Source organism: Homalodisca vitripennis, chromosome 8 (genome assembly GCF_021130785.1).
Source record: "Homalodisca vitripennis isolate AUS2020 chromosome 8, UT_GWSS_2.1, whole genome shotgun sequence".
NCBI classification, from domain to species: Eukaryota; Metazoa; Arthropoda; class Insecta; order Hemiptera; family Cicadellidae; genus Homalodisca; species Homalodisca vitripennis.
The window spans coordinates 59,448,882-59,727,500 of record NC_060214.1 but is presented as its reverse complement, the minus strand read 5'-3'; the positions used below and the strand labels follow the sequence as shown (position 1 = coordinate 59,727,500).

At 30.4% G+C, this 278,619-nt stretch overlaps 1 protein-coding gene across 2 annotated transcripts; it reads left to right on the top strand.

The window, feature by feature from the left end:
* Positions 1–47,130: 47,130 nt before the first annotated feature.
* Positions 47,131–233,727, top strand: LOC124367625 (somatostatin receptor type 2-like). Of its 2 annotated transcripts, XM_046824597.1 has the most exons (7): positions 47,146–47,193; positions 67,581–67,618; positions 88,408–88,444; positions 115,567–115,607; positions 148,892–148,925; positions 192,151–192,177; positions 231,328–233,727. In XM_046824597.1, exon 7 carries the CDS (start codon positions 231,674–231,676, stop codon positions 232,952–232,954), a length of 1,281 nt encoding a protein of 426 aa, XP_046680553.1. In that variant the 5' UTR covers positions 47,146–47,193; positions 67,581–67,618; positions 88,408–88,444; positions 115,567–115,607; positions 148,892–148,925; positions 192,151–192,177; positions 231,328–231,673; the 3' UTR covers positions 232,955–233,727. The 2 variants fall into 2 exon arrangements, with proteins under 2 accessions (XP_046680554.1, XP_046680553.1); XM_046824598.1 differs by lacking the exon at positions 88,408–88,444 and having other exon boundaries at positions 47,131–47,193.
* The last annotated feature ends 44,892 nt before the right edge of the window (positions 233,728–278,619 follow it).

Sequence of the window (278,619 nt, the reverse complement as noted above, 5' to 3'; positions counted from 1 at the left end):
AAAGTATAACTTTAGGTTTACTTTAAGTGTACTTCTCACAACTTAAGTAGGAAAACTTAAGGATATTCATAAAATCACACATATCTAGGAGTTGCAACTCTCAAAGAACCATTTTTGTATTACAACAACACGGTACTCTAAAAATAATTAAACTAGACACAGAAGCCGTATGCTCTCAACAGACAAGTGGATGATTTTAAAATTTCTAGTTTCTAAATATTCTTCAAGATCAAAACAGATAAGATGAAGATTTTTCTAAAAATTAATACAGCCATCTACTAGTGTCCATTAATAACAGTTGATAGTAAGAATCTCAAAAACAAAACTAAAAAAAAATATAAAAAAATCTCTTCTTTAAGAATAAAAATTAATTAAAACTATGACTAAATTGTATAAAAAATTAAAGCTCTCATTCAATCTCTGAAATATACATAATTCTCCATCCATCCCATATCCTTAAAAGTTTATATTTGGCACTCGAGGCCTCATGACTTTTTACATAAGTTTTAAACATCTGTAAAAAAAGAATTATAATACTCGTAGAACAACTATATGTAATTTTTGGGCATCCCGATATTCTATAAAGATTATTGACACACACACAGGTCTCATGCTCTCAACCGACAACATTAAACTTTAGTATAAAATATAACAAACCTGAAGGATTTAATTAGGGTTGCAACTCCAACAAAATGTTATCTAGCATTTCATCTCTCCTACATGGATTTAATTTGACACACATGTAAACAATGTAAATGAAGGAGTATAACTTTATTTACATCTCACTAAGGCTATATTTGTGTAAATAATGTGTTATAAATTATTTAATATGCTATAAGTTATAATACTACCGCATTATAATAACTTAAATTGTACATGTATTAGGAATTTAAATTTTCAGCTTCACTTTTGTGTTTGTAAATAATAGTTTTTGTATGAATTTACACACATTTTCCTATATTTTCTCTGAAATAGCTTCAGCTAAATGGGTTAAATTAACTGCATTGTAATCAAATGGATATACTGAATAAAATATTGGAAATGAATTCAATTCAAAATAAGGAACTGTAAGAACGGTTCAAAAGTTATATTTTTAATAAGTGCTTTTTAATACGCGTAGAAATGTTTCTACCCATTGTATCTGCTTTTGCGTTTTTTTCAAGTTTAAGACATTAATTTCAAAAGTACGTAACATTAGTTTTAGATATCTCCCGCAAAACTAGATCATAGAACGTTTTGTATAGTAAATTATTAAAATATTGTGCTATAAACAAACATTGAAGAAATCTGTGCTTGTACTTATCGCGGAATTCTTAATACATCCAAAAAGAGTATAACTAAGACGTAACTTGAAACAATTGATACATATACATCTTATTATACATGAAACATTCCAGATTACTAAGATTCTTCTTCGTGTGTGATATTAATTTCATTAATATATACGATTGATAGTGTACATTAATAAAATAAAGTTACGCTTTAGATTTTACAATTATCACTTATTATAACACTCTTGCATTTTATACAAACAATTGGAAACAAAGAATCGTTGGCTTACTTTGAAACAACATAGCCTTAAAAAGTATAGTCTTAAGCCCTAAACACTTTCCTTATGACGATGCAAAGTTCTGAAACACAAATGGTTCTTTTTAACTGGATGAGCAAAAATATTGGTTCCAAAAAGTAAGGAAAGTTACCATTGATGTAGAATGATCTGCCACAAAGAGGGTGCTGCCACGAAAATTGTCCTTAACACCCTTAGTTACGAATCTGCTTTAAAAACCAAAAATATAATTACAGGTTAAAGACCTGCAACATTGGTCCTAACAAAAAAGTAAGAACTCAATCACTGTTATCATTAACTGTATAATGCATTTAAAACTTTTTCGAGTTAATAACTTTATACAATTTAAAATTAATAATTTAAGGACCCAGCTCCCGAAATTTAACATTGCAGCTAAGACCTACTAATTTAATCTAACGGAAATTACCTCGCTTATACCGGAAGGGGGTGTTATAATGTACCACGTAGTTTACGAGATTAGTTTTATCGTATTATATTGTATTGTATTAATATTGTAATGTACGGTATAATTATTTTATTGAAATACCGTACAATCCGTAAATTAACAAAACGTCACTTACCCTCTATTGTTTGAAATCATTGAACATTCAATTCATCAATTCCAATTATTAGCAGGGGTCTTAAACTTCACATACTAGACCAAACCACTGCATTAGACGCATACGGTTACGATGAACTACAGATGTGTTTGCGGGTATCCTAATCTGGCAGGTATTTACTGTCTAAGGAAACACACAAATCTCCATAATACACTTCATACTCACGTACTGGTATACAAACTCCAATACTGGCGTAAACAGATACTCTATTCTAGATGTAAATATGTACACATGCACTTATTTGTGGTTGTAGACGTTAATCTCTGCATCTTTATCGAACTAAATGCGCAAAGCGATTCTAATTTACGTATACTAGAGGGTTATATGTACTATGATTTATAGTGCTCTAGGTGAGAAATCTCGTTTTACGTATACATGTGCTGACTGGTTAGGATCATTGCAATCTCAATAAACATATATTTCAGAACAACTGGTTCATACCAATAGAGTAAGAATACAGTAAATAGAGTGCTCTCTTTTCGAACATTAAATAAGGTCAGGTTAAGCCCGGACTTGACTCGGTGTTATCTCTACCCATGGTAAAAAATATCTGAAACCACTCTAGAATAGCATCTCTAGGTACTGTAGTCGACCACTTTAAATAATCTAGAACTCTAAGAGAACATCTAACCATTAAGGAAGAAAATATCTATTGGTGGATGGTGCCTTTAACCACTATAGAATGTCAACTCTAACCACCGTAGGCTAAAATTTCTAAACACTATACACAGCATATCTAAACAACTTAGAATGGTTATCAATAACTTTTTTAAAACTAACTATTCAACCACTTTGGTCAAACTACACTAACCGCTGTAGTATGGTATCTCTAATCACTGGATAAAGGCATCTATAACCAACGTATGATTGGTATCTCAAACCACAGTGTTTGAGCCACCACTGTAGAAAATAGTATCTGGAGCAGCTTTAAACGGAGTAACAACTGTAGAACTGTATCTCTAACTGCCAATCTGCAGCGCTACTTCAACCTGTTACCCGACCAAGCTTAATATATTCGTGTACTATGGAGTTAGCATACTATTTATCAATTCAAGTTTTAATACCCCACTTTGTGACCTACCAAAGGTAAACATCGCATGTCTTCAGGCTATTAACACTTGGGTTGGGCAAAACTTGAGTCAATAGCCTGCACTTACCTGGACCATGTGTTATTTACCGCATACTATGATACCAAATTTTTTTATATGTTACAACCTGTGGTTAATAATTACTATTTTAATAGGCCAATGCGAAGAAATCCGATGTTATTGTAACAAATTTTGATATAGATATTTTAAAGGGGTCAACAGATTCGTTTAATTTACGATTTATAATATTTTAAAATATTAGATTAATGTTTGTGTTTCATTGACTAATAATAAATGAAATAAATTCATTATATTATCCTATCGGAATCCTAAAATCCCCTACAAGAACCTCATCAAATATATTACTACTACATTAGTTACCAATATACTCTTCTCCAGATTATATACAAATATAATTTATAGACGAGTTAAATTGTTTACACTAGTCGGCTAAAACATCCTTTTCTTACAACAGAAAAATTACATTTTTAATGATTCGTTTGGGTATATGATTTTTCTTTATACAAATAATCAGGAAAAGCTCACAAAAACTTTAGCTTTTACAAAACCTCAGAATTAGCCATAAACTAAATTATTGCTTTATAACAAATACAACCGCTTTACTAACCTAACGTGTTTTTTTAGATCCAACTCAGTATTATTATTCATATAATGTTATATAGTAATAATAGGAGAGGCCGCCAACTTACCTCTACTACTATAAAGTCATTGCAATGCTTTAAAAATCTCGTTTTAAATAACTTTCAATAAGAATAGAAATGAAGTAAGCACAACTTTGACAAGGTGAATTTTGGAATATTATAAAAATATAGAAAGCCAAAAACTATAATAAAATTTGTTGCCACGGAGAGTAATAATAATAATTTGTAAGACAATTGATTGTTTTAGATCATTGCCCCACCTAAAGAAAAAAATAGTATAATCGAAATTATTGAAATTACAATGTTGAATATGCTTAATGGAATTTTACATCAATTACTTACTAGGAAGATGTTTGTCAATTGTATTGTGGTGCCCTTATTCTTATCTTCTTCATATTCTTAAAATTTTTGATAGATTAAGTAATTTTTACCGCAGGTAAGATTAGTCAAAGTGATATAAGACGTGGGATATTTCGTTAGGTTGGCTCTGTCCCTAATTACCACTTATATTTATTTAAATATGGCTCTGACACTTCTAGCTGCTACTATTAATTTAGATATGACTCTTTCACTACTAGTAATTTATTTTTAGCACTATCACTAATGGCAACTACTAGTGATTTATATATCCCTTTGTCACTATTAGCTACTACTGGTAATTTAGATATGACTATTTCACTACTAGTAATTTATTTTTAGCACTATCACTAATGGCAACTACTAGTGATTTATATTATATCCCTTTGTCACTATTAGCTACTACTGGTAATTTAGATATGACTCTTTTACTACTAGTAATTTATTTTTAGCCCTATCACTAATGGCAACTACTAGTGATTTATATATATATCCCTTTGTCACTATTAGCTACTACTGGTAATTTAGATATGACTCTTTCACTACAAGTAATTTATTTTTAGCACTATCACCATTGTCAACTACTAGTGATTTATATATCCCTTTGTCACTATTAGCTACTACTGGTAATTTATATAACGGTCTCCCATTAATAGCCAATAAAAATAATTTAGAGGCCTAATCTATCTCCATTTTAATTTTCGAAATTATTACGTTCTTGGAAGGTTACTAGAACGTAATTTATTTATTTTGACATTATATATTTCCCAATGAGACTGGCAATAACATTTACAATAATTTATATGATAACACATACGGTAAAGAAATACGTATATGCATAATTGCCTGTTCGGTAAACAGAGCGATATGTACTCGCTTATCGAGGTATGAATGATTACAGCTTTACACACGCGGGCAGTGCGGGCGTGGAAACACTCGGAGTGTGACCTACTGTAGAACCATTTCAGTGATGTGCACATTGTGAAGCTATTACTTGTACGGTTTTGCTTTAAACGTTTTATCCTGGCGACTGGTTATACGAGTACGTATGCTATTTCATAAAATTCTACTTTCAGATGTATTTTGCTAATACATTATGAACTCTATCAAATAATTAAATAACGTACACCTTTTTTGTCTAGCTCTTAAGAAAACTGAAATGTTACTTACATAAAATAAACGTTTTAATTCACAGATAAGCTATTTGTTTTAAAGTGAATTAGACGTTATAGTAAATACACATCATTGACAAAAAATTACATTATTCAATAACAATAACAAAATGTTGCAAAATAGAGCCCTGTTGGTACGAGTAAATTCTATTTAAAAAATGCGAATACACTAAAGTTGTTCGGATCAGCGCGTATCATAGATTAAATGATAGTTAGATAGTTAGATTTTTTAACACGTTTATCTAACTGTTTTTTTCTTTCAAAACGTACAACTTGTATCCATACGAGATTTTACCTGACTTGATACAACATATTAGGTTTTGGAACAAAAAACAGTAAGATAAATGTGAAAAAATATGATATTCTATAATTTTGTATAGCTGGTAAAACGTCATTATGAGCGTACATTTAGAACTTTAATGATAGAGATATTGATGACTAAAGTTATTTCAGTGTGTAAATATTTTTGAATGTTAAATTAAGTATTAAAATTGTCCAGATTTAATGAATAAACAATATAAGGTACGGTGTTTATGAAACCGTATTGAAGCAAGTACATTTCCAACTATGATTTATATGTCAATCTTCAGCAGGCAATATTTAGTAAATTTGTCACTATTTCTTTGAAATAATAATGTAATTTTGAAATGCTTAGATTAAGAGAACATTTGATATGTGTTAAGTAGATGTTAATTAATCAGTCTTTAAACTCAAAACTTTTCAAAGATAGTAAAAAATGAATTATATTTAATAAAACTGAAAAGAATTATATAAATTATATAGCTATATAATTTATCTTATTTATTTATATCCTATAGCTATAAATCTTCTAAATTGTTATTGATGTCAAGGTAATCTTATTATTTGAAATGGCTGAATTGATTTTACCTGTCTATTTTTATTTGCCACTATCAAACATCAGAAATAGTAAAATTCTATATTTAGAGACAAAGTTAAAGAATATATAGTTAGAAATATAAATATCAAGATGACAATCTATATTCTTAATAAATGGTTTACTTCAACAAAACACATAAACGATTTGTCTGTTCTTTAGTTGAAGTTGTGCGTGTGTATATATGTGTATATATATATATATATATATATATATATATATATATATATATATATATATATATTATATATATATAATTTTACTATGAAAATTATTTACACAATCAAATAGCTTCATCAATCTCAATATCATCTAATATCTCTATTATTAATCCCTATGTGTACACTGATAATGACGTTTTACCACGAAATTATAATTTTGAAAATTAGTGAACAACCGACCGTGGTAGCCTGTTGGATGCTACATATTAGTATTTGCTAAACAAAGAACAATTGAGCCAGAATAAGGAGCTTATAAAATTAGTGGCGTGTAAGTGCAAATTGTTTAAAGTGTTTGAAATGAAAAATCAAGGTCATTTCTTTACAGCCGAGCAGGTTCTTAAGTTAGTTCTATGTAATAATTGACTTTTATGAGAGCACTTAACAGCTTCACTGGCCCTACATAAAACTTAATACAAGTCGTTTAGAAAGTGTTGTGATTATTACACTTTTTTAAGCAATTGATAATTTAATCAATCATTTTGATAACAAATTTACGATGCGAGTTTATGCCCTATTCCTGCCTTCTTCTAAAAGTCTTATTCGAAGACGTATGATAGTATTGAAAGTTTTAAAATCGTGTTTATTTCCAAATTGCAATATCGTAACCTGTATGTCATCCGTTAAAATATAAACATAAAGTTTATAAAAATATTGTACATATTAATATATAAAGCCTCCCTTTTAATAAAAAAAGATGCACTCAGCTATTTTATAGATGTGTAAATTGCTGAAAGGTTTACGAGAAAACAATATATAAGCTCTGGGTATATACACGTGCCCAACACGTTACCGATACTTGTATATTGTAATTTTATGCATTAAATTCTCAAAATCAACCGTTCCCGCTGCTAAGAGTGCAGTACTTAAAAATAACGACCGTCGTTTGCCTAGTTACGTAAATTAACTACGGAAGTGATAATATACTAACGGAACTTAAAACGTTAGTATGTTTGTAGAATATAAAAACCTATTGTTTTAGTTGCCATAATGGTTACCAGTAAGTAATTACCATTAGGTTCGTAAGATATTAATTAATAAATTACTGACAGCAGTTGTTCAGAGATAAACCCTATTGCGTATTGATTAGAAATATCAAAATTTAATGGGACTTTTCACTTTCTACTCATAATATTCGAAGTAAAATTTTGTTGCACGGTTTGATATAGTACGAGATACCCATTTGTTGTAATTGTTTTCAAACCCGTAATATTTATTTTAACATTTAATCTAATGCATTTACAGTTCCGTACATGTAAATACTTAAAACAGTTTTTTCAATTTATATAGAACTCGAGGATGAGTTAAGATTCATTCCTGTATGATCACTTATTCTCAACCAATTTTGAGCAATGTTTTTCATAACAATGCGCATATTATTAATTAATTCTAAGAATATAATATTCCTATAAAATTTTTATAATCCTAACTAATAAAAATGCGTGAATAAAAGTCTTAAAATAGCAACGGATAAGTAAAACAAGTTTTCCACTCCTTAGCTACTGAAAAAGGTGTTCGATACGTCTTTACTTACAAAAAGTAGAGTCTATATTTAAAAATATTTTTATATTAAAAATTATTTTCATAACTGTTCCAAATCAAAACCAATGACTTCATTTCCACTGATTTATATGACTCTCACGAGAAAAAGGTGATATTTTGCACTAGAAAATTGGGTTTTCTGGACTTGTAATAAAATTTAATATTTGCGTCACATGCACGAATCCTAGAATTAACTTATATACTATATTACTTATTTGTTACATCCTGTGTTTTGAATTTTATCATCTTCAAGGTCTGCGGGGTAAAGGTAAGTCAGATCCTCATAAAAATATACACTGTAATCTTGCAAACTCTATATGTTTATACATCGTACTAACCCAAAAATACATTGCTTAAATTGAACCAATTATCATTCCTTTCCTCCTAGAGATAAAATTATGCATAAATAATTAAACCCAGTGACATATTAGTTATAAAATAAAACGACTACTCATTTAATTCATTCAATATTTAAACTAATATCCATAATGATAACGAGAAAATCGTTAAATGAAGGAATTTGTAACAAAATGTTAACAATCAAACAAATATGAAATTTTAACTTATTACATAATAATGCGTGCAGCTTGACTACCCCAACATAACATAATGTTCATTTTGTTCACAAACTGCTGGTAAAAATGTAACTTAATAATTAAAAAATATATATGCATCACGTAGGTAGATACTTCGAGAAACATATCATTAGTCGTTTGAAACTTCATGGAATTTGGCTGAGCGACAATGAACCCGATCTCTTAGTAATTTTACAACATTATTTTTGTCTGTGAAGAAGATGTACAAATACAATCATTTTCTATTTTATCACTTAAATGTTGTTGTATTAACCACACACCAAAATTAACTATAAGTTTTAAGAAATAAAAAAATATTACCTTTAATGTAATAGTTTAACACAAAATAAAAACTTTATTAATGAAAAAAATGTTATACTGTTATCATACTGTAACAATAACAACTGTTTTGATTCGTAACCTTGTCAGTAGAAATCTTTTGAATGAATGTAATAAAACATTCAAATAAGACGTAAAAGTTTGATTTTTGTCTAACCCATAATAAAAAGCATTGTTAATCAATTTTGAGGATGTTGTTTTTGGAGCTTGATACTTTTTTATATCTCGGTTACATCCATGTTGTAAAAAACAATTGCGTACTCAAAATAACCTCTTTAGTCTCTAGTGAAAATATTTCTTTAGGTTTTAATAAAATGAACATGCTACATTATAAATAACACATTGTATAACAAATTATACAAAGGTTTAGTGACACTACTAACATGTTTTACAACTAAGATTGTTGTAAGATTGTTTGTGGTCCATGTTGAGATGTAAAATGTTTGTTGAGTTACAAAGCTACAGTGGTTTAACCGCAGTTGTGTTTAACGTTGTTTTTACACAACACAGCTGGAGGATTATCACGTTTATCTATACAAGAAACAGTAACTAAGGATTCTCTACTAAACTTGTATCTAAGGGGATCGGCCTCTCGTTAAAAAAAATATTTAATTACTGGCGGGATTGTACCGCAATTTTTTTAGATATATTAAAAAAATATATGTTTGGTAAATAATATCTAATAAAGCATAATAGAGGACAATTTATCAAATGTGTTACGAGACTGATAAGGCCTGACAGTTAGAAAGCTATGTCGTAAATAAAGTTGGAGTGTGTGGGCCTAATACGTATGGAAAAAGTAATAACTGATTCTTGAAATAATATATTTCTAACTCTTCTATGTAACATATAGCCACCTACTTGTTAAAAAAATTTAAAATTTTTATTTAATTAATAATTAAGTTTAAATTAAATGTATAGAGCAGCTGCCATATGAATACATTAAGATACTAAATAGAAAATAATGGTATTTGATATAAAAATACGGTTAAACTTGTAAAGTAAATGTATAAAAATAATAAATAATCTATAGTTGGAAAGGATTAAACCATTTAGAAAGTTTTTAATTATATATTATGTTAAGCTATATTGAAACTTTGTGTTAGGTTTTGGAAACGCGTGACGTCAGAATATTGGAACGAAATTGCTGCTGTTGTCGGAATAACTTTGTATTGCATATCACTTGAGCTATGAATTCCAAAGAATTTTATTGCATTAGTCATACCTCCAATATATCATTTAAGTTCATTATTACTATAATTTTGCAGCAACAAAAAATATTATTTTATTTTTACATCTCTAGAACTGGTGCTAGTAGGTTTTAATTGCCAAAATTAAACTATAAAGTAAAATTTGAAAATAGAATATTTGTTACTACTACCTTAGTTATATCCAATCCTATGTGATTCGTCCATTCGGTGTACCTTTATATACAATCTTATATTACATTTTATTTCGTATTAGATAAGACTGGAACAATAATAAGTATGTTTCCTTAACAGACCTTTCCATCGCCAGGTAAGAAATACTGAAGGTTATTTTTGAGGATTGAAGGATTGTGAAGGAAACAGGATTTTTTCGGACCTGTTTCCTTCACAATAAATACTGTGTTTTAAAATATTCATAATTGAACACATTTATTAACAGATTACTTAGATGTGGCAGTGTTATATTATTTGCAAATTACAGTAACTCTTAATAAATTGCACAAGTTATTACATTGAGTATATTAAAAGTGAGCTAATATTTAATTCCGCCTTTGTTTATGCACACAATACCTAAAATTCCATAGTTAAATTTCTTAAAATATTGTGTAACTGGATTTTTTAAAGTATACTAAAAATATTTCTACTAAGCATACACGTAATGTTACTAAATACAATTTTTAAAGAGCTTGTAAATTTATATATATATATATTTATTTATTTATTTTCTATGTAGCAAAAGTCATAAAACAAACTAAATGTAAAAGAACGGGTATGTTCGTATGAGTTAAGATAACCCTTAGGATTTATATTTTAATGTTTTATATAAAAATGTGTGATTGTTCTCCTTCACTATTTGAGCCTTAACGATATCTGAAGTGGGTATGTACACTGGTGTTGTACTCATGTTCAGGTCACAGAGCCACACGTGACTGGGGTAGCAACGTTCAATCTTTCGTCTCCACTCGTCCTCTTTAGGGATCTTTTCACTGTCGTAATGTGTAACAGGTGACATCTTAAAGATTATAATATAGTTACCTCTTTTTTATGACATATGCAGTGTAAAACAATTAAGTTCATGCGTTTTAAACAATAGGTGTTTTACTTAGTGGCATGATTAGTCTTATGCTAGCAATAACATTGATTACGGCTATCAATATTTTATTTTTTTAAATTAGACATAATGTTTGTAAAATATTTTCACCTAAACCTCATTATCACTTCGTTTTTAAAAGTTGTCGTCATAATATGGTTAGCCAATTCTGCTAGTTTATTTATTTGTTTTACTTCAAGTTTTAAAACAATACAGTATGCCTTAGGAAACATTTACATTGAGCCTAACGTACGGTAAATATTTATTTCCATATGAAGCTACCGTGGATAATTTATTGCGCCTCTGTATTGTTTGTTTATAATACAAAATGCGAAATGTTCGCGATGTAGATTGTATAGTTTTCCTAAGAGCGTAATTCTAGTTGGTATATACCTACCAGTAGAACCTATACCGTATAAAGTAAAATCCATTATGTCCAATATGTGCAGATCACTAATCAGAAATTTAAATATATTTGGGAAATAAGGACTCGTTGATCGGTAAAGTTTACAGCGGGAGATGATTGAGTGGTAATAAATATAATAATACTTTATTGCTTTTTAACATGTAAATGTTATAACACTTGTCACAACACAAAATAAGCTAAGGTTCACGGATGCATACATGACGTGTTCGTTCCTTTCATAGATACCATGTACTCCATCATCCTACTTCTCATTCATTTCACACTCTAGTAACAGCTTCAGTAAGGCAATCATGTGGTCACCCAATAGTTATCCATGAATTCTTTTGTACTGTAAAAATCTTCCGAGATAAATGCGGTTTTCAGACGAGTTTTACATGCCTTGGAATTTATGGCACTTTCAATTAATTATGGCAGGTGTTTTACAAATTGAACTCCTGCTTGAAAAGGCAAACACGGATAAACTACCGTCCTGTGTTTCCCAGTTTAGTAGTCGTCTCTTCGTCTGGTGTCATACGAGTGTATGTTACTACCTGTAATGTGTCACATTTAGATCTGAAAAAGAGAGGCGTCTCTAGAAAGTAGAAGCACGTTAATTTCAAAAGTTTCAGATTTTCGAATGCTGGACTGCACGAATCCATCCATTGTTTTTTTAGTGTAAACACTCCAGACTAATGTGTGTTTAATGTGTGTGTGTGAGAGTAATATTGATGGAAGCGCTACAACTTCTCCATAAGCATCTTCAAGACGTCTCCCTTTTTTATAATCCTATGATATCCGTACTTTATCTTATTGGAGATGATACAGTGTTTACTGATCTATATGTTTTCTCAAAATGAAAAATGTTATATATTATAATAAATTAGAAATAAAAATTTGTCAGTTATTGGATTGATCTCTAATTAACACTCTACGACGCTGAGACTCAGCCACAACCGCTGTTAATACGACTTCAATGAGAGCTATTCACTAAGTGCGGCGCGCTCGGAAGTTCAATAAAACAATGTGGTTGTATTGTTGTTCGCTGGGCTAACCTACTTAAAGTACACATTAGATTTATAGTCACCAATCGCTTTCTAAATTAGTTAATATTTACTTATTTAACCGGTGACTTTTAGTAAAATTAACCCTAAATTAAATTTATACTGCGGGGCGTTGCCATTAATACGTCCACTAACCCCAAACCCACTTTATTTTGGTGTTTAATAATAAGACATTCTTATTTATAAAAACTTGACTAGAAAAACCTTGAACATATCTTGCCTGCCTATAGCACACAAATGCGCATGCGCACCCGCAATCACATAGATATCATTATATTTTATATATAACGTTATCGTTTTCATTACTATATCATGTACATACTGTCATCACCAAAAAATCTTTTTTGGCTAATTAGTATTCACAACATTGAACATAAAATTGAGTTACCCTTAAGATAAGTATAAATCCGTACATTTCTGGTAAAGCAACAACGTAACGAGCGTAAGCTTTACGTATAATTCTCGTTAAACCTCTGTAACCTCTGATAATATATTTCTAGCGATATATTCATATATTCATATAGAACTATTTTAATTTAAAGGGCGTTTATGAGTATTTTTGATTAATTATTTATATTTACATTTATAGGATTTAATGTTTAAAAATTATTGCTGAAGTAGAATTATTGTAATTAAAAAACAATTGGAACTAGTGTAGCCTATCAATGATAATGTCCTAAGTTAATTATTAATGTCCTAAAATGGTCCCTTTTAAAATAAAAGCTTCTAAGTAAAAAAAATACATCAACAGATAAGCGAAAAACTAATTTTTTCGATCAAATCCACCATTGATCTATTTTTAAATGCATATTTTGCTAGTACCTAAACTAGAAAATAACCAGCCCTATGATTTTAAATGATGGTATTGACATTTTTACATTTCCAAGATTTATTACATGCATGTGAATGTTAGTTAAGTGTTGAAAATATTTCATCAAACAACTGTTTATAACTGACATTAGAAATGAAAATAAAAACTAAAGCAATAATTAACTTAATTAACCCTAACTAACCAAATTAAAAAAAGAGTCTTTGGACCACAGTAGAATTTAAATACAGTAAATATTACTATTTACGTATGTCTACACAGGCTGTTGTGGTTTAGCAATTGATATGCGATGTAGTTTATCTCTTACAATTTTAAAAAGTATTTATTGAAGCCTTTAAATTTCGGGTAGTGACAAATTAATTGGGCAAAAGTGCTAGACTTTGGTTAAAGATTTCAAAAACAAAATCATAAAAATTCAGTGTTAATTGGTATTGTAATAGTTTTTTCAGTAAAGCCTTCGTTGAATATACTAAATACTGACGTTTAATCACCAAATTATAATTTTGAAAATAAGTGAACACCCGTGGTAGCCTACTAGATGCTAAGTATTAGTATTTACAAGCCAGGGAACAATTGAGCCAGAATAAGGAGCTTATGCACAGAGAACCCTAATAGGCTTAGATGTTGGGTGTTGAAATAATTAAGAAATGATCATATAACATTTTGATATGTTGGTCTGCTTTAAAACATAAAATTAATATTTATTTGATAATTCACATGAATTAACAGGATTTCATACTTATGTTATATCATTCATGTAGAACTGAGGTAATATATGAGAATATTTTGTGTCAGAAACATTAAATTCTTATTACTCACTCCAATTACATAATCTTTCGAACACGCAGTAATTATTTCAAAGCCATCTGTAAAGCTTTCATCTTTATTTTACTCTCATGAGAACGTGTTTAATCTCAGGTACTTTTACTCTCATTTTTCAGTAGTGCAATTATAAAAGATGTTTCTTTTTATATTAAACTTAAAATGCTTTTTTTACCTTTTCGTAAATAACTTGTTTTGTAAATCAGAAAAATTTCATTGAACAAGACTTCTGTTGTAACATAACATTCAAAGAATACAAATTTTACTAAAATCCAAGCAGTCTTGTGTGGATGCACATTAAATATTTTAAATAAGACACCACAATGAAGAAATAAAAATATTGCCGTAAAAGTGCACGATGTTTAAAATTTTCCAAATTAAAAAATCAAGGTCATTTTTTCTACTAGTTCTTAAGTGAATAAATGAATAAATGAATTTATTTCTCATATTGCAATTCACAAATTCACAAACTATACAATAAAAAGGTCGAGAAATCTGAACTGATCACTTTGTCCAGTAGTGTGATCAGTTGTACAAAGGGAAATATACATTCTTTTTACATAATAGTTATTTCAGTCTAGCATTCAATAAACACTTAGTAATTCGCCAAACTGTGACATCTGAAAGCTATACACAAGAATACATAATTAATCAATTAACTTTGTTTGTCCATAAAGCGTGTATGACATGGGTCAACAATATAATTATACATTAGCAACAACTAAAACACCAATAGGCCCACATATCTCCATCTCTATCCAAAATAATTTTGCTTATACCAGCACGTTGTTCAGGTATTCCACATTATGTTGAACAAAAAGCCAAGCAATTGTTTCTTTACAAACATGTTTTATATTGTTAATATTCCTTATTTGAAGTGGAAGTTGATTGAAGTATTTGGGGCCCCGATATTGAAAAGAGTTACGAAAGATAACTCTATTAACTTTGGGTAGTTTAAAGAATTTATTTCCAAAACTTCTTGTGTTATGCAGATAATTAGGCATTGTGTTCTCTCTATTTCCACTTCTAATAAAAAACAATCTGAGAACTTTAAAAACAAAAACATGTTGTATTGGTAAGATGTTCAACTGCTGGTATAAAGGAAATGAACTTGTTCTTTTTGGTTGTTTTAAAAATTATTCTCAAGAAATAATTTTGAAGTAATTCTTAATTTATCCATTAACGACTTAAACGTTCCTCCCCAGCAAGGCAAAGCGTACTGCAGTCTTGAATTGATCAGTGCAAAATAAAGTGTTCTCAAAAGTGATTTATTACAAAAATTTCTTAAAAAATAGAATTTTCTAATTTGTGATCTTAATTTTCTATGTAATACATTCATATACATGTGGTTCGAAAGAGAATTTTTTCATCCAGTATTATTCCTAAGTATTTAATAGTTTTTTACTTTTTCTAACGGCTGACAGGTACATAATTGAGTATTATGTACTCAATAAATAGTTCTACTCAAAGTTAGTTCTATGTAATACTTGACTTTTATAAGAGCACTTAACAGCTTCATTGGCCCTACATAGGAGTTAATACCAATCATTTAGAAAGTGTAGTGATTATTATATTTTTTAAGCAATTAATAATATTTATTCAAGCATTTTGATAACAAATTTACGATGTAAGTTTATGCCTTATTCTAAAAAGTCTTAGTCGAAGACGTATAATTTTTTTTAAACTTTGAAAATCATGTTTGTTTCCAAAATGCCTTATAGCAACTGTTAAAATATAAACATAAAGTTTAGAAAAATATTTTACATCATTCATATATAAAGCCACCCATTTACTCAATAAAAGGAACTCCCAGCTATTTTATAGGTGTTTCTATTGCTGAAAAGTTTAAGAGAAAACAATATATAAGCACTGGGTATATACACGTGCCCAACACTTTACCGATACTTGTATATTGTTATTTTATGCATTGAATTCCCAAACCCAACTGCTTTCGCTCCTACGAGTACAGTACTTAAAAATAACGACCGTCGTTTTCATAATTAAGTACATTTAGTAAATTTAATTATTTTCTTGATTGTAATCTTTTATTATTTCATTCTAATTATTAATTAAATTGTTCTTTACAATAAAGGGCTTTTTATTACGATTAAATATAGAAGGTTCCAATTCGTAGTGAAACTTACAATGAAGGGTACAATAAAGTCTCGCAAAGATTATCCCAGAAAATTTACAAGAAGGTACTACAGATTGAAAATGATAAAACGTCTTTAGGATCTGCACTTTATGTCAAATTTATTTTTTGACACAAAGTCTTCATAGTAAATTTCCACGTGCTACTCAAAAAACATGATTTATTGCAAAATAATAATATTTACATTATACACGCAGTGTACTGCGGAAATACGCGATTAATACCAATGATAGTTGACAGTATGTTAAGACACCATAAATGACAACAAATTTGATTTTAGCTTTTTTTGTTTTCTATATTTTTAAGAATCTCACATTTTCAGCAATTTGCGAATTGTATTTCTATTTTTATTGAAAGTTATTAAAATGAGATTTTTAAAGCATTATAAATATGCGGATCATCTCAGAAACATTTTTATTTATCAGTAATATTTTGGCCTTAGTATACCAAATCTAATATAATTAAAATTAACGACCTGTATATTCAGAATTCAGAAAAAAAGTTGCGGAACGTAACGTAACTGCATATTGACCTTGGTTATCGCGTTGTAACAACAGGCGGACGACTTCAGGCGAATCAAGTAACCCCGCTAAATGCGCTGCAGCAAACGTGTAACATCTTGCACGATCGTGCTGTATGGTTTTGCAAGTGATATCTTTTATTATTTATTTATTAACAAGTGTTTTGTGCTGTGTAATTTAATTTTATGACAAAGCTATCCACCACGACGGATACTAAGGTCCGATGATGCATGTTAATCTTGAAATATGTTACCATAAGACCACGTGCATTTGGATTGGATTAGCGGTAGGATATAACATCTATCATTTTTTTTATCAGAACGGTTACTAGTAATTAGATACTATTAGGTTCGTAAATCACAATAAAATATTCATGAAAACATCTGTTCAGAGATAAACCCTATAGCGAATTGATTGGAAATATCCAACACTGAAGAATAGAAATGATTACTTACTGTTCATTACATTGGGAGTAAACTAATATTGCACCGTTTGATAAAGATGAGATGCCATTAGATCTACTTGCTTTTTTCAAACACGTAATAGTTCTATTAATACTCCATAAAATACATTTATACCTCTTTATATCTAAATACTTATAACAGTTTGTAAAAATTTATATAGAACTCGAGGATGAGTTAAAATTCATTTATGTATGACTAATTTCTCTCCGCCTATTATTACCAATATTTTCAATTACACTAGATGTAACATTATTTGTAATTATAAGATGAGTCTATAAAAGCCTTATTACCCTGTCTAATCTTATGCGTATGGAAAATTCTTTAAAAAAGTAAAACTACTGCCGGATAGGTATAAAAAGTTTTCCGCTCCTTTATTATTGCAGTAGGTGTTTAATTACTTGTGTTCACAACAATTAGTGTCTTGATTGAAAATCATTATAGTAAATGTATGTTTCATAACTCTTTAAATAACTAATCACTTTATTTCCTTTGCTTTTTATGCCTCTCACGAGGAAGACGAGAAATTTTGTACTGGAAACAGGGTTTTCTGGACTTGTAATAAAATTTAATATTTACATGAGACGTGCATGAATCCAAGAATTAGTTTATGTGCTGTAGTCTCAATTTGTTATATGCTGCATTGGAAATGTTATGTCGAATCCTCAGAAAAAATTACATTTATTAAGTCCAACTGTTAGCTCGTAAATTGTCTCCGTATGTATATTGTCGTGACCAAAAAATAGCCAATTATCATTCCTTCCCTCCTCGTGCTGAAATCGTGCATAAAACTCAAATCCCTTGACAAATTATTGAATAATTAGAACGACTGCTCATAAATACATTGAATAATTAAACTAAAATTTTTCATAGTCCTATGGATAAACATAATGGTAGCGGGAAAAATGGCAAATGAAGAAATTTGTAACAAAATGCGAGAATTCCTTAGGTATACAGTTTTAATTATATACAGCTTGACTATCCTAACATAACATAATGTTCACTTTGTATGTAACTGTTACAATAAATATAACATAATAAATAAAACATGTATCATATAGGATGATATTTCGAGGAAGAAATTATCATTAGTCCTTACATGTTGCTTAAAACTTCATTAATAATTAGATACAAATGATTTTTTAAGGTCCAGTCGAATCCTGGAATTTGACTGAGCGACATTGAACCGCATCACTTGATCTTTCGATTGATCTCTATTTATCTCGGTTTCACCAATGTTTTAAAACACAATTGCAAATAGAACAACCACTTTTGATCCCAGAGATAAAAAAGGTGCTTTAGGTTTTTATAGAACTAATTCATAATAACATATTACATTTTAAATAACATACTGTATAACAAATCATAAAAACTGCCTAGTGACCCCAAAACAACGTTTTATACCTTATAAGCTTGATTGTAGTCCATGTTCAGATGTAACATGTTTTTCGAGTTACAAAGCAGCTACAGCGGATTAACCGTAGTTGTGTTTAGCGTTGTGAAGACACAACACAGCTGGAGGACTATCACGCCAATCCATACGAGAAACAGTAAATCAGGATCCTCTATTAGCCTTGTATATCTTTTAATACTCGGGGGAATGTGCAACTATGTCTTTGAGAGGTGTATTGCAAAACAGTATGTGTTTAGTAAAAAGAACTAATACACCATATTAGAGGACAATTTATACGATTTGTTGAGTGACTGATAACGCCTGATGGTTAAGAAGCCATAGCGTGAATAAAGTTGGAAGGTGTGGTCCTAATATGTCTGGAAAAAGTAATAACTGATTGTTGAAATAACTATATTTATCACCTATCCACATTTAAAAAACAATTAAACCTTTTAAGTAGTTTTTAATTCAGTTTCAATTGAATGTTTATAGCAGCTAGAATATATACACGAATGTGCTACGTTACAAATAACGGTATTTGATACATAAGTACAATGAAATTAGTAAAGTAAATGTTTAAAACTTAAAAGAATATATAAATAACCTATAGTTCGAATTTATTAACACAAATTAAAAAAAATTAAAAATACATGTGCCAGCCTACATTAAAAGATGTGTTAGATTTAATTCATAAATATATTATTATACTTTTGCTAATAAGCACTAGGAAACTGTATGAAAATATACAAGACGTTTACTGTTATTTCTGGGATGCAAAATAATACGTTAAAAAGAATACTTTATAAGTAAGAATATATAACCTAAACATCTAAATAGGTTTCATCTCGAATATTACAAATGAGACGATGTTAACTGTATTATTGGGAAATTTGAAACACTCCAGCACGTTGCTTGTATATTAACAATAACCCCATTCATCTACGTTTACCTCCGTTACGTTTGACATTCTATCCAATACTGAATGAAAAAATATTTATTGGATTTTTAACATTATGCATATCTTTCCAGAAAAAGTAATTTATTTGTTCAATTTTTGTAGATATATGTTTAAAACATTATAACAAATCCTATGTTATAGATATACAGGAAAGGGATCTTACATTGTTATGTGAAACCTAAATTTAAGTTTTCCTACAGAGTCCACAATCTTACCTAGAGATAGAGTACTCGTGATGAAAAGTTCATATTTGATTCGTTATGAACTCAAAGCTAAGATAAGCAGTGGAGTTGTATCATGATAGACACGCTTAAAGGCAGTTTCAACTTCTCGTTTGTTAATGCTATCGTTCTCGTTCACTGGAGCGTGTTAGCTTGTTTCTCCGCTCGTTTGTTCTGTATTGCCCAAAAAGCAGTTCCACATCTGGCTCATATTGGCAAACAAGCCGTTCAGTTTCAGAGAGTAACATCTACAATATATTAATCCTAAACACAATCTTGTATTATTGCTCTTATATATTAAATTTAATATAATATTTTATCAATCTTATTATTATTTAAAATACTATTTTGTAATAAGTAAAACAAAATAAAAAATTTTATTTTGTACGAAAATAAATTCAATGTATTTAACTTCTAACAGTAGTATCTACAATGGGATATTAATATTTGTTATGTTATCAACTCCACATTTCAGGGTTATGTTTATATTAGATTAATAAATGGTCAACTAAAACACTTCTTAAAATTATTTTATTTCCGGACACATGTTTTGGTATTAAACCATAATCAGTGTGTACATTACCCTCTAAATAAATAAGAAACAATAAAAAACAAAATAAACACATTTTAATAAATTTAAACATATGTTATATTCATATGACATAAACAGTTGTAATTTTGATTAGTATCCTTTTATTTAATAATTTTAATTTTATAAAAAGGATTGGGGTTTTCTTATTTTTTATACTGCTTTTTAAGATGCGAGGACGTTTATTATAATTTAGACATATATTTAATTCTTTTTTCTTGTTAAATCTTTCTCTTTTCTTTTGATATCCAAAAATTCAAAGTTATTATCAATATTTTTGTAGTTACGATCAGTTTCTAATAAATGTCCAGTGAAATTTTATTTTATCGTAGACATGTTATTCGTTTTCAAAGCTAGTATATGTTTTTTAAACCTTTTATTAAAATTTCTGCAAGTGTGTCCGATATAATAGCTTTCACAGGCACTTTTGTAAAGTTTTTATATCACACATTGTTTGCATAATAATTTTTTGTCATCTTTTATATATATATATATATATATATATTCGTTAAATTTATATAAGTGGCAATAGCCTAATTGAATTTAATTTCAATAAACTTTGAATCGCAAAAAGTACTTGCTCCTCCAGGACTCGAACCCGGATCTCTCACTTGCCGGGTGAATGTGATACTATTACACCACAGAGCCCTTACTTTTTACGATTCAATTATTTTGTATTTGGCTTTTTCTTTGACATATGTCTTTAACCAAACACATATTTATCATAATATATATATATATATATATATATATATATATATATATATATATATATATATATAAATTTCATTATTATTAGGATTAGGACGTTTCATGTTGGTTTTATACATTTGTCTTGTTTTATTCTTAATCATTTCGTTTATAATATATGTTTGATATCCATTTTTGACATCTAGATATTTTTATTGTAATTTCTTTCGATTTATTCTCAACACTTATTGGTATAGGTAACATTCTGTTTATAGTTGTGTGAAGTGCTGCAAATTTGTGTTTTCATGGATGGGTTAGAGGATGATAATATCAGAAAAATCTGTTTGGTTTATTTTTCTATAAATTTTAAATGTGTTGTTTTTATTACGAATAGATATGCTTATATAAACCAAGTTATTCTGATCTTTTCGAATTCTTTTGAAAACCTAATTGTTGGCGATATAGAAAGGACGAATGTTAAAAAATGTTCCGATTGGATCTTATCTCCGCTGAAAAGACGTAAGATATCACTAATGTTTTAGTAAGCTAGTACGTTTTAATAGCCACAATACAACTATAAAGTAAATTTGCAAACAGACTATTTATTACAAAGAACTCGTTACTAACCTATTACTACGATAGCTAACCCCATGAAAGAATAATTGGGTGCCCTACATTTACCATATTTAAATGCTTAAGTAATAGAACACTACGTTTCCATGATTTTTATCTATTCTCATTCTGAAGCCTTGAGAAATTATTGGTAATCATACGCAAACATTAAATACGTACAGCGAATTACTCTCCAAAGTGAATGTTCTAAAATGGTGGTTCCAGATTGAATAAGATAACCTCAAACCACGTCTTTGGACATATCCGTCACACTTTACAACTCCGTTAGCGCAACCAGAGAAGTTGATAGACTGTGCTCTAATTTCGTAAAATGGGACGATGGCAAATGTAAAAAAAGTCATGCTTTCGAAATCACCCAACGTTATCAATAAGCTTTATATAAAGAAGTGTAACTAATGTTTTAACTTGGTGTGGAGCAAGTAAATTAGGTAATGGGCCTAATATAGACACAGGATGATTAACCGTATTAATCAAGATAACAATTACGATTATTCTTTTAATGTTATAAAACAAAAATGTGTGTCTGTTCTCCTGCACTATTTATACCTTAACGAGATCTGAAGAGGGTGAATGTAAGACGGTGTTGTACTCATGTTCAGGCCACAGAGCCACACGTGACTGGGGTAGCAACATTCAATCTGTCGTCTCCACTCGCACTTCCGTCCTCTGTAGGGATCATTTCACTAACTTTAGTTACCTATTTTTTATGATATATGCAGTTCACAATTAAATCCACGTGTTTTATACAATAAGTGTAAGAGTGTATGTCACTACCTCTGATGTGATCTTACTTTGAACTGATGAACAGAGACGTCTCTAGAATGTAGAGGCAGAGAAATGTCAACAGTTTCAGAATTTTGCATGGATTTTGATGCACAAATGTTAAGCTGTATGAAAACTTGTTTTTCGTTTTATTACTTTCGTTTTGAAGGCATTCAATTTGTATTGGTAGCTAGTAATAGGGTCTCCGTAAAGTATTTTATTTAACTAATACTACGTGATGTTTTTGCTGTCCTGTTCTCTTATCAGCGTCAGCGCAAGTAGCGAAATACAACATCCATGGCTTTTTGGTATATCATAAAGATCGGGATTCGGCCCCCTTCAGTTCTCGACAAAGTAGTGGACAGTGGGTTAGGTGTAGCGACAAGCGGGGGATGGTGGCGTGGAGGTCAGATGCTATGGAGGCCAGGTGCGCAGCTATGAGGCCCGTCAGTAGTCGCTTCATAGAAGAACGTGCTACAAAAACCTGGTCCGTGTGCTCAAGGAGCATCTGATCCGACTCTACAGGGCAGTAAAAAATGACTTCATGTATTCCTGGAGGTCATAAATCTTCTGACTGAGAGCTTGATTTTCTACACGGAGTTCTAGTTGGTGTAGGCGGGACAGGTGCATCAGCAGCAGCGCAAGGTAGCGAGCCAGCTGATGTTACAACAGTAGGTGTGGTCATGGCTCTAGGTGACGATGGTGTGGAGTGAAGAGAAGAGTCAGGGCTTGGCGTGGAGTAGACAGCTGGGGGTGCTGATGGCGGCGTGTGGGTTCCGAGGATCCGGGTAACGCGACAGATCGAGGCAGCGGTGACAGGAGCGACCCCTTAGCGACGGGGTGTTCACTAGTTTGGTTATCTGCAGTCACTGAAGTCAGATTCACATCAGTTTTGATTGAAGCACTACAACTTCTCCCCAAGCATCTTCAAGACGTCTCCCGTTTTTAATAATCCTATGATATCTGTACTTTATCTTAATGAAGATGATACAGGGTTTACTGATCTGTATGTTTTCTCAAAATGAAAATTTTATATATAATAAATTAACAATAAATAAATAAATAATTATCAATACATAAGACCAATAAATACTAATACTTAAATAAAGATATAAGTTACTATAAAGTTTTAAAAATAACAATGCAATAGAATGTCTAAAAATCCCAAAAGGATAAAATATGAACATTAAAATAAGTTTAATGGTCACAAGTAATAAAAACTTGTCAGTTCTGGGATTCCATCCATTGATCTCTAATTAACACTCTACGATGCCTCTAAGATTCAGCCACTTCCTCTGTTGATACGAGTTCGATGAGAGCTATTGATTAAGTGCGGCGCTCGGAAGTTCAATAAAACAACGTGGTTGTATTGTTGTTGGCAGGGCTAACCTAGTTAAAGTAGCTATTAGATTTATAGTCACCAACCGCTTACTGAGTTAGTTAATATTTACTTCTTTAAAACCGGTGACTTTTAGTAAAAATCACCCTAATTAAATTATACTGCTGGGCGTTGCCACTAGTACGTCTACCATCCCTTAACCCACTTTATTTTGGTGTTTAATAATAAATATTTCCTAGACTTGACTAGAAAAACTTTGAACATATCTTGTCTGCCTATAGCACACAACTGCGCGTGCGCACCCACAATCACATAGATATCATTATATTTTTCAAATAATATTATCGTTATCATTTTTTATATGATGTAAATACTGTGATAACCAACAAATCTTTTTTAGCTGATTAGTATTCACAACTTTGAACATAAAGTAGAGTTACCTTTAGGATAAGTATAAATCCGTATATTTCTGAGAAAGCCACAACGTAACGAGCTTAAGCGTTAACTATGACTTTCGTTAAAACTCCGTGATCTGTGACATGATATTTTATAGTGATATCTTCATATATTCATATATGAGCTATTTTTATTTGTTATTTATTTTGATTTGAGTATTTTTGAGTTATTATTTATATTTACAATTATGGGATTTAATGTTTAAAAATTATTTTTAAGCAAAATTATTGTAATTTAAAAACATTGGAACTGGTGTTGCCTATCAATGCGTAAGTTAATTATTATTGTCCTAAAATGGTCCATTTTATCATAAAGCCTCTATGTACAAAAAATATCAACCGATAAACTAAAAACTAATTTGTTCCATAAAATTCATCGTTAACCTTTTTTTAAATGCATAGTTCGCTAGTAACTCAACTAGAAAATAACCAGCCCTATGATTTTACATGATAGATATTGATATTTTTACGTTTTCAAGATTTATTTACTGTATGTGAAAGTTAGTTAAAGTAAGTGTTTAAAATATTACTGTAAACAACTTTTTGTAACTGACACTATAAATTAAAAAAAAAAAAACTAAAAACTAAACCCTAAACAATTTCAGTTTAAGAGAAAACATTGGACTATAGTAGCATTTGAATACAATAAATATTAATATTTACCTATATCTACACAGGCTGTTATGGTTTAGCAATTGATATGCGATCTAGTTTAGCCCTTAAAAATTTAAGAACTATTTATTAAAGCCTTTAAATAGCGGGTAGATACAAATTAATTGGGCAAAAATGTTAGACTTTGGTTAAATATTTCAAAAACAAAATCATAAGAATGGAGCGTTAATTTGCATTATATATATATATTTTTTTTTCAGTAAAGCCTTCGATGAATATACTAAATAACGCATATTTAATATAATTACTACCATGAAAATATTTTATTTTGTAAATATTTATATAACTTTTAGCAAAAAGTTTTTTCATTTCATTTGTTACTTTCTAACTTTAACTAAGATACGTCAATATTATTTTCATAAATAAGACTTTCATGCTAATATCCAAAAAAAAGTTTAAAAAATATATTGAACACTTTTTTTCATACATTTACTCAAACTACTACAAAATTCCTTTTCAATTAATGAAACTCACTGCGAAAATGTACTAATAACCTTCATCTGGACGTTTATTTCTTCTTCATCGATGAAATCGTGAAACTGCAAACTGTTTTTGATCACGGAAATAATTACTTCTTCCACACTTCAATTACTATCACTGATATAAAAACTTCACACGTAACTGTTTGATACGAAAGCCTACAATTGTTTACAATCAATTTCACAACAACAACAAAATTCAACACATGTAACGTCACATTTATCAACTTTCAATCGAAAACCTTTATATCGAAACGTTCCAACACCTTATGCTGCGTGTTTTTTAATAGTTAAGTTACACGTGTTCATATTTTAAATGTTTGAATCTTTTATGAGTGTATTGTGTTTTTAGAAAATTTATTGCTTCTGCTATCTTTTACCCATAAGAGCAGCTAAAACGCTTAGCTAAATCTTACCGAGTGACATGTACTATTATCGAACTCTGTGTTCTTAAAATAAAACTTAAGTTACTTGCACAATATTAAGTCTAGTAGGTCAATTCGTTTTGGAGTTATAGTGCAGACAGACAAAATATATAAATAAACATCAATAACTACAAACGTACAGAAATTAAAAATTTTCAACCTCAAGAGTGATATGCTACCCTAAAGCTCAAAAATTAACTTGGAAATAAAGTTATGCCGTGCAAGAATCTTAAACGCTTAACCTATTCAAACCACCTTGTCTTCAGAGACTCCTTCATTACCACATATTTACCTAATTTAATTTAGTAATTTTCATTCTTACCAAATGAAAAATATTTTTTGCTATCTCTACTTTTCTTAATAACCTAATTGATTCGTTACCAAACTCTTAAAATTTATTATTTAAATCCGTTTCATTATAGTTTCAAAATGTATATCGAGCAATGAACTGTAAATATGTATGATGTTTACCCAAAACCACTAAAGGTAAAACTTCATCTATTGTACTCAAACTCTCAATAAAACATAACTGAAACTTATCACTTTAATGTATATTTCTGAATAAATATTTCTGCATAAAAATCAGATACTTGAGGAAAAGGGTTCAAATGTAACCATTAGAGTTATAAATTTTAATCACATACCTAGTAACTTAAAATAATAATACTTGGAACTGCTAAGCATATTGGCAAATACGTTGAATTCACCGCTGATGTAATATTTTGCAAAATTAAGAGACACTTGTGTTACAATTAGTGCTTATTCTGCTAGTCTTTGCTGCATTCCCAACTTCCTGGTTTTAAACATTAAACAATCATATTTTTAATTAATGTTTGAAGTAGTAATTCTACTTTGATTACTTACGTGTTACTCTGTTATTCCGTTGAGTAATACTCGTATTATTACTCGTAATTAAAGTACATAAACGTAAAGTTTTATCTATCCAAAAGAAATTAATAATCTAGAATTAGGTCTTACAAAATGCAATAATTTTCATGACAGTAAAATGTTTGTAAATGTAATTAGAGATACGTGCTTTTTGTAAAACAATATTTGTAAAAATTATAATAATGCACGTAATAGAAATGTAATGGAAATCAGAGTTCGGAAGCAGGAAATTAATTTGCATTGTATACATCACTGAGAAAATCATTGTTTTTCTTGATATCAATAGAGAAATTTCTTTTCAGAACTAGAAAAATTTATAAAAATTATAAAAAATTAAGGAATAATCTTTTGTATGAAAGAAATCCATCGTATTGGTAGAACTGAAAATGCGGGTAAAAATGTGTGAAATGGATTAAAAATATAAAATTATAATTTTGTATGCAATTATAACTCTCATAAGTTATTAAATTTTAAAAAGCGTTAAATACGTAAATAAATATAAAACCATGTATACAAGCTAAAATTAAGGATTTTAGTCTTCTTTTATAGTTGTTTAAATGTTATAGAACTATTATTTATGAGTGCTATGTTAGGATTTAATTATCTCAAAATATAGAAATACAAGTTTAGGCTAAATATAATTTTATATTTTTATCTCTTTGAAACTTAATAAAAGCCGATTACATGGAAAATTAAGTTTTGCGCTTATTCTATGCAAATTACACCTTTATTCTTGCCTATTAATTTTAAACGTAGATTTCTTTAATTCATAGTATACAAAATAACAAAATATATGCCTACATCCCAATTACAATTAAATAGTTAACGAGTTATTACAGACCAGTCTTGCACTAACACTTGGGTTCACTTGTTATTCTAATAATATAATAAAATCATAAAATATATATATATATATATATATATATATATATATATATATATATATATATAATTTCAGTCAACATTGAATCACAAAAAGTACTTGCTCCACCGGGAGTCGAACCCGGATCTCTCACTTTCCGGGTGAATGTGCTACCATTACACCACAGAGCGCTTACTTTTTCCTATTCAATTATTTTGTATTTGGCCGTATCTGTCACATATGCGTTTAAATAAGCAAACTAACATATACGGCCAAACATAACATAAACATACAATGTTTATTGAAATTAAATAAGGTTATTGGCAATTATACAATTTAATATATATATATATATATATATATATATATATATATATGGAAATTCCCACACTCGTGTATTAGAGAGGAGAGAGAAAGCATTAACTTTTTATTAAAATAAAATATAAGTTTTTCATAACTGAAATGAAATGTATTAAGAAAGGCTAAACCCGAGTATAGAAGTTTTTATGCAAACTACCACAATCGCGTATGAGAGAGGAGAGAGATAAAAGGACACAGGTGTGACCTCGTCCGTTCGTCTATCTGTCTGTCTATCTGTCCGCTGTTTACGTTATGGCTCTATACTGGCTTCGATATTATGGTTCAATATTCAATTGCAGAATCTTAAATTTTTCACAAAGTCCAGGTTTGTATATTATATGGCAACTGCAGTATTTCGTTCTTAAGACTCATTTTAGGATTTTTAGTAAAGTATCCTATCATTCCTTCCCCTCACTAAAGGATTCAACGGAAATGAAATATGAAGTTACAACTTCATATTTCATAAATCGGTATTTAAATGAAGTCATGCGGCACTTTATAAAGCTCAGAATGATTGCCTAATCTTTTAATGTTGCAAATTTTGTAGAGGAACAACTAATATTAGACATGTATTTAAAATTAAAAAAAGATGACTAAGAGCCCTCTATATCATTTGCCCTCAGAGAAAAGTTAATACTCGTATATTCGAAAGTAATTTGTTTTAAGTCATTAAATAGTAATAATTCATTAATGTTGTAACTGATCAGATGATATTAACTTCATTAGTTAATTGAGGAAAACTGCATTAGAAACATATCTGTGTCAATTTGTAATAATATATACAATTGGGTTTACCTGTTAGGGAATTCAGGCATAATTGTTAATTGTTTAGATATTTTCATTGCTTTTATTAACTCGTAATCATGACTTAGTCGTACTTCAATTATTCGATACTTTAGACTACTACTTATATAAAATTATAATTATTTTAATACTTATTCACAATGCAGTTTTCCTTGGAATATTGGTGAGGTTCGCTTTTGAATGAGTAGGCACCGGCCACGCTAAATTTAAATTAAACATTGGTTGATTAGTCGCTTTGAACGACTAAATCGGTACTAAAATTATATAAAAATTTTTAATAGTGCTTTACCAAATTATGCAGCAAAGAAAACAACTTTTTTAGATCTATAACGAGATCAATTAAGTATTTTTTAACCACCCCCCCAACAATAATAAAAGTAATTTCATAGGAAATTATTTCATTAAATTTTTATTATAACATACTCTACTAAAGGTGACTAAACTTGTTCTTATCTCCAGTAGAAATGTGGTCTTTATCGGAGGATAAGTCTCTTTGATACAAATGTTTATGAGATCGGAACCCTTTTATAGTTACCTACATAAACACTGTAGTATTATTGGTAAATTGAATAAATTAATGAAGAAAGAAACTGACTATATTATAACGTAACCCTCATTGATGTACATTTATTAGTTTAGTTTGTTCTTCATTTAAAAATTCGGGTACCTAAACTTTTTCGTGTGAGAGTAGGCTATGAAGTAGTAGGGTAAGTGCCTATACTAAGCCTAATCATAAGAAGCCAAACATGATTTCCTAAAGCCTTAACCTCGGTTAGGTTAAGTCAAGACAAAAACTTTAGATAACCTGTAAATTGACTACACAATGTACTTAATGTTATAATATAGCTTTTTTACCTGTCTTCATGCAAATTTATATTTATCTATATGTACAGTACCTATATATAGTATAAATATCACGTGGGCACTGTTGAAGCGATTTTTATTGAGATGTTAAATGGATTATCCAGGGTACCACCACTGGGTGTACTGATAACCATATACACACTAACCAATACATAGGCACTAGTTATAATGTGTTACTAAAGTACTTTGCAAGGTGAATGGCACATTAGCAGAGTGGGACACGCAGCCCTAGCATGACCTACGGCGGTTAGCACCGAGTTGGCTGTTATCGGCGCTGGTAACATCACAATAGCAGTCGTTGGGGCTGTAGCTCTGAGGTTTCCAGTAAAGCTCGTATCAAACCGGATCTTTTCTATCGGCAGTTTTATTATACTGAGATAGTTCAAGTTTGTTTGTTCTCGTCTCTGCAATTACGGGGTGTGATTTATTTACGAGAAAGCAAGAGTAATATTGATTGTTATACAATAGTAAAATTTTACTTTGATAATTAGACTATTTAAAGATAAATTCAAGGACAATTCCATATTGTTTAAGATCATAAATAGGTTCATCACATTGCTATTATGAAGTCAGTGAAAAGTAATAAAAAATAGCTGCCTATTATGGCCATTGTGTTTTAAACCTTACAGGAATCGGCCACACATTTCAGTGGACTTATTATTATTTACTCACCAGAAAAGAGACAAGAGTAAAACTGTTTAATCATGATGGACGCCAACGTGTGTGGCGATGTGAAGGAGAAAGGGTTCAGAAACCTTTATATCACGAAAAGAGCATTTTGGAGGTATACTGATTGTATATTTGGTGGGTTTTCCTTTCAGGACCACACAGAGTTGGTTATTTTACACAGGACAGCTTTCAATTGCTCATACGGTTGTGACACATATTCTGGAACAACATGTTATCCCAAACCTCTCCTTTGGCAACACGAGTTTTTCTTTATACATAATATATCACAATGCGTGTTAACTCAGACTTACTCCATGAGGTCGGAATATCAAAAATAAAAGATCAGCCATAAGTCTCAACCATGACTCCCTAGAGCATGTTTGGACGAGCTGAAAAGGCATGTTGGCACCAAAGACATTGCAGAGCAGCATAGCTCACCTGGAAGCCACCGTAACATAATAATGGGGCAACATCGCCTCCAATCTTTCGTTGTAGGAACGGAAAAAACGTTGTTATAATTTAGCAGTAAAGTAAAGTAAAGACCTTATTTTACCAGGCTAGGTTAGAGCTAAATAACCCTCTCTAACATGGGGACCAACAGTTTAAAGATGACTTTCCGAACTTCCACCAACGGACGGGCAGACGCGCTGCTTGCTAGGACAATATCGCTCAGCCGTCACCCATCCAAGCAGCAGCCACGTTCGACGTTACTTGATCTGATTATCTTGTGATAACCGTTGATCTCGCTACACTACTCTATTGAAAAAGAGACAATTCAATATACTTATAAAACTGAAATTATATTACCATTGAGCTGAGTTGTGCTTTAAAGATTATTTTTCTTTTAATATATTTAATCCCAAATATGAACATAGTTTTTTAATAATAAGTCATGTTATAAGACAATTGTCAGGAGTATGTAATAATTTTATTCTCGAATTCATAATGTTATAAACCTACAACAAAATTTTTGGATACTATACATTTCCCAAAAAACCTGAAAAAGATAAATGGTAAATAAAAGTTATTCTAAATGTCACGGTTAAGTTTGTTGGCTAGCTTCATTTCTAATTTTGTTTCAACAATACTGTTTGAACATTTTAAATTACAAAACACCGTTATTTATGAAACTATAGTAAAATCAAAAAGTTTCGGAATAAGTTTATAAAATGTTTAAATTTATATATGATTTATAGTGTACCAAATGGGTTTAGAGATATTGATCATAAATAAACTTCATAACACTTCTATCATCAGTAACTAGTCATGTAAGTACTGCGAAAATTTCAAAAATTTGTTCAATGATGTATCTTTTAAATATTTGTTTTGGAAATATTATGTAAATTTCCTATACTTTTTTGTAAAAAAAATTATTTTTATGTCTGTAACAGATTTTGAATAAACCATGTAGAATTTACATAAGAATAAATTACGAGTATATTTCGCTTCTCTAAATATCTACCTACTTTTTCCGACTTAGCTGGAAGGACCACCTCAACTGGTATTCTAATAAGGGGTATAACAAAGGGGTATAGGACGTCAAATAACCATGGGATCTAATAGACAATATTTAGTTTTTCATGTTTACCACTCCAATTTAAGTTAATAATGACCAGTTTTTATTTGTAATCGTCAGATGATCCTCAGTTCTGTTTAGTCACGTGTTGGAATGTGGAATGTTCAGTTGACCAATAGTATCCGTTTAGAGTCAACAACTGGCAATGGGCTAGCTCGGTTTAGTGAACAAACATCGCTATGTTTGAGGACATTGGCCTGTCGGCCTACATTCACTCGAGCAAAATTTTCTGACTACTGCACGGGAAGATGCAGCCGCAATGTAGTAGTGGAAAGATATTTTCTAATGTTATAGTAATTATTAATTGCTCATCTATTTTATTTAATAGTAAAATATTATTGTTGCATGACATTATAGTTGTTGTAATAATTATAATTATTTCACATTTTTAAACTATAACTATCATTTTAATTCGGCTTTGCACGTATTAAAAAAAGTATAAAAAGGGTAACACTATGACCTTTATTTTTCAATGGCACCCTTAAAAATCCTGGAACAAATGGTACTCAATGAAATGTGTTGTAATCTCTAGACGCATTTTAAATTGACCTTGAAAAATGGGGTCCTGAGGAAGTAGAGTGAAACTGTTTATATTGTTCTTTATAAGTACCTCTCTAATTTCTCTCCAATGATTAAGGATATTGTATCAAGTAAGTCCAATGAATTCAGTAACAGTTAATTTATTCTATACCAATAAATGGGAAATATTAATTTTAAAGGAAGCCTAAATTCGAAGTCCCTAGCGTTTATTTTAACACACTTATGATGTATTAATTGATGGCGTTTTACTGCAGTAGAATAAAATCACAATAAAACCATCGTAGACCAATAAAACCTTCTCCAACTCACAAAAAAATTACAAAGTATACATATCTTTGACATATAAATAAAAAATAACATTATTATCAGTTTTAAAGTGTATATATTATTATACTTATTATAAATAACTTAGAAAATTTAATAGCATTGATTCCTTACTTATAACTTTTACGTTATACACAATTTACTACAAATGAAAACATGTTGTTTAACTACAGCTATTGAAGGAGTCATTAGTGATTTATCCATCAAGTTTCCACTAGAAATATTGTAAGTAAACTTATGAGTTAAAAATATTATATACCACTTTAATGAACTAAATCACAATTTGATAACTGATACAAAGCTCTTTTATTAGTGCTATTTAAACTTATAATCCAGCATTTACTATAATAATAGATATGCATGTTCTAAAAACAAAATATATCTAATATACGTATTATACTTTTCATTGTTTTTGGATTTTAAAAGTCACTGAATCAAACAAATTTCAATAAAGCTATGCATATTCTAAAGGGAAACCAAGAATATATTTGAAATAAAATGTAAATTTGACATTAATAGTAAATAAATTATTAATAAAATTTACCAACAATTCTACTGGTAGATCGGAATACTGTATACTTGGTAGAAGTTTTAAATGTATTCTTTTGTTTTGGACCTGAAAACTAGTACCGTAAAAGTATTTAGATCTAAAATATAAAAATATACTATTTGTAACATTAATTTACAAATCGGAACAAAATTTCAATTATTAATGCACTTACAACCGCAGTTTTGTTGTATGCATGAATATGTGACAGTGTACGCGTTTTTACATAAACAGAAAAAGGTTTATGTTAAATTTTAACCTATTTTTAAGAATATTTTGGCTTAAAATGCTAAATTAAGCTATGTTTTTGCAAAAGTAATCAACATTACATGTCCTAAACAATGAGTACACTTCACCACTTTTCGTAGCAGGCTTCGCCGAGGAAATATAGACAGAAATACCATCGTACATAAAAAAAGTTGACACTATGATCATGTATCATAGAGCTTGTTCTCGTAAAAATGAATTTACATTAAAAATTCAAAATCTACATGTGAAACTGTATCAATATATTTTCCATGTGTTTAATATTTTGTTGTGTTTAAATTCGTAAGTAAGGGTAGAAAATGGTTTAAATATTGAAAACTAAAATTTCTTCTTAGGTTATAGATTTTCACATTAACAAATTTCATATCAATCGAGAAACAAGTATATCAGTTTAAAATGTATAGGTCATAAGATCATCTGGTGAGTAGGAAAATTGATACTGTCTATTTAGTTGTCTCAGAGATCTATAAGTATAAATTACGTGTCAAAAGTTAAAATTTAATGGCGTTTAACTAAAAGAATATTAATTGTAATAGAAGAATAAAATAAACTTTTATATTAGTAACTCTTTCTAACTCCAAACACCACCGTGGTTGGTCAAGTTATTTCTATAAAAGTTCCTCCATGAATGAAAATAAAAACATGGTTTTGTACTAATTTAATGCAACTGAGTATGAACTCCTACATAATAAGTTACGAAACACAGATCAATTTTTATTAAATAGTTTAATTTACAAAATATATGCCTTACGGCAACTAAAATTTAATACATTTCTTCACATTTTACCCGAATATATCAATAAAAGAAAAACCCGACTGTAGGTATATGTATAGAATTGTTACAATCGCATATGAGAGAGCAGAAATAGAAATAGGAACACAGGTGTGACAGTGTGTTTGCTCATCACCGATACCTTGCCTCGTCTGTACCTCTGTCAGTCTGTCTGTCCGACCGCTGTTTATATTATGGCTCTATACTGGCTTCGATATTGGGGTTCAATATTGGATCGCAGAATCTTTTATATTTTAGAAAGTTTCCTGGCTTTTCTATCGGTAGCAGCTTCTATTGTCTTATTATTAATTTACAGGCCTGATTAAAGCTAAAGTCAAAGAATATAACATACAAATTGTACCAAATACAAAGATGAACTAGTGTCAATACCATTTAAGAACAACGTGGATTGTTTATTTATATATATTTTAGGCCCGTAAGTGAGAACTAGAAACTGAAATGTATATTTATGTAATTGTAGACACCGCTTGCAAATTTTTATTGCTCATCCCTTTGAAGGAGTGTTAGAGTGCTGACATATGTAACAAAATAGACCACATAGTTTTTAACAACTTCTTTGTACCTAAGATAATAGTGTCAGACGATGCTGCCTATTTTACCTCACTGTTTATTTTAGAAATTCTTATTTAAGAATGTTATAGAACAATGAAGAAGTAGCCTAGCTCCTTGTAGAGTAAATGTAAATAAATCGGAAAGACACATTAGGAATAAATCTACATTATTGCGTAGTTTTTGTCACAATTGTTATAGTAGTTGCAATAATTACTTAGGATATACACATCAAGTTTAAATACCGCCCATAATGAAAGCACAGATTCTGCTACATTTCTGTAATGTTAAATAATACATGTAAATATAAATGTTGATTATTTAAAGGGTAGTTAATTAAAACCTTTGTAAATATAAATAGTACAATTTGTAAATTTATATATTTTGATGATATATCATTTGTTATTCTTGTAATATGTATACAGCTTCTTAGGGATAACTCCTAACTTGCAAACTCCTATCCGATTTCATATGGCTGCTTCGTCGGCGAGTCTTACAGGACTTAAATGTGATTTTTTAACTTAAAACTTTACAAAAACACTTCGAATTTATGTATTTTCTGTATGGATGTGGGGGCCCCATTACAAGAATACACAGACCTACAGTTTTCTCAATTAAAATGCTCTTATTCTCGCGAACAACAAATAAATTCAAATTTAACTATAGCGAACGGAGGCCACCCTGACCAAAATTGGTTGCTATTCCTGGACAATTCCTTGGGCAGGTGGGTAGAGACAAAGATATTGGAAGTACTACCAAATTGCATTGGCATGCCACCTAGCTATACCTTGTTGAAGCTCTATGATCCCTGTGATAAATTTTGTATAATATATAATATATTTTCGCAACCCTGTTACTAAAAGCCGGTAACTATAAGTTTACTCCGATGTCCTTATAACTAATTTCTTAGCGAAATAATAATCAATTGGCACGCGTAGTTATTTTTCTCTCTTGAACTTTGTAGCTAAAGATTTGCTGGCGAGTGACCCCTCGCGCGCTTAGTCAGTAAGTAAATTTACATTTTTGTATAAAAATTTAGCCCTTTCATGTGAGACATCTTTTCTGAAAGTAAATTTGTAAATATTAAAGTAACTTACCGTTGACGATGTTTTATTTGGCACATTAAGACAGATTGAGTTATAGTGATGTCCTTCTGATGAGACCACGTTGTCGTGATTATAGTTTCCTCGAGAAATGGCTAATACCATCCTGATTTTCTTTTTGCAGAGTGTTTGACTTCGGGTTTAGAATTTCAGATGCACTTTGAGTTTGAATATTCGAGTACTTTCAGTTTTCATTTTCTAGACTTCAAGCCTTATATCTTCCTTTTACCAACTACATCTGCCATGTCGATCCAAGATGCTGATACTACGCGTAAGTCAAAAACGAAGTAAAGGAAAGACAATTTAAAACTTGTAGTTAATAATTAAGTTTGTAAGGAAAAGTTTAAAGAACATTGGGAGCATTGGGCCCACTCCCATATTTTAATTTGAGTTCATTATTACTATATTTTGGAAGGAATGTGGCAAGTCATTTTTTTATTCTATCATCTAAAATTGGTGCTTTTGAGTTATATATACTACAGTTAAACATATAAGTACATTTTACAATTTGAACATTTATTACTAAGACCTCAGAAATTTCCAACCTTTAGTGTTTCGTCCATTCGGTACACTATACATAAAGGTGTGCCAACCTCTCCCTGCTTTGACTAGAGAGGCTGGTCAGAACTGGCTCACTCTGATTCCAACGGAACATGACTTGAGATTAGTGCTCAAAATTCTTCCTCATTGATCTTGACATGAAGCGGCCCCTACCTTAACAGTCCAGAATATCATGTCACTCCAGGAGCAGTGCAAATATCCTTATAGGACTAGCTGCAATTTCTAGGCTTATTATCCTAAAAGAAAAAAAATGAAGGACGTATCTACTGTGTATTGTTTAGGGAAATGGTTGCTGAAACAAGAAAACTTAAATTACATCTTTACAGCTGGTGCAATTAAAATGGGCTAATTTAATACAAGATTATTAATGTTTTCTTTTTTCATGGAATTTTAACTTTTGCGCCTCCGGCCCAGATAAATAAGTACATATGTGAAATATTTCATTATATCTGGTGAGTCAGAAAAAAGTTAGACGTCTGAGGTAGACCATAAACTATTAATTGTGAATGAAATGTACTAGCTGTAAAATATTTTGACACGTCACATACGTTCCTATATTGTTTAAGAGGCATTATATTTCAAGAACATTGGACCAGTACTATGCAGAATCTGGTTGAAGCCCTGAATTCCCTAAAAATATTAAGTCTGGGATATGAATAAACCCTTCTGAGATCTTATTTGGCTATGCATTGAGTAACAAGGATCGTATTTTTCATAAAATAAAAATCGTAGTCATTTTGCAGGAACTTCTATTACTTAAGCGCTGACGTAAACTGAAAATGGTATACTTTCTCATAAAACGAGCCGTGAAAGTTTTACCGAAACTTTTGAATTGGAAAACTTTATGGTACTCTTTTTATTCATTCTTCTCATACATCTCTGCGACCACATAAAAGTGATGTTGAATAACTCAATCGTGTCTGATACGTGACCACTTAGGTTTACGAGGCCAACCATCATTAGCCAATAAACTGAAATTGAGTGTTCAAACATCGTACCGGCTTACTAGTATTATGCTTTGATTTCAGAAATGACTGTGTAACGTATATTTTTTAAGATCTGAATTAAATATATTTAAAACAGAAAATGATAACATGTTATCCTTGTTATCCAACTAGTACTTTTGTGTTTATCTCAGCATAGTATCTTTAGTCACCATGGCAGGAATACTCTGCAGGTCGGTCTGATTTGAATATTTTTTTAACTATGTTTGAATTGGAACCTTGCACATCCATTTAATTTTTATCAAGGATAGTGGATATTGAGTTCTGTCCTTTATTGGAAAGAAATAAAGACATCAGTTGTATCTGCTGTAATGCAATTACAAATAAAAATTATTTTCTTTTTGTAAATTCTCTTTAATTCTGCTTCATTAACACAGAAGATACATTTCTTGATAACAATGAGATATACATTAATACATTTAAAAATATAATTTTGTAGCGTTAAATGAAATACATCGTATTTGGACGTAAACATAATAATAATAATAATATTAATAATCCCTTTATAACATTTAACAATTTATGACATTGTATTGCAATCGTAAATTTGTATAGTAAAAAACATGTATAAGCTTTCCAGCCGTCAGACATACTTTTTATAAGTTCATACAGACAAATCGATTCTGACGATAGCCCAGCGTTTGTTTATTGGTTCCTAGAGTTTAACTTCATTTTTGAAAAGAAGATGATGAATGGATTATTTCTGTTCTGTAAATGATATGATTTACAAATCCTTATGGAATTTATTTTTGAAGTAGAGTGTCGTGTCGTCAGCATACTGAATCAGTTTCCCATGCTGGATTACTAAATTCAATCTGCCAACATATGTCGGAAATAACAGAGGTAAAGGATTAAACCCTAAGTGAAAACAAGATCCAGTTTATTTATTTATTTGTTTAGAAGAAACCTTTGAAATGTCTAAAGTAAGAGGTGAACCATAAGTGGAGAGACCCATTATTGTCTCAAAGATAATGGCTCAATTACAACAGTGTATCATGGTGCATTCAGTTAGTTATTCAGTTAGACGCTTTGTTAAGGTCGAGAAATACGCTAAGCACGTAATCCCGTCCCTCCAAACTAATGAAAACAACATTTCCTATAATACTTTTTAATTTATTAGCTATTGATTAGTTTTTTTTCTAAATTCGAATTGTTCAGAAATTAGAATTCTATTATCATCAAAAAAGCTTTCATAGAAAACCTTTTTCTAAATTTTTTCAACACTGGAAAGATCGAAGTAGGATTTCGAAATAGGATCGAAATACTTACTTTTCAAGCAAGAATCGTAGTTTTTTAAGGTTTAGTGGCTTTAGCGGTGTTCAAAAGAGGTGGAGAATATCCAGTGTCAAATGAAAGGTTGATCAGGTTTTTTAGTGGTCTCCGAATTTGCCTAAGCTACACTGATACGCCATAGGCATCACAAGATTTCTTTGGGTTTAGCTTATACACAACACGCGCCACCTCCTCCAACTAGGGTTCTAAAATTTTCACAAGTTTGTTGTTATCTCAGCAACGGATTGACTGAACCGACAAGAGAAAAATAATCGTGACAATGATACAGTGTAATCGATTTTCATAAATTTTGTCTCATATATTTATAGAAATCAGTATGTTTGTTCAAACTCGTATTTCAAGAAGAATCGTCCCACGCTGTTTTAAGAAGTTTTCATAACTATTCAAGGTTGTATTATTATAATAGAAATCAACAGCCCGTAAACTTTTCTGTAGATCCTCCTGTATATTCTAAACAAAGTTTTTAAATTTTCTTTTAGAATTTGAGTGAGTATTTTATGAAATAATTTAAGCTTTTCTCAAGAAACAAATATTCCTTTATCAACTAAGGGCTTCGTTTAGGATTATGATTTTATAAATGTTTTTGATTGGATAACCAATGTCCAAATAATAGTTAGAGCCATAGCTTAACGCCTGATACTACTCATCAACACATTGGATCTCATTAAAAAATTATTTAAAAAAGATTTGTCACTCTCGGATTTATTTAGCAAGACTATGTTCTGAAGTTTAATTACCCTCATTATTTTAAGTTTCGGAATATCCGGTTTGCAGCAATGAACCAAGCCCTCCAGGCAGGAATCCTCAGAAACAGCCGTGTCCACAACAGAAACTGTTATGTCCGGAATGCTAGTAATCACATTGTTGACGGTAGGGCACGTTGTAACGGTCAATCATGCAGGAGAATTCATGATCCATTTTATATATTGAAGGAAATAAGAACACCTCGCAGCCGCTAGGTAAGCGGGTCAGATTGGCCAATTGATTTTAATATCACCAATAATTAAATATTGTGAGGAACTTCAAAAAGAGAGTTTTGAAGGTTTTTAGGAAATTTCGAAAGAACATTTCTATTGCCATTGGGTAATCTATAGAGTCGAATCACAATTATTTTAAACGTGAGTTTATACTGATTTTTTACCAGCAGACTGAAAATCTAGGTATGTATTATTGTTAGTTTAAAACATCTCAAATGTTGAGAATTGTTTGACAAAATTGCCACTCCTTAAGACAAATAACCATACACTGATATTTTTCTACTTAAAATGTTTAATGGTTGGTTTAGTATAGTTATTATCTATACTATAACTTTGACATGACTGGCCTCCATTATGTGAGTAATGTTCAGCAATGAATTATCTATTACACAACCACACTCGCCAATAGGTATGAATAGTTAATAATTTAAAGGATATTTGCCGATACCATTCTGTAAATTGAGTAAACTATTAACTGTTTTAATTATTGACAGACCGCTTATTATAACTAAATAACTATTTTATATGGAAATGTGAATTTCCAACCGTTAAAACAAAACACACACACACACACACACACACACACACACACACACACACATATATATATAAATATATAATATCTCTTCAAGCAGTTTCAAAGGAAAAGTAATTGTTTAATGTACAATGTTTCTTTGTATTACTACTTGGTCAAGTACACTTGTAAAACAAACACAGAACCATACATAAAACATATAATAAATACATATATTTAAACAAAGCAATCTCATATTTAGAACAAGTAAGACTAATTAATTATTGCTAATTATTAATGGTTTTGCGAGTGACATAATTTGAATAATAAAGTAAAATAGAATGTTTTATCTTTTCTTTATTTTATCTAAAAGAAGAAAACTATGTTTAATGTATTATTTTTAATTCGGAAGCCACTGTGATTCATCATTATTTAATTCAAAAACTTAATTTACTTATTAAAGTAACAGTATACTCATAACTTTTATGAGGGTTACATCCCACTCAAATAAAAAAGAAAACTATGGGGTTATAAAAGAAAGTTATTAGGTACAACTTACTGCCTCCTCCTACGAAATTATTTTTATTTTGGATCACTTCTATCGCTTATTATTTAAATGGTTAGATTGGGCACAGTACCCCCCGATGTAAGCTTACTATAGTTTCCTATACAGTAGATCTATTTTACTCCGAATGGAATAAGATTTTTCTGTGTATATTTCCTTGTCTATGAGACCTATATTAATATATAGGCATAAAAAACTGTACTGAAATACATTTTGAGAAAATAAGTATATTTTTATAACATATTTAGTACGTGTTAAACATACAAACTAAGTAAGACTTTGTTTAAGCAAAATGGGGACGATTAGTGAAAGACAAATTATTCGAAAGAAGGCCATACGACTTTTGCAAATATAGGACATTTGGTGTTTGAGGCTACGAACTTAGTGGTTTTTTTAAGGACTGAAAAAGGTTCAGCAAATTTCTATACATACTAAGTTATGATGGAAACATGCTAAGAAGAAAAATGTCGAATGATAATAATGACGGCACTAATCAGGTGGCCGATGCAAGTGCCTTTGCAAGGGTTTCTTAAATTTGTATTAGCAGGCAAACGCGAAATTACTATTTTTTTAAAGTTTAGTGTTTTTTTCCAATATTGAAATTTACTTTAGGATTATTCTTTCGGAACATTTAAAGTCTATATATTATGTCACCAATAAAAACGTATGTACCCAAATTGAATGTAAAAAAATCTTCATTTCAAAAATTTATTTATTTTATATAACTTTCATGTTATGTAATAAATAAGCGAGCGGATATTAACAAATGTCGCGTTTTGTAATTTATAATTTGCGTTTGAAAAGACTCTTTCAAATATGGAGTGTTATATATAACTATAAACTAAAAATATATTTATGTAGTTTGTAAGTAATGGTCAGATATGTTCAATTTATTGCTTATAATCATGTTCTGCTGAAATAAACAGCAAAATTATTTCAAATAATAAATTTTTTATAAAAATTATTTTATTCAATTAACTCACGATGGGGTTTTGATTTGGATTATATTGTTAATTCCAATAATTTCCAAGAATGAACACTAAAAAAGGTTTTTGGATGGTAAAATTATTGAAATTTTCCTATTTAAATGAAAAATATACATTATCGCATACTAGTACATGTAAAAAAATCAAATTCATTATATTCACATTTTCAGCTAACGCAATGTTCTAAGAAGTATATATTAGTACGTAAACGAGTAAATATTATGAATTAGGTATATTAAACCAGGCTCAACAACATTTAAAACTAAGTCTTATACATAGAATACATACACCTTTTTTAACTGGACAAAGTATGTCCTGAATTAGTGATGACAACTTGTGAAACTAGGCTAAGGTAACTAATTTTAGAACGAGGCTGCATTAAACAAGAAAAATAAAAATGTACAGAATAATGTATATTCTTAAATACATACATTTTAATTTGGCTGTACATTTTAATTTGATGAACTAACATCTAAGGCATTTGATGAGATTCCTTATTTATATAACTGACCTGTTATTGTGGTCCGTTTTAACGTTTAAAATACGTGGTATGCGAGTTGCTTTAAACTATTAAAACAGGAAAAAAATTTCATTACTTGTATTAACATATCGACTTGTCTAAAAATGTCTTGGCTTGACTCCTAAGACAGTCTGTTGACTTATATGTTAACTCCTATATTTCCACGACTTGACAACAGAAAACAGGAATATTGCCACTGGCATTTTTAACTTTTTTTAACGATTACTGTCTAGTACTTGAAATATGTTATACTTTATAAGAGCACTTATGTTAAAACCATACTAGTTTGATACTTATTCATGATATATTCTGCAGTTTTTTTTTTCCCGGAGACCTGGCGATAAAATTGTTTGTGAACGCGTCAGTCGCAGTCAATGCTGCAATGTGCGAAGTAAACTTGCATTAAGCACCTAAATCTGTATACAAAAATCAAAATATTTCTATTATATTTTATATATGTTATGAAATATGTATATACCTAATTATAAAACCATATTATAGGTATTATTATAGATATTAGATCCATAATGAGTCCAATTTAGACTTTTAACCTGCAGGTTGGTAATACAGTTTTTCATAACAACTTTTCCATTTAATTTTAAAAATCTGTAATGTTCTCCAAGCTTGTTATCCAGACCTAGGCCTGGTTTCCGCTAAAACAACATAAAAACTTCATATTATCTTTAAAGTGTAGAATATCTAAAGTCATCCTCGTTTTTTCTGTATTCATGAAAATTGTATCGACAAATTTTGGTTTTTTAAGTATAAAGTATATTAAAATCCATAAACAGAGAGCATAATTTTGAAGGAGGGTGTATTGCCTCTTTTTAAATTATTTACTTTGGAATCATAAAATGAAATAAACATAAAACATTAAGAATGATATTTTAAATCAGCTAAAGGACACAAATACGATCGGGGCATAATTGAAGCGAATTTTTTTTTACATGAAAGGGATGTCCTCGATACCACGATAAGTGTAATGATAACAACATATACACTAAGAAACATATAGGCACACGTTAAAATGTGTAACTGAAGTACTTTGCAAGGTGAATGGCACATTAGCAGAGTGGGGCACGCAGCCCTAGCATGACCTACGGCGGTTAGCACCGAGTTGGCTGTTATCGGCGCTGGTAACATCACAATAGCAGTCGTTTGGGCTGTAGCACTGAGGTTTTCAGTCAAGTTCGTATCAAACCGGATCTTTTAAAATGGCAGTTTTATTACACTGAGAGTATTCACCATTGTTCGCTCTGCAACCTCTGACTGCGATGAGTATGGACGACTATCGAGAATGGAAGAGTAGAATTGTTTGATAAAGCCTACTAGGTACAACGTAAAAATAATTTTTTATACTTTTTCATGATAAAAGTGAACAATATTCCTTGATGTGTATGATTACTACTTACGTTTGTTAATGCTTTATATAAAATCCTATATTCAATCGAAAGCAATATGAAATTGCACTATATAGCTGACCGTTGTGGTGGTGAAATTCACATCAAAGTACTAAGTATAACTTTAATTATAGTAAGTAGTTCAGAGTTTAAAGTAAAGCTATAATTTATTGGTCATTTAACGCATACTCTTTGCAGAGCTGAGAAGATTGCACCTTGAAAATCAGTCGTAATTGGGACAAAGCATCGGTTCATTTGACGTTGTTTTCATCTAATTAATTTGAAACGAAGTCTATTATGTAATGTATCTTGAACATATTTGGTTTATTTTCATGGGAAATGGCTATTATCGAACAATGTGTGAAAAAATTAACTGTTAGCATGCGTTTACGTGAGAATATAACTGTTCGAATGGTTTTAAAAACGAAGTATTCAACAAATATTATCGAAAGTGTTTATGCTTCGCCAATTAAATACAAATCAATAAAAATATTACATATATATATATATATATATATATATATATATATATATAATTAATTATATTGTTATACGCTTAAATTAAACTGTGTAATGTTTAATGTAAGTGTTTGTGGTTTAAAACTATTGAGTGATCTAATAATATGGTGGCTGTAAATAATAGCATTTATATTTATTCGTTCTTTAATTGATATAATAATAATATCCAACACCAACCTCTATGATGGTACATGGCACTCAATGGGGTTTAGCTAAACAATAGTGAACATTTTTTACATTGGTGTTATAGGTAACAATAATGGTAACCAGAAAATCGTAAGATAAATATTTTTTAAACAAAATGAATACAGTGTTTTTACACGTTATATACTAATACATTTAATTTTAGAGTTGCAATTATCGGTTCTAAGCGAAGTCTGTTATACAACACATGTATGCCGTACTTCTTTATTATTGCTCAATATGGTGGTAATAATAGATTTGGAATGCGTACTTGGAACATATGATCCATGTTGTGAGAGCAGAGAGTAACGTGGATCTTGCAACGTTAATTGCCTTGTTTCACAACAAGACTGATTCTTGGATGATGCTTTACAGACCCGTGGACCGAAGCCATCTTGAGTATACCATCCTTGTCAGTAATAAAGGGGCTTTTCTCCTAATTTTAGAGTGATGGAACCAGAAAATAAAATATATTAAGGTTAAGGTTAAGGGATTGGTTAAGGTTGTGGCATAGGAACCCTCTCAGGAAGAGAATGCCCCATAAAGAGTGATAGAGTCACTGTTTTAGTAACCTCGAAAGAAGGGATAGCCATTTGTTTTACAGCCTCTCTAGTAAAAGTGGGTAGTGGAAAACTCTGTTATGTTTACGATCTCTATTGTTTATTATATTTAGCAATACCCTTTAAAACTAATGAAATTATACCTATTACATAAGTTATCCTAAGTAGAAAAAAGACCTATCATTTAATCCGTTCATACCAAAAATTTGACGTTTGCGGTTATTAAAGTTGCTCCTGACTTGCTGCTGTACTCAATGAGATTCGATTGACATATTATAAACCCACCAGACATAAATTCCCTTGAGATTAAATAAGTAACACAACGGTTGTAGTGGGTTTAAATTTGTTAGTTGCTTGAGTTCTTGTTTTTGAGAGGTTCACTAGTCAGTGAAGGACTGGCGAGGTATTCAATTAATTGATAGGTTCACTAAAGTATTCATCTTCCAAGGATAATAGGTTGAGATTCTCCCTCGATCTAAAATCTTTTATTTTGATCAAATTTGATGCTAAATTTAGCTAGGATCTATTCATTATGCGATTAAACTGGTTATTCATTCAGGTCCACATAAACAATCGTTGAGCGCAGACTAAGAGTGTCTGGTGCCAACTGTTTGCCCAGTGACGTCATTCCCAGCTGATCCGACAACCAATCAACAGATGATTTATTTGACTTACTGTCAGCTGTGTGTTGTTTGTTTTGTGAGTCATAATCTGCTAGGCATTGTTCTACAATGCTTAATACTGCAAAAATTATACATAGTTCTTTATAAGCTTACCTTAAAAGCTTTTTATTCTTATAATATCGTAAATTAGCTGAACTTATATAGTTCTGACTGACTATTCAGGAATGTAATGTTATTGCTTATTCGTTTATACTTCTCAAACGTTTCCTAATTAGACACATTAATCGAAGTATTATAGACTCATTTTAGACGCAGCGTCTCAATATTAACATTCCAAATTACTTTTCACATTAAAAAATATTATACTATCTTCTGAAGGTCATTATAAAACATTTAATAGCGCTTTTATTCCACAAAAAAGCTTAAACGTGTCAACAGATTTTTACTTTGTTTTTTTTTTTATTTCTTAAGCAGACCTTCCCCAAGATTATACGTTATTTTTTATGTTGAACTCAATAACTAATTTTTAATATGATTATGTCACGAAAGCAATTAGTGGAGATTGAATGAAATTTCGGACAATAAATATATTCTTATACCTGTAAATAAATGCATTCTATGATTTGTAATTCTTTGTAAGACTTATAAACAATGTTTAAATGAAATTCTTCTATTATTTGTTCCACGGTATACTATCCAAATAATAATAAATTTAGGTTCCGCTGTGTTACATACTGATTTTTTACGATAAAATAAATAGTTTTAACTTTTTTACCTGCATTTTTCCGGATCACATGTACACTAATTTAACGTATTAGCATAATTAAACCACAAAAAATTATGTTCATGAATATTTTCATGTGATTGTGTGAAACATCTATGTGATACATATTTTATGATTATGCCCTGTAAGGTTAATGTGATATATAAATAATAAAACATGATGACACTGCAATAGAGCAGGCAATGGTAAAGCTTTGTACCGCTGCCGGGCGGCAGTCGAGGTGTGAGTGGCAGGTGTCAAGGCGTCACGACGCCTGCGCCGCCTCTCCGCCCCCTCCACGCGGGGGCAGCGTCTCAGTCTCAGTGGCTCCGCGCCTGTAGAACAGTGCTGACGTCCGCCCTCACGCCTCCGGACACCGTAAGTAGACATCGACTCTTGTCACAAACTTAAACACTAGAGAGTGCTTCATGAATTATCACTGTATTTGTTGACAATTCAATGACTCATTTCCTTTACCGTTCCAAGATTTATAACATTTACGATATATTCTGAGTAAGGTTAATGCCACTAAAACGATAAGACGCATAATGCCTGTGTTTATCATCAATAAACTAGACGCTTCATTATTAACAATGCAAATAAAACGTTGATAACATTGTGTTTATTACAATGTACTTGACATGGTTTGAAAAGCTATAACCCAGTATTTATATTTCTAAATAAACCTAAAATACATGTTTAACTTCATACTTTAAGTAAGTCAAAACGTAAACTAGAATAGTTTGTCAACATGATATTGAAATAGTATTTAACGTTCAAGATTTTCCATCCTAGTTTATGAAATTATAATTATAGGCTCAATGGAAAATATAGTATTTTTTGGTAGTCAGAACCTACAAACCAATGATTATATATAATGTTTTAATATTCAACCGTATATCGGATTGTCATACTCAAATATTTTTTCAAAATAGCAGTTTTGTACGTTATTATATTATAGTAAAATCCTAGTAGATTTAGTCGTTGTTTATCAATATATTCCATGTCTTGGCACTATAGTAATCGATATAACGATAAATCAAGACGTAATAAGCTCTCCAGATTAGACTAGCCTTAGGCGTGCGTTGAAAATGTCAAACTGCTCGGATAACGAAGTCGAGTTTAAAATTATAATAGTATGCATATTTTATGATTAATTTAAATTGAACCGTGTTATGTCGAAACTTTCTTCAGGCATTATAAATATGATGTACCTGAGAAATTTATTTTTATTTTAAAATGTAGTATAGGCTGAGAGTTGGATAATAATATGTTTCCTTTGCCATATAAAATGCAATAATATTTTAGATCGTAGCTGACTAAAAATAAAATTAATAAAAAATATAGTTAAAGTAATTTTCTTCAAAAAATTGAAAATAAGATTTATTTAGAAATACATCACAGAGCGCGGATACAATTTAGAATAACATTTAAGAGCAAGAAAAACTTAAAACCTATTTACTGATTAAACTATTAATAATGTTTTACGTTTTATTACATAAGGAATGTCTTATCGAAACGACTGCAATTAGTATTCGTACAGTTATATCTAACCTTAAACATAACAATAATATTGTACGATTATTTAACATCCTCAGTTATTCAATCTTTCAAATAGAAATGTATAAAGCTATAATTCTAAAGTTTATACTTGTTATTATTAGTACCATGAAAATAATATTGATAACTGAGGATTTAATTGGATCCGTGTATTTCATGTACCGGTCAAGAAACATCACAAGTCACAAACGAAAAACTGAGTCTAATATAAATGCATTGTCATAAATATACTGAAATTCTAAGAGATAACACATTCAAGATACGTGATACGTGTAGATATACGTAAATAAATTTAAATATTGACCGCAGTCGTAAGATTTGACCAGCTCTTACTCTTTTGGAGTTAGTAGTTAATATTGAATTATTTTTAGAACAATTTTGTAAATTCCAACAACAACAATACGTACAACAACAACTCCAACAATTCCAACAATTTTCTATACGTACAATTCTGCTATAAAATAATACAAATAATACAATAGTATTGCAGGCGCAAATGATACTATCATTTATTTTTATTACGTTTGAAGCCAATTAAATTAATAATGACTATTACTTGCTATAGCAATAGCGTAGCTATTTTTCCATTTAAAATTATTCTCTTAATTAATAATATGGATATTTTAAATGTTGAAATGTTAAAAAATGATTTCTAATGCTAATTATAAGTAATTACCATTTTTTTAAAGAACTACACACTTTAAAATAATTCATAAAACGTATAAATAAACTGATCATTAATTGATTTCTAATGTGGTTTTGCAATTTATATCCTCCTAAAAAGGATAATAGTACTTTTATGGTAACATGCTTAGAAACGGGTATCTGATGCTTACGCTAGGAATTACATAAAAATTAAATACTAAAGTTTAATTTTCCTTTGAAAGCATAAACTACTTTGATATTATATAAACCTTAAATTATAATATAATGTAATGAAATATAGCAGCAAAAGTATATTGTGAATGCTCTTTTTAAAAATGGTTTACAAGTGCCAAGTAATTAGATTCTCTTTGACTTTAGCGTTGACAGTAAAACACGGGTATTATTGTCTTCTTTGAAACATCGGAAAGGTTTTTTTACTTCGGAAAATTAAATGAACAGGGTTCAAAGTGAATAGTGTCGGGAAATTCCAATATCCTCTTCCTTTTGATGTCTGTTTTATTTCAGTCGTTTCTCAAATTGTATTGTAAAAATACGTGTACACGATGTTGTACATTTTTCATAAACCATGTATCATTTTAACGTAGCATATATATATATATATATATATATATATATATATATATATATATATATGCTATATATATATATATATATATATATATATATATATATATAATACGGTCTCTATGTATACGTCCTATATCACTCTACACTAAGTATAAGTTATTAAACAAATGTTTAGGCTTTTAAACTTAATCGGGAATTATTTTGGAAAAAGTGTTTTTTGTTTTGTATTAGTATCTATCTATGTAATATCACTTTAGTATTAAATATATCTATTCATTCCTTTCTTTATGCATGTATATCGATTAAATCTTATAGCATTTGAGATTTGTTAAAAGTCACAGAAAGGATGAATTTAAATATTTCTAACTATGCATTTCAATAGTTAAAAAATCGTCAGTTATCTATTTTATTCCAATGATTTATAGCCTAAATGGAGATTAATTTGATCCAAAGTGTTACATAGTGTTAAAAATATATAGCTGGAATTGTTGTATTTCTTAATAAATGATTTCTTTCCTCTTTAAAAAGTTCACCAAGCACAACAAAACGTTATTATGCAGTAAATTTTATTTCAATATGTTATTTACTGCTCGATAAATCTCCATATCTAATAACGCAGAAGTCAAAATGAAAAATCATCAATGTTCAGGTTTTACAGCCCATTCAACGGCACCTGATTTATTTATGACACCATGTCATAAGAATAGTGTATGTATTTAAACTTTACACAGTGAACGTAAATATTGGTGAAAATAGCTTTGAAAACCCATAAGATAATGTTTAGTACGAGTTGGTTTACTTTATATTACGTTAAATTTTTAAAATGTAAAATGGAAATACACGCTATACACATCATATAATTTACTCGTACTATGAAATGTATTTTTTAAGTTCTAAATGTTAGTCCAAATTTGTAATAGGAATCGCTATAACTGCCTGATTTGTTTTATTTACGCCTAATTGTACAATACTAATTATAATTTGAAAGCACATATATATATATATATATTACTATACAAATAATACAGAAACTTGAAAACATTTCCCTGTAACTAGGTCCCGGTCATTTTAACATAGATTTCTTATTAATTATTGACATTCTGAGGCAAAATGTATTATTTCCACTATACTTTACACTCTCAGTACCCTATCAATAATAAATGCAGTACGTAGTTTAAAACTGCTATACTTAAATACAGAAGGCCCTAAAGAAATTGTATTGGACTGTAGAGAAGAATTCTTGGTCAATTTTTTCCACCCATAAGTGGGAAGTACCGGTAACAAGTCATATAATGTTAGGGCGCAGATGAGCACCTTTATGTTTTAAAAGTATAAAGAACTTCTTGCCTGTAATGTTACATAATTATGACTTTTATCAATAAGGATACTGTATTTACATACTGTATTTGATTATATATATTATATATTGGACTGTAGAGAAGAATTCTTGGTCAATTTTTTCCACCCATAAGTAGGAAGTACCGGTAACAAGTCATATAATGTTAGGGCGCAGATGAGCACCTTTATGTTTTAATAGTATAAAGAACTTCTTGCCTGTAATGTTACATAATTATGACTTTTATCAATAAGGATACTGTATTTACATACTGTATTTGATTATATATATTATATATTGGACTGTAGAGAAGAATTCTTGGTCAATTTTTTCCACCCATAAGTAGGAAGTACCGGTAACAAGTCATATAATGTTAGGGCGCAGATGAGCACCTTTATGTTTTAATAGTATAAAGAACTTCTTGCCTGTAATGTTACATAATTATGACTTTTATCAATAAGGATACTGTATTTATATACTGTATTTTATTATATATATATATATATATTATATATATATATATATATATATATATATATTCAGGAAAAGGCAGTGGGCACAAACACTGAGTACGGGTATGTGTTCATATTTACCATAACTTTTCGTTTAGGGTCAGTCTATCCATATGTATTTTTTATTCGAAAAACTACGTTCAAAATGATTAATGCAAATAACTTGAAGCTTAGCGTTTGTTTTAAGCAGATTAAAGGTACAATAATTGTAATTTTATTAATCAATCATTTTCCTATTTGAAATTACCGATTAAGGGATTTTCTAAATTTATACAATTAAAACTTATATTTACATAAAATTTGCAGTCTCTTTTAACTGTAAAAATCTATAAATAAATTTTAATGAAATTGGGAATTGTTTTACTTTAGTTATAAACTGCTGGTACTGATACAAAATAAATATCTAAGAAACAGAATTTATAGTAAATAGTGCGTAAACCTTTACAACACCCATAAGTACTTCTGTATTATTTTACGCAAATTTGATACTGTTGGACTTTTCATAGGATACCCAATAAGTTCACTATAACTTATTTATATAACTATCGGTTTTAGTGATACTATTTTTAAAATTTTAATTACTACGACTTGTAAGCAGAAAATTATAGTATTGATGATAATTTTCTTGATAATAACATGCAAAGTTATTCGTATTAAACATGATTGAAATGTATTTTTTAAATTAAAACATGTATGAACAGAGAGTCTAAATATTTCCTGAAGCTATGTCAAAATACGTGAAGAACTATGTACTTTAATTTTTTATCCGAGGAATAAAATCTTGTATCAGTCAGTCAATTTTGTATTTTGTACACACGTGTTTGATAGATACATTAATACATTCATTTCCAACCTAGCAATACCTTGTATGTTCCTGGAATGTAAAAGGCACCTGCTTGCTTCATTTGGTATTAGTGGGAAAATATTTCTAATTTTAAACATGCCCATCAATATTTAAAAGTTTAGTGTAATAAATTTTGTGAGTTTAAACAGTTTCCTTTCGTTATATAAATAGAGAAATAAGAACATACGTACTACACTCCTTAAATCTTACATTCTTCTCTGAATTCAAAAAGGAATAGATTATAAGCTCTATACCATAAAATAAAAAATAAGGAGATGACGCAAGAGAATTTATAATACTAATTTTGAATGGTATCACAATTGAACTGTGTACATTGCAAAATTCAGCAGTTATATCGATTTTCAATATTTAATACAGGCATTCACAATAAATACTGTCAAAATTATATATAAAAATGCAGATTTTCCTGAACCTAACTTGTGCTCATTTTAGAGAAAACATTTGATATGTTTAAAGTATGGAGCTAAAATAATGTACCACGATAAAGAATTTACTTTTTGTATTTATTCAATGAAATTTATTTCCTTCTGGTACGATTAGATTATAATACTGTCTGCATTGTGCTAAAACATCAAAGAAAATTCAAAAGCAATTATAAATTCATGACATTGTATTGTTACTGAAGTAAGTTACGTTGTCTGTACCAACAAAATACAGGGACTAATAGTTATTTTCATTGCATAGAATAATGTTTTGGGTAGGACCATTACAAGTATTTTTTAGCTGTAGCAATATTATTTTATTTTGTTCTCAAATAGGCTCTTATAACTTTAACTTTAAACTTAACTTGATAAATAAAATTATGTTAACTCTGAGTTAGGCTAATAAATTGGTCACATTCTGTATACTTTAAAGGACACATTTCCTAATACACGCACCAGTTGTTATTTATTAAATGATATGAGTGCACCACTCCACATGTCACATAACAGGCTTATGCATTACGAGTGCATGCAAAATTTCAAATGTTTTGCTATTTTTTTATACCATATATGTTACCATGAAACATGCTAAAAATTTGTGCTTGTTAACAAATGTATTGACTCTGCGGTATTCTTGTTACCATAATGGTTACCTATAGTACCAATGCAAAAATGCCTGCTAACGCTCAGCCAAGTCCCATTGTGAGCACCATCATGAAACTAGATGTTGGTTACATAGAAATGAAGCTTTATTTAAAATTCACAAGTCTACATGCATTTCATTCCCCAGATATTCCGCAGGAGTGGGACATATCGAATTTTAGGCTTCGAAAACGCCCTGGTAGGTTTTTAAACTAGATTTTGAGAACGAGCTGCTGAAGAACATATAGCAAATTGTTCATATACATCTGGTTAAATTATATAAATTTAAACTCAGGTTTATGCTAGAAGTTCAGTAGAAGCCAGTGTGTGTTGTTTACTGAATTATTATTCTTCGATCATCTGCTACTATCGTTATCGTATTTCAATAGTCAATTTAATTTTACTACTACGCACTGCAGTGACCTTCAATACTGAGATGTGTGCGCGTGACAGTCACTGTAAAGTAGTGAATAAATAGTGAAAGTTATCTCTTATTCTACAGCCAGCGCCGATCTTCATTGTGCCACATTACATTTGCAGTTTTATTATGTGCAGCTTCATTCAGTAAATTCACAACAACTGCATTCCATCAGATTAATACATTTATGTTAATTTAGGTGATAGCAAAAATAAGTATGGTTTCTCAATTATTCATATTAAATAAATTATACATAGTAAATATATATACACTAAATGTATCGTACAGATAATTTTTATTTGAGCTAAACCTAATTTAAAACTGGAATGGTTGAAGTTTGAAAATGGTAATATTGTAAAGGAATTAAATTTTAAAAAACTATATTATCTTTATGGTTTCTTCCTACTTTTAGTGATGGATACTCATCCTTATTCCTAAAATTTAATTTATATAACATAAAATTGAAAAGAAAGAAATCGTTTAAGGTGAGCAGAAAGGTTTAGAATAGAAAATAATTTTAATTTTATAAAGAGCAAAGACACGGGAACATTTTTATAATTATTTCACGTGGTTTAGTATAATTTAAAGCTGAATAATAAACGTACTTTTTATAAGAACTAAATAAAACCGGCTCAAAAGTAGGAAATTTAAGCTTTACAATATAAATATAAAGTATAAATGATAATAGTGGCATGGGTTTTGTTTGCAAAAGAATTTAATTTTCTTCAGATTATTTCAATGATTTAAAAACAAAATTGTGCTACATTGCTTTTAATAAATCAACATAATATTCTCCGGATATAACAGATTAAAAGCATGTCACTTCCTGAAACTATACTTCATATACATGCTGTATTAGTTTTGAAGTCTTATTTTCATATATCTTCATTTAAATCAGATAGGAAAATTGCACGATTTTCCTGCAAGTAATTTGTCGTAGAGTATTTAAAAAACATTTTATACTTAGTTTTCCTTGAGGGAGATTATTTTAAAGAGTTGGGAATTCAAAACTATAAAATCTATTCTCATAATAAAAGATCAGTATATAATTTTTTAATAATTTATGTAACATAACAAAATATATTGTTTCAACTAATTTATGTGGTATACTCTGAATATTCCGGTACTGACAGATTATTTTATTAATATGTTATTTCAAATGTTAAAATAATTTTAGTAAAACTAATACGCTTTAAGAAATCTTTATTGTTCACGCTATTTTAGCTTCTAAGATCACTTACACGTAACGAATGATACGAGTATTTTTGGCTTAGCGTTAGCAAAGTGACTGCTCAAAAAGTTGCGAAAGTTAAATTTCTGTCTCATCTTTACCTCTATGTCATTTTCTATGTCCGCAAAATATGTCGAGAACGTACTGATATATAGCAATATTATCCTTTCTCTATTAACAGATGCAAGTTCGATGATGGTACAAATCACTCCTTGAGATTTAGCTGAGTGGTAGTGTATATCTTACCTTGCTTTTATGGGCATCCCACATATATTTCAACGAGGAAATATCAAAATAAATAAACTTATAAACATACTTATTAACTATAAACAGTGCAATCATACGGCGTTGTAACGTGTAACACAGTAACAAATGCAAGTATATACTTAAAATTTTGCATTTGACCTCGACTAAGCTTTCTTTGTAACTCGTAATCCTGCTTACACCTAACTTGTACCTTTAATAACGCAAGTTAGTATAAACTATACTTGTTCACGGATAAGCAGTAGTTACAGTACAAGCATGTTCTAGAGCTTTACATGGAGCAAGTAACTGTACTTGCATGAATGTTGTCGAGTTTTAAAAGGAACTGTTAATTGTTTTGTTCATACAATCTGCATCCTGTGCTGTTTCTTATTTTTAGCTCCGTTTTAGTGTAGAAAGGTTCTACACTATTACACTAGTTTAATATTCTTAAAATGTATATAACTTCTTTTGCACTATGGTAAAAACTGTTATATGAGACTCTGATACATTTTAGTACAAAAATAATATACTGCTACGTAACCTGTTACGGGGATAATATCAAACTTTGCTTCGTAAGAGTTAACATATGATATTTTGCAGTTTATTATTCGTCAAGAAAGGAGCACTGAATAAGTACTAAACATTGTGAAATTACTGATATACGCAGTACTATTGGCATAGAGCAAAAAATTCAAAAAAATGAATGGTAATTTTTGAAGAAACTTATACAGTTCATCTCGTACGGTTAAAAAGTACTTCATGCAGCAACATTTTATACATACACTTATAATAATGCAATACTAATATATTATGAATAATACAAATATAAATTATGTAAATGGCAATAGGCTAAATTTATTTCAATAAATATAAAAGCATTAAAGGTATTTGAAAATACTTTTAAATTTAATCCTATATATACATAAATTGAAGGAATTTGCTAAATACTTCAAGCATATCTGTATCACATAAACTAGATATGATGGCAAAAACACTCCCGCCTAGGTCAATATTGATTCTGAACTTTATGCAGTTACTTTTTTCGGTATATAATTTTTTATAAAGACTAAAAGTCTTTCGGCATTGCAAATATTTGTTGTAATTTCTAAGTCTCTAGCAGTCTTAGTAAAAACACTTTCAGTATAACAGGATGGACTCTAATACTGTTTTTACAACGAAAGAAGGCATACATGAGGTCTGCATCATTTCAGTGTTTTGGTTAAGAAGCTCAAAGGTTTAGCGAAATTGCGTCTGGTTTCCATTTAAAATTTTGCGCTTCTATGAACATTTCTGGTTTGAATAAATTATATTTGCGATTCCACTGTTGAGTTTTCCCTGTTGTCCAGGCAAATAAAATATATATATATATATATATATATATATATATATATATATATATATATATTGGTGTCATAAACGTACTACAATCAAAATTGTTTATACTTCTTTCGTTTATAATTGTATTCTATTCTAAAATATCACGTGTCATAGCCGGATTTATTATTCTGTCCCGACCAAGAGGAAAATATAAATATAAAGGTCTCGAAAAAAAATTCTAACAAAATAATCTAATCTGCCCTTTTTACTTACATAAGCTCATATAAGAACTTTATTGGAATAAGAACATCTGTACTTGGTATTTTGAAAAGATACGGTCCTTGTGTGTTAGTTTTAACCTTTCTAGACTCTGGGAATTTGGAGTTCAGATAACGGACAGAGTTTTAGTTCATTTAGGACTTTCTACACCATTTTAACTCATATGAGTAGTTGTCTTTATGAAAAATACTTACTTATCCGTTAAAAATAAGCATGTGTGAAAAGGATTTATCTTTCAAGAACATTGGAGGGATGAAATGTGTAGTTTTAAGTCATCGAGGAGCTGTGACCCCTTTTCAAAACCCTATGGAAGTTTGATCTTCGTGAAAGGACTTAAGTTTTTTATGAAAAATTAGGTACACGTGTACCAAATTAAAATGTTTTGATATATTGGCAAGATAGAGAATTGTTGAAGATTTATTAAATGAGTGAGTAAGAGGTTTGTTTTTATATACAGAGATTAACTAAATACATTGGAAATAAACATTGAAAACGTCCCACCCCTACAATCACAAGTGTCTTGTTATGTGTTGCTTAATGAAAATACAAAAATCTAAATAAGGCCATTGATATCGTTTGAATCAACTCTAAATTACCGAACCTAAATTAATACAATTTAAATTTTCAATTGTTTGTGGTATCCGACGGATATTTTATATCCAGTATATACTATCTGGATTTTTAAGTGATGGTGCAATGTAAAGGTGTTTATGTAAATATAAAATTATTTTAAGTGATTTAAATAGTATTACGAGAACAAATGTTTTGTAATAACGTTTATCTTAGAATAATAGTAGCAATAAGCTAAATTTAATGAAACCTGCATAGTTTGCGTAGCTAAGTGTGAGAACATGCATATACTCACAGAAATCCTATCTTATATAGTAGGTTGCAAAGTCAACATCTTCGAAAGCAGCTTATTAAATGCCAAACTATTTGTTTCCTCAACACAAGTAACAGTTTGTACCTATCATGTGAAAGCGTGGCTGAAAGCTCCTCCGAAAACACGAAAGAAATAGCCTGGACCACTACAAATGGCACTCTGCAGCCGAAATAGCCGACAAACAAACCTTCGGTTTACCCAGTGTGAAGGCTTTGATCAGTGTTTACTCGAGTCCAGTCCGACCGGGTGACTGTAGATACATTTCCGGCAGAACATCTTCCATCTGGTGCCAGCCATCTTGCAGTGAGCGCTGTGCATATACCTGGGATGCACCTGCTTTAACTTTCCATGGCACAATGATTGTCTCGAGCTACAAAAAATATTCTGCTCTCTCAGTGTAATATCTCTGTATTAGGTCTGTTTATAAAATATCGGAGAGTACGATTTCGTTCCTTCATCTCTACAAGCGCAAAAGTTACACGGATAGAAAAAGAATTTAAAGAAAGACAATTACATCAACCAATTGAATTACCCTGACTGTACCTGTACATTTCGCAGTAATGCACTTGTAAAAGCCCAGTTGAGATTCCTTAGAGAGTTAATTCCGTGGCCTGTGATTGCCATTTGAAGTGATAAAATGATCGTGCATGATGTTATACTGTCACATTTCCAGTATTCTATTTCTAGGAGAATTCGGTATAGAAGATTATAAACCGTTAGCTTCCAATAATTTTGCCTTTTTAAGAAACTAATTATTATACAAACTGTGAAAGGCTCGGGAAACTTAAATAGACACTTGTAGCTTAACTTTATGGTTACAAAAGGTATAACAATACACACACACACACACACACACACACATGTTCTTTTTGTTATGGCTTATCTTGACTTTGTTAATATTTATGATTATTTGTTATTGTTGTTATTTTGTTTATAATTTTATTATAGTTACGTTGTTTTATATATATATATATATATATATATATATATATATATATATATATATCTGTGTGTATATATATTATGTATCTGTTATTTATCTTTAGGCTTAATTATCTATTTAATGGGAAACTACTTTGGTGGAACACTGGACTGGACTGGATTATATTTGAATGTGTGGATATTGTTGCATGTCATCTTGATTGAAACATGCACAATGTAATTGGGTGTGTAACCTGTATTGTTGCATGTAAGTAAAATAAATAAATAAATAAAAAACCTTTGGAGGATTGGAATCGGTTCCTTTCGCCAGATGGGGGAGGTAGCGTTCTCTGCAGTAACAACACCTGGACTAGACTCCAAGCAGCTTTTGAATATGTATGAACCCTTGTCTTAATTCTTTTCTACTTTCTGTTTTATATATATATATATATATATATATATATATATATATATATAATACCTACCTGACGAAGAGGACAGATTCCAATCCTCAAAACTTTGTGTTTATACGTTTTTAACCGTAACGATCGCAAACGTCCGAAATCATATTATCCTGTCAAAATACTAAATCGTCAGTAAAAAACATTAAACAAAGAATTGTAGGTTATGTCAAAATATACTTATAGACAATGCTACACTGAAATTATACGCGAAATTTAATCCAAAGTGCTAGAAAACCAAAAATAATTAACTAGTTTTTTGTACAAATTAAATGTCGTTTTTTTAACAACATTAGTTTAGATATTGTTACATGTGTATCACATCAGCAATGACAGGTAAAAATAGCAAACTCCAGCCGCTTGTATACGAGTGCTAGAATTACGGTTACGGAAAACTTTTCTTTCATATTAATTGTATTAAAATTCATTGTATTTAACTAAAACTATGTCAGAACAGTTCCAAGTTTGCAGTATACCACTACATGTTTCTCTGTCTACTAAACACCCAGTCGTCGTCACCATTTATGGTAGATGTACCATATGTATTCTTTTTGTGCGCCATGTTTGTCCCTATTATTTTACTTTTTTGTGTTATTTTTAACCTTTATTATGTGGAATTCAATCAAATGTTTGTAATTTAAATAATGCATCTTTTGTTTCCAAACATGTACTGGTCAACATCAATACGTCCATGATATTTAAAATAGTCAAGTATTGAATTTTAGCAAAGCAACTTGCAGGAACATTATTTGGTTATAGCTATTGCGCTTCAATCCCACCTCCAAACACTGTCTTCAACACTGTTGCGACTTTTACTCGTATTGAAAATTACTGACGTGTTTTAATATTATGTTGAGCCAAAAATTATCAGATGGTACGTAAACAAATACAGCTGTCAGCTTGCATATAAAGGAGGCAATATATGACAGCAGCAAAGTCTCAGCGAGAGTTGCCTCAAATGTCATACTATTTTCATGAGGATTACAATATTAATGTGTATAATAAAATAAAGCATGGATATGTTGTATTATATATACATAAATAGATTTTAATTTCCCATTTTGTACTGGGTTGAGATATAAAGCTCTAGTTTCCACTCTTCTTCTTCTTTTATCAAGTTCTTTCAATTGAGGCATCACTAATGGGTCTTAAAAATTTTAGCTAACCATACTCTTTGTGGGGAAATGGGTAAAGTTGTACATTGACTACAAAGTTCACTTCTATGTCCTAAAATGTGTCCAAAGTTCCATCCCTCCATATTTATCCATTAAAAACTAAAAAGAGTGTATCCATACTTCTTAACTTACATTGTATATTCCAAGTAAATCTACTTATTAACCAATTGTAATTTAGGGAAATAATAAAATAAGAAAATAATAAGAGTACGTTAGAGTTAACATAAAAATAGTGCAACTCATAGAGTTGTCTAATATTATCTTTCAATCAAAAATTTGTACGAAATCATGTCGTACGAATATTTTATAAAGACGTTTCCTGTTTCATTTATTTACTTGTCTTTCCATAGTCGTGGTTTGGAAAATAAGATAACCAAAACAGTCTATTCTGTCTTGAAATTGTCCATTTAAGGCTCAAAACCGTTCTCTATGTCCCATCAATAAGTTACTTAGCAAAATATACTATTTTCAAGATAATCTCTAACATACGTGAAGATTGTATTAATGGTTCGAGAAGAGTAATCAAGACGATTGTTTTCATAATGTGATCGATGATGTGGGAAAGTTCAAATCTCACATCAACTAGACGACTAATTGTGCGCTGCGCCACATTAAATTAGAAGGTGTTAACCATAGGGCCAACTTTTCTCAAAGTTTCGTCTCCTTAACCACTAATCAATAGTTGCAGAAAGTTTGTAGCTGACAGACTGGAGGATGCGGTGTACCATCTTGCCCTCAAAGTGTCAAAACCAGAATGAAGTTCATTAAACATATTTCCAAGACCACCCTTTTCTTAATTCTACTAATTATATTGCATCCAAAAACTTATTTTCATGAAATATTTCGGATATAATTGTAAATTCGATATATATGAGACTTAGTAGTAGTAACTCAAAAATAGTAGTAATTCACCTGCCTGCATAATAGTGATAGTTGTACAGTAGTATTGACGCTTTTAGTGTAGAGTTTGAAATAAACAAAATAAGTATTCATTCTTGTTTATCCATTACTTTACATTCCAACTGTTGACGAAAACACGATGATACTTATAAATGAACGTAATTATAGGGAGGTTCTAGTAACAACTATTCTGAACTTCCCAAGTATCAATTACAGGATAGGAGGGTAGATCTCTTACCTATGCGCAGCTCCTGGAGCTCTAGAGATTAATTATTTAATTTCAAATGGCCTACTCAGAGACTCTAAAGATCATACCTTTCAACAGCAGAGATAATAGGATACAAATCTTACATCATACTAATTAAGATAACGTTGTACTGCGCCAAGTAATGTAACAAATAATTCCAAAACATCTTTCAATGTTTTAAAAATAATAATCTATATATAAAATACTGGCTTTTACCTGCGGTATATGAAGTTTTTCTATCATAAGTAGGCATACATGAGGTGCAAATAATTTTGATGTAAATTTTTGAGTATTGGAGTTTAACATGACTAATTTCTCACTTTTTGCACGTGTAGGGGTCCTTCCAAAATAATTATATTTCTTACGTTAACGCTCATTCTGCATTGCTGCCCCGAAAAATATACACATTCATTGGTCATGAAACATATTTCGATCAAATAGTGTTTAATTTTAGCCCTTGACACGTAAGAGTAGAGCTTTACTTTGGGATAGTAGAGTTTTCCTTATTGTTGCGAAAAAGGAAAAGTATGTACATAGGAATTTCTTAGCAGTCTACTTCGGTTAAAAGGTCTCTCTACTTCTGAAAGTATGAAATCACTTACGGTGTCACAGCCAATACGACTCTTAATCCACTTTCGAACTAGGTTATTTCTAGTCCATAGTTGAGTTTGGATTGTGGTCCCGTTGCAACATATACCTACAAAACTATAACTGATGTTCTGTCTTGTTCTTTTTCTGAATGTATTCTGGGAAATAATAGACGGTAGAGGCATTTTAGTGCTCATACTTAGGCCATTGTTAAATTTTCAAGCTAGACTACCAGTTTTGAGTTGCTAATATGAAATTATTCACAGTTTTGTTCACTAAGGTTTCCTTTTTAATACTTACAATATTAATTAGGTGACTTTAATTAGGTAATGATGAAATATTGAATGAAAGTTAAATAAAATTTGTATTTTCCTTCTATTATACTACAGAATAATTAGTATTGTTCAGTTAATACGTAACAAATTAAATCTTAATAGATGTTGTAGCGTATTTGTGAACCTTCAGCTCCGATCTTAAACAGCTGTTTAGTGTCAGTACAAGTTTGGTTATAAAACATGAATACAAATATTTCTTGAAATTTAAAAATATTTCATGTATGCTTTATCTATCTACTTATAAACCTTCTTCGAATTTCAAACAATATTTCAAAAATATAATTAGTCGAATTTGTCCACCTGTTCTGGATATGTATTCTTAGCAGCACATTTGGCATTTAGTTTATATTTATAAGATTGGTATGTAGAAAAGAATAATATTCAGTTGATTTGATCCACAAACATCATCCTTAATTAATTGAATATCCTGTGGGTAATACTCTTATGTTGGTTACTCAAACTGCTTAATACAGTCATTCTAATAAGATCTCCTGTTACATCTCTAAGCCAACGTGCAATGAATGAAAATAACTCTCTTACATAATTATTTATTACGTGAAATCTTACATTAATTAATAAGATATTTATAAAAACCCATAAAATTTAATCATTATACAGTTGTGAAACGGACTGTTTTCACAAAAGTGCCAACTCATTACGTGTTTAAATTATTCTTACAAATTAAAATTTGAAGAAACAATACAGTTGTATCAAATGTATGATTGAACGAAACTGATAGCAAGTTCTACGAACAACGAGGTGGTTACCAATTTTACTTGTAATTGGAAACCGTTACTTGGAGAATTTTGTGAAGATTGTACTGGAATGATATTAAGACAATATAAAGAATTGAATTCGCCATTTAGAAACTGTAAGTGTACTGCATCCATATTGTAGAATCAGTTTAAACGGAATTTAATGTCATATATCCAAAAATGAAGTTTAAAACAGAAATAGAAAGATGAAACTCTATGCTAGCTGGTACCTACTACTTTTAGGCGTTTCTCTAGGGATAGGAAACCCTGCGTTATCACAGTGTCTGGGTATTAGATGGAAACTATGTATGAACCACCTATAGTACACTTATATGTTACATAACGTTTTTACCTTTTTAAGTTAATTTCTGTGCCGCGACTGTGCAATGCATATTGTGATTACTTATTTACCAGATTTAAAATAGTAAATAAAATCCTAATGTCCGGTGAGCGAAGAGCTATTGTCTGAATGCTGACATAATGTCATTGTTGTATTCACTGTCCCTTTACTACCAGGTTACTATTGTTCTGGAAATTGGACTTGTGTTGCTGTAGTCAGAAATAAACTAACAAAGAAACTATATAAGTGACATAATTTTAATAACTTCTTTGCAAAATTAATAGAAGTAAGCCAGTGCTAGGTAATTGTATCTAGTCTGTTAGGTTTCAACCAGTATTTACTATTTATTTTACTGTTTAATACTTAATACATTATACAGCAATGTAGAATAGTATTAACCCTCCATCGGGCGCTAAACGGAGTTTTCCTCCGTGTATTTTTTATTATTAAAAATAGTACTACTTTTCTGATGTTGGCAGTCGTTTCCCGCAGTGTACTTCACGAGCATCTTTCGGGGAATCGAAACAATAGCCTCCCGCTTATCTTTGTCAAAATCTGTCAGTGTGAGGTCTACTTCCGTGCGAGACTGGACGATTCCTCCGTGAGCGCCCGATGGTGTGTTTTGTAGTGCTTGGACGAAATCCCCGTGAGCGCCTTATTGTGTTTAGTTTTTATGGAGGAATAATCCGTGTGCGCCCAAATGTGTGACCTGTGATGGTTTCTTTTTAAGTTTTACAATATATTTTATTTGAATTTTGTGAAATGGAGAATGAAGACGAGAGACTTGTCAGTACAGTACCAGGGTGCTAGGAAAAATTTCAGTACTCTTTATGGAGTGAACATTGTCGTTATAAGAAACAGAGGGAAAATGTTTTGAAACTTTATGTAGTGTGTAAAAAAAATGTTAGTAAAGAATAAATTTTAATTTCAGAGTAATAATTGACATTACAATTGTATATTATCTCAAAATTGAAGTAAGTTGTTTTTGTAAGAAATTAAAAACTAAGTTTAATTTCAATATATTATTAGAGTAGGTTAAACATTTTTACAATTAATCGCATTATTCCTTAAAATTAATCATGTTGTTATTATACAATAACATTTTTTAAGATTTTGAATTTCTTATTTGGAAAATTCATTACATAAGAGAGTAATTTTTATTTAATTCCTAAAAATGAATATATTACATTGTAATTAAATCAGTATGAATATTTAAACAAATAAAAACAGTTTAAACGACTATGATATCCATTATTCGCTAGCCTGGAGGAAACCTCCGTGAGCGCCTGATGGTGTTCCTAATTTTAAGCGCCTGATGGAGGGTTAAGATGTTCTCAGGAGAACCCCTGGTTATATGTACAGTACAAAGAAGTTTCTAGTTGATTACGGTTAAATCACTATGTATTAATACTGGAATATAATCTAGAAGAAGCAATTATATAAGGATCACGCAACCATGGACTTGCCTTGTGTCTTGAATCATTGCACATATTATGTAATACCTATGTTAGTTTTAGCTCAATTGTATTTATTTTATTGTTAAATTGAAACATTATATTATGATATTGAGTGTGAGTCCAATACTGATATATTACTTCTTGTTATATCTATGTAATATTGAGTAGAAAGGCGCTAGTAAACGTTAGACCAACGGGTATTAAAACACCTACAGATTATTTGCGAACATTATGTGGTGGCGTGGGAAAAGAATACTAGGTCAAACCCATTGCATAACACTTCTCTAAATACCCTTCTTAAAAGTAGCCAGTTATGACAACACTATAATATGGGATTGAATCTTTACAATAATTCATTTACTGTACTTCATTTTCTGAGCGATAGCGAAGTTTATTACTCAAAGGCGTTATAAACGCGATCTCCGTACACAACTAACTTGTAGACTCGAACATCAGCAATAGGCTTCACTATTCTCTGAGTGATAGTGAGGCCTTTGACTAGAGAGGCTGGGAAAATAATTTCGATCTGTCTGTATGTCTGTCTAACTGGTCACGTGATGTTTCGTATCGAGGATTAACTGAAATACAGACAATGTAATTTGTTAAACTTCAGTTCTATATAAACCACAACGAGTAAAAATTTGTACATAGTAATCCATGGGATAAGGGTAAACTTTAACAAAAATGTTTACGTTTGTGATATACATAACCATGATCGCAGAAAAAATAAACATAAAAAAAAACATTTTAACATGTGACATTTTTACATGACCAATTAAAACCATCTATATTAGCACTTTGTGTATTTGTTATGTTTACATGTTAACAAATATAAAGATGGCAAATGTACGAAATATTTTCAAACGTTCAATCCTCAATAACGAACTATAAATAAAGAATGAGGTGTAAGCTTCTATTTTTACATGCGACCTTAGCGAAGATTGTTACGCGACACCTAGTGACGTACACTTGTTACTACCTTGTTACGTATACCAATTTCCTTATCTGAAAATTTGGCTCTCCTCTGATTCACCCATGTAACAATTAGGAAGTTTAATCAGATATTTAATACTAAAATACAATTTGTAAGAGTGAGTTATGCCAACAAATAACTTCAAACTATATATATATATATATATATATATATATATATATATATATATATATATATATATATATATTATCAAACATAATTAATACTAGTTCGTTCATTTTTACACTGAGCTTAAATGCAACAAGGATCTGAAACTAGTAACTTCTAAAAATGTTACTAATGACGCATGATGTCATCTTTCTTTTAAGGTAATACTAAATAGTTTTCTAGGACGAGATTTTGATCTAACACTGGTTTGCTAAATATCACTATTACATTTAAACTTCAACTTTCTGGTGTTTTTAATTTTGCAAAAAATAACAGTGTTCACGGATTTGAATAAAAATGGATAACATTGATGTAGATTAGAAGTTACATATGAGTTAGTCCCTTACGTGCGATTTAGGAAATATTTGCAGTAATTGTTCACAAACCTCAATAAATGGTCGTTAATACACATTGAAACGCATAACTACACATTGTAACAGTTTCGTTGCTTACTCTAAGGTTAGTTTTAGTTGGCAGCGGTAAGATGAAGGGGAAGAGCTGTAACTGCCACGAGAATAGAGAGACATCTTGACAGCTTAGTGCCCTCCATCACTGGGGATGTCACATGTTATTGTGTGCATGTCGCTGTAACGGGAACCCTTCCTTTAATATTTTCTGTCGTTAGGCATATAAATAATAGTAACATTCATTCATGACAATCCTTGTCGTTATCATCACATTTTGTTATTTTATATACGAATAAATTTGCAATTCACTTAGAACTAAATAAAACGACTAAATGATTTAGCTGGTCTTGAAAACTAAAGTACTCCATTAAAACTAAGCGTGAAACATAAATTTATAATTCGTTACAAACTAAAACGTACGTAAGAGACTATAACTTGTTTACAGCAACCTTCAACCTCTTTACACATGACTATATACAGGGTGTACAAAAGTCCAGCACGATTACAGGTAGAGTAACATAACTTGGTACACCATTATAATATCTATAAATCTACTTTTTGAATGAACTGCCATTTTTTTGTAATGTCACGGGGAGGACTCACATGGAGTCAGAAGGGAATCTTAAATTTGAGCATAGGTTATTCCTTGTCATGTGTAACATATACACATTATTATTTATATCATGACATTTTATGACTTCATAATAACGTTATAACAGGTGATTATACTTAGTTTGTTTACAAATTTATTTATTTATTAAATGTGATTTCTCGGTACCAGCATGGATATTGATAAGACCAATAAAAAAATTAGGAGTTTTTTAATTTATTTTGGAAATATATCCCCAATAAAACCACCAATCTACTCACCTACTGTCATAACAATTTAGTTTTGATCCCCGAAGGGGTTTTGGGCCCACGTAACAACTTACAAACTTCTTAGACCTATGCTTGATTCCAGAAGTAAATAAACAAAATAATATATTTAACATACTATTAGAGTGCACTGTTATGAATACGGCGTTTCTTTCATTATAAGAGTTATAAATATAATTAAACTAAGTACTACGCTAATGCTTGATTGTTTTTGACAGGTATTCCTTGGAAAATAACAAGCCAATGGTGTATTAAGGTAAGCATACTATAAAATAGTAATTTTGGATCCTCGGTTACTTTTAATTCTTTAGGGTAGAGTATAGATCTGATTTATTTAAAATCTAAATTGAAGACAAGAGAAAGTTAAGAATATGGTGTTGAAAACGTCTGTCTGCGCTGAGTAGTGAAGTAGATATCTCAGATCTGTATCACAGAAGGCCTGCGGCTCTGAAGATGAGCTTACTCTGCTTTTGCCTTATCGTAAATCTCCTTTGTTTGTTTTAAACATTCAGTTTACTTCCTTCTACATCTTGATACAATTTAATACGATACCATATGAAGTACAATATAAAGAATTTAAAAGTGTATCGCAAGAAAAAAAGCAGAGAAAGAAATTTGTAAAACCTTTATTTCTGCTGAGCTGTGGAATATATTTTAGATCTGTGACATAAAAGGCATAAAGCTTTTAGGAGGAGTTAGACTCAACGTTTGTCTATTTGTGAACTTCCCTTTTTTGCTTTCCAATGCAGTTTAGTACCTTTTACATGTTAATAAATTAATACAATATCGATATAAATAAAAGTCAGGTTTTGGTAAATCTTATAAGTTAAAGAAAAAGAATATTTCTGTTTTGAGCAGAGAAGTATTTATCTAAAGAAGTAGGAAGTAGGTAGAGAAGTATAATTAGCCTGGAAAGCCTCTCTAATTTGTAATACTTCTTGAATTAATCATATTAGTTTCATGAGGCATGTCGTTGCTCACAATTCTACTCAATATCAATCCAAGATAGCTTTGGTAAATAATAGAAAGTGTGACACACAAAGAATAGAGGAAGGCGGCTATATTTTATTTCATATAATTATTTCAGATCCGTATCACAGAGGCCCCAGGCTCTGAGGATTCACCTGCCTTATTTTAAATTTCCATCCTTTCAAAATCTTCTCTGAAAATAATCCCTTTATTATGTAGGTACGTATTGATGCATACATTACTGTATTACTGTATTTATTTGCTTACAAGATAGGTTTGATAAACATTACAAAGTGCTAAAAAAACAAACAAAAAAGTGTAAACGTCTGTATTTGTTGAGAAGTTGAGTACATATTTCAGATCTGTGTCATAGAAGGCCCTCTGGCTCTGAGGATGAATATGCCTTATTGTAAACCCCAATTCTTTTAAAATATTCTTTGAAATGATCCTGTTAACTTCTTGTTACATATCGATGTATACAATGCTGTATTTATTTAACTACAAGGTAAATACGACAAACATTACCAAGTGTGAAACACAAGCAAAAGAAAGGTGGATACGTCTGTCTGTGATAAAAAGTGGAGTACATATTTCAGATCTGTGTCACAGAAGGCCTCAGGCTCAGAGGATGAACGTGTCTTATCGTATGTCTCTCTACTTTTAAACTGTTCTTTGAAATAATCCCATTTAGTTCTTATCACATTTTGTTCCACTCAATATTATACTTATCAATGAATCTATATATTCGTTTAAAGTACGTTTTTGAGGACGGGGGGTTCGTATAGGTAACAGTATCTCTTCGAACATTTGCCATAACATTTTGTAAATTTATTAAATATAAATTATTTAGCTTTAACTATAATAAATTATGACACGTATTGGACTCCCTTAACCCCTGTGGTACAACGTAACTAATATGTGGGAAGTTAGGCTGATGATACTCAAGTTTCACTTCCAAATATGAAGTGAATTGACGGTCAGCTCGAAGCCATGCATAACACCACTATGAGATAAATTTAATTAATCAACACTAAATGTTGAAATTTTTATAAGGGCGGTTACAAGGTTATGGATCTTAGGTGATATGCAACTATAAATATTTGACATGTTACAACTGTTTGATCCAATAAATCGTTTCACTGTCAATGGTTCCTTATTAAGTTTTTAATATAATTTTTAAAAATTCAAAAAAAAAATAGTTAAATGTTCAATTTCATTGTTTCGCTACCAATGTTTGCACTCTGATTCCCGATAATCTATACACTACTAGACAAACTTATAAATTAAACTCATATACTCGTACAACCTATTTGGCTAAGCTTTAGCGAAGAATTCGAAAGGCTCGTTTAGTAACATTAGGTCTATCTCCTCACACATCGGCCTGTTTATTTTTTTTCTATCTGTATTGAAAACGAAGTAACTAATACAATTGCAACTTTCCATAAAGCACCATTTACATTTGAAAAAAAAAACTGTGTTCCATGGTTGTGCATGTGACCTCTTGGGTTTTGGATGAGGGTTGGCGAATATGTGTGTATTGAGATACGCCAGCAGGGATAAAGCTGTTCCTAATTTTAATAAACCCTTATACCGGAACTGTTGCGGGTTATGAATCATTCAAGCAAACCAAATAATGGTGAAGTATTCTAATACTGCAACAAAGTTTTTTTACGATAAGAGTATGGAATGTTAGTGACAAGAATATAAAGTTCTTTCAATATAATCTTATTAATGTTGGGCTTTGTGTCTTGGATCACAAATTGTTTGAATATAAAATATTCTAGAATAATTTATTAAAGAACCTTTATCAAAAATTCATCTTGAATGGTGACAGTGAGTAGAAATTTATAATTTTGGTTGAGCAAGTAGTTTACTATCATTGATGGTCTAGAATGTTTTAGGCTTTTTCTTTTATTAATAAAAATGTATGGGAAATAATGCTATCTTTAGTAGTAAAAAGGGCCAAACTTTACTGCTTAAAGTAAAAAAAACTCAAAACAGACAAAAAGAAATACAATACAGAATTATAACGAAACGTTTAACTAATATGAAGCTTTGCTTTTAAATTCCCACAAATTGCAACGTACTAAATTATTATATATTCAAGGAATCTTCTGAATACGGTGCCGTCACCACTATTAGGACGTGATAGGGCGGTTCACATGAGGTCATCAGCATCAATGTTGTAATCATCTACTTATCCTTTATATCTTTAGTAAAGGATGTAGGCCCTATAACTAGCAACGAACGATCGTTAGTAATAATCCCCTGAAAAACGTAAACGCTTTTCATAATGTCAGGATATTTTTCAATCATTTATGAATCGACTTACTGTATTTACTGAAAAAGCAAGGCGGTAGTGATATGTTCTGAATTAATCAACCTGAGATTCTATTAATTGGCACAGTCCACGTGAACTTCCCGGTGTTCCCTTCACCAGGTCACAACTCCAGAGAATTGGCACTTGTGGGAGGGACATCAGTCTCAAAACTCCGTGAATCCAGGAAACCTGTTCTTGATAAACAAAAAGTCAAGGTCCTTAAGAACTTTTTTTGTTCTGTAATATTGGATCGAATACAGACTATTCATAATGTAAATATTAATAATTTGGGTGCAAATATAACTAAGCATAAAATTATAAAATTATGAAAGTATAATTTCAACGAACATGGAATTTCTGAAGAATTTTAATGAGTTTTTGATATATTTAAAAGAGGTATAATTATGTGATCAATAATTTCAAGTAGACATTCAATTTGGTGTACGTATGTGAGATAACACTTCATATTGTGCCTCTTGAATAATAACTATATGTAATATCTATTGTGTGTTTAAGATATGCAATGTAAGAACTGTACGTTAATGAGAAATTGCAAATCTAAAGAATAGTTTTTTTTTATTTTTAGAGTACTGATCTTTTTATAAAATGTTTTGTTTGTTTAAAATATTAACAGCTCTTTGTAGGCGTAGGTAAAATAGGTAAGAATCATATTTTTGCCTCTGAAGTTTACACAGAATTATTGTAAAGGGCAGAGCTATTATGAATTGACAATAAGTTTGCAGTGAGTTACAAAATAGAATTGAAATCGTGTTTTTTTTAGATTTAAAGTTTGTAAAGTGAGGAATTCAGTGGCCTAGAGGAGTAATTTCCGTATTCCTGTCTTTCTTTCTATCCGCATAATACATCGAGACGGACTCACTTACAGGGTTGAAATTGTGCACGAAACTTTACCTCTTGCAACATCGAGTACCATAACGGTGCATGCATATGGGATGTAGATGAGCGTTATTGATTTTAATTTTCGCCTTATACAACCAAAAGGGTAATGTGAAAATTGCTAAATAAATTTTACCTAAGTATAGTTATCTTGCATTTTATCACGTGGCTTAGAAAGAAATTTAGCCTATTTAAATTTTCTGTGGATTTTAAATTTTGTTTCTACCTCAGAGAAACCTGTGATACGATACGTGATGTGGCGTACTCCTTCATTGTTTTATCAATAATCTATTAATGAGATCTTGCTTGATAGCCACATTAATTACCATATAGTTGGTTCTGCTGCATTGCAATTACGATTCATAACTATTCAATGGCCTTCTGTGTGTTGTTGTAGCTCGTTTCCATGCTATATAACGCACGAACAAGAAGTTTTCATTAATTATATAAACTATTCGCCAATATAATTATATATAAATATTCGCCATAACTTAAACTTTATACAGTTATATAACATTTCATGCACTTTGCTAACCCTAATACCACATTCCTGTATTTTCTTTAACTTTTAGCATTTTATATATTCAAAAATAACAGGTAATATTTTTTAGGATGTACCATGTTTAAATACAAAATTATCGTATGCAGTTTTCATCCATGAAGTGCTAATTTAGTTTGTTTATCATGAGAAATTTGGTTGTAAACATCAGTAAAGAGAGATATATGTAAAAAAGGCATAATAAACCGAAACTTTTACAACTGACGAACCAAACAATGTGCGGCTAAGTTCAGATTTGATATTATTCCACTTTTTCCAAAATTTTCCCTTTATTTAAATTTCAGTTTTCAACCCCCTGAGTTCAAGTGATCTGTTTGTAAGTTTTTTTCCTAAACAGTGTGTTTACGACATCTCAAAAGAGGCTTTAGGAAATTTACTACAGGTCAAGTAAAAAAAAATAATGTAAGCTTGAGTCGTAAATGCAACAGATTTCTGCTCTGATATAAATTATACTTTTATTATTTTTACTTTATAAAACTAATGAAAAATTATAATCAAGTAAAATACTAATAAATATCATGTCACGTATTAACATTATGGATGGTTCATTTTTAAAGGTAAAACAGACTAATATATAAAAGTTTTTTTAAACAATAAATGTTTTTATTCTATACAAAAACGTTTTGACCCTTATTTTACCATAAGTCTTTAAAACTTAAAATAATAATTTTCAGATATGATACGGAATATTAGTCCAGGAACCTAGAACCAATTTGCGTTTTATAAGGGCAATACCTTGTTTTCTTGCTATTAATAGAGTAATTTCTGCGAAAGCGAAATCTGTTTTCAGCCATGATAGGTTAGACAGAGGTCGAAATGGAAAGGTATCTTATGAACTGATTTCATTTATCGCACATTTTATATTTTTTAAACATAAAGAAATGTTACATGTCATCGAAACCCTTAAAATGATAACTTCCAGTATCTTTATCTAGTTGTCTGACGGTGTGTTTGAGGTGTACCATGCCATAAAAAGTATAATCAGCGGAAAAAAAAACCATTTCGTATATTTTACCATTTTTGCTTCCACAAAAACTGCCTGGGCTCGCGATACATTTATTTCTATTGCAAATTCCATATATAAATTTCAAGTAAAACGTTATTAGACACTTATACGGTGGAAATTGGATTACAGTACCTACACTGTATTTATTGTTGCGGTAACCTTCCACTAACACAGAATATTGATTCCTGAATTATTCTGAAGTCAAATGTAATTGACATGAAGAGGTTAGTCCTAATTATCTCATTAGGTGCACAATTCAATGCACTACAGTGTTCTAGACACGACCCCAAAGCACGGCGGAGGAGTGGACACGGAGCGGAGTTTTTACACACGACATAGCTATGGAAAGAAGTTTTGATTCAATTCAAATGAAGTGTTAAACTCTATCGCCTATTCACAACCCTGTGACTGTGTCAAAATGGTGTTATTTGAAAACTAATATACGATACAATTTTACAATAAATAAATTAACCGACTTCAATATAGGACGATGAACATTTCGGCTTAATTTATAACATCAATAGTACGTTAGTCCTTTGGGTGTGGTGAGAAGGGTGTGGGAGATAAGGGAACGGGCGGGAGGGGACGATGATAGGGGCGGTGAGGGAGGGTTAGCGTTATAAGTAGAGCGGTCGTCTAGAGCCACATGCATCGTTAGGTGGCTAATTACCGCACGATGAGGGTTCCTCGAGTATGGTCAATTCAGTTCGAAATTGGGCCGTGTTTCACTAGTACATAAGCAACGTTGGCGAAATTAATAGTCTTTGTGGTCAAACTAACGATATTGACTTACCAAGTGGCCTCAATTTTATAAATGAAGGACTCATTTATACTTTTTTATACGTTTCAGTAACGGGAAAACAACGCCTGGTTTGATTAACTACATCCTACATGATTTACTATTACGTTTAATGTATTTTTAAGTATGGTTTATTACTAATAAAATGACACATTCACTGTCCCGTTTTCTGAGATACGAAACTTTTAAGTATTATTTCAACTCGAAAATGTATGAAAAGTTTGGTTAATTTACTATTGTATATATCATATAGAATAATAAAACAATAAATTAACTATATTGCGTAATTGAAAATTTACAATATAGGAGTAGGCTACAACATACGCTGCGTGCGTAACATAATTCTATGATGTTGTATGCGATATTTCAAGCCTGTAGCACTTATTTTCTGGGGAGAGATTAATATTGAAATAAACTTTTTACATCCCTTATTTAGACAAAATAGAAATTGTGTCAGCGTACTGAGTGATAGACTTTAATAACGCTCAGGTAAGTCTCGTGGTTCGACGTGCAGCTGATAGAACGCTCTTTATAAATATAAAGAGTAGCCTCCAGATTAAACCTTTTTTAATATATTTTGCCACGTTCACATATGTGTTTATTTAATTAGGATTTTATATTAGAGAATTATACTATTCTTCACTCTAAAGAAGAAAGTGATAACATTGTAAGTATTGGAATAATTAGCCAACACGTACAAATATGTCCTATGTTAAAAAATTCATAATTTATTTTCCTTAAAAGTATATTTAATTTTTCACTAAGGATGCGCTAAAACCAAGGGAGTGATTCAAAACCATTAAACTCAATATTGTGTATATATACATTAAGCTTCAGTCAAATTGTAAGTATATATATAGATCACTTTTTGCCCAAGATATCGTGCTAACAGATACACAGATATGAAACAGAAAAAAATTATTTCTTTGTCCCTAGAGTGATAGGTTTCACAAACACTCAACCAAAATGATTTACCGTATTAACTCAAACAGTTATACGAAGTAGTTTTTATTTTTAGTGATCTTAATATCTACGTTTACTGGAGAATAAATAAATCTAACGAACTCTTAATATTTATTAATTTTAAGTGCCACTATATATTCAATGATATCGGCTATGATTTATAACCCAAATGAAAAAATAGTTTTTATGCTATATCATTCCTAATCTTGTTAATCCGATTATATCCATTGTCTTTTGCTACACACCTAATTAAACAAGAATAACTTGAAGTTTAATAGATTAAACAATGCTAAGTGCCATTTACTCCGTTCCTCTAGGCTCAAAGAGTTAATAAATCACCCATAATCCTCCGGAGATGAATAATTTACATTTGTTGCCATACAAAAGACATCAAAGCTTGCTTGTTGGCTCGCCTTCAATCGCCTTGCTGTTTAGCAAGCTCTTCTATTTTGTGGCGCTTTTGTAACTTAAAACGGGTTATTAAGGAGTCAATTGATAATTTTAAGAACCGTATCATACTACAAGTGATGAACTATACTAAACGGGGAGACACTCTACTATAATTTGTCACTCTATAAAAATATTATCGTACGCTGAAATTTAAAAGCCTGCAATGTTAAACATAAAATTAGCCGAAAATATTTTACTCCAATTGTACCTTATGGTAAATTACCTTCGTTAAAATAAGCATGGTTTTTTTTCTCTCAACTTTATATTCAGATTAAATATTATATATTGAACAAAATGGGCACATAAACTCGTTCAATCCTTTGTGGAGCATTGTATATATGAATGCATAATCTATATAAAATTATTTAAATAATAAACATCAAATCGGTTGGAAATATTTTACTCACATTGTAACATATGACAAATTACCTTCCTTCAAATCATCAACACGTTTTGTTCTCTCTCGACTTTACGTTAAGATTAAGTAGTAAATATGTTTTGAACAAGGTGGTTACGTAAGCTCGTTGAATCTTTTGTGGAGCATATTATATAATAATGCATGACCTATATAATATAATTTAAATTATAAATATCAAATTATTTGGAAATATTTTACTTAAATTGTACATTATAAAAAATTAAATTTCTTAAAATCATCAACATATTAATCTCTCTCAAATAATAAGCTCATTGTATCTTTTGTGGAACATATCATATATTAATGCATGATCTATATAATATTATTTCAATTACTTTGATATGGGACTTGACCAAATACTGAATTTATTAATTTAAACATATTTCCTCGTATAAGATGTTTCCATTCTACGGTGTTTAATCGTATGTTAAATTTGCCCATAATTCTCTATAACTAAGTAATTTAGTATAGTATATAAGTAATTTCATAATCTTCTAAAATTCATATCCTAATAGGCCGTCACAGAAAATTTAATTTCCTTTACTAAATCCGAGGCAAGATCAGTCAAAGGTTATCCAAACCTAAACACCGTACATATAGACAGTATTAATGATTGAATTGGATATATTATTTACCTCTTACTCACTAGTAATACCATTATACACGTCTTCACGGTTAGCCGGGGCAGTTCCGGTCTGAGATGCTGTGGGCGTGACACTGGCAGAGGGATGAATGTGAGATTGTGTGTGAAAAAGTTCATTTAGCAATAAATACTTTAATTTATTTGTATATTAAAAATATAAATTTATATTATGTTTTAAGAATAGTAGAGATGGTTAATTTATTAATGTGTTAAATTTTAATTATCACACGTTAAAATATTACATTAATTTCACTACTTTGTGTAAATGTAATTATTTCTTTATTTTATTATCTTTATTATGTTTTGTTTTATTCTTGGGTAATATTTATTTAATGTTTTAAATTTTACATTGCAACAGGTTAAGTGTAAGAAAGGGCCATGCGGCCCTAACTTTGCCTGTAAAAATAAAGAATTTTTCATTTCATTTCAATAAAAATACTTTCCAAATACACTATTTCTATCAAATTCATACTAAGGAGGATCAGAAGGCCAATGTCATTGCAAAACCTCTCATTGCAAACAAGAAACTTAGCGCTTGCTTCCAGAGTGATAAGATTATCACAATGGGTGAGGTTGGTAGTAGAGATGACCTCTTGTCGAAAACTCATGGGGAAGGATATCGAGCTCTGTATCTCAGTCGTATCGCCATTGAAAAGAAAACGGAGGTTAACTCTGGTCCAGCCAGTTCTTTTATAAGTGAGTCGGGGAGGTACAATTTCATATTAGGTTAGCAACAGCTTTTAACACTGTCTCCAACAGTCATCCTCCACAGTAGCCTAGATAAGCTGTTTTAACTTATTACTAAATACCTTCGCATTTACGGTTAGCCACATCTGAAAATATGGGGTGAAAATTAGTGCAACACATCGGATTGTGCTGTATTGAATGAAGGTTCAATATAATGTAAAGCCAGCCAGATATGAACTCTCCTGGGGAGTATTACAATGCTTTACTATAAACACATTTTCTTCTTTTTACATCTTATTAAGCATAATTATAGTTATTTTTTCTATATATATACGTTTTTCATAAATTTTAATTTAAATTGATGCATATAACAGTGTGAATTTAGAGCAACACTCATTTTAATTTGTTTAATCTCAATACATTTTATAATGTTTAGGCATATCGTTCAGTCATTTGGAGAATTCACATTATTTATATGTTTTCTACAGCAAAAACCAAGCACTTTTCTCGTAGTATAACTTCACCATGCAATACATATTTTTGATTTTAGAATTTTGTGTGTGGTTACTTTTGAAATTAGAAGATTGAAAGAGAAACCTCACCTACACACTGTTTGTGTCCAAAAATTTACAAACAATATCGACGTAAATAACGAACCTAAATCCTCAACATTGAGCAAGAATACACAAGAAAGTATCAATCGATTATGTAGAATGTACCCTGAGGGAAGAGCACGTATTATATTGAAAAGGGACATAAAGTGTCCCTTGAACAGTGAATGGGTGTGCTTAAACTCCGATATTCGCAATAACATCTATTCATCTATTCACATTAACAATCTGTGAATAACATAAATGCATGTCTATCACAGTCAGATACACTTATCATGAGTAAAAAAACAAAAAAAAAAAACAAAACAACACTAGTTTGATGCTTTAAAAGGAACAAAAAACCTAAGAATTTTAGTTTTATGTTAACTTTAACCCCAGTAAACACTAGAAACTTTTAGAAATAAAATGTATTGGGGCAAATATACTAAACATAATTATTTTTAAATGTCCTTACAATCCTTACAACGCCCTTAAAATCTGAGAAATGTTCATTTAGGTCTATAACTATTTATAGTTTTCCCTTATAACTTAAACTTAGAAAAGAGGAAACGGCCAAGTTCGTTAGTTTTTATGTATTAAATATATTATAAATATGGCACACACTGAGACTAAATGAATCAAACAGTTAGTGAAAGAAACGGCTGGTTATTTATATATTTAAATGAAAGGCTGTTTTATATAAAACACCGTTAATCGTAATATTAAACTTATTACAAATTGGTTTCTATTATATATTTCAAACTCAAGAAATTACAAATTGTCAAAAATATTCACGTATTTTAAACTCATAAATGCTGGATGTGTAGAAAAGTTGGTCTTACGTTGAGAATATATAGTAAAGAAATAAAGGTGAATAACTCAACCCACAAAACCTAGTGATGTATGACACTATTACTTTAACCAAACAAGATTGGTCTGTTTTTACCATAAAATACAGAGGACAAACACAGTAATCAGGCAACTGACCAAGTACCGATCAACTTGTTTGCTCGCCTCTTCAGCCTCGCCAATGTAAATCAACATTCTTGACACACGGATGTATGACACTATTACTTTAAACAACAAGATGGGTACTTTATCCCTCTCAAATACAGAGGCCAAACACAGTAATCACGCAACCGACAAAGTAGCGATCAAATTGTTTATTCAACTTTTCAGCCTCGCCAATGTAAATCAACCAATTTGTCACAGTAGTGTATGATAATATTAATTAACCAAGATGGATATGTTTTCCTCATACAATACAGGAACAAACACAGTAATCAGGCAACTAACCAAGTAGCGGTCAACTTGTTTGCTCGTCCTTCAGCCTCGCCTATGTAAATCAACTTTCTTGACACAGTGATGTATGACACTATTACTTTAACCAACAAGATGGGTCGGTTTACCTCATAAAATACAGGGGAGAAACACAGTAATCAGGCAACTAACCAAGTAGCGGTCAACTTGTTTGCTCGTACCCTTCAGTCTAGCCTATATAAATCAACTTTCTTGACACAGTAATGTATGACACTATTACTTTAACCAACAAGATAGGGTCGGTTTACCTCATCTAAAATACAGGGGAGAAACACAGTAATCAGGCAACTAACCAAGTAGTGATCAACTTGTTTGCTCGTCCTTCAGCCTCTAATCTATGTAAATCAACTTTCTTGACACAGTGATGTATGACACTATTACTTTAACCAACAAGATGGGTCTGTTTACCTCATAAAATACAGGGGAGAAACACAGTAATCAGGCAACTGACCAAGTAGCGATCAAGTTGTTTACTCGTCCCTTCAGTCTAATCTATGTAAATCAACCTTCTTGACACACGGATGTATGAGCCTATTACTTTACCCAACAAGATGGGTCTGTTTACTCATCTAATACAGAGGACAAACACAGTAATCACGCAACCGGAAAAGTAGCGATCAACTTGTTTGCTCGTCTCTTCAGCCTCCCTTAAAGATTAATGCATCTTAATCTGTGGTAATAAATTGTTAACAAAATAAACATAAACATGATATAACTGCACTTCTAGTTGATAATTAAAATTGTATTCTTTTATGTATAATTTGTAGAAATGATAGTTATACCTGAGTATACATAACTGATATAAAACGAATTAGAAAATCACGTTTCATGTATGTTTTTATTCTATTTTTTCATGTAAACAATCATTAAAAAACTCAAAAAAAAGAATGTTATTTTATTCATAGCATGTTTACTATTTATAGCGCTACAAAGTTTTTAATACTAAACAAACAACACATCAATAAAAAAACATGTTAAATACGCAATAATAAATTGTATTATTCAAGTTTAATTAGAAAATATAAACTAACTCATAAGAAGAGGTTAGTAAAGATACCTTTGTCTGTCTCTGGCTGTATTAATAAAGGAGAGATCCGTATTCCTATACTTAAAAAATAGCCTTTTATTGATAAAGGAGATGAACTATAAATTCTTTGATCGTTAATTTTACTATAGCAATCTGAAGTACGAATTTCTTATCTAAGAGCTCTATGAAACGTGAAAAAATTGAAAAATCTGTACCAAATTTAGGTAATCGTACTACTCGTTCGATCATCACACGCCATGAAACTTTGATTTGCAGTCTTTTATCGTAGTCCTAATCCAAGTAATATGAAATGAAATGTATTGAAACGAATATATATTAATGCGGATATTATAATGTCTAAGAGTAGTTAAACAGTATTTGAACAGAATTTGATAGCACAATTGTTTAATTAAAATTTTAATATTGCATATTTGAAACTAAAAAAAAAAATAGATACAAATGATACAGATTTTCGTGTGATTTAATCTCATTTCCCTACAATAAATCCGAAATTTGGTTGATATATACATATATAATTATAATATATTGTTTTTTATATTTACATTATATCTCACATTTTCATACTTATATTAATTTTTTACGTTTCTGTTCCTTACACACATATAACTTGTTACTTTATTTATATATTAGAGTACTTTAAAAGAACACTACAATACTATTATTGATATTGCTACGTTTTCTGGAATAAATAAGAATGTATAAATAAAAAAAAACCCTAAGGAAAACTTTAAAAAATGTGAGTTAAAGTTTTAAAGTTCAACACATTTTGCAATATATATACAGGGTGAGTTTTTTAAAGTGATCCAATAGCTAACTTTTTAATTACATGACTTAGCACCACACTTTAAATTTGGAACTTGCTTAATTTTAAGTTTCAATCAGGGATACACTTACAAATTTTTTGAAGATGGCCGCCATTTTCCAATATGGCGCTCAACTTTAAAATCTCGTATGAAACACCCTGTATTTTATGTTGTTTTTAGATTCTACTTAACAAAATAATACATTTTTGCTTTAGAGAGTTTTTCAATATCTCTAATTGTTCAGGAGCTACGTGGACTGGAAGTTTTCATAATTTTTGCGAATATGGCGGCCAACTTTAAAATATTTTATGGAACACCCTGTATTTTATGTTGTTTTTATATTCTACACTACAAAATAAGACATTTTTGCATTTTAGAGTTTTTCTATATCTCTAAAGGTTCAGGAGCTACGTGGACTGCAAGTTTTTATCATCAGTCCGAAAAAATCCGAAAACTTGCAGTCCACGTAGCTCCTGAACCATTAGAGATATTGAAAAACTCTCAAAAGCAAAAATGTATTATTTTGTTGAGTAGAATCTAAAAACAACATAAAATACAGGGTGTTCCAAAAGAGATTTTAAAGTTGACCGCCATATTGGAAAATGGCGGCCATCTTCAAAAAATTTGAAAGTTTATCCCTGAGTGAAACTTAAAATTGAGCAAGTTCCAAATTTAAAGTGTGGTGCTAAGTCATGTAATTAAAAAGTTAGCTATTGGATCACTTTAAAAACTCACCCGGTATATATCTGTGTGTGTGTGTGTGTGTGTGTGTGTGTGTGTGTGTGTGTGTGTGTGTGTGTGTGTGTGTGTAAAATGTACTATACAAATATAAACTATACTATATACTATTTAAATATAAAATTAAATAACTTAAATTGCTCATATTCGTATATATCAAATAATCGATATTGAATTAAAATTTTTGTAAATTTAAGTTGATGGTTTCCAATGTCTAGAGAGAAGTATAGTGGATGGTAGTAGAATAAAGGTGAGCTAAATAGGCAGTGCAATGTATGTATGGGGGTGGTTTATATGTAGGCTAAATAAAAGATATATTAAGGATTCAAAATATAGCGATTAGTTGGGGAAGATGAGTAGTAATGGTAATAAAGCAATGAGTAATAGGAGACATGAGTGTAAAATTAAAGAAGTAATTTATGGTGGTAGAATTATGGAGTTGTGGGTGATAACCTAATGAGTGATATTTAGTAAGTTTGGTTGAAAGTGAAGGGAGTAGAGAATATAGAGAGTTTGGGCTTGGCATTGCTGAGGGACAGTGGGAAATAATATACAGAGTGAGCAGTGAGAAAAGGATTAGAGGAGGTGAAAGGGCAGGGGCTAGTTTGGACAGGGTTGTTATAATTAGGGAGCTCCTCCCTAGCGTCATGCCTCGTTAACTGTCTAATTACACTATTTGATGAGATTATGTCCAGTATAATACCTTGTTATGAAGTCTTATGAATATTACATATTTTCTTGTTTTGGATTAAAAACAAAAGATAATGAATTTGATTTATGAAAGGAATCATTAGATGGCCACCAATAACATATTGTTAATAATTTTTTCTACATCAATAAAAATAATAATAAGAATGCATATGTGTATCCTTACTACTTTCGATAGTGTGTATGTTATCCTTTAAAGTTCATGTAGCTCATCGCTGTACCATTGCTGTGGTTATTGCAAAAGTATGCTCTAATCATAGTAATCCAATGTTGCAAGACGATCAGGTTCCATGTATTATAATCGAAGAAGATACAAATTTTATTGGTCTATTTTATTGGAAAATGAAATAAGTTATAACATCAGATAAACCTGAGCCAATTCAATTCTGACATGCATGGTACTTTACAGAATAAACATAAAAATAACTGTAGGGTCAATAACGTGTATACTTTCTATTAAATATTCCATAGTACGATAGAACAATCATTATGAACACTTCCTTTTTACGAGAGTTAAACACCGATTTAACTTTAAGTTACATTTAGCATGTGGTGATTTCTGGCGTATGTAAATTACGATGATATGTTCCACATGTTTAGTCCGCAAGTATTATTTTGTAGTTAGTATTAACTGTTAAGCACAGAAATGCATGTAATTACAAATTAAAAATATTGTTCAGTCAATTATAAAAGTAATTCAGTTGTAATTTTTTTTATTTTTACGATGAAAGCCAATAATACAGTTCCACATGCTTAACCCTTTTGGCGAAGCACTTTTTATTTTATTGGTACCTGGATCCAAATATAATTAATTTTAGTTTGTAATTTTTGTGTTTAGTGGTCGTAGATTTCTTAGTCAACATTATTGGAATAATTAATTTTTTAGTGAATATTTTTAAGTTACCAGATTGCATGGTCATCAAAATACAGTGGATTCAAGTTGAACATAAGTTTTTCTTTACGAAACTTATTTGAGAACGCAGCGTTAAAGCAAAGGATGTGTTATAGGACTATGTTCTATTGACAAGGATTGTTTAATTATTAAGTCAGTCAGTGATTCGTCCCATACATGAGTCAGTTCATAATATGAAGTGTGTAACAATAAGTTATTGTCTACTCTTAAGATTTAAGGTAGGATTTATTTACTTATATAGGTCCACTTGTACTTACCGTTGTCTTTTCTTTAAAGTTTCACTGTCAGCTTTTGTATTGTCTATCCTGGTTTCCTAGTGTTAGGCTAGACCGACGTAACGGTGGAACCTACAGATTACTCTCAGTCTGTACCCCTTATAGCTGTATTATGTACATAATGTATTGCAAAGGAGAAAGCCATACATATGTGGTACTTCTTTGTAATTCTGACTTCAATACTAGGTATCAGGAATATGTTAGGTCTTCCCATATGAATCTCTTGTATAGGAGTTGTTATTTCATCCCGATATTCGTAATTATTTGCAGATTTGTTAGTTTTTGTCTATGCTTGATTCAATTTTGTTTTTGATGCACATTTGGTTGCTGATTCAGATAGCATATACCACTTCTCAATATGCCATATATGCAGCTTATATGTAGATACACCAACCGTGTGAACTCTTTGACGGTAGATAATTAAGAAATCCAATGATTTTGTACATGTTATTTAATTAGATTCGTGATTCCCAAAACATAAACATTGTATACCAAAGCTAATAGGGAAATCGCTGTCGCATAATACAGCTAGAGTGAGATGCTTAGCATCGTATATTATAGCTGTAAATATGGTGGTAGTTAATTAATTATTTTCCTGGATAGGTTATAAACGTATCATTTATTAGCTAACAGCATAATTACTATATATTATCTGTCATAAGTTACAAAAGAATATAAAAATTAAATAACAAAAACATTAAATCTACACAGTTTATTCATATAGTATTTATTCGGTTACGAGATTATCGTGAACACAGAAAACGTCTCTTGACAGTGCGTAATGGTAAAAGAGCCATCAACGTTGGATTGATATTCTTGACAGTTTGACATCACACAACTCCGTTTGATGGACGTATGTAAGTCTGGAAAACTTAAAAACAAAAATATCTTTATCTCTTTTATGAACGAATAATTGTTGTATGACGTCCAAAAAGTTATTTTAAAGATAATGACTATAATTCTTGTGTCATAAAACATGTAATTTCCAAAGTTTGAAGTTAACGATTAACATTTACTAAGTTAAAAGTTGTAATCTAATCAATTTCTACTATTAGTGCTTGATGCACAACCGATACAAATTATGTATTGTAACCTGTGGGTATCGTAAGGCTTTAAATGTAACATTCAACAAAGAAAGATAACCACACAATAACATATGGTTAGTACCTTTGTTTCTGTTACTTACCGAATTCTTTTCATGAAAGCATTCACAACAACCCGTTTCTTTTCAAATTGAGTATGGCCCTCATTGATTTATTCATGGATTTATAAATCTATTAATAAATAGCAACAGCCTGTGATGATTAAGTAAGTACCGATAAAAATTACGAAAGTCAAAAATCTTATTGACTTATTAATAAATCGAAACAGGAAAACAACTAGTCAAATTTGCTATTGCAGTTTAAATCATGCACAAAAAATAAAAAAAAAATTATAAGTCATTACTGGCTTTTCATGGTTAAAACATCCTTGATAAACAATGAATAGAATTTTTAAATGGCTTTGTTTCATTAAATATCTTGGGGAGTAACAGGAAGGCTGATGGGAGAGATTTTTAATTGGCTGGAACTAATGAAATTGTGTTCTCCAAGATAATTGTTACTAAACCAAACATTGGAAACGCTTTTTTAAAATCAAATAAATTGTGCGCATGAGATCCACTGTTTCCAAAGTATTAATCATTTTAGCAATTATAATTATTCACATGTGAGAGATTGTTTGATTACGTAACAAGTTATTTAAACAAATGAATGCAATTCATTCTGATAACAAAGCTCGTGTGGGTTTTTTTCATATGCAGTATGTACAATCTAGATATGAAAACAAATCATTTCTGGAAAACCCCTTAAGGTTTAAAGTTTCAGAGGTGATAGGCGCATTGTGCGAAAACAACAGGAGCAGTGGGAACAGCTGAACAAAAGGTTGGAAATACTCACAAAAGACCGCATAGGAACAAAGGCATTACTTCTTTTTAATATTACAACCGCAGAACCATTGCGCTCTCAGCCATTTAAAATAAAAAGGGACATTGTTAATTTTGATGAGGGTGCTTCGTGCAACATTATAGTTGCTGTAATTACATACCACATACTTTATATGCAATAAAATACAATGAATACTTAAGAAACATTGTACTCTTAAATGTTTCCGTAAATACTGACGTAGAAGCATGTGCACATTAGCTAAAGTTATCGTTCAAATAGATGATGGGTATATTACAAAACTATTAAAACATAAGTAAATACTAAAATGGCAATACGAACATTTTTGTAGGTAATACAGATTTATTTATAAATTATACTACACAGTCTCAATATTTAATTTATTAATATTTGAAAAGTAAACAACACATCATTGAATAAAGACATTACTAAAGCTCTGTATATTTTGACAGATTACTGAAAATATAAACATATAACTAATATTGTAACAATGTTCCAGCATGTCATCGTAATTATACTAAGCTCCCTGAAAAACGATGTAACATTTGACCTAGTAATGGATTTGAAATTTTTAGAAATCATGTGCAAATGCATCTCGGAACAGTACATCTTACGATGGATAACGATATTAACATAACCATAATAACTGTTCATTACTTAATCAGAAAAGTTTCGTTTTAAATTCCCTCAAGAGATAGATGTTATGAAAGTCCCATAATATGTCTTCAAATTAACCCTCCCTTGGAATTTCTATGATCATACATAATTGCTATAGCTTTTGGAGGAGTAGTATAGTTCATGCATATTGCCACATATTTCTATGTTTGTCTTAATTAAGGTATCAATATCTACACCACTTGCGGCGTGATAACATCACTAAGGGTGTATGCAAAATTTAAAGCCTAAAGCTATCCATGTTACCATGCCATATTTGCGTAAAACTTAATTCACGTACTAAGTGTTTTTACAAAGGTATGTATTATTTTATTTTCTCAAATCCCATGAACAGTCTGAACAGACAGACGGACAGAAATGAAAATGTTCAGCCCCTCGATTGATATGCTTCGCTAACGCTCAGCCAAATAGCAGTATTATTTAAGAGAGGCTGATCCCCTATAAGCCTTACACTGCCTGTCCTCAGGGGCCACTTTCCTGTGCTAGGACGTTATCGAACAGAAAAGGGGGTAAAAATACAGATAAAATGTCAAAATACAAATTTGAACTTGCGCTTTCATATATTCAGATTTCAAGCCTGATTTTCAGACCGCTCGTCCATCAGTACACCCAAAAAGGACGAGAAGACTGAGTGAGGAAAAGAATTAAATAAATTACAATCCATGTTTAATTCCTTAAGCCACATGTTTAGCGCCTTAAGATACCACATCACAACTATGAATGGAGTAATAAATTTGCAAATAAGGTAAAAATCGTCAGTAACCGTTATTATTTTGTTTTTTATAATTGAATGAAGGACAAATCAATAATTACCATTCGTGCTGAGATTTACAACCAAGTGTTTGTAACCTAATTAGTTTAAAAATTAACAAGTATATTATAATTATTTAAAACCTACCAAGGCCTTATTGAAATAATGTTGTCTGAAAGTATGCCCATCCATCTGTGTGATAGTTCTTTATACAAAGGTTCTAGACACTGGAAACTCTTAAAGGTATATAGGACCTTTTGGTGTAGTGAAGCGTTCCTTTGATATTAGGGACAAAGATAAAAGGGCTCGAAGTCTGTCTGTGTGGCCACGTATGCGCTATCTCTTTCGCTACGTTCTGGGGGGTCCTCCAATACTCAATATATACGAAATGCGTATTTACAAGAAAAATATCCTCACGCAAGCCCATGAGCTTGGGACATCACAGAGAAACATCATGAAGAATTCTCAACTGGAAGTTAGATGTCTTTATTAATCTCTAAATATTATACAACATTAACCGTTTTCCCCTATTTTAGCACAGCGTTTAGCGTAGGCTTACTTTTCAAAATTTGATAAAAATATTATCTCCAGTAATAAATATTATTAATTGAACCCATTGCGACAGTTACATTTTGTTCAAGTACAATGTCACATGGAATGAATTATCATTGAATATATCTTAATTTAAATATACTTTAATAATCATATTTTACCAAGAAAATTATGGTATTTTAGCTATTTAATGAAATAAATAGAAACACACAATTTTCATAATAATGACATAAAGAACACATGGTGTTATAAATTATTACTATTTGATTATTTTAAATTGTACGTGTTTGTACTGTTCACCCATAGTCAGGATATATACAAAAACTAGAACTTAGCGGGGTTTGTTACAATTCATTCCGTACAATTAAAATATAAGTGAAATAAGCTTAAAGTAAACGTTAAATCCACTTAGCGAAACATTGTGGAAGTAATGTGCCTTGTACCGTGATTATAATGTAAATAGCTTACGTAAAATATTTAAGTACACCTTACTTAGTCGCAACAACAACCAGATGAATTATTAATCGCTTAATCTTACTTTAGCCTTATTATATAGGCAAAACTTGAATATTCTCCAAATTTATTCTTTGTCATATGAAAATAGTACATAACATAAAAATCAGAATTGAATTATTTAGTAAGTCTCTCTCTCTCTCTCTCTCTCTCTCTCTCTCTCTCTCTCTCTCTCTCTCTCTCTCTTCTCTCTCTCTCTCTCCTCTCTCTCTCTCTCTCTCTCTCTCTCTCTCTTTCGTTATAGTATATAATAATTTCATCTTTACGATGTACATTTCCAATGATTTCGTAATATACGTTTTTATCAATAAAAATGTTCAAAGTTGTTCACCTTTTTCAATAAGGTAACATAGCATTAACTAACATTGTGTTTAATTAATTTTGTCTTCTATCAAAGACTTCAGAACTAAATTTGGATAATTTGAAATGTCATATAAGTAGAAGAACAATATATTCACAGTATAACTGTGTAATGCGATGTTTAAATTATTTCTTTTATTTCCAGGATTCTGCTTCTGATTGTGGAAAACGGACAAATAAAGGTGGGATATTTCTTTTGAATACTGTATGCAAAAAAAATAACTTCTGTAAGAGGTGAATTTTACGTGAAATTCGTATAAATTTTAAGAAACTTTGTAAACTAATCAATTGTACATAAAATATATGCTGTAACATTTAAAGTTTCAGATCACTAGTTACCGAGCAGTTTTGAAATAATGTTGCCATTAAATATGGTGCTGAGTTATGTATAGACATAAACATTTTTACGGTAAAAAAAATGTTTTATCACTAACTCAACACAAATAAATATAATAATATATCATAAAAAAATAAAATTTAGCATATTTCATACAAGATTAAAAATAAAAATAAAAATTCATATTTTAAATTTGTACTGAGGTAGTTTGTGGCGTTAGATATGCATTTATTGTTTTTATCCCTTGTAAACATTTATTTAATCGGAATCGATCGAGCAGATTTCGATTTCTATTGTCTTTAAATAAAGTGCTTTTAAATTTTGTCAATGAAAACATCCCATTTTATTAGTATACGCCTAATAAGTACATTTGCCTACAAATAAAATATTAAGCATTATGTTCGTTTATTGATTTAAGGAAGAACCCTTAGCAAAACGTGCCCGGGGATGATCAAATGGACACTTTTGCTTAATATATTTTTGATTCAGAGAATTGCAGATCCCTATTAATGGTAATAGGCTAAGCGTTAACAAAATCTATAATTCAATAGACTAGAAACATTTTCAATATATTGATAACCTACTTACCTATACAATTGGAATTTTGATTGATGCTTAATTTCTGTATAAGAAATTTTAAGATATTGTGCAGATATTCAGGCAAACATAAATGGAATCTTTCCGCAAATACTTTGGAAGCCTGATTAATTTAGGCCTCGATTCGTCCACGCATTTTATTAATTTTATATAAAAAAATTACACCACAAAATGGTTGCGACATATTTTGCATATGTTTTGGAGTAAACAAAGAGGTGATTTTCCTTAAAACGGAAGGAGCCCGTTGTGTAGAGATCTGCATGAAAAGCTCGTCAGACTTCCGTGTTACCGAGTTTGTTCTGTTATTCATCCTTTCTGCGTGCACTGGAGCATTTCCCTTGTGTCTTCAGCCGAAATCTCGTGTATTTATGACATTTCCTTCCGTATACACTGCTTGTGCTACATGCAGTAAGGTTTAACTTAAGCTCTAATAGTAATGGGTATGTAACGAGATTTGCGATTAGAATCTCATGAAAATAATCGTACTTAAATACTAAAATTAGCCATTTAAATAGCTATTTTAATCAAGAATTTTAGAAATAACCTCAATTATTAAGATAAGGTGAAAATACAGAATTATATCATGTAATTTCCATTATTACATATAATTTTCTTTCCGACCATAACTTTTATTTAGTTAACTTATATTTCGGTACTCATTTAGGAGGTAGTAATGAACTACGTTAACTGTATAGGAACTAAGTAATACATAAATATTTATACGTATACTATAACTACTACAGTATTACATAACTTCCAATTTAACGTTTGGTCTTTATTAAGACGTATTAGAGATAGAGCTATATTGGATGTTCTTAATTTACTCCCTACATTGACACCAACCAATACTAATAACTTTTTTTTATTTTTAAGGCCTTTCGATAGCATGGCTATCTTCATCAAACACATCACAAAAGTAAATACTAAATGATATTTGTTTTTAATAATACTTATACATATGTAATTTAATATTAATTTGTCCTGTGTGGTTTACTGTGTGAAATAAAATAAAATCATTACTGGTTGGTGTTCTCAATGCAGTGAATAAATTCAATAAGCCGTGTTTGAATAATTCGTTAATTATAAATTAAAAATTTTTATTTAATAAAAGAAAACATTCCCTTTTAAGATATATTTCTGCAACTGTCCTCTGATAGTAGCTTATCAACTTGAATAAGCAGTACAGTCAATACATTACAGTACAGTAAATTTTCCATAGAACTGATACAAAGTGGTCACGTTAAGGTCATGATTTAACTTGAGTTTCTCTAACAAAGAGACCGTTTGTCGCTTTCAACTGAATGGGACATCGGCTCTCTGTATTGGTCGTGTGTAAAAGGAACAGGGTGCCCCGAGCAGCTGCTATGAAAGACATCACTTATTTTGAAAGGACTTTAAGTCGTAGTGCTTGATCTCAGCTTATTGCACGCTCCTCAAACCTGAGTTAGCGCAACTACACATGTATTACACCGTGTGATCATCGCCTATCCTACTTGATCTAAGAATGGAATGTTTATTTGAACTCCTGAAGATTAAAACAAAAAAAATATAATAACCTACATAAAAAACAACATTCTTAAATTAAAACTAAAACTATTTTCTACTGGATGGATTTTATTCCATAACTATAATTGCCATTGGGTTGTGATTAGTTTACGTCATCATAAATATATTTTCAAGAGTCATGAATAATATTCAGGATGAACACTATAGGCACACATTGCCTTTAGTAAACATTTGAGTATACGAGAGAAATATTTTTAGTCGGTTACAAGCTTACACTGATATTATGAGGAACCAACAGTTATTCACCAACTTTATAAGCACGCAAAGTACTAAAATGGTGATATTTGGTAGGTTAAATTTATTATAATGAAGCTTACACATAAATTTAACCCATATAGTCGGATAATTTCAAAATATGCCTATCATCTTGCAAGTTACGACTGGAATTGTATAATAATATATTAGTAGAATAACACTGTATAATTACTAGAACAAGAGAAATAAAATAAAGAAATTAGAAAATGTTATTTGTAAAATGCTGTTGATTGTAATAATTGTATTACCAAGTTAAGTTGTAATCATTTAACGACCCGTTTTTTCTCTTCGTATCACGTACACGATGTTCTAACTATATAAAGGTGACCTTTAATTCAATTACTAAGTGTTAATATATCCACTAATTTAGAGTTAGAGCTGTTTAAGGTGTCAGAGAAATTTGGTCGGAAATGAGTCCAGTTGTTCCTATACTTCCGGTACAGTTGACATAATATACACTTTGTTCGCTCTCAGTATTTCAAAAATATAGGGAGTTTCCCAAACGCTTAATTCAATTAAATAATTTTGCTCAGTTAAGAATTCTCATTCTTCCCCTGATCCGAAGATCCCCTGAGGACAATTAACTTAATTACAAATTTAACCCCTTGTATCCCGCGAGAACATTTACATAAAGTGTTCCACAGGATTCATTTTACATTTTTGTATGAGACTGGTTATTTAGTTTTATAATTAGCATTATTTTTCAAGCATTTAAATGTACCATATGACTTTTCTAAACAGGGAAATGTTGTTGTAAATGTCTGCTAATCCTGAAAAAATTCATAATTATTCTTATATTCTTACAAATATACCATACATTTATTTTTATGTTTGCATAGTTAGTTATTAAGAATTTATTCTGCTGTTTGGCTGGACATGCCAAAATTACAAAGTAAACATTTATATTTGATGAAAAAATAGGTTCTTGCAAATTATTTCTGATTTACCTCAAAAGATTACCTGGCTTTCTCTAAAATTATGTAACATTTACTTATACAAACTAAATATAATAAGATAAGACGCTATGACTGCTAGATGTATAAAAGAAAAGGCAAAATTGGGATTCGTCCACGATGACGAACTTTTTTAGTGTACCTAGAATGTATGTAGAGTACTGACTGCTAGATTTACCAAGCAAGGGCAAGAATAGAGCAGTAATGAAGAACCATAGACAGATTTTGGAAAATTAATGTAGGAGCTGTGATTATAAGATAGATGAAAGCAAAGAGAGCGGATGACTTGGGTTGTGAAACCCTTGTTAGCTTTACTGGAATGAATACTTTAAAAGGTAATGAATTGTTTGTTTAAAAAGCTGGTTATAATTTGAAACGTTATTACGAGCCCTAGTTTTTCGTGCTAGAATGAATTTAGAGTTGTACCTGATGTACCAACCAAAACAAAGGAAAAAGCGGACTTGGGCTGTGACGACGATTCCTTGTTAGTGTTTCTAGAATGTACGTAGAGTTGAGACTGCTAGCCTGACCAAGGTATAAACAAAAGCGTTAGTCCTTCTGGAATGGGATGGGCAAGAACTATGACTGCTAGATTGTTCAAAGAATAGGCAAGAGCGGGCTTTCGATATCATTGGCGAAACTTCGTTAGTGTTTTGGAATCTATGTAGAGTTGAATATGATAGATTGACCAAAGCAAAGCCAAGAGTGGACTAAAGCCGTAATGACGAACTCTTGTTAATGTTTTGGAATGTTTAATAGATTCTTGTTTGCTATATTGTTAGTAAAGGCATAGTAAAAGGCAAGAGCATACTTGGACATCGATGGCTAACCAATGTTAGTGTTACTGGAATGTATGTAAAGTTGAGACTTATACATTGACCATATTAAAGGCAAGACCGGACCAGGGATGTAACGACGAACCCTCGTTAGTGTTTCTGGAATGTATGTAAGAGCTGTGACTGCTAGATTGATCAAAGCAAAGATAAGAAGAGCTGACTAGGGTTGTGATAACGAACCCTTGTTAGCTTTGCTGGAATGAATACTTCAAAAGGCAATGTGTTGTTAGTTTACAAACCTGGATATAATTTGAAACATTATTACTGCTTCCTATATTACTATGTTATGTCTAATTACACTGTAAATTGGCAACATGTATCTAAGAGTAACGTGGTTCACGTGAGAATTTATCGGTGAGTTTAATTTCACTATCGAATGGTCAACGTTATTAATACTTCTACTATTATACAACAACTATTTATAAACACTGATTTTCCTTCTAGTTTATTTGTAATACACAAGATAACGTCCCCAATTGTGTAGTTAAGAGCAAACTTTCTTTACATATGTCGTTCTTAATACCATTTGAACTATAAAGTATTTCTTTAATTCTTTGGGGTACTAAGAATAAAAAAATATTTTAAAGAATAATGTAACAGAATTTAAAGGATAGAGTTATATACTAATCTAACTACGCAAACATTGTAAATATTGTTGTATATAATGTTGGTAAAAACGATTATACCATAAAAGTGAAAACGTCAATTTATTATTTCTTCCTTATCTATAATTAATCAATTAAAAATTTGTAAAATGTTAAGAAAATTATCTATTCTGAATACACTTAAAAATAATACTAATGAAATGTGTGTTTTGGGAATACAGAGGTAGGTTGATTTCAACGCAAGATGGCGAACAACGAAGACGTTTATTATCTGGCAATCTGAACGGAAAACTTCGTCTCATTTCTCTATCGTCCGCACGGGCCGTGTCCGGTTCGCTGCTCTTGTTTTGTGATTCTACCCTTGTAAATTCACCGGAGCGTCCTGTATGTAATTCGTAGGTATTCAGTGAAAACTCACTGAGGTAATTATTCATTCACACGAGAACTTACGGCATGTTAAACATCCGTAATATTGCATTACTTCCATTTAGTCAACATATTATAGAGTACCGTGTTTTTCAAAAGTGAAAAAGTGAGAAAGATAGGTCGCTTCAAGTAATCTCTAAATTGATATCTAGGGCACGGTTTATGGACAAATACTTATTATAAGGCAAAATGAATGTGCTAGAAACATTAGCTCTACATACCTATAGCACGTAGAACTGCGTAATAATTTTCTCCAACGGTGTCAAGAGCTACTACTTTGTGCTTTTGGATACACTGCGTTAAAATATCTGGTTTTGGCAAACTACTTTGAGCCTAATTGCCCTCTTTTATCTCCAGGACTGGAGATAATTATCAAAAAAATTACGAATCTAGTAAGTAAGAATGACTGATTAATCGACCATTGGTGTACGTTATGAAGATCGGCACTGTTTACAGAAATAGAAGCAACTATGATACCTTTTGAGAAACGATTCGATGTTACTCCAGCAGACTTTTCCCACGTCTGAGACATCCACTCCTCTAGCAATTTCCAACCTCTGGCAGCTATTGTTCTCCGGGTGGTTCTGGAGGTCGTAAACTCTGGGAAACCTTCACCTGTAATAGATTTCAGCCGCAAAACTTTAATTTTTTTTTGTTTGCAGCTATTTTGCTTATAAATTCATTATAGCATTCTTTTCTTTAAAATATATTCTTTTCGTAAAATATTCCGTTTATACTGATTTCTTTTAAAACCATTATGAGTAAAGGAGCTCAAGGCCTCTTTATAAGCAACTGCTTTAATAAATTTATTTTAATGTATATTAAATTTAACGCCTATAGGTATTTTATCGGGAAGTGAGCACCAAAGCTACAAACGTAATTGAACTATGGAACTATAATTACATGCGTACGTGTGGAGCACAATTTTTGTACATAGTATAGCCTACTTCAATATAAATCAAAACGCAAATTAAAATGCACCTTTAAAAATTAATTCTAGATTATTTATTTGTATTTTTACATTGTACTCTATAATAATAATTGTTTATTATATCGTTTGAATCGCGTATTGTATCTACGATGGCTACTATAATAATACCTGGAAGAGAAAGTAGATTGATAGGTTTTGTTGTCAACAAAAGCACGTAGATAGCGTATTGATCCCTATATCGGTCTTCGGGAGTTGGCCTCATTACCCCAATCTGTTAACGTAAAAGCATTGACAAATGGACCGAATTAATTTTAAAACCCGATTTAACCACCATAAATGATTTTTGGATTATTAAATATTCTATTTGTTTTGACTGATATTGTAAGACATTAAATATTCTATTTAAATAATCTGTGGTAAATCGATTATTATAAGGCACTATTTCAATCAATAATCACATATGGAATAACTACCTGGGGAACAACAGCGAATAGCCATTTAAACCAAATACTAAATTTACAAAAAAGATGTTTAAGGGCACTCTACGGATATGAATTGGACATAAATGACAATCAATTGGACCAGCACTATAGTTTAAAGGGACAACTAACACCTAAAGGATTGTATATATTTAAAATTTTACAGATATATTATGAAAACAAACAATTTAAGGAAACCCTGGACAGAAGCTATAATACTAGGCATTTGGCTAAGTACAAAATACACACCCCAAGGACAGACTATGGTCGCAGGCTACCAGAATATATAGTACCGAATCTATTTAATCAACTGCCTAGTGAAATAGAAAATTTACCAAATCTAAAGAAGTTTAAATCGGCAGCCTACATTTGGTTAAATACAGCTAGACCTCTATATCAAGTATAAAGACTAAACTTGCTATTTGTAGATGTCTTAGAAATAGGCCTAGCCTGGCCCAATCCCCACTAGCCTGCACTGACATTCCACTACACTGCACAACACTCAAAACTATTTTCATTACTCAGATTCACTCTCACTGTACTAGACTGTTGTTTATTCACACTACTTTATTCACCGACTACGAAAAAGCCACTAAACCCACTTTACTCAGTGAGCAAACATAACATAAACATAACCCAAAAACAAAACATAACCTAACCACGATTAGCAGAAACTGTTTCGACCAGACGACACTACTGCACACAAACTGGAGACAGACAAAGAGGAACAAATTCAGACAGGTATGCACGTATTACACACCACTGAACTCCTAGAAGAATATATTGTTATATTATTAGAAAAATCGTTTTCAGATATCTAACCATGTTATTGTAATTTATATTGTTTTTCGTTATGTAATCGTTATATTATTTTATTGTTATTGTTATTGTTATATTAAGTTCAAACCATATTCATACAATTGCCAAATATAAATAGAAACATGATGCCTGCCCTAAACCGCAAATAAATCGTCATTAGTAGTTTAATTTATTAAATTGATTTAAGCGATACAACTTATTAAAGACATTATTGCCAGTAGAAGTGGAGCAGTAGAAGTAAGGAAATATCGCTGGACCTCGCCGACAAGTTTTTTTATGTAACTTGGCGAGGCCAAACTGTGTAAACAATGTAATTGAATAAATAAATAAATTATACTTGAAGTTGAAATTATGAAATAAAATCTAACGCAGTAACTTAAACAATATGAGATTAATTGTATTTTCACTAGGTATAAGTTTTTTGTATTGCAACGTAATTTTACAATTGTAATAGTATTCACAGAAGGAATACGTAATATGTTATATGTATTAAAATTTATAAATAAATATTAAATGTAACATTACTTTGACTTATAATTTACTTACTTTCGTTTATTTCATCATAAGAATACCATTGATGTGGTTATGTGGGAGATTTGTTTATATGATATGCTTACACGTTGGTATTTATACAATACACAGAGATCAGAAGATAATTTAAAATTTAAAACTTTTACATATTAATTATCAGAGGTTTATCGTAAAATCTGAAATATAGTTCAATCGTAATATTTTAGCAATTTAACGAGCATAAATCTTTTATGATAAATGAATATATAATTTTTTTTTTTTTAGTTTCATTACAGTTACAAGAAACCAAATTGAAAAGGATTAAGAAACTAATGAAAATGAAGTATACATAAATGATCATATATTACATTTTTAGTTTATCTAAGACGTCACTATTGTTAGTTGAATATTTTTATTACGTTATAAATTTGGGGTTAACAGTTTTCAAATGTTTATTGGAATAACATTGAAAAATGGGATTAAATTTGAAAGCTACTAGCAGTAATTAACACAACCATATTAGTAAAACCTAGGTTTTCTAGTTCACTAAAGGAGAGTGAACGGGAAAACGGATATGTTATTCATGGATAGGATGCTTAATCCTAAGAACGAAAATAGCTTACACTATGCAACATACATTCAAAACTGTCTAAAATACAAAAACAACATGATAAATTATTCTCAGTATAATTTTTAATAATTTAAACAACCAAACAAATACTAAAAAATACATACATTTTAGTGAAAATAGCTTTTTGCTTTGCCTTGAGTAGGAACGAGATCATAGACTCCAGAAAAGACCAGATTCCAGATCTCGAGACTTAGTGTTACTGGTTGTATTGTATCACTGAATGATGACAGATATTTGAAAAACTCGTGTATCCTTTAATAACGAGATATCCTACGAACAACACTAGCATACTTTGTCCAGCAGGGACTATGAAATATTTTTACAAAATATAAAAATGATCATGTACAGGGTGATGAACGACATACGAGTATTTATGACCCCATTATGAGCTTAACTGGATCCTTCAGTTAAATAAAGTAACGTGAGATTTTACAACGAAAGGCGACAAGCACTTAGTTTTTCTCCTCTCAGTCTTCGCGGAGATTTACGTCATTTCGTTCCACTCCAGTTGTTGACAGTGATGCATTGGCCAGAACAGAGAGTGACTGACTGTTCTCTGACGCGGGCAGTCTCTCTAGGAAACTTTTGGTTTTTGTTACATTTGTAAACACAGTCCTTTATAAAGGTCGTCAACCTGCTTACTTTATTTAGCCTATAACTCACAACGAGACGGATATATTTCGGTTTCAAGAATCAAAACAAAGAGTAATAAAGTAAGAATACACCACACCATATCCGCCACTGTGTGCTTTGCTGAAGTTGCATTCCAAAAGTCTATAGCTCATTTCACTCTCGAGATTTGCTTTTCACCCCACCTGACGAAAGTGAATTTTTTTCAGCATACTGAGTGATAGGTTTCAATGACGCTCAACCAAACACTATGGTTGGAGTTGTACCATCATATAACTTATTTTTGTTTACAGACTAAATTTAAACTCTACGGATTAATTATTTATATAAATATCTTGCCACATGATACATTCAAATTTGTATTATTTTAGTTGAGTTTAATAGAAATATTTAAAGATTTAATGTACCTGTGTTCTATTGAGGGTAATACATTCAAAAGTGTACTGAAATAATATTTTGTCCCAGATTTTGTAACGTTGACTTTCCATTCTATTACTTATAATTTTACTCTACGAATAATAGTTTAAGTTTTTAAATCTTATATAACAGTACTAATTAAGTTTAAACATTTATTTGCTCCGCTATTTTTTCTTTGGGGCCGTAGTTACCCGTAAAAATAATGTAAAGTTATTCGCTAACCGCTCAGTAAATGCCATATTGTGATAGGCAGCATCACGAAACTTTCCTTAGGTAAGATAGAATCTTCTTACAACAAATTAATCATATAGATTTGAGATATATAGTTCGTTTTTGATATATATAGAAATACAAACAGACAGATGTAGAAAGACATGGATTAATTCTTTTTTCCAGTCCCTTAATTGATAGGCATCGTCAACTCTAAGCCAATAACTCATACAGTAAGACACTGAGGTAACACTCTTTAAAGAATTTATTAAACTAGTTACATTACTAAACGGTAGTATTCAAATAGATGATTAGTTTTGAAAATAGTGTTTTTGGTCATTTTTATCCTTAAAGTTACATGGATAGAGTGTTATGATTTAGATTGGAATCGATCTGTTCTTTTAGTGTAACTCTGTTTAGTTGAAGAGGACAGCTAAATTATGATAACATTGTAAGAACGGATTGCTTTAGTTTTGTAACTTTAACAATGGAGAATGTTCTGCAATTGTCCATAAACTCTTTAATTTAAATTTCATTTTGTTAAGTATGTTCGTATATAATGTAATACACATATTTCTGCATAATATCTCCAAAACACTAATTAACTTATAGCTCTTACAAAGTTTTAAACAGTTCGTGCTTACATGGTTTCAGAGTGATCTTTTCATTACTATTAAGAAAATGATTATAAAAATATTGTGTGCCCGTTGTTAATAAAGTTCAGGTAGTTTTACATTATACTTATGAGGGAAATTTGGTAATATACCAACTTACGGGAGTATGGGGTTAAAGAGGTATATTTCATATTATTGATTTTTTTAGTATTCTAAACGATGGCATACTACGAAATTTCTCCAAGAAGCAACCCAGTAAAGTTTCATTTGCCGGTTTACTGAATCTCTATTTCGGACTGTCTCTTTGGGATACATCCTGTATTTCTACATGGACAATATTACACAGCTAACTATTAAAAACAGTCATTATTTTTTATTGAGATATTTAAATAAATATCGAAACTTTATGTAACAACGGTGTAAGTTTAAAGCTTTATCTGAAATATTTCCAAAACTAAAATAGGCCCACAACATGATTTATACTAAACTTTGTCATTTCGTTAATTTTCTAAACTTTAGTCATTAAATAGATATGAAATCGAAGTTTAAGAAGTTTTTGTCTGAAACTGTAAAAAACATATATTATAATGTATACTTCTACAATAACACACAAACACAAACTACACCTTGTTTTTCATTGCATTTGGTACTTTATATCTGTATTAGAATTAGCTGTAGTTTTACAGATTTCAGAACTTAAAATCGTTACAAAAATCTATTAAAGGTAATCTATTTGGTGGTTATGGCTTTAGATGTAAATACTTCTAAAACTTTTGCCAGTGGGTTTCCCCCAGAATCAGCTATGCTAAGCTATTGTAGTGGTGAATACTATGTCATGAGGGTGATGATAAAATAGTAGAACGTAAAATCATGAAACTGAAGATTAGAATTTTTATTACAACATTAAAAAGAGTATTAACCGCTATATCATAAAAACTAAAATAATTTTCAGATTTTGCGTACAAGCATATTATTCCTTTAAACCTTTTTTTATCTGCCTTTTCATACTGTAAGACCTTTTTACTTTAAAACTTAAGACAATTTAAGACTTTTGACATACGAGAAAAAATATTCTTCAAATGTAGTATCGCACTTTGGAATATCTATTAAGTGAAATTTCTTACAACTATATTAACGCAGCGTTAAATTAAAGTAGTATAGTACTTTATTATAAATAAAGTTAATTGTGTTCAAGTATAAACCGATTTGATTTTGTTTATATTAAATAAGCATCTATATTTTTGGTGATAGCACAGCTATTCAACAATTCCTCTAGAGTCGCACTAATCGACATCCGCAGTCAAAAGGAAACGTATTCAAATCAATGTAAATCTGAAGTTAACTTGCAGACCTCAAGTAAGACTATGCTAGATGGTGTCCCACGATACCTTCATTCAATCTGATATTCTAAAGTAACAAATCCAGCCGACAACTTTAAATATACTAGTTATAGAAAATAATAAGAATTATATTACATTTTAATATTTATAGTATATTATTAAATTACTTAATTATAACTTTCAGCCAAAGTTGGTTGAACCTAATTGGAACTTGATAATTTATGTATTTTTAAGTTATAAAAAAGGTAAATGTATAGCTTTTACATGATATGTTACATATGCAAGTGGGTATAAAAATCACAAAACGTACGCTTTTTAGGAATGTGAATCAAACGTATTTTCTAGCGCTATTACTGAAGAACCAATAAGAGAGGAGTCATTAAATGAATGAGTTCAATTAATTGGCTCTAAATAGAGCTTTCATTACAGTTTAAATAATTTGCAGTCTTCATATTTGCCTCTTCTTCATTTTAACACCATAAGAATTAATGGTCAACCAGTTACAGTGTTATATGAGATTTCAAATTTAGAATATGTAATGAATACGCATTTGCATTAACAAAAGCTTTTTGGGATTCATTATATGTTATCGGTTTTTGAAAAACATTTTAACATTTTTGTACTTAATGAAATGTTCAAAATTTATTAAAATTGCTAGGAAATTTTGAAAAGTTTATAAGTGCTTATCAATGATATATATAAAAATAAACATAAACCAGGATTCTATGAAGAAAATAAGGGCGTAAAGTAGACCTTGTGGGGAAAACTAAAGATTCGTTCACTAATTCAGTACTAAATTTATACGTGTCTGACATGTTTTTAACAACAACATGTTTGACAACAACATGTAGGTTGTGATTCCTGACTTAGGCGTGCCACAACGCTTTAGTAAGATTTGTTTATTTTAACCTAGTTTGTAATTATGTATTAGGTTAGTTCTTTACCTGAAGAAGAGATCAGATTGCAGATCTCGAAACGTAGTGTTACTGTTTTCTTGTTTCACTGAACGATGGCAAATGTCCGAAAAAATCCTGTTTCCTTCACAATCCTTCCATCGTCAAAAATAACCTTTAAACAAAGAATGTTTTTAACATGTATTTTATACTTATAAACTCATAATTCACCATTTGTACACAACAGGAAGGATATTGCCATGCTACATTAATAATACAGGTACTATAACAGCAGTTAAAAGCTGCTGTTACCGGTGAGAAGCGAGTAATTACATTAACGGATCATTACTCGTCTCGGATACGCCAGTAATTGACTTGAGTTTAGTCGATAATGGAATCATGCAATAGGTTTTCCCCCGTGCTCAATGTATACATTTCTGTAATGAATGAATTTTTCCTTGGAAACTATAAGATTTATGGTTCGTAAGGAAAAACATTTTAACGATTACAAATAATTTATTATTATTATATGATTAACACCAACATAAAAGTAAACTGATCAAAATCCCATTATTGTAAGATAAGTTCAACGTAGCGTAGTAGTAAGGGTGTAACTCTTAAGAGAGTTCAGGGGTTCGATTCCTTAGGACGGCATTGAAACTTTGCTAAAGTTTTTAGTGTATTTTTTCCTATAGAGTACAATATAATAAATTTAAATGTCCCTTGGATTGAAAGAGTGACATGAAAAATATGTGAGACAGTGAACAGACATTTGTGTACAAAAAGGTGTTTAGATAATTTTTGCTTTGTGTACTCGTAATTATGTGTTTAGATGTGTGTAAAGACATTTATTATTATTAAAAATTCTTGTAAAATTCAAATAATATAAAACCTTTCCAAATTTTATTGAAAATAAATTGACTTAATATATTTTTTAAGCTAAGAAAAATTCGAACTTCGTTGAAAATCCTTCTATAAAATTTAGCTTTTATAATTATTGAGTTCGAACCTTGCAATTTTGATGCATTAATTTATTCTGATCCTAAAAAAATTTAAAGTTATTTCGAAAAAAAAAACGGTAAATGATACTTAAATAAATATTTATAATATTCGTAATGTCGTTTATTAAATAATTTTTCTGTCACACATTATTTATATTGGCATAAACCTATTGTTGATGTGTACTATCTCTATTGTTTATATATTAACAGTAGAAACCTTTATTTGAAACATTATTGTTCTTTTCATAATACCCTCAAAATTATGTGTCACTTGATAGGGGATCCAATTTAAAAACCTTTACACCCCTAAAGTACTCCATTTTCATACACATAAAAACTCATCAATTCGTTATTTAAATATACTCAAAAGTAAATCCTTACATCTATTATTATAAGAAAGTTATTTAGGCGGTGAGTTTCCAGCTTGCATTGGTATCAGCAGAGGAATCTGTTTACATGGAAGTATTTTGCTAGGAAGTTCATTTGGGACTATTTGTTTATACATTGATCAAAAAATTGAATCAAAATTGATCAAGAGCTATAGCTACGTTTTATTTATTGTCATTAATTTATTCTGATCTATTGGGGTGCACCCCCCTGTACCTTAGTATAAAGTTGTTCAAGGAATGTATCAGGCATTACTCAATACAAATAAATAAATAAAGTCTTGAGAAGTAATTCTGGTAATTTTCAATAAAAACAATTTTAGCTTGTATCTTTCTCTTAACAGCCCATGTTTTTGTCTCCAATTGTTAACTTACTAACAGAATAACCTAGTAGACTTTAAAAAATACAAAATAATATTCTAATTTTTAAGTTTCTTTGATAAGGAATTAAAACTAAAAGGATCTAATAAGGAAAGTGCTAACGTTTATTACAAGTATCTACACAACATTCTCTTGAGAAAATCACTTTAAATTATTCATTGTGTGTACATGGTTTTTTGTCTTAAATGTAATACTTTTAGCGTGACAACTAAACTCTGTTAATTTAAAAGGGTATTTTAAAAATAATTTAAATATGTACAAAGGAAATGTCATGCTTCTGTTCAAAGCCCTGCTCTGCCAATTCGTTTCAGAAATACGCGCTCTCCTGTATAATGAAGAGGATTTTACTCCCGGGGCTCGTTATAATTTGTCATTCATGGAGACAAGAAGAGTGAGGCAGAGTATTATTCAGTGTTTTTTCTTCTTTTTACAAACCGGAATCAGTAACATTTAAATATTAACGCGATAACTTTACTTAATAAATATTTAATTTCCTTGTCCATAAACTAAGAAATAATAAAAATTTAATTATAGTATTTTATTTATATCTTTTATGTATATATCATTAAATAAAATACGAATCTAAAGTGGCCAAACCAGTACAGACTTCTTAAAATAGCCACGTAGACAATGAGTTTTTCCCGCCTGTGTAATCTTTGTAAAGGTCCTAAGGAATTGAAAGTTTGTATTTAGGTTCCTCTTATTTCGAGAAAGAACTCTATTAATATTTAGGGCAAAAGGTCACAGAGCAGTTCATTCGTATGTTTGTTCATATTTGTGATAACGTTTGTTATAATATGCTCAGTGAAGTAGAAAGAAGAACTGTAACAATTTTTGGCTCAGAATGTAAAAATGCAGATGTCTATCCATCTGTGAGATAACTCTTTCATTAATTTCCTTAAAGACCCTCGATTCTTCTTTGTATCGCTTCATTACACCGATAGATATTAGATTTATCATAAATGTTATCTATATGCATGTATATGCAAAAGTAATAAGATAAATGCCAGCCGAATATTTTGTTCGTATATTTAGTGTATTACTATTTGGTACATAGTGTTTACAAATCAGGCTATAGCAATTGCTTCGTGGTACCACTAAATGAAAAGTTATTCCCCCTTTAGTACCTAAAACCACGCACGGCTTAAAAGTGTTTTTGTTAATCTTGATAAATGCTATATAACGCGATCTGTGGAAAGAATATTTTAAGTACCGCCACTACATTCATATAACAACTAGGTTCATAAATTGTGTTTTAATAAGGTAGATGCTTAACCCTTCAATAAAATTCTAAAATCCGTTATTTATAAAGCTAGAAAAATATAGGTATTCTAGAATGATTATAATATTTAGCAAAACATTATAACTTACATATTTATAACTAATTAATGTAAATCCAATAGTTCAAGTACAAGTTCAAACTTTATACAAGTATTGATCTTTTACATGTCAAGAATTAGTTTGGTGGCCAGCTGGGTAAGCCATTTGAACATTATGGCAACCGTTTAACTAAACTTTCAGGGATACAACTAAAAGTTCCTAAGCTTTTGTTTACATTTTTTAATCCAAAACTGTTTTCGATACATTGATTACATTGAAATTTAATATGAATATACTATTTATACTTCCATTTTTTCACAATTTACCTACTTCTTTCAACTGAGATGGAAGAAAGGATGATAATGTAACAAAGGCCAACTTACCAGCTCTGTTGGAAATTTAGAAATGAATAATTAACAGCTAGCAGCTCATTGTCATAACCGCAGTTTTGCACTATTATAAAATGTATTTACCTGGTAAAATATAGCTAACGTATGTATTCGGATAAACCGCAATAAGAAATATTAACTTTTTGCTCGTTGTCAATGGTTTTTATATAAATTCAACACCTTAATACAAGACAAGCTTCTTACCATAAGCTATTGATCTTATTATTTATCTATTTCATTACTTCTTATCGATAACTGAAATTACTCTACTCAAATTATACAGATTCCTATAACGATTTAAAATTTTCATTCTTAATATATGTTTATTTTTCACAGACACGATCGTTTTAAGTAGTAACAGTTTAATATCAGTGAAAAAAGTACTAGAGTGCATAAAGCTAATTATAACAAATTAACTGGTCAGAAAAGTTTAAAAATGGTTGAAAGTAATAAATACGTACTCTATTTTGTAGAACTAAACATAAATTATAATATACATTATAATCATATATTTATATTTTCTAATTTTAATATTACTTGAAAACTCTGATAAATTTACCGAAATATTCTACTCAGTGAAATAAATTAAACTTATAAAACTCATTTTATTACTATTTTTAATTCCGATAGAAAGAGGTTTATTGAAGTGAAATGACTCATGAAGATAATCCTAAATCCTTATAAATATTTTTCAATGCTTAGAATGGTGTATCCGATGTAAACGTGGGGTCTCTTTAAAGACTTTTAGAATATTTAACGCTAATTATGGAATGAATGTAAACCTAAAAAACTCACTATTATTAGCGTTCAGTTAATTAATAACCGTGGACTTTTAATTGAAGCACCCCTTTGAGTTCGATTCATCCTCAGAATGTAGCATACATTTCTTACAAATGGTCTCTCGTGTGTCAACTATTTCTAAATGTAAAATTTGTAGGCTTCGTGTGCTCTAAATCAACCTGAAATTACTACTACGCTAAACCATTATGATAAATATAAATATAACTACCAGCTATTAAAAGGTTATGCTTAATATAACAAATACTAGGATATCAGCGAGTACATTAAAAGTCCTAACGCTAGCAAGATGGGTACCAGCCACTGGTATCTGGGAATTCAGGTACCAGCTTTATGAATGTTTTGAAATAAACTCTCCGTCACCCATCCTGCATTTTATATTCAGGGAGTTCAAATGAAAATGAAAATAAATGAAAAATATCTTTATCGAATACAAAGAAAACATATTCGATTGGTAACTAGTAAGTTCTCTCTTACAGATATTCATACATTTATAAATGGCACTTTTAGTGTAAAACGGTGTCAAAATGTAGTCTAAATACTGTTTTAAATTTAAAAAATAATAATTTATATTAAAAAATAAATTGAACAGAAGGGTCATCATGATATAAAAAAATAATACAAAGTAGAAGGAAATTAACTGACATTCACCTATCACCATTTATACAAAGTCATCGTCCCCTATGCCACGAAATCGTCAAGCCGACGAGGCCGAAGCAGATGGTTCTTAGCCGATTCACGAAACCGTTCCCGACTTCGAATACCTCTGATATGATGCGGGAGATTATTCCAGAGTCAAAAAGAGTTGTAAATTTAAGAGTTACAGAAGAATTGTTACAATTTAGAGTATTTGTTTATGAAGCGTATACTTGTGTAGAAAATATTTATTGTTTTCAAGGGAAGGCAGTCCCTTTTATAGCCTTGTGACTTAACACAGCTTTTTATTTCAAAAACCTTTGAAAACTGTGTTTAACATATTTGTCTATTTTTGCCAAGTAGAAACTTACAAATGCGCATACCTTTTAAAACCAATTATTGTATTTATTAATGTTTCTAATACACAAAATTATATTTTTCCATCTACAACGCATGATAACGTTAAGTTAAAGTTTTGTGCGAAAGGCTTAAGAATTGCGTCTTCGTGTAAAGTAAGGGAGGAAAATCAGAGGAAGAAACTCGTAAAGAAAGGAGCAAGAAAATGCTTTTATTTGTGCAACGGGTTGATATCAGAGATCTATCTCAGCTGTAAAGCCTCAGGCACAGCCAGTCGGCATCTCGTAGCCGTCATTCTGTCTATCGTCTGCTCCTTGTATAAGCATTGTACTCTGATGAAATATTCTGAGATTGGAAAACAGTTTGTAACAACAGTTCCTCCTGTTTCACTATCATCAATATCACCTATTATTTATAGGGTAGTTATTGTTCCTGGAACTTTTCATTAGACATTTAATAACAGTACATAATCACACGCCACGCGGTAACACACTCTTATGGCGTCTCCATAACCTTTCCAAGGGATGTTTGTAAGGAATGAATATAACTAAACTAAACTCACTAAACCTTACTCAACATTTAAGTTGAATCAAAGGAACGTTACTTCGAACGATTGTTGTTTTGCATAATTATTTTTTAAGTATTGTATATTTTGGCTGTCACAACCTTTTATGTCTATATATTCTCATATATCTATAATAAATCTTATTTAAATTTTTATTATTGGAAACCTGTTTTAATATGCCTAATTAAATACTCTGAACCTCCAACAAGATATAATTAAAAATGTATTCTTTTTTATGCTTAGGTACTGGGAGTGTTAGCCTTATAATACTGCACATAATGCAATGACATATATTATTAACATATTGAGTTTTTAATTTTCTACGTTGTAAATGTAAATATAAAATACAATAAGCGATTCTGCTTTAATTTTGAATAAGTCCGTAATTTATTTGTAATGTACGTAAGGAGGTATGCTTTTTCTGATTCTTCATGGAGACACTTTATTTGATAGTTTTGTATCACAATATAGTAGTAGTTTTCCTTCCATCCAGAATGGAAGTAGTTCCTTTTTCGGTTGTGAGTATATTAAGAAATAGGGATGTTCCTAAGTGTTTTGCGAAAGGAAACGCACACTCAGGAAAATATTGAAATGATCGAACAAACCATAAAAAACTGTCAAAGATGGAGTGGTCTTCTCTTTATTGTATAGAGCAAAGAGCTTATGCTCGGATAAGATGGATAAAAAGAGAGATTAAAAAAATTGAATCGGACCTTAGATGCAATGGGTACCCTCAATTAGTAATTAACAGGCGCAAACTAACCAGAAGAATTGTATCTGAGTCAGAAAAACAGAATAGTGATAAAGTTGCTTTTATGTTGATCCCTTATGAGCCGGGACTATCAGAGAAAAATACAAGAGTAGGTAGAAAGTATAACATTTGGACAATGTTTAAAACATACAATACTCTTAGACAAAGTCTCAATAAACCAATTCAAAAAATTTGCACGCAGAATTCCATAAACTGTGTTTACAGTATTAAATGTAGCTGCGATAGGGAAAGCATAGGCGAGACAAAAAGACATTAAACGTAAGGATAAAAGAGCACAAATAAAATAAAATAAGAGCTATAACAGAGAAATAAATAATTACTACACATCCCTGTTAGTCTGTAGACAATCATATGAATTGGAATGAAGGTGACATAATACATCGAGAACCTAATATTTTTTAAATGTAACTTTTCAAGGCTTCATACAACAAATTAGCAGATCAACTTTTAATCAACTATCAGTCAAAATTATGCTGCTTTGGTTTCCACTTCTGAGAAATTAGCTACAAAGTAAACCAAAAGTATAATAAATATTTGACCATTGTAATAGCACAATGTGGAGTCACAATATGGTTTCAAGAAGTTAAACTAGCATCGACAAATAATAAAAAAGACTACTACTTATCCCTTTTTTTCTTTTATTTCTTATTTAGTTTATAAAGCACAGTTAAACAATAAACCATACAATATACAACGAAAAATAATGGAAATGCCTTCTGAAGTCTAGTGTTTTAATAGCAATATACAGTGAGGAAATTTAATTGGAGCATTATAAAATCCTATCTATTTATTTCATAAATTTTTATGTACACGTAACATATTCAAAATACTGTTATAGCAATCATTCATTGGCGATATCCACAAGAGGTTCCAAAGTCCGCACGGTAGGGAAGGGCCAACAACGCAGGTAATTCCATTATCAACTCTGCTCAAGTCAATTACTGTCATATCCGAGGCGAGTAATGATCCTTTAATGTGATTACTTGCCTCACCGGGAATAGCAGCTTTTTAAATGTACTGAAGGTAGATTTAACTTGAATTATCTCCTAAAACAGCTGATTTTATAGTGGTCCCTTAGAAATTGAGTTACATATTACCCTTTATACTAGTGGTTGGGTCTGCTCAAATTCAAGTAGAGAGCTTTCACATTACGACCTGCTATATTACAAAGTTATAGCCAATATATTAATATTGAAACCATTGAGGTTCTTAAAAGGAAGTAAACATAAATAAGCTTACCTGTATTGGTGTTAAGGGAGAAACTTAATATTAATATTTTGATTTCCCAAAATTTAAAACTATTTTAATATTTTAACAATTCTGCAGTTTTCAAATATTTTTTATATTTTTATAATTACAAACCGGTTTTAAAGTCAGATTAACTTGGTTAGATGTTACTTATCCATGGAAACGAAAAAATATTTTACTATGAGAGGTTTATGACCGTTATATTTATCCTTGTAGCAAGTGTTATACGAACACATATTTACTTTTGGGTGTGAATTTTGCTCATGTAAGTCAGTACTGGTATTTCAAAAACCAATAATATGTCAAATATAACTTAGCAGTTGTTTCTCAGTGTTTAGAAGCTTATAGATCGCATTAAAAGTGTTTGGACACATTTCTTTTGTTTCTTGAAATGTTTAAGATACACGGATATTGGTATAGACATGAAAGTCTCTTCTTCTGAATTAACTTTAATACCTGCTCTAATTTTTCCATCCTGAATTCATAAATTATGACAATAATGAGGGGTTGGATTTATTTTTTTACCCATGCCTGTTTATGTATATTTCGTTTGGGTTTCAATTCATAAAACTATAAACAACGGATATCCAGTTTCGTGACATTGAGATGTTATCTACACTACTTGCAAACTTAAGCCAATTATTTGAATGCCTTTACTGTTATAAATTATTAAGGGCAATAACCGAGACAAGAATTCATTGAAACTAACCCTAATTTGAACGACTAATAGTAAGTGTCATTGAGCATTCGACCAAACTCCACGAATGTGTATGATTTGTGTCCATGATCACTTACTGTGCGTGCACTTTAGTGTCTTATTAGTGACGATTAGTGGCTTCGAGCCTCCTTAGGCAAAGTCTTTGATGCTTAGCAAAATCACAACTGGAAATTCTAGACATCTAAAACTGGGTTCTGATATTCTTCCGAAAATCCAAGGTTAGTTTATATGTATCAGTAATGCACAACACAACATATAATGTGCATAGCAATAGCATTACTTTTTTGCTATATATACTACTTAAGTTTATGTCATTCTAAAAATCAAATATATATATTACCATTAGTTCTATCGTTAATTTACCTTATTTAAATAATAAAGATCTCTTTTATTTAAATCTAGAGAACTATGATATGGCCTATCGCAGTAATCTATCTCATATGATGTTTGCAATGGACACTGGAGTAAAATTAATAGCTCTAATTTCATATTTTATGAAACTGAAAATGTTAGTCGCTGTAGTTAAACCTGAGTAACCCGTCAGAATTCACCCTACATATGATTATTACTCTATGAAAATGATTTCCCTTTTTGATTTTCAATGTGTGTACCACAAATAGTGTTTCGTTTTGAATAAGTACCATAAAATCACCAACAGAGTTATTAAAAGAAAAACAATATTCTTTTAGATCTTTAAATAAAAAATATTACCAGTAAAATAAAAATGTTATGACAATATAATGGCATCATAAACGTTATAACAATGAAATTTAAGGGAACCCTGTAGTCCATATACCGTACATGTTAAAAGTATTAACTTTAGGTACAATTTAAAAGAAAACTATCTCAGTTAACAGCATTGAAACTTTGTATGCATTTTTTTAATGCTTTTTAAAGTATAGTTAACCTATTTTAAACTTAATTAAAAAAAAAATATTAATAATGATTTATTTTTTAAAGTATACAAAAAAACACACAATTTTTTTACAAAAAATATTTTTTTAGTACTTAAAAGGACTTAACAAGCAAATTATCTTAAATAAAATAGGTTAAGTCTTTTGATAATGACTTAAATAAAATACACACAAAAACTCATGCAGATAGCTTTAAAGGTTTAGTAGAAAAGTGTACCTTCGTGTCAGAATGTGTGATTTTTCAGGAGAGCTCAAGAACTGTAACGGTACCCCTTGCAGCCACGATAAAACATTCCAGGATCATACTTTTTACTTTCTTCTTCCTCCTTGTCTTCTCTTTTTTCTTTAGGTTTCTTTTCTGCATTTGCTTAGTAACATCCAAAGCTGCTTTGTTGTCATCTAAAACTCGGTTCTTGTCGATTTGTTTTCAGGCCTACAACGCCTCAGTTGCTTCCGGCAAGCCATCACCACACAGCTTTTGCAACACTTCCACTTTGCCCAAGAGCACCACTGTTGAATGTTATAATTGAATCCAACACTCCAATTTTTAAGGTGTTGAGCCCAACAAAAGTATTTTTTTTGGAATTCTGGTCCAGATTACGTTGTTGAAGGACTCGTTAGGGTTCTGTGTTCGGCCGTGCAGGCATTTTTTCTGAGTAGGTTAGTGTCCGACAGGTCTTGGTAAAAAGTTGCTTTTATTTCTAATAAAATAGCCTCAGGTACTGAATGCTTATGATGGTATACCTCACCTGTCACTAAAGACTTTTGGTACTTGCACCAAGATTGTTCACCTTTTGGGCATAGTTCATGGCGAGGTTTCACGTCGGTTGAAAAGTAAATGGAAGTAGGTTGCCCAAACAGCCTTCCTCATTTTTTCAACGTCATCCACATTTTCTCGTATAGCTTTGCCATAGTAGGTTATGTACACTGTTCTATCAATGCATCTGTCAGCCTACCACGTCCCAGAGAGAGGTTTTCCGTCAGGTAACTTATGGCCACGCAACTTAGGCCTTCAATCTGCGCAGCCGACTTCCCATTCTCTTCTGGACGTGTCCTACACATTCCAACTTCTTAATTTCAACCTCATCACCATAAGGCTTAGCTTGTTGTACTGAAAAAAAAGCTGAGCTGTCACCATCTCCTAAATAACTTGTTTATCCTTACACCAAGGTTTTTGTTGCGAGCGCCTGAATACCTGAATAGCAGCCTCATACCTCCATACCGCCGCCGCTCGGCCCGTCATAATTCTCTTGAGCACTGTTCTCTGTGTGTAGATAGCGCTGTTTTTAGTTATTTTTATTGCCATTGAACAATATTTTGTCAGTGAAACAGCATCCAAAACTTTCCCCTGTATCCATACTCGTGACAGAAAACACGCCATTCAAAGATGTATGGCCACGTTTTCTGCCACGTTCCGTCAAAAACAGCCGCTATGTCGGTATTACCCTCGTTTTCTACAACTGCTTCATGGGCTGCTTGTTTCATTGAAGCAATAGAAACCTCTTCAACAGCACACTAATGAATAAGTTTGTTATAGGCTTGAAACCTACTTGGTGGCTTTGGAAGATCCAACACTGAACAAAATACTTCTGCCGCAGCCTTACCTTTACCGATGGAACGGAAACCATATACACAACGCACATTTATGTCAAAAAAAGTCCTCTCAGTTCTTCTTGCTGGTATAAAATTTATTTTCTAGTCCAAAGTTATTGCAAACAAAGTACAAACTGTACAGCCAGGCGCTTTTACGGTTAGCAGGAAATTCATTAATTTCTAAAGAAGCACTTCCACAGTTAGCGCACTTTGTGAATGCCAGTAAAATTTGGTTCAAAAGTTCTAAATTAATTATGTAGTTTCCCTTAGTGTTATTTACAGGAAGGTACTCAATATCATCAGCACACAAAGAGATGTATTTACACTTTATTTAGAAGCAGAGGTATTGGACTCTGACTCTGGATTAGGCCTAAAACTATCAGGAATGTTCTCCTCTGAAGTAGGGTTAGAAGAGTTTAGTACATCACTATTATTCTTACTAGTAGTAAACTGATTACCTTTGAATCTATTCTTACCAAAGTTCTTGGCCCTATGCATTTTGTAAGAAACTAAAATAATAATACTCACAACAAAATAATTACAAACAATATAATAATATTCAAAAGTCAAAACAAAACTCACAGTGCAAAACGAAAACAAAGCTCATTTTACATAAGTAAAACAAACACAACACTCATGAAAATAAAAACATATGCTTTTAAATTAAAAGCAGATTAGCCAAACTGACAAAAACTAATTGTGTAAAATAACCTCTGTGTCCACTGAGTTATTATGTATAAAAGTGCAAAAGTCAAACTCGTTGCGATTGCAACTGAAATCAGACATTCGTTAATGTGTTGTTTGTTGTTAATTATTTTATTTTAATTATTAATAAGTGCCAAATATATATGTGTTATATATCATTTTGTTCAAGAATTAAATGAAGAATAAAAAAAACAATAAAAACAAAAAAAATTTTTTAGATTTTTTTACTACAAGGTTCCCTTAAAGAAATTTGAAATTTTCAAGTCCAACAAAGGGTTTTAGCGTAATTACATTGTGGTTCAATCTTATTATATACAGGCTTGGTAGGTAAAAATATAACAGATTTTCACAATCAATTGTCAGTTTTTTTATAATAAACTTCAGTAAATTTAGATCAGCTCAAATTACAAAATTAAGTTCGTTGATTTAATTCAAACTATATTCAATATTAGAAAAGTATTTGTTAAGGAACTTAAATAAAATTGAAACATTCAAAAACTTTATTTTTTATTTCTTTAAAAAAAACGTCTAATCCAAAATTTCACATAAAACATTTAAATTAAAACATGTATGGTTTATTATGGTATACATATTTGTTTTATATACTTATTTTTAACCTTTTAAAACAGTCTATATCAGGCTGTATTGTGGCAGCAGACCGTTTTGTTATTATTTTCATGATATTCTTCCAATTATGTCCATTTTTTAAAAATTTATGAATCTAAAACATAAAGTAGTCTTACGTAGTACTTTTTGAATACAGCGTAATCAATATTTATGATTATAGTACAGGTGGTGAATAATTAATCATACAGCGAATGGAATAAAGATTATGAAAGAAGATTATGGACATCTTACAAACTCCTCCTACACCTTCCATTACACCACCGCTAAGTTTTCCAGACTGCTCCGCTATCAGGATCCGGAACAGAAGTTTGATAAGACTTCTTAAAGCTGTCATGTAATCTTACAACTTCTTACAACCTCACAGATTAAGATCATATAATCCTTATAATTTACTTTGAATTTAAGTTACGTACTACAAAAAGCATTTATATTTATTTTAGCACTTCTTTATTCTTATGAATGTAAATGTTTATGTCAGTTTCCTGAAAATAAAATTATGTGAAGATCTCTGGCTGTTGCGTTGAATTTTAGTGCAGTATTGTAGTCCGTGAATTCTTATACTCATTGTAAAATCAGAGATAAATGTGTTAAACTCATAGCTAGATTTATTTATATTACGAAGCTAATACAAAAAAATAGCTTTCCACGGAAACATTTTAATACAAAGAATTCATATATTATTTTTTCTGGTGTCAAGAATTATGTTACGTTTATATATAATTTCATTTTGCTTTCTTTTCCAGGAATATAAATAGTACATACTACGAAACATTAATTTCTTTTAAAATATAGCACTCTCTTGTTGATTTAAAATCTTCCGTAAAACAAGTGATCTTAGAACGCTTTTCGTTAAAATTTGCTACATGTTAGTAAACTGTATTCCATAATAAATATTTATGTTAAGAATAATACACAAGGAGCATTTAAGTTTTACACAAATACTTCGTAACTGAATCGGAGTTCTCAGTAATTATTTCATAACATTCCTTTAGTTAGAATTGATCCAGCAAAATTGTGACGAGAAAATGTATAATGTATGTTTATTGCTTAGTATTTGGATATTCGATGTACGAAACACAAAATATGTCTCATATTTACGAAGGACTTGAGTCATTGTTATTAAATTAATATAGTAATGTTTTAAAATGATTATTAACGTTTGCATAACCGTAAACAATAAACTTGTACGTCTTTGGATAAATACACTAGTTATGACTATTGTCTGGGTTTAATGCCTTTTTAAATCCCTTAATTTAGCAGTGTATTAAAAGTATAAACCTGTTTTAAAATTACTTATTTACCACAACAACAAAAATCAGTACAAACTGAATAAAATTTTTAAATGAAATTATTATTCACTTGCATTTAATTTCTTGTATAGTTTTTAACCACTCTTTTTTATACAAAATAGAGAATAATCAGTGTAGAACCAAGGCAATTGTGTGCAAGTAACTACTCTGGATAAAACTAACTTGGTGAATGGTTTAACCATTGTATATAACAAGTTATAATATTTTAGTTATTATGCAACTGATAAATTTAAAGTTTATTCTGAAATAATATATACGTTAATTTAAGGTTTCATTATTTCACTATCAAGTTGTCTGAACAACTTCTTAGTTGAATTTACAAAATCCAGTACAGCTTTTAGTAAAAAAAATATCAATGAGGCAATCGTTGAGATTGAGTCCAAATAGGTTATAAATATTACTAAAAACGTTTATAAGGAAAGATATTGTTGCCCAGAGGATTGTTTTTTTTTATATGATCGCAAATGAGCTCCTATTCCAAAGGGTTTTATTTTAGGAATGTAGTTAATATAAAATTGTCTCTTCTTTGTTTCAGATGGATTTACGTGAATTGAATTTCTCTAATCCTTATATGAGGTAAGGACTTTAAACCTACTTAAAGCTCAACATTGAGACGAAATAAAATTTTCTTTGATAGTAATGATTATGGTTATTTTTTTAATATACTCATACATAACATATCATTTTAATGTCTAGAACTTCACATATTTCCAATAATGATAGCATCTGAACATTTAGCAAGGTTGCTTAATTACATTTTTTTCACATAATGCCTTATGCTGCAGATTAATTCGTTGATATAAATTTGAATAAAGGTACATACTTACTGGTACTAGGCTGGTGCCCTTACAGATAATACTAAAAGAAGAATACTTTTGTTCTTTTCTATATCAAATTTTTACCTGTTATGGGATTAATTGTGTAGACGTAAAACCGTAATTAATACATTAACAAAAACAGTTTGGCGGGAATAAAAATTTAAAAACTACCTTCAAACGTCTACTCAGTTACTATGACTGACACCCCTGCCTCCTTTTGTGCTGATAGAGAAATCGTTCAAAATTACTAATAAATTTGCCACCGTAAAGCATATCTGGTATATTTAAATATTGGGAGGCTTGGCTAGAATATAGCTCCTTATCTAATTTGATACACTAGATGAAATAAATTCACCTTTAAATCATGTCTATGTAAACAAATCCAAAGATAATAATATTTTATAAAATCTGAAACCTAAATAATAAACGTAAAATAGCTCATTCTCTCTTTGAAATATAAAACTAAAATGTAATATTTGTTTATAATATTCATCACCAAGATAAAATTGGTATTTATGCAAAACCAATTATTGATAATTATACCGCTTTTTAAAATGCTCACCAAATATTCCAAATAGATCGTAAATAACTGTAGTAGCAATTATTAGTAATCACTTTAACATCATTATAATGAAGAATACTCTAATTGAAAATTTCACATATTTAAAAATTACTATATATAAAATTAGGTGGTAATATGAACTAACGTTGCAAATTAATTTATGAAAAACTAATGTATTCTAACAGGGTTCTTACTTACCTAGATACATTTACCTCTAGTTGTAATATTAAAATATCTAATTTAATTTGGACAGGTTACACATATGTTTAATTTTATTTGAGTTATTATTATTAAGTACAAACAATTCACAAATACTAACAAAATTAACATTCCAGATTCAATTATGAATAATTTTAACTAAGTTGTGACGAAATAATATCCTATATCATATCAATCATATGTGCTTAAAATTCAAAAATATTGGTACCAGGGAACTCTTGAATGTTGACGACATCTTGAAGAATCCTCCAGGTTTTTGTTTGTTGACGTTCTTTTTTATGATTAATTTTCTCGAGTAAGGTAAGTGTGAGTAATTCAACCAACATTTTCCTTTAAAATATACAAATTTACTACCCAAAATATAAAAGAATTAAAAAGGATATTTTCAAAATTGTGTATAATATTAACATTAATACAAGGATCGATTAAAAATATAAATTTAGTAAAAGAGCATAAAACATTATAACTCAGTTTACTGTTATCTTTATTTACTGCGAAAATATTGGTAAACGGAGAACCAAATATAAATTTGTTTCACCGCGGAGGGTTGACAAGTTGAGATTATAAGTTTCCTCATGTGTTCGTGCCTCTCAGAGTAACGAAGAGGATTTTACTCTTGGGCGTCATTAGAATTTCTCATTCATGGAGAGAAGAAGCACTGAAAGGACTTGTTACTTAATATATTTAACAGCAATATTTTTACCTGAGAAAGCGATTGGATTACAGTGATTAGTATGTTTAGGCTTCACAGTGATATACATAGTATGTTAAATTTGCTATAAATTTAACACATATGTACAAATTTTGCTTCTATAATGGGTTAAAAAACAATTAAATTACATTTCTTTTATACTTATTTAGGATAGACGGATGTACATTAATCATATTATATATATATTTAAGTTTTTACCTTAATCATCGTTGTAAAACTTTTGAAGACAATTAAAAAAAAGGAAAATAATACATGTTAATGATAACAGTGTGATAGTAAAAAAGATACAAGAAATCCAATTGTAACTAGTATCCAATGTATACAAGTTCAAAATCCTCTTGTCTGGAAAAGCATTAATTATATTTTTGCGTTTGGATCTAAAGGTAAATTATGGCAATCTTTCCACATTTAACAAATATTATTACTAAAAATGTTTTATGTTTTCTTTATTCAATTATAAATATTAAATAGCAATACTGTCTTTAATAATATCCTATTTCAGAAAAGTTCTTCCGTCTGTCCACGCGATCTCTTTATACAAAGGTCCCTGAAATTAGGAACATAACGTTACTCTCGGTTTAAGAAAGACCTATCTCTATAGAAATATGGGTTAAAGGTAAAACCCAAACTGTTTTCTGTGCGCTAAATCTTCTACAAACTTATATTGCCCACTTCTTTTTGTACTTTGTCGCATCTTATTTTCAGTGTAAAACCATTTTGTTTGTTGGTGTATTATTTTATTCAAATATAACACAATATAAATCTCTCATTTAAGTATATTTCGTGGCAAAATCTTTATTTGTGGGAAGTCCAATATAAATTTATGATTTTCAAATATGTTGAATATTTTTTACATATTATGTTTGGAGATTTTCTAGTACACAGTTTATACTGTGTTCAAACAATTATGTTTAAATTAAAATTGAGGTTAAATTTTTATATTTTGAACTCTTTTTAGTATTTTTAACGCCTAAACTACAAAGCGAATTAGTGTTGATGAATTACTAAATTAAATTAGTAACGACAAAAATTTATAAAATATATCCAGAAACCTAACTCAAGTTCTAAAAACTGTTTCTCTTAACACTTTTCCAGTGAAAATACGGTGAGGTTACATTGTTTACTGACGGACGTTGCTGGAACGTTGCCCAAACGTGATTTATTGTTCCCGCTGCAGGCTTACAACGCCCTATGCCAAATTTAATTATCGCGGTAGAATTCTTTGTTTGTTTACCTCACACATGTGTGTTCCGAGAATTTCAAACTCGATATAAGATACGTCAACAAAAGAACTGTCTTGACAAGATCCAAGAAAAAGAAAGAGTATAAATAAATAAAGCTGTAATTTACAATTTTAAAGCCAATTTTCTTTGAGTGAACCCACCAACTAAAATCATGTGAAATCTTAATAGTAAGTTTCACCAAGCAAGACATCGTTCGTCATGTGCAATAATTTTGAGTGAATGTGCTAATGGGAGGGTAGAAAACTATTAAAAATATCCATAGCTACATTACAGACCGATTTCACTCTTCCTAGCTTGATAAAAATAAAGCCAAAAGTCAGGTTTAGACATTAACATTAAGTTAGATGTTGCCAAAACTATAAAAATAATTTTATTATTGAAATTGAGCATCCTTAGTCTCTTTGTGTTGTAATCCGGTGATATAAATATGTGTCACGTCCGTATGTTTTAAGTACATACAAGGTAAGAAAAATTTGATAAAAATAGAAAATTTTTTAACCGTTTGCTCAAATCTGATTTTGATCACGACCTAAATTTGAGTAGCTGACGATCTATGTCTTACCTAAGTGAATTTCCTCTATTTACTTAAATAAAAACTAGATAATAGTGGGCTTATAAAATTTAAAAGCTCTTCCTACTACATTGTAATAAATATTTAAAACTACCTTGCTTATTTTCGTTTCTGCTTTTTTCTTCGAGTTTATAAGTGGTACATTCTGATAACCCTTTAGCTTGAAACAATACTTTGATCAGGTTTATTATATACTGAATTCGTGTACGCTGATAAGTATTAGATAAAAGAAATTTTATTTTAAAGAAATTTTTTTTGTTTTCTAGGCTTTTTCATACAGGTAAAAAATAATATTAGACAAATTAATTACATAAAATTTAAGCATATGTGCATTTACTTTGACTTAGGAATGATGCAATCACCCATCAAGTCCTAACCTCCGTTAGACCAGTTTAGTAGACCGCCCCCATAATACTAAGTATTGCGCCAATATTAGTAAAGTTTAATGATAATCCTAAGTATATTAACAGTTTTCTTACTTAGAAGATTACTTAAAAAATCTGATTTCTTAAAATTATAAAATATCTTACAAGAAGGAACAGCTGTGGAACATTGTAATTTATTACTAGGAGTAAAGTGACATTCTAATAGAGAATAATGACTGAGAAAGTTCTCAATCTAATGAACTTTTCCAAGGCACTTTCCCCATTATCGGAAATTGCTCAGAAGTTCCAGTTTCCAATAAAAGTGAGCTAACCTAATAACCGTTACAGGGTTAAAAGCTTGTTAGAGCCTTCTAGAGCAATGCCCTCCAGTGAACCGGTGTTATCGAGGGAGTTCTCACATTTCTCACCTTTAGTAGTGGAGACAACTTATAAATCTTTTCTAACGTTTCGAATTCAGTTACAAGTTGGAAGGAAAAGTTGAAAGAGTCATTAACTGTATTAATAAAGTAGTATTGGGGGTTGATTACAAAGATAGGAACATATTTTAGATATCTATACATGGAAGTATAGGAATATTAAATAAATACAAAAACTTACATTCTATATTTTTGAAAGGATGCTTTGGGTAGGGGAGGGAAAACTTCAATATTCGTCAAGTGCTTCGTTTGTGAATTAGATCAATAATAAATCAACAGAGGGAATCAAATTTGGCATTAAAGTATAAACAGTACAAATAATTTCCTCAAATATTTGCCCCATACATGTTCCAAATTTTAATATCAATACAATAATTTTAATCCCTTTGATCAATATAGCCGTTGGAATAAATGTATTGTATACCAATAAATAGCTTTTACTGTACGTAAACAGTATTCATTTCTTAGTAAAATGGACTAATAATATGAAAATAAACATGACGTATAAACCATATAAAATTTTTAGTACTATAATCTAATTTACAATCCATATATTTAGTTTTTAAGCGTCATTCAACACTAATTCAGCATTTTAAAGTTGGAATAGGTTATAAATTAACTTATAACTTATTTGTTTGAACAATATTGTAAAAATCGTTAATTTTTATGAACTTTTTGCTAACTGTTGTTTGAACGCCAGTTTGCTAACTTTGTGAAGATACTGATAGAGAAAATTTACCAGAAACCGAACTAGTGAGATTATTCAGGTGATATAAAAGCTATTGCGGTAATTTGTAACTACGACGCGAAGCACTACACGGTTTGACATTACGAATTATGGACCGTTGAATATGCAGGAGATGTATTCGGACATGATTTATGCTTGGCACGTACTGTAGGTATGGGAGAGCGCGCAGGTACCCAAGCGCTTCTGTGATTCTCAAGTAGTGTGTAATGGATCTAAGTTGATATTAAGTAATACCTAGATCTACATACTTATTCTTAATATGTTTATATATAAAGTAATGATATATAAACTGTTCCAGGGTGGTCCGGGAGTGAATAAAATAATTTTAAGAGTTGATTACAGGCCTAAAACAAGCCAAAAGTTTCATGTAGTTATATGACTGGAAATGCTTCGCTAACGAGATAAGGCTAGCAAAATATTTTGCTCGGATTCTCTTACTTACTTTTAACCTTTTTCACTACAACTTTTCTCGTTAACTTTGTCTGGATGAGCTCAAAAGAGTCATATTGAGCTTAACGTAACATAGTACATGTAAAAACAATGAAGACTACACCTTGATTTAAATGTCTAGTTAGTTCATATAGTCTAATAAATAAAGATATATGGACATATACAGGAATAGTATCTCAAACATAGGGAATGATTTGTTCTAAGTATGAATGTAGATGGGCTTTTGGAAGAAGCCACTGGAAGGATATCAATCTATAAAACTGGGCCAACTTATAAAAACAAGTCTGGGAAGACGATCTTTCTCTTAGAAACAGTTTGGTTTTGATAGTTGAACTTTTTTTTATTTTTTATTACAATTTCAGCATAGGAAACAGTTTTCTTAGTATGGCAAGTGCATACCTGTATGGAAATATATGCCTAAATAGTCAAAAAATTATTACACCTTCTCTCCTATTTATAGTCTCATTTTCTGCTCGTAGTTTATGAAAGAAGCGTAACTAGAAACGCACATATCATCATATATCATTATCATCATCATCTTCATTATAATCATCATATCAGATACTTTATTTCACAAAGTGTTGTATTACTTTTCTTTTATACTGGAAAGATTTCTTGTATTTAGTTGTCAATGTTAATATTTCAAACTTTCTTTCTAAAATATGTCAGACTGTTCTGTAAATTAGGGTATATACTTAAATACGAGTAGGCAAGTTGCATTAAAAAGCGAAAGGAATTAAGAGGTTACATAGTATTTTTGAATTGACGTGATTTTAAATCAAATAACTTACAAGAACTGTTTGTAATAATATAACGATCTGTTTATTATATTTCATAAATTTCGTAACCATTGGTATACACTATATATATACAGGGTGTCAATTAAGTCTGGAACCTCTTTTTTAATTTTTGAACCACAATAGAAAGAAATACCAAAGTTCACACGTACTTACTGGTGATAGTAACGCACACATCTGCCCAATCACCGACCGGATAACCCCTTTGGGGGACGGTCCACAAGGAGTCAGACAAAATTCTTAAATAGCAGCATAGGTCAAGTTTGGGTCTTACTTAGCAGAGTACAATGCCGCAAACCGGACTTAAAAAGGTGGATTCATTCAGTAGTTATAGCTATTTGAATTTTAAAACAATTGAACAATGTATTTTATTACGTATTACATGTAAACACCAATTTTTAAGTACCTGTGATCAAAGTAAGTGTTCAAAATGTTCCCCTACCATCATCTGACAATGTAGTAATTGAAGCCAGGAATCAATAATTATTACCAGTAACACAACTACTGTTAGAATGTGAAAGTGGCAGATAGAGTCATAGACAGCATCCACAGAAACTTAACGTTTGGGCAGGTATTACAGGAAATCAAATTATGGGCCCATTATTTATCAATGGTAATTTAAATGGTGACTCGTATCTAGCAAAACTCCTAAGTTAGATAATTCCTGCACTACAAGCTGCTCTTGGTCGACAATTTCAAAGAATTTATTTCCAACAAGATGGCGCGCCACCACACTTTGCTCTCCTTGTTAGAGAATACTTGGATACAATATTCCTTCACAGATGGATTGGAAGACATGGTGCAGTAGAGTGGCCTGCTCGTTCCCCTGATCTATCTCCGCTGGATTTTTTTTCTTTGGGGATACCTCAAAGATAAAGTTTATCGTACTAAGCCTCGAGATTTGGCGCACCTAAGAAATCTCATAGTCCAAGAAGCTCAAGATATTCCTCGTTACTACCTTCAAAATGCAGTGGATGGCTTTTACAACCGCCTAGGACATTGCCAGACGATCGGAGGGGAACATTTTGAACACTTACTTTGATAACAGGTACTTAAAAATTGGCGTTTACTTGTAATACTTAATAATTTACATTGTTCAATTGTTTTAAAATTCAAATAGCTATAACTACTGAATGAATCCACTTTTTTAAGTCTGATTTGCAGCATTGTACTCTGCTAAGTAAGGCCTTTAATTTGATACCAAATTGACCTATGCTGCTATTTAAGAATTTTATCTGACTCCTTGTGGACCGTCCCCCAAAGGGATTATCAAGTCGGTAATTAGGCAGATGTATGCGTTACTATCACCAGTAAGCACGTGTGAACTTTGGTATTTTTTATATTGCGGTTTAAAAATTAAAAAAGAGGTTCCAGACTTAATTGACACCCTGTATATTTTCGTAAAATTATATAATTTATTAATTATAGGAAGAATTAAACTGTAATCTTAGATATTATGGTGTCAAGATCCGTTATTGTATTATATGAAGTAGATCTAAAACTACCTCATTACGGACGTTGTCTTACTTCGTAATCTGTCAATCTGTATTGCCTTGTGGCAGCCTACTAAGTGATAAGCGCCAACGGCTGATATATACAGGTATATCATATATATACAGTATATATATATATATATATATATATATATATATATATATATATATATATATACCATAATGTAACTTCAATTTGTTTTGTAGAATTTTTTTGTATAACAGTTTTTCACTCAAAATTTAAAACATACATGTGCATGTAATTATGAAAAAAGTACCAATATTTCAATAAATAAAATGAAATCTTAAAATAAGTTTTGATGTTATATACTATTTTGATGGTAACGTGATACGAGTTGTGCTCGAAACTGTGTGTAGAGTATTTAATTAAAGTTGGATAACAAAAATAAGCTACGCGTCATTGTGTACACAATGCATTTTTAAACCACGTTACATGTGCACGAGTAAACATCTCAGCGGTAGTGTATTTTGTTGTGTTGTAGAGAGGTAGGCGTGGTTACATGTGTCACTGCCAGTGAAAGCACCTTGGTTTTTGTTCGGTGACTTTGAGTTCTTGCCAAATTGTGTTTTATTTTTATCCCTACGCTTTTCAGAGTTCATTGCCAGGTACAAGAATATTTTTATAATTATCAGCATCCAAACTAAAGAAAAATTTTGGCTCGTTGTTTCTTACTACCAGCCTAGGCTATTCCTCTTTTAATTTTACTTTCCTCTTTTACACGCACTATTAATTAATTGAAATAGTGCAATAAAATAGTTAACATGGAACGTAAAGCAAGACTTTTGGTAAATTCCTTTTTTTTAAATTGTAATAATACTTGTCATGTAGCTATCTTCAGAGTATGTTTATAACAAATATGAAAATAAATAAATACTACGTTTTACATATGTAAAAAGCTTCTTACTAATGTACAAAAGTATGATTTAAATAGTTGTATAATCAGTGAGTGCTTATTTTACTTTACTAGATTAATAACAGTATTGTAAGATGCTCTTTATTTTCTAAATATACGTTCAGGTAAATAGTAACTGGAGACAATTAGTTAATTTTAATATATGATCACGGTGCGCATAGCTGTTACTGGAACATGTAAATAGTTCTATTTATATAATATATATTATATAATATAAAATATTTTATATATAATTAAATTATTTTAACATTTGTATTAAGCCTGTTTTAAAAGGAACATTTAATTTTGACACAATTCGTTTGTGCTGGAGAAAAAAGTTTTCCTCCTAATCCTCAAGCAAAGATATGAGCATAGTTTATTTGAATTATTTCATTAAAAATTTCAGTATAACAAAACATGCGACCTTTTAAAAGAACTTAAAGATGATTTGTTTTACATTTTTATGTTTAGAAATATTTTCATTACACGATTGAAGAATGCCGCTCGTATCATTGGACTTTTAGTAAATTTCTCATTGATGGAATCTAAATTTTATAGGCATGGGAATTATAAAATCAGAATCACTTAAGCATTCCATTTAATGGATATTTCACCAGCACTATTTATGGGTTTGAGTAGATTATTAAAGACTATGAAATACTCTTGGAGCAATCGGGAAAATGTTTTAAATAATACTATATGTTGATAAAAAAAATACTTTCCAATATTTATTTGTGAAGTCGCCTGATGATAAAATAATGGTTTCGAAAGGCCTCGTTTAAAAAATAAACATATTAGAAAGTATTTTCTTAATACCATTTAGTACTGTTTAAAAATAAAAGATTATTAATAGTTTCTTTGACAGTTTTTCATACTTTTTCGTGATAAATAACTGTAGTTTGAAAACTATAATATGAATTTCATTATGGAGAGTTTCACTATTATATTCAGGAGGTAGGAAATGCATATGATTTTCACGTCTTTACCATGGGACTTCGCCATAGTTTTATATGATTGCGATACCAAATTTCAAAGTTCAATACGAGTTATGATAGCTAAATTTATAAAATTTCGTACATCTCATGTTGTAAACAAGAGTTGTGAATAATTAGGACAGAGCCCTTGACAAGTGTAAAGTGAGAAGACAATAAAGTGCCAATAAAAAAGTAGGACACTTAATGAATGATGCTCGATACCGTTTTATTACTGATTCATTCTTTTTGGAGTGGAAAATAGTGTATTGAGCAGTCATAAAATACAATTATTATCAGAGGGCTTCGTATTGGGCTATGGTTATGCTACAAGTGGCTGTTTTATTTCTATTAAAATAAACTAAAACAGGATTGAATACATTCTATATTTTGTGAGATTTTAAACCCACATCTTCAGGAAGCATTTAACAGTTATAATGCACAAGATAAACAATATACATTGAATGTAAATATACAACTATAAAAAAATAGAACAATTCGTTTGGAAAAATTAAATACTTTAATGATTCATTTATGTTTGTAACACTTTATTTTTGTCCGTTTAATGCTAAGCAGCTTATTTGGCAAATGGGTTCTTCTTACCTTTATGAAGTTTACTAAATCAGTACTCGTTCATCCAGGACTCTTCTATATAATGTATTACTTGTTAGAAATTTACAATTAATATGAAAAATTACGTTCTTAGAGTCACAATTAAATAATTTATTATTACAGGATATGTTTAAGTTACGTTGCTTTTGAATTCTCTACAATATTCAATACGTTTCTGGAAACGTAACTTAATTAGTTTTAGGGTTCATTAGCTATTGGTTGTTTTCCTATGGGAAGTTTATATTGGACAAAACTTTTTTTCCAATGTGGAGGTTTGCAAAATATGACTCTCGGTGCTTTAGCCATAAAGCAATGGGCATCTCAACAATGAAGTAAGCCATTACATTTATATAACCAGTTGTTATACAGAGTTGTATAAACCTGTCATTGTTGGACAAACTATATAATAAAATTGCTCACTTCATTGCAAACACATTTCACCATAAGACAAAATGAAACAAAGGGAACATGGGTCTTCTGTGCTTGGTATCCATTCTGTCTGCCTTGTTTGTATGTGTTCCCTACAAAACAATACATTAAATTGTCACAAATGTTTTTGAAATATTCCAGGTATCAAGCTAAATGACTAAAAAATATATTCTGACAAATTATTTCAAATTCAAAACATTGGTGCTACTAAAAATTATAACTTTAAATTTCTTCAATGCATACATTTTAGAAAAGAAGCAAGTTAGTATTACATTTTTTTTCAAATGATTCAAAGTGGCGAAGTTAATTATTCTGCTAATAGGTGCCTCAGCTATTGCTGATTTATTGTTACAAGATACAGCGCATATTGTGCTTGCAACTATGTATAACTGTGAAATTTTTACGCAGGCAGGTTACTTTCTTTATACGAAAAACGTTAATCCTATTGCGCTCAAACCCGAGTTACTCAAACCGATGAAGTATATTAAGGTATAATGCTAGGTAAATTTAGTTTTCTTGTTAAAAATTTCTTTATGAAAAATTAAAACTTTATTTATAAACAGCAAAAACCTAAGCAAACTTCATAGGAGTAAAAATTTCTCTATGTCAAGTAAAACATATTTTAAATTAAGTAAGTACCGTTTATACGTTATGCCTCTGCGGCGATCGGTGTCCCACAAATCCAAAAATCTTCCTTCATCTGACTGTAGGCCACAGATGTAAGTACGAAAATAATATATCGTTTTTACACTAGCTAATGCATATTTCAAATGTCTGTCTCAATTAATAATCCCTTTAACTATGAAGTACTTGATGTTACATATGTTGCACTAAAGTTAAAAAAGCAGTTAAAAACAACTATCCCAATTTTTAAATGTGTGGAAAAACATTATGAGTAATGGAATTACATTAAATTGGGAAACAGATTTTAAAGATCAAATTTCATATTGTTTACTTTCAAAAAGTTTTTTTATGGCATATTTATTTTAAATCATGCTTTGCTGTATGACAATGTTCGCAACAAACGAGGAAGAAAAATCAATATTGCATCACAGCTTTTTACGAGGAACTATTTTTTTATCCTCAACACAGGCTCAATTTAGCGCCTGGTGACTACTATAATATGGGCTTTTTTTCAGTAAAATCGTCATCTTAAAGGCCAGCGCCACAACGACGACAATATTCGCGTTGCGCTTCCGGTTGATTCAGGCGACAATCTTCTATATTAACAGTATACAAATGGTTGTTTTAGATACATTAACTTTAATAGAAATTATATAAACATGTTTATAAAAATGTGGATTTTAATAACAAACAATATTAGAAGTCTAATTGATTTGTTTTTTTTTTTTGTTTTTTTTATAATGCTTACTTAAACATACGATATAATAAGGCATATTATATTCTCAACTGTTGAATATTCCGTTCCTTAACACAGTTACACAATATAAATAAATAAAACCAATGGATCGTTGAACACGCTCATGATCAGAGCTGTATCAGCTATATAATTTAGTTGACCCATTGTGCCCAAAGGAAAAAGTCCAGATGTTAAAGGTCGTGTAATAGAGTGGCCCACCTTATCCGTCCTCCATGCCCAGTTCATTGGTTTCCAAAAGTACGATCAATTTATCGCGTACTATAATTCTATGTAGGGTTGGGCTCCATCAAGTTGAAACCACGTTGCTTCTCGAAAGAGACGTTTTTGTATTGTTGGCTATTTAACGAAAAGCTTAATATAGGCTGTGTCATCACGTAATTCCGTAATTATGTTATGTATTACAAAATATTAATAACGTTTATGTCACTACGTTTTTTATATAATTATAATATACTGATAATTCTTTTTTCTAAATTAATGGTTTTTAAGATATTCAAAGTTGAAAATGTTTCATTTCCACAGTTAACACTTGACCAACGTTTAATATTTCATAGATTTTATATTAATTTTCTAAGACACATACAAGAGACAGATAAGAAACTAAGCACCATATACCATGGTTTTATAGTGAAATATGTTTGTTTTGACATGAGCAAATACTGGTTTTTATCTTCGTCCAGAGAGTTACGGAACAGCTATAAAAACTTTTACAACTTCTAGAAGTGGCTTTTCATAAAATAAATATAATTTAAGCTCGTTTAACTCGCATGATTTCATTTTCACAATGGTCTTTATATATCTTCTTGTAAAATTACAAAATCACTTTTTAAGACTTTAACTATTCTAATGTATAATGTAATGTTATATTCTTACACAAACAAACACACACACAAACACACACACACACACACACACACACACACACACACACGCTTGGATCACAAATAATGTTTTTAATTGCTATAATTTAGAAGCATTTTTACTGTATAACCATACAGAATGGGTTTCATTTAAATGTATAAATAAATTTGCCCTAATAATGAATCGATTCTCAGCCGTTTTAGTGTCGGCTATAATAATAGAAAACAATAGGAGCTACCAAAGTTGAAAAGACATTTTTAATATTAAATACTTGTTAATTATAGATTCGCATAAAATCACAAGTCAGAATGGTGTAAGAATGTTTAATCAGCATCACCTAACTACATAGAGACAATTAAAGTAGTGACTTTCAGCCTCTTTATCTGGTTTTTGACGGTGCCATAACTATTATTTATGTATTTGACGTATATTTTAGGTGTATATAGCTAGTAAATAAATAACAATAAAAAACATTTATGGTTTAATATTTTAACTCTTATAATGCTACTAAAAGTACGGTATCTGAAGAATCTTAGAAAAGATTATTCTATTGATATCAATAAAAATTAAGTTGTGCGTTTAGGCTATACGAGGCTTGCCTCGTATAGTGCAAGATGGGCCGAGGTGCCTTGAATATAATAGAACATGTTAAAACTTAACATGCATATATACTCATTACACCTATGAATGCAAAATTTAAATTAGTAAAATTAGGATAAACGAGAGGAATAATTTGTTATAAATGTATATGAGTTTCCAATGCAAAAGCCATTAAGCTCTGTGGTTTATCGGCACCAATTTTAATTATAATTGAACGCAAACTCATCGGTCATATACTATTTAAAAGCCAACAGAGATCAGAGTATTTTACTCTGTTCAAGTTAATTGCCGTTCATTTAACGCACACTTCTTTTTATTTATTGGGAACTAAAAATAATTACCCTTTAATGTATAATTGAGCTATCATTCCACCTTCAAGTAATGTATAATTCATTTGAAACGAAATAAAACCCAGTGATTGTTTTTTAGTATTAAGAAGGTATTCACTGATCTTTTAACTTGAATCTAAAATGGATCAGGAGAAATGTATTTCAGGATCTACAACTTATTTCCAAAGTGTTCACAATGTCAAACAATTATCCATAGTATCACTATGTTTTTTATGAGTCCAAAGTAACGGGTAACTGCTAGTTTTATTACATAAATTTTTTACACAAATATTTATATATATTATCTCACTGCACAAACTATTTTCATTCAACATTTCAACTCAATCAGTACTGTGCTTTCCTGCAATGGAAAGAATGCATACCTACAAAACTTAAGATCTATAACATTAGTATAGGCTGCTTGTCTCTATAGTTTATGTTTGTTGTTGTTTTTACATCATCATGAATTCTATTGAATACGCTTGTGTACATACAGGCGTGAAACTTAAGCGAGCTTTATTATTCATAGATCTACTAGTTGAGAAACATGACATTTGATACACCGGCAAGTCTTTAATTATCCGATTATCACTTAAGGGGCTGCAGTAAATTCATTGATTTTTGTATATCTCTCCTCAAAATGTATCGAAAAAACTGACTTATAGACTTGAAATTTATCATGAAGCTTTACTTCTGTATTAAGTGAATCGAATTCCATTAAAGCATGTCATTAAATAGGATATGAATGATAGAAACATTTGTATATTGATCTTCAGGTAACTGTAAAATAATGGCTAGAACAATGCAGAATAAATTAACATTTGAAGAGGGTGAGTAAAATTACACTATGTTTTACATGTAACATAGTAATACATCTACCTATATATAAAGGTTTTGCAAGCACCTTAGTGAACCTACGTTCTGTTTAAGTTCAACAATCTTAAAAGTACAATGTTTGTATTCTGTAGTGTTTGGTTGCATCTTTTTGCAGGATATACGCGCGTGCTTGTGTGTGTATGTGTGCGTGTGCGTGTGCGTGTGTGATCACATATGTTCATGTACGTGTACTTGTTTACGGCCACAAATAACACTGTCGGAGTGTCAGACCTATGTTTTGGTCTGGTGGCATTGGGTCTGAGCCAAAGTGCGATTTATATTTGTCTCAACGCATTTGTACCTTTCATTGGCAACTAGATTCATCTTGTCTATGAATGTTGTTTGACTTTAATTGACAGGTAGAACTATTATCTTTGGAGAAATACATAAATACTCAAACCGTCCAAAGTCATATTATAGAAGTTGCAAAATGGGTTAAATGGGATATCATTTGTTACCTTAAATATTTTTTGTTTTCTTTCCCGTAATTTCAATTTAATATTCTACATATATAGTTTTATTATCTTTAAATTTTCATATATCTGGAACATCTTTCGGATTAATAAAGACAAAGTAACTGTATGCTACACCTCACATCGCTTAGCTTTGGTCGAATTCAAATTTTCAAGTCCATAGCTCATTTCATTTTTGAGATGTCCGACAAGCTGACAAATGATGATCAGACAAGTCTAATCGATGAATGAATTCACACTGCTCTGTGAAGTATTGAAGTTTCATGTATAGTATAAGCCTTCTGATTAAATCGTTATAATTTTTTACTGCTATATCACATGTTAAAAAAATACCATAACATTTTGTGTGTCCACTTAAAACTTGAATCATTTAGCAAATTTCTCGATGCCATCATGGTTATCAACTATACTAATATAAGAAGTTTCTCTATTATTCAGGCGGCCCATGACACGTGATCCAACTCGATGTTGCCTGTATGGAAATTAAAATATATTGGCCAGTTGGTTTTCAAGATATGATGCAGAAAATTTTAGATACATTCAGTTTTCCAACATTTTGAACAAAAGGCTTCACTAAAAAACTAGTCCAAAAACGAACACTTTACAGCTTTAAACATCCATATGCATGCTTTAATAAGAGAGACATACTTGATTGCAGATTTGGAATTTTATCAATATAAATCATGATTTGTCAGTAACGAATCACTAATTTGCACTAAACATGGCTGCTTTCACTAACCGCTTAATTTCCTCTTGTTTTTATCTCAAAGGAAAATGTATACCTATTAAATTTTATTTTTGTTTAAAATATATAGCATACTAGTGGTATTAGAGTGAAAATCGAAGCAGAGTCTTGAATCCTTCAAATTCCAAATTTAGTCGAAAACATTAAAACATTTTATGCACTAAACACTTCCATAAACCTGTAAACCTTACATATTAAAAGAGGTTTTCTTAAAACTCATATAAAAGATGTCGTAGAATTTCTAAAATAATTACGGTTAAAATCCCTGGATATATTTATATTTCCTTATAAGGAGATATTTTTATGCTGCGATTTTTCCGATATAGTTTTAATTGTATTCGGGAATGCTATCTTTAATTACCATTCAATCTGTATAAAATAGCAATGCTCATTAAAGTTAATATGAATCAACAAATAAAGTCATTCTTAAGTCTCACAATGTATATTGTTAAAGAAATTAATGAAAATGTTTAGCTTATAATCATATGATATACTTAGTAAAAATTCATTACTAGGATTCCATAAAAATATCTTTTAGTAAAAATATATTTTATTTAAAATATATTCTTCCCTTCTCTAGAAAAACATTGCTGTGTTTTAAGTATTTATAGTATAAGTTACAGAACAAATCTATTAATCAGCTTACGTCAAGTCGCAATGTTGTGTAGCATTATAAGAGCTTCACAATGATATTTTATCTATGACACATCATTCTATAAAATACTGAAGCAACGCATTTTAAATTTAAATAACTCTCAACAACAACAACAATAACTATAACTTATTGCATTTGTTGTTTTATTTTTTACTTAGCTTTACTCAAAATGAAATTCTAGTATATAATGTAATAAGGCTTAAAACGTGGTAGAGAAAATAATTGGTTTAATAATTCCAAAAAGTACATATATAATATCAGATCGATACTTTACACTTCATTTATGACATAATTTTCTCTATATTAACAAGTTTATCACGTATTTTAGTTTCTTATTTATAGTATATTTTATTCAAAATATCTATTCAATTCAGATACACATACGTTTACGTTTTATATAAAAATTCAATTAAACAAAAAATTTATTTAAAAATATTAAATATATATATATATATTTAATATTTTTAATTAATTTTACAATTAATTATATATAATTAATTTTATATATATATATATATATATATAATATATATATATATATATATACAGGGTGTCATTTAAATCTGGAACCTCTTTTAAATTTTTAAACCACAATATAAAAAAATACCAAAGTTCACAAGTGCCCACTGGTGATATAACGCACACATCAGGCCAATTACCGACCAGATAATCCCTTTGGGGGCGGTCCACAAGGAGTCAGACAAAATTCTTAAAAGGTAGCATAGGTAAAGTTTGGTATAAAATTAAAGGTCTTACATTAGCAGAGTACAATTCCGCAGACGATGGTAGGGGAACATTTTTAACACTTACTTTGATCAACAGGTACTTAAAAATTGGTGTTTACTTGTAATACTTTATAAATTTACATTGTTCAATTGTTTTAAAATTCAAATAGCCATAACTACTGAATGAAATCCACCTTTTTTAAAGTCCGGTTTGCGGCTATTGTACTCTGCTAAGTAAGACCTTTAATTTTATACCAGGTATAACATTAGCCTATGCTGCTATTTTAGAATTTTGTCTGACTCCTTGTGGACCGCGCCCCCCAAATTGATTAATCTGGTCGGTAATTGGGCAGATATTGCGTTACTATCACCAGTAAGCACGTGTGAAACTTAGGTATTTTTATATTGTGGTTTAAAAATTAAAAAAGAGGTTCCAGACTTAATTGACACCAGTATATATATATATATATTATATAATATATATATATATATATATATGACTATATATATATATATATATATATATGAGAGAGAGAGGAGAGAGAGAGAGAGAGAGAGAGAGAGAGGGAGAGTGAGAGAGAGTGAGATAGAGTATTTCCCTTATTTAAAAGAAAAACAAAGATGTAAAGCTTCTATATTTCGTGGGATTTGATACCCACATCTTCAGAAACATAATCAATATATAATCTTCTAAGTAAATAAACTCTAACATAAGTTGACCACTTCAATTGATTATTGCTTTTTTATTTTAACGTTAGACCAAACTTAGGTTTGGCGATTACGTTTTGGTTCAGCACTTTTTTGTTGGTTTAATTATAGTTTTAAAATGTATTTGCGGTTTAAATTTACAAATAATGTTAGCCGCAATCATTGTTTATTTATATCAATCTTAAATTATAAAAACGGTATGTTTAGTAATTATGTTTAATATTATATTTACTGTAGATTTTTTAAATATTGCATTTATTCGTGTATTGTTTTTGCCGTGAGAGCAAAAATTTTTAATAATAGATCATTATGAAATGTAGGGTCCTAACCATGTTAATATCTTTGATATAATAATGAATTACGTTTACTATAGTAAGTTTTTGAGACAATGGGAACTAAAGTAATAATTATTGATATAGGACCTCAAGTAGCCTACCATATATCAATTACAAATACAACAAATGTATAAACGTTGAAGGTGAAATATTTATCTAATTTCTTGCGATAACTGGGATAAACGTATGACTGTGTTACGTGAAAATATGTCAAGATTAGACTAACATTTATACTTACTCCTGTAATTTTGTATTGCAATCATACATGCTCTTAGGTTTATGTAGAAATAACCGTTAATCCTCAGCCTAAATCCGACGGAGTGGGCATGCTCCACCATCAAAATCAAATGCTGGCTATATAAATATGAGGCTTAATATAAACTTTAATTAAATTACATGTTAAATCACTCAAATAACAGGCTTTCGCTTTCGCTCAGCGAAACAAGTTTAAGTATAAAATCCTTACGAATAACTAAAAAGTTCAGGTTTAGTTTTTTTCCTAATTTATGTTTTTGACGAAGCAACCATTTTTTCAACGTGAATTAGATTATTTTTATGCTTAGAATAGATGTTATTAATCACTAACTGTTCATTTATACTTTTAAACTGATATTCTGGGTCAATGTGGTGATTATTAAGGATCATTATTGAAACCAAACTTGGAATAAGTTATGTAATGTATGAATTATGAATATTTTCGTAAAATTTATTTACTCGTTTTCAAATTCTTTATTCTGGATATGTACGTACATTACCCACGAAGAAATATCTAATGATAAATGTTCAACAAGATTTGTAAATAGTAATAATCTGACGCTTTATACAACGATTAAAGGAAGTGCATATACACAGGATGATTGATATAAGTGTACCAACTGTTTTGCTTGATAACTATAAGATATATAATATAAGATTTTCCTAGATATTTATTAAAACAACTTATGTGGTTTAAAAAAGTTTGTTATGTCAGCAATCTTGCCAAAATCCAAGCTAACTTAAACATTTTAAATGCAAAATCGATACTTTTGTGCTGCCTTCAGATATAAAATAGTTTTTCCAAACATTTTTATTCTTGTATCAGTCACTCGAGCTGGCCGGTCGTTGTCGCTCTGCGCTCTGACTGAAGGTTGAGTGTAGTACGTGCTGTGTACAGGTTAGCTTAACCTGCTTGTACTGGACGTTACAGTGAATTCGTTCATTTTCGCCTAATTATGTCGGCTAACTGCAGCATTTGCAATCCGGTGTGTGACGATGAGAATAGTTGTATCAAGTGTATTGGGAAGTGTAGTGCAGTGATACATATTAACTGTGTTCCAAGCAAGACTCGTTCCAAACTCGAGTGGATGTGCGATGTATGCAGACTTGAAAAGGAGTCCGTAAAAAAGTAAAAAATCGTCAGCAACTGTAATAACTAAAGATTCTCTTATATCAACCATGAACTCTTTCAAAAACGAAGTTTTTAGTGAGCTTCAAACCTACAGCAAAAAGTTTAAAGACTTCAAATCCTCCTTAGAATTTTTCTCAGAGAAAATGGACAATGCCACTGAATTAATGAATAAAATAACGGAAGAAATGAAAAGTGCAAAGGAAGCCCGACTACTGCGTGAAGAAAACTCCAAGTTGCGCACGGCCGTGCAGGACCTGGAGATGATAATGAGAGACTCGGAACAGTATTCGTGGATCTCTAACATTGAAATTAGCGGAGTTCCTGTGTCCCAGAATAAAGATTTGGAGAGTCTGCTGTGTGACATTTCCAAGGCCATCAACGTGGAGATGAAGGAGGAGAGTGTCGAGATGGCGCATAGAGTCCCCAGCTACAACAAGAAGCGAGCTGCCCCATCGACGTCAAGTTCAAGTCCCGACGAGACAAGGAGACGTGGATCAACGGCTTCAAGGCGACACGACCCCTGACAGCTGACAAGATCAACCCCAGGATGCCGGAGGAGAAGGTGTTCATCAATGAGCACCTTTTACCAGCAAACAAGCAACTCCTCTCCAAGACCAAGGAGACTGCAAGGGACCGCGGCTACAAGTTCGTCTGGACCAAGGACGGGAAGATCTTTGCACGGAAGGACAGCGGCGATAGAGTATTGAAGATCACTGGTGAAGCGAGTGTCAGAGACATGTGAGTACAAAGATGTACATAGTTTCTATATAACTGCATCATATAACAATCAGCCATGTATATAATTAGTTCAGCATATGGACCCAGAAAATAATATTTTGAAATTTAAATATCTAAACAAGGATATTTTGCCTCCTCTGAAATTACATTTAGCTGCATCCATATAAATATTAGAAGATGGAGACAAAATTTTGACATATTACTAGCCAGTTTAGCAAAATTAGACCACGAAATAGATTTAATAGTTCTATCAGAAATCTGGATTTTAGAAGAAGAAATTTACTTGTACGATATACCGGGATATTCTAGTTTTGCAAACTGTAACCAAACATACCGCAGTGGTGGTATTATAGCATTCGTTCGTACGAGTAATACATTTAGAACCAGAGACAAATGCATAAAAATGACCTCCGCCGATATTTTAATTCTAGAGCTTAAAATAACCAATTATATTTTTAATATATTTTGCATTTACAGACTACAAAGTCATACTGCACATAACTTCATTCAAGAACTAGAACCTATATTAAATCAACTTTCAACAAATGTAATTTATCTGGGTGATGCTAATATTTGCATACAAAAATACAATGCAGAGGCAGAAGTATATCTTTCTTTAATGTATAATAATGGATTTTTTTTCCTTTATTACCAATTATACTAGAATATCGCCAGAATCTTCCTCCTGCATAGACCATATTTTTATCAGACATAACAATCTAAACAAATTTGTATCAGGAAACTTTAAGTCCGAAATTACTGACCATAATTTAATAGCTTTGTTGATTAAAAGTGTAAATAATGTTAACCGATTGTCTGAACATAGTAGTTTTACTGTAACTTGTGAAAAGTCGATTTTGAAAAGGTAAAGAATTTTTTAATGATTATAACTGGAATAATATGTTAGCTGAGTTGAATGTAAACATTGTAGTAACAGCGTTTTATAATGCAATCCAAGAGGCCTTGTCATGTAGTAAGGAGACTAAACTGATTACATATAAATATCAAAAAGCAAAATACAAAAGCCCTTGGATTAATGAGTACCTTTTGAATAAAATTTAAAGAAGAAACAAATTAAGTAAAATAAAAATAAAAAGGCCATATGACTTAGGGATTAAAAGATATTTCAGTATTTTGTAAATAAACTCAATTTAGATATTACTAAGGCGAAAGACAAATATTATTCAAGTTTATTTGATGCGTGTAAAGGTAACAGTGCTTAGCAGTGGAAGTTGATTAACAGCTTAACTGATAAGAGAGATAAGCAGCTGATAACATGTGTTCAAGACAGTGACGGCAACAGTGTAGACGACCCACAACAATTGGCAAACATGTTCAATGTATACTTCCCCCTTAAATGAATGAATAAACGCTCCCTTATCACTGGTGGCCGGCTTGCCCCACACTGGTGGAGTGGATGCATTTGGTTGCGTCTACCAAACAAACAGCATGTTCTTATATCCCGTATGTGAACAAGAAATTCTTAAAATAATCAAATCTCTCAAGAATAAAAAATCAGTGGGCAGTGACTCTCAGTTGAGCTGTTAAAGAAAATCGCTTCAGAAATTTGTCATGTATTGGTACATTTAGTTAATATTAGCTTCTTAACAGGGGAATTCCCAACCAAATTAAAACAATGTATTGTTGTACCGATCTTTAATAATGGTAAGCGGGACCTCCTACACAACTATAGACCGACTGCTTTGCTTTCTGTGCTATCGAAGGTGTTTGAGAGAGCAATGAAACTAAGGCTCCTAGAATTTTTAAATAAACAAAATTTGTTCAGTAAAAAACAATTTGGCTTTAATAAAGGGAAAAATACCGAATTGGCAATAGTGGATTTTACCGAAGGCGTATACAAGGGTTTTAACAATAGCGAAAAAAACATCGGGGATAGACTTATCTAAAGCCTGCGACCTTGTCGATCACGAAATTTTACTTGGAAAATTAGAAATAGCTGGGATAAGAGGCATTCCCATGATGTGGTTCAGAAGCTACCTATTTGGCCGCTCACAGCAAGTACGTATTCAGCAAAATTTGAGTCCACCAAAAATAATAAAAAAAGGCGTACCTCAGGGGTCCGTGCTCTCTGCCTCTTTACTCTTAGTGTTTATAAACAGCCTATTAAATATCCCAATGTACGGAAAAATCAGTGCTTTTGCTGACGACGTCTCACTTCGTACCACAAATAAACATTGCGCTCCCATTTGGACACAAATAACAAAGGATCTCAAATCACTTTGAAGTTGGTGCAACAATAATAAAATAGTAATTAACGTTTCCAAGACCAAAATTGTGAATTTTGACCTTAGAGGGTTGTCTTTCGACACGGATTTACATTTTCACGTCGTTAATGAGTGCATCCAACCTTGCGATTGTGTTAAAATTGAGCAAGTTAATCAAATTAAATATCATGGTGTTCACATAGACGATAACATTTCATGGAAAACTCATACTTCACAATTACAGATAAAACTCAGGAAAAATATACAGAAATTATACTTTTTAAGAAATATTGTAAATTTAAATCTTATGCGGACCCCTTATTTTTACTTATAGAGTGAAGACTAAACTAGGGAATTGAAAACTGGGGAGGGACAGACAAAGTGTCCATTAATCCATTAATAGTAACGCAAAATTATTTTGTGCGTATAATTACCTTCCAACCAAAACGTGCCTCTGCTGCTCCATTATACAACCACTTAAATATTCTTCCCTTAAGTCATTTATTTGTCTACAAAGTCTTAAAAATATTTTTTAATAGAAGTGGAAATTATGGAATCGACAGAGCCTATAACAATACTAGAAGTGTGGCTCAGGGGCTCTACACTCATCCTAAAGTAAAACAATCGATTTTCAAAAAGAGTCATTTTTTTGGGCCCCAAAATTTACAATCAATTGCCAAATTTCGTTAAAATAAACAATAAAAACTGCAAACAGTTTTTGACTAAAGTTAGAAAATGGTTACTGACTAAATATGACGTAAGTTATTTATTTACGATTTTATCGTAAGCCGCAATTAAAAACAAGTAGAATAGATATAGATATAGAATAGATAGAAACAGGTATCATTAGATTGAGTTATTTTCCACATTTTAATTTGTATGTAAAATAGAGTATCTTTTTTCACTTAGAAGTGGTTGATGAAACAATTCTGTGGTGTAATACTTTCATTTAATTTTACGTTTATTATTTTTTTAAGTATATATTATTTTTGTATAAAGAGTTATTTTTTTCAAGCATAGATTGCGAGTGCTGTGGTGTCGACCAGGAACACAAGAAGATAGTTATGTAGACTGACTGTCAGTGTAAGACACATAGTTAAGTTTTCTTTGCACTAGCCATCGCTACTTGTTCAGATGGCTAGTATTTCCACCATTTTATTTATTGTAAAATTGTACAAAGTCAGGAATAAAGTATTTCTTATTTCTTATTCTTATTTTTTATTGTTTACTTTTTTATTTTTCAGATATATGAAGAGTTTCTGTGTGAACCCTCTGTAGCCTAATGGATTAATTACTGAGATTTTCTAACTATATTACATAAGTAAAAGAGGTTCGTAAAAGATTTCATTGGGTACTCCATTACTCTGCAGGATTTATTGGTTATAACAATTTTATTATGATGGTCAATCCATCTACAATGTCCAGATAAAACGGCCGGTGCATCTCTCAATTAATCTCTTTAAAGGGATAATTTGTGTCCAATCAAATCAATAATATCTCCAAAACTGTTGCTAATTAAAAAATTACACATAAGTAATGTCGTAAATTGTATTTATTACATGACATAAAATAGTTAGTCTTTGCATTACAATTTTTTGAGTTTGCCATTAGTTTTAACAATGGCTGACACTAAAATTATATAATTACAAAATTTTTTATGATCCAGGGTAGTTTTTTTAACTTTTTATATCTTTAGTTTTCACATTATAATAGTTTTCAAATGAAACGGATTGCACACTTATAATAATAAACGTGTATAGTAACCATCAACCTATTGGAATGCAAAACTGAACATTAGAATACATATCTTAGTTAAAAATACAATTTTATTAAATGTAACTAAGATGTGTTAAATGACACCAAACTTTGAATACAGTGTGTTCAGGTATGAATAACGTAATCTCTAACAGTGTGAATAACGTTGAGGGTAATGTTGAAACTTCACGTGTTCACTCATTTACAAACGGTGACTGTTGGTGAAAAAACTCGATGCGCATTTAAATCTGTTGGAATGCTGAAGAGGTATGTTTGCTGAACCGAGCCTTTAGCTGTAAAACACCGCTTTTGAGGAACAAGCGGGTAATAATGTCAGAGCCGCGGAGAGCGATCGTCCTGAAATGTTCTAACGACGCCAATCCAACCCTTTGACATGTTTACCAGTCTACTGAGTGACATTGTTTGTTTCTCGTTTCTATAAAACATTATTTAAATCCAACAACGTTTTAACGTCAACATCTGACAGCCTTACTGCAAAAACACACATTGTTCATCTTTGATTCTGTAAATTTAAAATTTTTTATCCGCGTTTTTTTTTTTTTTTTTTTTTTTTTTTTTTTTTTTTTTTTAAGTACACTCAGTTTACTTCATTTTCTTGTATCACATAAAAAACTTTTGGTTGTATTCCAGAAAATTTCTGTATAATAAATCGTGTTGTATTCTTTAATAGGTGTACGTTTGTAGCTTTTCTAGCCAAAGACCATGGGTTCTGTTCCTGGGTACGCAAATAATTATGTGCACATTTGGTGGGACCATTTTCTCTTGGCGAACAATAACACCTAACACTGAATGCATAAGTGAGACTCACTGTATTTTTAGAGGATGAATGAAATTATAGTAGAAAGCTATTATAGGTGACTGAGATGCAATTTTGTTGTGAACTATGAAATAAAGAGTTCATTCATTTATTTGTATACCATCCATACCATTTGTAACAGTGGGGATGAAGTAAGACTGGAATTGGTGTTTCTCATGAGAGGCCGAGTTTTTTCAACCTTATGCTTTTCGCCCTTATGATCCGCTGGTCTCTGCAAGTATATTTTCATACAGAATAACGGGGAAAGACGTAAACCTTTCGACCATTAGCAATCCCATAGATGTGTGTATACTCAGATATTTATTTCAAAATAAGTATATTTTAAGACGTAAAAGTTGTTTCATTTCATATACTAGTTCATCGCGACACCATTAAAATTTAAATGCAAAGCTGGTTTTAAGAAATTTATGGATATATACCATTACTTCTATGCTTGGGTCTTGATTGTCATAGTAATAGCAGTGGCATGGTTCTTTCTGTGCAACACTAGTTGTCAAAAAAGGATAGGTGATTATTCTTTTATGTCTATTCTTGGGTCATGAGTGGCCTGATAAAACCAACAAAATGATAATTTGTACACAAGAATATTTGTCTACAAAAACAGGGATTATTCTATTGTGTCCGTTCACGGGTGGTAAGCGGCTTAATGATAGCAACATTATGATACTTTGTATGCAAGGCTACATGTCGATAAAGATTAAGTAGTTATTCTATTTTATATCCGTTCATGGATCGTGAGCGGCCTAATGATAGCAACATTATGCTATTTTGTATGCAGGGCTAAATTTCGACAAATATTAAGGAGTTTCTCTATTTTGTCCGTTCATGGAACGTGAGCGGCTTAATGATAGCAACAGTTTGACATTTTGTATGCAAGGCTACATGTCGACAAAGATTAAGGACTCTATGTTGTCCGTTCATGGGTCGTGATCGGCCTAATGATAGCAACAGTTTGATACTTTGTATGCAAACTATCATAACAAACTGCATGTCGACTAAGATTAAGGAGTTACTCTATTTTGTCTATTCATGGGTCTTGAGCGGTCTAATGATCGCAACATTATGATATTTTGTATGCAAGGCTACACGTCCACCGCAGCATTTTTTTTCTGCCCGTTCTTCGCTTGTGGGTGTTCTGATGAGGGCTGCACCATAATATTCTATATGCAATGTTAGTTGACTACATACCTTTAGGCATGATTACAAGCTTTCCACTCTTACATCGTGAGTGTCTTTATGAAGGCAGTAAAATATTATTTTGTATGCAAATATACTTGTTGATGAAGGAATTATTTTGTTCTTATCAAAATAAGAACACTTATTTCGTGATCGGCCAAATAGTAGCAACTATATGATATCTTGTATGCAAGGCTAGTCTTAAAGCCAAATAAGGAAATGTTTTGTTCTGTCAGTTCTTGGGCTGTATTTGGCTTATGGTAAAAAATTATCGTGTATACAAATATATAATATAACTTATAAATAAGAAATGTATTTGTTAATAATTTGTTACTTGTTAATGGTAACTCCATATCAGGAATCACAGTAAATATTATTAATATTTTTCAGTTAAAAGTTTTCTAGAGTATTATTTGATATATTATTATCCTATGATTATTATATTATAATCAATATATGGCAAAACTATATAGTTATACGAATATTAAACTTATATTAGCAATGCCTATGGGTTTAACTATTACGAAATACGGAAGAACAAATGTATTTAATAAGGATACGTGGAAGGGGAGTGAGGAGAGTTAAAATTTTTACTTTTAGATTGTAATGTAATCCAGGCTTTCCCAAATACCATATTATAAAGTATTTTATCCACAGAATTATGTAAGACATGGTCCACTGTACTTAGATGTGATGTAAAATTTTTTATCAGATATCTATTTTTTATTTGTATTAGAATAGATATGTTGAGAAAACCCATTATTTATGGTTTTTATAGTTTCCCCTATACATTTTTTTAACATTTATGAACCTCATTGTTAAGAGTGAAACTATTAATCTCAATGATTCTTTTTTAACTAACGAAATGTACTTTGATATACTAACAATATCCTGTATTAATGAAAAAAGTGTTAAACATTTTTAATTCTGTAATTAAAATAAACTTAAATACTATTGTTATTAGGATAGCGTAAATGTGTATTCCGATTTGGTCTTGAGAGCTAAAGTCAGTAGTAAATCAGTTGTAATACCTAACAATTTATAAAAAAACGGTACATTATGTCAACATTAGAAAGGATAGAGCGTATATATTTAATTTTAATTTCAAGTGTTCTTTATTCCAATATAATTTAAAATGAAGTATAGATAAACACAGTTGTCACTTTACGCAAAAACGTTAACTTTTTTGCTTACAACTGGCATAGCTGCAGTTGACCAAAGGTTTCCGTTATCTGTGTGATATTTGTCTCTGTCCGGCAACTCCACGGATCCGGGTTCGATCTTGTTTGATTCGGCATTTTGGTTATAACCCAAGCCTAAACCTGAGGCAATTTAATAAAAATATCGGTGCTAGAATTTTATTAGGTCCATAAATCGTGGTATGATAGGTAACTTCCCAACGTTCGTTTCTTGGTACGATCACTTAAAGACATAGTTTAAAAAATCTTTTTATTTTTAATTATGTATTCTCCTTTTTTTAAATAAAGAGAACACAACAGCATATGTAGAGGACACAAGGCATATTGCGCGAGAATTGGGTACAACCTAAATGTATACATAGACCGAATAATATACGAGGGAAGATTTGATCAAACAAAAATATTGAAATGAGAAAATGAATATTTTATTAAAATGTTTAAAATTTAACGGATGTGGTTAATTATATGTTGCCAGCATGTTATAAAATCGTGAATGTTTTCTTTTGTAATAGAACCCGAAATGAGACATACGTACAAATAATGATTATTGTAGTACACGACTATCTGCTAATTTGTAAAGATATGGTCAATTTCAAAAGAAAAATCACGGTTAAGTAGATATAACTAAACACCATTTTAACAAAATATACGATACTAATTACAGTGTTTTCTTTGAACATTATTAATTTTGTTTACTATTAAACAATAATAAGGGAATATATATTTAATCCCAATAATTAATTCTATAGAGACTGTACACTTAAGAACGTCTGCTGTGCTGACTGAATGTCACGTGTTTTCACAAGCAGCGACTGAATATTACTTACCAATCGAGTTACTGGAAAGGATTGTAATCTGTGGAATGGCTCACAATTTATTCGGGGCACGTTCAACCTCTTCAATTTACTGCCTTCTTCTAGGTTAAGTGCTTAATGGTTCTTGTCAGGCGAGCCCTTTTTACCCCGAAATGGTCCGATTACATTAGTAACAACGATTGGTCTGTCGTACTATACTTTTCTACTTATGTGAAATTTATTGCAGCATAACTTACTTTGTAAATTCTCGCCAGTGAAAGTTAAAAAAGTTGTCACTTAGTGTCAAATCTTATAAATGTGTAGTCTAAGTGTGTTGGCCAGCCTGGTGCATTACTTACTTTCAACTTGATAGAATTTATAATTTTACAAAAACACTACTTCATTCTTTTACTTTTCAGAAAATGACTCCAAAGTTCCTACAATATTTACATAATATTTTGATTTTTACAAAACCAGGAAGTGATACCATGGTAATACTGAGACAAGTCAAAATTTCATGACAGAAATAGACCTTTGGAATATTTTTATCAGACCTGTTGGTGAGTTTTATACACCATTTCATTCCATTGTGGCAGCTGTAGAATTTTGGTTTTTAATTTTTAAAGCCTTAAAAACAAATCTAGTATTGTTTTCGAATGCTAATAACATTTAATCCACCTTCTCTTATAAATATCTTTTATCTCGAACTGTTTTTGAGATATTTAATACGTTTAAAAATCACAGGAATAATTAGTCGGATTGAAGTTCTTTAATAGATCTAAATACTTTTTCTACTGAAGTAGAAGGCCAATTTAAAGTTTAAAGTCACCTAATTTCAGTCCTAGTCGTACATAAAACATACTATAACCAATGATTTCGATGTACAACATTATAAATATGAGACGAAAGTTTCTTATTACAATTCATTACTTAAAGTGCTAGAGAATTTGTCATTGTTTAACGTGGCAAAGCCATTCTACACAGTTTTGAAATAAATAATGATAGCATGAAAAGAATATAAATTTTACTCTAAGAATTACAAACCTGCAAAATTTGAAAAAATATCTTAGGTAATAACATACCACCAAGAATTGAGCTGAACATTTATTATAAGTTATAAACGATTTTAACAATAATAAACAGCTATTCTTATTTGTTAAAAATATAATAAACATGAAATGAATTCCATGGAAATCTGAAGTCCATATAATTTTGTTGTGAAAGATATAAAATAAAAATTCCATGAACATATACATTAAAGACCTCCTGTATATATAAACAAATATATAAAAACAAATGAATAATTATGCTAAGGAAAGTGTGCTATTTTCGTTAAAGGAATAAGAAGTTAGATGTACCTTCTACTATGTATTTCGAAACCAAAAATTATAAGTTATTAACAAGTTCATATAGAACTATGACATTTTTGCTTTTGATAATATACAATTGTAACGAATTCGTTTTTCTTTTTAATAAAGATTGAATACTAATAGGCATGTCTATTTTAAAAGTAATTTCGTAGACGTAATGGAAAAATCTGTTAATATAAATTAAATGAATAAATTTCGTTAAATATGGTTTTTTAGCTTGTTTTAATTTGTATTAAATTAGAATACTTTTACGCCAGATTAGTGAAAATATTAAGATTTTAATGTAACAGTATAATGGTGAATTTATGTATAATTTAAGTCGCATGCTTTCAGAAAAAAAACTTGGGTTATAAGAAATGGATAAATGCTTGAATAATCCCCAGTGATTTGCCTGATGTATCCTTTTTTATAAAATATTAATTTTACTTAACGCATCATTTGTACATAAGCTAAAAATCCGGGTCCCCTTGCGCCTGCAAAACCACTTAACTGAATAAACTGTGCACTGCCCAGGTGACATACATATGTTATTAATTTTCCGCTGCCAGAGTGTATTTCCTCAACTTAATAGAAAGTTTCTGGATACATTAATAAAACCACTGACGCATATTATTCAGCTGTAAATTAAATCTAAAATATATTTCTAATTTGTTGGCTTTGCAATTTTTATTAAAAACATATACGTTCGTTTTTTTAGACTACAGAAAAAGTTCCTTTTTTTAAGCAACTTAAATCCGATGCTTACTCTAACCACTATAAGTGAACCTAGTAATGAAACAAACAACTTTGTTGCCATTATTAGTAAACTACTGAACAATATTTTAACCTGTAAAACCCATAGTATGGTAAGTTTACTTTAATTGTTTTATTTTAAAATGTATTGTTTGATTCTATAGGTACCTATGTGAATAATGTAATTTATAATTTAATTTTAATTTTTACTTTTATATATGCATTTACTTTATTTATATATATATATATATATATATATATATATATATATATATATATATCAAAGCATTTTTATTCTTATTATTGCATATTATTGAATTTTCATACCACAATGAAGCATATGAAAAATGTGTCTTGATCATCTAAACATTTATGAAATGTTTTTGATAAACATTCAGTGTTTCACCACCAAAAAGTTTTATTCAACTACACCCATACGTAGAATTCAAAACATCCACAAATAAACACGATCCCTACCAATGCAAATTTAATGCCAGTAAAAGATGCGTTAAGTTATATTGATAAAATTTATGTTCCCTTTTTAAGTAACTAACAAATATTTATTTTAAAGGCGGAATAGAGTAGCTGTAATACAATGTAGTGGTTAGAACTATTAGGTTCTGGATGTTTCGCTCTGCAACTGACCCGACTGTTTGCCAATATTTACCCAATTTACAACTGCTTCTGGGCAAAGAGCGAACAAACGAGCGGAGAAACAAGCTAACACGCCTCAGTGAACAATAACTATACAATATACAAACGAGAAGTGGAAACTGCCTTAAGCCTACATCTGTGTAATACTGATACAATTCTTTTGCGTAACTCAGTTTGTAATTCGTAACGAATTAATGGAAAGGTTTTCATCGCGAGTAGTCTATCCCTAGTACAGATTGTGGATTTCTTAGGTAATTTTAAATTTAGGCATTGAAATAAAAATGTTAAATCTCTTTTCTGTATATCTGCAACTAACATAGTGTTTTGTAATTTTAAAGAAATATTTAGGTGATTTTACAAATTAATTGGTTTTTTTGGAAACAAAAACACTATTGGATTCATTCACTATTGGATTGAAAGACAAATGTAACAGTAGTAAACGTGGTTGAATGGCAGGATGGTTAATATTCATGCCACGTGCTGGAGTGTTTCAGATTACCCATTAATAAAGTTTCCACCGTCGCTTTCTTAAATATTCAAGAGGAAATCTTTTTAGATGTTTAAGTTATATATTCTTCCTTTTAAACCATTCTTAGTTTACATATTATTTTGCGCCCCTCATATTATAACAACTGTTTAATATAAAATCATAATTTTCTGTTCAAAAAAATGTAATAAATTTTTATGAATAAAATATAAATATATGGTTTATTAAACCACATACAAAACAGTTACGTATCAAAAAATTCTAAAAATCTTTATTTTTAACTTTTAATCCTCGTGTCACTACGTTAAGTGCTATAAGTTTTCAATAAAAAACCATTTTAATTACTATGAACAAATGGTTATTTTTTTTTGGAAATGGGTTTGTAACGTATAAATGTAATAAATATCCATACGTATTATAACTACATCCTCCAACTTCATTTACTAAATAACATTCTACCAATCAGGCTTTACCATTCATGCAACAAATTGTAAAAATTGTCCACCATGTTGGTGTATTATGTAGGTTTAGAAACACATAATTTTTTGTAATATAGCTCTCAATTAATAAGTAGTATGATATCATTCCAACCTGTATTAAAAGATATACCAGGTTATTATGGTATACTAACTCACTGTCTCTCGTGTGGATCAACACTGTAATCTTCCAGGTGAATTGTGTCTACACAGCGCTAAACACAACTGCGGTTAATCCACTGTAGCCGCTTTATAACTCGAAAAACATGTTCCCTGTAAACATGGGCAGCAAAAAGCTTATAACCGGAATAACAAGTTCTGTTACAGCCGTTAACCACATTTTATGACATGTTATACAATTTGTTATTTACAATATAGCATGTTATTGGGAATTAGTTTTATAAAAACCCAAGGAAATGTTTTTATCGCTATTCACGTTTTTAGTACGCAATTGTGTTTTGCAAAATTGGTGAAACCCGTATATGAACTACAATTAAGCGCCAAAAAACAGTCTCAGTGCCCAGTTAACAATGCTTTTCCGTATGTTAAACAAAATGGAAACCTAAACAGTTTACTTAAATTTTATTACACATTAACTCAACAGACCCATACTGTCAAGTTTATGAATTAACACAACTGTTATTAATGCAGTAAGCAAGCAATATAAATGTTTATCTTTAAATAGTTGAACTACGTTATAGTGTGCAATATTATTTATATTTTTTATGGTGTTGAAACAATTATTGTAGTTAATGATTGTGTTTATTTACTATCACATCATGTAAGTAGCAAAATAAAAAACGTTTGCATTATTTAAGTTATATATATATAACTATTGGAATATAGTTATATATATATATATATATATATATATATATATATATATATATATATATATTAAGGGATTTTCCCTTAAACAGTATATATTCTAGTTGCAGGTATATGAACTCTCTTGGATATACCAATTACAACCTTTACATCACGTGTTTTGTGTTTCAGACATAAGCGTCAGAGGTGCTACAAATAATTTTTGGTAAGTAAATATGGAAATAACCATATTTTATTTCTTTATTTATATAAATTATGCTCAATGCATATGTTGCTTAAGGGATATGGTTTTGTTTTATAACTTGAATTCAAAGCTTATTTCCTGTCTTCCAATATTCATTCAATTCATTCAAACCATTAAACTAATTACTTTTTAAAACAAACTGATAAGAATTTAAGGAAAACTGTAAAAAATATGTTTCGTTAAAAATATAAATAAATATAACTACTTCTAGTTCTAATTTAACGTAACATATAATGCTAACAAGCTTTCTGTTTAAAATACACGGGATTATTTATTATTTTTCAAAATCATTTGATCTAATAAATGATCTTCAATATGTCAAAAGCTGCACCTGTTAAACATTACGACAGATAAATGATCCCCACAGAGGACGGAAGTGCGAGTGGAGACGACAGATTGAACGTTGCTACCCCAGTCACGTGTGGCTCTGTAACCTGAACATGAGTATAACACCAGCTTACATTTACCCTCTTCAGATCCGTTTTGGTACCAATAGTAGAAGAAATATTTTTATATTAAAATATTTTAAAAGGAAAATGTTTATATTGGTAATGTTTTCAAGCTGAGTCTTGGACAGGACTACTATATACGTTTTCTGCTCCAAACCACGTAAAAACATTGGTTTCACTTACGCGGCTAAATTTTACGAGTTAAACGTCCTTTCCTAAATTGTATTATTGGCTATAGGTGACTTTTAAAGTATACCATATCTATTCAAAATTGTTTATACTACATTGTTAAAAATAAAGCACAGTCTCTCAACATCTCTGGTTGTACTGAATGTGTGTTTAATTGTGACTTATGTAAAGTGACGTAGTTGGTGGTTATTCAATTTACTCAGGAACCAACTTCATTACAACATTGACTTTTGAGAGGTAATCGCCATACATAAGTAATTTCTGTGTATCGTTTATTATAGTTTGTTTCGCACTCAGTATGAGAATACATTCTAATCCTCGATATATAGTGCTTTATTTTTATAAAGCACTATACATAACTGTAAAAAATGTCCGACAACTACTCATTATTTTAAATCAAGCAACATAAATATTTTTGTGTGGCTGTTCACAGCCATATTTTGACAAAACATTGCAAATATATGCTGGTACATTTGAAGATATTTTGTAACTTACGATTTATGCGATATATCTATCTCTATTCAATGAAGTAAAATTATTTCAAGTAGAATTTGTATATTGACTGGTACTAGAAATGGATTGTGCGAAAACGGTATGCCAAATTTCTTGATAACTGACAATACTAAATAGTGAAATTATGACTTTAAATAATCAGGAGAATATCCAAGAAGAATAATTTGTAAATAACTATCCTTTACATTAACGCAAAACAAGGTTGCCTCTCATTAATTACAGTACATTAATTTTGGAATACGTATTACATCGTAAGATTCGTACTTGATGTGATGGTTATAATACACTGGCATTTACCGTCAAAACGAGAAGCGATATAATCATGCGCCTTCTCATACGTATATTGTTTTAAGACTTGTAAATATTTACAATGGTTGTTTCACGTACTGTGGCTGTCTCAGTAAATATATCCTTAACACAGTTTTAATAGACTGTATGTAACGATACTATAAACTGTGGTGTCATATATCCTTAATCTATAAAAGGAAATATTGCCTCTTGAACATCTGAAAAATACTCTTCGCAATGGTTCTAGTATTATAGGTGTATATATATATATAAAACATAAATATAAATTACTTTTTGCGATTTAATGTTTATTGAAATTAAATAAGGCTCTTGCTATCTATACAAATCTAATGTAAATAATATATATATATATTATTTATATTATTATTATACGAGTGTGCAGATGAGGGCCTGAAGACGCTTGGGTACACGAGAGAGGTGGGAGGCTATAGGCTTATACACACGTAAAGGTCGGGGAGTTAGAAATCATAGTATGTGCAATGTCCGTGGTTAAGAGCCGAGGTATGAGAGGTAATAGGATAGTGTGAGGTTTCTGTAGCGACCATTAGAAATACAGGTGCAGGTCTTAGCAAGTCCGGGAGACGGGCTATTGCAATCTTATGTGGTACATTGGACTGTAAATTGGTCAAAATTCGGGTAAGAGCGATATGCTCGGCTAGGAGTACTGGAGGCAATCGAAAAGTGTAGGGTCTCGGCAGGGTGAAAGCACACGGTTAAAAGTTCATCATTCATCCGATAAAAGGTAGGCGGTCAGAGTACCGATTTGGGTATAAGTTGGAACCCTGTGAGGGACTGTTCAGGTGTAGGTCTGCAAGAGACGGGGGTATAGATGGGCGGCTAGGTCCTGGAGTGGAGTGTTATAAATAACAGTGTGGGCAATATATGTGGTTAAGAGCCCTAAGTATTGGAGGCAATCGAAATGTTTGGGCAGGGGCCGTTAGAAATGTGGGTGTGGTTTTTCATGCGCTCCGGTACTCGAAAAGATGGGTGACGGAATATGTCGTGCATGGCCCTTAAAGATTAGGCGGTCAAAATCCGGGGTATGGGCGTTACGTCTGGCTCGGAGTATGGGAGGTAGTAGGACAGTGTCGGACTCCGGTAGGAGCCATCAGATACGCGGGTGCGAGTGTTAAGGTACTCAAAAAGGTGAGTGTCAATAGGCGTTGATACGGGACCTGTGGACGGGTGGTTAAGCAGTGCAGAAAGTCAGAGATAAAGAGGTGTGTGACAAACAGGAAGTCTAGGTTGAGATAAGTCGTCGGAAAACAGGAAGTCTGTGGTTAGGAAACACCGAAATGTATCTCCCATAAGAGACAATGCTAAAATATCGCCATAAGAGCCCATGTTAAAATAACTCCATAAGAGCCCATGTTAGCGCTCATTCTGCGGGAGGTCTACTTATATATATGTATATATATATATATATATATATATATATATATACACTTTTACAATATTATAATCACACACACACACACACAAATAATTTCTCTGTAATCTGTTAGTTTTGATAATCCTTTAACTTTTTTTAGATTCTAACATTTAAGTTTTAATATATATATATATATTTGTTTTGTTGTTTCCATTCTTGGATCTGCTAAGTGTAAATTGACAATTTTGACACTTTGGAGATACAAAACATACAAAAATAGTAGACGATCTTTAAAAAATTTTATTTTTTAACATTACGGGTATGCTTTTCGGACATATTTAAAAATATAATTTTTATATCCTGGGTAATAATACTATAAGGAAGTGAACTACTGTTTTTAAAATATCTTTTCTTTAAACTGAGACGCAATTAAACCTTAGCTCACTTTTAATTTACTAAAAGTAATAACTTGCACATTTTATAAAGAGTACAATTTGCAAATATTATAACAATGCTGTAATTAAAATGTTCCGTTATGAATCCTTTTAAACACAGTATTTATTAATTAAGGTTAGTTTTATAAGAGAGCTGAGAATTTATCAGACTTATTATTGTGCCAGCCTTGTTGTCTCACATTTCTCAAAGACAAAATGCAGTTTAATATAGAATTAAATGGATTAGAATGGTATTTATATATTGATATTTTATATATATATATATATATATATATATATATATATATATATATATATATATACAGGGTGTATATTATGTCTGGAAACACCCAAATATATCCTTTAATAATTTAAATATAAATTTTGAAACCTCTTACAATCGTGATAGAGGTTAATAAATAAAACAAAAATTTCATTTTAAGCTGGTTCTATTAGCACACATTTGCCAGTTTTTTATTACAGTACAATTATGGAAATACTTATGTTATTGATTTCTTATTACAAATAAAAAATAATGTATGCTGTTAGAAAAGTCTTACAACAAACGTTTTACCTGCATTTGGTGTCAAAGCAATTGTTCGAACTGTGTTCCTTCTACGGTTTGACAATGAGCCAATCTTGTGTAAAATGATTCGACAGAGTTGCCTAACATTTCTTCAGTTATCAAAGCAATCTCCTCTATAATCCTGTTTCTTAGGTCTTCCAAATTATGAGGCTTTCTTCTATAAACATTGGATTTTTAAATGACCCCATAGGAAATAATCGATTGGTGACAAATCCGGAGATCTTGGAGGCCATTCGATTTCTCCTCTTCGGCCAATCCATTTATGAGGAAACCTTAAATCCAAATACTCTCTTACCTGTCTCCCATAATGGGGTGGAGCACCATCCTGCTGAAACCATACATTATCAAAGTATTCTCCTGATGCAATTTGAATAGCTGGGATTATTTCATTTTGGAGCATATTGTAGTAAAAGTTCGGCATTTAAATTTCCATTGATGAAAAAAGGGTCCAACAATTTTGTTACCTAAAATTCCACACCATACGTTCATTTTTTGTGGTTGCTGTGAATGGGACTCAGTAATCCAATGTGGGTTTTCACTAGCCCAGTAACGGCAATTGTGCCTGTTAACATTGCCATTTAGGAAAAAAGTTGCCTCATCAGAAAATAGTATGTTGGTCAGAAAATCTCTCTTGTCATCACATTTGCGCATCACAGTTCACAAAACTCAACTCTTCTGTCGTAATCATCCTCACTTAACTGTTGGACTAAATGAACTTTAAATGGTTTGTATTTATTAATTTTCAAAATCTTACTCACAGACATAGGGTGCATATCATGTTGCTGTGCAGCTTTTCTGAGCGATGTATGTGGGTCTTCAATAAATGTTTGCAAAACATCTAGTGCATGTTCTTCATCTGTTGCAGATTGTATCCTACCCGACTTTGGCCGATTACGTACACTGCCTGTCATTTTCAAAACGCTCAATAGTTTTTGATATTGTTGAAACACTTATGGGATTCCTTTCTGGGAAAGTGTCATTAAACAAATTACAAACTTCCCGATAAGATCTTTGACGATCGCCATATCCTCGCATCATCAACAGAGTAATTCGTTCTCTTTCAGACAATTCCATTAAAATGCCAAATAAAAACTGAACTACTGTAATTAGATAACTTGTTGACAGCAATGCTTCGGAGACACTGATTAACTCGACAGGAATGATATGACCTTTGTCCATTTGTAATTCCAAGCTTAGACCTGTCTAGTGAAAGCTCCATGCTCAACAAACTGAAACCTGTAGACCAGATGATTAATAACACAATAATGTTTCTCATAGGCTAGTGACCTTTGTCTCTTTAAACCTTCCTGCTGACTGGAAAACACCAAGTTACAGATTCATAAGTAATCAGAGAAAGTGACTCATAAGTTTTATTCATTGTAATAAAAACTGGTAAATTTGTACTAATGAAAACCAGCTTAAAAATAAATTTTTTATTTTATTTTTAATTGAACATTTAAAAAATGCTAAAAAATTAGTGTAACACATTTTGTGGCAAGAACCATGTTAAAATTACATTGTTGAACATTCAGTAAATTTTCAATACTAAAAATGCTCTATTTTCTGATAGAATAATTCCTTTGAGATGCGGTTTGTGGCATTCAATTCAGTACGCTATTACCTTTAAAATTATGTATCACAAGGTATAGGCTTCCATTAAGAATATTCACGATACCCTCGGCAGGACGTCCCCCCGTTGGTGTGACATAACAAAACATTGTTCCAAAAAGTAGATGCCCAATCTCTATCACGATTGTAAGAGGTTTCAAATTTATATTTAAATTATTAAAGGATATATTTGGGTGTTTCCAGACAAATATACACCCTGTATATATATTAGCTATAAAATTGGCTAAATGTCACATCTAAAAACGTCTGTGATTGTATTAAATAGGGTAATAAGAACACCAGGGGCTGGAAACTTTCATTACTCTCAACCACACGATATCTTGACAACTAACTGACATTTAACAGACATGATATTTTGTATGAAGCATTTTCTACGAGAAAAACATCTACGAATATTCCCATGATAGTGAATGTTACTCTATCTAGGTTTGCCTAAGTCTATCGTACATTGATCTTACTATTGCAACGTATAGTATGGCATACACTTGCCTTGAGATTTTTGAGGTTACCGCTAGTTGTTTATTCTGTATTTGTTTGTTTTCATGATAGTAACCCATAACACAATAAACAAATTTCGCAATAACTCTGCAAACTTTTGTTAAAAATATGCACCGTCGTGTAAAATTGTAATTTCACTGTTCTTTCTCGATGTATCAGGCTGAGGAAAAGATTTAAATGCAATATTTTCAGCGCATCCAGTCATAGGCCTTAATAACAATCAGACACGGTTTTATTCGTGACTTCAAGGATTCTTTAATTCAAGATCGATTGATTGTACTCATGAAGAATTAAGCAGCAGCTAATTTTAGTTTCCTTGGATTTCTTCAATTGTGGTCTCTGCTCATTTTTTACCCTTCCATCGTCTTGCGTGATGGCCAGAGAGCTTAGTTATATTTTATTGCTAAACGAAGAGTTCCTCTATATGCTGATGTATATTACTGTATATATTTATGAAGTTACCCATGTAATATTTGCTATTTTATACATGTATTTGATCTAATCTATTAAATAATAGAATTCGAAAGTATTAGGGATTGGTACTTAAGTTGTAAACGTTTTAATTAAAGCTATGTTGATCAATAATTGATCAACAATGTTATTAACTATTAATAACATTGTTGTTATTTTTTACTATTTTAATTATTTAATGTTACGCAAACGGACGCATTTAAAACTATTTTTACTCTCACCTAGTCCACCTTGTCATTTGTACGAACCTAACTGTAGGTGACAAGCTGAATGATACTATTATATTTTTACTACCTGAATTGATTTTTATCCTTCACCAACAGTATTTTTATATCAGGATCTTAGAAGCAATGTACATAAATAACTAGGTATGTGCACAATGCATGTAAATGTTAAAATTAAAATGTAAGGTTTATCCAAAAATGATTATGTTATATTGTAATAAGTTACCAGAATAGGTTTGCCTGCTGGCAACTGTAGTTGCCAGCGGAATTAACGGAACGACTCTATGGGCGACATCATAACTCCCTCAGTCTGACTTCCTTTGTAGTTCCTAGTTCCGTTCTCACTCCGGTGGAATGTTACGTATACAGTTGACTGTTTAAACCACAGATAGGCTCGTCTACTGCTGTTTGAAAACATAGACTAGAGTGAATTAACGGTTTAAATTTAAGAACGACATTATGACTCCCTCAGTTTGCTTTCCTTTCTGTTCTGTCATTTCTAGTTCTGTTCTTGTTCTGGTTAAATGTTACGTTTACTTTTGACAAGTTTTTAATGACGCATTGTCTGAAAGATGTATCGTGTGTCATGTATTCGTATGATATTTCTCTTATTGGCATAAGAATTGGGAAATATAAAGTGCTTTAACTTGGTTTACCACCATAAAAAAGATGTTTCTGAAACAATAAATGTTATTTATTTAGAAATATAATAAATATTAACGATTTTTCTCCCCACTATGTCTTATATGCCTGGACTATTCCGTGATATATATATATATATATATATATATATATATATATATATATATATATATATATATATATATACATGTTAATGATTATAACGTTTTCAAGATAATAGAATGTAATTCGTGTGTTACCTATCGAAAGTGTCAATTATCTGTACACTTGTAATAAAATTATAGATTCGTTAATACATTTTTGCATGATTTAAATATTAAAACGAATTCAATCAATATATATATATATATATATTATATTTACACTTAAACATGTAATTATGTACCTTTTCATTTACTGTTTTATTGAAATATAATCATAACATAAAATGTATCTGTTATACAGATTGTTAAAAAACCAGATTAAAATGTTTGTGGATTTGACAACTTAAATAATGTTAACTAATAAGAACGGACCAGATTCTTCTTAAATCGTGTCTATATTGTCTGCCTGTCTGTATGTCTGAGAAAAATCTTGAGTACATAGCCTTTAAGATCCTACTGTGTACGTATGTGTATTTTAGTCCACGGAACCACTTTATTTTTTTGGGATAAAGAAGTCAAAAAGTAGTAAAGTTCTATAAAATTCCAATGAACAGGAAAACCTTAAATCAGTTCGTTAAAGATTTAAATACGTTTTTGTCGGTTTTAATACTCCGTTCCATCGGTTTATAACTAGTTAGTTTAATATTTTTTCTGAGAAGAATATTTCGTTATATATACTAACAGTTATGTCTATTTTTAACGAGCTTTGAATTATTGGTTCTGATCCGTGCAGTTGGTAATATAAACGTTTATACATCAAGATAAATTATTTATTCAGAAGTTTATTAATCTCATACAGATAATAAATGAGAAACAGAATTTATAATTCAAGAGTCACCCTATGTGTGGTGCCATGAAGTTAAAACTGCTCCTATATTATTTATTCAGAAAATAAAAACTTTCTTCAACTCCAACCTCAAACGAAGCGTGTGGGATAAATGCAGTGAACTTGTGGTGTAGCAGCAGAGTTCCAAGATAATAAATGACGATAATACTTTTCTGGATTGTAATAACTTTCAAAAACTATATTTGCGAATTAAAATATTTTATAGATAAATTATTTATATATTTAACAAAACCATTAAAAATAACATAAAACATAATTTATAAAAATATATAAATTTAAAATGAAAATGGAAATGAATTTTAAATTAAAGAAATTTTAGTATTTCTTAAGAAAATATTTGTACGTCTTAATAAATCATTTGCATGTATTCATATGATAGAATATATGTTTATAGCTATTTACATCACTGAAACTCAAAAAAGTAATTACTGAGATTCGTGCAGACTTTCCATTAGGATAAGAAATAACTGAATAATATACTTATCTCCCTGAGTACTGCAATTTTTATCTTTAATCTTCTAGAAATTCAAACCAGAATATTATATTGATCTTTAGTGCTAGTTTATTGCTTCAGAGTACATTTTATACAGGTATTTATAGAAAAAAGGTCATATTGAAATGAGCTTCTTGCCCATCCTATATAATAAATAGTTTAATGAGGCGTATATTACGTTATATGTAAAATGTAAATGTTTCTTTACATTCTATTTTCAACTATCAGATCTGCTCTGTATATTACATATAAAGAATTACATTTGTGAAATTTTTAATTGTAGTTTTAAAATTAATTAGAACTTTATGCTAGCATTCTGCTTATTCAATTATAGTATTAGTATTTCTATAATAATTAGCTTCCATTTGATAACAAAACAAAACAACATAAATCCTAACCACGTAAATACAATAAGCGATTAGATCAAATTGAATTCAAATCAATAGTAAATCATGTACTACCCTTAAAATCAAAGAGCTAAGATCCAATTTGCACGGTATAAGGACATAACAATTTTCTTTCTAGTGTTAAATCTGCATCAGCCATCCATTACTGGATTCCAGGTAACATGTAAAACATAGACAGCCATAGTCTGAAATATTAAATTATTATTTTAGAAGGTTTTCTGCAATATTTCCTCAAATAACTGAAGTCTTTGTTCTGGATCGTTGTTAGTTAATTTCTGATTCAATGTTCCCATATATGGGTGGAACTTGTGACGTTTTACCTCTGTATGTACAGTATTTTATTCCATTTCGACATTAATAGCAGTGGAAAAAAGTGGTTTATGAGGCACACTATTAACTTAAGTTTAATTTGTTCCATTGTTGGTATTTTACTATCTTGTAATCTACTGTTGGAAAGTATTTCATATCCACGGATCCCGATCGAATCGTGAATTTGTTTCGGCAATTTTGCATATAACCCAAGCCTAACTTGAGCCATTGGGACAGATTTATGCTAGAGTTTCATTAAATCCATTAAACTTGGTATAGTAAGTAAATTCCCATCCTTTACAATATTTTTAAGGCATAGTTAAAATTTTCTTCATTTATAAAAAAGATATTTTTATTTTCAAGAATGTGTATAGGTAACATGAAGCACACGTGAAAGCACTTCCCAGGAAGTCTGTAAGATTAAAAATAACATAAATATCATCATGTACGAGGGAAGTTTTTGACGTGACAACGTCTTAAATTAGGTTGCGGCTCGGAGTGACTCATGAAAAAGTGTAACGCCCGGTAACGTTACGATGCCCGTCCAGTGGGTCCGCCGCACGGGATCTGCACGGGATAAAGCAGATAACTGTGGGTCCGCCGCACGGGATAAAGCAGATAACTATGTTTATTCGTGAAAATGTGGAGTGCTTAGATTCGTCATTTACAACAACTACAACAATAAAGGTAAATAATTGTACACTGATATTTCATTATCGTAAACTATGATTGATTGATTAATTGTTAGATTGACACAAAAGTTGAGAAACTGAGTTTATAGGTTATGTCATACTATTGACAAATGTTGATAGTGTTAAGTAAATTATTAGTTTAAATCACTCTGCAATCAATCGTAATTCAGTCGATTAAGAAGAAACAGCGCGTATTGCTAGTCAAACATTTAAAATAACAAATTATAACCTCTAACCTGTCATAACAGGGCGACCAAACAAACGAACTAAACCGACCAATCACCACGCGCGGAGTTAGAATTTAACTGTGTTTAGCAAGAATTTCAAATTCCAATTTTAGTAAATGTTTTATTCAACTTTACCATTTACAATAACAAATTTTAATTAATTTCAAATTATGTACAATTTTTTAGTAAACAAAATATATTTCTATAGTTAAAATCTGTGCAATTCTTATTTTCATTCAATTCCTTGTTCCTATTGTGCAATTTAATAATATTCATATCAATAAATATTCTACCGAGAAAAAGACGTTGTCACGTAAAATCTTCGCCCGTAAAACCGACTTTACAGGCAACCATAATGTTTCTATCAAGCAAATATGTTGATAAGAGGATAATAATCTATTTACAATCACATAAATTGTAATAGCTGTTTTAAATGTTTAATTCCACAATATTAATGGTTAATTGTATGTTTTTAATCACAGTTATATCAATTAAGATCTATTAGTAGAAGAAAATGGTTGAATCCACCTATATATAATATAATATATAATGGATATATATAATATATATATATATTATATATATATATATATATATATATATATAAAATTTATTATTATTTATATATATTTAAATTTGCAGTAGTAAATTGTTTTACATGAAATGAATGAGGACTTTATACCCAAAAAGTAAAGAAAACCCAGATTATAATACCCAGTACATTTAATTTAATGCAGTAATATAGTTTACTTTAATCCCAATAATTTATTCTGTAAATACTGTAGACTTAAAAACATCTGCTGTGTTGACCGAGTGTCAGGTGTTTTCGCAAGCGGCGACTGAATATCACTTACCAATCGAGTTACTGGAAAGGATTGTAATCTGAGGAATGGCTCACAATTTATTCCGGGCACGTCTAAACTCTTCAATTTACTGCCCTCTACTGGGTTAAGTGCTTAATGGTTCTTATCATGCAAGCCCTTTTCACCACAAATATTTTTCGTTAACATTAGAAACAGCGATTTTTCGGTGAAAATAAAGTTTTTTTTTTAATTTTTGTGCAATGTATTAAATTATAACTCATAAGTAAATAATCATATCTTGTGTTCCAGTTTAAACAAATTATCAGGGCGTTTAAGCTTACTTTTATGAAGGTGTCATACACTACAGCAGTATATTGCAATCGCCTTTACGGTAGGACTTATAAAAAATTCTGCATATTACAGTAAGAATGATTATCGGTCTCAAAATAATCCCCGTTCAAAATTTGTTAGGTACACATTCTATGTAAAACATTTTGGGGAAACGATTTATACTTCAATAAAAACTTAAACAAGCTACAGCCTGCTGCAAAACCTCATTAATGCCTTGGCTATGTTCGTTTGCGAGCTTTAGTAAGCAAGTGTACTTTTAATAGGTGCTCTTTGAAACCTAAAAATATAATTTATGAAACTATGAGTTTTTTTCGTAAATAAAAAAACTTCTCGTAAATAAAAACTAAAATTTGTCTCGAATGCTGAAAAATGAATTAAACACTTTTTACTTGTATAAACAATGAACTGGTAATGCTGATAGAAGTTAAAACTTATTTGAGAAATAGAAAGTTTTAATATTTTGGCCTAGTTCGTTGTTAAGCTTTGTACGTTATTTCATTAAAGTTTTTGCAGGCATGAAAAATGTTTTAATTCACAAGGCTAGAGAGTAATTTAAAACTGTTCTGGATTGCTCATAAAATGCCCTAAGCTTTTTATATATAAAAGTGTGTTTTTTTTAGACATTTAGTACATGTAAATCGAATAAGAACGACAAATATTAAACTTTTTACAATAATTTACCTACTTCTTTCTACTGAGCCACAACTCCTATTAAATATTCAACAGTTTCTTTTAAAATGCGTAAATTTTCTGAGAACGATATTATAGTGGACTTATTGTAGTTGTAGTCCTATTCGAAAACTGATTAACATATGTTTGTAGTATTGTTTTATAATCATGAGTGTATGACACAATTTAATCACAATTTACTATTATTCAAAAGACGATTTTTTTATTGTTACAACATCCATATCCGTTTGTTCAAAGGTTTGAATTAAATATTTATTGCATTAATGATAATACAAATTGTACTGTATTAAAAAAAAATTTAAAATCTCTATAATATGACAAGTATCTTATCATAATTAAAAAAAAATCAACGAGCATTAAGTAACTCAATTTGTAGAATTTATCAATTTTAACAGCAATAAAGCGGTTTTTTGAAGAAATATGGAACTTAATTGGGTACAATGATATGCTTAAAAGCAACCCTGTTGTATTCATATATTTTTGTAAGGCTTAACCTTTCCAAAATTACAGTCCAAGCAGATTTTTAATATATGCATTAAATATCTGATCATACATAGTTATATATACAAATAATTAATAAGTTTTTTATTTTAATGCGTAGGAGATGCGTGCTCTTTCATAAAATAAATAATAAGCGAGATCTGGAAACCTTTTTACGATATATTAAATATTCAGTATTAATACGTTATTTGAACCCTTAGGCAAAATGATTAAATATTGATTTGTAACGGTTTCGCGTTTCATTAACATTTTGTAAATGTTTTAAATAAAAACTGAAAATGTAATCCGAATATTTATATATAACAATTAATTTATCCAAGTAACTAAGATTATCTCCATCACTGGTGGAATAGGAAGCTTTCTCAACTAACGTATGAGTTAAGATATACACAATTTTAATAGTTTAGGTACGTTATACAAAGTATCCTTAACTGCATTAACACAATTTAAAATTTTCATTTACGAGGTTTCTGAAGCTGTAGGGATTCGTCAGCCTTATAATAAATTATGTTTTGTAAACATCATGATATACGTAAATACACGTAAAATAACGTGCATGCGTATCTGTATTGAAAATTTTATTAATTATATTTTTATGAATAAATTACCTAATACATAGTTTTTCAAGCTTTTTTGACTTAGAGAAAGTAAAATAATATTTGTTCTGCAGAAAGATTTATAAATTTGTACGGTATCTACATGGCTATAAAGCAAAGACGTGGGCTATAGGAAATGAATAAATACTTGGATATTCCCTAGTGATGTACCTCATGGTGTCTTCGATTAATAAAATATTAATATTACTTAGAGTGCATCATTTGTATACAAATACATGCAAGGTGGGAACCTGGGTCCCCTTGCGCTCGCTAAACCGTGTAACTGAATAGACTGTGCACTACCCAGGTGCCATACATATTTTAAAGATTTTCACCTGGAAGAAAATATTTCCTTTGAATAATAGCGCATTTATAGACACAATCATTGATACATAATATTGCATATTATTTTGCTGTCATCTACCTATTAACTATGTTCTGAGCGACGTGTTTGCGAGTTAAGTTTAATATCTATAAAACGATTCTGCTCAACACAGACAAAAGTCAAGGTAGTAAAGCTACTCGATTTCGAAGCAACGTAAATCCTATTCATTCTCTCACATGAAAATCTAACTAACTAATCCAACGAGGGAACTTTATCACATTTAAAGGTTTTTTTCTTGAATCATTTAATACCAATAATTTCCAAAGTAAAATATGTTGTTATTTCCTTTACTATACAATTTATAAGGTACTTTGGGATTATACCGACCACACCCAGACATGAATCGTTATTTGACATTTTGCTTCTACTGATTACTAGATTAGCGTATAACAATATTTCGTCAATATAAAACAGGAATTGTCTTATCGCAAACCCCTCCCCATTCTCAGACAGAGGTCAAAGTCGAGCGGTCTAGTAGATAACGTGATTGCAGAGTCTCGCCGCCCGTTCAGCTGGTGCGTCGCTTTGTTGAACTTCCGTGTTTTACCCCTACATTTCTCCAAACACACAAATTCAACAAAAACAAACATTAACAAACAAAAACTAAACTCTTTATTGAAAAAATCACTCAAAACTTGTTTTAATTCTTGATCACACTCCGCCACCCTAAATGCGAGTGCCTCCGGCCACGAAAGAATGTCAACGAAAGAAAAACATCCCTCGAGATAGTACCTATCAGTAAAATATCAAATTCTAGAGGGGCTGATCAGAAATATAAATTGAATTGTAATGGAAAGGCAATTATGTACCGTGCAAAAAAACTTAAATAATCATGTGATGCCTCGCGGCCTGCCGTGATCGGGGTTCTCGAGAAAGATAAGATAAAAACGAAAAAAATACCGATCACAATACCTGGAAATGCTTGTAAGTTTGTAATTTTGTAATTAAAGAGTTGTTTTTTTCGTTCTGTCATGTTTGTTTCTATAAATTTATATTTTTCTATTCTTCATACTGGTGTGGTCGGTATAATCCCGAAGTACCATTTATTCCTTGTTATTAACGATTCCTTTAAGAGAAACCTAATTTAAAACTTAATTTTTACCTTTCATATTAAATATATAGGAAGTTTTCATTGTATGTTATTTCAGCTTCATACATTTTGAGTTATGCTTAAAATTTTAGGTCATCTTAAAATCAATACAAAATTTTTTATTTTTCAGACACGAAAGCCTGTTTTGTCACAAAAAAACGTTGACTAGAAACACCAACATGTAAAACAAGAAAATATATCAAAATCCATATGATCCCTTCAAACAAACAATGAAAGATATGTGCAATAGTATGTCTAAGATGTCTATAGTATATACAATTTATTTTTATATTTCTTTCGTAACTAAAAACGTCATTGATATAATAGTAATTTTTTTGAATAACAATGTAATGTTTGTTTTATATTTTGCATACGAAATAAAATAGTAAAGATGGACCAATACGTGGAGACGTATCTAAATTGATAAATTCTAATAAAAATAACCTAATCACATATAACTTTTGTATTTCTGTCTTTTGATTTATAAGTAACTAACTACATTAAATATCTAATTTTTCTTTATATTTATTATAACGTAACATTTTAAATAACAGTTAAATTTATTATTTATTAAGTTAAAATACATTATAGAAGAGCTATAATATAAGACTGTGTTTATAATTACTATGTTATAGATGTATTGCTTTGAAACCTACGAGACTGTTTGCTAATATGACCAAAAAAACAGCTTTTGGGCAAAGAGCGAAAAAACGAGCGGAGATACAAATTAACACGCTCCAGTGAAGGAAAACGATAGAACAAACAAACGAGAAGTGGAAACTGCCTTAAGCTTACATCTGTGTAATACTGATACAGTTCCTTTGCGTAACTCGGTTTCAGTTCCTAACGAATGAATGATGAACTTTTCATCGCGAGTAAACTAAATCTAGCGAAAAATTATGATTGTTTAAGAAATATAAAATTTTGAAATACAATTAACAATGAAAGATAACTATTCTGTGTATCTGTAACTAAACTAGTTATCTGTATTTTTTAATATATATTTCTAATATTTTACTACTTAATTGGTGATTTAGGAAAGAAAAACATGGTTTAATAATGCACTAATATACTAGTTTAAATTCAATATTCGATTGAATGTAAAATTTTACGTCAGTAATCGTAGATGAGTGGGATCATCTTTAATATTCTTTTTAGGGCTTCCTTGTCATGGGGGACATATAACGTAATATCCCCCTTGTTTAGGCTTTTAAAATCCCTTAACAATAAGGAAGCTTTATTGTTTAATCCCAAACAATCACCATCCGCTGTAAATTAAACCTATCAGTGAACCCTTCTTACCCCCTTATCTCGAAATTTCCGAATATTGATCTGAAACAACTGGACACGCAGATAGGTTCAACCAGAAGTGAACCTTCTTGGGAAAACTGTACCAAATACAACGCTGTAACATCATGTTTTGTGTTCCAGACAAAAAATTCCGAGTAGCAAGAAATAAGCATTGGTAATTACAAATTTCCATATTATGTATTTGTGATGTTTAATTAGATAATTTAGGCTCAGTGCAAATGTTGCGTAAAGCATACCGTTCTGTTTTCAGACTTGAAGTAATACTAAATATACAGTCTGTCAAGATTGATTTAAACGATTTTAACATATTGCAGCATCTCAATTTAAAAACAAAGTGATAATCATTTATATGAAAAAATATTTTAAATATATATGTTTTATTAAAAATATTAATAGTTGTAAAGAAAGCTATGTTTATTATAAGTTCGAAATATAATACTAAATAAACGTTCACGGTCTAAAATACGTAGCAAAATTTTTCCAAACAATACGTAAATGTAGTGTAATCTTTAAGATGTCACCTGTTAAACATTACGACAGTGAAAGGATCCCTACAGAGGACGGAAATGCGAGTGGAGACGACAGATTGAACGTTGCTACCCCAGTCACGTGTGACTCTGTGACCTGAACATGAGTACAACTACCAGCTTACATTTACCCTCTTGTGATATCGTTAAGATACAAATAGTGCAGGAGGACAAATATACATTTTTATTTATAAAAAGTCAAAACAACACTGGAAAGGATTATCTGGATTCTTATGATTACTCTTTCCGTGTATATATTAGGTCCTTTATATACGTTTTTTCCACGCCACATTGCAACATTGCTTAATATTTGTGTGTAAAGCTTAATATTGAAGATGGGTGATTTTAAACCCATGGGTGCCACGTTTCTCAACATCACCATCGTCACACTTTACAAACATAGAACACAGTTTCTCAACTTGTCTGGTTGTATGGTTAAATTTGGCACTTATGGGCTTTGATGTGATTTGTGTATATTGCATAAATTCTGGAACCACCTAATTTAAAACAAATTAACTTTTGAGTGTTAAGCGACTATCATAATTATCTTTTGTGTATGCCTCATCATGGTTTTCAAGGCCTCAATACGAAAATATGTTATCTTTGAAATGTAGTGTTTTATTTACGTAGCACATCATAAATGTACGAAAACCAGTTATTCTTTCCATTCATTCATCACCAATACTTTAGCCTAACTGTTCTCAGCCAACATTAGTAATCATATGTTAAACAAAAATAACAATATCCGCTCATGCAGTGAGTTTAGGAGAGCGGAAAGGTAATTTAACTGTCGAATCAACGACCAGTATGCCTAAAACGTGATAAATGCATCAATATTGTTTCTATAGCACTAGATACCAGAATGTTTATAATTTGACTCTATATACGGTTTTTTGTGTGTAAAACTATTCAACTTAGGTATAATTATTATTACAGTTATTACATGAGTTGCTATATAACGAATAATGAGGTGTGTATTATATAAATTGTAATATTCTACATCACGATGTAACTTTTACTAGGCTCTAAAGGAAAGTCACTAATGGGAGAAATTTCAGTAGCTAGAAAGTCCTTTGATTCTAAGGATAGTTACTGTAGGAGGCAGAACGAATAAAATGTAGCCTCGATATCCTATAACTTTAAATACGTTTTAAAATCTCCTTTATTACACTACCAAAACTAAAATTATTGTTAAGAGAGTTTGTGTATTTACAGGTACAAGGAAAGACCTGTGTGAAAAGGATTCGGTAATTTCTCGTGTAACTAACAACAATATTAAATACTGAAATCCTAACTATAATGAAATTATTTTGTAATCGTCATTTATTATAATACCAAAGCAAGATTACCTTTTAATCATTGCAGTAAATTAAATGTTTAATACCAATTTAATCCTGTGATTCATATGCAAACTAGGTAAGATGATTATGAAACCACAAATATTTATCCGTCAAAACTTCTAGAGAAAGAATCATGCCTTTTCTAAGAGACTTGCAAAGGTTTATTAAGGTTGTTTCACATAATGTAGCTGTCTCAGTAAACATACCTGTATCCCCAGCACACCTTTCATAGATACATCTTCAATTTCCTGTCTCACTGCATGTAGAAGTAACTACACTGTAAACTCTGTGGTGTAATATAACGTTAATTTATAAACGGGAATATTGGTTCAACATTTTTTATACATATTCCTCGCAATATTTATTGTATTTCAACAATGTATATCATATTACTTAGTAGTATTTTTTTGAACAGTATTAGGAAGACTTAAACAACCTATTTTACTGTAAACTGTAATATGAATGGAACCATGAAATAAATGGTGGTTTTAATTAGGCTTTAATATTCGTAAAATGTTAATTAACATATTTATTTCTCTAGTAGTGTCTATTCTTGGGTGCTAAGGTAAGTAACAAATTCCCTAAATGTTGAAGAAACCTTTATAAAAATATTCACATAGATATCCCGTACAGTATTTTTGAAGGACTTATAATTCTTTATACAATATTTAGACTATACACAAAATAGATAGTACTTTTATCCATTCTATTAGTTTATCAGTTATTTATTTTATACTAATTAGAGAACACAAGTTAATTAATCAGTACAATATAGTTATTGGTAATATTTAATAAAGATAAAAAATATACCACCAAGATCTTATACATTTGCTTTGTTAATTACTTTAGTTATATTAAATATAAAACATATATAACGTTTACATGCTTTAAAAATATTATTTAGCTATCATTACGTGTACGTTTTGCAGCCATATTTAAAACATACATTTGTAAATCCATTATAACTGTATTATCAAGAGCTAATTGTGGACGTTCAGAAATTGAATCTCGTAAACCAAGTCGCAACCAAACTTCAGCTCACTTATAATTTACTTAACTTAATAACTCTCACACTTTATGATGATTAAAAATTGCAATAATAATACATTACACTGTCTCCAAATTGAGCTGTCATAAAATTTTTAGGTTATGTGTGTTGTTAAACACTGTATTTATTACCTAACGTTTTAACGGTACAAGGATTGTAAAGAAAACTTATTATTGTGCCACCCTAATTATATCACCTTGTGTACGACGAAATGAAGTATAATGCAAAATTTATAAGTATTCGCACAACATATTCTTCGAGATAAATTACTCATAGGTAGAGTATAAATGTTACTATGTCAGATTTTAAATGTTATATTATTGCAGTGTATTGGTTTATTAGGAGGTACAAAACTATGATTTCCCTTTGGTCCGCCCAAAAGTTTTATATATATATATATATATATATATATATATATATATATATATATATATATATACTATTTCACTTATTGAAATGAAAAACGAAGATTACAAGGCTTCTATATATTTCGTGGGATTTAATACCCACATCTTCAGGAAGCATAATATAAATGAAGAAAACAAGAAACAAGAAACACAACTAAAATAACTAAAAATGTAAATACGCAACTAAACTTCAAAAACCCAGCTGATATATCATTAATGGCACAGATGGAAATTTGGAAAAGTTTAAATTATCTTAAATTTAGACCATTTGGGTATTTTGATTTTAAAAGTAATTGATGTGCTTGTTTCAGATTTTTTAATTTTAATCTATTTAAATTTTCTTCATGACAAGGGAAGACCTTATTAATTCCTTTAAGGTTATAAAATTCTTCAATTTTGTCTTTTTTGTGCTCAGCAGCATGTTTGGCCAATGGCTTATATATATATATATATATATATATATATATATATAACATGTGAACTAACTAATCTATAATAAACTTGATATTTTGTATAATGCTCCATTTTTTTTTCTTAAATCAACGTTTACTCGTAGTTCAATGATGTCACTAAATAGTGTTTTGCTTAGCTTTAGCGCACATTGGTCTCATATGTAACCATGACAACAACGAGAATAAATTCATTGATAAAAAACTGTGCACTATCATATCATATATGAATATCTAACAAGAATATACGTAGCTTCAAACTTTAAAAGTTGCATGACGCCTCAGCGAAAAATGGAAATATATAAAAATATATGTACACAAAGCATGCACATGTGTGTGTGCGCTAATTGTTTTATAAATAAGGTAAATTTTATTCAAAAATTATTATGAATAATAGTGCAACAAGTTCCACGAAAATTTGGCTGCTGGCAACTCAACACAGTGACTGTTGTGAATGAACGGAACAACATCATAAATCCCTCAGTATAACTTCGTTTCTTCACTGTATTTCCTAGTTCCGTTCTCGTCTGGAGGAATATTTCGCATACTGTGGGCTGTTTAATGTACAAATAAGTTCGTGTACTGCTTTCCTTTCAAAATAGAGGTTTTAATAATTACAACCGTTCGACCCTAAGAGTCACACTACAACTTCCATAGTCTGACTTCCTTCCTTCTCTTTGGTTCTTTGTTTTTGCAATTTCCGGTGGAATATTATGTCTAATGCAGACTGTTTTAAATTGTAGACAAGTTTCTCTGTTATCTCTGTCTAAACACAGTGAACATGTAAGTTAGTGGAACACTCAATATTTTACTAGTGATAACGATGTTATGATGTATTTGTATGATATTTGCCGCTTTAGCTTATTAATCAGTTTTTTTAATATTTAAATTTGTTCACTCTTAAGTAAAAAGTTAATACTAAAAAAATAACATTATTATTCTCCTTGAAATTTGTTTTCAATGTTTACGAAGATTCTCCCGTAGAAACTTTACGAGTGTAATATGCGTAATCAAATATTAATACAACAGAAAATAAATATTTAAAGTTTTAAAGGTTAATATAAATATCATTTACACTACATATCATCAAGAATAAAGTCGATGCATGGTAAAGGCATAATAAAATTGGAAACTAATATTCATTTTTTACTAAAAAAATCAATCGTTATATTTATTTTCTTGTAAATTATTTAAAACTGTATGTTTTTGGACCATGCTGATATATGACGATGATGATTTATATACGTTGAGATAGTACCGCACCAGATTAAAATATTTGTGAATTTTTAAATTATATAAATTGTAAATTAAGGACTGTCAGGTTGATCTCAAACTTATGTCGTTGTCTGTGTGTCTGTCTGGCTATGTAATAAAGCTTGCATAAATAGTCCTAGGAATTATAATTTAAGTTCTTGTGTTTCACATACGTGCCTTGTGGTCCAAGAAAGGATTTTATTGATTTTGAGATTATAAAAGTCAAAATGCAAAAAAGTTACTACCCGAAAAATTCACTAATCCGGAAACAATTAAGTAAAGTTGAGTTATACCGGACCTTGAATTCGAAGGAACCAGTTTATAAGTTAATAATTAAACTCGAAACAACCCAAAATGAGACACATATATCATTAATTATTATTTGAATATACAAATATCTGAAATTCCTTAAGATTTCGTCAATTTAAAGATAAAGATTACAGTTTAGAAGAAAGATTATGCTAACATTTTTGAATTTAATGACTGGGGTTAACATTATTATAAATTAGATTATATTAGTGAGAGAACTTGTTTCAATCTACTTAAATATACTTTTTGTGTCAATATATTGGGCTGATAACGAGTTCCTTACAAGCAAAATGCCTTACAAAAATTACATTAGTTTTTTTAAAAATAAAAAATCTATATTTAATATCTAAGGAACAACAACAATGTAATATCTGGTACATTTAGTTTAAAACAGTAATATGATATAGTAATTTGTTCTATAAAAACCACACGCTTTGTTGATTGAGTGGCAGGTGTTGTCACAAGCAGCGACTGAATATCACTTACCAATCGAGTTCCTGGAAAGGATTGTAATCTGAGGAATGGCTCACAATTTATTCTGATCACGTCCAAACTCTTCAATTTACTGCTCTTTTCTGGGTTAAGTGCCTAATGGTTCTTTTTAGGTGAGCTCCTTTTACCCCAAAATGGTTCAATTACAATAGTAACATCGATTGTTCGTGAAAATATACTTTTCTACCCATGCGCAATCTATTATAACTTATTTTGTAGATTCTTGGGAGTAACACGAATAATATTAAGTAAATTATGATTTCGTGTACTCAAGGTTAAACAAATTTTCAGTTCCTCTAGCTTACTTTTCGGTAGGTTTTATACATTAAATCAATATATTGCAAACTTCTTTATGGTAGCAGTTGTAGAAAAATTCTGCATATTTCATGAAACATGTCCCAGGATTTTAAAAACAAACTCTGTTCAATATGTATTAGATATAATATGTAAGATATTATATAGTATCATCCTTTATTAAAAACAAGAAACGAATCATTCACATCTATATTTTCAAAAGGTAATTGTTCATATTTTAATGATCAGTTTCTGCTTAATGGCCCTAATAATTAATAGTCTCAGGTCTTTTATTATATCGTAGAATGTTTTTTATTATTTATTTTATAAAAGAGAACACACTCGTTATCATTATAATATAAGTACATATATTTATTATTTGTTTGTGTCAGTCATAGTTTATGTATCGTCACATACTTAATACGTATACACATTAATAACCTATATCTGCTTGGAATCTAAAGGAAATGGTTAGATCCTTTACAAAATCCTTTATATGGACAACAGGGTTAATTTTACACATACCATTGTGCTAAGCTTAAGTTCCATTTTTCCTTTAACGAATAGCTTTCCTATTTATTCTATTGTTAAAGAATTAGTATAGTTGTTTATTATTATTGTTACAATTTATTACTTTTACAAACTGTGAATCCCAATGTTTGATGAAATGTTTTTAACATGTGAACAGATATTTTTAGTATTTTATAGGTTTCAACATGTATTTATAATAGAGTACAATTTGTATTGTCCTCAATGCTAGCATTGTTTAATTAAAAATTTGTAAAATTGGCTATGTAAGTTGAGACAAACAGAACTCACTGGTCCTTTAAGTAACGAACTGTAATAAAAAAAATTGTTATAATCTCATGGTTATAATACAATAGCACATACATTGAACATTGAAACGGAATTTAAATATATTTACCAATTTTTTGTCCAGCTTTCTACAGCATTTATTTATGTTTTGGCAGCTTGTAAAGCTATTTTTAAATTATCAAAGCCTGGAGAACTCTAAATCTTTTTAAGAATGCTTATTACATGTCCTAAGCTTTTTCGTATACAAAAGGACTATTTTCAAAATAATTAGTAAATAAAAATCTCATCAACATAAATAATTAATGTTTAAACTTTTACAAAAACTACCTACCGCTTCTAACTGAGGCATAGCGCCTATTAAATGTTTAAAATTTTATTAAATCATCGTAACATTCCATTGTAAGATATTAAAGTATATATTTTACTAATTGTAGTCACATTTAAAATAGAATCATGTTCTATCACACGATTAACAGATGTACGTGCTATTGTATTATAACCATGATATTGTAACAAATTTTTTTATTACAGTTCGTTACTTAAAGGACCAGTGAATTCTGTTTGTCTCAACTTACATAGCCATTCTTACAAATGTTGAATTAAACAATGCTAGCATTAAGGACAATACAAATTGTACTCTATTATAAAAACATGTTGAAACCTATATAATACTAAAAATATCTGTTCACATGTTAAAAACATTTCATCGAGCATTGGGATTCGCAGTTTGTAAAAGTAATAAATTGTAACAATAATAATAAACAACTATACTTATTTTTTAACAATAGAATAAATAGGAAAGCTATTCGTTAAAGGAAAAATGGAATTTAAGTTTAGTACAACGGTATGTGTAAATTAACCCTATTGTCCATATAAAGAATTTTGTAAAGGATCTAACCATTCCCATTAGATTCCAAGCAGATATAGGTTATTAATGTATATATTAAGTATGTGACGATACATAAACTATAACACAAACAAATAATAAATATATGTACTTATATTTTAATGGGTAAGGAGAGTGTTCTCTTTTATTATATTAGTAATGAGTTACATGTGGAAAACATTCTATGATATAATAAAAGACCTGAGACTATTAATATTAGGGACATTAAACAGAACTGAATTATAAAAATATGAGCAATTACCTTTTGAAAATATAGATTTGAATGATTCGTTTCTTGTTTTTAATAAAGGATGTTAATTGAATCCAAATGGTAAAATCTAATACTTTATGCAAGTAACAAACTTTTCTTCATCTCTAGTGGAACAGGAAGCTATCCTGACAAAAGTATGAATTAATCAATCTGATGTTAAGAGACACACACTTTTAACAGATTAGGCACGTTATACAATGTATCTTTTAGTATACAAACACAATGTACATGTCCGGTTAATAAGTTTTAAGGATTCATCATCTGCATAATGAATTCTATTTTTGTAAATATCATGATCTACATAAGTCTACTTAACCTAGTGTCATAGTATTATTGCAATTATCGGGTAATATAAACCGAACGAACTAAACCGGGTTTAAATATCTTTTGCTTGTTTTAATTTGAATAAGACCAAATAATGTTTTGACACGTAGGTCGATGAAGAAGTTAAGATCTAAATAGAAATTTGTAATTTATTGAAATATCTAAACAGTACTTGTATAATATTTTGAATGAAAACATGAGTCATAAGAAGTGTAAAAATGCACAACTAATCCCCATTGATTTACCTTACGACGTCTTTGTTTTATAAAATATTAATATTACTTACTCAAGTAGACACGATCCGTAACACTGAGTTCCCTTAGGGCAACATCACGTAACTGAATTGACAGTGCATTACCCAGGTGACATACATATTTTAATCATTTTCAACTGGCAGATTGCACTTTATCTTTTTAATATAGAACTTCTATACACATTAAAAAAAGATTTGACGCGTAATATTGTACATTATTATGTTTTAATTTAATAAATATATTTTAAGTGTGATGCCTTTTAAACAAATTTATAACCCTAAAACAGTTATGCATAAATGAGATTTTAAAAATCTACGTATTACTGATATTAGTTTTTGAAGGACCCTAAATACGATGCATAGTCTGACCATGGAACTGCAACTAATCAAAGGAAAAAAAAAACTAAATTACAATTATTTTGAATCTTTCTGAAACATTTGAAACAAATAAACTTTCACAGCAAAGTATGTTTTAATTAACTACTTTATTGTACATATTCTTTGATATAATAGCAACATTGAAGACAATTCTTATTTAAAATTGTATATTTTCTTACTTTTAAATGTATGGGCAGTTTCTCTTGCATATTATTACGGTGCCATCCAACTTTGAGGTATCCCTATAATTTTAGATTATCTCAAATGTATAACAAATAACTAAATCCATATTATTTGTATCAATGAACACTAAAAGATCAATATACGATGTCTACACTTAACTATATATTTATTTATTTACTTTTCACGTTAAGAGAAATTTATAAAATATGGCGACATAGTAATTTCCTGGAATGCCAAAATACTTTTTATACATTTTGCATATAAACGAAAATAGTAGATAAGGGCCGAAACGTAGTGACATACGTAAATTGATAAATTCTACATTCTTTTAAAAATAACCTAACCATATATAACCTTCGTATTTCCAGAAATTGTTTTATACCAAACTAATATTAATATCTCGTTATGGATAATACTTGCATAAGTAAAATACACTGCACTTTACTGTCAAGCACAGCAATATATTTGGCTTTGTTTTACTTGTTGTAAAGGTTTATTTGAAGTAAAAGTTATATTACTCAAATATTAGTTCAATTGCAGTATAGAGGAGATATAATGTAATATGGTATTACAATTATAAGGTTGTAGATGTTTCGCTATAAACTGACCGTTTTTTAGCAATATGAGCCAGATGTGGAACCTTCCGTGCAAATAGCGAAAAAACGAGCGGAGGTAACAACATAATAAACAAATTAGAAGTGGAAGCTTCTTTAAACATATATATATGTTTAATAATAATAAATCATTGATGTAACTAAATTTTTAATTGATAAAATATTACTTCATCACGGGAAAACCTAGTTTAGGTTGCTTATGAAATCTAAATTTAGTTATACATTTTTAAAATTAACATGTGAAATTAACATTATAGGTTACTTTTCCATATTTCTTGAACTAAAACAGATGTCTTTATTTTTTTATTTAGAAATTTTTCGATTCATCTTACTTACAAATTGATATTTTTAGAAAAAATTAGTAATGCTAAAAATCCAATAAATATCCTCTCATTCACTACTGGATAGAATGTCAAATGTAACGGTAGTAAAAGTGGATGAATGGGAAGATCGTTAATATTCATGCCACGTGCTGGAGTGTTTCAGATTTCCCATTGATAAAGTTAATATCATCTCTTTCATAAATATTCGAGGTAAAACCTTTTTTGATATCTAAGTTATATATTCTTACTTATAAATCTTCTTTTGTTTAAGCATTATTTTGCATCCCACAATAATAATAAAAGTTTTGTATGCGATGATACATACGATCAAGTGTCCTTGTAATTGTCAACAATATTATGATAATAATATGTATATAATAAAAACCAATTAATTTTGTCCATATAAGACAAATCTGTTATAATATTGAACTTTTATAAAATCCGTTATTACTATAGGCTATTTATTTTTTAAATGTTTTTATTTTTTGTTTGTAATTTCGTATTTTATAATGTTTTAATTTTTTTAGATGTAATAACGTTATTTCCAATTATTTATACTAATGTTTCTCATTTAACAGGAATAAAATTTAAATTAAAACTAAAGTAAATACTAGGTAATAAAGTTTCATTTATTTGTAACAAGCTGGTATGTGTCTGATATACAGGGTTGGCTAGAGATCCTTACTCACTGTTTTCGAATGGATCAACATGATAATCCTCCAGCTGTGTTGTGTCAAAACAACGCTAAACACAACTGAGGTTAATCCACTGTAGCTGCTTTGTGACTCAAAAAACATGTTAGATCTGAACATGGTCAACACCAAAGCTTATGACGTGTAAAAATGTTCTGTAAGGGCCACTAACCAAATTTTATGACATCTTATACAATCTGTTATTAAAAATGTAGGAACTTATTGAAAAATAGTTTGATAAAATAAGTGGAAATATTTTATCAGTAAGCAAAAAATGGTTGTTTTTAGTACGCAATTGTGTTTGACAACATTGGTAAACCAAGATGAGTACCGAGAGGGAAGTTTATATAATATACCAATATTATGTAATTTTGAAGTATTGAGGCTGCATATATTATTAATATATTATTTTATTAAAAATTTCTTTTTATTACAATTCTATCGTTACCATATTTGTTACCCATGGAACAAAAAGAACTACTAGTTCAACTATTCAATAAATAATATGAGTAGTCGGTCTGATTTTGTTTAATGATATGTAATAGGATTTGAGTTTTTGCACAAATCTCGCTCTAAGATGGAAATGATGATAATTGACTCATTTAAAGTCATGTATTTATAAGTTTTTACGGTATAGTTTGAAAAGTAACAGTATTAAACGATAAACATATATTTTTTATTAACAGTGCATAGCCTTAATTTAAAAGTTACACCTGAAAACCAGAGCACTAGAGACTAAATCACGTGAAATATTTCTAACATTAATGCTTGCAAGATGTAAATAGTACAGTTTATCATGAGTTCAGATAAACGCATTTTCCAGTGCAAGATTTCGCGTTTTTCGTTAGAGGCTTAGGCCAACGTGGGAAATAAAGAGACTTTTTTACGAACGGCTTATTAAATATACTTTTTACCGTAATAATTTTGTATAATGTCACTAAATTGATGTGAAAAGATGAAATGAGCCCCACTTTTACTTAGTAAGAGGCGGAAAAACTTGTTTAATTCTTGTTATTCTGCACAATTTCCTTTACGTAATTGATGGAATAGGGAACTAAAGGTTTTGTAGCTTTTTTATATATTGGTGATCAATAAAGCTTTAAGTAGTCAAACCAGAATGAATTAACTACTCTTTAGGTTACATAATTATAAATTTGGAAAAACCGTTATAAGTATAATAAGGTAATAGTTTATGGAGGTGTAATGTATAATATGAAAAGGAAAAAGATGTATTAAGAGTTTGTAATACAAATACCTCTATCTCATGGTTATCTCACACCAAAATATGATTTATCTCTGAACAGCTGTTGTCATAAATATTTCAATTATTATTGACGAACCTATTGTTAGCTATTTATTGTTAACCGTTATGATTACTAAAATAATAACTTTTATATATTACCGTCAATTCAATCCAAATTGATGTGGTCTTATAGTGACATGTCTTAAGGTCAACATTCATCGCCAGACCTTAGTAGCCATAGTGATGAATGGATTTGTCATGCAAGTTTACAACACAACTCACTTATAAATAAATAAATATCACTTGCACAATTCATAAAGTTTGATCGCACGCAATGTTACATGCATACTGCAGCGCACCCGCTGGAAGTTACGTGACTCCAGTTGTCCGATTGTCGTTACAGCGCTGCGCGGTGTTACAAGAAGGTACGCGATCGTGTTTTACGTTTTGTGCGCTTATTGACTGATTTATTTGTTTATATTTTATTTGTACATGTGCTTTGTTAAATAATTTTAGTTTTCTAAAAAGACATCCATTCCTATAGCTTTTAAAGCCCAGTGATGGATGTCACCGTTTGAACCATATTAACATAAAACCACAAGAAATTTAAATGGATTGAAGGTAGGATATAAAACATATTATTATCAATATAATCGGTCCTGCACTAATCAAAATTATAGTTATAATAACCTCTGGATCAATAACGTTGAGTTTCAATAGTTAGTTATGTTACTTTTTGGAACTTTACCTGTCTTTAATATATTGTAAATTTACCCGATTTTTTATTTTAACTAAATTTCACTAGGTACACTAAAACCGTTATAATTTACGGGTATGTTAAAATTATAAAACTATTTATGGGAGTTTCCACATATTTCGCTGCCTAATTAAATGATAAGCGTAGAATTTCAAAGTAGTTCAGCTGTATTTTATATTATAGCTTGAATTAAACTTGCCTAATATCGTTTGCGACCTCGTGTCTTCGCAACCGGAAGAGGGCACCTTCCAGAGGAATAGTATTTAACCGTGGATCCGCCACTAGATTTCCTCCATCCAAACCCAACCAGCTTTGATGACGAAAGATTAACTAATAATTTAGATATAGTTCCGAAAAGTTCCCTAATAATTATATTTAATCCTAAACAACGTGCATTCACTTCTACTCGGTCCACTCTACCCGATAGCCGCACAACGACCCCGACACAACCTTCGCTCTCAGCCTGCTAACCTAGCAGGAATCATCCTACCAGAACCTGTCCAGAAGAATTCCGGAAAGTAGGAGGCTCCGATTGTTTAAGCTATGACCTAGAGTTTGGAGCACCTGGCTATCGGGTTCGCGGCTACTGAAAGATTACACGCGCCAATTTCAAATATATAGAGGCACTCGCCGCACTTTTAATAGTAACAACCTACTAAAGGTTAAAAAAATCATCTGGAAAACTATCTCATTTACAACTCTCAAATCTCGGGATTTGTGTTCCAAATACGAACGTTAGAGGTGTTATAAATAATCCTTGGAAAGTAAATATGAAAATAAACATAATTATTTGTTTACTTAAATAGATTAGGCTCTATGCAAATGTTGTTTAAATGATATTATTTTTATTAAAATTCTAAAATTGTTTAAACAAGATATTTTCAAAGAATTTAAAAATATTAGAGCTAAAATTTTTATGAAATAAGTCCTAATCGAGTTTAAGTGAAAGTATTTAACATATTTTATGTTATGGTTTAAACATAAGAATATTGATCTATGTTCCTTTCTTTTACAAAGGTCAGCCATAATACTAGATACACCGTCTAAAATATATAGCACCATTTTTAAAAACTTTATATATAATAATATAACAGGTAACTATAGTATAATCTTCAATATGTCACCTGTTAAACATAACGACAGTGAACCGATTATACAGAGGACGGATCATACAGTTGTGTTTATAGACTTGAAATAATACAAAATATACTGTCTGTCAATATTGATTTAAACCATATTAACATACCAAACCGTCGACGTTTAAAATCGAAGTGACAATCATGTATAGGTAAAAAATATCTAATAATATATGTCTTTAAAAAAATATTAATACCTATAATGAAAGTTATATCTAGTATAACGTACTAAATGCAATACTAAAGAAACACTAACGGTCTAAAATACGTACCATATTGAAAAAATAATACTTTAATATAGTGTAATCTTTAAGATGTCAACTGTTAAACATTACGACAGCGAAACGATCCCCACAGAGGACGGAAATGCAAGTGGAGACGACGGATTGCGTCCGTTGCTACCCCAGTCACGTGTGGCTCTGTGACCTGAACATAAGTACAACACCAGCTTACATTTACCCTCTTCAGGTCTCCTTAAGGTACAAATAGTGCAGGAGAAAAAGCACATTTTTTTATTTCTAAAATAATAAATAAACAATCCTAAATGTCATCCTAATACTTAGGCTTACTCAGTGTGTGTATATATTAGGCTTGTCTTCTAAGTTTTAGGCTCTACCACGTTAAAGCTTTAGTTAATTTATTTGTTAGATGCTTACTATTGAATCTGGTGTTTTAAAAGTATGACATGTTTTCCAAAACATTTTACTATACATTTTACAAGAATACTCAACATTATTCAAACATTTTAACACAGTCTCTCAACTTCTCTGTTTATGTGGCATGACTTTTAAGTGTACCTGTTATGTGAGGTGACGTGATTGGTGGTTATTCTACTCACTCTGGTACCACCTACGTCAGAACATGATTTTTAAGAGTTAAGGGTTATACATAATTTATTATATGTCTAATAATGGTTTACTAAAGCTTCAATATAAAAATAGATTTCAATACTCGATGCGTAATGTTCTACTTTTTGTACTATAACAAATATCTCACAGCCAGTTATTTTCAAATAATGCAAAATCAATATATCGGTGTCGATGTTCACATTAATTTACCATTACTAGTCATATTTCGACCCTAAATTTCAAATACCTTCTCCCAAATGTGAGTTTCAGGGAGCAGGATATTTGGAGACGTGGTAAATTGATAAATTTGGTTTATCTTTAGTTTTATGATAATATTGTTATTATATTACAAGATGCCCAGTTTTTTTTTTATTATTTGGCACTATAATTTGTGTATTTTGTGTGTGAAACTAGTAAAATCCAATATAATTTTCTTTTATTTATTATGTAAATAGGCTATTATTAGGTGTGATTATCTATATTATCTTAAATAACATAATATTAATAAACTTTTAACACTTTTAAACTTTTATTTTTCTTACTATGTACATTTCGGAATCACTGATTCCATCTTCAGGTACAAAATAAGGTTAAGTTAATAGTAAGAAGAATAAAAGTTTAAAAGTGTTAAAAGTTTATTAATATTATGTTATTTATTATAAAACACTTTTCGAGGCTACATCTCTAATATATTATCTTCTCTGTATTATGATGTAAGTGTTCCTAAACTCTATAGAAAAGGTTAAACTTCAAGATTTTGAAATAGCTAAAGGGAATCCTTTGGATTTGTAAGGATATTCATTATAGCACGCTAAAATAATCTAATATACTCTCTACACACTATAAAAAAATTACATCATCTTCTTTCATTAACTACTAACAGCAAACATTTCCAAAGTCAATTTTTGCATTTACAGATAATACGAGAAACTTTTTTTATGAAAGTTTGATACCTTTGCTGATGAAAAAAACTTTTTAAGGAAAAATACATACTTTTAATAAATGACAAAGCAAGATTACCTTTTAGTACCAACTTTATCGTCAGATGTATATGCACACTAAATGTGAGGATTTAAAAAAATCAATGACATTTATCCGTCAATAACAGAAGAGAAAGAATCGTGATTGTTGTAAGTCTTGTAAAGGTTTACCATGGTTATTTCACATGCTGTAGCTGTCTCAGTAAATACATCCTCAACACAGCTTAATAGAAATATATTCAATATCCTGTCTCACTATCTGTACCTACATTATAAACTTTGTGGTGAACTATATTCTTAACCTGTAAAGGGGAATATATATTGCCTCTTGCACATACATACATACATATTCAACACAATGGTACTTACATTTATAGTATGTACGATTGTATATTATTATTCATTACTATTTTTATATCGTATTAAAATATGAGCATTCTATTTCCCTATAAACAGTAAATTGGTTAACATAATTGATATTTAATCCTGTAATTTTTTATTCATAACATTGAAATTTAATTATTTTTTGTCTATTAGTTTCCATTCTTGCCTTTACTAGAAGTAAATTAATAGTTTCGTATATATAATATTAATAAATAATATATTTATACTATATTATATATTAATAAATAATATTAAGAAATATTAACCAGAATATCTGGTAAGGCATTTTCTTATTTGGAATATTTATTTTTCATGTAATAGTTAGAGCATGCAACAAAATACAAAGCATTCTTAGTAAATTAAATATTATCTTTTGTGATATCAATAATCAATAATCATTTATTCCTTCAGTATTTACAAATGAAAATAATAATATACATACTTGGAATTACTAGCCATAAAATTAAATAGCTATGGCTAGCACAATTTAAACTTACAAGAAAATTTACATATTTACAGTCGATTATCTTACTTTAACTTAAAAACTTGCGGTCCACACTGTAGCGTTCTCAAATTAATGAAAGATTACAACTAAAGTTTCCTTTTTACAACAAAAACATAATCATAAATAAAAAATCCAAAATAAAAGTGACAACAAAAGAAAGAGCATAAGAAACATTTCGAACATGAATGGCAACTCCAAAACCACAACATAGCGCTATAACTAACAATATATTGCATATGTACAAACTAAAAAATACAAAAATAAAACCGATTGTTGCACAAATATACATTTTAATAGTCCTCCTAAGCAATAATCTCAAGCAATTTACTGATTTTGTCATTTTCAAAAAGCCACGTTTTTAAATGTTTTGAAATAATTTGATGTTTTTAGCACTTTTTATAGAAGTAGGAAGGTGATTGAATTTTTTTGGGCCTAGAAATACAAAAGATTTCCTAAAGATAATTTTATTTACTTTTGGTCTAATGTAATCACCTTGTGTAGACGCTCTTGTATAGTACTGAAATTGTTTATAACTATTGTTTCCGCTTCTTTCGTAAAAAATTTTAAGAACTTTAAAGACAAATAAATACTTTAGGGGAAAAATCTTTAAGGATTTGAAAAGGGGTAAAGAGGGTTCTTTTTTGCTTTATGTAATATTATTTTGATAAGATGTTTTTGTGTTACCTCAACCGGTTTTAATACAAAATCATTTGCCCCTCCCCAGAGTTCAAATCCATAAATTAACCTAGAATGAATTAAAGAAAATTAGAGTGTACGCAACAGGTTTTCGTTTAAAACATTTCTTAAAAAATAAAAAGTTCTCACACTTTTACGAATTTGGGAATGTATTGCATGTGCATGTTGTTTCCAAGACAAATTTTCATCTATAACTAATCCAAGATATTGTATATTGTTTACTTGTTCAATTACGGCACAATTTCAATCATAATTTTGCTCACAATCGGTGCTTGAATGAAACTTTAAAGGGTTGTCAAAACCAAAGTGCTTTGAATCAAAATTTATGAATTTTGTCTTTTCAACATTTACCAACATTTTATTATTTATACATCATGATTGTAACAAGTTCAAATCTTTTTTAATATAATCTAAAATATTAACCCAATAAGAATCTATATATTGTAACGCTATGTAATCAGCAAAAGCGATTATCTTTCCATAAAAATTTGTTTTTAGTAAATCATTGATAAAAATTATAAATAATGAAGCTGATAGTACTGCGCCTTGTGGTACACCAATATAGATGGCCTTCGAGTCACTTAAGAACTTACCCTCTTTCACCCGTTGTGTCCTTCCAGTTAAAAAGCTTTGAAACCAATCCAAAGCTAAGCCTCTTATTCCTGAAATCTGTAGTTTATTTAAAGAAATATTGTGATTAACCAAGTCAAAAGCTTTCGAGAAGTCAATGAATAATCCTGTAGATTTTTTACTATTATTCATACTGTTTAGTATGCCTTCAATAAACTTTGTAATTGCTTTTTCAGTGCTTTTGCCTTCTGTAAAACCGAATTGACAAGTTGAGAAAAATTCTGTTTGATTTAAAAACGATAACAGTCTGCTTCTCTTGCACCTCTCAAATATCTTAGATAACTTATCTGATAATCTAAGATAAAAATCTCTTATATTTATTTTATTACTTAATAGATAAATTAAATAGAGACATATCAGTTCAAAAATGTATTAATGTACTTAAAATCTCGTCCTTACACATTTTATGTGTTTATTACTTTAGTTAAAATAAGAGAAAATAAACATTTTATGAAGAGTGAAAATTGCAAATATTAAAACTCTGTCTAACATAAGTAAGCTACTATTATAAAATGTGCATTATGAATGAGTGAAATAAATGAAAAACATGCCTTTATCAAAGTTGCAGAGTTGGAGCGTAAACAAAAATAATTAACTAATATTTTCAACCGTAGTAATTATTATTTTAAGTTTTTGTTTGACAATGGAATAATTAAGAATGTAACATGATTATCATTAAACCAGCTTAAACATGTCATTTTTTCTATAACAAAATAGAGTATAATACAAGATTTTGAACATTCAAATGAAATATTTATCGAGATATCTTGCTGATAGATAGGTTATATGCGTTATTATGTCACATCTGTAACGAAAAATTATCTAATTGAATCGTTTTTAAAATGTTTCCGTGAAACCCATCGTGCTAGGGACTTTAAAACTTTCATTCACCTCTTTCTGTTTGTCCTAATGATATTTAGAGAACTAATTGGCCTATAATAGAATCCATATTTTTTATGAAGCTTCACTTTTGTGCTAGCAGCATATAGTTCAATGATGTCAAATGTCACTGTATGAGGTTTTGTTGAACTTAGCCAACATTGGTATAGTATGCAACCATGATGAAAATGAGAATAAATTAATATTAAAACAAACCGATTACGCTCATATGATACTGTAATATGGTATAAAACCATATGTAGGTTTAGACTTTAAATTTTTCACGAGGCTTCAGCTAAATTTGTTACGCGATAATTGTTTGTAGCTTGCGCTTGCCTTGTCAATTTTGAGTTTATCTCCAGTTGTTTATCCCGAATATTTCCGTTTTTATCATGGTTACCCATATGACGAATTTGCAAATGTTCACTATCGCTCGGCCTAATATCATGAAGTGTCGTATATGCACTTAAGTTTTCAATTCCACAGTTCCTTCCCAAGATATTGGGCTGAAGAACAGACGGAAAAAAGATATATATCCAATACTTCGAGTCATATTCCTCCAATAAATCTTATGTTTAAGTTACGGTCATATTCTTAACCTCCTACTCATAATTAATTGACTGTACTGAAAATGAGGACAGCAGGAGCTAATCTTAACCTTCTTGGACTTCCTCAATAATGCTTTCTGCTTCAGTTTTACCCGTCCTTAGTCATGTGTTCCTAGTATGATAAAAGAATTTTCTCTCTATACTGCTGTAAATCATATAATTACTATAAAATGGACCATGTATAATTTAACGTTACTTTTATTTAATAATGCCTAAGAAATTACTGTACTGTAAGGCGATGGAAGGCAAACAATTTGAAGTTTCCATGAATCTAAATGAAGCCAAATTTATTTTTATGGTTGTACAAACTAAAGTTTTTGGAGATTTTTTCACTCATTGCAAGAATTTATCTTTTTCTTCAAGTAGGTATGTGAATTTTTAAATTAAAGAAATACAAATTCTCTGACACATTTTCTCCTTCATCAAAAGTCTATTGTATATTTGCTGTTAAGAAAAATGTACATACATACCAATGCATGTAGGGTTTATTGAAATTTATTTATGAGTTACAGTGTAATAAGTTGCCACGATAAGTTTGCCTGCTGGTAACTCAGTGACTGTAGTGAATTAACGGAACAACTCTAAGGCAACATCATAACTCCCTCAGTCTGACTTCCTTCCTTCTCTTTAGTTCCTAGTTCCGTTCTCGTTCTGGTGGAACTTCTACAGTGAACTGTTTAAGTCACTGAGAAGCTCGTCAGCTCATGCAGTGAATGAACTATTCAACCCTATCAGCCACTTAACTCCCTCAGTCTGTTTCCTTTCTTTTCTGTTGTTCCTGTTACCCTCCTAGTTCTGATAGAATATAAAGTCTAATGTTGACAGTTTTAATCTTGTTGATAGTTTTCTCTGTTAGTTCTGGCTAAACATAGAGACTATGTGATTTTGTAGAATGATGTTACGACCTGGTGTGATGTATTAGTATGATATTTTCCACGTTAGCTTAAAATCAGAAAATAAAAATATTTAAAATGGTTTAATTCACTAGAAAATGGTTGTTAAAATAATCACAATTACCCTTTAAATTATTTTTCATTTTTACGTATTTTCTCCCTTAATATCTAACGTGTATACTATGATTCAATATTATCATAAAAGAAAATGTTTTTACGATGATGAAGTTTTAAAGACAATTAAAACTTTCCATTTATATTACCAATAAAAAGTCTATATTGCAAGAATTTATTCTTCCAGTACAATGAATTTAATTATTAGTGAATCGTTTGTATGCGGTTTACATATTTAAAACATATTTAATCAATACGTTTGTTTTCCTCAGTAAGTCTTTTAATTGAACTTTTGCACCTAATTTTTTATCAAACTATATTCTTAAAATCACTGTTTTATGTTATATCTGCTCAAATATTTATCACACAAGATTTTAATTTTTTCTTTAAAATCTTCTTAAAACCGTGTCGTTTTCTTTCTGGATGTGACAAATATTGGATAAATAGTGCTGAATAATTTAAACTGTATAAATAGGTGTCTTTTGGTCCAAGCAAGGATTTTATTGATAATTGGGCTCAAATTATGAAAAGGCAGAACATTACCACCGGGAAAATTTCAATAATCCTGAAAACTGTAATTCAGTTTGGTTTTAATACGTTTTGTCCGGTTTTGATATTCCGTGGTATTGGTTTCTTAACAGTTTAGTTAATATTCTTCATAATCATATCTGAGATGAATATTTCGTTACGTGTACTGGAAGTGAAATGCAGTTGTAACACACCTGGAATTCTGAGTCATGAGCTGCAGTTGATGCTATGAATGTCTATGAAACACTATGAATCATTGAATCCTTAGGATATGATTGAATCTACTAGGGGAAATAAATCAGAAATAAGAATTTATAATCAAAGGCTCACCCCGTATGTGGTGACACGAAGTTAAAACAGCTCCTTTATAATTTATTCAGAAAAGATAAACTTTCTTAAACTCCAACCTCAAACGAAGCGTGTGGGATGTAAAAGTTTATATTTATGTATCATATTTGATGCAGTTCTGGTGGTGTATAGTAGAATTCAAATAATTTGTTTGAGTTTTATATAAGCTTACCAAACCTATTTCAGCAATACAAATTACACAGCAGTTATAAGTTGTAATAAATTTCTGTTACATCTACACCAATTCAAACGATGTTTATTAAAAGTGTAATACACTTACATGAAGATTTAGGTATAAGACCGTTAAGAAACGAAAGGACGTAGAGTTTTGAAATTGTATCAATCTAAACTAAAACTAAATATGAAATTTAAATTCGTTTTACTATATTTCAAAATGTATTATATCAACATAATAATACAAATAACTACATAGAATAAAATTATAATTTGTCAGTTCATCGCTACACTAGCCATTACCAACAGAGAATCTCGAAGGATATATTAGCTTCTTACGTCATTCATAATTTCCATTTGGAGTTGTAATAATAGCTTATTTAATAACATTACTGTGACCTTAAATAGTAAAATCCCTTTGCACTCGTCATAAAATGCAAAGTCCAAATAATAACCTTAAGATATTGAAACCTGAATATATTATTTGTATTTAAAGTGTGTTAATTTATGCTTTGAGTAAATTGAGAATAAATGTCTTTCAGTCATCTTTATAACCGAATTCTAAAAATAAATATTTTACAATTTCTTGATCCCAAGAAATCAGATCTATCAGAATATGTGACTTAAAGAAGCTACACATACACATCGCAAACTTCTGAGTAGGACAACTGCAAAAAACTTTATTGAAACCAAATTTGGTATTTATAGCCACGTGTAGTGAAAAGTACGTTAGACAGTAGCTAGTGGTAAAAATGAAATTCATTCCAATTATACCATACTTCTTCATTTACGGCGGTTGTTTAAATTATCGGTAGACAAAGATCATCCCTGTATCTCATTGTAGATAAAATCAGATACCAGCAGTAGGACGTTCATGTCACTTTCAAAAATTTCTCCTATATTTGCTATATCATGAAACGTTTTTAGATAGTTGCCATGAAATGTTTTGAGGAATATATGATAGTATAAGAAGCAATACAAATACGGTTATACAAAAATGCTTGTAATGTCAAATGATGGAATGAAATTGCATTCACATCCACACAAAATCAATCGTATGGTCATGATTAAAAGCAATAAAAATTTTAAACTGCATTAATCTTTTATTGAAATATTTTAAATAACAGCTAAACATGAAATGTACCTTTATCTTATGTTTTAGAGTTAGTATAGTTGAGACACATAACATGGTGGTTAAGATTCCTGACTTTTGTGTATCACAACGCTCTATTCGATTTGTTTATTTTAACCTAGTTTGTAATTATGTGTTAGATTTCTTATTTATCTGAAGAAGAGATCATATTGAATATCTAAAAAAGTAGTTTCACCGATTTTTTAAATCATTGAAAATATCCAGAAAAAACCTTTAAAACTATGTATATATGTATAATGGTTGATTTTAGGGAATACGTTAGGAGAAGTATAGTGTGAGAAAAATTTACTCGTAATTTACTCCTATCGACATCCTCCCATTCTTACAGTAAAAAATGTAAATCTACTCTACCAACAGTAGTGTCTCTGACGATCGATTGATGTGTGTTATATAAACTTCTATTGATACCAATAATATTGAGGTTCTCCTTATACAATTTAAATGGGTTCTTGTCTCCTAGAATATTGTATGTTGCAATTTCCTATTGACGAAAGATTAACTAGGTACCATGCCACACTCTGTTGTAAAACACAGCCATATCGAATTTTTAAACCGATCAGGAGACTCTTGTATTCTTCGTGTTATCAACTGCAAGGAAATATATACTGGACATTTATACATAAACACTTATTCTTTCTTTAGTTAAGAGTTAAAATAAAATAATAATGCATGAGAGAGTAATTATGTTTTTGCTTAAAAACTTAATAAAAATGATATCATGATAATACCAGCAATACTTAATGAGATGTAAATGTCAAGAATGGGTAAAAACCGCTCTAGTCTTTTATTTATTTGGTAGTCATGTAAACAAAAACACAAGTTGGATTAACTTCTTGTAACACATTCTATTTATCCACTCAATTTAGACTTTTAACCTTTATATAGTCATTTTAAATGAATTACAGTATAGATTTTAATCTCTAGGCTACAATACTGTTTTCTTATCATTTCTTGTTGTAAGTTTGGTAAATCACGCTTACGTTTTGGTAATCATGGTCAAACGTTGGATGACCTAATGTATGACCGTTGCTCTATCACCATATTATTACTTATATTTTAGTGTGAGTAATACAGTATAGAGTACCTCGACTTTTTAATCGTCAGGATACTCTTCGATTTAAGCAAATAAGTGATCCTGTTATTTTAACCTTAGCGGCTAAGACAGCAGTCATGGAGTTGGAAAATGCCATTTTTGTATGCTAGTCCCCTCGATATCATGGTTTCGAACTTACCTATCTCAAACTGTGTCATAAAACATTTTATGAATAATCAGAGATTTCTAGGAGTAATTATCACCTATGCTTTCGATTAACACCACATTCGAATTATTGCTATTACAATTAGTTTTAACTAACAAAATATGGATCGGTAAATGGAAATGCAACTTATTAAACTTTATCAGCCCAGGTAATAAAGTGAGAATCGTAATCTCTATGAGAGCAGTAAACAGACCAGGTGTTTATATGGCTACATTAGGTTGTATTGGTGTAATAAACGTAGTAAGAACTGTTTAATTCACGTAATACCTGCCACGTAAATATAATAATTAAGAAGATTATAAATATTCTTTAATGAACCTTGAACACAAAATTAAAAATATATTCTTTGTATACTTAACGTGAAAACTTATTAACAGAAATTATATTTCAACAATATGAAATGTTGAATTATGTCAACGAGTTTAGTGTATAATTTGATGGCTACATTTTTAAGTTCAAAATCCTTTTATTTTAATTAAAATATACTTTAAAATGATCCATCCAACATTGCCGTGAATTTTTGTAGTATTTTAATTTAATAATACAATATAACTAATTACATTCTGAAGGCTCGGTTACCTCCTGGATAAGAGAGCAAACTTCACTTCCCAATACGTTGTTTTGTGATTTTGTGGAATCGGTTGATGGAAAATTACAATAATCTTGTTTTTATACTTTCAAATGTTGCTTTACTAATACAAGTGAATAAACTGATGTGGCGTCAACCGTATTTTCCTGTGTTCCTAGCCGTATCTTAAGATATATATTGCAAATACATAAATTTTAACTCGCCCAAATTTAGTTTAAGTACGTTCCTCATTCCAGGTTACTAACAATACCATTAGTATTGTTTTGGAAGAGAGAGTAGTTACGGGTTAGAATAACCATGGTAATGAACTTCATTATTTCTATATTAGTTAAAATATGACAAAATGTTCAGCCTACCTCCAAATTACGTTCTGCCAATCCAGTTTCTTAATACTGTCACTTTCACAGATCCTATTCCTTGAATTTAGAGTCCACGACGCTTAGAGAGACTAAATAAAAATCGGCGACTAAGACGTTACTAAAAACGTACTCTGCAGCCTTTCAAAATTAAAGAGACCTAAACAACAAGAGAGGTGGTTACCCAGTAGCCACCCAGTGTAATATAGATGAAAAGTTATTGTCTCATTAGGTGCACAATGTAAACTATGCAAAGATTCTAACGTTTCCGTCGATGACAATTTGATCTTTGCAGACGGAGTTTGACTCCAGATTACTGGCGTCAAGTCCATAGCTAAGCAGTTTACTCAGATTCTTTAGACCAGAGCTATATTTTCTATATTAAATAAGCTATTAACAACTTTGGCATGGTGTACCTATATGTTTTTAAAATATGCAGGGTGTAAAAACAGTCTAGTTCGAGTACTACATCAAATTAGTTTTTAGTAAATGTTAGTAGAATACAATCCCGCAAATCCAACCTCAAAGGCTTATTATACAAAATTATTCTGGTTTAAAGTTTGAAACACTTAACTAAAGTTCTGCTATATGTGATTTAATATTCTTGTTTGTCTCATGTTGTGAAAGTTAAACTTATTAAATTAATACTGGTCTTAAGAAATAGTCTTTGAGGTAGTAGACAACATTTTTTTTTGTAGAATAGAGTTTTATTGTATCAAGGAGTTGTATTGTAAGTTTAGCTGAAGATGTAGATCATTATAAAGGGACAGTTTAGTTGAGATTAATGCTTAAGAGAATAAGCTGGTATCAGTTATTATAATATAAAATTATTACTTGTAGGCTGGGCTTTGGATTTATCTTACCGTACATCTTACATTACACATTAAAACAATGTACAGCTATGCTTACGTTAAATTCTTTTGCCGACCTCCTTGTAGACCATCCTCCATTGGGTGTGAAGATTCAATAACTACCTTATCACTATATTAAATGAACTAAACATATAAAGTTAGTAATTGCAGTTAGCTAAGTAGCAGCAAGGAGGTAGTATATTACTATGTACCCGATGTTTGCACGTAAAGATAAGTGAGTAAACGAGAGGAGTCATCGCCTCATCATCTGTGCCGGCTGCGCCGTGTTGACACCTTGCCAAACACAACAGTGGAAGTGTCAGAGCTTGTTTGTATCCTTTTACGTGAAGATATCAGTTTCGGGTCTAAGATTATAAAATACACGTTGTTTTTTCTGCTTGCCGAGTAAGATAATTTTCAAATGTACTCTACGTTTTCTTTTAAATATGTACTACAGTTAAACATATCACAAGATCTATATTCACACCGTAAATTCTGTCAGGATTAAAATATTTTTTTATATGTGTTATGCTCTTGTTACGGAAGACACAACTCTTCTGGAGTTCTATGCAATTGAAGTATTGTCTACGTATGTATACTGTAATTTCTTGGTTGAGCAGTTGAACAAATAAAGTTTGAAAACATTCTAAACGACATAGGATAAATAATAAAGCAAATTAGATGTTTACCACTAAGCAGCTGTTTCATGTTCGAAGTGCAATAAATGTCTTAGCTTTCACAGAGTAAAAAGTGGATTTTACAACATTAACTCTATAAACGCTAACTGGGAACTTGTTTAAGATTTTGATGATGTAGTTTAGTATAGAAAAGAAAACTTAAAACCATTATATATATATATATATATATATATATATATATATATATATATATAACCATTTTGTAGTTACTGTCCAAAATGTTTAAAGAGTAAGCATTGTGTCGAATTCAAACAAACCTTCTTGATAAATAATGTATTGCCCAAATTAGAATATGAATTAAAGCGCAATAGCTTTCCTAAGAGGATTTAATTGAATAAGAGCGGCAAATAAATACAGGTCTACATGTAAATTTATAAAATAAAAATTCTTTATTTGTCAATCAGATACATGATGCTATATGCGTAAACCTTACATTCCATATCATCTTTTACTTTCATGACAACTAAACTTGTTCATGGCTGGTGGAAAATAAAACATATTATATTTTCAGGCTAATTGTTTTGTATTTGTTCCAGGAAACGTGATCTGCATTTACATACAAAGTAAGTGAGTTTAATACAATCATTATTTAAATTTGTAAATTAATGAAATCTTTCGTTAGTTAAACCCGATTATTATGCTAAGAATCTAGCTAAAGTTAATGCTTTAGGTTGTAAACTAAAACATAAAATCTGTGAAATGTAGAAAACGCAGTATATACTTGCAACTGCTACTGAATTTTATGTGCAAGTATTTAAAAAACGATCTATAAGCTTTAGTCATATATTGCTAAAGTAAAATATAATAGATGGTGAAAAGGTAGGCAATGCAGTTAATTGCTGAGATTTAACTGCTTTAAACTAATAATCTGGTGATTTTACAATATAATATGGTTTGTAGATATGTGTCAATACCTGCAAATTCCTTCAGATCAGACAGTTTTTAGTAAAGAACGGATGTATTGTCACGTAAGAAACTACTTAGAAACAATTTTAACCAATTTCCTTATCTGGGATTCAATTTAAATTTACAATTACACTTGATTTTAGGCAACTAATTAATATTTTTAATTAAAACACTACTTTTAGTTACAATCTTTTACTTAATTTTCTTCACCGCATCATCGTATATTCATAATAACCTCTAATATGTCTTCGATCAACGACTATTTAGTAATATTTAATGAGATACGTAACTTTTGGAAACCCCGTATTCTCGAAACTACAATATAAATTATAAAATGAAAATCAGTTAATAATTAAGAACTCTCTCATTACTAGATCATAATTTTAAATCATTAAACGTAGGGAATATAAGGAATATAGATTTATCAGCGAAGATGGAAATAATATTTAATGAGGTACTAAAAATTAATATTTTCTATAAGAAAAACCTGTAGTTTTTGTGAAAAATGGCGGTATTATTACATGAGATGTGACTAGACTCGCTGAGTATTTTGTTTACTGAGACGGACGACATAGAGTCCAGGTCCAGACATGCCGAAGGGGGGAGGGCGGCGACCAGCCCAGTCAATATTGTGCTCTATTTGGGCGACTTACACTCTCTATGCGACGGCAGCCAGATATAAATGCCCTTAATGTAACAATCTCCCCACAACAGCCAGTCGATTATATTCTGACAGTATCAACAACTTTTGCTTATATAAATAGAGTTATAAAACAGCATACGACCCATCTCCACCCCCAAATGCGATGCCATCTTTGTATACAGCTATTCACAAGTTCCAGGAATACTGGAAAAGTATACGAAGGCAGAAGATAGGAGCGATCATGTATCCATACATGTCATAGTATTTTTTTAGAAATAAACCTTTTTTAGTTTTTTCCAGTAAATTTAAACTGGCATTAGAACCACATTTAATCACCCAAGTGCTCTATTACATTTGGTATATTTTATAAAATCTATTGAAAATTCTATTGTTGAAGCAGGCCCTATATGTCATGTTTTAGAGCGTTATGCAAAAACTGGGAAATGACGTTATACACAATATTAGACCACCTAAACTTTATTGAAACTATTGGAATTCACCCAAACAAATCTTAATCTCATACTAGAAATGTTACTTTTATAATCTGAACCGACAAAAATTTTGAATAATATTCAGCAGGACTACATAATCATGAACTCTGGAAAAGGCTGATTATGACTTTCACTTTATAACGATTTCTACACGCCATCTCCCACAAATAGTTGTAAGCGTGAAGGCGGTTATTCGATACTGCTTGTCTTGAATACTCTTATATTCACATTGTAGTATAAATTACAACATTCTGTAGTAGCTTTTTCTGCAAACATTTATAATTCATATATTATTTTAATAATATTTTTTTTATTTTTTGAATTAATAATAGAAATAAAACTGGTCAAAACTATTATTGAACATATTAAACCATGTTCCTAATGAGAACATGAAATAAATAATCTAGTAGAAAATAAATTCAGTTGATTGCAAACTTGACACTTTTATTTTGTGATATAAAGCATTTAGGTTTATCCTACAAGTGTGAACTGATAGGAAGCTAAATGTTAAATCGTGCGAGAATTTAGATAAGATTTAGAATAGATTTATATGATTGGTAAAAATGAGGTGGTTGGTTGTATTATTGATATGATATTAAGTAATTGAACAAGAGCAACAGTCTTTTTTTACGACTGTAGGGAAAATTGTTGTCAAAGTTCCCTACCTAAAATAAATGAAAACGATTTTTGTATGCCTAGAATAGACCATCCTGAGCCATCATAATCCAAGATGAGACCAAAAACGTCTTGCATACCTTTGTATCTACCGAGCATGATCTCTCCAATACTTGTGATTAGATAATGCCATTCCCTACAATCCTATTTTATATCAATGGAATCATTAAAACGTTTTTAGTGATATTTTAATTTATCTGGGAGGATCTGAACTATAATTAACGTATGGTAAGTGCAACCCCCGGTAAAAAGATGCATATCTTGCTGGTGTATGCCTTCAACTTAAACCTGTATTAGGCACAAGAAAAACCTGCCACTTTTATCTGGGTAGTTCCATGACCTCATTTATATCCAATAGAGACACAACAATAATACCATATGCGTAAAAGTTTGGATCAATAGATCTATTCAACTGAAGAAGATGATTTTTTTAGTGGGTGGAGCTCCCGTAGTGTTGAATAATGTTGCTAGCCTGCACAAAAGGGATGCTTACTATCCTCTGTGACTGGATAAGCTGGAAATGATTGGGAATCCCTCCTTCTTCCAAGGTAGCTTGACTGAGATACAGTGTCGACTATTCCTCCTGCTAATATTTCAAGTAGATGCGGTTCCTTTTACTCTGGAAACATGTGTGCCAAGGTCCTGTTGGGACTAATTTATTTTTGAAATAAGATTTTTTTTATGTAAGAAATGGTCGGTAAAGAAATGATTTTATACAATGAAGGTGCATTTTTTCTACCAGTCGAATCTTATTTTCGACCCTTTGAACTTTACCATTCAAATGCAATAAAGTATCTAAAAAAATACTATTGGTATATAAACAACATCTTAACTGGCCCATGATCTACTAGCAATATAATTATCAATTATATTCACGGCTTGTTTCGAGTCTGAATGTATCAAGCAGAACTGAGGATAAAGCTGCCAGTGAGAACGCTAACATTTGGAACAAAGAGGCCGACGTAAAGCTGTAAAACTCAGCTACTTGTCTTCCTCGCGGGTTTTCGTCCGACGTAAAAAAGACGTAAACCTGTCTTATCCTCCTAATATACTGGGGGAGAATAAAACACCACTCCGTTGTTTCCTGAGAAGCCAGGGCAGCAGTAGGTCAATGAACTTTCAAAACCGAGTTTCCCTCCAGCTCTGATTGTTTTGATCTCCAGTGTACTGAAATGTTTTGTTAAAGTGAGATCATAGAATTATTACCAATTGCTCAGTGTTGAATTACAAAATTATCACTTACTGTTAATTTATGGCTACTATAAATTGCCTTTTTTTGTCTGTAACTCAAATTAAAATTTTAAACGGTGTGAATAATATTGAAGAGTATTCAGAGTTACAGAAATAGCAATATTGAGGGTTGTAGTATTTTAACATGAAGTATATCAATATTCAGTATCTGAAAGGATTACACCAATAAGAGACGTTTTAGTATTTCATACCGTATGCTTATCACATGTTAAATGAAACTATTCATATAGTAACACATCCTTTTGAGGTTCCTCCTGTTGTAGATTATAAAACGGTGAGGTGACATTCTTACTTCGATACCCAAATCTGAACAACTAAAATATCTCACTTCAATAGCGGAATTTCGCCAAAATCTTTATTTCAATTCCCTTATCCGTCTTTTTGCACGAGGTTTAGAATCATTAAAGGTGAGATAATTTATAAAGTAGCTGGAACTTAAAGTTTAAATCTATAAACTAAAACCTTTAGTGCATTCTGAATATTTTTTAATTAAATTAGCTCGTTAAAAAACTCAGTAGTTGTTTCAATGGAAAGTAACTGTTGAAATAGTTTCTTAGTCGGAATCTGTAGGCCGAATCTACGTATCAATAAACTCAGCAGTTATACAAGCTAAAATATTTACTTACATAGATATATGCTCATTTCCTCATCACTTACTAGACTATTGTAAACGTAACAAAAATAGGGATGAGTTTGTAATATTAAATCAATCAAAGTATCTTTGCATATTCTAGAATATTTTACTGTTCTATTTAATTTCATCCAGTACCTTGTAGTACTATTATAGTAGCTTTTAGTACTATAATAGCTTACCATGGCTCTGTGTTGTAGGAAATTAAATATGATTTTAATCTGCAATAACAACATGATTTTTTTTAAATCGTGTTCTATTTCCTTTAGATATGCACATACAAAATATTCTACTTATATACTTTCTGAAATAAAAATCTAGGTTATAGAGCTATTAATTTTCGTATAAATTAAGAAAACAAAACACTAACTTCTTCTTTAACTATGGGGTTTTCTAGGTACAATCTCTAAATATTACGAAATTTCCATTAAAGAAATTACTAAGCATATACAAATTTACTCTTTTTATCAAAACTTTCCCTATATTTGCAGTCGTACTTATAAGATATTACATGATAATTCAGTACTTAAATTACTTGGAAACTTTTGTTATTGTTGGTGTGTATGTATATACAATATTATTTAATATGACTTTAATTGACTAAATTTTGAATAGGCTAATTGCCTGTACGCTGGTTATATAAATTCATTCAGGCAAAAAATAAAAAAATTGAAGGAGGAAAACAATTTAATAAGCAATTTTTGTATTACACAGCTTTAACACATATACATCACATTGACAATAATTAGCAAAGCTATTGAGCGATAATTTGAGCGTTATCTTTTTGATTGTTATATAAATATATTTTTTAATAAATAACACCATATAAAGAATTTTTTCTCTACTTATATTACTGCTCAATGGTTATGTTTGTTAAGAACCTAAATAACAAAAACAGATCATTTTCACTGAGCCCGGAAATTTTAATATTGATTAATCAAAATAATCTTTAGTTAGGAATACCGGACTGGCGATAACATTAAGTAATAATATTAATAAAGCTTAGCAGAACATTTGAGATTCTTTAATTGATCCTAGAGAAAATTTATAAAGTATAGAATTTAAAATTTTAGACACAATCCTGTAGATGACTCAATAAACAAATATTTTAATCGGTTAGATTGAATATTTTTGATACTTTATTTATAAAAACTGATTGATAATTAAATATTTTTAGTAGATTCTATAGCAGATAGCAAAAAAATAATTTCAAATTGCTATCCTTCAGATGGAATCACAATAACAAGACTACACACAAACGCTATAAAATGTTATGTAAAAATTACCAGGGTATCATAGGGCTGCAGTCGGGGCAAGGACTTTAGCCCAAATCGGCTAAACGTGGCGTATCCCTTATAAACAACCCCAATATTGACAAAACCACCCCCTCTCTTGCCATAGGGTGGATCTGGCCTCCCAGCGTTCATTCTCGGTATAACCTAATTTTACCAAGTTTGAGCTGCATTTACAAGATACGTCTGCGTATTTCCTGTAGTACTAAACGTATTTACCTGATGTTGTTATGTTTTGTTTTGAGCTTATAAGAACAATGAATTTGTTATCAGTATAGATTTTAAGTTTTGTAACAATAAAATATGTTACAACTCAAATAGAATTTAAACACAATGGTACACATTATAGATAGAAAATTTGCGATTTAACTATAATAAAAACAATAAATGTATTTAAGACTTTCTGTTGGAATAATTATACATAGAGAATTGTCTTAACACAGATCTAATCCAACACGCATTTTCCACGGACTTGAACACCAGATCTCATTTATATATTTACACAAATATTTATATTGGTATAAAATAAAATAATAATATGTATTCATAATAAAAAGAAGACTTTGGACTCATACAAACACACAAGCAAACCCCACTGTATATATTCAGCTACATTTCTTAATTCCTTCATAAAAATAGGTGTTAAAATACATGATAATGTGTTTAGTTTTGTGTTGTAAGGACGGTTTTCATCTCAATACATAAAAAGAATTAAAAGGATATGTTCTTCCTATTGATTTAGTAGCCTTTATCATTATTATATCAGTAAAAAGTTCAAATGTTTGCTATTAGAGTTAGTAACGCTATTACTGATGATTTGTTGAACAAGTATTTTCACTCATATAATTTTTAGAATTGTCAAGATCATTTAGATTCCAGTCTATTACAACTGTAGTAAGAAATATGGAAATGGAGTATCAAATAATTATTATGTGTTGATTATATTAAAAATATTTCATGTTAATCATTTTTCACATATATTAACGACGCTAAGAAAATAAGAAAATAATTTTATTTTTATACTTATTTATTCTTAATTTAGATTCAATAAACGTATTGTTTTGTAATGTTAGTTCAAAGCTAATTTTATTACCGATGAGTTTAATGTTAGTCTAATTTTACTGGTTTTATTGCTTTCTATTTTATAGTTTAATATTATTATCGGAAACTGTTATATAATGTTTGTGTTCCTTTCTGTTGTTATCGCAAAGATCGTTCTGTAACGGAAACAATGCATCCGTTCACAGTTTTTGTTCTACGAAACAATGCATTGCAGCAGACAAATATCAACAATTGGGGAGATGCACAATTGTTCTCCTGTCGATAGATAACACCTATGTTTTTTTGTTCTGGATAGTGGATAGACTATACATATCGATTTCACAAAAAATCTGTTGCGGCTGAACAAAATATTATTTGCTGTTTGTATTACATATTAATAATTTGGACTATCTTTATTCACACAAACCACTTTAACATATGCTCTCTGAGCGGTCGTGGGTTTAATAAACAAGGAGGGGAATCAAAATATCACAAAGTTTTTTATTCTCTATGCCATATAGCCCTTTAATAAGATATTCTTAGAGAGAGGAAAAAGAAAGATTTTAATAAAAAACGATTTATAGCACTGAAGTAAAGAAGGAAATTTAGTATTGCATGTTTAATAAAGGATTAGCCAAAAAACTCTAAAGTTAAGGTTCAACTCTTTACAGTATTTGTTTGTGTTGTGAATTCAGTGCTGATATTTTTACTATCCTATTATTTATTAAATAAATATGTGTAATACAACGTAATTTATCAGGAACTGACATGCTTTTTAACACTATTTAGGTATGTGAACTACGTATTTTAACCATAGAACCTATTTCACATATCTTATATAAATATACTGTACAGTTTTCGTATCTTTGCCCTGAGTCGTTTTCGTTGTGTTTGATTATGACAAAATCTAAGTATCTAAGTATGAAAACCAAACCTTTTTCAAACTATTAATCATAGTTATTTATTTCCTGTCCTCGTGAAATATAATCTTAAAGCGTAAAAACACAAAACTTGATAGATATATTTGGAAATTAATTCCAACGACCACCGATTAAAAAATATCAAGAAACCCCCACCATGGTAAAACATCGAAAACTTATAGTTTACTACACGAGTTTTCACTATATATTTATGTTAAATAACTTATGTCTAGTTCTTTTGAATACTCAATGCCTAGCTGCCACAATAACCATAATGTCAAGTCATTATCCGGAGGGCAAATTTCAAAACCCTAGTGTTGTCTAAAACGCTAATTGTCAATTAATTACATTTAATCACAAAAATTCAATTTGGTCTTACAAATACATTTCTGTATTCTGTAGAAACAGTTTGCAGGCTGGCCAAAAATAAAACCTAACAAGTGAATTCATATCGCCGGCCTCTGTAAAGTATTGTGCTCAGACTAATGTACTAATGTTTCTTGTTTAAAACCGGTATAAGCCAATGTGATCAGTATCGACCCTCTACTAGTACAACCGTATGTTGGCGTAACAGTTTACCTGCTCCATATTCTGTGTGTTGAGACAAAAGAAATATGATATAATTGGCTGAGCATTAGCGAATCCCATTATTTGAGTAATTGGAACAATTGTCATTTTTATATACCATATCTAGACAACGAATCGATTTATAGACTTTATTTATATACAGGCAATATTGCTTTTGATGGTGGCGTTGCATGTCACTCCATTATAATTTTCTTAGCTTTAGTAAACAATTTAAGATAGGTTTTATTATTTTAAATCGCAAAAAATGTTAACATTATAACAGGTGGTAAAGTGCTATATGTTGCAAACATTTCTAAAAGACATTTCAAGAAAATTTTTATTTATCGGCGTGGAAGTTTGCATTAAAATTGATTTTTAGATAGAAAAGAATACACGATGGAGCTTATCCATCTATGGTATTTTTTGAACGTCACTGAAGCCTATTATTTATTAGGCCGGAAAATGTATCTTCAGTCTGCCGGGGGATGTAAACTTTTCTTTTCAGAAAGAACGTATTTGCATATGTGTTTTCAAAGAAAATCTCAAGAATAAAATGAATTATAGAAAATTATATGCAACATCAGAAAAGCATGTTGCAAATAGTGGTGAGGGGTTATATTATCATAAGTCAATTATAAGTCAATCATGATGACTGCCATATGTGTTAGTAGTTGGTTATATTTTTTTATAACAAATTAGAACTTTTCATTGAGTATAATGAGTTTTCCGTTATGTTTCACGGGTTTTCAGCCAGTCAAACATGTATTAAAGACCTCAATTCAAAGTAAAACAAAGACAAAAGTGGTAATTTTGGTACCATAGTGGTATCATTGTAGATTCATTGAGAGACACTTTTGACAAACAAACTTTGCCTTACTGGATCGTTGCAAAGGTCATGATTTAATTTCAACTGTAACAAAGAGCTTTTTTGAACACAGAAAGCCCTGTAATACAGAATCCAAACTGAACAAAACCGCAAGCTCTTGTCATTCACACCAAAGGCCCTTGTATCTTCTTTGTGCGTATCTTCTCTGTATTTCTGTGATCACTGTCAAAGACCCATTTGAGGAATATTGTGAGAGATCAAATACAGCTGTTTTCTTTGGGTGAACCATGTGCTTCCAAAAGAGCTTTGTTCTATAGAATACCAACTTAAAGTGTAGGCCTTATAATAAAAACATTGAATACACAATAAGAAAGTAGAAGTTAATATTTAATGTTACAGTAACTTTATATACCTGTATTTAGACAAATATTATTTATAAGAGTAAACATATCTCAAATATAAATGCGTAAAATTACTTACAACATGAAATAGAAAAAATAAAACAAACCGATTGTACATAGAACGAGAAAATGTATTTAAAGGAATACTCTGTGAATTGTTGGAAAAAAGTTTTTGTAAAAACCGAAATGTAACGAAACGAGGATATAAATGTTCACTTTAACTCCGGTTCTCCTCCCTATTAATGCAACGTCTGGAATCTGTTGCCGATACCGCCTTGATTCTTGGTATCTGGAGTAGGTTCATCTAAAGAGATTGAAAAAAATTCGATATGGAAGAAGCTCAAAACTAACAACTTACGAATTTTCGGCATCAGAGACGCCTAGTTTACATGATAACAAATATTATAATCCAAGGGAATTAACGCTGTATTAAGAGGAATGTAATATGGAGATAAAATCAACATTAAGATGAAATGAAACCATTCATTGCTATGTTGTGTGTAGAAAACTAAGTTGTTCCAGATTTGAAGGCAGTCATAAGCCCGTCATAGATTTTAACAAGCTGATTTCTTTGAACTTCATCAATATGTTATTATGTTTTTACAACAAAGCAAACTAAACTACAGCACCGGTTGAGCACTAAGTTATTGGTCGGGGCGAAAATTTAAGCTCAGCTATGGTTTTAAAAAAACTATTATTTCGAATCAGAAGTGCTCGTACAAGTGCAGGGTCTAAAATTATAAATTATAATTTTTGCTGAAACCCTGAAGCTATTTACTATGAATATTCATATAATATATAATTAAAATAAGCATACACAAGCCTCTAAATTACACAGAGCACCACCAACCATTCCTGAAGAGAATAAGATTTGGGATTTTGGATTCCTGCACTCTAGCCTAAAATAGTAAAAGTTTTACTAAACCTCCTTGGAGCGATTAATTAAATACTATAGAATGAAGAAAACCAATTCAAATTGTTATGATTATTCAATTATTATTAAATCCAAATTATTTCATGATACTTTCACAAACTGTTCCACTCACTACTTCAGGATATCAGTACATTTTATTTTTTAACTTAAAGCTAAAATGGTTTAACGGCTGAATATATATTTAATATCTATTCATTGACTCTAAATTGTCACAGGAGTGTTTTAAATGTAGTTTTAAAATAATATTTCCATGGTGTCCCTTTTTAAAACGCGGTCAAACTCCTAGTCTAAAAATAATTTTGGTGTTTTCGTCGCTTATTCCGATGTATGTACTTTATTTAAATGAAAATCTGTCATCTGACATAAACCGCCCATCTATTTGTTTAATTAACGTTGATATATTGGTCATAAAGTCTTTGAACATTTAAGGAGCATTAGTTCCTTTCGCTCCAAGGATAAACTATTCATAATTTGGAGCAACAATTTCAAAGAAAAGTACGTCTCTGTGTGTCCTTATGTTCCGTTCGTCGTATACTTCTTTACATTATTGCATCGGTTTATTATTTGTATATTGAATAAATGTATCAAATATTTTATTGATATGCTTTAATTATATTTAAAAAAATAGGCTCACAGTCATATTTTTTGTAAATCAGTACTAAATACTTCATGTTTATAGTGTAAGCACCGGTTATTTCAAGTTCTACGTTCCATTTTAAAGGGTTAAAACCTCCATCTAAGTCCATCTAAAGCCTATGTATGTGTCTACTACTTATAAAACTCTCATAGAGACTTAAAGATTTATTGGTACATGGGTTTCAATTAATCCAGTTTAGAAACCTATTTATTTTAAGTTTAAAATATCTAAATGCAATCCTTTCGTGTAACTGTTGGGGGAGTAAATTAATTGACAAAACAGTAAAACAAGGGTCAAAAAATAAAATTGGCATTGTTAAATTCTTTCGTTACGTTCCATAGGATACTACAACACTTTATTGTTAATTTTATATCATGGATACTATGATTTCTCTAATATTACTTATATTAATATATACTGAATAATTATTGCGTAAGCAACAAATAGATGAACCATTATGTCATGTATTTTTCAATGTACTATTTCATAGAACAATATTCTAGCACGTTTTCACCCGCATGTTCTTGCGCTGCCACGGGAAACCCAGTATAAGTCATGAGAGTGACACTAAGTGTAATTTGCTGGAAACGTTCCAAACAGCTACCCTGGGACAGGAGTTTAATTCGAATTCACTCTGCAACAGAATTAAACGTGAATGTCGTGTTAAATCTTGATTAGTGTTAAGTTTTTACCAAACGATAAATGGAAAATATAGAGATTAAGCGCTTTAACTCAAGGCCATAAATTTAGGCCCTACTAATTTCAGTTCTTTATGGTTCTCTGTGTGCAAGATATCCCCAGAAGGAACTGACATATAGACATAAAATGTCTTATGAAGCTTCATTTATAAATACGATCGATTGAATAAATAATTTTATAAGCAAATTGAGAAATACCATTTGAAATTTTAACCTACTACATGTAGAGTAACTTTTCGTAAGGTAAATATTCAAAGATTATATCTGTATACTTCATATAATAGTAGATCTAAATCTATGGAATTTTGATGGGCTTTGTATAAGACCCCTAGCATGCTGAGACAATTTCTGTCTTGTGTACCGGAGGAACTAAAAGTTTTTTTATATAAAGTTTTTAACTCTCTGTCTTACAACATGACATTTTCTATAGCAATAGAATTGTCATTTTCAATGCAACACCAGCAAATCCTGTTACGAGACATATACTTTGGAACACTCCTAACTTTTAACAGTCTATTGTAATAGAATAGTAAGAAGCTTTTGAAGGTTTGTCAGAGTTCTTATTGTTAACTCGATATTTTATTACTATTCTATCAATAATTAACACTTGTCCTGCGTTATTTGAGCCCACTAAAGCTTATATTTCTACTTTGCAATCAGTCTTGGCCTCAAAGGGTTAAATATTAATATGTCTGTAGGAGAAGTATACATCACGTTTGTATGAATTGCAGAATACAGACATTTCACAAAATAATGACTTGTGCTTAACACCTTTTGAGGTTTTTGTGTAGTAAATCCCACAAGGCTAATTAAGGGTATTATGCCACATATGGCAAGTTATTTTTGTCCTAATTATCTCCTACATTCTAATTAAGAGAATGAGTACAGGTCTTAACGAAAGAAAGATCATAAACGCTATCAAGATATCGGTACTGTTGTAGTTTGTTCTAAGCTGACTGAGTCATCTGACGTTACCAGATTACGGTAATCCCCAAAAAGTATGTATACAAAGAAAATGTGTTCTTTCTGTGAAGATGAGTTGTGACTTTCCTGTGATACCCAATCTACCTGGAGTTTACATCTACAAAGTCGTTAGATATTGAAATATCAACATTGTTTATAAAAGAAGGTGTTTAATCAGCTGAGCGTTGCGAATTCCGTCACTCTCTATCTTCCTGCACAATATCTTGAGGACAAACTAAACTTTCTATCATTTCTACAAAAAAACACAATTAAAAGGTTTTCCATATGATGGGGTTGAGCTATGTATAAACGAAAATTTGTCCATTTGTCTTGATAGCAAAGATAAACATGCTGAATGAATAATTGTGTAAGGAAACTAAATACAATTATATGATGTTTTAGCATGTAACAATATCATACCTCGTCATATAGCTCAAGCAAGACAGGCTTAAAACTGCACGCAACCACAGCAAAAAACTGATTTGGGTTTCTATTAATGCGGTAATGTTTATGTTTTAAAATTAAAGTTAAGAAGTACATTTACAATTTAATATAAAATAATAGAGGGTTTAAAAAAATTAAAACTATGCATATTTAGCGGAAATACAGAAGTATATTTAGAATAACAGACCTGGTTTTAATTCAGAAAAGACAAAAATAAATTAAAACTTAATTACAAGACAAAATTAACGTTCCAGATAACGAAAAGTTATAAACGTAAGCCTGTGCGTTTATTACTTGTCATTTCTATATGATGGAGAACCTGTCGATGTCTACACACAAGAAGCTATATTAAAAGTTTCTTCTTCACTATTAAAAGGAGATGGGCAGTTAATAACTATATATATAGCCTATTAATTGTACTAACATTTTTATGTGTTTCATACACTTAATATTGTAAGAGCTGAGGGGCAATATGCATTTTACCTGATAAGGCTACTAACTGGTTTTCACTGAAATAAATAGTGAAACTTTTCATAAGAAACAAACTAGACATCAAGCGCATAAATTTAAAAAATCTAAAATCAAAATGCAAGCTTCTCTTGAACTGAATAATAGCAATACGTCAATGCGAAGAATGTTTAAAATAAATGGTGGTTTTCCAGACAGGATACAACGTAGACAACCTTTAAGTCTTACTGTAAACAAGTATCGATATAGGGCCATTTTTAATCGTTTTGTGAGAGACTTCAGGAGATTTTGTCGTGCACGAATCCTGCTGTTAAATTCACAGTGCTTCCAGCAAGATGGCGCAACCAGTCTTACTGCCGTTAACAACATTGCTTTCCTACAACAAACCTTTGGCAACCGTCTCATCTCCCTTACAACAAACTTTCCTTACGCAGTCCACTCCTCCGATATTACAACACTGGACGCCTACGTCTGGAAGTGTTGAAAGAATAAATTTTCCGTGAGGACCCACTATGTACCATCGTTCAACTAAATGAATAAAACTAACCTTGTGTATTAGGAGAATGGGACAATCCCTATTCATAAAAATGATACAAACCCTACAAACACGGTATGCGTGTTGCCTCAAACCGAACGGGGGTCATATTGAAATTGTTAATATCCAAGTTTAACCGATTTTGCTTCCTTTGACTTTGATTAATTGGTAAAATCTATATGTAATGTTCCTGTGTTTACCATACTAAAATATAACTATATCAGTAATGTTTACTTTGGCTAATACTAGGAAGGAAACGTAACGAAGCATGCCGTTAATTTGTCCTTTTACTTGTCAGACATGTTACTTGTCTATAGTGCTTTAATATCTGCTCAAACATTTTTACTTAGAGATTTTCCTAATGAATATTTAAAAAAATACAACGTGTTAGAACATTCTATTGCGTCTCTAAAAATGTGATACAACTCACTTTCGATTCTAAGTTTTTAATGAACATAATATGTTTTATGAACGAGTCATAAAACTTTTTGCTATACTAATAAAACAATAACAAATTCTACCATACAAAAAACTACTTCGTTTGCTGTGGTAAGGCAATATTACAATTTAATGTCAGGCACTTAGTGGAATGTTACTCTCTGCTTCTCATGTTCATTGATCATGTTACAACATGCAAGACTTTTCATTTAAGGAATAATTGCACCTCTGGTGGAATGGTAATAGATTACAATCGCAGTAATCTCGAATGACTGACACTTGTTTTATTTCGTTACGAAGCTCAGTAAGTCACGTGACACAATGTGATTACTTTAATTCTTGACATTTCATCTCCAACAGTATGTCTGTTATATTTCAAATTGCCGTTTTCATTATGCTCGTATTACAATTCTAAGAACCTGGGAGTATAATGCTAACAGTGTGATAATATTATTGGCTATCATAACTTCGTAAGTTTTCAATCTCTATAGACTTAAATGTAAAAAAATTTTAATGGATGTTATGGATAAACTGAAAGACGAATTTAAAAGCTTTCATCGCATAGTATATACAATAAAACGAAATTATTGTCTTATATGGAACGTTAACTGTATCATCAATCTTGTATTAACATTACAAAATATACTTCTGCTCTCAGGAACACAAGACGTACGTATTGGTCAAAATCTATGTTATATTGTTTATTTAGAAAACGTGCATGTGTCATCTCCTCTTTCCTCGAGATAAAAAAGAACCCAGGTATACTCAGGCATTAGTTGGGTTCATATAAACGCGGTCATTCTATGTATTATTCTATTTGCATATTATAGAATGATGTATTAGCCATTCTGCACAAACAAATAGTATTCTTCATCTTGTCTCACTTAGTACTAAGAGAATAATATTTTTAAGAGGGGAATCAACCGGAAATTTATAAAACAATAAGTTAAATAAAGATAATGTAAAAGGAAGGCACCTTTTTTTTGCTTTTAACTGTTGATATCTATTGAAGAATAATGACTACACATCCCCCTTACGTAAGTTTCACGTAGTTAAAATAGGGAAAAAAACCAAGTAACGTGTAAGTCCTTTCGTTCAGATTTTATAATTCGATATTGTTTTATTAGGTGCATAGATAGTTCTCAAGGATTTGAATCTCGTAATGTTTGTTGTGAGTTCCAATATATGCGTGTCACAATACTCTAGTATTATGTGTTTATTTTAACATAGATTACAGTTAAGTCTGTAGTTCTGTAGTTACTTACCTGAGGAACGGATGTCGAAATATTCCGTTACTTTTTCTTGTATTCTTATATTCTTCAACGATATCAAATGTTCAAATTGTATTGTTATGTTCACAATACTTCCATTGATTAAATCGACCTAAGATTACAAAAACTAACCAAAATTATTTATAAAGAATTTAGCGAACACAACTAGGAATATTTTGAACATAGTAAAACACTCAGCTATTACCAACAGTTCAATCCCGCACATGGTTGTCCAGTTAAATTTTGTGTCTGAGGGAAATTGAATTAAGCTCAGCTCCCTGGACGTCTGTTCTGGAACGTTTCCAGCAAATTGCACTTAGTGTCACTGTCATGATGTATACTGCACGAGTTTCCCGCGGTCTCGGCAGGAACAGGCGAATAAAAACATACTCTTTTATCTTTTTGCTTCACACTCCAGACAAGTAAGTATAGTACCTTCAGTTCACGAGTTTCTTAATTTAAAGAGAAACATGAAAGGTTAATTACTAAACTAGTAGACACTAAAACAACACTTTTCCAATATTATTTATTTCTTAATACGGCCTTTCGAAACTAAATAATTTCATCGTCATGTGACTCTACGGGTAAATATTTACATGATGTTCATTTCTGACAATAAAACCACCACTCTCAACATAAAAATACAATATAGGACAAAATTACATTTAAATATTGCTGTCTTTAATGTTGCACTATAACTTATATAAAATATACAAAAGCTAGCATAGAAAAGAATAGCTAGAAAAGATAAAACTTAAAGGCCACTTCGAGATACAAAACAAAAATATATTTTAGATAATAAAAAAACCATTTTATATAATAAAATATACAAATCTGTTTAAATTTACACAAATAGAACTTACTCAGACTAGGAAAAATTTATATTAGGAAACCCTAAAGACTCAATTTCAAATGAAGATTCATTAGGAATTTATGACATAAGTTGCGATGAATGTGTCAAATTTAAATTGAACAAACGAAAAAAAAATAAAATACACAATTCCAAGAGAATTTATCAATGCAAAATATAGAACAGTTTAAAAACTGATTTAGCCAAACACTAGATTGAATCTGGTCACACAACATAACATACCTAACTGAAATTAATAACGGAAGTTACAAAACCATTCGAAATAAATGTTTAAACACTACTCGCAAATTGAAATTAAAGAAAGACTTTTAAACAATGAGTAAGTATCTATTGATAAGTTAATTCTTATTTCTTCCGAATTTATTTAAAAACTAAACTGTAGTTACATTTAATTTTATGTAGTCTGAAATATTTATAAACAATTTTCTTCGAATTTTTACACCATATATTGTTTTGTTTTTAATTGTAATAAATAAAAATAGGTTGGAATATTATTTTTGGAGTAACCTGACAATGAAACCATTATTTTAGAAAAGCTTCCAATCAGTGATAAAAATATTAAAGGAATTCTTGGAACATAACATACTTAACGTGAAGGAAGCAAGATTCTTCCGCACATTTGCGATTGTTCAGCGGTAAAATACTATAATTGACACTACGTTTTGAGATCTTCAATCTGACTTCTTCTTCAGGAAAATGTTGAACTAATAAAATACTGCTAAGTTGAATAAAAAAATTGAAATTATTCATAGATAATATTCCAAATTTCTAAGTAATACATAATGACATCTTCTTTTCATGCATATGAAGTTTATTTTGATAATTATTTAAATTTTTTTTTAATTTTACGTATATATATATATATATATATATATATATATATATATATATAAAGTATTGCGTAATATAATCTATGAAAAAGAGCGCGAGTTTTGACAGTATTTAAACAAAACTTTCTCTAATATCATTATCTAATCTAAAATAGAATTGTATACTTCAGAAAATATTTTATAAATACATTTTGTTTTTTACATATAATAAATATGATAGCTGGACTCACACTGGATTAGGTCAGAGTTTTAACATTCATCCATTGTATTTATTGTGTATTAATTTTAAATATTCTGTATTTCTAAATTGTTTTAGAGTGGGGTGATATGTTCTAAATTTCAATATACGTGTTATTTATATTTGTTTGATTATTATTATTATATTACTGACGAATTTTCATTGATGAATTATAGTTTTAATTTATTTTATTTTATACATATATTTTATTCCTTACAGCTTACATATTGGAGGTCCCAATAGTCAAAACGTGATAGAGCCTTATCTTATCTCCTCCATAGTTGTATTATTATGAGCCTATTGAATGCTGAAAAGATTAACATTTTAAATGAAAACAATTTTTTCCGGTATTATAGGAATGTTTTGCTTTATCCACGTGTTATTTAAAAACCGAGATAAAACTCTTACAAACGTTTAGCTAATGAAATATTTTGTACTGTCATGATATTCTTACTACTCTTAATAATATTAAGTAGTCATACTTAATATTATTGCCATTCCAAGATTAGATTAAACGATGGAAACTGTATAAATATCGCGTCAATTTTAATATGGGTTATGTAGTAAAATGCGTGTTTAGTGTCTATGGAGCATTTTTTCTACCAATATTATAACAGTCATCTGAAATACCCCTGATAAAAAGTTGGTGAAAAATACATAAATTGAAATAATCTGAATTTACTCGTAACTCAGCTTAAATATTTGTAAACTAATAAGTTCCCTTTGGCTGGACTAAATTTGCCATCCTGAAATTTATGATTGCATTATTTACCCATAAACCTATATTTCAAGCATTTCATCTTTATATTGTTGAAATATTTATGAGATTCAAAATATCAGAATTTATTAATATTTTTGGTCTCTACGTGTAATTTCCAACAAGAGCAAAAAAGACAACATAGGGGTTATAATTAACACTCTTATATACGTTATTATATGTGCCATCATATTTCTTCCAAGAGTACTAATTATACGAAAAAGAAGCTTGAAATCTCCTTAACTGTTGTTTCAGTGTTCTAGTATAATTATTGGAATCAATGGCTCTTGTGTCAATAGCCCCATTGTGTTAGTAAGTGTGCATTCTAAATCAGAAAAGGATAGTTCTTGGTATTATTTCGTGGTAAGTTAATATTTTTTTAAAATAATATTTATTTATGTTATATATTTATTATTAGAAATAATCTCAGCAACTTTACTGTGTACAATACAGTCAAAGAATTTAAAAAAGTCGAGAAATATTAGCCTTTACTGAATAAATATTGTTCCTTAGAAAGCTATTTGTTTTTATTAAAAAATCTAAGCGATTTTGAAAAATATTTTTTTAACTACCATGCTAAAGTTTGACAGGAATCTGCTTATTTTTAAAAACATAATGGTAGTTTTTTTACCATTTGTGTTAGTTTAAAAAAGGAGGGTTAACACCTTTATAAAAAAGGGTTGAATAATTTGGTTAATTTTCTTACAATATGATTGGTGCGCGTTATAATAAGCTACATTGACATAAAATTAAAATTGATTGAGTGTTTAGCTGAGAGCTGCTGGATAATTTATTAGAGATCTTTCTTAACCATCAGTTCCAGTGCCATTGAGCTATTGCAATCAGACTTGTGCAAAATGAACATGAGGACTAAACGGCTGCGGACCTAACACGACTGCTTCATCAAAATATCTTCTACAAAATGGATTTAAATTTATTGTAATCATTGATATCATTAATATTTTGTATGCCCCAAACTCTCTTTTAAGAGTATAAAGTACAAAACTCATTTTAAGATGTACGCCTTTCCATCTCACATAACTTTTCTATAAGTTATTTTGTAATGTCGAAAAAATGTTTCATTAGTCAGCGGCCATTTATAGTAATTCTGTTAATTTCTTAATATCAATTTAGTTCATCTCTAGAAATAATAATTGATTTAGTTTCTTATATTGTATTTGGAATCATACATTTCAAAAATAGAGAGTATTAACATATAATTTATCGCAAGATGTACCTGCTAATTTAAACTGAACCGGAAGGACTATGTTGAAATTACTTATTCTGTGATACTCTGTAATGCGTGCAAAATTAATACTGGAAATTATTTTCTCATTCGATAAGATTATTCTACATGAATTTCTATACTCAAGTTTTACTGAGTTTCTGCAACGCTAATTGAAAGAGGGGATGATACGAAATTAGGAAATGCATAACGAAGATTAATGTACTGTGACGGAGGAGAGATGACGGCTCTTGTGGAAATAGCGTGAAGGATCATTCGATACACAAAGGCCGTTAGCCGTGCTACAGTTAACTTACTCAATATCCTTACAACACGCATGAGCTGTTACGTTGGAATACAATTATGAGACACTTCTTCTCCTTCTACTTTAGTTTAATAACAATATTAACATAGATATAAATAGATATAGAATTAGAACTAACAAATTAGAAAACCATTTGTAATAAAATTATGGTTTTGAACGTTATGGGAGCCTAGACGATAAATAAATTGGATCCTGAGAAGCAGGTATGTGTATTTAAAGAGGTTCGCACACTTCTAAACATGTATATTTTTAAAACCGTTAAATATATTTCAATAAAATTTTGCGTTATTTTTTAGTTGACCATAACATAAAAATAAATGTTCTTTTAAGTAAAACATATTATATTTTATAATAGCTTTTTTATAATTTTGACAACATAAAAACATTTAAACATTAATTCTGTTAGGAATACAAGGGAATTTATGTAGAAGTTTCTACGTTTACATAATTTTTAATTAATAAAATTGTTAAGTTCTATACCAAATAGGACCCAAGTAAAAATAATTATTTATATTTTTTTAAATAGGCGTTGAAGGGTAAAAGCGATGGCAAAACCTTAACCTATGTATCTGCATGATTGAAGAATAATATGAGGGCGCTTCTCAACCACCTTTTGGTATTTGAGTAAAGTTCATTTCCTTCAATTTCCAAACCAAATTTACCCAAGTACCATACACAAAACTTTCCAAGGATCATAAGATTTAAAAAAATACGTTAGGCAAACATACGTTAGGCAACCGTTTAAAAATAATATTACTTATTTCTTTGATTAGAGTTTGAGTTATGCCTTGTAAACATTTGCTAAGCAACTCCGATTATGCTAAGTCTGTACAGATAGTATTTATTTTCTCTCAGAGAACTTTACATGATTGATACGTGTGCATCGTGAACTAAATAAAAGCGTGTTTACTGAGTACATGACATAAAGCGTCTTAAACGAACATACACAAGTTTTTTTTAACTCTTGGACCAATTAGAAATTAGTTTTAATATTACTAAATTTTAATAAAAACAATACTCTTCCAAATGGTTTATTTTTTGGACGAGGCATTTCAGAACAAAATTTGTAACATCATCATTTGTGGAGTCGCCTGATGATGAAACCTATGGTATCAAAAGGCCTCGTCCAAATAATAAAACAGTTGGAAAATTATTGTTTTTAATAATATTTAATAATAAACACAAGTATATTCTAAACATTTTTATTAAATGTATAACAACATTTTTAACATTAATATAATAATCTTAAAAATAAAAGTTCACTAGATTAAAACTAGAATTAGTAAAACATATAAGTAAAATTGGAGTTTTTCGTTTCTTGCGGCTGAAGCTCTTAAATGCAAAGTTTGGATATTTTTTTATTTAAAAGGGAATGCCCAGGACATATTTCTAATCTGCAAGTTACACATTTTTCAGCTCGAATTCTGGTGTTACATTGTATTTAGAATTGGTTGGAAAGATACATTAAAATATTAAGATTGCTGCAGGTGGGTTCTTCGGTCATAGCTTTAAACTATGCCTTCTTGTGTGTAAGGAATCCTGTTCCGGCCTGTTCTAGCCAATTCGGACGGAGCGACGACATAGATCTCACGTAAAGGCTCATATAGTGCAAGTTCTATCCCCTACAACCAAATCAGTTATGTAGACCTATGAGTGCAGTTATCCTCTTTCTTCAATATCTCGCCAGTTTCGGTTTTTGCGATTCAGTCGCTCTTTTTTGTCAGATTGTATTTGATTGGAGAGTCAAAAGCTCTTCTGTGGTTTACATCTACTTATAAGAAAATAAAAAATTTGGTTTCTTATATAAAGCAAGGTAAGAGTGTACAACACCTCACGTCGCGTAATAGACTTTGTTAAAGCTGCACGGAAACTTTTTATATCTATTGCTCGTTTATTAGGCTACATATGTTACCATTTTAAGTGCTAAAACGTCTTACAGTATTATTTCTTCAGTGATTTTCTAGTTATATGTGTGTTTTATGTTGCAAAGTACGAAAGAGATGTCCCTTGTACATAAATAAATCTTCATGCACTGTTTCAAGTCTACAATTCGTTTTGTAATGCAGTATGGACATACATGCATAAATGAACTTTCCCTGCCCCTCGAGTGATGCCAATTATAAAATAAATTCAATTACGTACGATTCGTTATTTTTTAGTTGCATTTTCAATCAATTTGTATTCCTTCAATTGTAATTATTTAAATAAATCATGAACAAGCCTTTCGCACGATAAACTCACAATTTTCTCAAAGAACCTTATATAAAGTTTTCATTGTTGTATCCCTTTTATTCAAATTATTGATAATATACTTAAATATCTGTAAATCCCGAACAAAGGAACCATTTTATCGTGATGTTTAGGATATAAATAGATATAAATTATAATATTTGTTTGCAATTATATAATAAGTTTTAGCTAAACACACTAATTATAAAATCAATGAATTCAGGTTGTTTAAACAAACTTTTATTAAATACTAGTTTTAATATTACCGTTTAAATTGAACTCAGATGTAACTAGGCATTGGATTGAAATCCGAGGTAGATGATCGGAACTGGCGGACTGCCAGGCAATTAAGCTCTCCGTGGCCAGCTCTAAAGGTTAGCCTCAATTTAATTCCTCTAATAAACGGATCTTGATGTCACAAATAGAATTGGTTTCTAATTATGAAATAATTAGAAACCGTTTAATTATGTTTTAAAGGGATTGGTTACCGAAGCACGTAATACTTCTTAAGGCTTCTCACAAATTGTATTTATCATTAAGTGAAATTCTTTCTGACATATTTCGTATCGTAATTTTATTATACTAGATAATGACCAACATACCATACCTACATTATGACATCAAGACGATTTGGAAAAATATGAAGTGTATAATTCCGTAATACGAGTATTTCACAAATATTAGTTTGATTTCTAAACTGTAATCCCGAGAGTTTTTTACAGAAGGAATTGTAAAGTTTTCCACTCATAATTGTGACTTTTTACATATATATTTTGTATATTGTGTTATTCACCTGCCCATTTTGAAAGGTTATGCCGACTAGAACCTCGATTCAATACAAGAAAATATATGAAATTCTCCTTTTTAATTTCTCAAAGGCGAAGCGATGCAAAGGTTCGTTTTGAGTTTCTCCGTCGTCTACTTACTTTAAATCTCTTTAGACGAACGTGATTCCAGGGATTAGTTCTGAGACAGTGTCAGATACTAGATGCGGCAATGAAAGGAAAGTCAACTAGAGATAAATTTTACACTTAATCTTATGATTAATGTTTACTAAATATTATTAGTTATAATTTTGTATGTGAACATTAAAACTTATCTTTGAAGCGGACTTTTAAAAATAATTAGAGAAATTTATATTAACTAGTTCTACAGAAACTTAGAAAAAACTGTACAAGAAACGAGAATAATTCAGTTGCTGAGGCCAAAGGTTTAAGAAATGTTTATAAAAAACAAAAGAATCTATTATTGTTGATACCAATGAATGAACGTATAACTTAATCCAATTCTTGTTATAAACTATCATAAAAGAACTAAGGCAAGCTACATAATCTACTTTAAAGACAAGCATAAGTTTAAAACTAATAATAGAACCCAGTTTACAAGGACAAGTCGATAAAACTAAATAGTGATATTAAGGAGATTCTGGGGCCTTTGAAGCAAGGACCAAGTGTTTAGCCCAAAATTTATAGTCAACAGAATATCTTTACAAGTACATACTTTATGCATTTTTAAATGAGTTATCAATTAAGTTATTTTTTACATATATACATTCTTGAGAATTTCATATGTTATCGGTCCTTACTCATCGCCAATAATACGGCTAAAATATATTTTAAATGTAAATGCTATTCTTAGGCATTACTATAGGTTATGTAAATCTAACATACATTTCGAATTCTATCTTGAGGAATCAAGATCTTAAGGTATAGACCAGAAGACAATTGTGATGTTCTTAGTTCCTTATACAATTAATATTTCTGTGAAGGCTGAATTTAAAATTTGTTATAAATTTTAGATATGTTTATAAATAAAATTCAAAAATTTAATTCTGCTAATATCCCAGAGCATCATGCAAATAACGGAAACTTAAAACAGGATAGGATATAAAAGGTTCTCCACTCGTAGTTCTTGAAAAAACGCAGGAATTGTTTTTGGAATATTTTTTCAATGTAAGCAATAAACTTTACTTTGAGTAAGGGTATTTACCATGCTTTCGTTTTTTACATTTACGATTGAGTACAGTAAATATGTATTGCTTAATGAAAGTGAAATATTCGTTGTATTTTTTTTTACTTTAAATGTAATCATATTGCTATATTAACAAAAACATATTAAAGAAAATTTAATATTAAGTCACTTGTATTTAGCCTTTTAAGAGGTTCATTTGAACTATTTTAGGAATTGTTAAAAGGTACAAAATTCTCAAACTGTAATTTTAAACATTTTGAAAGAAAGGAAATCAATTTATGAAGTCCATCGGTACGATGCCATATGTGTGATAATTAAAAGCGACCCGTGATATTTGCTGTGTGATATTTAAATAAAGACCCGACTGATTCATTTGAACGCAAAGTAGCAAACACCTTAAGAAAACATAAAGAATTTTTTTCAGATAAATTTAGATCTAAATTAACTCCTCACCACTCCAAAATCCCCCATATGTATGGCCTTCCCAAAGTCCACAAACCTACCATCCCTCTCCGGCCCATCATTAGTTCTCGTGATTCACCTTGCAGGGAATTGTCTAAAGTCCTCTTGGACATCTTAACGCCATTGGTAGGAAAAACTGACTCTTTCATCAAAAATTCCAGGGATTTCGTAGAGAAGTCAAAATACCTAAAGTTGACTGAAACTGACAAACTGGTAAGTATTGATGTCGAAAGTCTATTTACAAATGTACCAGTTCCAGAAACTCTCGGAATTATTAAATCACGTCTCAAAGAAGACCAAACATTAAAGGATAGAACTAAACTTCCCGTGCCAGTAATTATGGAACTGTTAGAACTATGCACTCAATGTAATTATTTTGAGTTAGAGGGTAAAATTTACCGTCAAGATGAGGGGATGGGAATGATTTCTCCACTGTCTCCTATTTTCGCCAATATCTTTATGGAGGAATTTGAGCGAAAAGCTTTGGCTTCAGCTCAGTTCAAACCGAAGATTTGGTGGAGGTATGTGGATGATACCTTTGTTATTTTTTCTCATGGAGACATTAAATTAAATAATTTTTTGAATCACATTAATAGTATTTCTCCTTCCATCCGCCTCACAATGGAAGTGGAAGTCCAAAACAAGCTTACCTTTTTGGATGTGTGTGTATTAAGAGATAGGGATGTCCTTAAGACAACTGTTTTTCGAAAGATAACACACACAGGAAAATATTTAAATTATCAATCCAACCATCAAAAATCTGTCAAAGAAGGAGTAGCCTACTCGTTGTTTGATAGAGCAAAGAGCTAGTGCTCAGATAAGGATGGACTAAAAGAAGAATTTAAGAAAATTGAATCGGATCTCAGAAGCAATGGATACCCTCAATTAGTAATTAATAAGTGCAAACGAACCAGAAGAATCATTCCTGAGTCAGAAAAACAGAATTGTGATAAATGTGCGTTTATATCAATCCCTTATGTGCCGGGATTATCGGAGAAAATTAGAAGAGTACTTAGTACATACAATTATATTTAACGGCCCTTTACATACTTTGCTAAGCTGAAAATATCCATGTTTTAATCGCCTACAAAATAGCATTCAGCTTAATATAATAATACATGTAGGTGTTTTGATAACTATTTGAAAACAGAAACAAAAGGGGCAGGAAGAGGAAGTGGCTGGCACGATGGCAAACAGCTGATATTTAAAAGGATAGCGAACAGCTGCGGCGAGCCTCTGTCAATGTAGTTTGGAATGTTGCCAACCTAGAAAGTTAAAATACTCAACACGCTTGTAGTTGTGAACGTATCGCCAAGTCAAGTGTAGAATGTTATATGATACAATTTTCCTCACCTTATAACATTGGATATCGTAAAACTTTTTATAGATTATTTTAAATGAAGAATTATGTGTAGTGAATATGTTTTAATAAGGCTTCTTACTCAATTCATTCACTTTATTTTTATATCATTGTAGGCTTTCACAAAAATAACCGGTTTATATTCTTTCGCGATATTAATTTTATCTTTAAGTGACGTTATCGCTTTCTGGAAAAAAGCGTTTGTAATGTGAAATAAATGATTTCATATATGCCTAACTTTTGTTCTTGAAGCTTTTATTGCTTTAGTTAACTGTGTATTAAATTGTGAGAGTGACACTTTAAACGCTTGAAGAAGAAGTTGTTGTGCAGAGTAAATATTTATAGAAACCATTTTTCAGGCCTTTATCATTTTAAAAACCTTAGTCTCCTGATATCGTAATATATCATTTTTCCATAAAAGGCCACGTAATATAGAATAAGTAAGACATTACTAAATTGAAAACATTTTTATTCTGAAACTATTCTCCGTTAATGAAAAATACATCGGCCTTGACATAACAAGCACTCTATAAAAGCCAGCGCTTTACGCACCTTCTATAAAATTCCAACCTTAAAAGGACTAGGTTCGGCCCTGAAGGGGCGATCAAACACCGCGCCACAGCGGGAGGCAGTGTAATGGGGTGATTTGTCTGGGGTCGTTGTGAGCCACTTAGCAGCTATTGGCACCTCTTTGTGCGGGAAATATTGCTTGTACTTGGCGGTGAAATTGGATCCTTTACAAGTATTGATACTTTTTAATTTCTCGTCATAAGAAACTAATAAACTTTTTAAGATGTTACACCATAAACTAAGACGACAATAGGATTTAAAAAAGATTTACTTCATCGCAATCCCTTCATAGACTCTAGCTAAGCATATAGTTATATATATATAATGTTATTGTAGCCTTATATGGAACTTAGCTGATTGAAACAGATCTAATATTTATCAATGGTAGGAAACTATTAACACATTAGTCATATAGAAAAAAAGCATTAAATTGGTTGATATAGGAAATTTATATAGAAAAAAGATGTATCTGTTACTTATAACAAAACTTGGTGTAGGATGAAATAATGTTTCAACATATACTTTTATTACCTTGACAAATGACACGATTTAAATCATCACCACCCACTACTTTTCCACGTTATTTTAGATATCGGCTGTTTATTACCGCTTATTACTTTGGTTACCAAGTATATAATTTTAATTCGTCAATAATGTTTTGGCACCATTTTGCATATTCAATTTGAAATAATGTATTTTGTTTTAAGTGAAGATAAGTGCCATGATACTTAATTTTAATTTCTGTTTTGCACTGATGTCGCAATGCGTTTTTGAAATAACTGCAAATTCGGAATCGATTTGTGCAGAAATTTTAAAATTTGGGTAGTGGGATTTTTAATACTTACCTTGTGTATTCGTCTTCCTGTTAAAACGTGTAATAGTGGCATTTACAAACTTAAGTAACATGTGGAGTTGATTGTAGATTTATATTTTTCCTCATAAGGTTTTATGAGGAAGGTTACATACTTTGTTATTTTTAAATACTTAAATAATTTTTTTTTAATATAACATCATAAGTATGCCAAAAACTCGTAAATAGAATTATATTTAAGAATCTTAAAAGTTAATAATAAAAAAAAGGAAAAGGTTAACTTTTGAAAATTAATTATTGTATCAATACAAATTATATATATAACAAATTATATAATATAATTGGTATATATATACATTAGTTTGGGTTTGTGTGTTGTGTGTGTGTGTGTGTGTGTGTGTGTGTGTGTGTGTGTGTGTGTGTGTGTGTGTGTGTGTGTGTGTGTGTGTGTGAATTTAATAGATGAAGATGAAAATTAATGAATAAAATAATTCTCTCTCACTCACTTTGTATGGAATCCAATAATTTTCAGCTCTCCTAAAATTAATATAGACGTATTTAAATTTACGTTTTACCTTCAGTGTGTATTGATTATTGCATTTTATTTTAAATAGTCGAATTAGAAGATGACTTAAGTTTCTTGAAAGTACCCGTGGAAAAAAACTACTGCAAAGATACAACATTTTCGCGATTTTGACCAGATTTGACATTAGGAAGAACTACAACGTTTTTAAAGTAAATAAAATCAAATAATGCAGCACCTACGAACATTCGAAAGTGAGATACAATATACAAATCAATTATATTCTTCAGCAGCTGCTTATTAGGATAACTTTTAGCACAGCCAAGATAGGTAGTCCTTTAATAGGAAAATGCGAAGTTTAAGGTTCACTGAAACTTCGAACTCATACTGCTATATGATATATATTCGGACGCACCTTACACGCCAAACAATTTTTAACATGTAAACAAATACAAGAACCTTGACCAAACCAGTATACAACTAACTGCCCCCAACACCTACCCGTCCCGCGCTGCGGTCGGGAGATGGCTCAAATGTCGACAGCGAACAACTACTAATCATTTAGTTTGCGTATTGCCTTTTGAGAGCCTAATTTCATAGGGTGACTGTAGTAAAACACAAAAAAGGTTCTATAACTATGATAACTTTACAATTTGTATACCAGTATAATGCTAATAACTTTACCGTTTCCTTTAAAGTACATCGAGAATTTATCTCAGTAGATAATACGTGTTGCATGAAAAGCTACACCATGTGTTGCATAAAATTTAGGGTACATTTTTCACTTTGCTAAATGTTAAAAAGTCGTTGAGTGATATGCTCTGTTATGAAACTCGTTGTTACTAATAAAGAACTGTAGGTAAATTAAAAGTTTTAAATCTATAGGTCACATCGTTTTCGGGATACGGGTGCGAACTGAGAGACAAAAATAAAGACAGAAATTATGTTTTCTAGCTCTTTCAGTACAAGGCTTCGATGGCGGACACCCAAAAACTATTAAATTGCAACTAAATTTTAACTGAGTAAATTTCATATGATTGCACTGTGTTTGATTACAAATATATTCACTCCGCTAAGTTATCTTTCCCATTATGGTTATTTATTGAGTAAAATGGAACTTCATTGTTCTCTATATAGAAATAAAAAGTTGTGCAAAATTTGCATTGTATAGATTAGGTGTTTTCAAGACAAAGAGATAGACACACATGGGTTTAACTTTTTCACTCACTATAGGATTAAATAATGCATGACAAATAATTCTTATTGTTTATGCATAAATTGGTATACATATCAAATTAAGTATATTTCCCAGCCTGTACCAACAAAAATGATATTGTGTTCAAAACTGTTTGTGGTTTAACTGTTTAACGGCTAAACTGTGTTTTTTTTATATAAGGGAAAATTGAAAATAAGTTTTCTTATAAAATATATTTAATAAAAAATACGGATTTATTTAATTTATCAGTCTAAATTATTAATTTTAGATAGTATTTCCTTTGAAGAATTTCCATCTGGTAGACAAAGTGCATTTTATAAATTAAAGTCATTGTATTAAAATGTAATAGCACGTTTCACCACGTGTTGGATAATAGGTCTATCTGAGATTGCATGCAAAATTTAAGATCTATCACTTATTTCATCCGGATATATTATGGGTAGATAGACATACATACTGTCATATAAAAGAAATTAAAACAAAAATTAAACTTAGCCAAATGTAATGGTTGGACACGTGCAATATTCGAGCATGTATTATGTCTTTAGAAATGAAATTTATATAAAATTTTAATTCTACGGTTTAAATATGTCTCGGGATACCTATTCATATCATATTGTTTTCACAGCTGTGGTGAAATAATAAAAGTTTGTTGAAAGAAATGTAATACTACCTAAAAGTACTCTGAAATCCCATCTTGTCAAAGAATTATAACAATTATTTGGTGTTATTTTTTATTTAATATGAGTTTTCACATATTAAAGTTTTACATTATTGTACTTAGTTCGATTACTAATTTATTTATCGTTTTATTTTATAATTAGGATCATGATTACCCACAAGACCAATGTTTAAAGATATGTTTAAACATTTGCTATCGTTCAGGTAAATACCTTGGATTGACTTTTACCATTATCTACCTCAGTGTTTATTATGTAACAGTGAATTTTTCAAATCTATAGTCATTTCTTTTTGGGCTATCATATAGGCAGACAGACTTAAAAATTACGTCTTCCAGATACTTGAGTGATGTGCTTCGCTTAAGCTCAGCTAATTATGTATAAATATTTAAAATTCAAAACAATACTAGATCTACCTTAATTAAACCACTCTTTCCACGTTTTTTTTTTCAATAGAATAATAAATATTGGAAGCGTGTCTGTATATAAAAACTGTGACTTGTTATTACAATATTTTGTATAAACAACTTGCTGTTGTTATTATAACTTAATATCCTGATCCGAATATTAGGTTAGCGCAAATTAGTCAGCTACATTTACATATATATTTATTACAATTCACTATTAAAATCAACATACTTTTTGTTACAGTGCAAGCGTACAAGGTTTTATAAGACACTGTGTTTGGCTAGTGTGACCTTTAATCTCAATTCACATACCTAGCACACTTCTATTATATATATTAACTTTTAAAATAACACGCCAAGTCCGGTGAATAAATATAATATAAATATATCCAGTTTCATTTGAATGTTGTAAAATATTTTTGGACACATTTTTAATCAATACGGCATTAGTCTTTCCTTCTTCTTGTCCTGGCAAAATATCAAGTGTGCAGAACCCGTAAACAGTTCTGGCGCTCCTCCAAAATAACTTATTCGCTACACTGATGATGCCTGCTAAATAATCTTAGTCAGACAAAACTCGATCTTACATGCATGATCCAGTAAATTGGAACCATATACTATACAGGCACGTAAGTTAGGTACAGTTGTTTTATTCATCCACATTAGTCTGAAACTGTAACTATTTGGAAATAACACAGTAACAATCACAAGTCAATCATTTAAGCGATATGTACGATTATAAAAATAGATAGGTATACTGGGTATATTGTGTGTACAGAGTGTCCCATAAATAGAGGAACAAATTTTGAGAAATGTTCCGGGATTCATGTCTCGCAACAAATAACTTGTATTTTGTTTATCAAAATTGCTGATAGTTTTATAGTTACTTACTAGTTCCCATATATAAAGTTTCAAACAAAGGACACTTCTTTTTTTAAATTATTTAAATATTATGCTATACATTTTTGACAATACACTAAACTATCTCCAAGAATAAAGTATTATTTGAAGCTATTTGAGTAAAGTGTATCGTAACATACGTTGAAGTTTCAATAAATTTCATAATTTCATTATTCATTGCCTTTAAAAAGGGTTGATATCATGAAGGCAATCCAAAAGTATAATTTTTAATAGCTTGAATACATTATAAGAATTCAAATCCTACTCAACCCTAAAATTAACTTTTCAGTCAATGAGTATAAACAAAATTTAAAAACAAAATTTGAAATTATACAAAAATCATAAACTGTTACAACACTTACAACGTCATAGTGGTGGGGCTTCTTTCACTATAGAAAATTTACATGTCTAGTGGATTAGTAATAATCAGTGTAAAAACACACACAAGTCGCGTTGCATAATGTACCTTGAAGTCAAATAAACTAAAAAAGAATAGAGCTGATAATGTGTCTAAGATATGTTTCTTTGTCGAGCATTCTAACGAATAGATTGTAAAATTGTTTGAAATCTCATTAATATTGTTCGAATCTGTTGAGGTTAGTTTAACTGTATGACAAATTACGTTTGTTTTTTTTTAAGTGCATTCGGAATCTACATACAACAATTACTAAGATGTATCATACGTATTCAAAGATGTAGTACGATAAGTGAATGAAATATTTATCACGTCGAATTATAAATGAAGTAAATCATGTAGAAATGTAAAATGTCATGTAAATCCTCATATAGTAAAATACACTTGTTTGATTTAAGCAAATTAAAAAACTACTTGCATAAAATCACTTGGTGATATTTGCACACATGTCATCTCATGTATATCAGTTGTTGTCTAATAATATTTAAAGTCCTATGTGCAGCAGCAAACTGAAACAAATGCCTTCACAGATGAGTGAACATGGCAGGTCGCCAACATGCCCGCACGTCTACACTAACATGCGTGTACTTCTTACCTCCTCCTTTCTTTTCCTACCTTTCTTTATCTGAAATATAATTATTACGGTAATATATTGACATAAATTTCTTAAATTATTTAAAATTAAACATAATATATATTTAAACAATTTTTAAATGAAAGAAAATTAATATATGTAAATTCAAAAATAGTAAACGTTTAAATGTCAATACAATATATCTTCCTCTTTCACCTTATAGCTTTTGGGATATTTTTATATATCCTAAATTAAGGTGTCATAATTCACAAAGAACTATTTAATAAAATTATATTTTTATTAGATTACATTGATATATATATATATATATATATATATATATATATATATATATTATATATATATATATATATATATATGTATATTCTCTTAGTGGAGTTTCAAAAGAAAACTACAATTGTTATTGTACAATATTTCGTTGAAATTACAAATTTGTCAAGTGCACTTGTAAAACATACACAGAATAAAATAAACAAAAAAGAAGAAACACCTGATAATAAAGTTGCTAAATGTTAATAACATTTTGACATGTAAACAAGTTTTGATTAGTTGTTAATTTAAAAATAATAACATAATATAATACAATTTTGAATTTAGGTACATTTTTATATTAGGATCTAAGGATTCAAGTGGAAAACAATAATTTAGCGAATGTTAATTCCATATGGTTTTTTCGATTTTTAAATAAGTTGGTGTGCCATATATTTTATATATATATAAATATTATAAAAATAGTAAACGTTTAAATGTCAATACAATAATATTATATATATTATTAATATATATATATATAATATATATATATATATATAATATATATATATATATATATATATATATATATATATATATATATATATATAAAATTGCCGACCTTCAGGCAACTCACACAACAAAGCAGTTCATAACTTCGCCGGTACACAATTCGTGTGGAGGGCAGGTTGGTAAGTTGGCAGTCAACCAAAAGACAACTTAGGTCAGACGCTGGATGTTAAAGTTCTACCACAGTTTAGTCAATGCTACTTCGGTGTTGTACACAAGTTCAGTTCAGGCTTTACATCGCATCCTTCGAGTCGGTTCATTCCACTGTGGTATGTGGGTGTCAAAATATTCAAGTACACTATAACTTAGTTCAGGTAAATTTGATGATAAAATCCGGAATACAGAATGTGTATCCTTTAAATTGTTGCATATCCATGACTTTTAATTATTTTGTTTACTAAGGCTTCAATATTACAAGATAAGTACGACGCATATTATTCTACTAATTTATTTCATGAACTTTATCAAAACTTATTATTCTGTAACTGAAAAATTTCAGTTATATCTAATTGTCTGTACGCACGATATATTAAGACAAAATTGACCTATTGAACTGAAATTTGGCAGGTAGCCTTTATTTCTATATAGTTAACATTAGGTTAAACGGTGATGGATTTTGAGATTTTAGGTAAGAGTCTGCAATAGTTTTCACTGAGCTTACGAGTGTTACTTTATTCTGAAAATACATTTTATTCATATATTTTATAAATAAACTACCTAGCACAGTCTATGGCTAAATGAACAGCAATCAGTTATAATTACTATTTATATAGATATAATTATCAAAAGTGTGGACACTCAATTAATTGTTTCTTAAATACTTAGAATGCGGTCCTGTTATATTTTGTTTGTAAATGAAAGCTCCCACATAATATAACGAAGCAAACACATCAAGTCTTTACCACTTATATAGTGTAACTGTTTTATGTTTGAATAATTTTGGTAATCATTGAGTTTCAAGTTTAATGGCTTTCATCTTTACTTGAGCCCCATAAGAACACTTTTAACCTTTATTTATTCATATGACTTTAATTTTAGTTGCCTCGTTATGAGATATATATATACTTTTAAAGATATAATCAATACGTATAGATACCCTTTTTCTGTTTCCCGATATTTTTACATATTATTAAAAAAATAAAACGTATAATGCTTATTTTATATTTATTATTAATGAGATAGTGCCCTCAGTTCTCCGATTGTATACATAATTAATACGCATCTAATACATGAGTGTAAACGTGGGCATGAAAATTCCTTTTACTTTACGAAAATAATATTAAAAAATTTGCAAGTATTCATGATATGTTATTACAATACTTTAATTTCCTTAATTAATAATTGATTAAAAATGCCTCTGCTTAAAGCTATAAAACATGTACATATATATTCACTTGTTTCTATGCAGTCCTGGTTAAAAATTAATGTGGAAAACTTGTGAATTTTTAATAAAACAATTATTTTTAGTTTTAATATTACCAAACGTGTTATTATAAAAGGCTATGAATTTAGAATAAAACATACGTTTCCTAAATTAACATATACCATCTTGAAAAGGAGTTAATCTAGGTTGTTTTAAGGCGTTAAAGAGTAAGCAGGGATTTAAAATTTATAATTTTTCAAGACTTATCTTGAAATAGACTATGTTATTTGTTTGCTTCTTACTCTACTATGGTTTTTAAATACATTGTGACACAAGTTATACAATATAAATATGGAGTATTAATTACAAATATAAAGTAAGTATGTGATACTCGATAGTAGTCCTTCTTACAATCGTATCATACGTATGTAGTCTATCTGCCTGTGAGATAATTCTTGATAACAAGTTCCTATAAATGTGACGCCTATTAAAAGGTTAAATCTTGTTTCACCAAAGCTTATTTGATTTTTCAGGTCGTAAGTTCAAATACAGTAAAATTATGTTCTGTTTGATATTTTGATGTTTTGGTTAATTTAAATTCAGAAATATCTCAATTAAAGTTACAATCAGTCAAATTATAATAATATTATTTCAATTTAATAAAGTAGTAATGGTTTAGTACATTTAGAAACATACAACCAACATAATTAAGAACATACAATCTGGATGTACAAATATTTGTTTATTACATTAGGACCAGTCCTCATCTTTTCAAAATGATGCAGTTTCTTGTATAACAGAGATTATTGGAAGATTCGATTTATGCGCTGTAAGCTTATATTAATACTTAACTCGTGTTTTGAAATGTCCCGTAATTAAAAAAAGATAAACTTTTTTATTTAAAAATAAAGGTATAAACATTACCTTTACAACTTGAAATAGCTTACTACATAGGTGATAGGACTTTCTGATATGTAAAACGCACTGATTAGAAATTCTAATGTTTTATAAAAAAAAATTAATTTGTTTTTCACTTGTTCCCTATCCTGCTTTATTTATCACACGGTATCTTGCAAAGTTATTTGAAACTCCATTATAAATTAACTGTTTGCTGAGCGTTACCGAAGCCCATCATTTTCAAGGCATGAAAAGTTTATTTCTGTGTTATGACTCTCCAGACGGTACAATGAGAATAAACTGACAGGTAGGCTTAAAATTTTCCCTGAAGCTGCATTCCTGTACAAGTAATAATGTCTTTTATTGCTACACATATCACTCAATTTAATATAGCTGAGTGTTATCAAATATCTTATGGGTGACCATGATGGTAACAAGAAATTTCCCAAGCACGTGTGAATTATTAGAAATAAAGCGAATATAATAGTGGCATGATCTCTCGAAATATATTCCATCTGTAGCCTTAAAATTTTTATTACTATTTCATTTCTACATAGAAATGTATAGCATGATGGTACATAACCATCCACAGAATGTGACTAAGTGGTATTCAAGCGTATCACTCAATAGACTGACATAATTTCAATTTGTCATTGGGACAGATACTTTCCTGTATAATTGTTGTCAATATACCCAATGGTAATCTCAAGAATTAAATGAGATATAGAATTCAAATTCTGATCTAGCATCGACGAAGCCTTTTACGCAATTTGTGGTGTGTCATAATCTAACTTTGCCTATTATACCGTGAACAAAAACAATTAATTTCCAATTGCATTGCTGTAAATATGCCATGTAAACGATACATTTAAATATTTAACATTTGTGCTTTGAATGTTTAGACATAGACATTCATAACAAAGTTGGATATTGTACAGCAGACTTACTCTCTTGCGTCTTTACGCCAAAATAAACCAGAATTATACGTTCGGTCTATGTTGCGATTATACTAATGAATTCATACCCCATCTCAATCTGTGTACACGAACAAAATGTGTTCATAATCTAACTTTGTTTATTATACGGTGAACAAAAACAATTAATTTCCAATTGCATTGCTGTAAATATGCCATGTAAACGATACATTTAAATATTTAACATTTGTGCTTTGAATGTTTAGACATAGACACTCATAACAAAGTTGGATATTGTACAGCAGACTTACTCTCTTGCGTCTTTACGCCAAAATAAACCAGAATTATACGTTCGGTCTATGTTGCGATTATACTAATGAATTCATACCCCATCTCAATCTGTGTACACGAACAAAATGTGTTCATAATCTAACTTTGTTTATTATACGGTGAACAAAAACAATTAATTTCCAATTGAATTGATGTAAATATGCCATGTAAACGATACATTTAAATATTTAACATTTGTGCTTTGAATGTTTAGACATAGACATTCATAACAAAGTTGGATATTGTACAGCAGACTTACTCTCTTGCGTCTTTACGCCAAAATAAACCAGAATTATACGTTCGGTCTATGTTGCGATTATACTAATGAATTCATACCCCATCGCAATCTGTGTACACGAACAAAATGTGTTAATAAGCAATGTATATTTGATAACTAAATGTAAACGTCAGCCTCGGGTTACTAACAGACATTATATGATACATCCCGCACAAAATACTCTAAGCACTTCAGAGACTATTTTACACATATATGTATTCACAACTTAATACTTCTAACACAATTCTTCTCCTCATATCGTAGTTTTGTTCCTAAGGTAGGAAGGGTTGATGCAATTGAATTTTGAGAATATGTCCAGTTCACCTTATATTAATTGCAGCGTCTGGTATCTGATGCGTGTGCCTGATGAGACAATGAGAATACCACTTCACCTATTTATACGTGTCTCTGTTGTCGATACGATGCAGATGTTTCGGTTTGAGCTTCTTCGTCGTCGGCTTGTTTGGATCTCTTCAGACAAACAAGACTTTAGATTCCAGGAGTCAAGTCTAAAATAGCGTTAGATACCAGACTTTGCAATAAAAGGAAGATGAACTGGTGATAAAATAAAAATTCAGTAGTATTGTTGGTACAATAACTTATAGTATGATATGTACTAACTACATGGACATTTATATTATATTAAAATTAATATAAATAAATGCATAATATTCAAAATTATTGAAATATTTGCAGAAAATACTATTTTCCAGAAAAATATTTATTTCATTTCTACTAATTATAGCACTTAATTTTAAACTGTTTTTATATGATCCTCTTTTTTAATATTTACTCAAAAATAATGTTTAAAAAAAACGATTTCCCCGCATTTATATTACCAAACACATTGCAGGTATTCAATCCTTATACTATATTTAATTATCTTTTAATGTTTTGGGACATTCAATTACAGCGTGGTCTGATACACCGGAGTTTTTCCTGATTTAAGGCAGGTTCGAATCTTCTCTGTACTGCCTTTTCCAGTGTAATTATTCTTATGCTCTATCGACTTTCTTCCTAAGTCTCTTTCGTAAGATCCACACAAAGGTCTGTGGCCCATGGTAAGGCTGAATAAGGAATAAATTAAACTCCATTTATTTAATAATACTAATATATTTATTAATAATAAACATTCAACGAATTAAAATTAAAATCTACAAATAAGTCGTTAATCAAACTTAATGTAAACCATAACAATGACTTCAAAATAAGACTACAAATTAATTCTTACTTATCGTTTCTGTTCTACTAAATTGTCAATTAGTCTAAACGATATTTGTGGTGAACATTTGATTATTGATTATTTGATTATTATGATTATTCGAAGTTGGTTATGTACGAAACATCCAATCCATCTAGTTTAGGCGCCGATGGCAAATTTGCATTGTATAAACATACAACCTGGCATTTCTTACTATATTTAGTGGAGTATTCCTTAAGAAACATTTAAATTATCAGCTAAGCTACCTTTCGTGAAGATAAAAATGTGTTTGTATTGACTATGTTAAAAATAAACAAAAACTTTGTAAAATTTTATCCTCATCTAGTACAATTAAACTCGACCATCGGAACATAAGTAAATGTTATATAACCGTCAACAAATTTTTGTTTTATAGCTTAAAGGATATTTATAGCATCTAATTTATATTTTTATTATGTAATACTATGTAGTTTTGAACTCCACTATGGCAAGCGAGGCTGAAGAAAGGGTATAACTTATATTACAATCTTATATCTATATAAAAATAAAGGTTGGGTACTTTTTTAAAACAGGCGTGCTCTCGGATTAATAGTTTTTGACACAGATTCGTAAGTTATAACAGTTTTATTACTAAAGTAAAAACTACATCTCATTTATAAATAAATTACCATAACACTGCAGTTTTAACGGTCGCAATAAAAAGCTAAACATGTTAAGTATGTAAAAGAATGAAATACATGATACATTAGATTATGTGCAACAACAATAACATGTATAATAGAGAAGTAACAGCTGGTGTGAGCCCCTGTCAATGCTATCTGGAGTGTTGCCAACATTATAAGGTTAAAATACTCTACCATCCGATACTTAGGAGCTCAATTCTAACCAACTGTTCTATAAAACTAGAAAGGAAGCTTTCTTTGAGTGAATCTCTGATCAATTTAGCACACGAATAATGGAAGATGTCAACTAATCAATAGTTTAAATTGTTTTTAAAGGCATCCTACATAAAAACATGAGTAGCCTATTGAAATCTGTTTTTACTTAATTCTTATATAAAATCGTTAGAAAGCCCGTTTTTTGCCTTAAGATCTTACAATTAGTTGATTTTTACATGAATATTAAATATTTACCAATGACCACAACCCTTGTTTTATTATTTATCATTTCATAATATTATTACAATCTAATTTTATGTGTTAAAATGGAAACGTTATAATATGTAATTGAATAAATCTGCAAAAATCACATATTGCAATATATTAGGTAGAAGCCACACAAATCTCTAAATTAACACTGTTTAAATTTAAAAAAAAAATTTTTTTTAAGGATGATAGAATTATGTTTTTAATTAGAGCAAATTATGTAGTATCACGTGATATAATGGCTTGCAAAATATGGATATAAATGGGAAAATATAGTAATAGACTTGTAATAATCATGTGATAATTAAAATACTAGTTCTTTTAATAATTCATTCATTTTGTTACAGGAGGTGCTCTGCGTTATGAAAACCCAATTGAAGAAGACAATGAGTCTCTACTGACTACTTATGAACAAAACAATCAAATACATATCAATAGTCGTTTGTGGCAGATAAAATATAGTTGGACTTTGGTGTAGAATATACCTTTAGAATACGCTTATCTAATATTGCCAAGTATTTGTTAATACAGGCAAATTGTAATTTTAGAAATATAAATATTGAGAAAGATGTTGAGGAATAAATATAGTATAGTTAATATTAGGAAATTATGTTCTTTAAAAACGGTCTGAGTATAAGGTTTTTGCAATTGAGAGCTTAAATGATACCTTAGGACCCAAGATTGTAGGATAACATGGCGAAGGACTTCACAACTCCCGTCTGGTTAGCGGAAGATTTGGGAGATGTAGTGAATAACTCCCTGTACGGCAACAACTCCCTTAACGAGACTATGTTCAACTGCAACACAGACCAGCCGACGCTCTACTTCATCACTCAAGTGCTGTACGCGCTTGTCTGCATCGTCGGCCTCTTCGGCAACTCCCTTGTGATCTACGTAGTTCTACGGTTCAGCAAGATGCAGACGGTCACCAATATGTACATCGTTAATCTAGCTATCGCCGACGAGTGCTTCCTCATCGGCATACCCTTCCTGATCGCCACCATGAGCCTTCAACTCTGGCCCTTCGGTAACATAATGTGCAAAATCTACATGACCACGACTAGCATAAACCAGTTTACAAGCAGCATTTTCCTGACCATCATGTCTGCTGACCGTTATGTCGCCGTGTGCCACCCCATCTCAGCGCCAAAGATCAGGACCCCTTTGATTTCTAAAGTCGTCTCATTCACCGCATGGACTGCCAGTGGCTTCCTCATGATACCCGTCTTCATGTACTCCAACATCGAGAACAACAGCTGCAACATCATCTGGCCAGAGACGGAACAATTGAGTGGTAACACTGCATTCACTCTGTACTCCTTCGTCTTGGGGTTCGCCATCCCGCTGATGCTGATATTATGCTTTTACGTTCTGGTGATAAGAAAACTCAGAACTGTTGGACCAAAAAATAAATCTAAAGAGAAGAAAAAGTCCCACAGGAAAGTGACAAAACTGGTTCTAACAGTGATTACAGTGTACGTGGTTTGTTGGCTGCCCTACTGGATAACTCAGGTCGCCCTCATCTACACGCCTCCCAAGGCGTGTCAGTCGCACTTCGCCATCACCATTTTCCTCCTGGTCGGCATCCTCAGCTACTCCAACTCTGCTATGAATCCCATCCTGTACGCCTTCCTCAGCGACAACTTCAAAAAGAGTTTCCTTAAGGCTTGTACGTGTGCGGCCGGGAAGGACGTGAACGCCGCACTCCATATGGAGAACAGCGTGTTCCCTAGAAAACACAACCGAGGGGGCTCCGAGAGGCTGAGGACAACGAAGGGGACGACAGCCATCATCTGCCAAGGAGGCGCAGAGGACGACCACGGAGAGACGGGACCACTGGTGAGCAAGACTGACCACTCCACCGCTGTGACCTCCAGGTCGACCGTGACAGTGACCAGTGACGCCAAGGACAGCGCGGTCACCACTCCGGTCAAGAACGGTGTCAAGATCGTGGTTCCTCCTGCAGAACTCTAGGACACATTTTCGTCCAGAGATACGGTGGTCAGTGGCATGCTTGAGAGTGCCATCTAACCCCCCTCTGGGCGAATCCACTTCACATATCCTCATTGTAAATGCTTACGAATAGATTAAATACGATCAACTACTGTGATATCACTACCGAATAAGCGAAGGCCGTCAACCGTAATGTGGACTCAGACTAGATCAGACTTCTACAGTACCAGATTACTAAACCAAAGAACTGAAATAATGATATCGTAACTTTTATGTGTTCAAACAAATTTATGTCTACTATTCATTTTTTACTATTTTCGTTTTATTAGCTCTCTCACTCAAATTGTATAGTAAGAGATAATATGTTTCACTTTTCTGCAATATAATTTGAATATGCATTGTCAGATTTATACAAAAGTCCTAATACATTTAAGCATTTATTATAGAATTTCTTTCAAAGTTGGCCTTCTTCATTGTTACTTAACCATAAGTTTTCTATTTTTGTACATAACCATTGTGTTATCATCGATATATAATCTATGATATAATTTATTCTCTTTGCTACAAGTGATGTACAGTGATTGTAACTGATTATATGTAAATGTAGTTTAAGTTGTATATATGATTACGTGATACATGTTAAAATACGATTTGTAAAAATGCAACATCCTCCTCAACATGCAGTACTGAGCCCCGTACGCCATTTTGTTGAAGAGATGATGCAGTTGTAAGTGAAATGCAACATTTTCTTTGCAGTGTATAAATAATTTTGTATTAAATTCTTGTTAATAGTATCCGCTTGCTGTACTTTGAATGTAATTCTACGCTTTATTGTAAACCCACTTGTTAACTTGATATATGATTGTTCTTTCGAAATACAAAACGAATCTCATATAATTGGTATTTTAGTTAAACTTAATTCATGGCTAGGTGAGGCTTACCTAAAAGCAATCTTTAAATAATCGTACTTATTTTTAATAATTTTAATTAGTTGAGACCAATCATACAATCATACAGTTTTCAAAAATAGTAGAACTATCAAACTTTTGAACATGATTTGTTTCCTATGACATACGAATAATTTCGATTAAAATGTTTTTAAAAAAATAAAGTGAGTTTTAAATTGATACAGTGATGAAATGATATATGACATACTTAATGATATATTCAACTCCTACTCGTAAAATGAAGTACAGTCAATGTTTATTTTACAAGACGTACTCGAATATGATGAACCTTTTACTTCAAAAAATTGCATACGTTAACTTTATTAATGAATCAAATCTCTTTGCAATATTTATTCTGGCAAGATCTATTTGAAGTTTTAAATTAATTTTCTAAGAACATGAAAATACAAAACGTTCAAATGTAGTAAGTATTACTTATATGATATTAACGAAATGATAGGACAATCTATAATTACTATTTCAGTTACCCTACAATACCGTAAATTATTTGGATGTTTTTTTAGTTGCTTATTATAAAATCTACAGAAATTTGTTCGAGCGTACACATATGGCCTGTTGGATTAGTAACCAAAAAAATAAACAATTCTAGATCTTATTTGAAGGTTGAAATATATGAATGCTTAAATACATAATATTAAAATATAATTTTTTATAAATGAACACATAGGCACTAATAAGCCTTTGCTGAAAATTCAATGTGATAATTTTAATACATGCTTGGGTAATTGTCATTCATAAATAAACTGTTATTATTGGCGATAATTTTTTATATTATTTAAATGGAACAATGCATTTAGAAATTTCACAGGTGTTATAATAATACTGATATACAACGTACTAAACCTAATTCAGGATTCCATTATAAGCTTATTCCTCAGAACGAAAGATATTTTTAACTTCGCTATTCCATTGCATATTTTATGGCTGGTGCCTTCTTGCAATTTGTATTTAATATTATTATTTCACTTAGCAACGGCTTAGTTGTTAAGTGTATTTAGTATTTTGACAAAAGAACAGAAAAAAAAAATTTCATGAAAGTTTAACACCGAAAACTTAATTATTTATTAAATACTATAGACAGACTGTGTTATACAACTTGTTTTATTATTGATGAACAAGAATTTATATTTATGTAATAAGAAACGCACAAAGTTCATAAATAATATTTTCTCAGTTCTATTTAAAAACAAAAATCACTAGACTATTCATTAAGTGATATTAATTTAAAATGTGTAATTATTAATCATTTTAATATTTATTAGTAAGAGTTTTAAAATTTTTAATTTTTAAGGCTTCAGTTCATGATTATGTAAGATTTACGTAGGAAATATTATTTTTTATATGAGTTTTACATGTAAAATAGATAATGTCATATTTCTCACATCAGTAGAAACTTTCCTTTTCTCTATTCATGTATTATTGTAAATATGCTAAATATGTATGTACCCAAGTACTCAAAATGTCTACATGTCACACATTCGTGCTTACCAAGCAGGGTATTAGTGTTAAAATGTACTTAAACGAAGTTTAAAATAAACAAGTGCTCATTTGATGTAAAACATGCGTCTTTATTCTTGGCCAGCTCTAAACCCAAATAAAATACAACAAAGATTTTATTTAAAATATACATTTTTCGTATTGTTTATAATTAAGTAATGGAAATTATATTGGTGTCGTTATGAATTTCAGTAATGTAGGTAAATGGGTAAAAAGGAATTATCGGTACCACGTCCCGCTTGACACCCGAGTAGCTATTCACTCAATCCTATTTTTAAAGACATGACACCATCACTCTCTTTCTGAAAGAACGTTCCTGTAGAAAAAGTGCAATAAATAATAATTGGATATTTCAACACTGCAATCGACTTTGGGAGTTTGAAATTGAATTCAATGTTCTGAAGTTGTAATTTAGGTTTGAAATTATGTTTAATTTGGTCTTTTTATACAGTGTAAAGCTATTTTTAAAAATGTATCTTATATATGGAAGAGGAAATTCATCAAAAATGAAATGCATCATGTTAAAACCATACAAAAAATGACGTTGATAATTGACGTCAGCATCACTTCGAGCGGCTCCAACACAGCAGCAAAGGCGCAACACAGCAGCAGAGGCGCGACCCAGCAGCAGAGGCGCCACCCTACGCCAAGACCCCATACACCAACAGTAACTGCATGTAAGCAAAGTAAACTCCTGAGAGCTACACATTTCCCACCTGAGTTAACGGCGCAAACCCTTATAAAAGTGTCCTGAGACGTTCATTAATGTATTAAACTAGCTATTCCACGTGTCATATGATGCTACTTATACAATATCCATAATAAATCTCCAGATGTATGCATAATCCTATATTAATACATGGAATTGAATAAATTATTTAATCGTGCATATTTATCCAGGGGATTTCTTTGTGTGAAGTTGACAATAATCACAGTGTGTTGACACAATTTCTCATTAGGCTGCCGGGGGATATACAATTGTACATTCAGAATGAATGTCGGGGTGCCCCTTTGTCTTACCGCAGAAGGTTTGTCATGTACAAAATGAGCTATTGACATGTTTTACCATGCAAACCAAGCTGAACCTTAACAGGTAATTTTGGTTTACATTTCGCGATATGTTGTGAAGATTAGTACTATCATGTCTACGATAGAAGATCCTTAGTATGTTTATAAGGTAGGTTTGATTACTTTCACTGTAAAAAATAGTGCCCACATATTCTGAGTTATTTCAGTTCTATACAGGTTATATTTCTTTTTAACAATTATTTATGGCGCTTGTACGGTTAAATATTGATATCTCATACATTATAATAAATATGTTTAACTATTTAAGCATTGCGTGTACGTATGAGGAAGTAATACACGGTTACACACAAATTAAAATAAATGTCCAACATTTTTATTGCAAAACAAAATTTCCTTAAGGTTAATTGAGAGTTCCCAGCCACACTTTGTAAGAGTCTTTTGTTCCTCATAAATTAAACATCTTCATAAAGAGAATGAACGCAGGGCTGCAAAGAATGACAATAAACGCAACATTCTGGAGTGACTGACACTGTTTTAATTCATCCTGAACTCAGTGAGTCACGTGACGTAATGAGATTACTTTGATATCCACTGTTTCGTCTCCACTCTCTTGTTTATTGTTTTTTAGCCATTTTAAAACCTAGCTTTTAATCTACTTCATCCAACGTAGCAATATTGTTTATACCTATATTCAATAAATTAGTAGACAGTTAAAATATATACTGATGTTTCATTAACCAATTTACATAACAGAGAAATTTGCCGCCCCTCCCCCCAAAAAACTACAAAAAAATTCTATCAGCAAACTTTTTTAAACGTTCAACAATATATTCTCTTGTTTAATTTAAAATAATTATTTATTTTTGTTATTATTTCTGTTTTGTATGAAAAAGAATACAATAAAGTTGTAGATTTCCACAGAACCATATAATAATATATTACACATATGGTCTATATTACTTTGTTAAGCGTATGTCTGACTATATATGTAATAGAAAAATCATAACTAACTATTTCCACAAAACCAAATATAATAATATTTTCCAATTTAGGACACAGTTTTTTTTCAAAAGTAACAGATAGAGTAGTTGATAAAAATTATATCTTATACATTAAAAAATATGGAAAAAATTGTCACACATTTCGCAATGCAATAAGCGGACGTATTTTGAAAGTGTGACATTAGTGTACGAGTGATTATAAATTTGTATAACGGGTTTTTTCTGTATTGTATTTTAATTAATAGTAGGTAGTACCAAGCAATGTAACTAATATTACAACATGTAATTTTAATTTGATTTTGAAAATGTAAACAAATTCCAATCTAGAACATTTAAGAACATTAGCTATTAAAAGAATAAGCTAAATTATTTCACTCAAAGGCGTAAGAATATTTGCTTCATAGACCAATTTTGTCATGACAAAATTATTATTTGACGCAATTTTTATTTTAACGAGTATGCAATGTATTGTATTAGTCTATATTTATATATTCACAACATTATGTATACATTTATTAAGAATTGTGAGACAATATTTTAATAATAAATTAATTAGGTACAAATAAAAATACTGATCCTCTAGCACTATGGTCTATATCTCTTTGGTAAGCAATTGTCTGGCTATACTCAAAAGTGGTTTAGCCTCAGTGTGTTTAATTTTTCAAGTTCGATATGTTTTATCTGTAAAGGTTTTATTTGTAGACATTACATTTTACATTAAAATGTATTTGTAGTTATAAAAGTATGCAGATGGAGCATGACCATTTTTTTGGTTTTTTAACGTCATTTAAGCCTATTACTTAGTAGGCTGGACAAATTATTCTTTTCTAGGAGCATGTAAGAATTTATTTTCTTCATTTTTTCTAACGTTTTTAGCCAGATCTCAAGAATAAAATAAACTATACAATATTGTGCAACAACAGCAAAGGCTGTTGCTAATACTAATGGGGTTGTGGTAACATAAGTGATTTTAAATTACGACTAATATGTGTTGGTAATAGGTTTAATTTAATTATAGAAATATTAAATCCGTATGTTTCATTGGGTAGAATGAGTTTTTCATTGATTTTTCACAGGTTTTCAGCCAATTTAATATGCATGACAGACCTAAATTCAAAGTAAAACAAAGGCAATAGTGGTAATTGTAGTACTATATTGTATCGCTGTGGAAAATTTTTGAATAAAATAAACTTTGTCTTACTTGATCGTTGCAAAGGTCATGATTTAATTTCAACTGTAACAAAGAGCTTTCCTGAACACATAAAGCCCTGTGATAAAGAATCCAAACTGAACAAAACCGCAAGCTCTTGTCATTCACACGAAAAGGCCCTTTTATCTTCTTTGTGCGTATCTTCTCTGTATTTCTGTGATCACTGTCAAAGACCCATTTGAGGGATATTATGAGAGATCAAATACAGCTTGTTTCTTTGGGTGAACCATGTGTGTTATAAAGAGCTTTGTTCTATAGAGTACCAACTTAAAGTGTAGGCCTTGTACACATAATTGTAAATTTGTAATACACAACAAGAAAGGAGAAGTTGATGTTTAATGTTGCAGTAACCATATATTTATTTAAATCAATAATATTTCTAAAAGTAAAAATATCTCAGATATTGCTTACAACATGAAACAGAAAAAATGAAACAAACTGATTGTACAGATAATGATAAAAAAAATTAAAGGAAAAATCTGTGAACTATTTAAAAAAAGAAGATTATTGTATATGGTATAAGCTCAAAACTAACAACCAAGTGTAGGCCTTATAAGTGTAAACATTTAATGAACATTGATCATTGAACACAACAATAATGGAGAAGTTATTGTTAAATGCTGCATTAACTTTATATATTTAAACAAATATTGTTGCTAAGAGTAAAGATATCTCAGATATAGCTGTTGAACTTTGCTTACAACATGAAACAGAAAAAGAAAACAAACTGACAGTACATAAAACTATAAAAAGCATGTAAAGGAAAAATATGTGAACTATTTGAAAACAGGTTATTGTAAAAACCGGATTATAACAGAACGAAGATAAATATGTTTACTTTACCTCCGGTTGATCTCCCTTTTAATGCAACGTATGGAATCTGTTGCCGTTACAGACTTGATTCTTGGTATTTGGAACATGTTAGTCTAAAGAAATCGAAAAAACTCGACGTGAAAGAAGCTCAAAACTAGAAATTTAAGTCTTTATGACATCAGAGACTCCTATATTACATAATAAAAAATATATTGTAATCCAAGTGAATTGACTGCATTAAGAAGAATGTGATCTGGAGATAAACTCAACCTTAAGATGAAATGAAATTCATACAACCATAGGTACGTTGTGTGTAGAAAACTCAATTGTTTCAGATTTAAAGACAGTTACTGCATGAACGAGTTTATTTCTCTGACTTCATAAATGTATAGAAATGCTCCTACAAATGCAGTGTCTAAGAAATACTAATTAAAATTTTTCTAGAAAGTCTGTAGCTGTTAACCACGAATATTAATGTAACATATAAGTAAAATATGCCTACGTAATTATTTTAGTTAAGCAGAGCCCAACCTTGCATTCCTGAACAGTTTAAGACTTGGATGTTAGGATTAACGGACAATGGCCTAAAATAGAAAAACCTTTAACGATCTTGTTGGAACAATTAATTCAAATACTATGAAATGTAGGAAAAAATTCCAATTATATCATGCATATTTATACACTCCCAAATTTAACATCCCAAAACATTGTTTAAACAATTTATTGTTATATCTAATATAGCTTGGGAGATTGGGACATCTATTCATCGAATGTAAATTGTCACAGGAGTGTTTGAAATGTAACTTCAAAATAATCTACCATAGTGTCCTTTTTAAAGACGTGAAATTGCTTGCAAAGCCTCGGGAAAATGTAGGCCTAAATCAAATATAATTTTAAAGTTCCCGTTGCTTTTTCTGATGAGTTTTTCATCAGGTTACTCTGATGAGTAGATAACATTCTGCTGTGTGGCAAAAACGGTCTATCGGTTACAGTATTGTTGATATAAAGGTCATAAAGCCTTTGACTTGGACCATTTGCTCCTTTTGGTCCAAGGAGAAACTATATTTTGTTTGGTTAAAAAAGGTCAAAGAGTAGTACGTCGTGTGTGTCCTTATGTTACGTTCGTCGTATCCTTCTTTAAATTATTGCATTGGTTTATGGTTTTTAAATCGAATAGATTGAGCACGTATTTTATTATTTTATTAATGTGCTTCAATTATATTACAAATAATAAGCTCAGAGTAATATTGTTTGTAAATCAGGACTAAATACTTCATGTTTATAGGGTAAGCACCGGTTATTTCAAGCTCTAAGTTACATGCAAAATATGAAAACCGTCCATCTGTGCGACTATTACTTATAAAACTCTTTTTGAAAATTAGTACATAGGTTTTAATTATACCAAGGAAAAAATCTATGTATGTTAAGTTTAAAAGATCTAAATACAATCCTTTCTTCAGTTTAACTGTCGAGTTAAGAAACTAATTGATAATACAGTATAATTAGGGTCAAGAAAATAAACTAGGATTTGGTCATTCTTTCGTTACGCTCTATAGGATATTAAAACACTTTATTGTTAATTTTATATCATGGATACTATGATTTCAATGATATTACTTATATTAATATATACTGTATGATTATTGAGTAAGCAACAAATAATTGAAGCACTATGTCATGTGTTTTTCAATATTCATTTCATAGAAAAATCTTCTAGCACATTTCACCCACATGTTCTTGCGCTGCCGCGGGAAACCCAGTATAAGTCATGAGAGTGACACTAAGTGTAATTTGCTGGAAATTTTCCAAACAGCTACCCTGGGACCTGAGTTTAATTCGAATTCACACTGGAACAGAATTAATAGATTTTTAAGCAAACTCAGAAATGGCATTTGAAATTTTAACCTATAAAATGTAGAGTAACTTTTCGTAAGATATATATTAAAAGATTCTATCCGTATACTTTTTATAATAGTAGATGTCATTCTATGGAATTTTAATGGGCTTCGTCAAAGTTTTTTTTATTTTCTTTGTTTGAAGGTTATTTTTGACGATGGAAGGATTGTGAAGGAAACAGGATTTTTCCGGACATTTGCCATCGTTCAGTAAAACAAGAAATCGTGTCGTATTTTATAAAGTGACAAACAACATGGTGGTTGTTATTCCTGACTTAGGAGTGCCACAACGCTTTGGTATGATTTGTTTATTTTAACCTAGTTTGTAATTATGTATTACATTGGTTATTACCTGAAGAAGAGATCAGATTGCAGTTCTCAAAACGTAGTGTTACTGATTTGTTATTTTGTCCTCAGTATTTCATTACGATTCTAACAATAGTAATCATATGTCCTGTGTTATTTGTACAGCTTTTATTTGTATTTTGTAATCAGCCTTGGAACTTCTAGCGTTAAATACCAATTTGTCACTAGGAGCAGTAGACGATTTAGATTTATATGCAGGAATTGCAGAGTTAAGGCAACTTACAAACATCCTTCGACCTGTACTTTTGTTGTTTTTGCATGGTAAAATCCTACAAGGGTAATGAACCGTTCCATGCCTCATGAGGCAAGAGATGCTTTTAATAATGATCTCCAGCATTCTCATTAAGAGAATTAATACAGGTATGAACGAAAGAAATACTATAAACGCTATGAAGTTACTCTTTTAATTTGTCCTAGGCTGACTGAGTCATCTGACGTAATCAGATTACGTTAATCCCTACAAAGTATATCTACAAACAAAATGTGTTCTTTTTCAGAAGATGGGTTGTGATTTTTATGTCATAGCTAATCTTTACTTACATCTATAAAGACGTACGATTTTGAAATGTCAGCGTTACGTCTAAAAGAAGGTTTTTATTAGCTGAGTATTGGTGAAGTCCATTAATCGAAGGACATAAACAATGTTACGTCTCTACCTTCCTGCACAATATATTGAGTACGAACTAACCCTTTTGAATGAAGCATCATTTACATAAAAGCAGCACCGAATTCAAAGATGGCCCATATAAGCGGCTCGGCTACATATGAATGAAAAGTTTTATATTTTTCTCATGGGTAAGCACAATGGCAACAAGAAACTTGCTAAATAAATATAGGTATAAGGAAAATAAGTACAATAGTATTATATTTCAATATATAACATCTTAGCACGTCATCTAGCCTAAATGACAGTAAGATAGCTCAATCAAGGTTTGATTTACAGCCTTAAAATTTTAAACGCATCTAGAGCAAAGTCTATTATAATTCAGGCGGTGTTGCTAAATCCTACTTTGTTAATGTTTAGGATCCGCAGAATGTTTCCACCGATGCGCTAATATTATTTATGTTTCAAAATCATGCTAGCTTATAAACATATTTATTTATCGTTTAATATATATCAAACAATTATAAATCCATTTTTAGATATGACAACCATCGGTTTCTCGTGCTTATACAAGTTCCTACATCACTTATATTTTGTGTTCATCCCAAAAATCGAATTTCCATTGCAGGGTTTTTACATAAAAAAACACGTAAAACCAGTTTTGGTTCTGACAGTGTATAACTCTCAGAACATATAAATATCTAAATAATTGTTGTTGGGTGTGAAAATATAACAAAACTGCAACAGAATGGACACTACGATATTCAGATTTAAATCTATGCAAAGCACGAGGCCCACATCCAAAACTTTACCATATAAAAAGTAAGATGTCTAATATACATGTTAATTCGCATAAAATAATGGAATAATTCGATAAAAAGTTACAAAATAGAACATTAATTAATACATATAAATTGTATACTGTAACTGTGAAATAATGGAGCACGTATAATAGTAACAAATAATTGGATTTCTAAATACATATTTATACAAAAATACAGAAGTAAACTTAGCTTCTCAGACCTGGTTTCAATTCATACGAGACAAAACTTAATTGAAAACGTAATTACAAGACAAAATTAACGTTGCAGATAACAAAAAGTTATAAATGAATTGCGTTGTTAGCTAGTGCATTTGTTACTCGTTACTTCTATTTGTTTGAGAACCTGACGATGTTTAACTACAAAACATTATATTAAAATATTCTTCTTTCCTATTAACAGGAGATGGAGAAGTAGTAAAATCTATATAGCCTATTTTTAACTCATCTTTACGCGTGTACGTAATAGTGTAGGATCTGATAGGTAATATTCATTTTACAGTATAAACACACAACGTAGATTATCCTAAAATTAATAGTTGCATATTTTCTAAGAAGCTAACTGATCGTCAACTGCTTAAATATTTCTTCAAAATTTCAAGTTGTTAATGGGATTGAAATTTGGAAGCGATATCTTTTATTCTTATTGTGTTTTATTATATTTATGCAGTCAATGACAACTGTCAGATATTGAAACAATAGTTATACTACTTTCAGAAAACAGCACAAAGAGTCTAAATGCAATTTCACTATTAATTTCATGACCAATATCTATAGTACAATATCAATTACCCTTGGCCTGATCTTTGAAATCCATTGTTTTAATAATTAAATTTAGTAACATTATATAAAACCATTAAAGTCTCCTTTATATACGTACAGGTGAGGTATTAAATTAGGATCTTCGTTCATTGATTCTATTGTATATAAATTAAATAGAAGAAGTGATTAGACAACAAAAGTAATAACAACTAAGAAAAGTTGGGGACTACTTTTTCCGCTTCTAGAATGGTTCTTATTACATGTTTTGACTTTCTATATAAAACTTTGCTTATAGTGGCAAAGTTATAATTTAAAATTGGTATTTATTAAACACAAATGACACGGACATGACTTTAGACTTCAAATAATGTTATATGTCGCTTAATATTTATATAAGTAACATGGTGTTCGTATCACTTCTTGGGGTTTGGTCAAGCGTAGGGAAAATGTGTACAGCAATATTGTGTGTAAAATGTACACTTGTACATGGAACCTAGTTATCCTCAAGATATATCGAAACAGATATCATCATATTTTCCATGTCTCTTGTATATAGAATTAGTTATTCTGTTTCATGTTCTATCCGTCTGTGCGCATGACATCTCAAGAATAACTATTATGTGAGTGTTGAGTTTAGCTCCAGTTCACCTTTCTCTTAGTGCAGGATCTGGCAATTTGATGCTGCCGCAGACTTGACTCGTGATATCTGGAGATATAAAAAAAGATTTTTAATTGGTTTAATGTATGCATTTTGGTTGTCAAAATGGACTTTAAGAGTTAAACGTGTAAGAATTTTACTTCTTTCATGTATAAACTTTAGTTCACGAATTTCACAGCTGATGAAGGGAGCAGACATGTCCTCGAAACGTGGCGTTTCTGTTTTTATAACTCTTAATTAAGAAAATAGTCCATTGTAAAGAAATTAAATAAAACTAAAAATCAGTAAATACTCTTAAAAACTCTTAAATAATACATTTATTTGTGAAACATTTAAAATAGTTTCATAATTTAATATAACCATTTTCGAGAGTTAAACTTTTAAATGAATGCATATCTACATTATATTAATATGTATGCTTATCAGGTTTATGCTATCTGAGGGATGTGTGATATTAACATACATGTATTGCTGTAGTCCGTCAATGATAACGATACTCATCGTATTCACTAGCTTTGCAATAATTATAGTATAATGTTGTTGTATAATAATAAAAAAGTTACGTCGGAAACAAAAAGATAAACAAAAGAGTGCCTTTACATCCATTCAGTTAAACATGTTACAATAATGAGAATATATGACATTTAAAAATTGTTAATTTAATCCCTCGCCCAATTCTTGTATTATTCGTACTATGGTATTAAGGTTTGATAAAGTACAAAATTATCGTATTAACTCATATTAATGTCATTTTGTAGATCCTTCCTAAATTGTGCAGTTACTAGATATCAACACACGTATGGTAATAAGTTTTGTTATACATGTTGAATTTTCATTAAAACTGTTTACGTTTGACAGTTTTCCATTAAAAATATATAATTTAAACAATTAAATATCCCAAAAATACGTTCACATTTTATATTATTTTTAATAATTTAAAGATAAATTTCATTTTAAATATGCCTTTTTAATCAAAAATAAAGGCTTTTTACGCTACCAGTATATTTAATGTTTTAGACCTTATAGTGGGGATATAATATTTTTACCAGTTCTGTATAGTTATCAGTTAGTTACTTTATGTTACTAAATGTACATTTGCATTAAAAATATAAAAATATCTTTGTTATCAGTCTAAAAACTAGGTATTCTTTTGTTTTTTTAAAAAAAAGCTTTGGTATTGATTTAATTATTATCTAATCATAGTTCTTATTTTATTATGTTGTATCCAGAAGTATTTAATTTCAGGTTGACATTTTCTCTTTCTGGTGCTCCTCAAAAGACTTGCAGTAGGCATTACTCCATTTCCCAAACTATTTGTGAATTGCATTATTAAAATTATGACTTAAGGCCCTATATTTGATTTATTTTGTGGTGGTATAAATCTAGCTAATGAACATCTCAAATTAATTTGAAGGTCTGTTACAAATATTTATACAATTACAGGTCTGTTAACTTGTCATAGTGTCAACCTTAGTTATGTAGAATAAATATGTTGTATCGTTCGTAGTATACATTAAGATATTAAAAATTAAAGTGTGAATATATATGTGTTTGCAGCATTATTTAGGAGTTCAGGGTAGCGAAGAATTTTTTGTATTATAAAATTCTCACCTCACAGCTTTCACACAGTAAAATAATTTGTAGCTAATATTTTTTTTATTGAATTCGAATATGTTAATATTTCATTAGTGATTCCTATTAGTTTTATTATTCTTTGAAACATCTAAGAATTTAGGCATGATTTTATATTATTACATAGATATCTACCATGTACATTGTTCTTTTACATTTTGTCTCCGACTTTTCCTAAGGATTTAATACCTAATCGAAACGCACTCTTCATAGTGATAACGCGATCTATATTATTGTATTTATCCCGATAAAAGTAGCATGGTATACAAGTATGTAACGGTTTTAAAATTAAATATAATCTTTATTTAATTCTTGATCACCAAACGACCCCGGTCAAACAGGCCTGCAATAATGCGTCCGGAAATCGGCATAGGGAATCACAGGAGATTGTACTGAACTAAAACATCTTTCGAAATGCCTATTAGTAAAATAAAAAAAGTTATAGAGTCCATAGGTTACCTAAATATCACGACGTAATTTCAGTTGAGTTGTTTTAATTCTTTGGAGTCATTTTACGAAATAATCTATTATTGTTATTATAATTTATTACTACACGTTATACGAAAATGGAAATAACTCTGCAACAGAATTCAATTTGAAAGTTGGGAATATTCTCAATTAAAGTATTTAGTTTAAAAAAACGGTAAGAGAATATATATTCATCATTATGACATAAGGCTCTGTGTAAAGTATAGTTTGTTTAATGTATGAGGTCTCTACACTGTGAGACTATGAGATCTCGCTTCTAATTCGTAGAGCGTTAAAAAGCCCTTAACTTTATGGTCTGAAAATTTTCATTTTATTTATCTGTCTGTGTCGATATGTCGAAAAAAACGTTATAGATTTTAAATTTTGTACAATTTTGATATCATTATCACGAATAAGGACCGCTTATCAGTACCACGTCCCGCCCGACACCGAGCAGCCATTCACTCAGTCCTCGTTTGTACGACCTGATGCCATCACTCTCTTCATGAAAGAATTTTCTTTTGTAAAATACGCAATAAATAATAATTGGATACTTTAATGCTTCAATTGACTCTGAGAGTTTGAAATTGTTTTCAATGTTGTGTAGTTGTATTTTAAATATGTAAAGAAGCTTATTTTCATTTTTCTATATATTTTAAACCCTTTTAAAATGTTCATGCTATTATAAGAACTGTTAATTAATTAGGAAGTAAATGCATCCTGTTGTCACTATTCTACAAACTACTTTGATAGTAGGCCTCTGTATCACCGCGAGAGGCTCTAACGCAGCAAAATAAGCACCAGAGTACGGTAAGAAGCCATACTCCAACAGCCACTGGATTTAAGCACACTCTGAGACCTCCACGGTCTCCTGAGTTAAATTTTCAAACCCATGCAAAAGTCGATAAATGTATAAAACTAGCTATTACATGGGTTCAGTCATGCTGTATATAAACTATCCATAATATATCTCGAGATTTATGCATGATCCTATATAAATACATGGACAAGAATGAGTTATTTGATGGTACATGTTTATCCATGAGATTTCTTTGTGCGCTGTTGACCCTAATCACAGTATGTTGACACATTTTCTTCTTAGCCTGCCGGGGATGTGAAAATTTAAATTCTGAACCATTGTGTGTCAGCCCTTTTGTCTCACCGCAGGACATTTTAAAGTAAAAAAAGAGCTTGTTGGCATGCTTTTTCCATGCAAACCAAGCTATACATGTTACGCGACATGTAGTTTGGAGTATTCACATTATTATGTAATAATCCACGATAAAAGAATGATAGTATGCTTCTGAGGTAGGTTAATACAGTTCTTTGATTACCACGATTATTGATTACAAAAATATTTACTCTATATTCTGAGTTATTTGAGTGCCATACAGTTCCTACTTCTAATTTATAATTTTTTATAGCGCTTGATGGGTTCAATTCCGATATCTCAAATATTATAATTACTTGTTTCACCATTTACGCATTGTATACCTAGGGAGGAGAATTACAGGGTTACCCGCAAATTACAAAGAAAGTCCAGCATGGTTATGTTGCACGACAAAAATCTCTTAAGGTAATTAATTTACAGCCAAAATTTGTAAGGGTATTGTGGTCCTAAGTAATTAAAAAACCATCATTAAGATAATTAACACATAGCTTCACTAAAGAAAGTGTATAAACGCAGTGTTCTGGAGTGACTGACACTTGTTTTTTTTCGTATTGAAGTCAGTGAGTCACGTGACGTAATCAGATTACCTTGATCCCTACTGTTTCGTCTCAACTCTCTTGTTTATTGTTTTGAGCATTTTTAAAATCTAGGTTTGAAGCTACATCGTCTTTTCACATTTCACAATATTGTTTGTACCTATTTTCAATAAATTCGTAGAAATTCTACAATAGAACAAAAAAATTAATAAGACCAGAGTTTATTGCTATAGCCATAAATATATAACTTTTAAATACATTCTATTGATAAAGGTAAGGCAAACACAATCGTCGGAAGTACAATTAACTTAAACAATAAGTAGTGTTCTTACAGGTTTAACACCTAGAAAACTGCGTACATATCCGCGGGTAAGCGCTATTTAAAGATAAATAGAAAACAACAGTATATTATTTTCTGTTAATATTATAAATATTATTAACTAATGGTAGCTTGTTCTAAATTAAAATTTGAAAACTCACAGGAAACTCTAGAAGTGCTCTGCTTTAACCCAGTTGTTATCACTGCCGTAGAATGATTGTTAATTCTCATAGACTACTAAATGGCCCATTATGAGCATCGATATAATTTACTGCATTATCATCTAGAAAGAATATAAACTTGAACAAAATATGACCTGTACGACCTTTTACACTTCAAACATTTCCCATTACAATTTATTTTAATATTGAATGGCACATCATGTTATAACATGAGCTAATAAGATATGTTTACACAATAATAATAGTGCAGGATGTTTATATAGATCTAATTTACTTATAATACAAAACTTTGTGTGTAGCCTGGTATATTTAATTTTGAAAACATACTAAAAAACCTTATTTACCTTTGGTAAGTCTTTTAGACAAAATCTTGACCTAGTTTGTATTTTTACAGTTTTATTGGGGTAGTAATAACGATACTTTGATTGCTTGTCTAGAATATTAAAGTTAAAGAAATCAACTAATATATCTTTTGTATCTTAGGTACAAAAGATATATATATATATATATATATATATATATATATATATATATATATATATATATATATATATATACATATATATATCTTAGGTGTTGCTACTAATCAAAATTATGATGTAGTTTTTATATTTTACCAATCGACAATTCATGTGTGAAAATGTACTTCAGAGCACTAGGCTATTGCAAGTAGTGCTATCATTTCAGTTTTTCGGTTTAAACCGCAAACTAACAGGTCTGAGATATTTTTCCCTAACTGTTGAGAACCATCTTCCATAAATTTACCAATTAAAGAGCCGGAAGTAGAGAACCGACCTTGATTTTTTCCTTTTAGGAACAATGATAAACCTTATGCAATATTACGTTCTTATTTTAATTTATAGCTTTATAAAAGATACCTCATTATAACCATGAAACTAATACGCATACAAAAGAGTTTAAGTTTGGTATAAATGCTCAATATTTTAACAAATATCTGCAAGTAAGTTAGAGATATTTATTTAGACAGGATATAAATTATGAATAAAATTGAAGAGTTTAACAGATTTAAATAAATCATTAAAATTAGACATGTCTCATAATTGTACGACTAAAATTAAGAGTTCAGAAGTGCTGGAGGTTTGATATAGTTTTTATCAGGACAGAGTCTAGAGGACTGCAGCACCTCAGCGTATGGAATGAAGATGGCTCTTAAACATTGGGGTTAAGGTATAGAAATAATGAGTAATATTTTTTATACTCTGGTATGAAATGCAAATACCTTTATGTCACTGGCTGTGTAAGAAAGAAAGAAATTTTTTTCAAGTCTGTTCTATCTATACTGTATTTGGGTTGCATGAAAACGTTGATTCTTAATTTTACAACGAACATTTTTACAATTACTATAGTAGTTTTTCATGTCTACTCATATAACTGATCTTGGGCCCCATGAAGTAGAAAGAACAAACACTTAAAGAATCGATACAACACTACACTGGAGAGAAAGAATACTGAGAGAGGAATGTTCTCTTCAGTTGCTGACGCTTGTTTTAATTTGACTTTACCTCATCGAGTGGTGAGATCCGGCTGGATTACTTTCTTTTGTGGTTTCCAATCTATATAGTGTTATATCCCACGTGTGGAAGTTTTTTTGTGAAGAAAAACATTTTCTTTTTCACCGAAATTGACGTGATTTTTCTGCGATAGCTAAACAGTACATACAACCTAGAGACTTTTACTGCGTGTAAATGTCAAAATAACTTAATTCCGTATGTATGTTTCCATGATATTTCAATAAGGAACTGCGCTAAACATTTTAGAATAACGTTTTATTTATATAAAAGCAATATCGCTTTCGATTTAGTTACATGTCGTTCCTTAGGGTTTTCATGAAATTTAGTGATCCTTTTTACACTGGTCTTTAAGACACTCAAAGTTCATAGAGAATATAATATTGTATCTAAACGTTATATAAATTGTTGTGCTATATGAGTAATACAATAACCAAAACGTGACGACAGATAAAACTGGGGTGTTTTCTGTAGTAATACAATCTTGTAATTTGATGTAAAGCACTTACTGGAATGTTACTATCTGCTTCTCATGTGCATCAATCATGTTACACCATGCGAGACTTTTCATTCAGGAAATAATTGTACCTCTCTCGTCGAATGGTAGCACATTACAATAGCAGTATTCTAAAATGATTGACACTTATTTTAATTTGTTCCGAAGCTCAGTAAGTTACGTGATGCAATCAGATTACTTTAATTCCTGATATTTCTGCTCCAACTGTATTGTTTGTTATATTTCAAATTTACATTTTCTTTGTGGCTGTATCACGATTCTGTAAACCTGAAAGTACAATTCTAACAGTGGGGTAATATTATTAATTACTATAATTCTGGACGTTTTCTAACTTTGTAGACTTAATAAAAAAAGTATATGTCAAAAATAGACTCAAAGACTTATTCCCTTCCCGCGCTACGGCAATTTTGGACGCACCATACCCAAACGCTACATATACCTCAAAATTGTTTTTTCCACAAAGTCAACGCTAATGTTGTTTTTGAGTTTGTTACCATATAAAAAGACTTTTGGGAACGAAAAAAGTATAATTTTTTTAATACGTTTATTTAAATTATGAAGCAATATAAATACACCAAATTTAACGAAATGTTGAACGAAAATTTTACTATCGTGTATAATATTATATTACAGTATATTTTATGTATAGTATGTATATTATAGTTAAAATAAAACATTAATGGATATAAAAAGATCTAAAATTAGCCATCAAGGTAACGTCAACGTGTGGTACGTCTTGAAACGCGTATCCGGGTGCAGGTTCGGCCGGGCGGTGCATGTCTCGCACACGTAAATGGTCTCCTTGCGTAAACCGTTGCGTGTACACACAATACATCTTCCCAATATGTCAAAAACCAATTTGACAACGTACGCACAACAGTTCCACTCGCAGTCCACGAACGAACTAAACCGGCGAGTTAGTTTGTCAGTAGCGCTACGGTCTGGCAAAACAGGCAGTGGCATGGGTAGTGCGCCGCCATTTTACAGCTTGTAGATAAACCGGGAGGCGGGGACAACTATTACTGTGTTTTTCTATTAAGGGATTTATGCTCTATCACTTGCTGCACTCCACCGGCAAAACTGGGAACTACTTACTCCCAATAATAACCTCAATGTTTAAAAGCGAATATTTGTCAACAGCGTTTTTAGCAAAGTAAATATTGGCGGTTATATTTGTCAACAGCGCGCGAAGGGTTAAAAATTTTCTTCACACGGTATATCCAATAAAATCAATATATAAGAAAGCTATATGTCAATATGTATATAAGCTATAAAATAAATATGTCTTATAGTAAGTAACCTGTAACGATAGATTTTGCATTAACATTAAATAATATACAACTGTTCTCAGGAGAATAATTGCTCAGACGTACGTAATGGCCAGAAGCTATGTTATATTTAGTTATAAAAGTCATACGAACCGTTTCTTCTATCCTCGAAAATAAACCCATGCTTATTACATACTCGCATTAGTTAGGTTCGTATAGATGCGGCTATTTATGATAAAACTGCATATTGTTCTTCGTCTCTCAAACACAGATATTCACAGATATTCACACAGCTGTGTTCTGTGTGAATATCTGTAGCGTTATGAATAGAATAAAAAGATATTACCACCATATTATTTTTAAGATGTCCATAACAAAGCCAAAGAAAGAAGAGAGTCTTAGGAAGATAAGCTGCTTTCCTGGCTCAGCCTTCAGGTTCTAATAATGTAATAGATTATTTACTTAGCGTTTGAAAGACTATACTACTCTTTGAACTTACTAAGTGCAAATACACGCATGATTAGGTATGCCACATGATTGAAAATATTGCTGAGCTAAAACGTATGTAACGTTGTAAACACAATGAGAAATATCGAATTGTCCCACCTTTCTAAACTAAGAATACTATAGAATAAATTACTTTCAGAACCACCAAGCACCTCTACTAGAAGTTACCGAGAATTTACTGATAATAATAATAATAATAATAATAATAATAATATTCTTTATTGCAGGAAACAATTAACAATAATTTGTATTGCAAGCGTCATATAGAAAATAAAAGTCCTAATCTAATAACTAACACAATTAATTTTAATTCTGAGTAAAAAAATATTCGAGTAAATTTAAAATAAAAATTACTTTTTGGGTATGTGCCACCTGGCCGCCGTTTTCTCGATAGTGGCCAAATTTTCTTGGATATCAGAAGGGGAGTTGGAATTTTTTTTTTTAATGTTAGTGAAGACTATCCCAGCGACCCATCGCAAAACTCGTCAACTGAGTAAAATGCTTTGGACACTAAGAACGTGTTTTAATCGAGATTTAAATTGTTTGTGGTTATTTACGCGTTTTGATCTCTTCAGGGAGCCTATTGATTAGCCTCACACCAACCTGAGATGGCAAGCGTTCAAAAACAGTAGTTCTGTGCTGTGCCATACGAAAAGTTGTCCCGGGCCTCTAGTTCCGTATTGGTGTACGTCGCTACCCCGAAGTGAGACGCACTTGAATCGGCAGTATAGCACGACGTTCGAGAATGTAGAGGCTAGGCAAAGTGAGTAATCCAAGCTCCCCGAAGGCTAATTTACACGACTCTCTCTGATTTAATTTGCAAATGATTCTGACAGCTTTCTTTTGCATTCTAAACACTCTATTAAATTTGTATCTAGAACAGCCACCCCACAATCTTAGGACCATAAGCTAAATGTGGATGTATTAGGCCAAAGTAAGCTGTCTTCAGAATATCCAATGAACAGAATTTTGCCAAATTTTGCGTAAGACATAAATGCCAGAAGCAACCTTTGAAACAGACACTCTCAATGTGAACGTCCCATGTCAGCCCTCGATCAAGGTGCATCCCAAGAAACTTGGTGGATTCTTCTTCTTCCTATTATGGTTTCATCCACCATCACAATTGGTCGGATTTCGTTTTCATGTTGCCGAAAACAGAAATTAATCACGCTTGTTTTAGGAACAATTTGTTTTCAAATTGATATTGAAAAAATGATCAATGCATGAGTTGAGTTCTTCAAAGGCTTTGATTTCAAGATCTGGTTTGGTTTTTGATCTAATGCAGAGAGTGTCGTATCGTCAGCATACTGAATCATCTTTCCATTATGGATTGATGAACTCAATCTGTTGACGTAGACGAGAAAAAAGGACAGGCCCTAGAATCGATCCTTGTGGGACTCCATAGGGCATTTTAACTTTTCCTGAGAGGGTATTCGCGATCTGCACACACTGCTCTCTATCATTTAGGTATGACGAGAGCCATTTGTGAGGCAAACCGCGAACACCGCTTGACCATAACTGGTGCAACAGTATTTCATGATGCACACAGTCAAAAGCCTTTGAGAGGTCGAGAAATATGCTAAGCACATGTTCCCGCCTCTCCAAACCATCGACAACAGAATCAATGAGACTCGTGACAGCATCAATAGTCGATTTGTTTTTTCTAAATCCAAATTGTTCATTACAAATAACTTCAAAGCGATTGAAGAAATCTTCTAATCGTCGAAGGAAGGCTTTTTCGAAAATTTTGCTGAGGACCGGAAGAATGGAAATTGGACGATAGTTACTTGCGACATAAGGATCGTCCTTTTTAAAAATTGGAATGACTTTTGCTGTCTTCAAAGTGGACGGGAAAACGCCTTGGGCGAACGACAGGTTAATCAATTTTGTGAGTGGTACTGAAATGTGCTTAAAGCAGCGCTTAAGTAACCACACAGACATCCCATTGATGTCACCCGACTTTTTCGGCTTCAGCTCCCGCACCACACGGACCAACTCCGCCTCGCTTACAGGAGACAGGACCATGGACGAGACCGGTCCCATAAATGAGTCCTCTCGGGTGCTGTTCCCACTAAAACATGGGTCCGGCCCCAGCAACCGTGGAGAAAAAGTTATTAAATTCACTTGCCACTTCAAGCGGGTTTTTTGTTATTTTACCTTGTATTTTAAGGTTAGGTTTGAAATGTTTTAGGACTTGTGTTTGAGTTGTATTTTTAATTATATTCCACGCACTTTTTTAAAAAATTTTCAGAATTCATTAGTCTATTTTCGATATCCCGAGCCTTAGCGGCTTTTATTTCTTTGCGGTAATTTAGCTTGTATGCTCGAAAGAAATTTTTGAATTCTTCATTTGTCGATTCTATGTAAATTGAATGATAAAATTTTAATGTTTTTCTTAAATTGAGAATGTTTTGATTTATCCAAGTGTTGTGTTTTTTGTCTGATTGCTTTTTGAATGACTTATAAGGGCAAGTGATGTTCAAATAAAAATTAAAACGGTCTGTAAACGCAGAAAAACGCTTCCTCCGCATTATCAAAACTATCAATAAAAAACCAGGATTCTTCTTGGAGAAATCTGTTAAGAATTTGGATATTTTGAATTTTAAGATCTCTTCTTATATTTACCGAAAGAGGTTCGATCTTCGGACTGAGATTCTGTCCAGAGACTGATCAGACTTGGTAGCGAAAACTTTCGTAATTGATCATATATTGTTGCATCAGATTGCATATTGGCCACCATGACAGCAAGGTTTCTTCATATTAGTGTTAGCTGTTTTGATTAGAATTGGTAATCACAATACTGCACCAAGCTTAAATAACCAAGGCCTCCAACAAGATCGTGATGGGATTCATAATACTTATTTTTGTATATATTACTTGGGGTTAAGCCAAGAGCTGTGTCCGTGCATCTTTAAACAGGTCTGTTAATTTGTTCTTTGTCGTCACCAAATGTAGCAAGAGTGCTTCAATTTTCAATTATTAAACTCAGTACAGAAGGCTGGATCAGATCCTGAAGTTTAGGAAATAAACACAAGTGTATTCACAGAGCATTTAAATTACTATTCCAGGCTGTATTCTTTAGAGACCATACTTTACAATTAATATAACCTGTTATATGCGAAAACTTTTAATCCGTTCTGTATTAATGTACCAACCAACAAGTGTAGAATACAAAGGCGTAATAGCAAACAAATTGATGGTATTTCTTTGAAGATGACAAAGTCATTTTTTTCTTAAAAATAAAAGAAAACGATCATGAAATCCACTAGTGCTGATTTGTTTTATTATCTGTGTCAAGAGATTTTTAAATACGGGGACAAACTCCTCACCTTTACATTTAATCATTTTGCAAAAACAAACCAATACTTTTTAAAAAGTGTCTTTATAACATTTTTTTGGAATCAAAAAAGATATAATATGTTTTGTCCATATAAAATGTAGAATCAATTGAAACAGAGTTTCTATATTCACTTGTTATACCGCAAAAACCAGTGAACTAGGTGGTCTGGGTCACCCTGTATAACCGTCAGCATACTAGATAATCACTAAAAATCACTAATCACGGAGTCTATATATGGATAGAGACGCTGATTTAACATTTAATTTGTACCTTGCGGCTACCAAAAGCGGATAAAGTTAAAAAATATGATCTGAGACATTATCATTTCATATTTTCATTCAGAAGATGCCCTGTCATTTTGACCTGTATAATTCAAAATGACTTTTAGCTACTGTACTGTAGTGATAACTTGCAATCCTGCATTCCCCTATTTTAATCATTAAATTTGTTTATATTAATAAATAATGAATATATAAAAAAAGATTTACGTAGCTCTTAACATGTTAAATGTAATCCAAATTAATATTTAAAACGATAAAATCAATAACATTATGATCAATTTACTTTTTTTAACTTGAAATCACTAGATGGCCATTCCGTGACCATAGTGACGGTATCATTTAGTTCTGTTACAATAATTCGATTTCGTTTTATTAGGTGCATGTTTATAGATAGTGCGCATGGAGTTGAAACTCAACATGTTTGTTGTTGTAATAATTCTCTGGTATGATGTGAGGGTAGTTACCTACCTGAGAAACAGATTGAATTGCAGTCCTCAAAATGTACTGTTACTTATTTCTTGTATCACTGAACGATGTAAAATTCCAAAATATATTGACATATTTACAATACTTCCATTGTAAGAATAATATTAATATTACAAAATCTAACTAAAATCGTTTATAAACAATATATCAAACACAACTAGGAATAGGTTGACCGTAGTAAAACACTCAGCTATTACCAGCAGTGCAATCCCGTACATGGTTGTCCAGTTAAATTTTGTGTCTGAGGGAAATTGAATTAAGCTCAGCTCCCTGGACGTCTGTTTTGGAACGTTTCCAGCAAATTGCACTCCGTGTCACTGTTATGATTTATACTGCACGAGCTTCCCGCGGTCTGGGCAAGAACACGCGAATAAACACATACTCTGATGTCTTTTTGCGGCATACTCCAGTCCAGTATGTCTAGTACTTTCAGTTTTCTCCGACAATCCTGGCCATTTGCAGGACCAGTAGTGGTGGAACAATTAGGATGAACTTAGTCTTTTATTAGGTGACACATTTAGCATCTTTGGTTGGTTTGTATAAAACTTTTTATTTGCCTATAAACAGAGCAATAGTAGTAGAAACACAGTTATAAATGATTACTAAAAAATATCAAGATAAATAGATAGGGTTTATTTTTTAGTGATTGAAAAAGTCAAATTCAAGACCAAATTATATTAATATGTCCACAATCAAGTATTACACTTACGTGTTTCACACTACTTTATTTATTTAAAATGTCAGACAAACATACTAAATTAACTGTAGTGCATTATTTTGACAGTTATACAGAACAACATGTACAAATATAATCACATTTAAATTATAAAACAGAATATAAAAGGTTTGAACAAATTTATAAACTTGTATCCATGTCTATATTGCATATTTAACATTTTTGCAATCAATCCAAAATAAAAAAGAAAGTGACGTGTGTCCACACTAAATGCCCATGCCTGACTGAGTTTTGACACACTGAGGTACAATTGTTAGGGTAACTAAAAAGGGTGGCTAAAAACATCGTAAGTTACTAGCCTCAGGCAACAACGGCAACTACAATACTGTTGCACTGTAGCTGTTTAACAACGTAATGTTTTCCGACGTCCGTTTTGTATATGTGGCAAATGCTTCACGAAATAAAGTTTAATTAGATAAATTTATGAACTGGCCTTTAAATATTGTTGCCAAGAAAATCTAGCAGTTTCACGGTCATAAAATGACGTTTTCCCCAATCGAATCTCTATCTAGTAGTGGTGCCAGCACCTCCACTGGACAAGTCAATGATCCCAGCAAATAAGGGATTGACATAAACTGAAATGTATCACTATTCTGGTTAAGTGAATCAGGATTAATTCTTCACGTGCGTTTGAGCCTGTTTATTACTTATTGAGGGTATTCATTGTGTATAAGTTCCGATTCACCTTTCATAAATTCATCTTTAATCCATCCTTATCTGAGCATAAGCTCTTTGCTATATAAAATAACAAGTAGTCCTTCTTTTACAGATTATTAGTGGTGTAGCTGATGAGTTCAATATTTTTGAGTTTGTCTTTTATTTCATGCTACCAAAGCTTTAAGGACGTTTCTTATCTCTTAATAAACATACATCTAATAAAGGAAACTTTTTCTAGTATTCCACTTCGATTTTGAGGCAAATGGAAGGGGAAGAACTAATATTATGATTCAAAACTTGTTCAATTTCATGTGTCCTTAAAGAAAATCATACAAGATAGATATAAATACATACCTTCATCAAATTTCGGTTTGAACTTAACCAAGCTTTTTGCTTAAATTCTAGCTTAAATTGCTTAAATTATATTAGGGAAAATAGAAGCCATAGGAAAACCCACAGCTGTGCCTTCAATTGGTGTACATTTTACCATCAGAAGCTTTTTATCAATCTTGGGTTTTATTCAGTGCGGAAATTTGATTATATTTCCAATCCTGTAATGTAAATTTAGAGGCGGCGATGTAATCAATGCTGCAGGAAAATTGAGTTCTGTTACTTTCAATTATTGTCCTAGTTAAAATCCTATTGTTTTCACCCTCCTGATAAGTTTTAAAAAGATGGAAACCCACGGGTTATTTATATTATATTATATAAATTACTATGAAACTAATATTAGTAATAATGGTTATATTATTATGAGAAATATATATATATATATATTTGTATTGCGACCTAAAATTTACTCTAAACATTAAAATATTTGCACGTTCAAATATACGCAGACAGTCTTATATTTGCCATACCATAATTCATTCCACATTGCTTTGGATATACGCTCTGAGCCAAATTAAAATTTATTTAAATATAATTAAATAACGTTTTAAATCGAATTTGCAAAATTTTAAGATTGGAGCTAAATAAAAACATTGTAATTGTATTGTATTTCTTGATAAATCCATCTTTATTCAATCTTTATTGATTGATTACATAATTATTAATAAATTATTCAATAATATAAGTAAAATTCTCAATATAAATTACAGTTACAAGTAAAATTTTTCAACTATATAACAATATGTTGTATTTTTTTATAGAGGACGATCTCCTGTTATGTCTCACTCTGTCGTTCTCGTAGACCAATAATTGTCTCTGTGAGTATCTTGTCGAACAGAATAAAAATGAGGGTCAGTACCATACAAGGTCACGTTTCAATCAATCAAATTGTAATACGAAAAACTTGCGATTAAAAAGCACGACTGGTTGTTTAATATATGATAACCTTAAGTCATAGAGAATAGAAACCATTGGAGAATAGGCCCATTGGAGTTTAATTATGTTACGTATAGTAAAAATAAAAATAAAACAACTGAAACTGTATACCACATTAATCTGATCAACGGGAGTAAAATAATTGCTTGGCGCTGGCCCAGTAGAAACATACGGGCAATGTAGTATTCGTTTTTAGGTGAACTTTTTTCATCCTGAAGTGGAGTTGCTAAAGGAAAATGGGCTTTTGTAAATTGCTACAGTGTATATTATACCACATGTGCGTTTAGAATTTCTAGAAAATGTAGAAAATATAAATATAACAAAAAAAGGAATTTTAGCATTCTTATATTTTATTCGGTAGTTAATATTGACCTAAACTAACGTACAAAACTAACTGTATTTTGTTTCTAATGTTACCTACGAACGAAATAGTTATAAAAAAATAGCATTGACTTTTCATTTTACACGCAGTATTATTAATGTTTTGTAAAATCTTTCCGCACAAATACTAAGCGACTGCAAATTTTATTACTCATATATTATACTCGTTTAAGTATTATACGAAACAAGATTTCTTTTAAAGAAAAATATAAATAAAAACGGAGTTTTGAAAGTAATACTGTTTACTTTATTCAATATTTCAAATTAAAAACACAAGAACGCTTAGATGTTCCAGTTAAATCTCCCTCGATAATAAATTCCATTTAAGTTAGCAAGATTAGCCCAATGAATAATTTAGATTATTTATTCGAAAGAGGAATGAAAAGTATCTTTTAAAATTATCTTGAGAGAGGATATACTCTTGTCTTATTCGTGTTCAGTTTTACAAGATTAGTGTTATATGCTTACCAAAAATACCTGTTTTTAATATATAAGTAAACAGATATAAAAAATGTTACAAATTGAAAGATATAAAAAATATGGGATACTAATCGTTTACTTAACAAACAAGTATATAACTTTTATTTGAAAGCTTTTAACGTAACATGGGTGTATTTTATGTATAAGTGGACTCCAAATACAAATGTACACAAACATAAATCTTACAAACACATGAGCATGTTAAACCTTATCAGAATTCTCTAAAGAGAGGTCAGTCAAAAGTGCGTAACACTATTTGGAGTTATGTAACAATACTGTATATTGTTTGAGTACAATATTTTGCAGTGAATATACTCTTTATATTATCTGAATACAATAGCACCCATAGATAAATAAGAGTAATCGGTTATGTTTGGCTACACAAGGAAAACATTTTATTCGTGATGAAGATATAGTTACATAAATGTGTATGTGTATTGATGACTGAAATGAGTTGTGGGAAATCTGGGTTTGAGAATAGGGACAGCTTGTCACGTCAGACGATCAGTAACAATAGGTCCTTACCGCCTCTCGATAACCTCATAATATCTGTCACCCCTGTAATGGATCGTGAAGGAGAATAATATAATACAATATAAAATAATATCGGACCACATGAAAAATTATACGTTCGTTGAGTTTAATTATAATTAAACTATTGTGTGTCGGAAAGGAGTAATTCTTTCTAATAATATGCCTGTGCATAAAGCTACTAAACAAGGGGAACTCGTTTTATAACAGTGGGTAAAAGAATATATTGCAGATTTTCCACATGAAACAAATTTTAACTGGTCTAAAAATAAGACTACTTTGTATTTTTTTTAAAGATTTTAAAGTGTGATAATTAAATTTAATATATCACCATTCACTTATTTAAAAGTCTGAAATGTTACACTGCAATAGACTTGATTGGAATCTGACTACAGTACGATATTTTAGACTCGAGTGCTGTTTTGATTCTATTCAGATGAACGTGTACTCCACATTACAGGGGTCAAGTTTGTGACAGTATCTGATTTCAGACGCTGCTTTAAGCGGAAGGTACTCTAAATTTGGATTGAATGATACCTTGTCACTAAAGATATTTACATGAAGTTTATGTAGTTATAAATATATCATCAATAATAAATGTTTTTGCCTGGTATTATTTTAGTTTTTAACGAAAGTTAATTTAAATAAATCAGGGGAAATGGAAGTGGCTTTACTTTTTTAGTTTAATATAAAATCTCGTGAATAACAACAGTTAAAAATTATTTATGAAAATTAAATATTTCATGTAAAACAATAGTTTTTACAGATTGTAAGATAAGTCAATCGTTATAATAAATGGAACTACAAGAACTATTCATGTATATCAAAATCAACCCAGAGGCTATTTAAATCAATGAAATAGTTTTAAATAGTAATTGTTTTGTATTACTATTTGGTTGTGAGACTGCCGTTTACCCTTAAAAAAGAGCATTTATTTATATATCTGGAGCTATTCCAAAGATAAATGTAAAAGAAATGATTAAAATAGTGACATTTTGAGCCTTTTGAAGATTGGAAACACCAATGTCATGAAATGGTCAGTGAACCACGTAGTATATTTTCTATTAGCTATATATATAAATCACAGTTTTGAAACTAAGCCAGATGCTCTTGTATCCTTTGGTGTCTTGCCAGTACAGTGGAATCATTTATCTACCGTTGCTTAGCTGATCGTCATCGACGTATCTTTAAACTTCATTATGTGAATATATCATTAAATTTTCATTATCCTTATTGAACAATAAGTAATAAATAGCATTACTTACTGAGATTTGTTGTTGGAATATATCAATTAGATTTACCCGATAAAATCACTGAGAATTTATTATATAACTTATTTTTTATTTTAACCCGTACGTTAAGTAGTCTTCGGTATTTGTAACGAAAACAAATAAACTCCTAATTCTAGTAGCTGAGCAAGAAAGTTACGCTTTCACTCTGTAACATTGCTGTTTTATGAATTACAAATTTGATCTAGAAACACCATTATTTAATTAAAAAAGTTAGATACAAGTCCGACCTAAGGGGCATGTACATGGGGAGGGCCAAGGTCCCACCAACATGTCCCCTTTGAATTTTATTTACATCCGTATTCGAGATTGATCGATGAGCAATCTGACCCTACGTCTATATCTATATTAGTCGTCCCTTCCAATTCTATAGCACATAATTTAAGTTACACTTTACAGAATGTACCTCGAAACTGATTGTAATCTTCTATACTAATAATAATAACCATTTCAGATAAAATTCATTAGTTAAAATATTCAATTAAATCTGATACAGTGGGAATGAGTCCACTGTAATTAGTTACATGTGTCATATTAACAGTGATTTGGATGAAATATGCTTCCTTTGCTCTTAGATAAGGTCGAATAAACTTAAATAAATAAATGTTTCTCAGTAAAATACAAACAAATTTATGTTTTATTAAATAATTTCTTTTTAAGTTTGCCCTCGTAATGTCAAAAAACAAAATGTCATATTTTAAATACTGGAATTTATCCTCTTATTTAGGTTTTAAAAAACATTAATACGTAAATATATTTTCGCTAATGTTAATGACATCAACTTTCAGAAAGCCTATAATACTTTCAATTATTCCTTATTATTAACTGTTTAAAATCCCGATTTCTATTTTATTACGATTCAAGACAAACTGCATCATTACAATTATGCTACACATTCGTACATGCCAGCTATAAGAAAAAATTTTAATTTTTTATTGAAGCAAAATGTAGCAAAGTATCACATATTATGTAAACGTGAGTTGAAGCAATAATAATGTGACGTATCACGCTGACAGGGGATCTGTATGAGGCGGGCTATAGCGTGGCGGTAACATGTCGATCTGACGTTGTGATAGCATATAAACAAGTAAATCTATATGAGGCACGACAAGCGTAAATACGAGTTCTGTTTGTAAACCCCAGTGCTGAGTTAGTTTTACCATGTCAATGTGGTCTGTTTCAGGTACAAAATGTGTACAAATATTCATGACAATTTTGTTCAACCAGGGTTTATAATTTATAAATACTGCGTTAAATTAAAAGAAAATATTTCATATTAAGTTTCTGCAATACGAGTACAATGGTCATGTATTTATACAGGAGACTAAAAAATATTTGAAGGTGGAACCGTTAAAAAATTAAATTAACAAAATGTTTTGAAACGTTTGCCTTCGTCCAGAGATTAAAAAACAGTAACACAACGCTTCGAGATCTGCAACAACATCTCGCTCTCAGATAGGTAAGTAATTTATAGGTTAAAATGAGACTTTTGTAAAATAAATCTAGTTGTAGATTCTTAAACGTAGTATTTTTAATAAGTTTTAACACTGAAAAATTGAAGATGTTCGAAATACGTCTATCTTCACAATCGTTTCGTTGTAATGAATCGTAATCAAATAAAGAAAAATTTAAGTATTTAAACAAATTTATTTAAATTTGACATGTCGAGTAATACAAAATTTAAAAAAGTTAAAAACAGTGATTGTGTTTGTCTTAAGTTTTTGAGATTTAACTTTATCTATTGAATGTTAATAAACCTTATGTATGGTAAAGGCAACAACTGCAGTACCATAGCTTTCATTGCAATTATGATATCATAATAAAAGTGAATAGGGATAGTTTTTATGGGCGCCGGTTACAAGCTTAGTCATGTACTTTACGTACCATAGGTTTTGTTCTTTATTATTAATATCGAATGCTGAAGTAGTTTTTTCGTAGTTTAGGACGTATTGCACAGATAATTAATTCTTTACTCGTTGTTACTTAGAAAAATTTCATTTATATGGTTGTTAATTATTAACACTTTTAAGTGTAACACAGTTTTACATGGTCACCTTTTATTTCCAATTATTTAATTCTACTTAAAATTAAAAAAGCAGCCTTTTGATTAAGCTTAAATACTCTATAAAAGGTATATCACATCCAAAAAGTTAGATTACTTCAATACTTAAACTAATTTAATAAATTGTTATATTCATCTTTAAATAAATATAGAATTAATATAAAATACCCTATAAAGGTATAGTATAGATTTACGCTTTTATTGGCCCTCTAAAACTCTAATTTCTTCTTCGTTATGGTTTTGTACGGCATAAAATATTAAAAAATTGTCATTAATAATTTCAATCGCACCTAAACCAATTTTAAATTGGTTTTTACCGTTTTATTACGATTTTCAATTACATTTTTGTATTTATATAACATTCTCCCATATCCAGCATTTGTCTTAGTACATGCCACTCCCACAGATTGAAGATATATGGTATTTTAGTTTTAACTGTATAAAGTGTATTAATGTGTTTGGTTCTATTTTTGTACGATTGTTTTTTTTTTTTTTTTGTAACACATAATTTTACATAATCATGGCCCCACCAATTTAAAACACTAACAAAAGAACTCTTAGGAAGATAAAACCCAAATAAGTACCATTATGCTTGAAATTTAACTTAAAATATATGTAAAACAATATACAATAGTTATTGCGTGGTCGGTCTCAAGAAATAACAAAACCACGTATCAATATTAACTTTGTGTAGGGCTTTAAATGACTCATATATGTTTTTTTCACATGGTTTTGACTGCCAAACATGTAATAACTTCGTATAAAAATTAATTTTGTATGCTCTCAATTAAACTATCACACAATTAGGAAATAGAAGGTTTCAAATTAATATTGAAATGTATTTTTTTGTTTACTAAACATTTGGCGTAATAAAAACTAATTTGATATTTATTTTATTCTACTAAATGATTACATAAAAATAAAATACAGCGGTACATCAGTACTTCGTAACTTCATAGTGGCTATTATTTCATTTTAAAACATGATAATTCTTATACTAAACATGTCAATTGTCTTGTAAAGGTTGCCAGTTTATTGTGAGTATATTTTTAATGAAAAACCTTGTGATTTTTAAAGTTGCATAATCTATTGAGCATTGAATTGAAAATGTTTGATATCACATTTAAAAGGTATTTACTTACCAGTACTAAGTTCTATTCGTAAATAAATAATTCTTTTCATCAAATTATACCGTTGTTGAGACTAGCGTAAGATATGTTTGGAATTATTTTCATAAGTTTGGTTTTATTTATTACTATTTATCCTACTTACATAACGATACGCTTATGAATCTGGAAGAGATTTTGCGGTTTTGCTTTTAAGTAGAGTTTGATTAAGCTTTTTTTAATTTAAAATCTTAGCATTTTCCTGATTATTAGTTATTAAAATCGATGAATTTTATTTAAGATTATGATGAGTGGTGATGAATAAAATATTATAAATAATCACTAGTTGACTCGTTTATTGCCACAGTTAAACCTTAAAATTTTCTTATTGGAAGTCAGAACACATATAAGTTACCTCAGGTACATTTAAATACACTTAAGAATATAGTAATGCTAAAAATAATTTATACATGCAAGTACAGTTTATTTACAATTACAATTTGACCTGCTGACTTTATGTTAGGGTCATCAAGGACCTCCTGAAGATTACAAAAAGCCTTTACGAAAAAGTGGATCCTCTATTAAAACAATCTTGTTATAACTTTTATATATATATTCAAACTAAGATACACAATTTGTATACAAAGTAAAGCATTGAGTTTTTAACTCAGTTAATGAAAAATTCGACTACTGTAAGATCTGTTTTGTGTCTAGTGATATTGGATACCAGGAACTGAAACTTCTTCTTTATGTTTGTAAACAAATATTAAAATATTATAAAATGAGTAACCTGGCAATTTAAGGATTCCCCTTGGGCAGAAATACTACCTAGAATTGACCCCAAGCCTCAGACGACTCTCTTTTTTTCCTCGTTTTATGCCTTCTTTTTCTTAATAAAAATTTTATATATAAGCCTTGACTAAAATAAACCAAGAAACCTAGTTATATTGAGGATTGTTTTATATATATATATATATATATATATATATATATATATATATATATATACTCTGAAAGGTTATCACAAATAAATCAATTACGTTCTGTTGAAGTATAGCGGCTAAGTTTCTAATGATTTACATTTTGGCTTGTATGATTAATTTAAGCTAATAAAACTTAATTAGATACATATTACACAATAAAAAACCACAATGTGAAAGGTAATTTAGATATTAATTTTAGGTATACCTATTTGTGTGAAAAATTGAAATTTTAATCAGTAGATTACATAGCTACATTGAGATAGAAGAGTTGATAAAGAAAAACGGTGGGGAAGGGGAGTTTCAAGTAACACGGAGTGATCGCTCAGAGAACAATGACACTTAACTATCTCACAATGGCCTCTCAAAATATCTTCCCGTCTGCACTGTGATTACTTCGGTGATAACTCAGACATAATAGAAGCGACATTAAAGTGTGAAAAGAACTCATAGTCCCCATGTTATATTGTTTTTTGCATTTAAGATTAGTCTCTGGATGAACAGCAATAGAAAACATTATTCAAAATTTAAATTTATCATTCATGTTGGTATATTAATTTGTCCATAATACATTTTACCATTTAGGTTCTATTCCCTCTCCTCCCATTCTTACCTGTGACTCCCCTGAAATTAGTCCTACATTATTATTTATGCTACATGGAAACTGCCTCATGCAATGACGATTACATTGTACTACTCAGTTTAGTAAAAACCAATTACTTCCACTAAAACATTACAGCATTTTGTAACACGGCCAGTGATTAAAACAAGTTTTATATTGTTTTGAGTTTTATAAGATATAAGTATTTTGCGTTTTGTATAGACAAAACATCATTTACATGCCATAGCTTACTCTGTTGACACCTGCAATGCGTTTTGTATTAGTTTCTCTACATGATAAGGAAATATAGCCATTGATATTATAATCACGTGTAAGGAGGCGATATCAGTACCACCTTCCGCCCGACAGCGAGTAGCTATTCACTCAGTCCCCGTTTGTGCGACGTGATGACCCTCTTCTAAAAGATTTTTGACGTAGAAAATATGTAATAAATAAGAATTGGATATTTCAACACAGCAATGAAATCTGGTAATTTGAAATTTAATTTAATGTTCTAAAATTTTAATGAAAATTTAAAAAGATGCTTAATTTGAGTTTTTATATAGTTTACAATTACTATAAAATATTATTCTTATATTAGGAACACGATACTCATCAAAAAGGAAATGTATCCTGTTTTGAACATTTTTTTTAAATTACTTTGACAATTGACCTGCATCAAAGCGTGCGGCTCCAACACAGCAATATAGGCGAAAAACTACGATGAGACCCCATTCTCCAAGAGCTATAGCATGTAAGCAAATTACACTCCTGAGAGCTCCGCGGTCCCCTCTGAGTTAACTGCGGAAACCTAATAAAAATGTTCTAAAACCTTGAATAATGTATTAAAGTAGCTATTCCATGCGTTCAATCATGCTGCACATAAATTAACCGTAATATATCACGAGATTTATACATGATACTATACTAATACATGACAAGAACGAGTTTTTAGATGGGGAATATTTATCTATGGAATTTACTTGTGTGTCGTTGACCTTAATCACTGTATGTTGACACAATTCCTCTTTAGTCTACCGCGGGATGTGAAACTGTACATTCAGAATAATTTTCGGTCTGCCACTTTGTCTCCCCGAAGGACCTTTTTAATGAATAAAATGAGCTTATTGGCATGTTTCCATGCAAACCAAGCTGAACCTGTCACGCGACATGTGTGTGGGGTGTTTCCTATTATGTAATTATCCACGATAAAAGATTGGTAGTATGCTTCTGAGGTAGGTTCATACAGTTTTTTGATTACCACGATTATTGAATAAAAACACTATGCAAAAGTATTCACTGTATATTCTGAGTTATTTGAGTGTCATGCAGTTCGTAATTCTAATTCACAATTACTTACGGCACTTGAAGGGATCAATACCGATATCTCAGATATTATAATTCCTTTTTTTCACCATTTAAGCATTGTGTACCTACAGAGAAGATTTACAGGGTTACACGCAAATTACAAAACAACGTCCAATATGATTATTTTGCACGAAAAATATCCCCTAAGGTAATTTACAGCCACGATATGGTAGGGTATTTTTGTCCTAGTAATTTAAACACCCTCATTAAGATAACTAACATATAGCTGCACTCAAGAAATACTATAAAAGCAGTGTTCTGCAGTGAATGAATGACAATTGTTTTTATTCGTCCTTAACTCAGTGAGTCACGTGAGTTAATCAGATTATTTTGATCCTTACTGTTTCGTCTCTATTCTCTAGTTTTTGGTTTAGAGCCTTTTTAAATCTAGGTTTGAAGCTACATCATCCAATTTCACAATATTGTTTATACCTAATTTCAATAAATTCCTGGAATTTCTGCAATGGATCAAAACCGTATTAAACTGCAATAGCCATAAACATATAATTTTATAACATATTTTAATGATCAAGGCAGTAAAGCAAACACTAGCGCCAAATTAATTATAATTCATTTAAACCTTAAGTATTCTTACAAGTGTCACACCTACAAAGTTGCGAACAAAGCGTACAAGCTGGTAAGTGCTATTTAAATTTAAATACATAATAACAGTATAATAAATTATTTTGTTGCTTATTATTAACAATGCTTAAAAATAGTAGCTTGTTATAAAGGACCGTTTTAAAACCCACTGGAAAGCGCCCTGCTTTAACCCGGTTATTATCACTGACTAAGTTTCAACGGTTTGTTGATTTTTTATTGTTATGGACGAATATTAAATGACTCGGTTTGAGCATCGCTCTAAATTACTGTATTATTAGCTGTAAAGAATATAAAGTTTTATAAAATAATAACCACTATGACCTTTTTCACTTAGAACGTTTGCAATTAGAGTTTATTTTGATATTCAATGGCACATCGCGTAGTAACTAGAGCTAATGAGATATGTCTATACCATGAAAATTGTACAGGATATTTATATAAATCTAATTTACTTATGTCAGATAAATTTATTTTAAGCCTGGTACTGTTAATTTTTGAAAACATACTAATAAACATTATTTATCTTTGGTGAGTCTTTTAGACAAAATTTTGACTTAGTTCTTATTTTTTACAATAGTATTGGCGTTGGAATAAACAAATGTCGAAACAATACTTTTACTGCTTGTATACAATATATAAAAAAATAAATAACTTACAAATATTTTGTACCTTACGTAAATTAGTTTGAACATGTATATGTGAATATTTTTTAGGCTTTTGTAAGTATTATAAATAATTTGAGGTTTTGGTTCAAATTAAGAGTTTTGAGATATTGAGGCCTAGCTGTTGGAATCATCTTAAAAAAATGTATCAATTAAAGAGCCGGCTATAGAGAAACGAGTTTGAGATTTTCCCCATGGGTACAATGAAAAACTCTTATGCTCTTTTTTATCGTAGTTTTATGTAGGAAATCTCATTTTCACCATGTAATTAAGAAACGCGTTAATGTTTTTGCATACATATTCAATACTTTAACAACTAACTACAAACATGTTAGAGACCTTTATTAGGATACGAGTAGAATATAAAATGTGAATAAAAGTGAAAAGCTTCTAAGTGCTTTAAATATTGAGACGTGTCTTATAATTTTACGATTAAATTAAGGGTGTGGAAGTACTCGCGGTTTTGTATATTTCTTATAAGGACGGAGTCAAGAGGACTGCAGAATCTGAGCGTACGGGAATGAAGATGGCTCTCGACATCGGGGTTAAGAATATAGCAATAATCTTCAGACTCTGTTAATAAAAATCCTCTATGTAACTCAGACTCGTTGCGTTCGAAAAGATGTAAAATGCAAAATCCTCTATGTAACTCATGAGACTCGTTGCGTTCGGAAAAAGATTTAAAAAATGTATTACAAGCATGATACTTGAATTTATGCTATATTAGAGTTTAGTGGAAAATTTGCTTCTAAATTATAGAACGAACATTTTTTACAGATTACTATAGCAGATTTGGCCATGTTGAAGTTCTCATGTAACTGATCTTGACCTCCACTAAGTAGAAAGAACAAACACTTAAAAAATGTATACAACTTGTGTAACTTGAAAAGAAATAATACTGAATATTAATGTTTCTCCAGTTGCTGACGCTTGTTTTAATTTGTCCTAAACTCATCGAGTAGTGAGATCCGGCTAGATTAATTTCGTTTGTGGTTTCCACTCTGTTAGTGTTATATCCTATGTTTGGAACATGTTGAAGTTCGTTTGTAAAAGAAAAGTGATTTTTATGCATTAACATAACTACAGTATTCAAAGATCTAGAGACCTGAGTACTATCTTGAAATGTAATAATTATGTTAAAAGTAGGATTCATTATCTAAACACCTGTAACTTAAGGGCTCAAGAAAAGTGATTTTTAAGCATTAACCTTACTACAGTATTCAAAGATCTAGAGACCTGAGTACTATCTTGAAATGTAATAATTATGTTAAAAGTAGGATTCATTATATAAACACCTGTAACTTAAGGGCTCAAGAAAAGTGATTTTTAAGCATTAACCTTACTACAGTATTCAAAGATCTAGAGACCTGAGTACTATCTTGAAAATGTAATAATTATGTTAAAAGTAGGATTCATTATCTAAACATCTGTAACTTAAGGGCTCAAGAAAAGTGATTTTTTAAGCATTAACCTTACTACAGTATTCAAAGATCTAGAGACCTGAGTACTATCTTGAAATGTAATAATTATGTTAAAAAGTAGGATTCATTATCTAAAACACCTATAACTTAAGGGCTCAAGAAAAGTGATTTTTAAGCATTAACCTTACTACAGTATTCAAAGATCTAGAGACCTGAGTACTATCTTGAAATGTAATAATTATGTTAAAAGTAGGATTCATTATCTAAACACCTATAACTTAAGGGATCAAGAAAAGTGATTTTTAAGCATTAACCTTACTACAGTATTCAAAGATCTAGAGACCTTGAGTACTATCTTGAAATGTAATAATTATGTTAAAAGTAGGATTCATTATCTAAACATCTGTAACTTAAGGGCTCAAGAAAAGTGATTTTTAAGCATTAACCTTACTACAGTATTCAAAGATCTAGAGACCTGAGTACTATCTTGAAATGTAATAATTATGTTAAAAAGTAGGATTCATTATCTAAACACCTATAACTTAAGGGCTCAAGAAAAGTGATTTTTAAGCATTAACCTTACTACAGTATTCAAAGATCTAGAGACCTTGAGTACTATCTTGAAATGTAATAAATTATGTTAAAAGTAGGATTCATTATCTAAACACCTATAACTTAAGGGATCAAGAAAAGTGATTTTTAAGCATTAACCTTACTACAGTATTCAAAGATCTAGAGACCTGAGTACTATCTTTGAAATGTAATAATTATGTTTAAAAGTAGGATTCATTATCTAAACATCTGTAACTTAAGGGCTCAAGAAAAGTGATTTTTAAGCATTAACCTTACTAACAGTATTCAAAGATCTAGAGACCTGAGTACTATCTTGAAATGTAATAATTATGTTAAAAGTAGGATTCATTATCTAAACACCTATAACTTAAGGGATCAAGAAAAGTGATTTTTAAGCATTAACCTTACTACAGTATTCAAAGATCTAGAGACCTGAGTACTATCTTGAAATGTAATAATTATGTTAAAAGTTAGGATTCATTATCTAAACACCTATAACTTAAGGGATCAAGAAAAGTGATTTTTAAGCATTAACCTTACTACAGTATTCAAAGATCTAGACCCTGAAGTACTATCTTGAAATGTAATAATTATGTTAAAAGTAGGATTCAATTATCTAAAACACCTATAACTTAAGGGCTCAAGAAAAGTGATTTTTAAGCATTAACCTTACTACAGTATTCAAAGATCTAGAGACCTGAGTACTATCTTGAAATGTAATAATTATGTTAAAAGTAGGATTCATTATCTAAACACCTATAACTTAAGGGATCAAGAAAAGTGATTTTTAAGCATTAACCTTACTACAGTATTCAAAGATCTAGAGACCTGAGTACTATCTTGAAATGTAATAATTATGTTAAAAGTAGGATTCATTATCTAACCACCTATAACTTAAGGGCTGTACAAGTTTCATGTACATCCGTCTGTATATGTCTGTATGATGTTCGAAAAACGAACAGACCTATTTATTTAGCATAACTTTTTATTTCTATAAAATATGTATCGCTGTCGATTTAGCTACCTACATTTCGTTCCTTAGGGGTTCGATGAAATTTAGTGACACTTTTTATATTGGTCGTATGTGTAATGATAGAAACAAAAAGTTGCACAGTGAATAAATTTGTAAACCAAACTTAGTAAAATCATATGATATTTTAATATGTGTCATAGTAAAATATGTAGTCAAATATCGGTAAAAAAGATTTATTTGAAGAATTTAAATTTTGCATGAAGGTTCTCAAAATTCAAAAATATAAAATCAAGCTTCTCTTTCCACTAGTTTTACCTTAACATTCAAGCCTTTACACCTAAGATACAACTCTCTCAAACAATTATAAAATTCAATTAATTTCCATTTAATAATTCACAATAAAACAGTACAAATTACATATTAATAAATTACTAATTTTCCTCATTTCAATTAAATTTATTAAAAACGTTAAATTTTAATTCACTTTTCTTGAAAGTTTGAACCAAATGTAACTTGTATGATTCTATTGTGCTCTATTGCACATCAAGAATCAGTTTATGCAGATTGCTCTGTAGTTTCTATAATCTAAATGTTTTCTATAAAAAGTCACAAAATTAATTTAATATCAGATCTGGAACACTATTTCAATATACTGTACAATACATTTGGTGCCACCTCAAATTCCCTCGCGGAAAAAAAATTATAAACACAGCGCACTGTAATCAACTTAATTCACGATAATAACTAAAAGAAGGGCGAAGATTATGAGCTGGCGATTTTATAGTTCCCATTCCCCCCAACTCTGATGGACCGCGGTGTTTTTTCATTGGACAAAGCGCATCCAACTAGAAAAAACAATAACCCTAACGGATCTGACGTAACTGCAGTACACAAGACATGTTAAGATCAATTCAAGGCAGTGAACCGCCTTCCTAATAATTTAAAGTTAACAGAACTAATTTGCCAAAGGTCAACATATTCAGTTCTTCCTAACCTCTCACAATCTAGTTAAAATTAAATCCCAATATTTATTTCCCAAAATTTTCTTTTAATTTAAGTTTAAATTAAAAATTAAACCAATTTACCTTTAAAAACGCTACATGTGCATAGGTTTATTTGGATCCCAATTAAATTTTTTTCATTTATAGAAATTTATACAGTAGGTTCTTTTTGTTTCACCTACTGTTACAAAAAGTAGCTGCCCTTTTTAGTACCTTTGTGCAAAGGAATATTATTAAAAAAGAAGTACTTCTTTCTGACACACAATGTTTAAAAATATAATTAAACTTAATGAATTTAAAAATTTTACATGTTGTCTTATATTATTGCATATCGCATCATAATATTCTCCTTCACGATCCATTACAGGGCTGACAGATATTGTGAGGTTATTGAGAGGAGGTAAGGACATATTGTTACTGATCGTCCGACGAGGCAAGCTGTCCCTATTTTCAAACAAAATTTTCCCACAATTAATTTCAGTCTACAATGCACATACCCATATACCGGGTGTCCCAAAAGTCCCTCCCCCCTTTTTAACAGAATTAAACAAACCAATATCCTTTGGGGGGTAGTTATATAATGACAAATGATGATTTTTGCGCTACATGAGAACTTAGTCCCTCAACACAAAATAATAATAATTATTTTTTTATTCCATCAATAATTTAAAAAGTACAACTCACAATAATTTTTCTCGGAATTTACTGACCACTGATTACCAGTAGTGTGGCCAGTGATATAATTTAATAATAATATTAAGACACTTAATCAAGAATCCAGCAACTTAAGTAGTTATTTTAAAATCGAGCCCTCAAATTGTAGTGTTTTCTTTTTCTTTTTATTTATTTTTTAAAATACTACTGACGTGAACCAGAGCTGATAGGTTTGCTATTAATAACCAAATATTGTTGTATAACGCCAGCCAAAAGTGATTTTATTTTCATTGGTTGTTCAACCTGTTCAGAGAGCAAAGTTCAGTTTTGCTCTCCGACAGAGGTTTGTCCAAATTGTGCCTGACTAAAAAGTCTTCCATTAGCCGGGCATCATTCTGGATACCTAGTGACACAATTCATCAGAAATAAATAATAAACTATCCATTTACAATTTACTATCCTATCCACATTGTGTTTTCCTATATTTTTGTTGAAACTGTCACAAGTGGCTGTGTTGTGAAAATTAATACTTGTAGTTGTGTGGTAATTATTACAAGTGATACAAGTATTGGGTTGTGTGTACCTAAACCTCTATCTGGGTAAGCAAATGGGGGGTTGGGGGGTAAAAGTCAAAAATTTTAAATGCAAAACCCCCATCACGTGACACTTCGTTTTAAAGGTATTTATAAAAAGAAGAACAATGCCACAGACTAGAGGTGTCTATCTCAATCCAGTACGAAACAACCGCTTTTCAAAGTTTTATTGAAAAGTCACGCTAACATGCACTATTTTTCCTAACTCATCTGTTCAGACTTATTCTTTATACTAAGTAGTGCTAAATTAATCTTAAAAATAATTAACCTTACCGTTTAAATCTTACTTAAACCTTTTTTCAGCTCAATTTAAATGTTCAAAATCGCCACCATTTACTTATTCATCCATGAACCTCATCAGGAATTATATGAAGATGATTTTGACCGAAGGATTCGGTTTTGTGAGCAAATACTGCACTAAATTGAACAAAATGCTAATTTCTAAAATATGTTTTAGTGACGAAGCCTCTTTTCATTTACACGGAGCAGTTAACCGCCACAATAGTCGATACTGGTCAAACCAAAAACCCACATTGGGAAGATTGAAAACCACACCCAACATTCTCAGAAGTTAAGTGTCTGGGAAGGAATTTTAGAGAATTCTGTTGTAAGAGAAATTTGTAATTGATTGGAATTTGAACGGTCCACAATACTTAGAAATATTGCAACGTAAACATTGTTCCTGCCATATACAACATAACGCAAGGCATTTACGTTCCTTTTTTCTAACAGGACGGCCCCCTCTTTACTATGTAGTGAACGTTAGAAAATTCTTGGACCAGGTGATTCCTGCGAGATGGATAGGTCGACGGGGTGCTGTAGAATGGCAAGTTAGCTCACTCAATCCTACCTCCCCTAGACTTTTTTCTTTTGGGGATTTTTTTGAAAATAAAAGTGTACGAGACCAAACCTCAGAACCTTGATGGAGTTAACGATGCGGATTAAAAAACGCCTGCCGACTTATCACGCCAGAAATGTTGGAAAACGAGAGGCATTCATTTGAATCAAGACTTTATTTTTTCCAACAAGTAAACGGAGGCCATTTTGAGCGGTTACTTTGAGCTTAAATAGGTTTAGGTAAGATTTCAACAGTAAGTTTAATTTAGCACTACTTAGTATTAAGAATAAGTCTGAACAGATGAGTTTAAGAAAAATAGGGTTTTTTTTAGCGTAACTTTTCAATCAGATTTTGACAATCCGTTTCTTTCGTACTGGATTGAGATAGAGACCAGTGACACTGTGACACTGTTTCACCTTTTAAATTAAGTGTAATTTTGATGGGGTTTTGCATTTAAAAAAAATTGGACTTGACCCCTAAGTCCCCTTTTTGGGTTGAGGGGATAAGTTCTCATGTAGCGCAAAAACCATCATTTGTCATTTATATAACTACCCCCCAAAGGTTATTGGTTTGTTTAATTCCGTTCGAAAGTTAGAAGGGTGGTGGGACTGTTGGGACACCCGGTATATGTCTTCATTATGAATAAAAATGTTTTCGTGTGTAGCCAAATATAACCGATTGTTCTTGTTTATATATTGGTGCTAATATATGCAGATAATTATAACGTGTATATTTACTACAAAACACTGTACACAACAATTTACTGTATTGTTACATTAACTCAAAATAGTGTTACGCACTTTTGGACGAACCTCACTGTAGAAATTTCTAATAAAGGTTCAACATGTTCGTGTGTTTGTAAGATTTATGTCTGTGTACACCTTTATTTGGAGTCCACCTAAATATAAGTAAAATTATTCCACTAAAAATTATATACTTGTTTTTTAAGTGAAAGATTTTTATCTCATATTTTATAATTACTTTCAATTTGTAACATATAATATATCTGTTTACTTACAAAATATTAAAAACAGGTAATTTTGGTAAGCATATAAAACTGAACACGAGTAAGAGAAAAAGTATACCCTCTCTCAAGAGAATTTCCAAAGATACGTTTCATTTCTCTTTTAAATAAATAGTCTATATTAATTGGACTAATCTTTCTAACTTAAATGGAATTTATTATGTAGGGAGGTTTAGCTGAAATATCTGAGCGGTCTTGTGTTTTTAATATATGGAATATTGAATAAAGCAAAGCAATATTACTTTTATAACTTCTTTTTTATTTCTTCTTGTCTTGAAAAGAAATATTTTCGCGTATACTACTTAACCGATTATTATATATGAGCAAAAAAAGTTCAATCGATTAGTAGTGATGGGGAAAGATTTCACAAACTATTTAACAATACTGTTTGTAAAATCAAAAGTCAATGTTATTTTTTACAATTATTTCGTTGATAGATAATATAAGAAACTAAATACAGTTAGTATTGTGTGTTAGATTAGGTCAATATTAATGACAGAGTAAACTATAATAGTACTAAAATTCTTCGTTTTGTTATAATTCCATTTTCTAAATTTTCTCGAAATTGAAAACGGGCATGAGGCATTAACTCCTAATTAAATTTAGTTTATGCGTGTTAATTTTGCATTCTACCTCAGTGAGATCTGCTGTTGGCATACATAGTGTTCTTTTAAAGTATATAAAAATTAAAAGATTCTCTCTATACCCTTTTCTATGTTAAGTAATATAGCAACTTATTAAGCTTGTTTGCCTTTTTCAACCCCATTTCAGGATGAAAACTATACCATTTCAACTAAGAACAGTTCACTTAAAAACAAATACCTCAATGCCCGTATGTTTCTACTGGGCCAGCGCCAGTAGTCTTACTTCAGTCTCGTTGACATTATTACATGTGGTATACAGTTTTATTCTTATTTTTACTATACGTAACATGATTATATTCTTAATGAATCAAGGTTATCACATATAAAATAAACAATCGTTACTCTTTTATATAAGTTTTACTTTTACTACGATAGTGCTTTTGATTCGCAAGTTTTTCTTATTACAATTTGATGGATTTAAAAGTGACACTTTTTAACTCAGCGTTAGCAAAGCTTTTCATTTCAGATAGGAGTTTAATTTTTGTCTGCTCGGATATAACGAAAACGATGTAACCTTTGTACTTAGAATTGAGCCTAACTTACATAAATATATTTATGTTATTTTATATAGATGAGCAAAATATAGTTTTTTACGATGATCCATGTGACTTTATAGCATTTTCCTACAGCGTTTACGAATACTTTTTTAATGGGCTTATGGATAATCTCAGTAGCGATGGAAACTTAAGTGCTTTAAAATATTGAGACGTGTCTTATAACTTTACGATTAAATTAAGGGTGTGGAAGTACTCGCGGTTTGGTATATTTCTTATAAGGACGGAGTCAAGAGGACTGCAGAATCTGATCGTATGGAATGAAGATGGCTCTCGACATTGGGGTTAAGATATAGCAATAATGAGTTAATAATGTTCAGACTCTGATGTAAAATGCAAAAACCTCTATGTAACTCATGAGACTCGTTGCGTTCGAAAAAAATTTAATTATTACAAGTATGATATATTTATGCTATATTAGAGTTTAGTGGAAATTTTGCTTCTAAATTATAGAAGGAACATTTTTATAATTACTATAGCAGATGGCCATGTTTTCTCATGTAACTGATCTTGAACTCCACTAAGTAGAAAGAACGAACAATTAAAACATCTATACAACATTGTAATTGAGAGAGAGAATACTGAAATATTAATGTTCTCCAGTTGCTGACGCTTGTTTTAATTTGTCCTAAACTCATCGAGTAGTGAGATCCGGCTAGATTACTTTCGTTTGTGGTTTCCACTCTGTTAGTGTTATATCCTATGTTTGGACCATGTTGAAGTTCGTTTGTAAAGAAAAGTGATTTTTATGCATTAACCTAACTACAGTA

What these genes read in the sequence shown, in the direction of transcription:
- LOC124367625 (XM_046824598.1), top strand. Translation starts at nt 231,674, where the DNA reads ATGGCGAAGGACTTCACAACTCCCGTCTGGTTAGCGGAAGATTTGGGA.